This window comes from Monodelphis domestica, chromosome 6, assembly GCF_027887165.1.
Source record: "Monodelphis domestica isolate mMonDom1 chromosome 6, mMonDom1.pri, whole genome shotgun sequence".
Lineage (NCBI taxonomy): Eukaryota > Metazoa > Chordata > Mammalia > Didelphimorphia > Didelphidae > Monodelphis > Monodelphis domestica.
In genome coordinates, this window is record NC_077232.1 from 141,987,228 (window position 1) to 142,275,585 (window position 288,358).

Genomic DNA, 288,358 nt, shown 5'->3' on the forward strand with positions numbered 1-288,358 from the left:
CTTCCTCCTCCTCTACTTTCCATCTTTAATTAGTTGTCAAGTTTTGTTGAATGTATCTTGATAACCTTTCTTGTACCTACAGCCTTCTCACTACTCATAAAGCCAATACCCTAGTTCAGACCCATATCATTTCTTCCCTAGATCATTTGAAAAGCCTCCTAATTGAACCCCTGTTTCTGAGCCCATCTCCCTTTCCAATCCCTCCACCACACACTTTCCAAAATAATCCTACTAAGATATAATTCTGAACCTTCCACTCCCTGCTCAAAAGTCTTAACATGTTTAACAAGTAGCATTCCTTTGTTCAAAAATTTTGAGCAGCTTTCTATTGTCTTTAGAAATTTTTTTAATGCCTCAATCTGACCCTGAAGGTCCTTCATATTCTAGCTCCCACTTTTCATAGTCTTTGTTTATATTACTATATTATATGGACTCTATGACTACATGTTCTTCCTAGAACTCAACGTGCCTTCTCTGTGCATTTGCACACTCTAACTTTGATTCCTATAATGAACTCATTCATAGGTGGTTCTGTGGATAGCAAACTGGGTCAGTCAGGAAGATCTGAGCTTGGGTCTTCAGATCTGACCTCTGATATAAGCTATGTGACCCTGGGCAAATCACTTAAAACTGCCTCAGTTTCCTCAACTATTAAAAAAATGGGGAAAATAACAACACCTATTCTCCTAGAGTTGTTGTGAGGCTCCAGTGCCATGATAGTTGTGAAGGTCCAGCACAGAGCCCAACTCTTACTTCTCTATCTTTTCTCAAGACTCAGCTTAGGCAACACATTTCCCATGAAACCTTTCCTGATCTCTCCAGCTCTCTGTGTGCGATTCTTTTATTCTCTCCCCTGCCTCTGCCCTCTCCTGTATTGCCCTTGAATGTGCTCAGACAGTAGATCTTAAGCATGTGAGAGGCTCCTTCTACAAGAAAGAGCTCTGAGTCTGAGATAAGAATAATCTTTGGTGTGAATTCTGCCTCTGATACTTAGAAGCTGTGTGGGCATGAGAAGTCACTTAATCTTTATCAACTTCACTTTCCTCATTTGCAAAATGGACCTCCCTCGCTGGGTTGGAGGCGATATTAATGTCTATAAATGTCAGTTGTTGCTGAGGGCCGGCACTTTTTTCTTTTTCTCTTTTGTGCCTCTAGCACGGTGTCTTTCACTTAAATTTTTGTTAAATTTGCCATTGAACAAACAAAAAGGGAGTTCTTGCCTTTCTTTGATATAGTGGACACCGATTAGATATGTATTGGCTCCAAAGTATTTTTTACAATATGTTCACGTTTTATATTCCCTTCGGAGACAGTGGTCTTATTTCATTTCTTCTCTATACCCTAGACCTTTCCCAAAGTGTCCAATCAAGCATCAGTAAATATTATGATTGATGCCAATTTAGTATACTGCTCTGCAATGTACTGGCAAGTAAGACATGCTGACTTTTATCAGTGAATAACCTCTTCTGAAATACCATTTGTTGTAGCTTCTACTGTTTTCTGCTAGTGTGATCAACAATCCACATTATACTCTTACAGAAGTATTCGAATTAATTGCCTTAGGAAAACTTGTAATAGAGCCTTTGTCTAATTTGCAAATGCATAAATTCCCTGGGCAAATATTTTCTGCATGTCAACCAGGCATAAATCAAACAAGGCAATTTAGAGCCTAGGCAGCCTTTAAAATTGTTTCCCCCTTTTATTTGAAAGTTGTGACTCTTTTTACTGTCTACTTTTGCAATTCATGCGACTTGACTTAGAATGGGTCTGACCCCAGCATCCGTTGCATAGAGCCTTTCCTAATGCCCCCAACTCCTAGTGCCCTCCCTCCCAAACTATCTCACTTACATCTGAGTACTTTTGATAGATCTGTACTTACCCTCTCTAAATTTGTGCTGCACTTACGTGTATTTGTCTTTCCTATTAGGGAAATAGAGATTGTTTCATTCCCAGCGCTTGGCACATAGTAGGCACTCAAGAAATTCGTTCGGATTGCCTCAGCAGCCCAGGATTTCCTGGCATGAAAAGAGGTGCGTTTATAGAAAAGTTATGTTCAAAGGTGCCCCCTCCTGGCACCCACTCTGGGTTGCATGCTCCACAGCTTTGATTCTTCCTCTTTGGAAAATGCTTGGGAGTCACACATAGAAGCCTCATTGCCCTAGATTGGGACCTATTTCCATCTTGACTTCTGTCGCAGTGTCCTAAAACATTTCTCCCTTAGGCTCCACCGCAAGATCTGAAGACAAACGAATCCGGCATCAAGATAGGAGCCCACTAGCTTTAATGCACTAATGTAGAGTGGGACAGACTCACCCACCCTGCACACTTGTGATTGCTTGTATCTTGTTTATTGTTCACTTTTTTACACTCCTTGCGCTTGTTTAGGGAGCTTCCGCAACCCCCCAAAGCGGGAGGATCAACGGAGGCAGTGGGGCTAGGGTACCCGGGGGAGGGCGCACCACTCGAGGGCGTCCAGGAGTTCCTGGGTACCGCAGGGAAGGGTGCGGAACGCGCTATCTTAGCCAGGCGGGGCAAAGCCTCTGAGTCTCCGCCCCGCGTGACGCGTCAAACGCATTCCAAGGCTCGGAGCCCGCAGGGCCGGGCAACGTTCCCAAGGACGCCTGCGCGCTTGCGCCCAGCTTTGAGCCAGCCCGCGGCGTGGTGTTCTGGTGCTGGCTATGGCACCCTGGTTGGGAGTCGGGCTCCTGCGGCTCACTCCCATCGGTGCCCTGTGGCTGATCCTGGCCTCCGCCTTCCTCCTGGCCCTGCTGCTGCAGTCTGTGCCGCCCAGCGCCTTTCCCCAAGGCCCCTTGGCTCTGTCTACCTTTTTCAAGGACCTGATTCGCTATGGAAAAACCAAGAGCGTGGGGCAGCTGCGCCCGACCTCCTACGAGGTCTTCGATTTGCCCAAGAGGTAACTAGCCACCTTCCTCTCCGCTCCCTAGCTCTCTCTTGGAGGAGCCTGGGCCACACGGGAGAAGTCCTCGCGCCGCTCCTTAGTGCGGCCTGCAGGGGGCAGCAAAGGGCATATATGTGAGGGCGACTCTGGAGCCTGGCATAAAAGAGCCGAGCCCTGGCCCGGAATGACTTTGGCAATGTTGGGATGTGCGCTAATGCCACGAGGGCTGGGGTTCCAGCTGCACAGCACGGACTACCATGGGATTCATAGCACAGGCGTTTTATATCCGGACAATGAACTGTCCTATGCCCTGTGGTCTCATTTGACATTAGGCATAAGCTATTGCTTTGGTAGGAAAAATCTTTACAGCTTCCCCCCTACTCCCACTCCTTGGCATCATTTTCCAGCTTTGAATTGTAATACTAAAAAAAAGTATGGCTTTTTAAAATACTCTAAACCTGAGGGCAGCTAGGTGGCTCAGGGGATTGAGAACCAGGCTTAGAGACAGCAGGTCCTGGGTTCAAATATGGCCTCAGACACTTCCCAGCTGTGTGACCCTGGGGAAGTCACTTAACCCCCATTGCCTAGCCCTTACCACTCTTCTGCCTTGGAACCAATACACAGTATTGATTCTAAGATGGAAGGGAAGGGTTTTTTTTTTAAATCCCCAAACCTCTTCCTCATTCATACTTATTCTCTACATAAATGACATTGGATAAATATAAATATGATAAAATATATTCATAAATATAAATAATAATGGAAAATGAATAGAAAAGTGTTTATCATTGTCAGGCATTGTCTTTTGGAGATACAAAAACAAAAGAGAAATCTTTCATCCTCCCAGAAGTTGTTGGGTTTTTTTTTTTAACCCTTACCTTCCGTCTTGGAGTCAATACTGTGTATTGGCTCCAAGGCAGAACAGTGGTAAGGGCTAGGCAATGGGAGTCAAGTGACTTGCCCAGGGTCACACAGCTGGGAAGTGTCTGAGGTCAGATTTGAACCTAGGACCTCCCATCTCTAGGCCTGACTCTCAATCCACTGAGCTACCCAGCTGCCCCCCCCCCCGAAGTTTTAAAATTAGTTATCTTCCATTAATTACCCCTCCCAAAAAAATTCTCATAAGAAATATACATATTCAAAAAAAAGTAAAATTTCCTACATTGGTCATGTCCAAAAAAAATGTCGCCCTCATCTTCTCTACCTCGAGGTAGTTCTCAGTCTTTTTTTTAATTGATTTTTTAGAATTGTGACTTGTACTTGAATTGATTGGGTTCTCAAGTCTTTCAAGTTTTCTTTATAAGGTTATTACTGTATACATTGTTTTCTCGAATAATGTAGGGGAGCCAGTCCAAAGAGGGAAGGAAGGCCAAGGAAAAAATGTTGCTGTGGGAAGTAACAGAGGTGATCTATGGAACAAAATCAGTTCCTTGACAGATCCATACCCTTTCCAAAAGCTTTGACCGTATTGATCTGATAACCTTTTCTTCAGAATGAGGATCAGAAAGCTAGAGAAAGGAATGGTAATAGCAGGGAATAGGCTAACCAAATATAGGGAAGTGGAGGAGGAACAAATATTTATTACCTAAGGGCCTATTATGTACCAAACACTGCACTAAAGCTCAGAATATCAGAGAATATCAGAGCGGTTTTCTTTGATCATTTCTTGTAAAATAATGTCTAGGCTTTTTAAAAAATAAATCATGACTTTAAGGTGGTCTAATAATTCTTAAATTGCCCCTCCTGAATCTATTTTCCAAGTTAGTTTTTATAATGAGATAGTTCATATTTCTTTTTTTAATTCTTTTTATTTTGTTTTATTATTTCTTGATGTCTCATGAAATCATTAGCTTCTATTTGCCCAATTCTAATTTTTAAAGACTGAATTTCTTCCATGATCTCTGTGTGCAGTTTTACTTCCCATTCTCCCAATCCTATGAAAATCAATTTTCTCTGCCTACCTTTTAAGTTGTTTTCCACAAGAGAGCCCCCTCTCTCTATCTTTCTGTTAGTTCTTGACTCCTATTGTTTTGAGGTGCTGTTTAGAGATTGGTTTGGAAGGATTATCAGAGCAGTTTCTACTCTCGCTGGGACTATAAGCCGCCATTTTGGCTCTACCCTCTTAATGCAGTTTTTCTGTAAGTCCAGGGACCCAACGTATTCTGTCTCTAAAATGCCTCTGCTACCATTTGGAATATCAAGTTTTCACCATAACCCATGATAAGATGTATGGGGTTTCCTCAGACACTTCCTAGCTGTGTGACCCTGGGCAAGTCACTTGACCCCCATTGCCTAGCCCTTACCACTGTAATCAATTACACAAGTACTTGTAATCAAGTACACAGTATTGATTCCAAGACAGAAGGTAAAGGTTTAAAAAAAAAAAAGATGTATGGGGCTTATGGTTTTCTTGAAAGATAAAATCAAATTGCTAGAATTGAAATCTAGATTAAGGAGCAATTCACTGAATCTGAGATTTGAAGGGGGGTGGTTTTGATAATGTCTTCACTTCTTAAAAAACATGCGTGCCAAGGTACAGCTAAGAGTATATTTATATTTGGCATTTAGGAAAGAAGCGTTTGGGATCTTTGATGACACAAAAATATAGTCCAAAAGCAATCTAAACTATCTCCCGTGGCAAAAAGGCTGCATTTAACTTGATTTTTGAAATTTAATTAATCACTATGTTCTCACTGCTGGAGGAGCAGCGTGGGCTAGTGTGGAAAGAGCCCTAAACTTAGCCACAGTCCCTAAGAGTTTATCTAGTTCTGCCATTTACAAAGCTACTCGGACAACTTCAGGAAAGTCACTTAGCCTCTTGGTTTTGTCATCTACTAAATGACATTAGAATAGAAAAAAAGGTCCCTCCGCCACTAAATCTGTGTTCCTTTGTATTGACATGTATTGATGACTACACTTTTTCTGATGAGGAAAAAAAAATAAAGAAGGCAGACATAATAAGGTGCTGACAAAATTTACCTTAACTAAACCTTAATTTTCTCAGATTATCCCTATCATTAAGCCAAAGGGGTTACAATTTATGTTTGCCAAAGTAGGTTGTAATTCTGGTTGTAATCAGACTTGTTTTTTCTCCCCCCTTCCTTTTTTTCCTACGTATGATCATGTCTTCTATTCATAATATACTCATAAAATAAGTCGAAGAGGACAAATGCTCCTTGCAGTATACTGAATCTCTCAATTAATTATCTGTTTTTGGAAAAATATGCCCTTGCACAATGATTGATAAGAGGCAGGGCGTGCGTGGGCTTGGAGCCAAGAAGACCTGGCTTCACACCTACCCTCAACACTTACCAGTAGTATAAACGTGGGCTTGTAACCAAATCATGGATCATCTTTAGCCGGAGGAATGCCCCACAGAGATGAAATTCTAGGCTTTTCTGGTATTGACGGTCCGCGTTTATTACTGATTTCTTTGGATCCTACCCTGGCAGAAGAAAACAAGTCACTGCTTATATTGTCATAGGTGAGCAAAAACTCAAGACATCACAGAACTTAAAGCTGAATGACCCTTAGAGGTCACCCAGAAGCCCAGGAGTTAACTGATTTACTTGCTCAAGGACTTAGTGACTGATTTTCCCTTATTCCTTATTATTATTAACAGTTGGTTCTTTTTGGGGCTTCTAGTAACTTCTTGACTTTCCACTAAATTATGAAATAATACTAGACTTCCTCCAGAGTTTTGGAGCAGAACCTCCCATGCAAAGGCTCAGCCATTGTTTTCTCTGTCTCTAAACAATACATTTCTTTTTTGTATAATGTCAGTGTAGATAAAGGGGCAGCTCCAGTTAAACAATGAAAGGTGTGTGAACCATGGTTGCTATTGAGAAGGAAGAAGTACTTGTCTATAATCTGAATGTTGAAAATCCATATTTGATTCCGTTGTATTCCATCTAAATTTTTATTTTTAATTGAATTTTTAGAAATTAAAAACAACAGGGTAAGGTAGGAACTGTGTTCATTGGAAAAAAGATTTGGAGTCAGAGGAACTAGGTTTCATGCTGCCTCTGCCACTTAGCTTTCTTGGCTTCAGTTTCCTCATCTGTAAAAATGGCGGCTGATGGGGGCAGCTGGGTGGCTCAGTGGATGGAGAGCCAGGTCCAGAGATAGAAGGTCCTGGGTTCAAATGTGGATTCCGATACTTCCTAGCTATGTGACCCTGGACTAATCACTTGACCCCATTGCCTAGCCCTTCCCACTCGTTTGCCTTGGAATCAATACATGGTATTAGTTCTAAGATGGAAAGGAGGGGTTTAAAAAAAATGGCAGCTGAAGCAGATAGCTCTTCTGGGATCCCATCAGTTGTCATTACTAGAACACAAATGAAGAAATTTAATTCTTTATTCGAAGAATAAGAACTTTTTGAAAGGGAAGGGAACAAGCATTCGCTAAGTACCTATTATGCATGAGGCACTGGATGAATCAGTCATTCAACATTTTATATTAAGCACCCACTATGTGTCAGAACTGTACTCAACACTGGTGATTCAAAGAAGCAAAAGATAGTCCCTGCACTCAAAGAACTCACAAGCTAATGGAGGAGACAGCATGAAGATAGTATCTTGTTTGATCTCCCAAGAATCCTGGAAAGTAGGTAGAATGGATTATTCCCCACTTTACAGTTGGGGAAACTGAGGCAGTTAGAGGGTATGTGACTTGGGTAGAGTCACACATCTAAGTATCAGGGGCTGCATTTAAACTCAGCTCCATCCTCTTAGGGACCAGGAAGAAGCTCCTGACATTCTGGTATCTTAAGCCCTTAGCTTAAGCATCTCACAGCTGGTTTATAATGGAGGTAGGAATAACTTTTCCCAACTTCAGTCATCGTTCTAACCACTAAGACACGTGGCCTCTCGTTGCCATATTAGAAAAGCAATCAGCATAGCAAAAACTCCCATTAACAACTATATAATTATTAATAATAGCTAGCACTTATATGGCACTTGACTTTACAAATTCTCTCATTTGATCCCCACGACAGTTCTAATAGTCAGGCATTGTCATGATTCTTATTTTCCAGATGAGGAAACTGAGGCAAAGAGGTTAAGTGACTTGACCAGGGCGACACAGCTAGTGTCCGAGGCCATATTTGAACTCAGTTCTTAGGTCCAGGTCTAGAGCTCTAACCATCGAGTCACGTAGTGGCTCCTTTTATTATTGTAGGAAAAAATACAGCTTCTCACCTTAACTTTGGGCAAGTTATTTAGCTTCTCTTTGCCTCAGTTTCCTCATCTGGAAAATGAGAGAGGGGGAACAAATGACCTTTGAGGTCCCTTCCCACTCTATCTGTTATTCTATCAATTGATCCTTGAGTCCCTGCAGTTCCCTACAGTTGATGAACTGTACTGGATATTTCTTGTTTCCCTGAGGAATCTCAGGATCTTGCAAGATCACAAGTCCCTGCCCTGCAGGGTAGACAGTGGAGAGCTTCTCCCAGATCCTTCACTGATGAGGAGGGCACCAGGGCAGCCCTCTGAGCTATCCCAGCTGGTTCTCTCCTCTGGATTTCATCACTGCCCTCCCTCCCTATCCCCTCTCCTCCTTCCGTGTGGTCTTCCCCATTGGAGGCAGCCAAGGTAGTTCAATGGATAGAGCCGGGAAGACCCGAGTACAGATCTGGTCCCAGACACAAACTTAATCTCTGTTTGCTTGAATCCACTGTTGAAGCAAATGGTAAACCACTCCAGTATCTTTGCCCAGAAAACCTCCCAGAGAACCGCACAGCGAACTATGGACCCCAGGGTTGTGAGGAGTCCGACAGGATTGAACAGCACAATTTTAAGCTCTTAGAGGACACACAGGTGCCCTCTTTTCCTTATTTGTGTCCACTACATGTAGCACAGTGCTTGGTACTGTAAAGATTAAAATTTAGGGGAGACTGAGGCAGGTAGAAATTAGTTTCTCTCTGCAAGGAGTATTATATTTTTATGAGGTTTATTAAAGATTAAGGATTAAAGAAAATACAGGATAGGAAACATGTGCCTAGTCCAGAGAGGCCTAGACAAGATAATCTTACATCATGGAAGAGACGCCTCTGCTCCAAATGGAAGTCCAAAAAGAAAGACAAAAGCCTTTGCAATCAGGTCAAAGACCTTCTCGATCTCGGCCCACGTGAGAATTCAGTGAGATTACAGGGCATTCTGGGGATTGAAGTCCTGGATTCGTATCTATTTTTTACAGTACTTAGTAGGCAATGAATAACTGTTTACTAACTGGTTGTATAGGAGGCCAAAGGGTGTGAAGGATCATTCAGTGTGTCAGCTTCTGGAGAGAATAATAGCCTGCACGTTCTTCAGATTCTGTGTGGCCCTGAGAAATCGTACTTGCCTGATGTAGAGTAATATCCTAGTTTCATCCAAAGGATCAGATTTGGATCTGGAAGGGACTGTGGTGGGAGAAGCACATCCAAGTTTGTAGCGGGGTCTCACCCCAAGAATGGGAGACTCAAACTCTGTCCAGTCTAGAAGTGAGAAAAGAATGTATTTGAAGAAGAAGAGCTTTAAGATGGTGAAATAGCTGGTGGAGGTTTGGAGGGATCCTATGGCATGTCAGAGCCCCCATTGCTCAGGTTCCATGTTCCTCCCATCGTCCACCTTTCTGCAATGTTTTTCTTCAATGATGGGAGCAGGGAGGGGGATGCAGTACACTGGAGGACCACTCTAGGTGATGGATTATGTCTTACAGTTCAGGACTAAAGTAAATCTAGAACAGTAGGAGTCATTCATAAAACAGAGCAGCACAAAGCTGATGCCCACTAGTGAACATTACTGATCCATTACAGGTGATTGCTGCTGCAGTTCATGCTTGACTAATGTTGCATGCTAGTGCTAAAAGGTGAGAAATAAAAGATTTTAGAGTACGAGCACCCTGTTTCCATCGCTGCCCTTCACTGCCCCTCACCCTCAGGACCTTAGAGATCACCCAGGCCGTCCCCCCTTGTTTTATGGAGGAGAAAACCAAATTACGAAGACATGGAAGAAGGCTTGCTCGAGGTCACACTGAATCTGACTCAGGTCCCCTGATTCCAGATCCAACCATCTTTCTGCTCTCTTCCTTCTCTCCCTTTTACCGATACCCTCACTGGGTTCTGCCCCTTCATGCCTAAAGGTGGCCAGGCTCCTATCAAGGGGCATGCCCTGGCACAGGGCAGAAAAGGTGCCTGTTCTTGGGCTACAGGAAGACGAGTCCCTCATCACCCTCCCTCTGCAGGACTGTGTTGTTTAGAAGAACCCATTTTAAGAGGATGTGGGTGGTGGAGGGAAGCCCTTGAGATCAAGCCATATGAAGATCAGTTTAAGGAATTAAGGGTCTTTATCCTGGAAAAGAGGGCAGCTGGGTGGTACAGTGGACCGAGTGTCTGAACCTAGAGTTGGAAGGACCTGAGTTTAAATCTGGCTTGAGATACTTCCTAGCTGTGGGACCCAGGGCAAGTCTCTTAACCTGGTCTGCCTTGGTTTCCTCTATAAAATGAGCCAGAGAAGGAAATAGCAAACCACTCCAGTATCTTTGCCAAGAAAATGCCAAATTGGACAAGAAGGACTCTAGAGCCTGGAAAAGATAAGGCTTTAAGTTGGAGGTAGAGGAAGAGACTTGATGGATATCTTTAAATATATTGAAAGGTTTTCTTCAGGCAGAATGGTGGGGCTTATTTACTCTTGTTCTCTCTTCCCCCTTTGGAGAAGTGCTAGGGACCCTCCCTAGAAGGTACAAACAAGCTGATCTAGGTATGAATTAAGGGGAAACTTCCAGACTTCTTTTACTTCCCCATATTCAGATGTTCTGCATCTACATGTTTATGTTTATTTGCATGTTCTGCAGATAAAGATGGAGCATGCTCAGAGTCAAAACAGCTCACTTGGGAGGTGGTGGGAAGAGCATCATTGGAGGTCTTATCCTTGGTTCCCTAAAGCTCTCATTCAGGTCCATGTGGGGCTAGAGGACCTCTGAGGTGCCTACTAACTTGGATTCTGTGAATTTAATGCAGATCCAGGAAGAAACTGTGTCTATGTCAAGGACCAGCTTGGCTAAACTTAGAGAAGATGAGCCATCAAATGATTTCAGTCCTTTATGTTTGACCATAGCAAGAAAACCCCTGTCCCAATGAAATCACAGGCTTTTTGAACTATTGAAAGTTAGAACAGAATCTAGTCTGGTAGAATCTGGTAAATTTCATAGTATTGGTAAACTTTGACATATTTTTCTTTTTTTAATACTTAAATTGGGCCAGCAGTGGGTACAGGCTGGCAGAGTCACTTTTTCCTTCCTTTCATGTGGCACATTGACTGCTTAAATATGATTAAACTGAATGTTTTATTTTTCTAACTATTAAACCTATCTGAGAATTAAAGCTCAAATAAATTAAACGTATTCATTACATTTACATAGGATATTTTGAGGGTTCTTTGCTGTTGGTGGGGTTTTTTATTTCCTTTTTGCTGTCAGAGATTTGAGTTTCTAAAAAATCATTGGCACATAGTAATTTTCTGAGAAGTCAGCTGTTTGTGAAGCAATTTGATGATACAATTTAGAAACTTCCGTCTTCTAGATTTGTTTTAAGATGACCAAGAAAGCTCATTCTGCCATGATTTTTTTGTTGTTGTTCTTGGTGGTATTTTTGTTTAAACTTTGAAGGCAGATAAGTGCTTGATTGCTAGAAAGGGACTCACCTCCCTCATTTTACACTTGAAGAAAGCTGGAGAGGCCCAACAAAGCAGTAAATATCAGAAGGGATTGAACTCAATTCCTGTGACACCTCCTCCTATTCAGATGTTTTGCAAATCTGCAGATAAAGGTAGAGCTTATCATTTCACATTCTTTGACCCTTGAGCTCCTATTTTGCACTCTCTATTTTTTTTTAGGCAGAATATCAGAATTCTAGCACTCCAGAAGCTTGCCCTTCCTGGGAGACCTTCCTGAAGGGTCCTGTGAGAATGGGGAAAGGGAGAGAGTGGGAAAAGGTAACTGGAGAATCGGAATCCCCACAGCAGAAATCGTACTGTGCGCCAGGGGAAATGAGGGGATGCTAGCCTGAGTGTGTGTGAGTTAAAATCTAATGTCATCCACTGCCCCCCCCGAACCAGGCCCATTGTCCTGGGCTTAGAGGATTCTGGAAGAGAGGAACCTGAGGACCCCGTGTGACTGCCCAGACCACCCCTGGGGATGGATGTCCTGTGTCCCCTTCTAAAATGAGGGAGAACAACAAGGCATAACACTCAGCCTTGGCTTAGGAGGCAGTGCACTGGGTTTGGAGTCAGGAAGACCAGAGTTAAAATCTTGCATCATACTTTCTAGCTGTGTCTGTCTCAATCCACTGAGGAAGCAAATAGTGGACCCCTCCAGTAGCCAATGAATATAGGATTTCTGCCCATTGCAGTAACAGCTGGGGGATGGTTCCCAAACATTTTGCCCAGAAAGCTCCATGGACAGCATTGGCATGCCAGGGTTCAAGGGGTCTTGAGGACCTGCCTAACCCACACAGCAGAATTTAAACCTGGTCTTCATCCCATTCCCATTCAAAGTTATGATTACTACCTGTGTATTCCCCAACATTTTGATTTTATCTCCTTGTCCTGCCCTTTCCTCTTTCAATATTTCCTTCTATACCAGTATTCTATTTTTAGCCAGTCCCCCTAATCCCCACCCTTATTTTTACTTTCTTCCCCCCCCTTCTTATTCCTCTCTTTTTTTCTTTTGAGATCTTTTTAAGCTACCCTACACACTCTCCCTCCCTAGTATTGCTTCCCTCCCCACCCTCCCTTTCCACCCCCTCCCTTTTTATTCCCCTTTATTTTTTTAGGGTCTATTAAATTCCCTTCCCCCTCTCTTACCTTCCCCCCCTCCTTAGTTTTCCCCTTTTAGCTTCCCTATAGGGTAAGATAGAATTCCATATCCCAATCGATCTAGATGCCCTTCCCTCTAGGAATTGATTCCACTGAGAGTAAGGGTTGAGTATTACCTTTTAGCACTCTCTTCCTCTCCTACTTATAGTTGTATTCTTCCCCTCCCACTCCTGTGTGCCTTTTTGTGTAATGTAGATTATCCTAATTTTCTTATTCCTTCAAGTTTTTCTTGGTGCCACCTCCCCCCTCCACCTTTCTCCAAAATGGGTTAAAGAACAAACCATAGAAACAATAATTTCATTGAAGAAAATGACAATGATGAAACATCCTTTCCAAATCTATGGGATGCAGCCAAAGCAGTACTAAGGGGGAAATTCATATCCTTTAGTTCATAGCAAATTAGGGAGGGCAGAAATGAATTGGGCATGCAAATTAAAAAGCTAGAAAGTGAACAAATTAAAAATCCCCAAATGAAAACTAAACTAGAGATCCTAAACCTGGTCTTTCTGGCTCCTAGACGAGCATCCTGGTCCACTCCCAGTGACCTCATGGGGTGAGATATCTATTTCCTGGTCATTTCATTCTTCCTCTTCAGTTGTTTTTCAGTTCTGTCTGGCTCTTTGGGACCCTTTTTGGGGTTTTCTTGGCATAGATGCTGGAGTGATTAGCCATTTCCTTCTCCAGCTCATTTTACAGACGAGGACACTGAGGCTGACTGGTTAAATGACTTGCCCAGGGTTTCACACAGCAAGTAAATGTCTGGGACAAGATTTGAACTCAGGCCTTCCTGACTCCAGACCTGGTTCTTTATCTGTTGGACCCCCTAGCTACCATCAAATAAAAGTGGAACCTATGGCTCCCTACATACTTAAGTAGAATATTTTAATCTCTAGACAAATAATGCCAATCTGCCCCGATTGTGGTGCTTGAGAGTTTAGATTTTTTTTTTACTAAATCTTTGGAAATCATCCCTGACCTGTTATCGCAAGGGGCAGTGATCCTACATTCCTGGCCTTGGGAAGTCAAGGCCAGGTCAGGGGATCATTGGAAAATAAGAGGCGCTGCTCACGGAGCCTCCATCTCAGAGTCACCAGATTTGGGGGGGTTCCTGTGAAGCTTTGGGCAACACGGAGGCCTGCCGCCAAGGAGCGCCATTCCTGAAGGAAGTCCTGACTGGCTCTCTGATAGAATGCCGTGCTAGAAGGCGCCACCTGCCTCCAGACTGACCCGAGCTTCTGTTGTTTCTGCAGGTGGTTTTCCCATTTCTATATCATTTCGGTGGCGTGGAACGGCTTCTTGCTTTTGTGCCTGACCAGGGCCCTGCTCCTGGGAACACCCTTTCCAGGGTGGCTTCATGACTTGCTTGGGAAACTCGGGGCTTCCCAGATACAAGGTAACCCCCAACCCACGCACTTCACACACGTGGTCAGACCCAGGCCTTACAGCCGGCCTGGGGAATTGGAGAACAGTCAGTGTTTTGTCCAGTTCCCTCCGGGTCTCAGAGACCCCCAGCCTTGGCCGGGGACTGGATCTCGCTTCAGAGACACCCCCCACCCCCGCTACAGGACCCCCGACAAATCAGTGCCTCGGCCTCAGATTCCTCCCCTCGCAGGGTTGTTGTGAGAATAAAACCATGCGAAAGGGACTCTGCCAACCAGGTCACTGGGTGTTGCCTTAGATAAAAGAGGAGAGTCAAACCCGAGTCCAGATTTGGCCGCAGAGACCGACTAGCTGTGAGACCCTGGAGAAGTCACTTGACCCTGTTTGCCTGCATGTTCTCCTAAGCTCAAGAAAGAGCAATAAGATGTAGATAACCCAGTGGAATTGCTTGTCAGCTCCCGAAGAGGGGAGGGAGAGAACGTGAATCATGGAACCATGGGAAAATATTCTAAAGAAATAAATTTATTTTTTGGAAAAAAGAAAAGAAAGAAATGGCAAACCAGTCTAGGGTCTTTGCCAAGAAAATCCCAAATGGATTCGTGAAAAGTCGGATGACTGGGCAACAACAGAACTATGATGAGTCTTACTTAAAGTGGGAGGTAGAGGGAAAAGGGGGGAAATGAAACTTCTAGAGTGGGTAAATGGCTTTTTTTAACTTTCTTTCCTGACTCTGAGATGAGTGCTCTGCCCCAGATACTCTGCGTGGAGCTTGTAGGGCAATGAAGGGCACAGGGAAGCTGTCCACAGGCAGTGACCCACCGTCAGCAAGAGCCCAGATCCATAGAAGGATCAGGGAAGTCTTTACATATTTGAAAAGAAGAAAAAAAAGATATCTGGCCTCAGACACTTCGTATTATCACTGGGACCCTTTGCCTAGCCCTTCCCACTCTTCTGCCTTAGAACCAATATACAGTATTAATTCTAAAATGGAAGGTAAGGGTTTAAAAAAGAAGAATGAGAAGAACAACAACAAGAAGAACTGTCTTAGCCTTTAGAGTTACTTGGAAACATACCATCACTGAAATAATCAGCATATATAGTCTCAGGACTCTGCTGGAAAACTTGATGCAAAATTTTGGGAAGGAAAAAAAATAAAAATGTTATATAGTGAGTTTGTGGCATGAGAATAATCCCATCTTTGCCATTTATTTTTCATATAATTACAAAATCCCCTCTTTCCATAGCTACGCTTTTAAATATAGAGACCTGGGAGCAAAAGATCATAACTGACTTCAAACAAATTAACCAGCTAGGAGCAAGATGAAAATCTCTTTCGTTCCCCAGATCCTCAACCCTGTCCCATCCCCAGGAACAAGAATCTTGGGCTGTCAAACCAGCAGAACTTGTTCCCAAGGAGGAGCCTCAAGAGAGGAAGACCAGTATAAAAACCATTTTGAAAGGAGAGACAATTCCACCCCAGCTCCTGCTCATTTAAATGAGCATTTTTCAGGATTTTGTTGAATGGGACTGAAACAACCTTAGGAGGACGTGTTTGGATTTTTCACTTGTGGATATTCCTGAAGAACTAAAACTTGATTTGGGGGCATATATTATGGAACTGTCCTTTTCCCTTAGAGGGAGAGGAGGGGAAGGTCAAGAGCAGGACTATCCAGGGATTTGTTTGCATTTGGTTGTCCTACGAAATGCACAATTTTCCTGCTTTCAGAAAATTTTGTTTTTATTTTAGTTTGTTTTTAGTTCGTGCTCCTTTTCTCATTCAGCACATGCCACTCTAGATTTCGTCTTTGGTCTCTCTCTTAAATGACTTCCTCCCTCCCCTGTCTCCACTGAGGCAGGATGCAGGGGACTTAGCATCCATGATGCATAAATGCTTTGGGAGGCTTCCAAGACTAGCCCTGGGTGCCTGAAAGTGCTGGGAAGCATAGATCCTTGCTGTATAGAGTACCTCCCCAAAGGGGTCAGGGAATGCTAGTGTCTGATGGGAGGGCTGCTCTCTTCCTTTGGAGTCTGCTTGCCTTGGCCATCAGTTGGGACTCCAAGTTGAAGCTGCAGCGTGCACAGTGGCCATATCCCAATAAACCATTTCAGCAAATGGGCCATACTAGATTGAGGTGACCGGCAGGTTTCAAGCCTGTTAGTGAGTTAGGGGAGGCACGGGAAGACCCCCTCTGGCAGATGGGAATAAATGAAGGTGGCTGAAACAGGCCCTGTGGTGTGCTTAGAGCTTGGTCAGATAGATGTGGAAGATGCCAAGGTCATCCCCGGCATCCCAGTCCATCCTGGTCTAGACTTTTGTCTTGCCGAAGGACTTCCATGACCCTAGAAGAAAGAGTGAGGCTGACAGTATTGGGCAACACTGCTTCACTTGAATCTAATTTATGTGACACCCAAATAATATCACCAGCGATGGCATTTGGGTCCTTTTAAAGGAAAAAAAAGATGGCAACTAACCAGCCTGTAAGGGATGAGACACATTTCCAAAAAACTTGTCTTGTCTCTCAGACCCAATAATTTTTATCCAAGTGCAATATGCTTTCCCTGTAACTCAGAATCCTTCATCTACAAGGTAACAGATAAGATACTTTTAAGAAATTAACAATAACATTTTTGTATCCCTTTCTATGGACCAGGCACTTTGCTGAATACTACAAATATTATCTCAGTTGATTCTCACAACAACCCTGGGGGATAGGTGCGATTCTGATCCCCACCTCTGGGCATTTGTTACTATCTGGCTATAAAAATGAGGGAGTGTGAGCTAAACAGAACTATTTAAACCAGGACTAAAGGTCTTTGAGGCGAAGGATGTATGGTTCTGTGTTTAATGATGGGAAAATAGCTTTAAAATTAGCTGCTGTATAACCCAGACCAAAAGGCTTACCATCTCCGTGATGGGGAGGGAAAGAAAGGAGGGAGACGGTTTGCATCTTGTCATTTTGGAAATCATGTTAAAAATGATTCTGTGTCATTGGAAAAACAAATTGCCTTTGACCAAAAAAAGAAAGAAGGCTCATCCCAGAAGAGCCGTATCCTGAGCGTGCTGTGCTTTTTGTTGCAGGTGATGAGCTGGCCCTGTCTGCCTTCTTGGTTCTAGTGTTTGTCTGGCTGCACAGCATCCGCAGGCTCAGCGAGTGCCTCTTCATCAGCGTGTTCTCCGAGAGTGTGATTCACGTGGTTCAGTACTGCTTTGGAATCTCTTATTATATTATTATTGGCCTAACTGTGCTGAGCCAAGTGCCGGTTAAGGGCAGAAATGGTGAGTGTGTCTACTACTTCAGGAGTGGTTCTGTATGATTTCTAGCCCCTAGCTAGATTTCCCCAAAAGGCATTCGTCTGCTTTCAGAGAACGCTTCTTAAATTATTTTCACACTTACTTTCTCTCTCCCCTTGGTCTGTGTGCCATAGCTCTTTGAGATTCATTAACAGTGTAGTTTGGGACCAAATGCCATCAAAGGCATTATGGAAAATTTGGAAATTGGAAGATCAGATTTCTTGGGTTCAAGGAGCTTTGGATCTGTTTGTAAGTACAATCAACAGAAATGTGTGTGTGAATGTGATTTTGCTTCTTCAGGGCATAAGTGATACTCAGGGAGCAGAGTTGGAGAGGAGCTGAGGTGATGGATTGAACCCTAGAATAATGGGTACCTGCCCCCTGGCCCAGCTACTGCCCCAACCACTCTCTGTGCTTAGGTTGCTGCATTGTGGCTCCTGACCCTTTTGCTGTGGGAATGATTTATTCAGATCCAAGTTTACCAAAGAGAAAAAAGCCCTTAATCCTATGACAAATAACAAAATATTCCTCTTTTCTATTAGGGTAGGATCCTTTCTATCATCGATAACAAGCTATTTAAAAGGAGGGTCAAAGAAAGGAGGAAAAGGGCAATAGGAAGTATAAATTGAAATCACATGCTAAACTTTTAAAAATGTTCTTTATATTGAAAGCATGGCTTCTTAACCTGGGATCCATAGATTCCAAAGATCTGACATTTCAAGAACGCCGTGAACTCAGATGGGGGGAAAAAATACGTCTTTCTTTTCATTAACCTCTAACTGAAATTTCGTATTTTCCTCAATTGTTTAAAAACATTGTTCTGAGAAGGGGTTCACAGTCTTTACCAGACTGCCATAAGGAGTCTGTGAAACAAACCAAAAAAAAAAGGTTAAGAACCTCTGAAGTAGAAGAAAAATGAAATTCTGAATTGTGTGTGTCTTTTAATTTTTAAATTAGTTGGCACTAAACTTTTTCTTGACGCAGCACTTCCCAGCAAGCACCCAAGCAATACCCCTATAAGGTAAATTCCCTGAAAACAATTTATTAGTTGTTAAGAAAAGGGAGAAGTATATCCTTTAACTTCTACACAATGGCATTGCTTACTGTAAGAGATCAGGTTGTAGTGACAGTTTTTTTCCCCCCTAAGTTTTGAGAAAATAAATTCTGTGCAAAGAGAGGAAGTAAGTACAAACATAATTTAAGAAGCATTCTTTGAAAGCACATGAATGCCTTTGGGGAAAATTCAGATAGGGAGATAGAAATCAAACCCTTAAATATATTAGGCACAGAAAATTCAATCTCAATTTGTACAGTTGGGATAAGGATTGCAGCCTCAACATTTTCTACAGGCTAATATAATAGCACCTTAGGTGCAAGTTGGGTTTTGCTACAGCTACATGGATTCCAGCACTATTTTTTTTTCTTACTAGAATATTTTCTCTCAAAGTCATATTTCCTTTTTGTTTCCTAAAGGCAACCCTTATCCCATCTATACAAATTGAGATTGAATTTTCTGTGTCTAATATATTTAAGCAATGGTTCAGTTTGATTTCTCCCTCCCTATCTAAATTTTCCCCAAAGGCACTTATGTGTTTTCAGAGAAGGCTTCTTAAATTATGTTTGTACTTACTTTGTCTCTTTGTGTAGAATTTATTTTCTCAAAATCAGAATCATGACCCAGCCAGAAAGATCCCTCTGATAATTCAGGATGCTTAGAATAAGATGCCTCAGTTAAGTTGTTCTAAATGTAATCAGAAGAATTAAAGTGAGATGCAGTGTTTTCCATCCTGGGAAAAACCTCTTTGACACTCTTTCAGTTAATGCCATGATTTTCACACATTCTTGGAAAATGACAGCCACCTTTGGGTTTTCTGCAGTAAAAACTCTGTTTGTTCTCCATTGAGCTTTTGGCTGTTAGCTTCTAGCCTCCTATCTTGTCTGATTCCCTTCTGCCTTTATCTCCCTCATATCTTGCACAGTCCCTGGCAGACTCAGAGCCAGCCCTTAATAAGTGTTTGTGCTTGGATTGGTGACTGATGTTACTCAGCTCTCTTGGAGCTCTCTTGTTTTTTTTTTTTTTTAATATATTTTATTTGATCATTTCCAAGCATTATTCGTTAAAGACATAGATCATTTTCTTTTCCTCCCCCCCACCCCCCATAGCCGACGCGTAAGTCCACTGGGCATTAGATGTTTTCTTGATTTGAACCCATTGCTTTGTTGATAGTATTTGCATTAGAGTGTTCATTTAGAGTCTATCCTCTGTCATGTCCCCTCAACCTCTGTATTCAGGCAGTTGCTTTTTCTCGGTGTTTCCACTCCCATAGTTTATCCTTTGCTTATGAATGGTGTTTTTTTCTCCTGGGTCCCTGCAAGTTGTTCAGGGACATTACACCACCACCAATGGAGAAGTCCATTACGTTCGATGATACCACAGTGTGTTTGTCTCTGTGTACAATGTTCTCCTGGTTCTGCTCCTCTCGCTCTGCATCACTTCCTGGAGGTTGTTCCAGTCTTGGAGCTCTCTTGTTTCCTCTTCCCCACTTTCTGAACTTTTCCTATGAGAACTCTGGGGAGAAGTGGGGCACACATGGATTTTAGAGCATATTTGCCAGACGCTCGATGTTCCTGTGACGAGATTCACTGAGACTTTCTTTCATCTCACCTGTCCTGATGCTGCCAGCCGTCTGCCTCCCAGGGTGGCTGTTCTAGGATTCCCAAAGCCTTTATTGGGACCCCTCCTTTCGCCCCATCCTACCTTGTACACATCCCTGCCCCTGACCTACTCCTTTAGGGGATTATAATTTAGGAAATGTCCCTTCCTTGCTCATCGAAGCTTTTTCTGCTGGGAAGGACACCTGGAGCACTGTTGTCTGAGCAGCCTGGCTACACAAGACCCAAGTAAGAGAATCTTTTAGGAGGAAGATTGTGTCCTTTGCCACCTCATGTTTTTAGACTTATTTCAGGATTTAAGATTTTTCCCCCTGGAGATTCTTTTCCTGCAATTACATTCAAGTCCTATGTGTGACCTCTGGGGAGTCACACCTCTCTGGGTCTCAGATTCTTCCTCTGTAAAGTGAGAGAATTGGACCAGCTGGTATCTCTTTCTGTTCTAAAAATCAGATTCTATAATCCATAAAACTCCTGTAACTATGGACTAGGATCTTTTCAATTAGAAGATACCTATTCCCTTTTATGCCTATAATCTGGGCTTTTTTAGGTCTCCAGAAGACCTCGTTTCTGACCCTCCCTTGCTTCATATTCACACTAAATATGCAGAAATAGTGACTGCCCTCTGTTTTTCTAGAAACTGTTTTCTGTCATTAAAACAGGATGAATCTCCTTTAAGCACTGCTTCTCCTCCCTAGAAACCTGTCAGTTTCCCTTTTCATGGTGGAAGGAATAGTACCAGAAACCTTTCAGTGTGACAGCATTGTTACTGGCCACAGAATGGGTAGAGGACAGAATGACATTTCTGAAAGGGAACACAGCCTGGAGTGTGCTGATGGATGAAAAATATTTTAAGTGGGGTTTTCTGCCAGCGGAGAGTAACACTGCCTTGTCCAGAGAACTGAAGGGAAGGCAGGGAGAGTTTCTGCACTCTGCATCCAGGGTACCCCTTCCAAGTCCATCAGGAGAAAATGAGATGGGGAGGATGGATATATAGGAGCTCTGCCATTGACCTAACTCATTGGGATTTTTCTTTTTTTCAAATTCACTTTATTTCTGATGTCAGCAACATTGTGCTAATCAGGTCACTGTTACCTCCACAGTTTACGTAGGGAAAAGTCTGTTGATGCAGGCGCGTTGGTTCCATATCCTGGGAATGATGATGTTCATCTGGGCATCTGTCCATCAGTACAGGTGCCATGTCATCCTGGCTAATATGAGGAAGAATGATTCAGGTGAGCTTATTTGGATTTACAGCCTCCAAGTGCTAATCCTAAGAGGATAACTGTACTTTTCTTTGTTAACCAGACTAATGACTTAGTAATAGTAAATCAGTTTGCTTTTCATGGTCTCAGATTCTTCATCTGAAAAACAAGGGGTTTAGACTAGATCATCTCTGTCCCTTCCAGCTCTAACGTTCAAGGATTTTTATATTTTCCAGCCACAGTTGGTGTGTTGACTTGTTTTGCTTGACAATAATTTGTTACATTACAAAGAAGGATTTCTGGGGGTGGGGGGAGCAAACAATTAGTGAGTAGTCATTGAAATTTTAAAACAGGACAAATATACATTTAAAAATATGCAGAAGAAAAATAGAAATTCAGAAGGGTACATGGGTACTCTTGTTACTACCATGTTAAAATTTAACATACATTTTTTAAAAATGAAAAAAATTCATAGTTTCATGTAAAATCCTCCTCCTGGCTTCTTATACATTGAGATGTAAAAAATACTGAATGATTATAATGAAAAAATAAGAACCAACAGAATTCTATGATTCTAAAATGCCCATGTTTTGGGCAGTGTACTTGACATCAGAGAAAGTGCATAACAATATTGTCGGCCACCTATCTCCAGAAACATATCACAAAGTAGTAAAGACATTTGCCTTGGTTTTGATTAGAATCAGGGGAAAAGAAAAAACTAGAAATCCAGTTAATCAGAGTTACTGCTTTTCTAGTAAAAAAAAAATTTGGTGAGGAAGAAATGCAATCCATTGACAATAAGGAAATTTTGAAATGTCTAAGAATTTGGAATTCCCAATTCATGTGCTCGCCTTCTTTGGAGGTGATGGGATATTGTTGCCTACTTAGCATTTATTTAACATTTTATACTATTGAAATGCACAGGCGATAATTGTTTTAATTCTTCTCTCCAGGAGCCTTGTAAGTTTATCCAGTGTGGGGATGTCTTGGGCTTCAAACTAAAGTATACCAGGGCAAAAAGAAAAAAATTAATTTATAAGCTCTCAAACTTTAGCCTTTTGTTTTTACAACTGAAATTACTCTATTCTTTAAGCAACCTTTAAAAGTAACAATTAAACATCAATCTTCAGGATAGATTGTTGCCTCATGTAAAGGGTGGTTGTGAAAATAAAATGAGATTTCTTTGTAAGGGGATTTGCAAATTTTCAAATGCTAGTTGCTATTGTTGTTGTTATTTTGTAAAAAGTTCAAGATAATCAGGCCCCAGAAAGTAACCTTTAGATCAAAGTATACTTTGTGGCCTAAAAAATTTACATGCTTAACTTTAAAATCCCCTTAGTTTCTGAATTGGCCTGCTAAGTGATTGGTTGTTTCCTCTAATAAAATAAATTTTGATCTAAAAAAATTTAGTCTTTTATATATGCCCTCAACATGTAAGATGTCAGCTTTTGTCATCTAGTTTATATAAAAATTTAGATTGAAAAAAATTTATATAAAGGCATCTCGTCTATATAGAAATTTATATTTTCATACAAATTTAAATTGTGATCTTTGCCCATTACAAAGCTAATTCTGTCTCTCTTTTACACAGACTTTTTGTAATAGTTTTTCTTTTATAATTATTAATGGTTAACTTTCTGAAATGAATTTTTTTAAATGTGGAAATTTCTCATTGATTATGTCAAGATTGTGTGTTTTACATTGTAAGTGGGTGAGACTGTGATATAAATAGGAGTGTAACTACATGTTTCCTAGAGCATGAACTCACTTCAAAATACACCCTCATTTCACATTCATGCTGTATCTTTTTTTCATTTCAGGAAAGGTCATTCACTCTAATTACAGAATTCCTTTTGGAGACTGGTTTGAATATGTTTCTGGCCCTAATTATTTTGCAGAACTGATGATCTATGTGTCCTTGGCTGTCACTTTTGGATTCTACAATTTTACCTGGTGGCTTGTGGTATCATATGTCCTCTTTAGCCAGGCTCTGGCTGCTACTTTGAGCCACAAATTCTATCTGAGCAAGTTTGACTCCTATCCAAAGCATAGGAAGGCTTATGTGCCATTTTTGTTTTAAGATTGCCTGAATTTCTAAAACAAACAAATAAAAATATTTTTTTCAAGTTTCTGGCAAGAGGATTTATATTCCCAAGAGCAAAAGTGATGGGAAAATAGTATTGAAAGAGAATTACTTTATGCTGTTGTTAGGTGTTCAGGACAGAACTGTCTGAAAGTATTGCTCCTGTTTTTATATAACCTCAGGAGCAGAAAGAAAGAAACTTCAAGAAATAAGTGTTTCTAGGAAGTACAGGGGTCACTGCTTCATCCTAAGAGGAAATAAGCCAACTAGCAGCAGATGAGACTATCCTAGGCCATTTCCAAAGCAGACCAGTGAAGGACTGTTCAGACTTTTTAAGGAAAAAAAGAAGAAATAAGATATCCTCTGACTATAGAGGCTTTCAGAAAAAAAGAGAAGAAAAAAAAAAGATGACCTGTGCCTCTGGATACTTTCAGAAGGAAGGAAGGAAGAAAAGAAAAAGAAAGAAAGGAAGGAAGGCTGGATGACCTGAGGCTCTGGATGATTTGTCCAGTCAGTCCTAACTGGACACTACAGCAAAGCCCATTATTAAGCATGTAAGACACTCCTCCAATCTTTTTGTATTCTCGTAACATCTGAAGATGACAAAATGCTACAGCAGCTTACAAATGGTTAAAAGCAGGGGTTCCCAAACTACAACCCTGGAGCCACTTGGGGCCCCCTGAGGCCATTTATCCAGCCCCCACGGCACTTCTGGAAGGGCCACCTCTTTCACTGATGGTGAGAGGAGCACTGTATGTGGCAGAGCCACAAGTGCAGCATCGCTCAAGTACAGTACCACTTTCAGTGACGTCATCCTTTGCATGGCACCTTGTTCTGAGAGTAAGTGAACAAGAATGAGGCACCCTGCAAAGGGTTATGTGGCTGCACAAGATGTCAGCATGGTGAGCGACAATCTGGGGGAAGGGATTCCTCACTGTGTATGCTGCTGCCCAGGATTGTGGTGGCAGTGATGGGCCTGTGCAAGGTGTGACTGCAACCTCCGCTACCCCGACAGCGATATACAGATTTGTTCATAGTTTTTTTTATAGTCCAGCCCTCCAACAGTCAGAGGGACAGTGAACTGGCCCCCTGTGTAAAAAGTTTGGGGACCCCTGGTTAAAAGGGAAAACAAGATTTTTGGAGTTAGCTTATGCTTTGGTAGGCCACTCTCAAAAAGCTCCAGGAACTTGGAAGAACCCATAGACACTTTGCTTGGGTCACAATCTAATTCTAATGCTTGGCAAAAATCCTTGTCAAGGGGCCACCTTCTCCAAGGAACAGCTTTTTGGTATTTAAGGAGCCAAGTCCTCTCGCACTTGCTTGATCCTGACCATTCTATAGCAGAGCAGAAGATCTCTGTCCCTTCCTGCTTTAGACATCATGTGTTTAGATGATGTCTAAAGTATATAATGCCCAGAGTCTAGAGCACTGAAGGGAAAGGGAGCTTCTCCACTTGGCAGCCAGATGGGAACAACTTCCAGGTCCCCAAGGAGGAAAACTGACTGCAAATAGTGCGATAGCAAATAGTGCTGTGATGGGGTTCTCATTGTCATTGCCCAGCTGACCCATGTTTGCCTGAATTGACTTCCATTATGTGAAGAGCCTTCAAATACTTAATCTATTGGGTTAAGTCATTTAAGCAGAACTTTCTAAACAAATGCTGACGTGCTGAGTAGCCTCCTTGCAAAGGAGCTATTGATACTTATGTTTGTGAAAGACAAAATATTTCTGTAAGAACTTATCTCAGTTCTTCACTTTTATAGGAAAGGGGTGATGTTTACCCTTCTAATAATAAACGTAAGGAATTAAGTATCATCTTTGATTAATGAAAGAGTGATATATAATGCATGAGCAAATAATTCCTAAACAGGAAAAATTATAGCCTACCCCACCCCATCCCAGTGGGAAATCAGTGCCATTTTAAGAACCCAACACTAGATTTTCTGTTTTGGAGGTTAAGATATTACTTCTGAGCCAAATTCCTTTTGTTCAGATGCCTTATAATAATCTTGAGTTCATAATTTTAAAAGCGCAGATGTTGCACGACTGTGTTCTCTCTGGAAGGCAAATGCCTTTGTCATTGACTAGAAACATAATGAAGCAGCTCCCATAAGAATAAATAAGATAAATCTGAAGCTCTTACTGACCTCTTTTCAAATGAGGGTTTTCTCTAGAATCAAACACAAGTGACTAGGTACATTCTCAAGTTTTTATCCAATTCTTACAGAAGCACTTCCCTTGGGGTTGTATCTAATTTGGGTCATAGGAGATATTGGTGCATTTATTTCAATCAACACAAATTTGTTTTCTAGTATGTCGTATGAATAACATGTATGGACGTAGTAGAAGCAGGAAGAAAAGAGGGATGTGAGCCATTGTTCCTTTTGAAGTTATACAAAAGCTGCTTATATCTCTAAGGGTTGAGGTTTAGCTGATTCCTCTTTAATCATTCTCCCTTGTAGGTAAATATTTGCAACATGAAATCATTATTCTTTACTAACAAATGGGAATCTGCCTCCTTAGAAGTTACTATAGAGTAGGTAGAGCACTGGGCATGGAGTTGGGAGGACCTGGTTTCAAATGTGGCCTCAGATGCTTCCCAGCTGTGTGACCCAGAGCAAGTCACTTAATCTTGTTTGCCTAGCCCTTGTCCTTTTGTCTTAGAGTTGTTACTAAGACAGAAAATAAGAATTTTTCAAAAAAAAAAAAAGTTTACTGCAAAATCCTTTTCTTTCCCTCAAAAAAAAAAATCAGAAGCTTCTTTCTTTTGTTTTTTTTCTTTAACCTTTAATTCATTGGGAGCCATGGTGGCCGCAATATCATCCAGGTTCTCACCCTCCCAAATAGAGCTTGTATGGAATTTGAGGTGGTGTCTATAAGCTAGGTTTAGGGGTTTTCTTCCCACTTCATCTCTGTGTATATGTCTTTCCTTTCAGATTTAGTATTCAGATCAAGAGGGCAAATTTTTCCAGAGAAACAGGATAGTTATTATTAAAGAGTGAAGAGAGACTTTTCATCATTGTTCAAGAATGAAACTCCTACTCTGGCAAAGTGCAACACATTATAGGCACTTGTTGACTTCAGCCCATATGGCACAAATAATCATTCGTGATTGTTTTTAGAATACATTTTTTGACCCAACAGGGGAGTACAGACCATAGCAGCAATGTGCCAATCCAGCAAGGGCTGGTCTTGAAATCAGAGAGACCCAATTTCAAATCCTACCCTCCGACATTTATTAGCTTTGCCACCTTAGTTAGAATTCTATTTCAGTGTACATTCATTGCAGGAGTTCCCTGCTAAGGAAAATCACCAATCTTCTGAGTATTTTAGAATTTAAATCTGTCTCCTATTCTGGGAACAGAAAGGCCCTCAGACCAAATAATAAGTCCCCTGTGCAGGAGCCACTGTTAGTAGAAAAGCTCTTCAGTTTCATCATCTGCCTTCCTCTTCCTGGTCCTCTTTATCTCTTTCTAATCTTCCCAGGTAATTTGGGCTACAGCTATAGAAAGGGAGTGGTGGAGGGTGGCAGGACGGGGGTAGGGGTGTAGAACCCCAATATGGGATCAGAGGTTGGGGCCAGTGGACTAAGCAGGGGAAGTGGCCGGATCCATAGGAGCTGCCCCAGAACAGATGTTCACCATCACTCTAGGAGAGTCGAGCCAGCTGTTGGGAATTGACTTGTTCCCTTCAGCTGGAGTACATCTGCAGATCCAGAGTCAGCACTGTGCTCTGGAGAACTCAGGTTAAGCGAACTCCGTCCCCCAGGTCTGCTGCTCCACCAGGGAAGAAATGTCCCCAGAGTATGCCGAGGTCCGACTTTGCTCTCTGATGGCATCTTCATTCAGTACAGATGATGATACATGGCCTCATCCCCATACTGTGCAGATTAAACAAAACCATCCTGAGCGGAAGTCACCAGTGGGCAGGCAGACGATGCTACAGGGTAGCTCTTCCCCTCGCCTGCTCGCGCTGGCTTCCGGTAAACTGATTGAGTTAGCCTCGCCCTTTCATTACACTCTGGGCTGCAAGGACCCAAAATTTGGTCTGTGGAAGGTCTCCCCTCTGCTGATGCAGATTCCAAGGCTTAGTAGATGGTTTTCCAAACCACTGCGCCCTGCTTTCTTGTACTTTGCCCCAAATGCATTTAGGGGCTAACCTTGTGTTTAGTCTGTCAGCTTAGTGAAGTTGGTCTCTGGGCAACAGGCATATCCTCTGACCCCGGACCATTCTTGGAGCCTTTTTAGCTTATTCAGACTGGAGTTTGGACTCTCCTGCCATAGCCTTTTGGGGGCCCATCTTGATACAGCATTACAAAGGCCTTGTATTTTGAATGCAGTTTTTTGGTGCTCATGGGTATCCTGCTATGAAATAATTTTTCCATATTTTCATTTCTTCCGTATCTCCTTCCCCCCCATTAGTTTTTTTAACACCCCCCCCCCCCCCCACACACACACACACACAATTGAATGATAACTGGTAACATTTGGGAAACAAAACCCAACATAAAATTAAAGGAGTAGTGTTACACCACACCTCTGTTTTAGTGTTAGTTAAGACCTCAGAAATTATTGACTCAGTCATTGCCAGCAGTGGAAGACGTTTGATAGCACTCGTGACCTGCCCAGTCATTTTACCCTCGCCATGCATCTTGCATCTGATTTTATGTTGTTACAAGAACACACCCAGAAGCTTTCAGCATGACCCCAGACATAACACATGCTGTACATGCAGTACTTTACTGCTTTTCGTTCTTTTTTGTTATAAAACAGAATGTAATATAGTACACGATTTGTTATACATAATAAATTATAATAAAAATGCTTTTCTAAGAGGGACAAAATCTCACACTAGCTAGGTCCTAACACCTGTGGGCTCCTTCTTTCCCCTTCCCTCCCTCCCTCCTCTCCCCAAGAAGGGAAGTAACACCATACAGGCCATATATATATGATCATATAATAATACATATTTCTCTATTTGTCAACTTTATGAAACAAGCCACATATTACTTGCACTAGAGAAAAATTCATGGAGCTAGCAATAGTATTTCTTGTCAGAATCCATGCATTTGGACACACAAAAAGGCAAAACTCAGCGGACCAAATGGTGTTTCTGAGAGGCTCTCCTGACCAGCTCTTGGCTAGCCATTATGGAAACTACAAAAAAATAGATGACATGCTTGTCCCCCTCAAAGATGTTTCCCCATTTAGTTGGGAGAAGACACAAGAATAGAAAATATTCATGTCTTTCCAGTGTTTGGGTGAAATGTGTGAGTTATGTGCTCTTTCAACCCATCCATTAAATGGAGATTAGCTTGTAAAGTTCACTTTGGAGAAAGAAAGGTTTCTGCTTCCTGGAATCCCTGAGATGGGAACAGAATGAAGGGCAAAATAAAGGACTGGGGAATGGAGAAATACACCTGGGGGAAGCGTTCTCTGATAGGAAAAGCCTTCTCTGGAGTTTTCCATGTGTTGGTGGATTTGTTCTCCATCCCAGGCTTTTTTAAAAGGCTGAAGACTCAAGGGCTGGGAATAGGCATGACAGACTGTTTTTTATGCTGGTGGCCTGACGTAGAGTGTTAGGACTCTGCCTGTTTTTCCTAGATGGAAAATAAGATAAGTACAAGGTTTGTGTTGGCAGCATGCCAACAATAAGCAATTTTCTGGTGACAGGAATTCTAAGGAGTACATTCAGGTTACTAAGAAGCTATTGTAATAATCTATTGTCTTAGGCTAGGAAAAGAAAATGAAGGCTAACTACAGGAAACCTGAGAAACTGCAGCATTATGACCCCATCTCTATGCTTCCTTCAGCTATCTTTAGGAAAGGCAGTAACTAAAAACAGGTTAGAAGGGGCAGCAGGTAACACAGTAGAGAGAGTGCCAGGCTCCAGAGTTGGGAGGTCCTCCATTCACATCTAGGCTCAAATCTATTTCCCAAGTGTATGACCCTGGGCAAGTCACTTAACCCCAATGGCCTAGGCCTTGCTATTTGTCTATCTTAGGATTGGTACTAAAACCAAAGGTAAGGGTTTAAAAAAAACAAGGATAGCATTTGCTTTTCAAAGTGTAAAGTTCAGTTGTGTTTACTAAAGAGAATTGTTTTCATTTTAAATTTGGACACCAGTGCTTCTAGTCCTTAAGACTCCTTTCAATTAAAAACAAAATCTCTTTACTTTTGATCTTTGAATCTACTCTTCTATGGCCCCTGCCTTTAACCTTGATTTTTTAATGTGAATTCCATAAAATCCTTGGTGTCTTTCTCCCTCTTCGTCTGAAAACCTCTCTATTGTTCTTTTTTTTTTTTTTTGGAGTCAATACTGTGTATTGGCTCCAAGGCAGAAGAGTGGTAAGGGCTAGGCATTGGGGGTCAAGTGACTTGCCCAGGGTCACACAGCTGGGAAGTGTCTGAAGCTAAATTTGAACCTAGGACCTCCCATCTCTAGGCCTGACTCTCAATCCACTGAGCCACCCAGCTGCCCCCCTCTCTGTTGTTCTAAAAAAGTCTCCTTTTTGCCAAAAACTAACCTCTGTCTCATTCCTCCTGCCTCTTTCAGGACCTTGCTCCATGATCTTCTTTCCTACTGATTATCTTCTTTGCCTTCCAAAATAATAATTATTAATAGAGTTCTATTCAATCCACAATTATCCAGAATGAGTATATGCCCAGTGCTTGTCCAGATGGTAAGCACTTAATATATTTGTGTTGCCTTGCCAGATTTTCTCCCTATGGGGAGATAGCAAATCTAGCAAAAAGAGTAGATTTAAATTAGAAGATCTAGATTTGAGTCTTAGCTCAGCTCTTTGTTATTTGACAAGTCACTTAACTAATCTGAGCCTCAGATTCCTCATAGATAAATTAAAGGGATTATACCTGATGAGTTCTTAAAATACATAATCCCAAACTTGATACTAACTAAATAAAGGACTCCTTGAGGATGGTAAAAGAAATACGGATACAGCCTCCTTTCTCTCCCAAGGCTCTGGGACCAAAATTATGCATCTGCTGCCTTTTGTTTAGGCAACAAAATGCTCTGTAAACCATAAAATGGATAGGAAAAGGGACTGGACCTGTGATTTCTTTGATATATGAATATATATTAGAACTCTCCTATGAGGAAGCTCCCTATGCCATGTATCGATCTTTGCCTTCCCTGGCATCTTTTGTCTTAGAGTTAAGTGACTTGCCTAGTGACAGCCAGCCTATATTAGAGTTGGGACTTAAACTCAAGAGTTTTCTGATGGAGACCAGCTTTCTATGTGCTAGTCATGCTGCCCCTTGAACTTATCAAAACTAATTTTGAAAAATTTTGTAATTTGAAGAATTTTTTAGTTTTAGTTTCCTTGTTAAAAATAGATTGGGTGAAGCAGCTAGGTGGTTAAGTGGTTAGAGAATCAGAAGAAACAGAAGGTTCCAGGCTCAGATCTGGCCCCAGACACTTCTTAACTGTGTGACCCTGGGCAAGTCACTTAGCCCCCACTGCCTTGCCCTTACCACTCTTCTTCCTTGGAACTTATACTTAGAATTGGTTCCAAGACTGAAGGTAGCTTGGGCTTAAAGGTAAGAATCCCAAAGTTTACTGAATGGGTCATCTCTTCTACTGAATCAGTAAATAAACTCCCCTCTCTCTATAAGCTTCATATACTCCAATGGCAGAAGTCCAAAGTGTGCCCCTATTATTTGACCTTATATTTTCCCCTAAACTCTCTTCTTCCCAATTTCCTCATTGCTCTGGAGGGCACCAACATCTTCCCAGTGTTCTGAAATAGAAACCTAGGGATCATCTTCAACCTCTCACTCCATCCCCCACCATTTATTCAGTTTGTTGCCAAATACTGCCAAAGACTTCATAAAGTCTCCTGGAGTATCCCCATCTCTCCTGTGACATAGCTGCCACACTCATCACCTCATCCCTTCAAGCCTGCACTATTTTTTTGTCAGTCAATAAACATTTATTAAGCATCTACTATGTTCCAGGCTGACACTATGCTGGTGTCACATGTGTGGTGAATTTATGAGATTCAGATATTATAATTTAAGAAATTAAGGATTTTACAGATCTTTCTAGTTCAACTCCATCATTTTACACATGAGGGAGATTATGACTTCTCCCAAGGTCACCTAGGTAACAAGTGTCAGACAGGATTTGAACTTAGGTTTTCTGACTCCAGAAATAGTGTTTTCATTGCATCACTCTTCATTAATATGTCCAATTTGCAAATGGGAAAGAGCTGTTCATTGAAGATGTGACTTACTCAACATCATGTGGCTTGGAGCAGACTCTAGAATCCAGGGCTTTTGCATCTCAGTACAGTGTGTTTTCCATAGTCCAATATATTGAATATATTTCAAAACAATTCTGAGAACTAGACCAAATCTCAAAGGTCTTGAACAAGCCCCAATATGACCTTAGACAAAATCATTATGTTTCTGGGTTCCATTTTCCTCATCTATGAAATGATAAGGTTGGAATAGACTACTCTCTCAAGAGTTCCTGCTACCATTTTTAAAAATGTTTACATGTTGATAAAATTTTAAACAATCATTTTCTGCCATTTTGCTATCCACGTTGTCTCTTTCCCTCTCCTCCCCCATCCTGAGATGGCAGTAATATGATATAGATCATGGGTGTGCTATTATGCAATACATACTTCCACACTCAGCATTTTGTAAAAGAAGGCACATCTTCAAGCCTGCACTCTTGCATAGCCTCCTGACGGGGTCTGTCTCCCCCAAGTATTCCCTTACTACAATTCATCCTTCACTGAGCCATCTAAATGTTCTTTCACCAACACCCCAACCCCTACCAATAAACTCTATTGGCTCTATAGTACTTTAAGGAGGAAAAAAAAACCCAGAAAATCCTGTTTGACTTCTAAAGCTCTTCATAATCCAGCTGCCTTTTACACTTGCCATGTCCTAATTCGCCCCATTATATATTCTGTATAATCTAGTGACACTGGCCTCCTTGTCATCCCTGGTACAAGACATCCATCTTCCCACTCTGAACATTTTCATGGGTTATCCCTTCCTGTGTCTGGATTCTAAATTTAGTGGTTACATTGTGTAGAGAAGTCATCTTCCTCATTTCCTGTCTAAGGCTTTCTTCTCATGACTTGGTTTCTCAAGGCTATTAGAAATTTCACTTACCCTAGAATCTATCTATCTATCTATCTATCTATATATATATATATATATATATATATATAACCATAAAACCAGGGCTCATAGTCATTAATCTATAAGCAAAAAAAAAAAAAGTGATAGGAATGGCATCCAGTCTTCACTCTCCAACCTGGTATCATGCTCTTGGCAGTAAAAGGGGAAATTTGGGTTAGGGCATGACTTCCTTCCATAATTCTATCTTTAAAGATTTTAAGGCTACCTCTCCCTCCTTGTTGCTTCTTCCTGGCTCTCCTAGCTTCTTCAAGTCTCAACTAAACTTCTACCCTGTGCAGGAAGCCTTTCCCAATCTCTATTAAGGCTAGTACCTTCCCTCTGAGACTACCTCCAATTTATGCTTCATATAATTGTTTGTATGTAGTTGTTGGCACGTACTCTTCCCTATTAAAATGTACCTTCCTTGAGGGAAAGGTTTGTTTTTGCCTACCTTTGTATGCCTAGGATATAGTAGTAAGTACCTAATAAATGTTTGTTTACAGTTGACTAACATTTAAGAAGGACTTTACATATATTCTCTCATTTGATCTACAAATAGGCTCTTTTAAAAAGCCCTTGCCTTCTGCTTGGTATTGATTCTAAGACAGAAGAATGGTAAGGACTGGGCAGTTTGGGTTTAGTGATTTGCCCAGGATCATACAACTAGGAAATACCTGAGACCACCCAGGCCCTCCCAACTCCAGGCCTGGTGCTCTATCCACAGTATTACCTAGCTGCCCCTACAAATAGGTTTTTTTTTTAAATCTTCCCACTGACTTACTACCTCCTCAAACTAGATCCTTATTTCTCTTCTTCTCTTGCCTCTGCTTTATCAGGAATGGTTCTTTAACCCTTTATTGAGAGGTTTTCCTCAGCTTTACTCACCAACTCTCCATTGGCACTGCTTTATCAAAGGTTACTGATAACTTGTTCTGAAAACTAAAGGAAGTTATTCTTAGAATTTTGGCCTCTTTGACTCCTTTGGAGCTTTTAATACTACTGACCACTGTCTCTTTCTTCAAATTTCCTTCTTGGCTCCTGTGATTCTCTTGTACTATCCTGGTTCTTCTCTCAGCTCTCTGACTATCCCTGTCTTTTTCACTGCTTCCTTTTCTTGTTCCTGCTTCATAGATATGGGAGGACTTTGAGTTCAAATCTGACCTCAAATACTTCCTAGCTGTATGACCTTGGACAAGTCATTTAACTTCAATTGCCATGCCCTAGCCACCCTTCTATTTTAAAATTAATACTAAGACAGAAGTTAAGGTTTTAAAAAATTGATGACTTTTGTTTTTCCATAACATTTATTTTTTTAATTTACCCCTTTTCCCCACCCCTCTGAAGCAAACCTTCTCTTGTAGCAAAGATTAAAAGTGTGTGTGGGGGGGGGGGGGGAACCAGTTCAACAAAACTAATCAATAATTAGTCAATCAAAACTAATCAACTAATCAACTGCTTTGGACAGTATATGCAGTAATCTCTCCCCAGCTCTAAGGGAAGGAGGTGTATTTTCTTAATTCTCCTGGTTGGCCGTTATAATTACAGTTTTCATGTCATTTCATTATTTTTTCCATTTACATTGTTGCTTTCTTAGTTTTCCTTAATTTTATTCTTGGATCAGATAAATCTTCCCATGCTTCTCTGAATTTTCCATATTCAAAATTTCTTGCAATAATATTCATGTTTATATTTGTTTAGTCCTTCTCCAAGACAGTGGCCACCCAGTTGGTTTATGGACTACAGCTTACTCAGCACAAACCAGAATGCCTTACATACAACCATCAATCAATGGCTAATTGTTGATTTGAAAGGAGAATTGCTTTCCAGTTTCCAGAGAATTGGATTTGGTGTTAAAAGTCCTGAATTTGAATCTAGGCTCTATTATTTGCTACCTGTGTGACTTTGGGCCAGTTATTATACATTACTGAATCATAATTCTCTTTATTTTATAGATGAGGAGTTATAAAGATATTTTCCAGTTTAGAATCTAGATAAATCCTCCCCAGAAGCCCTATATCTATAAAGTTAGAAAGATGAATCTCATTTTCTCTATATAATATAGTTTTCTTTCAATTCTGTGGATTGGGTGAAGAACTATGCCTTGAGAGTATAAAGTCCTGGAATATAGTAATAAGAAGGAGGCTAAGCCTTGGGGAGAGAGAAGCACTTTGTTTTTAATTCCCATAAATGGGAAAAGCACTGTTCTAACAATCAGGAAACCTGAGCTCAAGTGCTGCATCAAGCCAAACTAATTATGTGATCGTAGGCAAATCACTTCCTTTCTTTTGGCCTCAGTTTCCTCATCAGCAACGAAGGGGTTTGGAGTAGATGTTTTCCAAAATGACTTCATGATCTAAAATTCCAAATTATGTAGTCAAATTGTTCAAGAGAAATCAACTTCCTCATTTCCTATGTAGGCTTCTTCTTGTAATTTCACTTGTCCAGGCTATTAGAGATTCACCCTGCCCTAGAATTTAGGGTAACCATATAATCGGGGTTTACAGTGACTAATCTATAAGCCTCTCATTCCCCTGACAGTAGCAACAAGGGGTTATTTCATGTTAGAGCATGGCTCCCTTCTGTGATGTCAATCTCAAAAGGTCAAAAGCCCAAAACTCCCTGTAAACTCCCAAAATGTTGCTTGCAAACTCATAGATTCAGAGGAAATATCAAAACCAATCTTAAACCCTATATTTCCATTTTTAACATAACTTCTTTCATGGGATTGAGTTTTACAAATGTACTACCTACTCTGTTCATTAGGTCTCTTTATTCTAGAAGTTGTTCTTATGGATTCTGAGGGGTGCCAGTCCTAGACCCTAAGGACTCAACGAATAATAATTCACATCTGGAAAGGGCTTTAAGATGTACAGAATGTTTTCCTCACAACAGCCCTGTGAAGTAATGGGAGTGGCAGTTCTCAATTTATTTTACAGATCAGGAAACAGGATCCAAGACATTAAGTGACTTCCTCATGCTGGTGAATGGTGCCAGGGTTAGTCATGGCCAGACAGGCCCCTGGCTCCCAAGGCCAGCACTTTTCCCACAGAAACACATTGACTCCCAGGTCACTCTAACCATATTCAGATAGACATCTGATCTCAGGGATGAGGGCATTCCTCCAAGTCATCAAGATCAAAAGTGGCGGTGCCTGTGCACCCTAACAACTCTCCATTGCTTCCTTCCATACGTCCACCAGTGTACCAAGGTCTGCCCTAGCCTCTTGGAACTGTGAAGATGGGAATGGAGTCCATGGGTGTCACTCTCAAATACAACTAGCCACATGCTTTTTCATCTGCATTTCTTTAATATCCTTTACAACAGCTTTTTCTTCATAATCCCTTGTTTATAAGGTATTACAGGGCAACTAGGTGGCTCACTGGATTTAAGGCCAGGCCTAAAGACAGAATGTCCTGGGTTCAAATCCACCCTCAGACACTTCCTAGGTGTCTGACCTAGGTGTGACCCTGAACAAGTCACTTAACCCCAATTACCTAGCCCTTACCACTTTTCTGCCCTGGAACCAAAACTTAGTACTAATTCTAAGACAAAAAAATAAGGATTTAAAAAAAATAATAATGTATTGCATCTTGCTCATCCCAGTCATGAACCAGCCACCTCATGACCCTGTTAGTGATCTCTGCCCCACATAATTATGCATTTTAACCATGTTTATGTTTTGAATTTTCTTCTAGTCTTATTACTGCTTTTTAATAGGTAATTCTCCTCTCAAAGACCCTGGAAGTTTTAATTGTCTTTTAATTGCCTTCTCTGATCTGTCTGTAGGATGGGGTAAGAATTACACGTGGTTAGGTGTAGAAGTGCATGCTGCTGGGGAGGCTGGAGCTGATGGATTATTTGAGTTCAGGAGTTCTGAGCTTCACTGGGGCTAACACTCGTTAAGTGTCCACTAATCGGATGAGATCCAAAAGAGAAGGACTACCAGGCTGCCTAGGAAGTGGCTAACCAACCCCACACAGAAGAAAGATGAAGTATGTTTGTGCCAGTGAATATTTAGATTGGCCTCATGCATTGCTTTCAGCTTTTAGTCTGGTTAAGATGAGGTGGCCTCTAGTCTCCAAAGAGAGAGACAAACAGACAGACAGAGAGAGACAGAGACATTGTGTGTAGTAGTATTCCAGACAGACGTACAAAGGTTGCATGGAAATGAACCAAGAGTATCATTTGGGTCTGCTATTAATACCAGAGTTCAAATCTGGTCTCAGACACTGAGTGGCCCTGGACAAGTCAATCAATCAAAAAAAAACTTTACTTAAGCACCTACTATATGTCAGGAGCAGCACTAAATGCTAGCAAGGCAAAAGACAGTTCTTGCCCTCAAGAAGTTTAGATTCTAATGAGGGCAACAATAAACCCATATATACAAAGGAAATTATGTGCAAGATAAATGGGAAATAATTAACAAATGGAAGGCACTGGAATTAAGAGGGATATGGAAAGGTTTCCAATAAAAGAAGGTATGTTAGGTTAAAAGAAGGTTAGTGGGGATAGATAGGAATATAGTGAGGGCCATAGGCAGGAGTCAGAGGAGGATGGGGATAGTCAGAAAAAATGTCCAGAGTCTATAAATGTAGTATCTTGTTCATAGAACAGCCAGAAGGCCATTGTTTCTTGATCAAAGAGGACCTGATGGGGTGCAAGGTATGATGAGAAAACTAAAGAATTAGGAAGAGCTGTTACAAAGGGCTTTAAATGCCAAACAGATAGGGAGCCACTATAGTTTATTGAGCAGGGGATGATATGGTTAGACTTATACTTTAGGGGAATCACTTTGATGACTTGAGGATGGACTGGAGAGGGGAGAGAGTTGAAGCAGGCAGACCTTCCTGCATGCCATTCCAATAATCTAGGGGTCAGATGATCAGGGCTACACTAGAGTGGTGGCAGTGGCAGAGAAAAAAGGGTTATGTACTTGAGACATGTTGACTTGACAAAGTGAAATCTTCAGGCCAGATTAACCTGTTTGCCTCAGTTTCCTCAATTATAAAATGGGGGTAATAACACCACTACTTCACAGGGCTGTTGTGAGGGTCAAATGAGATAATATTTGCAAATACAACACAATTTCTGGCACATGGTAGGTATTGTATAAATGTTTTTTCCCTTCCTTCTCAATATGCACATTAATAAACATTGCTTATTTACAAAGTGTTAGTTTATTGATAAGATCAGAAATCATTTTGGAATATGGTTTTATATTAAAAACTGGTTGGTAAAGGTAGATGAAGGGAGTGGCAAAACCTAAAGCAAAACACTTATGGTAACTAGCCTAAAAATGTCCCAAGTCTGCATCTGACATTCATGACTCAGTGTTTTCTCTCTTCTTGACTTACTTCTTATGAAACTCAAAATTTTATCTGAAATAAAAAAAAAATACCTGGCTACATAGCAAGGCAATATTTGCCTGACCTGTCTGTAGAAGGAAGTGATCTTTAATAAAAGATTATCATTAATAAATTACTTACATTCAGATAATGCTTTGACCATGCTCTGCCTACTCCTTTTAATATCTTCCACTGCCACATTCCCTGTTAAAATCTGCTTTTCTTAGTCATTGCTCCTAGTATTTTGGTCTGAATCAGGACCTGCAATCTCCTCCTTTGGTTCAGACTATAGAGAATGCAACTGTTTTTATGCACTAAGGAAAGGACCATGATGCCAAGACCCTAGTCTGGTTTATAGCAGAAATCTCTTCCATACTCCCTCACCTGTGATCTACAAAGTCACACAACTAGCAGAGATTAGAAAGGAGAAATAGAATCTGAATTAGCATAGTATCAGTCTTCCCACTTCCCACTGGACTCTTCTCACAAAGCCTTTGAATTAAAGTAACCTCTTTTCCATAAAAATCATAGAATCATAATCTAATTCAACTCTATGCCCAGGGAATGAATGCCTTTTACCACATCCAGGACAGGCAGTTGTCCTAATTTGGCTTGAACATCTTTAGTGATGGGGTTCCAAGAATACATCATAAGATGACCTATTCCATTTCCAGATAGCTCCAGTTGTTAGGAAGTTCTTCAGTAGGCTGAACTGAAATCTTTCCAGCAACTTTTACACTATCAATCCTAATTGTTCCCTTAGGAGTCAAGCAGAATAAATATGAGCCCACCTATTCATGGTGATCCGTACCATATATGGAGTCAGCGGTCACGTCCCTCTTAAATCTCTTCTCCAAGTTAAATATCTTTCAATCATTCCCCATATGATCTAGTTTCACCTCTATTTATCCCAGAAGCCTCCTGAATATGGTCTAGTTTGTCAGTCTTTCCTGAAATGTGGCCCCTAGAACTGAACACAACATTCCAGATGTGGTCTGAATGGTACAGAGGATGATGATGCTAGTCTAGAATGATGTTCTGGACATTGTACTTAAAGTAATTCAAATGTTCAAAACTTGTGCAAAAGCCAATTATCCCATATAAGGAGCAGCATCAGTATAATTCCAGAAGCCAGAAAAATGACCTTCTACAGACTTTTAAGAGGCAAACCAGATTATGAATTTCTGTTTTAACCTGTAGGCTCAGTTAGATATTAAGTGTTTCTCACTGTATTTCTAGTCTTTTTAAGAAGATGTCCTTGAATATTGTACACAATAATAGCAATATCGGGTGATGATCATCAGCAATGCAATGATCTGGGACAATCCTGAAAGACTTCTGACAGGGAATGCTATTCATCTCCAGAGAAAGAACAGCTGGAGATACCTTTTATGTCTGTGTATTTTTGGCTTTATTTTGGAGTTTTAGTTATATGTGAATTTGTTCTTACAGCAATGACCAATATGGAAGTGTGTTTTGCATGACAATAAAAATAAAATTTTTTAAAAAGAAAGAAAAAAGAAGACATCCTCAAAGTATAAAAAAAAGTAAAGAAAACATTTTAGCTCCAAAACTAAATAATATTGAATGACTTCTTGGTGCATTAGGCTCATTGTACAACACAATGATCTGCAAGGACTTGTTTCTTCCCCTCAGGGAAGGTGTTGGCTCAGTTAAAGCAGGGCCCCCCTTAGATGTTCTGCAGGATGCCTAGCTTGCTGAAATCATTTAATCAATGTTAATGATAATGCATTGGAACTTTAAAATAATGCATGGAGTTTCAATTGGCTGTTAGAGACCCCCCCCCCCCAAAGTTCCTCTGGGAGTCTCTAAGAACATGATGATTCATTGCTTGGGCCTTTGGAGGCTGACAGACTTCTTTAACAACTGCTTCTGGCCATGAGGGACCCAACACTGAAAGGACTTTGCATTTTAATACAACATGGCAAACCCTGAATGGTCCTCCAGTCATTCCCCTGCCCCTGATGGGCAGAAGAGTTGGGTGTTGCATCTATTAAAATAAATAACTTCTACCTAGCTCTGTTGGCTGGAATTTTGGGAAGGGGAAAGAAGTGAGCTCTTGGCTTTGATAAAGCCAAGCAAGGGAGTGATAGGGAAGAGGGCCACTCTTCTCCTCTCCCCTCTAGGTGAGCTTGTGCTTCACCCTTGCCAGTCTTTTCTGCTTTGGATTTCCTTTCCAGGGGAGGAGAACCCCTGCCAGTCTCAAGATGGATACTTCCAGGATGGCAGGCAACCTGGGCCCAACAAGAAGAGCCACCGTGGCCTCCAACCACTGGGAATGCCCCAACAATTGACTGCAGCAAATGACCATTGGGGTTCATTCAGAAGAGCTCAGGATTTGGGGAGGAACCATGGGGCAGAGCCTTCTCAGCAACACCCCGCCCCCCCCACTCCCCCACTGTTTTACATTTGGATTAAAGCTGCAGAGACATCTTTTCGACCAACTGTGCCAGTCCTTAAAAGTGAAGTTACTGAATTACGTTATATTAAAGTATTCTTGTGAGCTGGGATTTTCTAGGGTTGGCCTTTTTTGTGTTTGTGTAGGAATAAAAGACCTGGCCCTTCATCCATTCCTATTGTAGTCCCAGGACCTTTTTCACTTGCCCCTTTCTTTCCCCAGAGGTTGGGTTGCCCTCAGGCGAAGGCACAGAAAAGAGGAGAGTTTACTCTCCCTCAGACCAGCTGGACCCCTGGGGACAGATCCTATTCTAGGCCTTGTGGGCTCAGCAGGAGTGCCTCAAGGCACCTGTGATGGTATCAGGGTTCTCTTTTTTCATTTTTCCTAAAAGGCCACAGAACTGTCCCTCAGTCTCCCTGGATGTGACTTCTCAGCCACCTAAGGAGTTAAAAGTGCTTCCATGGAGTTAGGGCTGCTCTAGCCATCTGATGGGTCACAGGAGCCACCCTGTTGGTCAAATGTATTTCCATATGGAAAGAAGATCTATGACTACAAAGTGCCATCAGATCCTTGGTGCAATATATGCACGGTATTTGGGCTGTAAGCCTTCTCTTGTTAACTGCTCCATGACTTACAAGTACCCCAACTAAAACTGAGCTGACAGGTTGCAGCCCTGGAGGAGATGGCCTTGTGGCTCACATCCTGTTTGAGTTGAGGCAGGGCACTGCAAATACAAGGGCTGAGCCATCAGGGGACCAAACACTGCCTGGAACCCGGGCATAGGAGCCCCTCTGATCATGTATGGGACAGGGAACTCCAGCACCCTCTCCTTGTTGACCTTTTTGCAGAAGGTGGTCTGACCCAAGAATAAAACTAAACTTTCTAAAGTGCACATCTGAGTGTGGCATCCCCCTCTCTTCAGTTACCTGACATCTCTGGGACCAAGTGGCAGGATATTCCAGGACACCAAGGTTCTTCCCCAAGCCAAAATGCCAAGCATTCAAATTCTACTGCAGAGAGGGCAACTTTGATAGGCTGGCCATGCTGCTCAAATGCCCAACACACTTTGCCTTAAAGACTATTTTACTGAGAACACACACAAGGCATAGAGGTCAGAAGGAGAGCTGTAAGGAAATTCTTAACATCTCTCTGAAGAATTTAGTATTATTGGGAGACATGGGAGATGCTAGCACAGGACCATCCAGGATGGTGTGCAGACATTAAAGAAGAGTCTGTGCTCTATGAGCAAAGCAGAATTGTAGTAGCTCAAAAGAAACATGAGATGCACCAACTTAAAGATATCTCCATCCTAAATGTGCCCAACCTGTGGGAGAGCCTTCTGAGTTCAGTGGTCTGAGCAGACACACTGTACACTGACACCAACATAGGATTTTGGTCCTCTTTGAGTAAAAAGACAGCCACCACCAAGTATCAAATAGGAAATCCTCTGCTTGGCCTTCAGAGCCCTTCATAACCTGGCCCTCTTCTACCTTTCCAATCTTTTTATTCACCCTAGCATACTTTGCAAGCTAATAATACTGACCTTTTTTGCTATTCTTCACACAAGACAATTAATCCCCTGACTAGAGGCATTTTCCCTGGCTGTCCCCCATACCTGGAATTCTCTTCTTCCTCATCTCCATTACCTGAATTCCCTGGCTTTCTTAAAGTCCCATGGCCTTTCCCAACCCCACCTGAATGCCTTCCCTCAGTTGATTATCTCCAATTTATCTAGGGTAGGTATATGTACTTTTTGTAAATAGCTGTTTGCATGTTGTCTCCATTAGATTGAGAGATCCTTGACAGTAAGGACTACTTTTGGCCTTTCTTGGTATCCCCAGTGTCTGGCACAGAGTAGCTTCTTAATAACTGCTGGTTCACGGAATATCTGGATGAAAGGAAACTGGTTTGGAACATTCAGCAACAACAATGAACTTTCAGTTTTAGAGACCATGTTCTGAAAGCCAAAGGGGAGCAAGCCAAATGGAGCCTTTGTCCATGCAAGTGAAAGGATACTCTCCTAAGAGGATTGGGGACTGATTGACAGGGCACAGATAGGAACTCACCATATAATCTTTGACCCAGAGGTTCTGATTCCAGAGATACCCATTCCACTGAGATTGGAGTCATGAGATAAGAGTTGGAAATGAGGAAGAGATTTAAGAATTTCTACTAGTGACAAAAAAATCCCTAGAATTTTCTTATGACTGCTTCCATCAGGAGGGTGATTCTCTGCCCTAAAGGAGCAGGAGCTGGGCAGGTTTTCTCCATCAAGAAACTAGAGGGGTTTCAGGAGAAGTTAAAGCAGACATCTAATGAGTCAGCACAGCAATGGCTCCTAGTCTAATGGAGCCAAGGCTAAGATGCTCTTCACAGCTGAGTGCCAACGGTTGGGAAATTCTCAGAGGACTTTCATGTATAATCAGGTAAATAGATTAGCACCTCTGGATGGAGACTGCCTTCTATCTTTTTAGGTGGTTGAGTTGGGAATTATTCACACATGGCTCCATAAAGAAAAACTCACATCACAGCTAGTTCCCCACAGGGATCTGAATGAAACAGGTTGAAGTTCTTTTTTTTTTTTTAAACCCTTACCTTCCGTCTTGGAGTCAATACTATGTATTGGCTCCAAGGCAGAAGAGTGGTAAGGGCTAGGCAATGGGGGTCAAGTGACTTGCCCAGGGTCACACAGCTGGGAAGTGTCTGAGGCCAGATTTGAACCTAGGACCTCCCGTCTCTAGGCCTGGTTCTCAATCCACTGAGCTACCCAGCTGCCCCCCAGGTTGAAGTTCTTAAAGGAAATAGGGTTGAAAGATTGGATTTATGACCTCCCCTCAACCCATAAATTAAAAAAAAAGCATACACCCCATGACTAGCCTGTTTTCTGGAGAGAACCCCAATAAGCTTTAGGTTTTAGCTATAGATCTTCCTGTCACACAACTATGCAAATATCAGCTGACTGGTGAAATTTGAGATCAAGTCAGGAGGCCAAGGCTGTTGTGACTTTGTTTCTTTGTTTCTTTTTTTTTTTAACCCTTTCCTTCCCTCTTGGACTCAATACTGGGTATTGGTTCCATGGCAGAAGAGTGGTAAGGGCTAGGCAATGGGGGTTAAGTGACTTGCCCTGCGTCACATTTTTAAAAAAAATTTTAAACCTTTATCTTCCATCTCAGAATTAATACTATGTATTAGTTCCAAGGTAGAAGAACAGTAAGGGTTAGGCAATGGAGATTAAGTGACTTGCCCAGGATCAAACAGTTAGGAAGTGTCTGAGGTCATATTTGAACCTAGGACCTCCTGTCTCTGGGCCTGACTGTCAATCCACTAAACCACCCAGCTGCCCCAGGCAGTTGTGACTTTGGCAAATTCTGTTGTTAGTATGACTAGGGCAGTACTACCCTCTCCAAACCAATCTGGGTAGGTTGAGGGCAATGACACCCTTTCCAGTACAACATATTTGATGTTACCATGAGTGTTTTGGTAATGAAAAATAAAAAAGCTAAAATGTAACCAACAACTTATTTCTTAAAGTCATGAAATGACATTTATCTAGCATTTTATACAAAATGCTTTCATGTCCACACTTTTACCTTGAAAATTAGGTAAACTAGATATAGATCAGAAAATTGAGGTTCAAAAAGGGAAAGTGATTTGCTCAAGATGGAACAGCAAGTCTCAAAACTAGAACTGAATTACTGGTTTTCTGACTTAGAATTCAATTTTATTTCTAGCTTTGTGATGATTTCTGTTAGCCAGTAGGGAAAGTGAAGACCTAATTAGAATAACATAGGTTTTCAAATGGAATCAAAAGAAATTATAATTGAAATAGCAATGCTTTTACATTGTTCTTCCAAAGACAATCTCCAACTTCCTAGTAGGAGGAATCCCCCCCCCCCCATACTACATTAAGAATATATACAGCTGGGAAAATTGGAGGACAGTGTGGGAAAGATTAGGTTTAGATCAACACCTCACACCCTACACCAAGATAAATTCAAAATGGGTGATTGACTTGAACATAAAGAAGGAAACTATAAGAAAATTAGGTGAACACAGAATAGTATACATGTCAGACCTTTGGGAAGGGACAGGCTTTAAAACCAAGCAAGACTTAGAAAGAGTCACAAAATGCAAAATAAATAATCTGGAATACATCAAATTAAAAAGTTTTTGTACAAGCAAAACCAATGTAACTAAAATCAGAAGGGAAGCAACAAATTGGGAAACAATCTTCATAAAAACCTCTGACAAAGGTTTAATTACTCAAATTTACAAAGAGCTACATCAATTGTACAAAAAATCAAGCCATTCTCCAATTGATAAATGGGCAAGGGACATGAACAGGCAGTTCTCAGCCAAAGAAATCAAAACTATTAATAAGCACATGAAAAAGTGTTTGACATCTCTTATAATCAGAGAGATGCAAATTAAAACAACTCTGAGGTATCACCTCACACCTAGCAGATTGGCCAACCTGACAGTAAAGGAAAGTAATGAATGCTGGAGGGGGTGTGGCAAAGTAGGGACATTAATTCATTGCTGGTGGAGTTGTGAATTGATCCAATCATTCTGGAGGGCAATTTGGAACTATGCCCAAATGATAAGAGACTGTCTGCCCTTTGATCCAGCTATAGCACTGTTGGGTTTGTACCCCAAAGAGACAATAAGTAAAAAGACTTGTACGAGAATATTCATAGCTGCACTCTTTGTGGTGGCCAAAAATTGGAAAATGAGGGGATGCCCTTCAATTGGGGAATGGCTGAACAAACTGTGGTATATGTTGGTGATGGAATACTATTGTGCTAAAAGGAATAATAAAGTAGAGGAATTCCATGGAGACTGGAACAACCTCCAAGAAGTGATGCAGAGCGAAAGGAGCAGAACCAGTAGAACATTGTACACAGAGACTGATACATTGTGGTACAATCGAAGGTGATGGACTTCTCCATTAGTATCAATGCAGTGACCCTGAACAATCTGCAGGGATCTAAAAAACACTATCCACAAGCAGAGGATAAACTATGGGAATAAAAACACTGGAGGAAAAGCAACTGCTTGACTACAGGGGGGAAGGGGATACACTGAGGAGTGACTCCAATTGAACACTCTAATGCAAATACCAACAACATGGAAATGGGTTCGAACCAAGAACACAAGTGATACCCAGTGGAATCGTGCGCCGGCTATGGGAGAGGTGGTGGGAAGGGGGTGGGGGGGAGGAAAAGAAAATGATCTTTGTTCCCAATGAATAATGTTTGGAAATGACCAAATAAAATAATGTTTAAAGTGAAAAAAAAAAAGAATGTATACAAGGGGGCAGCTGGGTAGCTCAGTGGATTGAGAGCTAGCCCTAGAGATGGGAGGTCCTAGGTTCAAATCTGGCCTCAGATACTTCCCAGCTGTGTGACCCTGGGCAAGTCACTTGACCCCCATTGCCTAGCCCCTACCACTCTTCTGCCTTGGAGCCAATATACAGTATTGACTCCAAGACGGAAGGTAAGGGTTTAAAAAAAAAAAAAGGAATGTATACAGATTTTGTTTTTCACCATCATCCCCTCTTTCAGACAATATGCACACACAATGTATTACCAGAAATCACATAAAGAGAATTGCTGAAGAAAGCTTGATATGTTTTCCCAGAGAAGCAATGTTCTAAAAAGGGCAATGTGTACTGTAGAAAAAATGCTGTATTTGGAATGAGAGGATCTGAATTCCAATCTTATTCTATTCCTATCTATCATTTAATCTCTCCAGATTTCAGTTTCTTTATCTGTAAAAATGAAGTAGATGATAGCTTGGGCCCCCTTCAATTACTGTGCTTGGGAAGGTACCTAGGAATTGGGGCAGGAGTAGTTAATAGTTGGTCTAGTTTAACTTTCCAGCCTCCTTATCTTGGTTCGCTTGCCTTTGTTCTTTGTATATGGAATGTCCTCATCTTTCATCTATATCAGATGAATCCTTAAGGCCAATGTTACCATGAATAAATGTAATAGTGATTTTAATATAGTGCTTTAATGTTTGCAAAGAGTTATACACATGTGTGTTTATATTTATACTTACATAAGTATATATATTTGTTTATATATGTACATATAACACATACATACTTATATGTGTGCAAATGTAGATATTATATAGGGTGAAATTGATAAAGAACTGGGTCTAGAGTCAGGAAGACCTCAGTTCAAATGTAGATTCAGATAGTGACTAGGTGTTTGACCCTAGGAAAGTTATGTCTAAACTAGTTGGCCTCAGTTTCCTCATCTATAAAACGAGCTGGAGAAGAAAATGTCAAACTATACCAATATCTTTGCCAAGTAAACCCCAAATGAAGTCTGGAGGAGTTAAACAGGACTGAAATGACAAAATAACAAAATGGACATATCTATATTTTGCCAACTTTGTTTATGGAGCCCCAAAGTTTGCCCCTGTCCCTTGGGAACTTGCCTTAAGGGAATTTCCAGACTGAACTTGTCTCAGACTAAAAAACAAACCCTCAAGTACCAGTGATCTCAGCTTGGATATAATTAGTAGATATAATCAAATCTCAGCTACCCTTTTGTCTTGGAAGTTTCTCTCATTGTATCAGAGGCCTCTTCCAGGTAGTCCAGCCCTTGGTAGGAATCATCCCTTCCTTGTATCCATTGTAAAGCCAATCAATTAAACCTTTCTGTCCTTTGTTGTCCAAAAGGTATATAAGGCCCCAAGTTCTTCAACTCATTGGAAAAATCTCCTTTTGGGATGTTTTTTCCAGAGCCATTGTTCCCAGAGTCCCAGAGCTTTGTCTCTGTGAAGTATCTAGCCCTTGACTCTGTGTATTGGCCAATCAGAGCACTGTCTCCCTTGACCCGATTAAGGACTTATCTTTCTAACTACTTTAGTGGTTCTGTGCTTTTCAAGGCTGACATATTATATAATATACATATATACAATGTAGATTTATTTATATATCTAAGTATATATAGTAAGATAGTGAGCTCTCTCTATAGCTATCTCTATACAAACATACTCACAGATTCAAACACATACATAAACACATATAAATCTGGGGAATGAGCAGATAAGAACAATTCTTATTTCAACAGCCATAAAGGCACCTGAGTGAAGATGCAAGTGCTATGAAAATTTACTTTAATTAGATCCAAATACAAGAAGGGTCTGTTATGAATTTATTCTTTTTTTTTTTTCAGAAATTTTATATACATAGTTTTTGACATCTTGATTCTGAATTTTGAATTTTTATTTCTCTCAAAGTTTAATTTTTTTCTTCCATTTATTTTTCTTTTTATGTTTTTGGTTTTTCTTCTGATAATTGACTCATACACCCCATAACTCAACCTGGTATTTTGAGTTGATCCAGGTGTTGGCGGATACCCTTTTCAGGGAGGATTATATTGTATTTTCAAAAAAATCCAAGATTTAAAATTTTGTTTTGAGAAAAATTTCAGGAAAAGAAGCTTGCTAACTCCTTGAATTCAGAGAATGAACTGTTTGGAGAAAGATACCTGCAGAAACCTACACTACATCGAGAAGATCCAGAATGAACTTTTGGGTGCCACTTATTGAACTAAAGGGGGTTGAACATTTATGGTAAATATACACTTTTATGCCAAAGGAGACTGCCCCCTAATTGGCCTTTCGTCAATGCACCTAGAAAAACACTGGTTTTACTTTCTCTCTTTTCTATTTCCCTCTTATCTCTAACTATCGTAGTTTCCTCTTAGAAGGTACAATATTGTATACACCTGTAGTTAGAAAATTTTTAGGGGTACAAGAGGATTATGTTAAATGATCAATGGGGAGACTAGTCTCCCAATGATCATCAGGGGGGATTTTGAAGATTAAATTTAACTCTCCCCTGATTATAATAATGAAATTAATTAACTCTCCCCTGATTGTAAAGATTAAATTGTAACCCATGACTATTTTTAGAATACTCTACTTAAAGTTGATTATGGAGATCTGCCCATTTTTAGCTCTAATAACCAAAAGTGTAAACATCCCACTTAACCATTGAGTAGGAGGTCTGTAACCCATCTGTGTGATAGTGGGTGATGAATCAGAATCAACTGATTGCCTTCTGGGGAGTCCTAGAGCAGAGCTTCAACTGTGATTGGTAGAGGTAAAATTTGGGGAAGACACAGGAAGTGGCACAAGAGAAAATGTCTTTAAAAGGGAGTAACAACTTCCTGAAGGAATTCAATTCTTCATGCTTTCAAATTGAGGCTGGTGAAGAAGGGCAGAAGGATCTGCTGACTGGACCTGAGACCCTGTTCCTTAGACTGACAAGTGGTGAGTGAAAAGCTGACTCTTAACTGCTGAATTTTTCTGAAGAGACTTCCCCAGGTCCTGGGCTACAAGGGCCAAAGCCTATTCAGTTGAGGACTAAGCTCCCCTGCCTGGGTTGAGCCAGGGGGCCAGAGATAAATTACTTAGTGTTTAGACTAGATATCTTACCTTATCCTCTCTCTGATTTCTTCACTCTTTCTACAATTTGTAAATAAATTGTAAATAAATCTCTTTGGAATTAATTAAATTCCCGGCAACCACACTCTTAAATAATCCTGTCCAACCCATTTATAAAATTAACCCCTTTCCCCCTTACACCAGCCACTGGATTCCAGTGACTGGAAGAGCAATTGTGAGACCATGGATTTTATGCAACTGTGCCTTACTTAAATCCAACTCAGGAGCAAGTCAAGTTATCATCTTCCTGATGTCATTGGTCCTCTTCAAAAAAGGACTGTACACACACATAATGTATATAATGTAGGCACATATATACACTTGGCCTTCACAACAGCCTTGTTGGTTATCTCCATTTTACAAATGAAGTCACTGAGACTTAGAGGCTGATTTGCCCAGAAACACACAAGGAAGGTTCAGGCTGACATCATTTCTCTCTAAGCTTTCAGTGATCCAGCCACTGAGTAAGTGAATTTCCTTACCCAGACCTCACAAAGCACTTAGTAGGTGCCTCTATAATGGGTAGATCATGTGTTATTTGGTATTATAATTATATGTATGTCAAGCCCATGAATTCCACAAGTTTCTTCTTCCCTGTTCCCACATTCTCTGAGTTAATGAATCAACAAATGGCTCAGTGTTAGGGAGGGGCGAACCGGGGGGGAAAATGTGCTATTATTAGTACGTGACCAGGGAATAGGTACTTAATAAAACAATTACTGATTAAGAGGGTGACCAGGAGAATGGAACCTGGCCAGCTTGATAAAGAAGCAGAAGGAGGGAGCAGAGCAGATGCTGGCCTTAGTTCCAGGTGGATTCTTGATGCAAGGGGACTGGGGTGGGGACAAGAGAGGAGCACAGGCAAAGGGATCTTTAACCGATACCTGCCCAGTGACAAAGTTGGGCAGTCGGGGGCGCGGCCAATTGGAGGAGAGCTCGGGACGCACCTGGATCTGGCTGCGCTAACGTCATGACGTTAGGGCACTGCCCCTGCCAATGAGCTGTCGGCCCCGGGGCCAGGGACGCGTGCGTTGCTGGGGAGGAGTCGGCACTTGAGTTCTAACTGGGACTGTTAGGCGGGCTTGGAGTCCAGAGTTGCCTTCGGGTCCTCTAGCTTTCCTAAGTCAGTTTCGGTCTTTCTCTCCTCCCCTTCTCGGCCTCCTTCCTCCTCCTCATCTCAGCTCCACACCCGGACGGCGCCCGCCTCTCTTTAGCCGGTTGCGCCTGCGCAGTCCCGTCGCCCGGGGTTGGGGGGGGGGGTGCGGAGCGGGGCGGCAGCTGAAGCCTCAGGTTTCCTGCCCCACTTCCTCCTCCTCCTAGCTCTCCGGGTGCGTTGGCTTGCTCGGCCGGCGGGATGGCGGCGCTGGGAGGCCGGCGGGGGTCTCCTCGGCCGCTGTTCCTGCCGCCGCCGCCACTGCTGCTGCTGCTGCTGCTACTGCTGTTGAATCCCTTTGGGGTCCGAGCGGTGCCCGAAGAAGACGCCGGCAGTCGGAACAAGGAGCCTCCGGCACCTCCCCAGCAGCTCCAGCCACAGCCGGCCGAGGTTCAGGGGCCTGAGGCGGCCCGTGCCGAGGTGAGGCTGGGCCTGGCCCAGGGCCTTACCGCAGGTGGGCCGGGCTGGGGGCTCCCCTAGTAGGGAAGAGTATAGAGGGGTGAGGAGGGAGGTGCTCCTCTGCGGCCTAGGAGGGGGGCAGTTGGTGCCCTCACCCATTCGATGTCTCTTCCTGCCCCGCGCAGGGTCCTTCTATCCGGGGGTCCGCTATGGGCCCCCTGCCTCGCTGCAGTCACCTGGGGAAGCCCCAGTAGGGAGTGCCCAGGTGAGGCGAGGGGAGAAGTGCCATGCTTAAGGGGGAGATGCCCGGGATTCTGCCCAGGAAGAAGCAGCAAGCAGAGAAGGGTGTAGTATGGATGGGGGTGGGGAAAGGGTAGGGAAGCAGTAAGTAGTCATCCCGGCTCTTAAGAGCAGAACTTTAGTTTTGTGAGCATGTGTAGTAATCTGAGGCGAGACCAGCTCTTTCTCCCCAGCCAGCATCTGTGGGGGGCACAACTAACTTATATGTGTGCATAGCAATCGTTAGGTTGTGAGAAATAACTCTTAAATATCCTTTGATCGGACTAAGTACTTCTTTGGGAGCTTGGAAAGAGCTAGGTTAACATCCACTACAGAGACTATATAGCATTTATATAAATCCGTATCCTTTTGAACTTGACGTTTAAGTATAAAGGCACAAACTAATTAGATGGAAAATTACATATGTAAATGGCACTTACTCTTGTTACCTATGTTTGGAAAATTTTCAAATCTCAATCCTCTGTACATCTTTGTAATAGCAAGTCTTGTTCCTTGATGTCTCCGAGATCCTTGTTTTTTTTTTTTTATTCCATTGCTAACTCCTTAATTCAGGTGTTTATAGCCTCTCCTGCACCTTTGAATTCGAGTCCTAACAGATTTAGGCATCTGTACCCCAGCCCTTCAGGCCCTCCATTGCCAGATTTTTAGAGCACAACACTTTCTTGGATGATTTTTCCATTCAAAAACCTTCACTGGTTCCTTGCTTAATAAAGTTCAGACTCTTCATTCAAGTGCCATCCACAGCCTACTTCCTGGATATTTTTCCAGTCTTATTTTTAACACTGCTTCCCCAGATGTACATTGTGCTGTATTGTCCTAAGCTTTCAGGTTTCTGCTTTTGTTGACCTGGAATGCACTCCTCTTATTTCTATTAACACCTCCTCCAAATCTTTACTAATTAAATCCTACATATTTTTTATTAGATTGTGAGCACTCTGAAGGCAGGGACTGGCTTTTGCTTTTTTTGTATTCCCAGTGGTTGGCACAGTGCCTGGGACAGAGTAGGCTGTATTGGTGAACCCATTGATTCCCTCCTTCCAGAGCACTTGAAGACATTTTTCACATGTCCCACCACTCTGCCCAGCAGTGTAATGCAAGCACTTCCTCCCTCCTCTGTCTGGGCTAATAGGGGAGAGCTCACAGGAGGCTTGAGGGTACAGTCTAGGCATGCTGTCTTTAAAAGGTTCATCATCATATGCAGTGTAGGGGCTTAATAAATGCCTACTGACTTGATTTTCTTGGGCTTACTTGAATGTCATCTCTTTTATGAAGTCTTATCTAGTTCTTAAAAGCCAAAGTAGTCTTTTACATATTTAAACTCTGAAGACTGCTAAAGCAGGGACAGCTAGGTGGCCCAATGAATTGAGAGCCAGACCTAGAAATAGGATGTCCTGGGTTCAAATGTGAGCTCAAAACCGTCCTGTGTGACTCTGGGCAAGTCACTTAACCACCATTGGCTAGCCCTTAACACTCCTCTGCCTTAGAACCAATACACAGTAAGACAGTAGATGAGAGTTTAAGGGAAAAAAAAGCTGCTAAAGCTTCACTTCATCTGTTCCCCTCCTCCCCCCATATTGAAATCAGGCTAAATTACTTGAAGGAGCTCATGCTGTTTTGCTTTGATCATCTTCCATCTCTTCCATACTTTTTCTGCTATTTCACTCTTATCCTTTCTTGTCTTAGAGGAGGTGATCCTTCATATATTCCATCCACATCCCCTTCAACCTTACTGCAACAGTCTCAGAATTCTTCCTCAGTCTTTCCTTTACACATTTTTCTCCTCTCCTTCTATATACCTAATCTCTTCTATCTTAAAAAAACAAAAACAAAAACCCTTTATTCTTATTCAACTTAGAGGCTAGTTGAAAATGGCATCTCTCTCTTTCTTTCAAATTCACAAACATTTGATGTCACCTTTATTAGTTATTTCTACATTATTAATACCTGTTCTTTAGCCCTTTCTAATCTGGCTTCTACCTTTACCACTCTAAAAATGACTATTTGAATGTTGCTAGTAATCTAATTAACCAAATCAACTGCCCTTTTCTCTCCCAGTCTTTTTCTGTTCAGACTTCTTTGTCACATTTAATTCTTGACTTCTTTCCCCTTTATCTTTCCTCTTCCCTTGGATGGCACTAACCAGAAGCTCTTTTCTTTCCTGTTCTTTTGTGGAGTCAAACATTAAGAAAGCTCTTCCTTGTGGGAAGACACTTTTCTTGCTCTTCCCCACACATACTATTCCATTACCTGCTTCTGGGACTTTGTCCAGGCTGTTCCACATGTTTGGAATGCCCTTAAATTCCTAATTCTCTTTGGGGCTCAGCTCAACTGTCTCCAACAGAGAACTTCTCTATTCCCCCCCCCCCCATTTGTTAATTTACTTTGTATAAAATTTGTATTTCTGTATACATATTCCTCCCCCCCCCCCTCCCGTAAAATAGGAACTCCTTGAAGGGTAAAGACTCTTTCCCATTACTGCATATAGCACGCAATAGCCAGCACTAAATAGTCATTGAATTAAATGGAATTAAAATTTTAAAATGAAGGACCACAGAGATGATGTGTTTCACCTCAAGACCCTTCTGCTAATTAGTAGAAAACTGGGACTAGAATCTGGTTCGTTTTTCAGAGCTCTTTCTCAAGTTCTATACTACTTTATAGTTAGGCACTTAAATAGCTGTTGAACAAATGAAAAAGTTTGTGCTTTAGGTGTAAATCAACATCTACTTGGAGAAAAGATGTAAAAGTAACCTTATCTGGAAAAGTCAGTTTTTGTTATAGTACTTTGCTGGTGTTAAAAAAAAAATCTTTGGTAACTAAAAGGTACAGTACTTCAAGTCCAGGAAAATCAAACATTTTAAAAGATCAGCTCTTGATGACCATTGTAAACAAAACAAAAAATTTTTTTTGTTTAGCAATTTCCTTTTTTTTTTAAAAATATATTTTATTTGATCATTTCCAAGCATTATTCATTAAAGACATAGATCATTTTCTTTTCCTTCCCCCCACCCCCCATAGCTGACGCGTAAATCCACTGGGCATTACATATTTTCTTGATTTGAACCCATTGCTATGTTGATAATATTTGCATTAGAGTGTTCATTTAGAGTCTCTCCTCTGTCATGTCCCCTCAACTGCTATATTCAGGCAGTTGCTTTTCCTCGGTGTTTCCACTCCCATAGTTTATCCTTTGCTTATGAATAGTGTTTTTTTCTCCTAGATCCCTGCAAATTGTTCAGGGACATTACACCGCCACTAATGGAGAAGTCCATTACATTCGATTATACCACAGTGTATTAGTCTCTGTGTACAATGTTCTCCTGGTTCTGCTCCTCTCACTCTGCATCACTTCCTGGAGGTTGTTCCAGTCTCCATGGAACTCCTCCACTTTATTATTCCTTTTAGCACAATAGTATTCCATCACCAACATATACCACAATTTGCTCAGCCATTCCCCAATTGATGGGCATCCCCTCGTTTTCCAAAAACAAAAAATTTTAATGAGCACATTAAATCAACAAGAAGAAAATTAGTCTCACTGATTTGTTAATAATGAGTTTTCAAAAATCTTGAGGTGCTTTGCTTGCAAAATAAAGTTACTACAGGTCCAAGAAATCCAGAATATTATTTAAAATAGATAAATTTAATCTGAAAAGAATGATTCTGGTCCATTGACTAGGTAACCTAATAGCACTTAGCACATTTCTGCCTGCTATCTAACTCTGGCCTTCTACTTTCTGTGGACTAGGAGTATTGGGAGAGTTATATCCTTTTTGAAATATTTGTCATTTTAATTGGATTGGAACTAAAGTGCTTGGCTCTTAGTTATTGCTTCTGAAATTTAGTTATTTGGTTTAAGTTTTCTACTAGGAGGTTGTAATTTTGAAATGCTAATTTCTTTGAAACTTCAGATATCTTCTATATAATGTTTACATTCATATTTCTGAATTAGAGGTAGGGACAGTTGTCATGTAGCTGATTAGAAGATAATGTGCAACATGACTGATAATGGAAGTGTGGTTGGTATGACTGCACATATATAATCTCTATGAAATTTCTTGCCTTCTCAGTGAGGGAAAAGGAGACTGAGGGAAGGGGAGAGAATCTGGAATTCAACATTTTTAAAAGTGAATGTTAAAAGGGCAGCTGAGTGGCTCAGTGGATTGAGAGCCAGGCCTAGAGATGGCTGGTACTAGTTTCAAATCTGGTCTCAGACACTTCCTAGCTATGTGATCCTAGGCAAGTCACTTAACCCCCATTGCCTAGCCCTTACCACACAGTATTGATTCTAAGACAGAAGGTAAGGGTTTTTTAAAAAAGTGTATGTTAAAAATAATTTTTACATGTAAGTGGGGGGGAAATTTTTAAAAAAGAAAAATAATGTGTATTGCCCACATGAGTAGAATTGAAACCAGAGTCCAAGTATCTGTTCATGTCTTAATAGAAATTATTTTAAGTATAAAACACCTTTTAAAAAAACTGAGAAAGAGAGGAGATGTATCTTTTTGAGATTCTAGCAGGTTTTTCACAATATTTTTTATATGGTAATTTATCCTAATTTTTTCTCTTCATTAAAAAATAGCATTTCTAAGGGGCAGCTGGATGGCTCAGTGTATTGAGAGTCAGGCCTACAGATAGGAGGTGCTAGGTTCAAATGTGACCTCAGACAGGAGTCAGATGCTAGCTATGTGATCCTGGGCAAGTTGGACTTGCCTAACCCTTACTACTCTTCTATCTTGGAATCAATACATGGTATTGATTCTAAGATGGAAGGTAAGGGTTTAAAAAAATAGCATTTCTAATTTAAAATTACTTGTTAATTAACTACTAATTGAACTACTATATTTAATGTTACATCATTAATCTCACATTCTTTTTCTTTATTGCTAATCATATGTGGCATGGATGTTGTGCCCTGAAACCATCATCTGCTTTTGTTTTAATTATTCAGAATGCAAACAAATTTAATATGATTACATATCTGTTACCTTTTATATACATTGAGAAATATCAAGGCAATTTCAGCTTGGATAATTTGCTTAGAAACGATATGCAGTATATCATTTTAGATAATAGGATCCTTAAACTGAACTTTATAATACCAAAGTTGAATGTGGATTTCTCAACTTACAATTAGTTATTTTTACATTGATTTCATTGTATGTCTAAAGGTACTTATAACTCAAAGATCAAGTAATTTTATCAGGTGAGTACCAAAATAATTGATGAAAATAACAACCCATCTACAATTTAGATGATAATCTTTAAGGATTGTGGTCCAAAAAGTCATCATTCTGAAGCCAGCCTGGTGATAAGCCTATCTGAAGTAGGCCCTGCCCAGAACAGATGGCCTTTGGTCTTGTTTGTAGAGTTTATACTCTGCTGGCATCTCCTTCAAGAACCCAGGGTCTTAGGCATTGGAGAAGGACTTTAGAGGAGATTCTAACTTGGATGATTGGACAATCGAGATTTAGTGTTAGAACAATTTGTAACCAGGAATTGGCTAAGGCTGTTACTTTGTAATTTCTATAGAATTACTTCTGTTTCCTTTGCTCATGTTTACTCAAAAGAATTCCTGCTTCCGTTTAATGAGGGCTTAATGAAAGTCCAGATTTATTTCTATTTGGAATGGAAAAGTATCTCCTAACTCATTGAGAAGCAGAGAGAGGAGCAGAGAAAAGAAGCTTAACTACTTTGTATCCGTGTGAAACTAGGCAAGTCACTTCATCTCTAGTCTTTCTTCATTTTCAAAATGATTTGGATGAACTAGATGATTTTAAAGATTCACTCCTATTTAGAGCCAGGGGTCCTATTAATCTTATGATATGTGGCTTTGAGCAGGAAGAAAAAACTGGGGTACAACATAGAACTCAGGGATCAACCCAACTTTTCCCTGCCTGGCATTATCACAACTTTTGTGCTTTTTTTGTATAAAAAATTGAGCTCTTGTTAGACATGTAAAGATACTTCTTTAAAATCTTGACAGAGTATATGTACAATGCTTGTGAAGGCAACTTTGATTTCAATAAAAGTCTTCCTATTTCTGGCAAAAAGGCTATCATCCTAGCCACTGAAGTTTGCCTGGACTTTTATTTGTCATATTCCACATGTTCCCTATACCAATAGAGTCCCTGATGTGGAATTGGAAGAGAACCCATAATTCATCTTTTCCAGGTCTCTCCTTTTACAGAGGAGAAAACTGTAGCCCAGGAGAGTAGATGGCTTGCAAAGTCACAATATCAGAGAGGACCTAAACCTAGGTTTTTAGCTCCAGTAGGGCAGCTGGGTAGGGAGCACATTGAATTGAGCACTGGGCCTAGAGTCAGAAAGACCTGAGTCTAAAGGGGGCTCCAGACACTGTGACCTCAGGCAAATCACTTAACACTGTTTGCCTCAGTTTCCTTATCTGGAAAATGAGCTGGAGAAGAAAACTCCAAATGGAGTCATGAAGAGTTAGACATGCCTGTACACTTTTGCCTCCAGAATCAGTTATTTTTTTTTTTAAACCACAAGTCTTATCAGTTTTGCTTTTTTTTAAAGCCTTCTGTATCCAACCAGTACTCTGTTTCAGGCCTTGATCACTTGTTAATCTTGGCTATTATCATAACCTCCTAATTGATCACCCTGCTTTTAGTCTCTTTCCTCCTCATTTTGTTCTACTTAAGTGGCTCTGTGTTCCCTTAACTATAAGATACATATCCAAAGCCTTGCAATTAAGACTTTCTTTCGTAAGGTCTACCTTGTTGGGCACTCATTGTAGCCCCTAAAGCTGAGATATGAGTGTGGGCTGATTCTCTGCTGTTTGTGTTAATTTTTGCCTAACAACACCAAGAATCATCAGTTATAGCAAATAAAGGAATTTTGAAAGCTGTGGCTAAGGTTGCTTACCTGGACAGTATAATTTCCAGGGATGGAGGGCTAGAGGATGATGCCCTCATTGCCAGAGCCAGCTTTGTGTTTGGGAGGCTCTGAAGGAAAGTGGGAGAGAAGGAACATTATTAGTCCGCCTGCTAAACCAAAGGCCTACACAGCCATTCTGCCGATCTCATTGTCGGATGCTGGGAAACCTGACCTCTACCTCTGCCAACACCGTGCCAGGGCATGGAACTGTTTCCATTTGAGTTGTCTTAGGAAGATTCTGAATATCACCTGGCAAGATAAAGTAAGGGACACTTGAGTTCCCTTCTCCAGCTGAACTGCCAAGTGTTCACTCTACTTCTGAGCACACAGCTCTGTCAGGCCAGCCATGATGTTCACGTCCACCCAAAAGTTTGGGGAGAACTCTTACAAAGCAGGTGCTCACCTGCAGCTTTCAAGGTCTCTGAAGAACTTTGGTATTGACTGGGAGACACCAGCACAGGACTTCCAGTGTGGCATGCAGAGTGGCATCGCAGCAGCTCAAGTGGAATGTGAGATGCACAGATTTAAAGACATCTCCATCCCTAATGTTCACACAGGCTCTGGGGTCTAGCCTATAGGAGAGCCTTCCAAGCTCTGAGTGCCTTATCAGCCACAGGCAGACATGCCAGACCTTGATCCCAACATGGAAATGCCATTTTGGGCTTCTTTGAGTTTGAAGGACAATAACCACCTTTCAGGTAGGTATTTGACACTCCAGATAAACTGGTCTAGGATGTGTTCCCTGGATTTGATATATGATGTCATCTCTTGTCTCTGGATGTTTACACACACTGTAACCCCCCCCCCCCTCCCAAAGTCATAAATGCATCCTTTCTTCTCCTGGGTTTGGGTGTTACTCCTTTGGAAAGTATTCCCTTATTGGTCCAGCTGTTAATTTCCTCTTCGTTCTCAGATTACCTGGAAAGGACTGGCCTTGGAAGCTGGAGACCTGAAATGCCACCCCTGGCCCTTGCTAGCTCTGTGACAAGTCATTGAACCTATGCAAAATAGGAATAATAATAGACTTTACCTCACAGGGTTGTCCTGGGGATCTAAGAAGATACTATATGAAAACCGTTTCACTAACCTTAAATGCTATGCAAACGTGAGCTATGATTCTCTCCTATTTATTTAACTGTTGACATGGATCCTATCAGATAAGAGCCATGCACTTGGAGCCAGGGAAAGCTGACAACCCCACCCCCCCCCTTCAGTTTGTGATCATGAGTAAATCACTTGTGAACCTAACTTCTCAACTGTGAAACAAGGCGAACAGTACTGCTGGCACTTATCTCATGCCAATGTCCTGAGCATCACTCGACATCATGTAAATGTCAAATGCTTTGCAAATTTTAAAGTCTTATATAAATGCCAACTTGTTACAGTTTATATATATATATTTTCATATAGTTTATATGTATATATGTAAAAGTTTATATATATAGTTATATGGAATCATGATTGAAAAGGATTTTGATGAATTATTAGAGCATTGGACTGAATCTAATGTGATGAAATTCAGTAGGTCTAAATGTAAAGTCTAATGCTCAGCTTACTCTTGGGTACAAATATGCAGCTTCACAAGTAACAGATGGAGACATGGCTAAACAGTAGTTCTGAAAAAAGATCTAAAGGTTTTCAATGACTACATCTTTGGTATGAGTCAGCACTATGATGTAGCAGACTTTAGACTGAATTGAGAGGTATAAAAAAGTGTTAGTGCCACTGTACTCTGCCCTCATTTAACCTCATCTGGAGGACCACCTTGAGTTTGCATCATGAGTATCAATTGAAGAAAGTGACTGTCTTTGAGAAAAGACAGCTTTGACTTTTCTCAAACTTTTGAGAAAGATTTTCTTCCTAAGACTTTTGGTCCCTTCCTCCTGTTCAGTTTTATGCTTTCCTCTCCTCCACATACTCTTCTACTCCAATGATATTGGCCTCTTTACAGTTCTTCAAACATGTCATTCCATTCCCTGTTTCCAGGTATTTTCATATGCTGTCCCCCATGCCTGGAATTCTTTTCCTTTTCATATCTACTTCTTGGTTCTTCTGGCTTTCAAGTCTTAGCTAATATCCCACCTTCTGCAAGAAACCTTTCCTTGACCTCCTTAATCTTACTGCCTTCCCTCTGAGATAATCTCTAGCTTGTCCTTTATCTTGGTTTTGAAAGCAAGGACTGATTGTTGGCTTTTTATGACAAGGGAAGGGGTATCCCCAGCACTTAGCACAGTATCTGGTACATAGTAGGCACTTAATAAATATGTATTGACTGACTTGGGGTGGGGATGAGGGAGAGGAAGATGTGAAAACAGTATTCAAAGGGCCATCTGTAGAAAAAAGATTAAACATTCCCCAGGGGACAGAACTGGGCTCATTAGGTTGAAATTGCAAGAGGTAAGTCTAGGCTTGGTGACAGGAAAAACCTTTCAATAATTTAAGTATACAAAAGTGGGATGGACTGCCTCAAAAAACTAGCATGTTCCTCTTCCTTGGAAAGTTTCAGGCAAAAGGTAGATGGCCACTTGTCAAGTATGTCATATAATGAGTATTCTTTTCAGGTGTAGGATGGACTGGATGGTTACTAAGGTCCCATTCAACTTTTAAAGTTCATCATTTTGGTTTTTTCCTATATGGACATAGATTTTTAATAAATGTTTAGTAAGTTCTGTGAATGTGATAAATTTCCATCATTTAAGCATTTAATTCATGTTCAAATTTATTTTGTCTTAGATTAAAAACAAAATCAAGAACCTTTACCTTCTTAGAATCAATACTGTGTATTGGTTCTTAGGCACAAGAACCATAAGGGCTAGGCATTGGGAGTTAAATGACTTACCCAGGGTCACAAAGCTAGGAATTGTCTGAGGCCAAGTTTGAACCAGGACCTCTTGTCTTTAGGCCTGGATTTCTATCCACTGAACCATCTAGTTTCCCCACTTTGTATTAGATTTTTAAAAATTTGATAGTTCAAGTTTTCAATCTCCTGTAGATGCTTTTGTGAGTTCTTCATTATTGTTTTAACTGCTGCTATGATCACAATTCTATGTTGGGTGCTGAGGAAGGTGTCTTATTATCTAGAGCAGCGGTTCTCAACCTCTCAATTTGTAGCAATGAGAATACATAATGCATATCAGGTATTTACATTCCGAATCATAACTGTAGCAAAATTACAGTTTTGAAGTAGCCACCAAAATAATTTTTGGTTTGGGGTCACTGCAACATGAGGAACTGTATTGCGGGGTCACGGCATTAGAAAGGTTGAGAACCACTGATCTAGAGGGAGAGGCAAGACATATATGAAAGTTATATTAACAGTGCAATATGAATCCAGTAGAAATATTCTAAAATTGTTTTCAAGCTCAAGGAGACACAGCCCTTTTTGTTTGTTTGTTTGTTTTTTGTTTGCTTCAACAGAGTTGTGGGTAAACCAAATGGCAGTGGAGACATTGGGTAGTTAGAATAATTAGCACTCGGCATAGGTCCAGTGATGACTATTCAAAAAGTACTGTAAGGAATATTGAGGAAATATATAATGGGATAGGGAAGAAGTTGGGCTCTTCACACAGGAATGAAGAATAATGGTGAATAACTATGAATGAACAAATGAAAAAAGCAAGTATGTTAGGTAGATAAAATGAGATTATAGATCCATTGAAGTAATGCAGAATGCTCGCCCCCATATCATAGAGATAATTAAAGGTTTGAGAGTTTGTGAGATACAGCTAGATGGTGCAGTGGATAGAGCACTGGGCCAGGAGTCAGGAAGATTCATATACATGAGTACAAATCCAGTCTCAGACACTTATTAGCTGTGTGACTCTGGGAAAGTCACTTAATCCTGTTTGCTTGTTTTCTCATCTGAAAAATAAGCTTGAGAAGGAAATGGCAAACCACTCCAGTATTTTTGCCAACAAAACCCCAAATGGGATCTCAAGAGAGGCAGATCTGATTGAAACAATTCAACAAGTTTCTGAGTAGGAGAATAACAATAAAACTGGTGTAGCCCGTGATCCATAGTGTGGAATATAGAGGGTTTTGGAAGGGAGAAATTGGCCACATAGAGTCCAGCTAATAGTGGCATTAATTCTGGCCTAAGTTAAGGAGAGAATGGATGAGGGTGGTAACAATAGAAATAGAAGAAAAGGTCAATCTGAGGAACTTTGTCAAGGGGAAAAAGTGACAGTATTTGATATTTTATCAAGGGGATAGAGTAAAGTGTCTGAAAAGTTCCACTACAAAAATGTCCAGTGTACCAAGAACAAGCTTTCAGCTTGCTGTGATCAAAATTCTTTCTTGCTATCTTGATTACTTAAGAAATTATTTACCCAATTTCTGTTTATCAGCATTATTGATTTCTCAGCAGTTCTTTTTAAACATGGAGTTTTTCCCTAAGTAATTTATAGTTTTAGGTTTATTAAAAACTGGGTCTTTGCATTAGATTGATTGATTCTTTGTTATCTAGTCTGTGCAACCGATTGGCTTTTTTCCCCTTTTTAAAACATTTTTTGTTTCTTATATCCTTGTAACAGGAATCCTTTCTCTCCTTCCTGCCCCCCCCCCAATTTCTTATTACAAACAATGGAAAAGGAGGGGAAAATAGTTCATAAAAACTAACATTAACAAGTATAGCATCTGTACAATTTCCCTGACTTCTTTCAAGGCTTAGTTCAAATTCCACCTTCTGTAGGAAGTGTTTCCTCATCCCCCACTGCTAATAATGCTTTTTCTTTTCAGAATACTTTTCATCTACTATGTGTTCACCTCATTATTTACATGTCTCCCTACTTAGATTTGTGTGTGAGAGGTGGGACCTTTTTTTTTTTTTAACCTTTCACAATACCTGGAACATAATTACCGCTTAATACATTCTTGGTGACTGATTACTTTAAAAATTATTTCCCAGGCAGCTGGGTGGCTCAGTGGATTGAGAGACAGGCCTAGAGACAAGAGGTCTTAGGTTCAAATGTGACCTCAGACACTTCCCAGCTGTGTGACCCTGGGCAAGTCACTTAAGCCCCATTGCCTAGCCCTTACCATTATTCTTCCTTGGAACCAATACACAGTATTGATTCTAAGATGGAAGGTAAGGGTTATAAAATTTTTTTAAAATTTATTTCTCTCAAAATTTTAGACCTTCCATTCCTTGGGTGCATTTTATTTTGTTAAACTCTTAAAGAATCTTCTTGGTAATTTGGATAGCATAGCATGCATGCTACCTGGAAATTAATTTTGAACAGTACTGTAATTTTTGTGGCATCTTTTATTGGATCACCCAGCAGTGAAAAAGGAATATCCTCTCCAATTATTTAAGTTCTTTACTTCTTTAACAAGTATTTGTATAAATTTCAAGGATGTCTTGCTAGTTGACTCCAAGGTATTTTATTCATTTTGTAGGTATTTTGAATGGGAGTTCCTTTACTATTCTTTTCTCTTTGGTTTTATTTATTGCTATATAAAATTGCTATTTGTTTTTATGTATTTGGCATAGTGTTACTTTACTGTCTTCAGGCCTGGATCTCTATCCACTGAACTTTTTGGTTTTCTCTGTAAACTGTCATATCAGGAGATAGAGATAATTTTGTTTCTTTTTTGCCTATGTAATGCCTTAATTTTCTTTCTCTGGTCTTAATTGCTTTGGCTAACATTTCTAGAATTATGCTAGACATCAGTGAGAAAAGGAAGTAGCCTTGCTTTACTAAAAGATGACTATAAGGAACACCTCTGCTTCCCATTACAAATAACTTAGTCTTTTTGTTTGTTTTAGATATCAACTTTTTCAGTATGCTAAAAAAGGAACTCTTTGCCTCATCTTTGTAGGATTTTCAAACATAAGTGAACGTTGTACTGCCCAAAGCCTTTTCTGCATTTGTTAAAATCAGGTGTTTTTTGTAAAAAATAAATTTTGTTTTTCTGTTACAGAAAGGACCTACACCAGCTTCCCCAATTCATATTAATAATGAAGATCCTGCTGGCCAGACTAATTTGGGATTTATCCACGCATTTGTGGCTGCCATATCAGTTATTATTGTTTCTGAATTAGGGGACAAGACATTTTTTATAGCTGCCATCATGGCAATGCGCTATAACCGTTTGACTGTGCTAGCAGGGGCTATGCTGGCCTTGGGCCTAATGACATGTTTATCTGGTAAGTATTATACTTTGAAGTTTATTAAATAAGGTGTCATCCTTTGTATGGAGTCTATGCATGTGTTTATTTACTGGACAATCAAAACAATGTTTAAATTGTTTATATTGCTATTCTAAACAGACTGAAGGGGAAGGTTTATAACAGAATTATCCTTAGAATTTACAGAATTTATAAATTAGGGGATTCATTTAATATATGTTCCCCGTTTTTATACTGTTTACATAAATTTTCAGTTTTCCTAATTCAGCTATTTGAATCACTGTCTTATTTGTTAACTTACTGCAATGTTTTTGCTGTAGTCCTGCTTTTTTTCCTTTCAGTCTGGATGAATCTAATTTAAATTTCTAAAGTCCAGCAGCTTCCACAAAAGAGAATTGGATATATATATATATAATTTTTTTTTTTTCAGAATGACATTGGGGACAAAATGGATTACTAGCTCAGGACTCAATCACTTTTAATTGTATTCTGTTAAACTACTTGAAAAAATTCTTAACTATTTTACTGAAGAAACAGTATTGTTAAATATATTTTCATATAAATATACAATTGGAACTTTAACCTTTGGCTTTAAATGCATTTCAGGATCTTATAATACACCAACGTCATCAATTACTATATTGGACACATTTAAAAGGAATTATCCATCAAATTTCTGTTTAATTGGCTTTTACATGTTTTTTTTTTCTCAAAAAGTGGCAGTGACAAAGTATATAAAAAGCTGGTTGCAGAGTCAGGAAGTCGTGCTTTCTTTCCATTTCTACCTCTGACATTTAATTTCTGGCTGTGTAACCCTGCCAAGGCACCTGCCAGTGCTGTGTCAATCCCCAGTAAGACAGTGGCCACTAATCCATACATGAGTGGGTTACATATTGACAACATTTAAGAATTTAATATTATCTTTGTTTTTTCAATTTTATTTAGTTAAATATTTACCAGTTACATTTTAATTTGGTTCATACTGCAGTTGGGAATATTACAGGCTGCATGTTTGACATCTCTGTTCTAGACAGCTCTTTTAGATGGTTAGTTACAAAGGCTGACTTCTTTAGTCAAGGAGTTTCCAAGAGAGCTCTTAGCCAGTAAAATCATGAGGCTATTCCATATCATTCAAACTTGTAATTTATTATGCCCCAAATAAAAAGGACCGACCTCTGTCTTTCAAAATACTCTGACATTTTGAGCCTTGGAATCAAGAAGACCTGAGTTCAAGAGCTCTCTCTGATAAACATTAGCTACATGTAGAGCAGAGGCAGATTAGATTACTCTCTCAGTTTCAGGCAGCTCTCTGAGTTCCTTACAGGAATGGCTGGATCTGTCCTGGTGGAGTAAGTTTCCCTACTGAGAATTCCCTATCGATGAAATTATAGGTACACATTTTAAAAATAGATCCAGAGCTTATTTTGAGTGTTGTTTATCATTTTATCATTTGTTTTCAAATAGGGTAACTATTATCTGCATAATTAAAAAGAGAAATATAGATAAATCCAAATGCTAAGTAATTCCAAAGCCACCTATTTGGAAGAAATTTTTGTACTTACATATAAGTAGAATCAGAATTTTAGAGTGAGACCCTTTGACCCCAAGTCTTTCAGTTAGTGACTGAGCTGTCCAGAGCCTGCCTCTGACTCTGCAGTCTGTGCTGTGGCCATTCATTCATCCCATTATGTACAGTGTGGCCTGAGTGTGTACAGTGTGGCTGAGAACTCACCAGCATAGGTGAGAAACACTTGGATATCATAGCTCTGGCTTCGTTAGTAACTTTGCTCTGGAACTTGTTCGAATCTGCTGTCAGCCATATTGATAAGGAGAGGAGCAAATATGCAAGTTTCTCTTGTCTTTCCTCCCATTACAATGTAAGCTCCTAAAGTGAAGAGACTAGTTTGTTTTTTTCTTTTTACTCAGCACAATGCCTGACACTGAGACCCTTAATAAATGCTTGGTTGGTTGGTTGATTTACTGATTGATAGGGCACAGATTGACTCTTTTTAAAAAATGAAGTAAAGCAGAAATAGGGGGTGGCTCTGTGTAGTGGATAGAATGCCAGACGGCAAATTAGGAAGACTCATCTTCCAGAGTTCAAATCTGGCCTCAGACACTAGCTGTGTGACTGTGGGCAAGTCATTTAATCTTTTTTGCCTCAGTTTCTTCATCTGGAAAATGAACTGGAGAACTAAATGGCAAATCACTCCAGTGTTTTTGCCAAGAAAACTCCTAAATTGGGTCACAAAGAGTCAGACACAACTGAAACTACTAGGCAACAAAAAGGATTTTAAAAAAGGGGGACTCACTCAAATACAGATAATTATCCCAGGACTGTAGGTACTCTCAATATGGATAAATTTTGTTCCTCATTATCTTTTACAAATGAAAACTGGCTCTATGGTTGTCAAAAGTTTGTTTCATAGTGAAACATTGTGGGATGATCAAATGTAATGGACTTTGCTACTAGTAGTAATGCAATGATCCAGGACAATCCTGAGAGATGTAGGAGAAAGTATGTAGAATCCAGAGAAAGAACTATGGGAGTAGAAATGCAGAAGAAAAACATATGACATCATTTGTTTATATGGGTATAGGATTTGGGGTTTTGGTTTCAAAATATTACTCTGTTACAAAAATGAATAATATGGAAATAGATATCAAGTGATAATATTTGTATAACCCAATGGAATTGTTTGCTGGCTTTGGGAGGAGGGAGGGGAAAGGGGAGAGAAAGAAAATGAATCATTTAAACATGGAAAATTTTTTTAAATAAAAAAAGAATACATGAAAAGAAAATTGGAATTAAAAAAAGTTTGTTTCATGTTTACATCATCTTCCAAATCTTATAATGAAAGTATAAAAAATTACATGTACAAATGTATAAATTTACTTTTCAGGCAACTTTTGAAGACTATATAATCTGTCCTAAAAATGAAGTATACCTATTAAGTCCCATAAATTTTGCATATGTGTATTTCCTAGTAGCAAATGTAAATGCCTTGATCGTGTTGCATGATTAAGATGCAACTCTTTGCTGTAATTTCATGGAAAACTTTTTTTGTTGAACTTAAAACTACCCATCTTCTTGCCAAGTTCTTGTTTTCATCTTTTTTACCAGTGACTCAAAATGATGTTAATTAACTTTATGACAAACACTATGTGATATTTGTGATTTACAGCCACAAATACTGGCTTATAATAAAAAAAATTAAATTAGTTAAATTCTTAAAACATTATGGCAAGTGGTAGGTAAACAGGTTCTCAAATCATTACTACTCCCTGTTGCTTTAAGATTTAAATCTAAAGTTACTAAAGCAAATTTGTTAGGTCAATTCGTAAAAAAGTAAATCTAATTTTTATTATGATACTTTATAGGAATATTTTATAAGCAGGAGGAAAAGATAGTATTTTTTTTTCAGTGCTTTTAAAGTGCAACACATTTTTATTTTCTTTCAGTTTTGTTTGGCTATGCCACCACCGTTATTCCCAGAGTATACACGTATTATGTGTCAACTGCATTATTTGCAATTTTTGGTATCAGAATGCTTAGGGAAGGCTTGAAGATGAGTCCAGATGAGGGTCAGGAGGAATTGGAAGAAGTTCAAGCAGAAATAAAGAAAAAAGATGAAGAAGTAAGTCACAGTATTTAATATTTTGGTCAGTAAGACACGATTCTGAATATTAGCTGTGGCTAGGTCAGTGTGTAACATGTCAGCACTACATACATGCACACATGCAAAAAGAGCCTTTTCTTTTTCTGGCTATTGCCATAAAGGCTGGTTATAGTAAAGTTTGTTGCTGGTCAGTATATGTTCTAAAAGGACGAATGTCATCCTATGGGTTTCCAGCTCAAAATGTACATGAGCCCAAAGGATCTTATGTTTGAAGTGAGAAATATTTTCTTGATATTCAAACAAAATTATAAAGTTCTAGATTCTTAGTGTGCAGCTTCTGGAAGGGAGGCCAGCCTTGCCCTTATTTTTATCTTTAGCACCTAGCACAGCATCTCTCATATAGCAGGTGCCCAACAAGATTAGAATTGTAAATATACACGTAGTCCAAATCATTTCCCCTAAAGTTTGGATAGTTTCCTTCTTGCTCTAAATTTTTAGAACTCATTTATCTTTTGTTAAGATGGAATATTATATTTAATGTCTTGTCAAGCACAAATATTCTGTAGACATGATTGGGGGGAGGAGGAACGGACTTTATTGAAGATGGTTGCGAATATGTAATGCTAAGGAAGGATTATATTTTGGAGAACAAAATAAATACTTTATATAATGGCTTTTTAAATACTTTGATTAAATCATTTTTTGTTGTTGTTCTATTTTGTTTTAAAGCTTCAAAGAACTAAACTGTTAAATGGGCCAGGAGATATTGAGACTGGTACAAGCACAACAATACCTCAGAAAAAGTGGCTGCATTTTATTTCTCCTATTTTTGTTCAAGCTCTTACTTTAACATTCTTAGCAGAGTGGGGGGATCGCTCTCAACTAACTACAATTGTTTTGGCAGCAAGAGAGGTGAGTGATATTTCACATGCTTACTGTATGAATGCTTTTGTTTTTTTGAAGGTGAAATAATACTAGGTTGCTAATGCTGCTAGATCATTCAATTCCGTATAAAATTCAAATTTTGGGCTATATGCTGGACTGTTGGTTTTAGGTCTTAGAAGCCACTATAATCTTTCTTAGTTCCTGTAGCCACATTAGTCATTAAGGTGTTGTGAATGCCTATGCTTCTATTGTCTTTTTAACTAATTGTATAGCTTCAACCTCAGTTATTCTAAAATGTTATCATAATTATCATCTTTGGCAAATAACTCATCCAGTTACTCCTTTTCTCAGAATTATCTCTTGGTTTATGCTGCCAATTTCTATAGCCAGGATAGGGAATCTTTTTAGTTTATCTGTTATCCAAATAGATAATGTATGACAACCACTTCAGAAAAGTAGGCTCACCTTTTTTTCCTGGTCATTTCTCTTCATGTTAGTCATCAAACATACTCCCAGATTCATATTTTATTTTGTGTTCTGTGTAACCATGGCACCTGGAACCATGTGACCCTTAAAAAAATCTGTTGGGGAAGGCTTCCAAAATTAGATTGGAAAAAAGGTGTTTTTACATTTATAAATTTAGGTTTGGTATTTGTCCTTTTTTCATACTTTCTGGTCATGTCTTATTTTAATTATAGTAACAAACAAGAGAAAATGGTTTAAAAAGTGAATCAAGATGTTTATGTAGAAGTTCCTTACTTATTTTACACTATATAAGCTAAAATATATAAGATCTGTGATGTCAGACTCAAATAGAAGTTAGGACCACCAAACTATACATAAGTGCCCTGAGAAAACCACAAGGCAATATTAGTTTTATTGTTTTTTTAATTATATAATCCCCATAAAAACCACTTAAAATTATTTAAATATCTGCCAGTTACATTTTAATCTGATTCCTGCAGTCAAGAATTTGGGATGTTGCTGACTTTGGACTGTTTGAACCCTCTAATGTAGACTGAATAAGTTTTAGGCAAGAGGTGCCCCATTGTAAGGTAGGTAATATTGTACAGGCTAAATTAATAGTTAATTTTGGAAGTCTACAATTAAGTAATAAAACCTGCTTAGCAATATGAAATGCCAGCCTATCTGAATCCCCATTGTTGTTGTTCAGCTGTGTCCTCTGTCTTTTTTTGACTCCACTTGGGGTTTTCTTGGAAAAAGTACTAGAGTGGTTTGTCATTTCCTTCTCCAGTTGACATTTTACAGATGGGGAACTGAGGCCAATAGGATTAAATGACTTTTCCAGGGTCACACAGCTAATAAGTTTCTCAGGCCAGCTTTGAACTGTGGAACTCCTGACTTTCTACTGTGCAACTAACAATCTTTCTTCGTAGGCTGCTATTTCAGCCCTGTTTTTATATCAATGCTAGCTCTGTTTCTTTTCAGGACCCTTATGGTGTGGCAGTAGGTGGAACAGTGGGACATTGCTTATGCACTGGATTGGCAGTAATTGGAGGAAGAATGATAGCACAAAAAATATCTGTTAGGACTGGTGAGTCCCTAATTGGCTTACATATATATATATATATATATTTGAACTCATAGGCTATACATTATTTGCCTTTATTTTCATATTGGGGAGGGACTAAAATAAGGAGCAAAGCTAACTGATCATGGACTAACCTAGCAAGTACCTGGTTCTGAGAACAGCTCTTAGAGAAACAATTTTCAAAAGTTTAAAGGACTTGGTCCTTATATTGAGCTCCTCCAGTTAACTGTCAACATTTGATTTTGGCAAGTTAATTTCCCATTTGTAATTCAATTTTCTAATTTTTAAATTCATTAATATCTCAACAGCTAGTTTTGTTTTCAAAGCTTATGTTCAAAGCTTAAATACCCCCAAAACTAAAGAGTATCATGTGGTTGGCAGGTATCACCTTCAGTAAAGCAGGCTGAATTACCATAATGGATAGGTAAAGAAAAGGCCCACCTCTATGTAATGCTAGTGTTCCTCTTTCAATAATAGCCCCATGATAGTTCATACAGTGGTGAGAGCTCTGGTGCAGGTAATGATCTGGTCCCCACTCTGCAGTGTGTTCATTTTGTGGACCTTAGCTTAATTTCCTCATTTATAAAGTAGGGATGTTACCATTTTGCTTCTCAAGTCCATTGCAAGATCAAATAAAAGCACTTTGAAAACTCCAAAAGCACCATAAAATGCCACGTACTTTTAGGGATAGCCACATGCATAGCAAATATCACATTCATGTTTCAAAGCATTATTATATCTAATACTTGAACAGGCCTTGGGACTTTAACTAGGACTTATTTAATAGTTCTGAATTCTTTTTTTAATCTTTTATTATTTGTTAGATGTAGTTTGGAGGGGATGAAACCATAGGTGAACACAACCCCCCAAGTCTTCATTTTGTACGTTGTTTTTCCATAGTAAAACAAAAACAAGAACTCTAACCATTTTCCCATTTTCTCTTCCAGTTACGATCATAGGAGGAATCGTCTTCTTGGCATTTGCCTTCTCTGCACTATTTATAAGCCCTGATTATGGTTTTTAATGAGTCCTCTCCATTTGTATTTAGATTATAAGATAGGGTGTTGCCTATCTTTTTGTACATAGTGTATATTGACAGTAACTATGAAAAATGCTGTATTTTATTTTATAGCATTGATTTGTGAGTTTAGCCCACTATATGATGGCAGTTTTACATGAAAAAGGATAACCAGTGATTCTATCTGTAATGTAGATTTTCTTCTAGATGGTCCCATTATTTAAAATGAATGGTGGTATTTTTTTTCCCCTCCTAGTCTTGCCTTCCTTCTGTCCCTGTCCCCACACCCAGTGTTTTGGCATCTGGTACTAACTCACTGGTCATCTCTAGAACGTTTTCCTTTCTTTTGGACACCATCTGGTAAACTGAATAGCTTCCTTTTTGAGTGTGTTCACAATTAAGATTGTCTTTTAAGATTGGCCACATGTGAATGATAGGATATACCTGAACGTGTGCGATTCAGGAAAATATTTGAAAAAAAATACTTCCCCAAGTATTGGCATCTCTAGCCTAGGCCAACAGTCTTTTAGATATTAGGCTCTTTGGATGAAATATTAGAAATGCTGATTTCACTGCTATTTAACAATAAACAATCCATAGGACTTTTGTTTTCCTTGCCCACTTTTTAAAAAATTGGGTTGGAAACTCACAATATACAGTAATGGTCAATATTTGACAATGCTGAATTACCAAATTAAAAAAGAAAATGCTGTATTTATATTTTCTCTATAGCAAATATTCAATGTAATATGGAAATGATGTAAATAAAAATAGTGGTAAGAACATTGGTGGGTTTTCTGTGAATAAACTTGTAGAGGTTTATAAAAGAGTGTCTAGTTAGTAATCCCAGTGTTATAGAAGCAGGATTAACTATTGTTTAAATGGCTAGGTGTGAGCTGTGACCATGGCTAGCTTGTCAGCCTTCCTCCTGCTCACAACACTGGCCTAAGAAATGTTAACTTTAACACAAAGCTGTGGTGGTGGTTTAACAGCCCCTAACTAACTCTTCCCCGGGTAATACTCCACATAGGACTAGTCTGCCTCAGAAGGAAGGAGAAGATAATCAAAACCCTAAGCGCTTCACCGCTACGTAGCTGAATATAAAAAAAAGGGAGAGGCCATTGCCAATGATTCTGAAAATATTTTATCTAGTTCTGTGCCACATGAAGACAGTGATTTATATCAGATATAAGTGACATTGGAAAACATTAGCATTGAGGTATTGTTTTTATTTTCAAAACTGAATAAGAGAAAAGGTGGGGGTTTTTAACATCAAGAAAAAAACATGCTACTGTTTGGCTCTTTTTGCTAAAGTTTTGAATACAGTATTCTAAGGGAAGATGCATTGTTAGTAGTACAGGGTTTTTTTGTTTTGTTATTTTTTTTTAAGCTCTACACAAATTCCTAAGGATAACTTGGCAAAACAATAGTGTAGATGACTGATAGGGCTTTTTTGGCCATATAACAAAAGACAGTAAACTACTAACTTGCCTTTTCAAAACAGTTAGATGGAAGTGTTGCCAAAAAACAAGCATAACCAGCAGTAATACTGAAGCACAAAAGGCAACACTGAACTGACATGCCATGGAACAAAATTAAAATGGTATGTGCGTGCCTCATGTGCTGTATACTCCTTAACTTAGTAGCTGAGGCCAGAGGATGCTCTTGGGAGTTTGCATTTGATTTAAGTAGAATAATGCTCTAGGCTCTGCGGCTACCCAGAGATCCTAATACAGCACCACAGAAACCATTCTTTAGCCCTCAAGCTTTGGTGCAGCATAGGATGTTGGCAGAACATAAGAAATGACAATTGTCCTCATTATTTAACTAAAGGGTTTAGATGGAAAATTCAGCAATCCCTTTTGAGAGTCAAATTTTGTCTATTTAATCTGATGATTACCCTGTGTAAAATGGAGGCATATTTTTAGCTAATTAATTCAGCTCAAGACTCAAGAGAAACAGGAATAATAGATCAGAGACACACACAGAGAACTCCAGAAAATTCAGTTATTCTTGTTACAACTACCAACAGATGTTCTTAATTAGAAATTTACAAAGATAAACATTTTTGTCTTCAATTTGTATCCAGAACAGCATTGATTTCATTTGTCTTTGGGTTTTTTATATAAAGTGAACATGGAATCAATTTCCTTGCTGCTGAGGCCCTTTTCAAATGTATACCACAGTTAAAATGCATTTGGAAATAGTTCTAGTGGTGGTCTAAATATACCTGTTTGGGGTTGGCATCAGTAGGGGGGAAAATAGATATTTTCTGACCATTTAACTTTAAAAATGATTGTCTAGTTACTCAACCCAGTAACACCATTGGGTGGGGACAAGGATTTCAAGGTAAAAACATTTACAGAGCATCCCCCACAGAAACTCTTCAGTGCCAGGTATTTTGGTGCAAACATTGCCAGCAATGAACTTGCACCAGTAGTCTAGTTAAGCACACAGAGAGAACATTCAAACAATGTCACCCTTTAAGTGATGTCACAGTTTGTTTGCCTAGAAATTTTAAAAGCATATTTATCACATATTCAAAATTTTTACCCATCAAGTCAAAGACGGTTTTTTATATTACCAAAAGCCAGTATGCCTTATTTTGACATCCAGAACTCAGGAGAAGCCTCTGATATGTCTAAACTAGATAGCCTACATCCACCCGAAATGACATTTATCAAAACTCCCTGCGTGCTTCAGTTGCCCAAATAATACTTCATCAGACTGTGCTACAAATGGAGACAGAAAGTAATGGAAGATCCAGTTGGGGGATGTCTGGGTTCAGGAGGATTGACCAATATTAACATAGAAAGGTGTTTAATGATTTTATTATGCAGAAGAGATTGTACCACTTCTGCTGTGCCTCCTGGGATTAGTAGTGGTATTACAACCATTAAAAGATACCAGTCACTTTCTCAAGAGTTCAAAAAGTAGACAGACTCGAGGGCAAAATGTGCCGTAGGTTCTGTGCACCCTCTGGCTGCACTAGGGAAGGAATTACAAATAAAGTGCCTTTTATACTTTTACAAAACACTAAACCTTTGAACAAGTAAACCCTACAGAATAGAAAAGGCAACGAGTGAAAAAGTTTTTTGAAGGGGTTATTTATTTACCTTTATTTTGATTTTTTAAAACCAGTTATGAGCAGTAGGGTGAAGAGCTATTTTTTTGCCATATTTTAGATGTGGGGCTGTCATTCCTTCACTGCTGACCCATGTGAGGACTGCCAAAGATGCCCATGAAAGTGATAAGTAGCAGGGAACCCAAGTGAGAGGGTTTTCTTTATGCCAATTCAAAAGCAAACAAAGCATTTATACAGAAATCACTTTAATGAAATTTAACACTCACTTTAAAATAAATACTTTTAGTCTTTTAATAAGTCACATAAGTGCTTTCAAAGCAATTATTCCTTTAAAACCAGTTTCTAAATTATTTATAAATACTATTTTGATTGTCTCAGTGCAGCACCTCTCAGTGTTTGCTGGTGGGTAAAGGTTTCTTATGTAAGATCTTTAAAAATAATATCCTATTTTAGTAAGGAGCATCATGCTGGGGAAACCCAGACAGTTAACAAAATATAAAGCACTGAAAACATCAAAGAACCTTTAAATTACTATTTTATTTAAGAAAAATAAGGAATGTAGTGTTAAGTTAGGACATGAAGAAACTTTCAAAATTCTCATGGACAAGCGGTTTAAAATTTTTTTAATGTCCAAGTTTGATTTATTTCTGAATTTGCATTCAGTTTCTAATATTCTGCATTAATAACCATCTCAATACATTTCAGTTGTCTCCAGTTTTTCTGAAAGAGATAATATAAGATTGAAATGACAAATTTTTCTCAATCTTGTCCAAAGCAGCCATTTCCCAGGTTTTCTAGTACAAAGCTGTTTCAAGAACAATTTAAATGAGACACTAAAATGGCCTGCCAATACTGCAGGGCACAACATTTAAAACATTCAGAACAATTTGGTTTGCTTCTCAAAATTGATATATTCTAGAATTTGCAATTACCAATTCATCGAACTTTAGATCTATACCCCTACTCAGAAGGAAATTTTTTCTAGACCTCTGAAAACTATTAACAGGCTCATTGGTCTTTTTAATGTTTTGGTGGCCACACAAAAGGCAAGACAGATTTGATAAAATCTCTAAATGGAACTAAAAATTTACCCATAAACAATTCCTTCAACATTTAAAAAACAATAACAGAGCCAAGTGGTTTTTGACACTTTAAAATCACTCCCATAAACCAAAGGTTCACCAGGTCTAAATGTTTAAAATGCTTCACTTTATTCAACTGACAACTTTGGGGCCCTTTGGGAATAACTTCAATCTGTAATGATAAAACTGTTTGTCAAAATGAGTAATTGCAATAAAGTGCTCGTGTGTCCAGATGGTGTTTTTTGACAGTACTAGATGTGAATTTTTAAAGGGTTTGTCATTCCCCATATAACAGGACCCTCAGGCATGAGAAATTAGTTCTCACCTGTCTCAGAAAGCAGCAATACTATCTTTTGGTAAGCTGACAGTAGGCACATTACCTATACAGATGGGAAACACTAAGCGCTATGGCAAAAGTAAACTAGATTAAAATGGAAGGCATGTGAAGGGCTCCTATACTTTTACAGTTATATACAAATATATATTAAATATGCTATAAAAATATTTATATTTCTTTTTCAATGACTTTAGGAGCTCAGTTCATAGAGTTTTTACCCAATTCAAACAAACCAAAAAATGCACATCTTTACCTAATCTCCCTTAAAATTGGATAAGTGCCTTTGTGCAATTTCCTTTCCACAATTCTTATCCTAGTGCTCTAGCTTCCTCGTCAGACTCACTTCAGCAATGTTAATATCCAGTGTTTGTAACCTTCCAACATTATTCCTCCCATGGGGTCATAGACATTGGAGAGGCTATATACTTGAATGAGTTTGACACAAGCAAAATCTGCTTACCCATACATTCAAAGTCACTAATGAAAGAGCAGGACAAAAAAAAGCAGATAGAATGTGGGGGTCAAGTAGAACACTGAATGCTTTCTCCTCTTTGAAATGCCTCCATGTGGCGGAAATGTTCTAAATGTTCTGAATAATATTCCAGTTACGTGGAATCTTTCTCCAGAAGTGATTAGCTGGGGAAACAGTTCCATTCTAAGTGCTCTTCCCTAAGGCTTTTTATTTAGACCTCTCTGAAATCACAGAGCCCTTATGATAACAGCTAATCTAGTAGCTCACAGGACAACAGATTCCTTTTAAGGCAATGCCTACAATATCACACAGGAGATCCAAATATCATTTTTAATACATTCTGCTCCAAGTTTTCTCTATCTAAAACCAGTAGACGGCCTTCATTTCCTGTTATTACCAGTACATTCTTTTACATGTATATCAGTTTACTAAGACAAAAGATTATCCTGTCAGATGAACTGGTACAGAGAATCATTCCCGAATTGTCATGCTTGTTGAAGGCATGATCTTATTTTTCTCCTTAGAATTTTGCTTCTAAAGCAGGAGAATGAGCCTCTGGCTTCCAACAAGTCTCCACCCTTAGCAACCTTGATTACTCTCTGAATTCTCTCTCCCAGGCGCTAAAGCACACAAAAAGCTAGAGCTCACAACATTTTCCCTTCATCCTCTCTTGTTCTTTAAAAGTGCTCTTTAGTGTCAAAAACTCCTTCCAGATATGTCTGAGAGGGAAAATTTGGTGGGGAAAAAGGGTTTTCTAGTCTTTAAGTGGCGACATTTTGATTTGCGATCTTTCTTTTTAAGGGACAGATGATTTAGAGTTTTAAGAACTAGGTGGCTGTACTATAGCTTCACCTGCCACCTTCACTCACCATGGAGTTGGAAGTACTTTAGAAACTTGTCTCTGTAGACAAGGGAGGTAGGTGGGAAAGAGAGAAATAAGAGCATGCAGGGTACAACATGGCAGCTGGCTGAAGACTAGCTTTCTCATACCACCCTGGTCAGTTGAAAGCAATTGGGTGTTTCATTTCAGTGGCTGTTATTCCAAAGCAACAGAGTATGGAGGAGAGAGGTGGGAATTCTATGCACTGGAACAATTTCTCTTAGCTTTCTACTCAAAATATGTGTTGGGTGGGAACTACTTAAGGCAGGGTAGCAGGGAGAACATGTGAGTAAATACAGTACTTAGATTTACTGACTTATTAATTCCTTGGCTGAGAGTGGAGTCTCTTACTTCACTCTAGTTGTATGAGCCTGAGTTTGCAGAACTCAGAGGTTTTTCCTTTAATGACAAATACTTGCTTAGTTATCAGATGTGCCATAAATAGATCTCATCTTCACCAGCACAGGCCTCTAATGGATGAAGCCTGGTTTTTTTTTTTTTAAAGCCTGATTTCAAATATATGAATTTGGCATAGTAAAACAATTTTAACAAGGCTATCTAAGGTGAGAGGAAAGTCATCATCTTGGTTTGAATATTCTAAACTACCAGTTTTGCTTACATATAGTTATATTCAGATATAGACACTAGGGTAAAAACTAGTTTTCATTCATGGGAATGACAAATCTCTCCTGAAAGATTACACAATTTGAAATGAGATTCCTGATATGTTAAATATTGGTATACCTGGTCCTGCTCCTTTGTATAGATAGAGGCAGGGCCTACCTCTCTTTGGTTCTTCATTTTTCATGTCTACTTTCCTTTTCCATTATGGATTTTAAATACTAGTTGCTGGTTGGGTGCAAGTCAATAAAAAGTATAATCCTTAAAGAGTAACCACAATAGTTCAGCCAGGGTGGATCATAAAAAGCCTTAGGGGTTCAATGTGAGTCTCAGTTATCTAGCATTCTGTGTTCAGTTGTTTCATGAAAAAATGATTTACCAATAACTGTTGTATTATACGTTCTGGGGGGGGGGGGTTCAAATATCCTAATAGATTTCTGCTGCATTATTTTTTTTCCTCTGTAGATGTGGACTTCATTACAAGTACCATAAAAAATCTCTTCTAGAGAGCATTTTTTAAAGTATATCTTTTCTGTTGGAATTTTTTACTATCTTTGTAACATGAAGATGCTTTCTTAAGTTTTAGTTCATGTTAGAAACCATGCTGGACACATTATTCTAGTGTTTGGGCATCCAACTAATCCAAATCCTGTCTCCTAATTTTTCTTATTAAACTATATGAATATCAAGTCAAATTTACTACTCAATTCTTTAAGTATTTTGGCATGAAAGTAGCTAAGCCTACATTTAGGAAAGCTCTTGAGTTTCTAGATTCTATTAGTGACTGAAAACAAAAGTGTCACTTTTTTTCCCCCAAATTATTCATGATCTCCAATCCAAATATTCTCAGTCTTCCCTGGGAGAAAAATAACAATATTAGTCAACACTCCCATTTTGTTAAAACTGTACTAAGACTTCAAAAACTGTAATATTGCTACAGAATCAAGACAACGTAGTTCAAACAATGGTCAACATTATCACCTGAATCAAAATCAAGGCACTATGGGGCTTTTTTTTTTTTCAAACAACCCTGAATCATTTCTGACTAAAAGAAACATTGAAGTTGTAAAAGACAATAAAAAGATTTCCAACACATTTTAACATGTTACAGTTCCCACCACAGAGAAAGTTAAAAAGTGCCTAAAATGTAAATACATTTTGTGCAAATTACTCCTATAGCTGAAATATTCTTGAAATAATTTTCATATATTTAAAACTTTTACATAAATATTTCCAACTATGAACTATATCAAAAGATGTGATCACTTCAGGGAGTAAAATTCCCAACCATCTACATACATAAAACAGTGCAAATCCTATTTTCAAACATAATTGAATAATTACAAAACAAGGGATATTTATGAACATCCTGAAAACCCTGTTGCACGACCATCAGTTCCAACAATTGCATCAATAATTTAACCTGAAAAAAATCCACTCCCAGCAGCACATCATACCTCATTGAACAAACTGTGACATCACAGATAAAATACAAATAGACTTGTGCCCCAGAAAAGAGTGAAAAGAACGATGTATCGTGTTGTAAACAAAAGGGGAAAAAAGGGATGTATTAGTCTGAATGTGGTGCAAGAATTTAAGGAAATGTATTCAAACCTACAAAGAAGAGAGTATTCTTTCATGCAGCATATAAAATATTTTGCGCGCTCTCTTTTTTCCCAGACATATACACAATATTTTACAGCATCTGTACAACAATTTGATTCCACACAACATTCTGAAAATATTTACTGTCCCATAATCACCTGACAAAGGACAATGTCTTCTGGACTGTCTTCATGGCATTTTTTAGCAAAATTCAAACCATTGGTGTGGCAACAGTATGTCCACGGTATTCATTCAATACATTCAATAAAATGTACAGAACTACTAGAAATAAACATTGTTAATGCCCTTCTGGTTCACTTTAGGTCAGGCTCCATTTGGGCAAATTTAACATTTGGCAGGATGTTCTTTTCTTATTAAAAAAAAAGCCTGGGCAACGAAAACACTGTCAGAATTGGCCACATCCCTGTGATCCTCTTCTTGCTGGTCGTACTCACTGTATTTCCATAGGGCACTCCTGACAGATTCCAATACTGCACTTATATAGTATACATTTTTCCTACCATCATTGGGTCATCAGTGCAACTCTTTACGAAATAGCCACTCCCTCCCCTTCAACATCAGAAAAGGGGTGACTGAGCTACTGTGGTTGAACTTTGGAAGGATCTGTCATACCATCAGTTCTGTGCCGGCTAAGTTGCTGTTGCTGAGACTGATGCTGCTGGTGATGGGCTTGAGCCAAAGTGCCCTGTTGTAGTGGAAAAGCAGCAGAGAGGATAAGCTGAGTTGAAGGATTTCCATGAAGCAGCCTGGAAGTCTAAAAACAAATAATAAAACATTATTTAGCCTCAGTTCCTTTATCTAGGTAACAAAGATTGGTTCAAGTGCACTCATTTTCCTCACTGAAGTCTGGGCTTCCCCTATCTCACCCAGGCAGGAGGTACAGCGGCTATCCTCAGACTGATGCCAACACCAATCAATCTGGGAGGGCTCCCTTTTTATGTTTTCATCCTGATGCCAGGGATTCCATCATTTTAACTTTCAGATTGTTGAAGAACTGAATCTCGTGTACTTGAGGCAGGAACAGACCTTGCCTTTTTTTTCAGTGCATGTTATGATTTAAAAATCAGCACCTCTGCCTCTCCTTAGGCAGCAGCCTGGTGGCCCCTGCTCCCACCCTGGTGTGGGATTTAGTGTGCACGCCTAATTGGCGTTAGCTCAACTTTAGTTTAGAATTCTCATGGTCAAGCAATCTCTCAGCCACAGGGATTACTGGTAGCATGGCCACAGCAGGCTGACAGGGAGGAAGAGGTTTTAAACAATCAAGGTAGCACTGAGGAACAGATAGAATTGGCATATTTTTCCAAACTGGCTAACCGTCATACCTGGCTCAAGTTCACTTCTCATGAGCCCATAAAATTGAAAGTTGGAAAAGACCTTAGAGGAATCTAGCTCAATCTCTTCATTTTATGGATCACCAAACAGGCCCAGAAAGGAGAAAGGAGCAACCTCAGGTTGCACCAGTGCTAAATGGGAGAACTGTTCTATGAACCCACATTTCTTGTCTCCAAAATCAATCCTTTTCCTACTATATTAGGATTACTAGGCTTACTCAATGATACCTAGTATCACCTTTGCTAATTTTTTACATGTACTCAGAAAAAAAAGGCAAGACCTGTTCCTCAAGTACAACATGAGATTCAGTTCTTCAACAATCTGAAAGTTAAAATAATGGAATCCTGGCATCGGGATGAAAACAAAAAAATCTCTGCTCCTTGAGTCTACTCATATATTGCATTTTATGAGAAATAAGCACTACATTTGTGCTAGAACATTAGCCTAGAAAATAAAATAAAATGGTTGTAATTATTATCTGAGCATAGATGTTCTCCCTCCTGGATCATTGCCTTGGAGTGGAGGTGGGGCTTGCATAGCTCAATGAAACTATGAGCTATGCGATGCAGTTCCCCAAGACTGACAGAGTGGAGAGTTCTGACAAAAGGTGATCCACTGGAGAAGGAAATGACAAACCACTCTAGTATCTTTGCCACGAAAACACCATGAACAGTATTAAAATGACAAAAGATATGATACTGGAAGATGAATCTCAGGTCAGATGTCCTACACATTACTGGGAAAGAGAGAAAGACAACTACAAATGGCTCCACTACTAATGAAGGAGCTTAGTCAAAGTCAAAAAGAAGTTCAGCTGTAGATGTGTCTGATGACAAAAGGAAAGCCGAATGCTATAAAGAACAATATTGAATTGGAATTTAGGATGTAAGATGTAGGAACCAAGGTAAGCTGGATGTGATCCAACAGGAGATTAATCACTGCCATCTTGGATATCAATGAACTCAAATGGATGGGAACTGGAGAATTTAATTCAAGTGATCATTACATACTGTGGGCAAATGGCAGTCCTGGAATATAATCTCAAAAATGGCAGCATGCTATCTGTTTGAATCCAAGGCAAACCTAAACATCATAATTATAAAAATCTACACTCCAACTACTGAAATTGAAGAAGCCATAGTTTTCAATTCTATAAAGACAACATCTAGAAATAACACTTAACAAAAAGTCATACTCATCATAGGGAGTTGGAATGCTAGAGTAGGAAGTCAAAAGATAATTAGAATAACAGATAAGTTTGACCTTGAAGTACAAAATGAAGCCGGACAGAGACTAATAGAGTTTTGTCAAGATAACTCCATGGTCACAGCAACTTGCTGATCTTTTACAATGGCCCAAAAAGGTGATTCTACACATGGATATCAGATGGTCACTATTGAAATCAGAATGATTATGTACTTGGTAACCAGCCAAAGGTGGAGAAGTATCATATAGTCAGTTAAAAACAAGACCTGGAGCTGTCGGTGGCTCAGATTATGAATTTCTTATCACAAAATTCAGACTTAAATTTAAAAAGGTAGAGGAAACCATAAGATCACATAGAAATAACCTAAATAATATCCCTTATGCATATGAGTGGAAATGATAATAGAGTTGAGGGATTAGATCTGGTAGGTAGAGTGCCTGAAGACTATGGCCAGAAGTATGCAATATTTACTGGAGGCAGCAACAAAAAAAATCCCAAAGAAAAAGAAGAACAAGAAAGCAAAATGACTGTCTGATGAGGTTTTACAAAAAGCTGAAGAAAGAAAGGAGAAAGGAAAAGATGTTTCTAACTGAATACAGAATTCCAGAGAATAGCAAGGAGAGAGGAAAAGATTTTTATTAAAAGAACAATGTAAAGAAATAAAAGAAAACAATAGAATGGGAAAGCAAGATCTTTTAAAGAAAATTGAAAATATCCAGGATGCATTTCATGCAAAAATGGGCATGATAAAAGACCAAAATGGTAAGAACTTAACAGAAATTGAAGAGATAGCAAGGATATATGGAAGAAATATGCAAGAAAGATCTTAATATCAAAGATAAACATGGTAATGTGGTTACTGATCTAAAGCCAAATGTCCTGAAAAATGAAGTCAAGTGTACCTCAGAAAGCATTGCCAATAAAAAGGCTAGTGGAGGTGATGGAATTTCAGCTGAGCTATCTAAAATCCTAAAATATGACACTGTTAAAGTGCTGCATTCAATAAGGGAGTAAATTTGGAAAACACAACAGTAGTCACTGGATTAGAAAAGATCAGTTTACGTCGCAATCCTAAATAAGGGCAATGCCAGAAACTGTTCATATTACTCAACAATTGCACTAATTTCACATGCCAGCAAGGTAATACTTAAAGTACTGCAAGTTAGGCTGCAGCAATGTGAGCCAAGAATTAACAGAGGAGCAGTATGGTTTTCAAAGAGGCAGAGGAACCAGAAACCAAATTGCCAACATTTGCAGGATTATGAAGAAAGCAAGAGTTCCAGAAAAATATCTACAATTATTTCACTGACTACACTAAAGCCTTTGGCTGTGTGGATCACAACAAAATGTAGTAAGTTCTCATAGAGATGGGATTGCCAGATCATCTTACTTGTCTTCTGAGGAACCTATATCCAGACCAAGAAGCAACATGGTACCACTAAATGGTCATGGAAGCAATGCACACAAGTTTGGACAGACTTTGGGAGATAGGGTTATGTGTTCTATGGTCCATGGGGTCAATAACAGTTGGATGGAACTGAATGACAAATGGATGCTCCACATTATATGTCTGCATGTCTTAGTTGAAATGCTGCCAGTGCTATGATTTTGATTTCTGAATAAGCTAGCTGGCTTTATTCATTTGAGCAGACTCCAGCCAGACGTCCTTGTTCAAATGGAAAGTTGGAGTTAGAATGTGTATCCATGCAAAACCATCACCATTACTAGAAAAAAAGGATAATTTGAGTGCATCAGGAGCATTATTTATATTTTCAATAGCATTATCTTTATATATGAGGGATAGCAAAATATCATGAACAAAAGAAAATTATGTTTATATGGTTAAAGGCCATTAAATAATGCTAAAGACTATAAGGTACTATAGGTATATAACATATACACACATACATATACTCTATCTATCTGTTTATCTATGATTAAAGATATACAGGCTATTCCAAAAGTACAGCAATATGCTAAGATTTGAGACATCTTATATTTAAATATTTGGCAACTAGCAAGAGTTATTAATAGGGGTAGGAAAGGGTTTCTATGCCAAAGAGCAATAGTCTCACTCTGCTTTAAGGCATATTAGAGCCAAGACTATTTTAGAAAAATAAAAAATTATATACTGAACCCATTTGGAAGTCTAGCTTATTTGTTTGCAAAAATGTTAATTTAGATCTATTCAATAATTATTATATTATATAATATATATTTTATTATTATATAAAATTAAATGAGTATTCAAAAAATTCTTTATAAAAGGAATGACCTGTAAGAACTGTTGTGGTTGCTGAGTCAGCTGAGCCTGAGATGATTGCTGAATGGTAGTTAGCTGCTGTTCCTGCTGGCTCTGTTGCTGCTGCTGCTGCTGTTGCTGCTGCTGTTGCTGCTGTGTTATTGACAGTGTCTGCGGCTGCTGTGCCTGCTGTTGTGCAGCAAAAGTGGGATAGGCAGTTACCACCTGACCCATAAACATAGTACTAGGTACCATAACTGCTCCACAGGCTACAGGAGCAGTAACTAATTTGGTCACCAGTTGCTGACCTTGAGAAAATCTGCAAGAAAGAGAAGAAAGAAAAAGCCCTCCAGGGTCAAACATCTAAGACACATACTACAAATACTAGTGATTTGAACAGAAATATTTAGTTAATAGTTGATGCTACTTTAGCAAAATAAAAAGCTATGACCCCTTTGGGATGTGCTTAGTTTCTTTTTTTGATTCATAAATTAATCCAAATTAAAAAATTTTGGCCTAAAGTTACATATAACAAAAATGTCAAAGACTTCTGAATTCCTTGGTGCAGCCTAGACAGTAATTTATGTGTATGTAATAGAAAAGTCATACAGAATTGGATGATGCTCACAACAGAGGCAAAGATTTGAGCCCAGGTCTTCCTGACTCCAATCCAGCACCCTATCCATTATGCTACACTAGCTGTCGCAAAAGAAATATATACAAATAATGGAAAATACAAATAAGCTTTCCTTTTGGAACTTGAGTTAGATTTTTTATGGCACCTATGAACAAGCTGAGACTTATCAAAGTAAAGTAGATAAAAGATAATCTCTACATTTAAAAAAACTATTCAGGCTTAACTTTAGGGTTTTTGAAACAACAGTTTAATAATAATGGATATTTATAATGTTTGTAGAGAACTTCACACAATCTCCTTTAGTCCTATTTAAGAGGCAGGTCCTGTGGATATTATTATCCTCACTTTATGATTAGGAAACACTTATAATTAGAAAAAAATTAGGATTAGAGGCCTATAGAAGTGGTGTGACTAGTCCAGAATCTCAGCTGGTGCCACAAGCAGCACTTAGACCCAAGTTTCTCTTAACTTCAAGCCCAGTCCTCTTGCCACTGTACCGGGCTGTAAACATTCTATCAATGATAGATACAATCTTAATTTATATTTTTGTCAACTCTGAATAATTCTAATACTTATGTTGATTTGATTTTTTTTAGACTGTATTTTTCCTTTAGGGAAGAAGGTGCCCATTTGCCTTCTTTGAAAAATAATATTGGTTTTTTATACTACTATATAAAGAAACGATAATACTTGAATTGAAGTTTACTTAAAAAGTCTTGCATATAACATGCAGTAATTCAATATATTACCTTTTTGTTATTGTTCTGAATACATATAATATCACATATTGGTTGTTTTTCAGTCATTTTTAGTTGTGAGACTCTTTGTGATCCCATTTGGGGTTTTCTTGGCAAAGATACTGAAGTAGTTTGTCATTTCTTTCACCAGCTCATTTTCCAGATGAGGAAACTGTGGCAAATAGGCTTAAATAACTAGCCCAGGGTCACACAGTTGTATGTGTCTGAAGTTGGATTTGAACTCAGGAAGAGGAATCTTCCTGACCCCAGACCTGGTGCTCTATCCACTGTGCCACCTAGCTGCCCAAAATGTTGGTTATCTTTTATTTATCCATTTATTATTTTAAAAATAAGTGTATTTTGCTTCAAACCCATAAAAGCTTGAATCTTTTACTCTTCAAGTGAGAAGACTATATATATAGAAAGCACAAAGAAACCAGTCACAGTAAAGAAAGTGCTTATTTAACAGAAAGACAAAAAAAAAGGACAAGAAAGTGTCATTTCTTAAGAAATTAATATGAGCAAGATTAAATAAATATAGCTATAAATTGCCTTGCTGGGCTATAGTTTGTGATAAACATTACTTCAATCATCAAAATTAAATTCTTCAATTTATATCTGTTTGTTGCTCTGTAGGACAGAGATCATTTCCAGATATTCTGGACTTGTCCAACTTTTAAAACGATATTTTCTGTAAGCTTTTGAACAGACTTTTACTCAAGTTTTCTGGGGCTCATCTATCATTTTTGTTGCTTGGTTGTTAGTTGCAAGAGTTTGAAAGAAAGCAAAAATACTTTGTAGTAAACAATGGAAATATTCAACTATAACATAGTTATATGGATACTACAGCATTATACTAAATGATCATTATGATGCTAGTATTAGAATATAGTACACTGGAATTTTAGTACTACTTAGTACAGACTATTTGCTAATAGAAATGATACTGTATTATATAAAGTATATGATTCTACAATAATATTGGGATTTTACTAGTGTTATGCTACATTATTACTTCAAAAGTATATGATTTCATCACTGTGAGAACACCCTCCACTGAAGCTGACCACAACTCTTCAATTGGTCAAATGTCACAATGTTAATCACCCTGCAGACAGCCTTAGGAGACACCTCTCTGAACTTAGCTAGGTTAACCCGTGTGCAACAAAAAACATCATTGGGTACATACTCATAGTCCTTCAAGCTTATTAGGATCTGCCAAAACCTCTGGCTCACCTCTAACATACCTTTCAAGAACCCAGGGTCTGTCATGCCCCAATAAGGCACTATTAATATAGTCTTTAGTGGAGAGTATATTATTTTTATTAAAAGACAAAAGGACAGTATTTTTTCTGACTTAAAATAGTGAATTCCAAATTTAAGAATAGACTATGATTATGTTTATTTGTAACCTTTTGGAATTTAGAATATATTTCCAAATGTAACTGAAATATAGTGGTAGTTATAACTAACTAACATTTCACTTATAACACATTATATGTGAAAATTCCAAGGCACCAGGGAGGGTATAAATTTTTAGTGTTACAATTACTTGTAAGTTAAAGTTAAAGTTAAAACTGAAATAATAATACACTACAGTTTAGATATATTTGGCATTATATATTATCATTCCTCTAAATTCATTCCCAGCTTTAAACTAAATAACTTACTACATCAACACAGTAACTTAGTTTTTATCAAATAAGTTATACTTCAAAACTCATAAATAGAAATAGAAAATTAATTATAATAGTTACCGTATCTGTCTGTCCTGGGTGAAAGTAGTCATCGAAGCACTCTGATTATTGTTTTGTGGCATGCTAGATGGAATCTGAACCATGTTTCCTGTTGTTGGCTGAGAAATTACCATAGTGTTGTACAGTGGAGCAGTCAGTGTGCTTTGCGTCTGATTAGAAAGAGAGGTTTGTTGATTGTGCCCACTGAGAATATTTGGTTGAGTTTGCTAGGAAAGATAATATTTAATAGACTGCTTAAAGGAAGAAATTAAATCAAATGTATTCTAAAGAGCCTACCTTTTATTTGTTTTTGCAAATGGGAGTCATTTTTTTTTATTAAAACTATAAATCCTTTTGGGGAAGGATATTCACAACAAAGACCGACAGTTGCTCAAGAGAGTGTATTTATCTTCTTAAGCCACTAATTACCTTTAAGTAGGGAGGCAAAAATGTTAACTCTGGAAGCTTAAGGACACACAGGGAGAAAAAACTTGTTTGACATAGCTCAAGGCAAAGTGTTTTGCACATGACAGCCTGGGTGGGCTTGAACTATATCTAATAAATTTTAAGTCATATCCCAGTACCTAAAACATTATTTGCTACTGAAATACTTTTTATATAAAATTATTTAAAATTACAGAATTGCAATTTGATATGCAACATAATATGCAAATTGCAGAAAATTATTTACAAATCACCAGCCTACATTACCTATTGGACTTCTTAATTTCATAAGACTATAAAATGCATTTTCTAAAAACAGGTTTTAAATCTATTTTTTAAATTATGTAAGTTTCAATCACTCAATAATGTTCATGGTTCAAAAGCACTTTATAGTTTACCTGAGTTGCTGGACTTTGTAATGACTGTTGTTGTATTATGTGCTGAGAGGAACCAATATGTCCAGTATTTATTCCACTTTGAATCTGATTAGTTTGAACAACCTGACCTTGCATGTTTATAGGTGTAAGTTGTTGCATATTTGATGAATTTCCAGAAGAAAGCTGAACGGAACCAAAATTCAATCCAGGGGATGATTGCTGTAAAAACATCTTTAAGAATATTCTAAAATAAGTTTTTTTTTAAAAAAAATTTAAACAATAACAAATTAAAATCCAATAATGAGAAGTTTTGATATTCAAATGCTATGCTCAAATTCTTCTTTATAAAGAAGGTTTTTCAAATTTTATTATTTTACAATACCTCAATGTGAAAAAATCTAACTACAGCATGTCCCAATTCCCAAAAGGCTAAGGATCATTTCAGGAATCTTAATTTAACTGTCCAATCTAGCCTTACTTGTACATTGGATTTCTTTAAGTATAACTAATTTTATAGTCTTAGGAGATTACTAGAAAATTCTTAAATTGGATTTCTTTAAGCAAAACTAATTACATAGTCTTGGGAAAAGAAGAAAAAATTACCATCATTTATATTTCAATGTTACTTATTTATTAATTATAGGCTTAAAGAGATATGTTTAAATGTCACTTTCTGAAATAGTTGTTTAGAACTTTTCCAATATTATGTGTGCCACTTTCTCAGCTCTAAGTGAATCAAAATTTTATCTGGCAGAGAGTAGAGGCAGGTAGCCCTTAAAGTCCTGAACTTTAATTTAGGAGATCTGGAGTTGGATTCCAATTATGAAAGTTTCTACATGTCTTATGTACAATCGCATGTTCCTGAATCTCTAAGCCTCAGCTGCTTCATCTGTAAAATGGGAGTAACAATCTTAGGAGATGGAGAAATATGAGCAGTACAGACAGGTATACTTGAAACTGGTTGAATGAATGAACAGACCCAAAAAACCATGATTAATGTACTGACTGATATCAACTCTTAACCTAGCATCTAAGATATTTGATTTTCAAGGAGTTCATGGACTTAGATGGGAAGTAAAATACATCTCCATTTTCACTAACCTTTGGTTAGCTTTGTGATCTTATGTATTTTATTTTTATGCATTTAAGAACATTCTGTGAATACAGACTTCACCAGTCTGCCCAAGGGGCCCATGACATAAAAAAGATTAAGAAGATCTGACATAGAGGGAGGTCTATCTGACATTTGGAAAGTCTCAGAGATTTGCCTATGGTTCTGATTTGTTTAAACTTAAATTTGTTAAAATTGTTTTCAACACTGGTAAAGAAGGCCTAGACGACACCCATTAGCTTAATCTATAACATGAATCTGGAATAGAGCTAACATACTGAAACAATGAGACTTTTATGATGACTCCAATAGCTAGTGCCCAATCTCACTGTTTATTTTGTATTTATTCTTAGGTATACATATATCCATGTTGTCTCCTCTGATAGCACATTAGTTCTAGGAGAGCAGAACTTTTCCTTTTTTTCTTGTTATATCTCCAGTGCCTAGCACCGACAGAAGCTACCTAATAGTTCAATGAATGACAGATTATTGCTTCACTTTAGAAACTAAAAAATTATGCTTTCACCTCATTGTCAATAATTTTTTTTTGTTTTATGACAAGAATGTCCCTTTTTCTAACTAAAAAAAAAAAGATTCACAAATGCTACTACTCAAACTTAAGGGTATCTTACTTGTAATCCTTGACCATGAACCATTTGTAGTTGCTCTTGGATTTTTCTGAGTTCTTCTTGTTGCCGGTGAATATTTGCCTCTATCATTCGGGTCCGTTGTTCCAGCTGATCTTTTAGGTGTTGCATAGCTCCCAACTGAGCTGAAAACTGAAACATAGGCTGAAGTACCATAAAGAAATCAGATATTTCAGATCTACTTATTCCTTATTATTACAGAATAAGTAAATTGTCCCTACCAGTTATGTATGCCAGTGAAAACCAGCTATTAACTTAAAGTAATAACTACTTCTGGCATATAAAATGTGCTTTAAAAACCCTATTTGTCATTGGATCCAGGAAGGGGGAGGGAGGAGGGAAAGAACATGAATCATATAACCATGGAAAAATATTCTAAATTAATTAATTGAATAAATAAAATTTTAAAAATTCCTATTTGGTTGCTAAAATATTATAATTGTATTAATAGTTCCTGTTTCTATAGTACTTGAAGGTCTGCAAATATTTCACATAATTATTTCATTTCTTCTCAGAGCAAATGGAAGTATATTCACCATTTGGCACTGTGACAGCAGAAGAATCAAAGTTTAGTTTGATAAACAGTTACATTATGCTAAACTGTTGCCACTAAGACTTTGCTCTCAAATAAGCAAATGAGGACCAAGTAAAAAACTGTACAATTTTCTAATCATAATAAAAATATAATAAAAAACATAATTCTTCAAATTTTGTTGCTTTACTTATTTGAAAGAGAAAAGAGAAAGATCCTTTATTTCCCTTCACCTCTACCTGCTCCTTCAAAGCCTTCTGTGGAGTGTCAAACAGATGAAGGAAACAGAATTTACCAAGTCAAGATACATTACATACACCTATTTTTAGATTTTTGTCTCAAGGAACAAACTGTACCTAAAAGTGCAGACTGTTTGAGTTATATTTTATTTAACACTAGAGGTAATTTTTAAAAACCTTAATAAGAAGACAAAGGCATAGATCTTCCTTATAAAAATTATCTTCTTCAAGCAATGCTTTGTGTAATTTCTGATGGACAATATTTCTTATAAAAGAATAGTCTATTTTAGGGGGCAGCTGAGTAGTAGATTGAGAACCAGGCCTAGAGATGGGAGGTCCAAAATTCAAATCTGGACTCAGACACTTCCCAGCTGTGTGACCCTGGACAAGTCAATTGAAACCCACTGCCTAGCCCTTATCACTCTTCTGCCCTGGAACCAATATACAGTGTTGATTCCAAGACGAAAGGTAAGAGTTTTAAAATAAAATAAAATAAAAAGAATAGTCTATTTTAAAAATTTATGCTTTTATAACAAGTGGTTTTAATTAAATATTAATATGAATAATAAACTTGTAATATCGATAAGTCAAAGAAAAAAAGAACAGTGTCAAAATAGCAGGTTTTAATCATTCATTACATGTATGTTTTAGACTAAGCATGTAACTTTTATTATCTCTATATGTAGCAGAAATGAGAAGCAGCATGAGATAGTGGATAGAAAACTCTCCTTAAAGCCACAAAAACTTAGATGAGCCCTTTCAAGTCTCCAGGAGGTCACCTCTGATTCTTAGTGGCCATACCCTGGGGAAGTCACTAAATTTCTCAGTATTTTAAGAACAGAAATTGCAGAGAAAGGGCATATTCTGCATTTATAGAGAGTTTCCTCAGCAAGAATTTCCTACACCAGTGATATTGAACTCAAAAAGAAACATCTCTTGCAGGCTTTTTATTTATTGACTTAAGAAAAAATCATAACGTTATCAATATTATATTGTAGTTTTTCTTTTTGTTAAATATTTGCCAATTACATTTTAATCTGGTTCATCCCACTTGAGAGTTTTTAGGATCTCTTTCATCACCCCACCTTTCTCTTTCACTTCCCCTCTCCCCAAATCCTAAAACAGCAAGTTTCCCTAGTACGGGTCCAGTTTGAATCCATATTCCTATAGAAGAACATTTCTTTTTTACATATAAGTAACCCTTCATTAACATTTTAAGCGTATTTATTTAATGAATTAATTTAGAATATTTTTCCATAGTTACATGAATCATGTTCTTTCCCTTCTCTCCTCCCTCCCCCTTCCCATAGCCAACGAGCGATTCCACTGGGTTTTACATGTCATTGATCAAGACCTATTTCCATATTATTTGTATTTGCACTAAGGTGATCATTTAGAGTCTATGTCCCCATTGAACCATGTGGTCGAGCAGTTGTTTTTCTTGTGTGTTTCTACTCCCACAGTTCTTTCTCTGGATGTGGATAATGTGGATAGTGTTTTTTCTCATAAGTCCCTCAGAATTGTCCTGGATCATTGCATTGTTGCTAGTATAGAAGTTTATAATATTCAATTGTGCCACAGTATCCATCTCTGTGTATAATGTTCTCTTGGTTCTGCTCCTTTCACTCTGCATCAATTCCTGGAGGTCTTTCAAGTTCATAAGGAATTCCACCAGTTCATTATTCCTTTTAGCACAATAGTATTCCATCACCAACAGATACCACAATTTGTTCAGCATTCTCCCCTCATTTTCCAATTCTTTGCAACCACAAAGAGCGTGGCAATAAATATTTTTGTATAAGTCTTTTCCCTTATTATCTCTTTGGGGTATAAGCACAGCAGTGGCTGGATCAAAGGGCAGACAGTCTTTTAATGCCCTTTGGGCATAGTTCCAAATTGCCTTCCAGAATGGTTGGATCAATTCACAGCTCCACCAGCAATTCATTAATGTCCCAGTTTTGCCACATCTTCTCCAACATTTATTACTTTCCTTTGCTGTCATATTAGACAATCTGTTAAGTGTGCGGTGGTACCTCAGAGTTGTTTTGATTTATATTTCTCTAATCATAAAAGATTTAGAACACTTTTTCACGAGCTTATTCATAGTTTGGATTTCTTTATCTGAAAATTGCCAATTCATATCCCTTGTCCCTCTATCAATTGGGGAATGGCTTGATTTTTTGTACAATTGATTTAGCTCCTTATAAATCTGAGAAATTAGACCTCTGTCAAAAGATTTTATTATTAAGATTTTTTCCCAATTTGTTGTTTCCCTTCTAATTTTGGTTGTATTGGTTTTGTTTGTACAAAACCTTCTTAATTTAATGTAATCAAAATATTTTACATTTTATAATATTCTCTATCTCTTGCTTGGTCTTAAAATATTTCCTTTCCCATACATCTGACAGGTAAACTATTCTAGGTTTACCTAATTTATTTTAAAAAATTAATTAATTAATTATTAATCTAATTTACGTATAGTTTCCTTCTTTATATTGAAGTCATTCACCCATTCTGAATTTATCTTGGTGTAGAGTGTGAGATGTTGATCTAAATCTAATCTCTCTCATACTGTTTTCCAGTTTTCCCAGCAGTTTTTGTCAAATAGTGAGTTCTTGTCCCAAAAGCTGGGCTCTTCGGGTTTATCAAACATTAGCTTGCTGAGGTCATTTACCACAAGTCTATTCCACTAATGCTCCCTTCTGTCTCTTAACCAGTACCATATTGTTTTGATGACCACTGCTTTATAGTACAGTTTAAGATCTGGTACTGCTAGGCCCCCCTCCTTCACATTTTTTTTTCATTATTTCCCTTGATATTCTTGAACTTTTGTTCTTCCAAACGAACTTTGTTATGTTTTTTTCTAATTCAGTAAAAAAAAATTTTTTTTATTGGAGTTTGATGGGTATGGCACTAAATAAATAAATTAGTTTGGGTAGGATTGTCGTTTTTGTTATGTTACTTCATCTTACCCATGAGCAATTAATGTTTTTCCAATTGTTTAGATCTAGTTTTAATTGTGTGGAAATTGTATTATAATTGTGTTCATATAGTTCCTGTATTTGTCTTGACAAATAGATCCCTAAATATTTTATATTATCTAGGGTGATTTTAAATGGGTTTTCTCTTTCTAACTCTTTCTGCTGAGATATGTTGGAAATATATAGAAATGTTGATGATTTATGTGGGTTTATTTTGTATCCTGCAACTTTGCTAAAGTTGTTGAATATTTTCACACTAGCTTTTTTAGTTGATTCTTTAGAATTCTTTAAGTAGACCATCATATCATCTGCAAAGAGTGATAGTTTAGTCTCCTAATTGCCTTTTAAAATAACTTCAATTTCTCTTTCTTCTCTGATTGATACTGCTAGTGTTTCTAGTACAATGTTAAATAATAGAGGTGATAATGGGCATCCTTGTTTCACTTCTGATCTTATTGGGAAAGCTTCTAATTTATTCCCATTGCAGACAATGGTTGCTGATGGTTTTAAATATATACTGTTTATTATTTTTTAGGAAAAGGCCTTCCATTCCTATACTTTCTAGTGTTTTCAATAGTAATGAGTGTTGTATTTTGTCAAAGGCTTTTTCTGCATTTATTGAGATAATCATATGATTTCTGTTGGTTTGGTTGTTGATATGGTCAATTATGGGGATGGTTTTCCTAATATTAAACCATCCTTGCATTCCTGGTATAAATCCCACCTGATCATAGTGCATAATCTTTGTGATCATTTGCTATAGTCTTTTTGCTAGTATTCTACTTAAGATTTTTCCATATATGTTCATTAAGGAGTTGGTCTGTAATTTTCTTTCTCTGTTTTTGATCTGCCTGGCTTTGGAATCAGTACCATATTTGTTTCATAAAAGGAATTTGGTAGAACTCCTTCTTTGCTTATTTTGTCAAATAGTTTGTATAGTATTGGGGTTAGTTGTTCTTTAAATGTTTGATAGAATTCACTGGTGAATCCATTTGGCCTTGGGGATTTTTTCTTGGGGAGTTCTTTGATGGCTTGTTCAATTTCTTTTTCTGATATGGGATTATTTCTTCTGTTAATCTAGGCAATTTATATTTTTGTAAATAATCCATATCACCTAGATTACCATATTTATTGCCGTATAACTGGGCAAAATAGTTCTTAATGTTTACCTTAATTTCCTCTTAATTACAGGTGAGGCCACCCTTTTCATCTTTGATACTTTTAATTTGGTTATCTTCTTTCCTTTTTTATTAGATTAACCAGTACTTTATCTATTTTATTTATTTTTTCAAAGTACCAGCTTCTAGTTTTACTTATTAATTCAATAGTCCTTTCACTTTCAATTTTATTAATTTCTCCTTTAAATTTTAGGATTTCTAATTTAGTTATTATCTGTGGATTTTTAATTTGTTCACTTTCTAGTTTTTTAATTTTCATGCCCAATTGATTGACCTCTTCCCTCCCTAATTTGTTAATATATGTATTCAGGGATATACATTTCCCCCTAACTACTGCTTTGGCTGCATCCCATAGATTTTGATATGATGTCTCTTCTTTGCCATTCTCTTCAATGAAATTATTGTTTCTCTGATTTGTTCTTTAACTAACCAGTATCATTTAATTTCCAATTAATTTTTGATTTGCCTCTCCATGTATATTTACTAAGTATTATTGTTATTGCATTATGATCTGAAAAGGTTGTATTTATTATTTCTGCTCTTTTGCATTTGTTTGCCACATTTTTATGCCCTAGTACATGGTCAGTCTTCGTGAATGTACCATCTACTGCTGAAAAGAAGGTGTATAAGATTTCATTCACATCTCTTACCTCTTTCTTATTTATTTTTGGTTTGATTTATCTAGATCTGATAGAGGAAGATTCAGGTCTCCCACTAGTATAGTTTTACTATCTATTTCCTCCTTAAGCTCCATTAGTTTTTCCTTTAAAAATTTGGATGCTATACCATTTGGTGCATATATGTTGAGTACTGCTATTTCCTCATTGTTTATATTGCCTTTTATCGGGATGTAATTACTTTCCCCATCTCTTTTAATCAGATCTATTTTTACTCTGGTTTTTGTCAGATATCATGATTGTGACTGGTGCCTTCTTTTTCTTAGTCGATGCACAAAAGATTTTGCTCCAGCCTCTTACCTTTACCCTGTGTGTGTTTACCTGCCTTGTGTGTATTTCTTGTAGACAGCAGATGGTAGGATTTTGGTTTCTAATCCACTCTGCTATTTGCTTCCATTTTATGGGTGAGTTCATTCCATTTGCATTCAGAGTTATAATTATCACCTGGGTATTCCCCATCACTTTGATTTCCTTTTCTAGTCCTGCCTTTCCCTCTTTCACTATTTCCTTCTACACCAGTATTTTGCTTTTAATCAGTCCCTCTAATCCCCACCCTTATTTTATTTCCTTCCGACCCTCTCCCTTCTTATCCCCCTTATATTTTTCTGTAGGTTCTATTGAATTTCCTCCTCCCTCTTTTTCCTTCTCTTTTGGTACTTCCCATCCCATTCCCTCCCTTATGTTTTCCCCTCTCAACTTCCCTGTTGTGAACCTTAAAAATTCTCAGACCCGACTTCATAAGGTTGGATTGTGAACCTTAAAAATTCTCAGACCCTACTTTATAAGGTTGGGTTAAGACAATTCCCCATTTTAAACAATGAATGAACTTAGATCAGGAATGTGAGACTTCTACTTAGATCAGGAATGTGAAGACCTCTACTCCACCCCTACTTAAGCATACTTTAGGGGAAGATAAAGTTGTAAACTCTTTGCTGAACAATGAAAAGTACTTAAACCCATACTTATAATAAGGCAAAAAGTTCTTAAGCTGTGCCTATTTTTAGAACTAATACAAAAGGGTGATAAATACCTATAAAGGTCAGGCAACTTGTGAACTTGCAAAAGGCAAAGAGGTGAGAACTTACTCAGGCATGAATTACTCAAAAGTTTAGACTACTTAGGTGTGAATTAAGAATGGTCTGTCCTTTAGAAAATGTCTGCTGTGATTGGTAGATGTAAGAATTTAGGGGGGGGGGGGTGACATAGGAGAAAATTCCCATTAAAAGGAGCTCAGAAAAGGAGCTGAGGAGATTGAGAGTCACATTCAGATTCAGGATTGAGCTGGTGGAATCAGCTGAGATGGAGCTGGCCTGGTGTCTCTGAACACTAAAATCCTTGCTTGGACAAATCTGGTGGTGAGTGATTTAAGACTGACTGATCTCTCTCTTAAACTCAGGTCTAGCCCCTGTTGGCTAAGGCCCTTCATACTTATTACTCTCCTATTTTCTCTCACTTTCATTAATTTCTTAATTTGTATTAATTAATTAAAATCTCTATAAAACCCAGTTGACTTGGGTATATTTCATAATTGGGAATATTTCCCTGGCAACCACCTTATATTTGATTTAAAACAAGGCACTGTCTTGAAAACATATTTTCTGCAGTCACATTTACTCATCTACTCTTTTACTGACTACAATTTAAGTCTTCCACTATTTTAATCACTACAGTTTATGACAACCAACTATTTTAATTATCACGCTGTAGGGTAAGATAGAATTCGATATCTCAAGGGATCTAGATGCTCTTCCCTCTGAATTGATTCCACTTAGAGTAAAGTTTAAATATTACCTACTAACGCTGTCTTCCTCTGTTTCTTATAATAGTATTCTTTCCCTCCACTTCCCATGGGCCTCTTTTTGCAGTATAATTTATCCTATTTTTCTTATTCCTTCAAGTTTTTCATGGTGCCATCTTCTATTTCTCCACCCCCCTTTCTTTTTTTACATATCATCTTAAACCACTTAGTAACCCAACCAATTAACTATGATTAATTCTTCTAACTACTATGATAATTAATGCAGTTTTTGAAAGTTACAAAAATAATTTTCCCATATAGGAGTATAAACAATTTGACCTTACTGGCACTCTTCATAGAAAAAAAAAATTTTTCTTTCTCTTTCTTGTTTACCTTTTCATGTATCTCTTGAATTTTATATTTGGAAATCAAATGTTCTGTTTAGTTCTGGTCTTTTCTTTACAAATACTTGGAAATATTCTATTTTGTTAAATGCCCATACTTTTCCCTGAAAGCATATACTAAGTTTTGATGGATAGGTAATTCTTGGTTGTAGACCCAATTCTCTTGCCTTTCTAAAAATATATTCCAAGCCTTGTGGTCCTTTAGTGAGGCTGCCAGATCCTGTGTAATCCTGATTGGTGCTCCTTATATCTGAATTGTTTCTTTCTGGCTTCTTGCAATATTTTCTCTTCAGCTTGGAAGCTCTTGAATTTGGCAGTTACATTCCTGGCGGTTGTCTTTTGAGGATTTAATGTAGAGGGTGACCTGTGGACTATTTCAATGTCTATTTTGCCCTCTTGTTCAAGGATATCAGGGCAATTTTTATTAGATAATTTCTGTTAGTATGATGTCAATGTTTCTGTTTATTTCCAGGTTTTCAGGTAGACCTATGATTTTCAAATTTTCTCTCCTGGACCTATTTTCCAAGTCAACCATCTTCTCAAGTTTCCTTCTAATTTTTCATTCTTTTGATTTTGCTTTATTAATTCTTTCTGTCTTGTGAAATCATTAGCTTCTACTTGCCCAATTCTAGTTTTTATTTATTTATTTATTTAAAACCCATACCTTCAATCTTGGAATCAATACTGTATATTAGTTCCAAGGCAGAAGAGTGCTAAGGGCTAGGCAATGGGGGTTAAGTGACTTGTCCAGGGTGACACAGCTAGGAAGTATCTGAGGTCAGATTTGAACCCAGGGCATCCTATCTCTGGGCCTGACTCTCAATCCACTAAGCTACCTAACTGTCCTCTCTAGTTTTTAAATATTGGTTTTCAGCTATGATCTTTTGATTTCCCTTTTTGGTGTGGTCTATCCTGCTTTTCAGGCTTCTAGCAGGTCAATTCTGTTCTTCAGTTTGCTTATCGTTTCATTTGATTTCTGGGCTTCTTTTTTCCAAGTGGGAGATTCTGTCCTTTAAACTGTTATTTTCTTTTTGAACTATTTCCCACTTTTCTTGCCAAGTTTCTTCTATCTTTCTCACTTCATTCATCATCTCAAATCTGAGCTCGTCCAGAGCTTGTGACCAATTTCCATCTTTTTTGGAAGGTTTCGATGTGTTTGCTTGTTTGTTATCCTCTGTTGTCTCCTCTGTAGTCTGGTGTTTTTCTCTGTAGAAATTATCGAGGGTCAAGGTTCTTTTCTTGTTTGTTTGTTTGTTTGTTTGTTTTGGTAGTTGCCCCTTATAATTCCTGCATGTAGGTGGCCATTTCTGTGCTAGTTCTTTCTTCCCTTCCCAGACAGAAGTCTGAGTGAGGAGGGCAGGCTCTCTGTGTATTGAGCTACAGATAGGTTTTTGCTTGAGGTTATTTTTCAGTTTCTGCTTGAGGTTATTTTTCAGTTTCTGCTATGCGCAGCCCCTCCCTGCCCTATTTCTACATCCAATATCTGAGTTCCTCAGCCTCCTGGGGTCCCAAGTCTCACTGCTCTTTGGGGTAAATCTGTGGTGTCCTCCGCTATCCTCCCAAAAATCTAGCAATTGCCCTGTCTTCACTGACTTTGGCGTGCTAGCTCTGACTCTGGTGATGTAGCTGGAGTAAGGGAGGGGTGATCAGCTTGTGCTTTGGTAGGAATAATTTTGCCCTCTCCCATCCACCTACTCACCCAGAGTGTGGAAATGCTCAAACCCTGCCTACTTTCAAGGCTGAGCCCTTTCACTCGTCTGATTTTTTTTGTCCTTTTTGAGGCACTTTACATTGGTAGGTGGTGAGGAGAGGAAGTTCCTTGTGTCTACTCTGTGGCCATGTAAGCCCAGAAGTCCATTAACATTTTATTTAAAATATGAAAACATTTTAAGCATTCAGAAAATGCTCTGATAACTAAGGCAGACAGATGTTAACTGATTTGCCCACAATTACACAGCTAGTGCCTGAGGCCATTTGTATTTGACCTCATGTCTTCTTGACTCCAGATCCAATACTTTATCCACTGAGAAATTAAAGATAAAACAATACTAGTTCTGTTAATATTATCAATATGTACTTCCTTCCTCACATTCCTCCCACAAATGTAAATGCAAAGTATCATATCTTTTAAATGTTAAGCAGATTGCCTATTGATTATTCATGGTTCATCACAGAGAAATGGATATAAAGAACAATGGGAATTTAAAGTCTTAAATCTTTAGAATATGTCTTGAACATTCAAAGCTATTTCAGAGATGGTAAATATCAAAGGAAATGATCATTCATTCAGGCATATGATGAACATTTGCTATGTGTAAGGCAGCCCATAATATTTGAAACTTTATCACTAGTCAGTAACTTTTCAAACTAAAGCAAGTTATTTAGCTTCCTTTTCCATACTGGAAGAAGAAAAAACAACTTATTTTTTTCCATTTCAACTATGCACAAACTGGCTATATAAACTTTAAATCTTCAAGGTGTAATTATTAGCCAGAACACAATTCATTTAAAATAATAGGAGCACACTCAGAATCATTTTCATACCTGTGACATTCCTTGTTGAATTTGTAAAGTGGTAGCTTGAGACATCATTGGCTGTGCTAAGGGCTGACCAACAGACTGAGAATTTAGAGACTAGGAGAAAAACAACAATGTCTTGAGATTATTTTCTTACATAAACCTTTCTACTTTAAATAAAACATCCCATTAAAATGAAAGCTATCTAAACTTAAATTGCTAGAACTCTCATTTTTAAACTGTTTTCTTACAATTAAATAACCTCTATTTTTTTAACCTAAAAATAATTTTAGCATTTTTTAATGGAAAATATTTGAGAAAACATTCAAGTCTCCAGGTAAATGTGGATATTAATAGAGCTATCTTTATCTCTTTGGAAAGAACAATGAATGAATACCATGGATCTTCTCAATATTCTCTATATGAATGTTTATAAGAAAATTATTCTCTAAAGACTTTACCTGACTACTAAATGATGACCTCCTTTGAGTTATTTTTTCATGTCCAGGTAAATGCTGTCTGGGAGGAGTGCTATTATCTGTTGGAATTTTTGTTGGTGTTGCTGGTGTTAAAAAAAACAACAAAAAATTTTCATTAGGATTTGCTTTATAGAAGTTTTCAAATGTCCACTGCAAAATATCTTTCAGCAAAAAGTTTTAATACAAATTAACTTTTGGATACTTCAAAAAATTAACTATAATAATTATGAAATGCTTTTTATTCTATCATTTCTATCCTTTAAAGAAACATATGAAATATTCTAAATAGAAAAAAACTTCATTATAAAAACATATTTGCTGATTAGATGAAGCCTATAAAGTTGTCTTCTTGTGGTCAATACATTCTGAAAAACACATAATTTCTAAGACCATTGCAGGTAAGAAAGGTGTAAAAATAAAGGACTAAAGAACAGAACATTTGCAGTCCCTATCCATTAAAGGGAAGCAAACATTTTCTGTAATGGATAATGGGAAAAATTAATACTTTAAATCCATTTAATTGATGCCCTCAGAGATCATTCTTTAAAAATATGAGCAATGTTCTTACCACCTAGTACTAAGATTTTTCTTTACATATATATTGCAGAAGTATAAACACTTATGATTTCAACTGAGGCACAGAAGTAGTACAGTGGATACAACACTGGGCCTAAAGTCAGGAAGACCCAAGTTCAAATTCACATACATGATCCTGGACAAGTCACTTAACCTTGTCTGACCCAGTTTATCTATAAAATGAACCAGATAAAGAAATAGCAAACCATGCCAGTGTCTTGTCCACAAAAACCCCAAATTGGGTCAAGAAGAGTTGGACATAACTGAACAATACCAACAATGACAAATTTAAGTTCTGCCTACCTCTGAAAATCCATACAATATCTTCACACTACAATCTTTTAAAATAAAGACAGTCTTAAATATGCTGTTGTGAAAAATGAGAAGAAGAAAATATGTTAACATTCTTTAAAAGGGAATTGCTTTCCTTTTACAGTACTTACAGGAAGGATCTGAGACTGCAGTATGAGATGACTTCCTCGAACTCCTGGATGAAGCAGAAGGAGTTGGGCTGTGATCAAATCTTTCCAATGCTTCTTTGAGACTAACAGTGTTAATACGATTATCAGATCCAGAGTCTTGGCTCTAAAGAGACATGATAATTTCCAAAATAAACAATTCATTTTGAAAATATATTATTAAAATTGTTACTCTTATAAGCAAAGCTATTGGGGGCATGCAGAATTTTCTTTAAAGAATTCAGAACAGTAGTTCTCATGTACAAGTAGGGGACAAACACAATTATTATCATTTTGTATATCATGGAGAAGGTTGACTAAAAGTCAATATTGACTAAAAGTCAATAGTTGAACAGAGTATAGATGAAGTAGAATCTCAGAACTGCTTTCATTTGCACTTCTCTAATTAGCAGTGTTAAAGCAGTTTTTCATATGGTTATAGGTAGCCTGAGTTTCTTTCCTTGAGAATTGCCAGTTCATATCTTTAGACCATTTATCATTTGGGGAATGGATCTTATTATACATTTTATCAGTAACATATATCTTTGAAATAAAATCTCCATTAGAAAAATTTCTTTCAAATTTTTTTTCACAGTTAATTGTTTCCCTTTTATTCCTACCAGTAGTGGATTTCTTTCTACAGAAATTTTTTATCTTCTGTAATTATAATTATCAATTTTATCTTCTGCGATCTTCTCTGCCCTTGTTAGTGGATTTTTATTCTGTCCGCCAATCTGATAATTTTTCTCACATTTCTACGATTTAGGTCATGAATCCAAATGAAGACTCTCATAGTTAAAGGTGTAGAGTGGTGCTGTCTAAATTTAATTTCTTACATACTGCTATTCAATTTTCTCAATATTCTGTGTCAGACAATGAGTCCTTTCCTCAGAAGCCAGACTGAGATTGAGATTATTAACCTTTTTGTTGCCATCATATGAATTTCATTATTTTTTTAGTTCCATATTTAATTTTTAGTTCTTTGATAGATTGTGTTACATTGAATAAGTAAATTAATTTATGTAGCATTGTTGTTTTTACTACATTGGTTTCCCTTTTTCATGAACAATATTCTTCCAATTATTTAAGTCTGTGTTTCTAGAATTCATAATTTGCAGCTGTATTTCCATAGTTCTTACATATGAATATGATATCTTATGTGTGTATCTTGATCATGATCTTGATACTAGACTTCCAAGTACTTAATACATTTTGTGGTTATTGTGTTTTTCTTTATTTCTGTAGTTACTTTGAGTGGAATTTCTCTGACTCTTTCTGACAAATTTTACTGGCATTATACAGAAATACAGATGATTTGTGCAGATTTATTTTATATCCTGAAAAATTGCTTAAGTCATTTATTTTTTCAGGTAAGTTTTTAGTTGACTATAATGGGGTTCCTTAAATACACCATCATATCATCTAAAAAAGTAAAAATTTTGCTTCTTCTTTACCCATACACATATACATCCTCTGAATTTCATTCTCTTGTGTTAGTAAAACCAGCATTTCTAAGTGCTATGTCAAAGAGAAAAGATAATAATGCACATCCTTATTCCTGATCTTATAGGAAAAGAGTCTAGATTATTTCTGTTATGTATAAAGGCAGCTCTTAACTTTAGATATATGCTAGTTATCATTTTAAGGAAAGTTGCATATATTATTTTTCTTATTTTTTAATTTTCTTATTTTTCTTTAGTGTTTTAGCAGAAATGGACACTGTTTTATCAAAAGCCTTTTTATATCCATTAACATAATCATAAGATTATATTGATTTTGTTATTAATATGGATAACTAAGTTTATAATTTCATAATGTTAATCCTGTATTCCTGATACAAATCCAAATTGGTAATAGCATCAATCTTTATGATATGTTGTTTTAGTCACTTTGCTAATATTATATTTAAATTTTTTCTTTCAATAGTCATTGAGGATATTGAATTATAGTTTTCTTTTTCTCTTTTGACAAAAGTAATGAAAAAGGAAGATAGTAAATATTGGAGGGGCTATGGGTAAAACAGGTATTTTGATACCCTGCTGAGGGACTTATGAATGGGTACAAAAATTGTGAAAAGCAATTTGGAATTATAAACAAAATGTCACTAGATGATGTATGCCCTTTGATTAAGCTATAATACCGTTAGACCTATATGAAAAGGAAGTTTTAAAAAAAGAGAAAAGAAAAGGTCCTATATGTATAGTATTTTTTACAGTGGCAAAAGACTGGGAATTAAAAGAATGCTCATCAATTGAGGAATGCCTGAACAAATTGTGGTTGTGAATGTAGTGTAATACTATTTGTGATGTAAGAAATCAGAATGATTAAATCTAAAAACTTTAGATGATTTCAAAGAGATATGGAGAGACTTAAATGACAGAAAGAGAACACTTTATACTGTAACATCAATGAGAGAATTTGCTTTGTTTAGGTGCATATTTGTTACAAAGAATTTTCTTTTCTTTTCTCTAAGGAGAGAACAGAGATCTTGAATCTAATCTATTTTCCAGCATTTTGTAGTATTTCAAATAAAGTAGTAAGTAGGTGCCAAATAAAAGGAAGTTTTCTATATGAAGTATTATATTATGAAACCATAGAACTGGAGCTATAGAAGTAATTCAAGACCAATTCATACAATTCATTTCCTTTCATAGAAATTCCTTTTATTTTTCTTTCATAAAATTGAGAAAAGAAAACAGCACTGGCCTGACTTTGAACTATAAATTATGACGGAGTTGTCTCAAACATTTCTAGACATTGAAATAAAATATGTAAACTGACAGAAACTGTTTCTTCTTGAAATGGTGAAGTGAACTGAAGGGAACTGTTTCTGCAGCAATGACTGTTGTTCTCTGGTTGGCTATGACTAGTGTAAACCTTAAAATTTCTTAGACTTATAAATGTTGGAAATTTCACCATTGGGAAATTTCATACTTGAAAAATTTCCTATTGAGAATGGGAACTCTATTGGAATGTGAACCCCATTGGCATGGGAGATTCCTCCTCCTCCCTTCTTAAGATTACTTTAGGACAGAAACCTTTTGCTGAACAATGGAAAGGGCTTTGACCTATGCTTAAGCACAGAACAGGAATTTCTTTGAGTCATGATTGATTTTAGAATTGATACAATAGAGATACTTGGAATGACAGAATCAGGTCTTGGAAAATACAATTTCCACCCCACTCAGTCCTAACAGGATTTAGGAAGGACTGCAGCATAGATCAAAATTTAATTATTTGAGAATATGACCTCCAACAGACATGTGCAAAGCCAAAGACCTCTGGGCGGTCCTGGGTTAAACTAGAGCCACCATTGGCACAGGGGAGACATCGACAGTGATTGGTAGATGTGAGAACTGAGGGTAGGGAACTTGGATGGTTTCCTTAAAGAGAGAGGGGTCTGAGGACTGAGGGGGGTTGGAGAGTTTTGGCTCTGGGTGGTTGGAGAGGTGCTCTGAGAAGCTTGCTCTGAAGGAAGCTGAAGGTGGGGGCCTCTGAGACTGTTTCTCCATTTTGGTCACTTGAGTAATAGGGACTGATCTCTTTTCTTTGCCCCAGCTATCTAAGGGCTTGGGCCCTTTGGCCCAGCCTAAACAGAAGGGGTATTTAAGCCCTATTCCCTTCTCTCCCCTTTCTCTCTCCCTCTCTCTCTCTATCTCTAATTCCTTTCTTCCTCCTGTCTGTAATTAAACTCTATAAAAGGTTGACGGCTGACTTGAGTTTTCATTTAGGAATTACATAGCTGAATTCCTTGGCGATCTTAAATTAATATATATCAGTCTTTTAAAAGTGATTTCCTTGTAACACTAGAGAGGCTGCTACAGGAACCTGAGGCTGCTTATTTAATGGAGATAGAACATAGAAATGCTGGGGTACAGGGATGCTGTCACACAGAGATGCTGGTACACAGGGGACATTGCTTATAAGGAACTGCCCTGGGGTTTACTCTGGGGTTTGCCTATTGATCCCTACTGATTGCTGATGGATCAATCTACTTCCTAACCTCCTTCCTCCCTCACTCCCTCCCTTAACCAACCTCTCCCTTTTGCCTCCCACACCTAAATTTTCTTGAAGCCTTTGGCTCCTTCCCTCCCTCCTGAGTTGAACTATAATGAAACTCTAGTTGCTTTCTCAGTCAAGGGATTCACTGGGATAACAGGATGGGAAACTGGGGTAAGAGGGATGAGGAATTTCCCTAATCTAAATGCTATAAATTGAGGGTTTGGGGAGTCACATGTGTGACTCTTAAACAGTTGGAAAGATGGAGGTCAATGGCTTTTCAAGATCTTTCTTCTTCACAAAAAAATCAGTAAGGTCTCTCAGCTTAAAACCAGATAGAAACAAAGTTCAAAGTCTCTAAGTTTTTTTCTTGGCCAGATCAACTCTCTTATAGACCACCAACTCAAAAGCTTCTGACCTGGTTAGCTTCAACTGCTCGGAGCCAAAAACAAAGACCAAAGGCCAAGTCAGCCTCACAACAGTCTCTCAGCCACCTTCAAACCTCCAGGGAGAGAGTGTGTGCCCCAGTCAGAGACAAAATCCAAAAGCCAAGATTTCTCCTCTCAGAGTGTGGCCAGCAAAACCCCAACTGCCCCTCCTGGGGACATTCCATTGGAATCCGGGCTCTTGCATTCTTGCATCTTGGTCCACAAGTCCTGCAAAAACTCTCTCTCATGTCTCTATCACAACATCCAAGATCACTCAGCAGATGTTGATCAAGGCACTAGGCCTCAGCTTCCTTATTAATATGTATGGTGGGGAGGGGAGAAAGAAAGTAGATCAGGATGCAGTCCTTCAATTGTTTTTCCCAATTGCTAGTTGATATAATCATAGAAAACAATGGGGAAAATAACAGACAATGAGGTGTTCAGGTCTTAAATGAAGTGAAAATAGATTTCTACTTCATAATTTCTTTAAGAGGTTTTAAAATATTCAGTAAAACTTGATGAAATTAGAAGGAAACTATCAGCTGACTAAAGGGTATCTCTGTAGTCCTTTTAAAAAGCAGGGCATATACTCTAAACAAAGAGTTTAGGAAGGAGTTAGCTGGAGGAGTGACATTCATGACAACAGAGAGGAGATACAATTAAATATAGAAAAGGGCATTAGCTTTGGAAGTCAGGAATCAAACTGGGCATCAGGCTAAGCCGATGGAGTGCAACTGATTGGCCTGCTTGGCAGAGCTAGTAGGAGGGAGCAAAAGGGACACCACGAGTAGGGAAAGGACATCAGGGATCTGCAGTGCAAGAAATGAGGGTCATGTTGGGTACAAGTGTTCCCTAAGTCTATGTTCTTCATTAGTATCACCTATGTATATGCCCTCTTTTCCTGATGATGTTGTATATATTCATGGAAAGCCATCTCCAGATTTATGAAGGGAAAGTTTCATTACTACTATTCTTACAATCTCATCTCAGTAAAATGTCTCTTAAAGGTAAGGATGCTAGTGGAAGTTTTTAAGCTATAGTTTTAGGAGTATAGGATCCCAGTATACCTTGCACTTAAGTTAAAGGGTTGCACCCAAAGTAGGAGACAACATAAAATATGGGCATTGGATTAGTGTACTTTCAGTTCCAAATCCTATTACCTGAAAAATTGTTAAAAATTTATCACATTTATGTTAATGTTACCAGATTCTTTCCTTTATCCTATAATCATTCTCCCCTAAGCACACACACACACACACACACACAAACTGCGGTGTCCAAGTATCAATGATGTGAAGGGACAAACAACCTCAGAGGGGAATATAGAAAGCATGAAAAATGAAGCTAGAAAAGAAAGAAGGCAGTCAAATCAAAGAGATCCTTTGCAGGAATCATATATATTCCTCACATCTGGAGAAACAACTTCAATGCCATATCACTATCTTCTCTGAGAAAGAAGTGACATGGGAGGATGCATGGACATTCCCATATTAAAAGGACCTCCTTTTAAGATAATTCCCCCCCATGACATAAATGTTTTCATCAAACATTCTGAATACCCTTGCTTAAGGAAGGGAAAAGGGGAAAGAAAAGAGAACTATGTTATGGGTTCTATGCTAAGCAGTTTTTACAATTATCTCATTTGATCCTCTTCAAAGATCATTATCATTGTCAATATATCTATTTTACAGTTGATGAAAATGAGGTAAACAGAAATTGTTACTTGACCAGAGTCACATAACTAGTAAGTGTATAAGAAAATATAATTTAATAATATTATCTTCTTATACCCATGATTCCCAACACATTTTCACCAAATTTCAATAGATCATAGATGACAACAGTCCTGCCATTCCCAAATGCAAAAATTGCATCTCTTTCTCTGAGTTAAGATCTGTTATTTCAATCTTCTCACACCAAACCATTTTCATTTTACAAACAAGAAAATTGAGGAACATAAAAGTTAAATAATTTTAATTTAAAATGATATTTCATAAATCACTCTACTTAATAAAACTATTTTGATTTTTTGTAAATGATAAGAAACATACTTTATCAGCCGCGATCTCAGGAAGAGATTCTTTGATACCAAGTTCTCTTCGTCTTTCAGCCCTAACTTCTGCATAACTAAAGAAAAGAGACAAAAATGTAAGGATACATAATAGTGAATTTTGCTCACTTAAAACATTTATTTTTGGTCTTCACTTGGTCATTTGTGAACTTTTTCTATAACTTTTTCTTTGTACTACATAACATCAAATCCACCTTTATAGTTTTTACTCCCTTTTCAAAAACTGTACTTCTTTTATATAATTCAAAGTTTTTACAGATTAATGAAATTATTACTAATTTAATAGTAGATAAATTAAGAGAAGGTTATTACTGAAAATTTCCCCAGTTTTCTTCTAGAAGCAATTTAGTTGATATATATATATATGTATATTAATAGTCATACTTTCTGCCATAAATTATAAAATGTAATTATAAGGACTGTACTTTTAAAATATTTTATATTACTCCTTCAAGTTTACTAATATTGGTGACTTAAAAACCATAAACTCATTTTATTTCATTTTGATTAACAATATGTTACTAAATTCATTATTAACCATTAACTCAGACTCTCCAAAAGAACTATTACCTTACTACAGTGTGCGTACAGACAATAAACTCTGGCCTTGAATTCCACTGATGATAAGTAATATAGTAATGAGTCTGAAGCCAAATCCACTGTTGCCCTTTTGTCAGGAACCTATAATAACAGGACTTGCCTTTCCCGTATTGCATTACTAGGGGAGAAAAAAAAAACACACACACACACACATACATTTTTTCCTTGATTTACATTTTCACTTATTAGGAATAGATTTTGCCCATAAGCTTATACTTTCTGAAAGAATATATGCAGATTCGACTTCTAATGACTTTGCCTTCTATAGTGATTCATTAAAAAACAAGCCACTCCCAGAGGTAGTTTAGTGACTCAAGCAATTACTGTACCTTCCAAAGAACTTAACTTTGCTATTAATAATTTACTTCAAAAGTTATATAAACATATACATACAAACACATAAATGTGTGAACTCATATATACACACAGCAAGAGGTCTAGCCTTGTCCAGTTTTATATAAACAATTGACTTACAATTAGCTAACCAAGCACATTGTGGATTTCTGCTAATCAAACCAAACTGAGAAGTGAAAGCCACTGTAAATATTAATAGGTTTTCTCATGGCAGGCAGTCCCTGACCAAAACTAAACATCCCAAAATAAATAATATTTTATTTATTCCTAAAACTGCTTCACTAAACAAAATTTTCTATATGAGTTTTGTGATAGACACCATTTAATCTGTTTTTTTTTAGAAAGTTCTATTCAATCAGCATAGGGAAGTGAAGACTTAAACATAAAATTTAGTTTTTAAAATTGAAGTCAGATGATAGCTCAATAGATCATTTTTTAAAAATAAAAATGTTAATACATTATTTTAAAAAATCATAAGCAAAGAAAATATGTTTATAGATGGATCTCAGTGGATATTGTATGCCTTCATAAATCTGTATTTCATGACAGTACTAAGTAGCCTAAAAAATCAATTCAATTTCCAAAGGAATTTTCTTAGTTTCATCCGAAGGGTGGAACTTACAAACTATTAGAGGGATTCATTATGATGTGCCACTTAATATACAATAACTGAAAATGAACTTTATTATTTATGGCCCTTATTTGCTATCTCAATGAACATATAAATATGCAGTGAAATTTTACTCAGATACTAAAAACTAGTAAGCATATCCTCTTTTATTAAGGCAGGATTTCAACTGTTGAGAAAATAGTTATGAATGCAGTGAAATATTAACATCTACTTACAATGCTCATGGCATTTTGCCAAATTTTCTAGGTCATCCACATGATAATAATCATACCCTGATGTCCCCAGAACTTCAAATGGCAAATATCCTATTATGGGAGGTGCCCTAGATTATGCATTAAAAAGAAAACAAACAAACAGTAATATTATCTTATTTTGACAAAACCATTTAGCTAATAAAATCTATTAGCATATACTTTTTGGAAAAAGAGTAAAAATTCTGAAGTAGATTCTGATTAGTTAAGTATAAATAGCTTTTGAAACCACAGCAATTTGAAAAAAATATAATATCTATTGTCCTAAAAATTTTCAAAGGACTACCTGTGATCTAGGAAGAGAAACTTCCATTCTAAACTATGCCTAGATGTGAACTCTTCATTGGGCTCTTCAACAGTGCACATTTCCTATAAATAAGAAGAAAAAAAAGATGGATCATAATTTAGAAATGTTTTTCTGAGTAATTCAGAATGATCTTGATCTTATACATTATCATAAAAACACTAGATGGCATTGTATGATAAATGAACATTTTAAAAAAGTTTTAGGACAAAGGTAATCCTGGCAGATTGTGAGGGGACTAAAATATATTTCTAATGCTGACATAGGTATGAAAAATGGAGTAAAAGACCTCATTAAAGGCATATATTGAGAATAAGAGATAACAGTGGAATGGTCTAGTGTTAGCTCTTAGAAATTAAAGGAACGAGATGAAAGTGAACACTTGGTGGACTTTATGGAGGACTTACAATATGACGTGAAAAGTACATGTTCAGAGATCAGTACAATTTTGTAGCATATGGAGAAGCAGCACTGAACAGGTTATGTGGCCTAAGTAGGAAAAGCTACTAAATATCTCCATTAAGTGTTAAAGTCCTTTATCCATCTATATGGTTTAGGTTATCAAAGAGAATAATAAGGACAAATCCCAGAAGCCCATGGCCATTACTACTCCTAGGCCCTGGGAGAAGAAAATGAATGGAAGGGTCTTCTGGCAACAAGAATTGCCACCAAATTAGTTTTGGGGGAATGATAGCAAGGTCAGTTGTGACTCTGATACTTATCAACTACTACCACAATTTCTTGGGAGATATAGAACAAGACAAGGTATAGATTTGAAAGACTTAGGCATCCATCGTTAAGAATTAGAGGAAGGAAAAGAAAGGAGAAAGTAATTTTACTGGTAAATTAAGCTATTAGTTTCTGAAGGAAACATTTATACTCATGGATGCTTTGGTGAGCTCCTATCAAATCACAGGTAGAATAAACTGTCAATAATCAACATTTGGACTTTCTATTATAAATTGTCTGAGACAAACAAGATCATATAATTTCAGGGTTGGAAGGACTTTTGTTAACAGCCAAAGTCCAACCTCTTATTTTATAAGTGAGAAACCCGAGGTCTGAAAAGTTCTGATTTGATTTACCCCCAATCATACAGATCCTATATTCCTAGAACTTAAATCCTGGTTCCAGCTTCACCTTTCTTCTAGAATATGTCAAGTTCATCTTCTCACTTTTAGTTGTTTTATTTCCTATGAATGTGAATTCAACTTACTAATAAAGTAAGAAATAATTCATTAATAAAATGAGAAGGTAAATTCATAGCAAATAAGTTATTGTTGGCATTTCAAAATATAGTTAATATTTTAAAAATCATCTCTTCAAGATTATGCAGACTATGGCTCCTCCTCACCAGGGCTAAGAACTAACTAGATTGTTATAAAAATATCATGGTATTCTAAAAATGCAGACACTAGTAAGTAACAACATGTAATTAAAGTATACATGGTTTGCCACAATGATTTAAAGCAACAACTATGGTATAGTAAAAGGCCAACTAGACAAGGAGTTTCACCCAGTACCCATATATTGGTTATCCCAGTGCCCTTGGGCCCTAGGGAAAATCATTTAACCTCAGAGCCTGAGCTTCCTCAGTTGTGAAATGGGATATTCTTTGTATTAATTCATTCACAAGGCTGTTGTAAGGATAAAATTTTAGAAGCATTAAAACGCCATATAAAGACAAATGATCATAACTGGAAAAATGATATAACCAAATAATAATAATAATAATGATAAGGTTTAAGCAACTAGCTGCTAAGAAAATATTATGATTACACATACTCAACAATTCATGATTTCCAGACTTCAATGGATTTCAGTCAGTTTTTATTATTCTAGAAATAGAAAATAATGCAGATAGTTCAAATGACAGGCTGAAATCATATGCTATGTGGGAAGCAAAATTCTAAACATACCTTAATGAACTGAGGTGTAGCTAACCTAACAGTAGCTACAAAACAAATTCTATCTTCATATGAAGGCCTATGGGATCGTTGTATGGTTCCTTCAAAACCATTGTGTGATGAACTGGATACTGAATGAATGACAAAGAAAAAAAAAACATCAGCAGTTATTTCATCTATTTTAAATTTCTATTCTCTTTGTCAATGCCATTCAATTAAACATTTACTAGCCATCTGCTTTAAGATGAGCACAGTGATAGGTGCTAAAGGTTATAAGTTTCTATGGCCTAGATCCTTTCTTCCCAGAGTTGACAGCCTATTACAGGAATAATTAATATATAGATAACTACAAGCTACTATAAAATATCTCTCTTAATATAGATGTAGTAGGTCTGAGAAGAAAAAGGTCATTTCCAGACTGATCAGAGGGAGACTTGATGAAGCAAGGGTAATTTGAACTGAGTTTTAAAGGAGGCACAGGACTTCACCAGGGGAAGAAGTTGAAGAGAAAGACATTCCAGACACAGGGTCAGCCTAAGCAAAGCAACAGAGATGGAGAAATGGGGTAGGGAATAGAAGTCAAAATAACCTGGAGCATTAAGCATATAAAGGGAAGCATAAGGTAAGGATGGAAAAGTAGGTGTGATATCTGCTTGTAGAAGGCCTTGAATGACTGGCAAAAAAGAGGTTAAATTTTCTTTAAATATTTTTTAAGATTTTACCTATTTATTTTTTTTCAGTCACCTGTAGAAACAATTCTTAATAATTTTTTTCTGACATTTTAGGATTTGGATTTTCTCCCTCTCTTTCTTCTGGTCCCTATCCCAGGCAGAAAACAGTCTGATAAAGGTTATGCTAGTTTTTTTCATAGAATACACATTTCTATATTACTCATGCTGTGATAGAAGTCATATACTGTTAGATTTAAAATGGTTGAGGTCTTAAACTGTAGTGATTAAAACAGTGGAAGATATAAATTGTGATAGATATAACAGAGGGTGAGTAAATTTGACCGCAGAAAATATGTGTCTTGGTTTGTAAATCAAATATAAGGTGGTCGCCAGGGAAATATTCCCAATTATTCAAATACCCAAGTCAACTGGGTTTTATAGAGATTTTTAATTAATAATATAATGAGGAATTAGAGAAAGAGAGAAAGAGTAGGAAAGGAATAATTATGAAGGGCCTCAAGCCAATATGGCCTAGACCTGAGTCTTAAGAGAGAGAATCAGTCAATCAGTCTTTTAACACTCACCACAAGGTCTGCCTAAACAAGGATTCTAGTGACACCAGGCCAGCTCCATCTCAGCTGACATCACCAGAGAGATCTTCCAGCCAGAGACTGTTCCAAAAGGCCTCTCTCCAGAGCCTCCAGAGGGACAGAGTCCCCTTAGAGGAGCTCCAGCGAGACCTCCTTAGAGATTGTCCTCCAAGAGCTTCCCTTCTCCAGAGCCTCTCTCAAGAGATTCTTCCCAAGCGGTCCTCATCAGAGATCCTCCAAAAGGAATTCCTCCAAAAGGATCTCCCCTCAAGAGATTCTGCTTTTTCTTATATAGGGGTTTTTCTCCCATGTCACCTCCCCTAAGTCCCTACATCTACCAATTACTGTAGACGCTTTCCAAAGGACTGCCCATCTAAATTCCTGCTAAGTCGACCAATCTCCTCAGTAAGTCTGAATCAGAAAAAATGCTGATGTGTCGACCAATCTCCTCAGTAAGCCTGAATGAGAGAAAACACAGCTGAGTCGACTAATCTCATCAAGAAAAAACTTGCCCGACCCTTTTAGGTACCTAGCATCCCATTGTATCAATTCTAAAAACAGGCCTGGCTCAAAGAACTCCTTGCTTTATTATAAGCATGGGTCCAAGTACTTTCATTGTTTAGCAAGGAGTTTTCTCTCCTAAGGCAGTCTTAAGTAAGGGTAGAGTAGGGGTCCTCCCATAGCAAGGAGTTTTCTCCCCTAAAGCAGTCTTAAGTATAGTTGGAGTAGAGGTCCTCCCATTTCTGATCCTGGCGAGTTCTCACATCAAAATGGGGAATGTTTCTCAGTAGGGAATTTGTTCCAATTAAGAATTCCCCGATGGGGAAATTTTTAACATTCACAAGTCTGAGAGATTTCAAGATTTACAATACCACACATACAATAAAGAACTTATAAGGGAAGTACAGTAGAAGATGGCATGCTTTGATCTACTGTAAACCTCAAAATTCCTTAGACTTATAAATGTTGGAAATTTCACCATTGGGATATTTCATACTTGGAAAATTTCTTACTGATAGTCTATTGGAATGGGAACCCCATTGGCATGGGAGGTTCCTTCTCTTCCCTTCTTCAGATTACTTTAGGACAGAAACCTTTTGCTGAACAATGGAAAGGACTTTGACCTATGCTTAAGCATAGAACAGGAATTTCTTTGAATCATGATTGATTTTAGAATTGATACAATGGAGATACTTGGAATAAATCTCCACCCTATTCAGTCCTAACAGGATTGAGTAAGGGCTGCAGCCTAGATCAAAGATTTAATCATTTGAAAATATGACCTTCAACAGACATGTGCAAAAGCCAGAAACCTCTGGGCGGTCCTGGGTTAAGCGAGAGCCTCCATTGGCACAGGGAAATTGATGAACAGTGATTGGTAGATGGGAGAACTGAGAGGAGGAACTTGGATGGTTTCCTTAAAGATAGGAGGGTCTGGAGACTTGAGAGAGTTGAGGAGTTTGGTCGGGGTGATTGCGGTGGACTCTCGGGGAAGCCTGCTCTGAAGGAAGCTGAAGGTGGGGCCCTCTGAGACTGTTTCTCCATTTTGGTCACGTGAGTGATAGGGACTGATCTCTTTTCTTTGCCCCAGCTATCTAAGGGCTTGGGCCTTTTGGCCCAGCCTAAACAGAAGGGGTATTTAAGCCCTATTTCCCTTCTCTCCCTTTTTCTCTCTCTCTATCTCTAATTCCTTTCTTACTCCTATTGTAATTAAACTCCATAAAAGATTGACTGCAAACTTGAGTTTTCATTTAGGAATTACATAGCTGAATTCCTTGGCGACCTTAATTAATATATATCAGTCTTTTAAAATGATTCCCTTGTTACATTGTGGCGACCACGAAGGGACCAATGTAACAAGGGAATCATTATTAGAGATAGAGAGAAAGAAAAAGGGAGAGAAGGGAATAGGGCTTAAATACCCCTTCTGTTTAGGCTGGGTCAAAAGGCCCAAGCCCTTAGATAGCTGGGGCAAAGAAAAGAGATCAGTCCCTATCACTCACGTGACCAAAATGGAGAAACAGTCTCAGAGGGCCCCACCTTCAGCTTCCTTCAGAGCAGGCTTCCCCGAGAGTCCACCGCAATCACCCCGACCAAACTCCTCAACTCTCTCAAGTCTCCAGACCCTCCTATCTTTAAGGAAACCATCCAAGTTCCTCCTCTCAGTTCTCCCATCTACCAATCACTGTTCATCAATTTCCCTGTGCCAATGGAGGCTCTCGCTTAACCCAGGACCGCCCAGAGGTTTCTGGCTTTTGCACATGTCTGTTGAAGGTCATATTTTCAAATGATTAAATCTTTGATCTAGGCTGCAGCCCTTACTCAATCCTGTTAGGACTGAATAGGGTGGAGATTTATTCCAAGTATCTCCATTGTATCAATTCTAAAATCAATCATGATTCAAAGAAATTCCTGTTCTATGCTTAAGCATAGGTCAAAGTCCTTTCCATTGTTCAGCAAAAGGTTTCTGTCCTAAAGTAATCTGAAGAAGGGAAGAGAAGGAACCTCCCATGCCAATGGGGTTCCCATTCCAATAGACTATCAGTAAGAAATTTTCCAAGTATGAAATATCCCAATGGTGAAATTTCCAACATTTATAAGTCTAAGGAATTTTGAGGTTTACACTACAATCAGACTCCAACAGTTGTTTTGGCTGTGGCATTCTTCATCATGGGTCCCTTGTGAATATCATAAGAACTCACTTAGCTGATAATGGTTTAGTCCTTCGCAGTTGATTATTATATAATATTTCTGTTCCTGTATATATATTGTTCCCCTGGTTCTGCTCACTTCATTTTGCATCAGTTCACATAAGTCTTTCCAGGTTTTTCTGAACTCATCCTGTTTATTATTTGTTATGGCACAATTGTATTTCATTACAACTATATACCATAACTTCTTCATTCATTCTCCAAGTGATGTGTAACCTCTCAGTTTCCAATTCTTTGCCACTACAAAAAGAGCTGATAAAAATACCAAAGTACAGGTAGTTCCTTTCCCTTTAACTCTGATCTCTTTGAGATAAAGACACAGTTGTGGTATTGCTGGATCAAAGGGTATACATAGTTTTAGGAATCTTTAGGAATGCTTCCCTATTGCCCTCTTGAATGGTTATATTAGTTCACAGTTCCACCAACAGTGTATTAGCGTCCCAGTTTTTCCACATCTCCTCCAACATTTGCCATTTTATTTTTTGGTCATGTTAGCCAATTTGATAAGTGTGAAGTGGTATCAGAGTTTTTAAATTTGCATTTCTCTAATAGTGACTTGAAGCATTTTTTCATATGACTATAGTTTTAATTTCTTCATCTGAGAACTGCCTACTCGTATACTTTGACAATTTTTCAATTGAGGAATGCTTTACATTCTTATAAATTTGTCTCAGTTCTCTATATATTTGAAAAATTAAGACTTTCTTAAAGCCATTTGCAATAAAATTTTCCCTCAAATTTGTTGTTTCCCTTCTAATCTTGGTTGCATTGGTTTTGTTCGTACAAACTTTTAAATTTAATGTAATCAAAATTATCCATTTCACTTTTCATTATGTTCTCCATGTCTTGTTTGGTCATAAATTCTTCCTTTATCCATAAGTCTGGCAGGTAAACATTTTTTGTATTCCTCTAATTTGTTCATGTTGTTACCCTTAATTTCTACATCAAGTTTTCATTTAGATTTTATCCTGGTATATAGTGGCTAAATTTCATTTGGTAAGCAGGAGAAGGTGCCAAAGATTTCTGAGCAAGAATTCTATAACTATATAAGATAAATAAGGAACTTATATGAAAAACAGGTTGAGATAGGAAGCATGCTGATAGAGGAGAAAATCCATTAGGAGATTTTATATATATGTGTATATGTATAAAGAGAGAGAGAGGTGATTTGAAACATAAAGGTTTTAAAACCTGGGATTTGGTGTCACTGTAAAAAATAGTAAATTTATAGGAAGAAGCAGGTTGGGGGAGAATAAAAATAACTGGATTGATTATGGTGCTACTGGCACTCTGAAGGAGATATATCATATAAACAGATAGAGAAGCAGGTCAGTAGGAGAAAAAAGTTTCGGGAGTTTTTTGGATGTTGTTGATAGTTGAATCCAGAAGAATCAATGAAATTGCCAAGCCAGAATATGCTATATCTGAATATATGACAGAAAAGAACATCCAGAAGAAGGTGATGGTCAACAATATGAAATGCTACAGAGTTGAAGGATGATGAGAAAAGAAAAAAAGCTATTAGACTGGTGAACCAGCAGTCATCAGTGACCTGTAAAAAAAGTTTTAGTAAAATATCTGGGGTGAGGCAAAGATCCAATTTGGAAGTCAGAATATAAGAGGGTGAGGATTATACATTTAAAGCTAAAAGAGACCTTGGAAATAATTTCATTTTACAGATGAAAATCTGAGGACCAAAGTGGTTAAATAACTTGACCAAAGCCACACAAGCAAGACAGGTGTTATGAGAAGTAGAGGTTTAGATAAAACTTTTTGAAGTTTGATAATGGAGAGAAAGATGGGATTTTATCTGAAGAACATATAAGGGCTTAAAAGTTAAGTTTTGGAGGGAATATACTTGAAGGAAAGTGTAACAGAGTCAGTAGAGGAAGAGGAAGATACCTGAAATAAAGGGAACAATTTCTAGAGGAAGGTCCTAGAGGAGGTGAAAAGACTAGGACTAAGATCTTGGCATAGAAGTACATCTTAGTGAGAAATATGTATACCTCTTTCTCTCTGGCATCAGAATAAAATGAGGAATTGCTGAAAATGGTATGATTTTTAGGAAATTGAGAAATGTCAGGTCAGGTATCCTCAAATGACTCATGGAAGGAGAATTTTATGTCATCTCTAAGTGTGGAGTTAGGAGTATGGAGAAGAAAGAGGAAAAGCTTGGAAATGGTCATTGTGGGCAATGAGAACAGCAAGTAAATAAGAATGACAGGATTCATAAATAGCAGTAAAGCTTAGGCTGAGGTTAGCCACTATAAATTTATAAAGTATAAATCCTTTAATATCAAATTAAACATTCCCATATAAAAAGCCTCCTCTAAGAACTTACCATTGTTCAAAGATTTGAAATTTCCTATAAACTTCACAAATTCATAAGTGGGTGGTTCTTTTGGATCTATTGTTCCTCGGAGCATATGGCAACCAAATTCAAGTTGATTTTTTGCTGAAAGGCATAACATGCATTACTAATTAAAATATACTTTTAAATATACAGTTGGCCCTCCCTCCCTCCCCCTTCTAGCTACCATACAAATGCATTCATTTTGATGTCAAATTCCTTGAACTTGTCCCTTCCTGTTTTTTTCACTTTTTAGTCTTCCATTTCTCCCTTAACCCAATATAATGTGATTTCCACACTCATCACTCTACTAAAAATGCCCTCTTAAATGTTACTGATGACTTCCTTCTTGTCACTTTATAATGTAATTTAGAAAACAATTATTGGATTCAATATAATCTAAGAAACATCAAATTATTTGTATTATAAAGGTGGAAAAAGTACAGAAAAATGTCACTGACACAACTATAATATTTGTCTGAATCCTTTTTAAATAGAAAAAAATTACGATCCACCACTTACATTTTAAATATTCTGGTGTTAATGAATCACTTTCCAGCAGATGAGTAGACAATATTTTATAAACTTCTGAATGTTCCCCTTCTGGGATAAAATTAAATATACTTTGATCCACAAGATCAGACTAAAAAAAGGAGGATTTAAAACAATTATAATTCATTCAAGTACATTCTAAAAGTGTCACAGTTCATTAAATGACAAAGAAAAGCATATAATCAACTTTTAACTATGTCACTTCTTCTAAGTTTCCACCCAACTTGACTGCCTGAGACAGTATTAAACAATAAATGCTTGTTGACTAACTGAAAAGAGGCAGTCTCCCCCCACCCCTCTTCTTTTGAAAAACTGAAATCTACATCAGATAGAATAATGATCAATAAATCCACAAGAACTATAGGAAACCTAGAAATAACGAAGCAAGAGATTAAAAAAAAGAAAAATATTCTGAACAAAAGAACTGGAAATGTGTAGAATCTATTATATGCTTGAAACAAGTAGTATGAAATGTAGATTCTAGTATAAATATACAATCCTTTTTTATGGAAATGTTCTTTTTTGAAGCCTAAACTTAAAACTTTTAAAAAAGATTATAGATATCAACATTGATGTGGATAATAAGATTCTAAATAATAATCCGTTTAACTAAGAGTGGGTCTTTTTCATCAGGATACAGCTCACAAGAATTCTAATTTTCCTTCCCCAAACCTAGAAATGCATCTCTAAATTGCTTTTCCAATCATTTTTGATATAAAAACAATTTTTAAAAATCAGTTGTTGATTTTAAATGAGTACATAATTCTTTTTATAGGCAAATATATTATTTCATATATATGTATATATATGTGCAGGTACATATGAATGTAAAAATATTGCTACTCCTATATATCATCTATCTGAACCCAAAGGACTTTCAACTAAAATAATACTAAATGTCTTCAAGAAATAAATATTTAAACTGTCACAACCACATCTAGAAAGATCTTTGAGTGAAATTTTGAATGAAACTCAATTAATAGTGATGTCTTTCTTTGGTATATTTATAAGCCTATAATCTCAAGAGACCCAAGACTTACATATACTCTGAATCCCACCGCTAACTTTAAAAAAAAAAAAAAACTTAATAAAACTTGAAATCAGGATCTTTAATAAAAATGACATTATTACTATGGCTTTGAAAAGTGATGAAAAGACTAGTATTTTGTTAGGTTGAATCTAATATGCTTTCTCTTCTTGGATTATCTTTCATCTACTCTATATGTATCTTGTAGGTATCTATGTACATGTCTTCATTTACAGTATAAGCTCCTGGAGAGCAGGGCCTGTTTGTCTTTCATCACCACTGCTTAGCATAGTGCCTGGTAAGTTAATAAATGCTTGTTGATTGATATATTTTAAACTGGTAAGTTTGTCTGGGTTGATATGTTAAATCTGTGACCAAGGTCTCTATTTCCATCAAGTACCAAAATCTCTGAAGAAGAAAAAAATTTGTGGCGAGAGCTGCCCTCAGGAAAAATGTCTTATGTTTTAGGCATTATCTTGCCTGCCCTTTGGTTGGCAGCTATATTATACCCAAATTCCCCAAGCATTTTAGTCTATGTCCCATTCCCACGAGAGCTTGCTTTAAGAGTTGTTAAAATTGGACAATGGTAAGATAAACAAACCAAAGCTCAAACATTGCTTTAATTATGTCACTTCCTCAATTAAAACTTTCAGCTTCTTTCAATTTACTACCAAAAAAAAGTTGTCTCCTTTACATAGCTTCAAAATTTTCTGCAATATTCTTAAATATTCTCCTCTTTAACCTTTCCACCTCAATTATATGCCTGGTACATATCATTTTTGAACCCTTGTTCATACTGTTTCCCTGGACTGAAATACCTTCCCATCCCACTTCAATGATATGAAACTTGGTTCATCCATCAAAGACAAAACCCAATTCCTACTTTCTCTGTGGTTATCCTGACCACTTCAGATATTGTCCCAAGTACCCTAAGCCTATGGAGTTCTCTTTCTTCCAAGTCCTATAATGTTTCTGTCAATGTCATGTGCCCCTCATTTGGCACTTACCATTATCATATGTTTTGTATCTAGTATCTATATTTATATTTGAAGACAGATAATTCACAAAATACATACATGTATACATACTTTGTCTATATTTGATACTAGAATATATTAGTTGGAAGTAGAGACTATGCCTAAAATGATTCTTTGAACCAAAACACACAAAAGATGTTTGCTGACTACAATATTAGGGATTATGGAATAATAACTATTCTATGTAATGTGAACAGAATTCCAAATAAGAAAAATTTGATGTTGGTAGTACTTTTATCTCTAAAATATTAAATTAGAGTCATCAAGACAAAACCTGTGATTTCACTGGTAAAGGAACCATTCAAGTGAAGAAACTCCCTCTTTCAATACAGTTTCTCATTGTTTCTGGATTTTATTAGAGTTTCAGTGAGAGTTTGTGATTTGCCCAGATTAATATGTGTCAGAAGTAGGACTGACATTTCTGCTTTGCTTCAAGGCTAGCGCTCTCTCTCTCTCTCTCTCTCTCTCTCTCTCTCTCTCTCTCTCTCTCTCTCTCTCTCTCTCTCTCTCTCTCTCTCTCTCTCTCTCTCTCTCTCTCTCCTCCTCCTCCTCTCCACTAACACTAATTGTTGATATATTAAAAATATTATGTAGCAAATTTTTAAAATAAAAAGAGGAAAAATTTTTAAATAAAGGACAGATTGTCCCCATTGTTTGTACAATCCCAATGAATCAATTTTTATGGGTTCTTGTTTGCCAGTACACTTTAGGCCTAAAAATGTACCATAGCCAAAATAGTTTAGGACTTGCTGAGCTGGGTGTTATCCCTTCCAAAGCTACCTGCACTTCTGCTAAAGGGCTCTTGACTCTTGAAGACTGATAAGCCTGGAAGACACAGAAATTAATTTATGATACTGGAATTTTAGATACCTTGACAAACCTGTACAATACTCATTTACTCATAAGGTTGGTCCTAACTACAGGACACAAGACAGGAGACCAGTAAGGCAGAAATGTCAGAGATATGTGCAAGGCAATAATAGAAGCACTAGATTTATAGTCAGATCCTGGATTAGAATCTTGGCTCTGCTACTTAATTACTAGTTTGATGTTAGATGAGTTACTTAATCTCTCAACCTAAATATCCTCATCTGAAAATGAGGGGGTTAAACTAAATAATTCTCCAATCTTAAAATTCTATAAGACATAGAGTCTAAAAAAGACACTGACTGTCATTGAAATGTTTTGAATCAATCAAACATTTGCCTTTCATAGTCTTAACAGGACCTTTGTGTCTGCAAAGGAGGTCAGAATTTTCTTTTGTGGATAAAATGTACATTCTCTTCATAAGCATAAACCAAAACTCTAGAGATGTGGGTTTTGTTTTGTTTTTTTTTTTAGCCAAAATAAAACTAGTAAAAGTGCCAACATTAATTTTGACTTGATATAAACCATGAAAAAGATACATGCAACAAGATACTAATTAAAAGAAAACAGTCAGGCTTTTTTTTTTTATATTGCTAGCTAATTTTCTTTTCTTTTTTTTTTCTTTTACTGAGAATTTTAACTTGCTGGTCTTAATTTAGGGGTCACGGCTAGGTCTTACCTTTCCCTACATATGTATAGCCTCCTGCAGCTTCATGGCCTGGCCAGCTGAACTACCCTTGCTACTTAGTAGAAACCATGAAATTAAGTAGAGATCCATTTTTCAATGAATTTTGCTTATCGTTAAGCTATCTCTTTTAGTGAGGCTATTCACACCAAAGACAGATTTTGATGCCAGTCAAATCAGAGTTTGGACTTTTCCACTTAGCATCTGCTTACTATATAATTCTAATTGAAATACATTTTAATATAGAGGGAACAAGAGAGACTAACTAGGTTTTCTCTACCTCCATCATTCCTATACATAAAATACCATCTGCCCAAAGAGTTTAAAAAGCAAACAGAATTTTAGCTCTTTCTAAAATAACAATAAAAAACAACCCAGTCATTTTCATGGAACTGTCCTAGCATGTAACTCAATCCCTTATTAGCAACACTTTCTGGGGCTGAATTTTGGTGGGCTAAGATACAACTGATTCTTTTTTTCTAAAGCTCTGTTCTAAGCTCTACAAAAAACTTTTAGTATACTGACACAAATTCATTAAAATATACCGTCTTGAGCCTTTAAACAATTAGTGTTCAAAATTTTCCCTTTCAAAATAATGAAAGGAAGAATTAACTAGGAAATTGGGTCAGCCAATTAATTACTATAATTTTTGGCAAAATACAATCTTCTGATGGCTGTTTCTTCACCTGTAAACTCAAGGTATTTAACTTAATCTCTAAAGAAACTTCTAATTCTAAACTCTATGACTCTAATGAAGCATTAATAAAGTAAACTCATTCAAACATTTCTCTTACTTCTCTTTTCTTCTTCTCTAAGTTGACAAGAGCACTTTCTTCTTTGTCCCCTCCACTCCACATCTTGTATTATGCTTTTTTGTGTCTTGTGCTTTTATCTCCTCAGTAGAATTTAATATCCTAGAGCACAGTATTGTTTCATTTTTGTCTTTGAATCTACAGTGCTTTTGTACAATATCTTACACTTAGCAATCATTGAATAAAATGTTTAGTTACTGATTTTCCAAAGTGAATTTAGGTAAAAAGCTTCTATTTCGATTATTATCCATTAACACATTGAAAATGTATTTTAATTTATTTCACAGACCTAGACCTATTATAAAGTCATGCATGTGACTATGTATACTAATACAGTCCCAATTTTTTTACTATCTTACTTCATTTAAGTTACACATCTAGTATTTCATCCTTCATTGTCATCATCATTAACAAGCATTCATTAATCACTAACTACATGTCAGGCATTTTGTTAAACTAGGGGAACAAAGAAAGGCAAAAACATAGGTCTAGCCTTCATAGACCACACTCTAACATTTTCAAATGCTAATACTTTAAAAAAAAAACTTACTTTCTGTGTTAGAATTGTTACTTAGCTATCAGTTCCAAGGTGGAAGATTGGTAAGGGCTAAGCAATGGGAGTTAAGTGACTTGCCTAGGGTCATGCAGCTAGGAAGTGTCTGAGGCCAGATCTGAACCCATACATCCTATCTCTAAGCCAGGCTCTACCCACAGAGCTACCTACTTGCCCCCTGAAGTGCTAATACTTCTGATTAGGATAGCATATTTTAGTTTTGTTTTTTTTTAACTGCCATGCACATGTCTATGCTAATTATTCCTCTTGAGTTGTATTACAATATTACCTACATCAACAGAATTAGGGAAAATATATAAATGAATTAGTTCTACTACCAAAAAAAAAGATTAAATTAACATTTTGTATAAGAAAGATGTTGACTATTATCTCATTTTAAAAAACACACATATAAAGAGACCAGTCAAGATGGCAGCGTGGAAGAATCCCCACTAACCTCTCTCCTATAATTTTTCAGAAAGATACACAGAAAATATATCAGCTAAGATTTGAGCAGGAAATCCAAGACAAAACCGCAAGCCACTTTTCCAGCCAAGGTCAGCATAGAGAGGCAGTGAGGTCTGGGGCCAGAGGAGATAGGGTCTATCTAGCTAGAAATGGCCACATGTAGTATTCCAATGCAGGGACTAAAAAAGGGTCAAAACTGTGCACCAGATGCACACAGAAGGACCCAAACTTTTGCAAGGAACAGGAACAGGTATCAAGTGGCAGCTCTGCCACTGAGTAATCAGTTCTAGGTTACACAGGACCTGAGCTCAGAGGTGGTGGTCCAGGGCAGGGAGCAATCACTTGCAGGCCCTAAGCTGGGCACTGAGGAAGGATCAGGCTCAGAAGCATACAGCAGCTAGTTGATTGATTGACCCTCAGAACAAATCAGGTTCTCAATCCTAGCCTCCAGCCCAGATGGAAGTATGGAGGGGAATATGGAAGGCAAGAAATGTAGACCAAAGGAAGTTTGTGGTTCTGTCACTGTAGAGCTTGCTAGCTAGCTGAAGGTAGCAGTCTGGCAGTAGTCTGCTGGAACACTAACCAAAGACAAGGCCAGTGGTATATATTGCTCAAATTTAGACCAAGAATTTTAAGAACTAAGACCATAAAAGCAGTAATTAAGATTGTTCTGGATCAGACTGCTTTTCAGAGGCAGCTGGTGGCACAGAGACTATAGCACTGAGTTTGATGTCAAAAAGACTTAAGTTGATATATAGCTTCAGATACTAGCACTGTGTCTCTAGGAAAGTCACTTACCCTCTGTTTCCTAAATGATAAAATGGGGATAAGAGCAACTATAGATTTGTTGGTGGCTCATATGGGATACTTGTAAAAAGCTCTTAGCACAGTACCTACTACATAAGAGCCACTACATGAATGCTTATTCTGCCTCCTCCCCACCACAATGCACACACACACTTTGGAAATGCTGAAAACATGCAGGTTCCCAGCCTGAGCTGTCCTTGAGATCCTACAATTACATTCAATATCCCAAGAAAGCAACAGCAAGTCCAAAAAAACCAAGCTCAGCCCAGAAATTCCCACCAGCAGTGTCAAGAGTCCCAGCTCTTTCATAAAGTATAAAATAAAGAAGATTAGAAGAATGACCAAATAAAAAAAAGTTATCACCATGAAGAGCTATTATGGTATATAAGTATATAAACTTATCAGGTACAAAACCCCTTAATTCATATATCTGATGTACCAACAACCTTACAATGGATAAAATTCTTGAAAATTTTTTCATAATAAAACTATTGTTGAAATGGGAATAAAATATATAAATATGCATGTGATAAAACATTTGTCTATTGCTACTTATCCCCAACAGAGGTAGGTCACTCAAAACATAATTTCAGAAGGAGAAAATAAATCCAAAATATCTACAAGCAACATCTCCCCCCCCGCCCCCATGACATACTCCCAAAAAATAGCTTGGATACAAGTTCAACTAGAATTTCTGGAAGAAATGATATAAGAGTTTAAACTGATTTCATAAATGAAAATAAAGTGACAGGGAAAAAATAGAAAATAAATGAGAGGTATGGAAGAAAGAATTGGAAAGAAAACTTAACAGCATGGCACAACAAAAACAAAACTTTACACCTTAAAACTATACCCAAACATGTTCTATCGTTTGAGTTTTACAAGGCAATATATTCATGAAGAAAAGACAGTATGGCAATAAAATAATATAATCAATTTTAAAAGTAACCAAGAAAGCTGAATGAATGCAGGAAATGATTTTCAATAAAATACAGTATAATGACACTTCAATGAATGCATATTATGAAATGAAGTAGCCCCATCCCAGCCAAAATGATAACATCCCTCAGAACAGATTGCTTGAATAATTCTCCATCTGAATTTCTTCTCCCATTCAATCAATCAATAAACACCAGCTAGGTGGTCATTAGAAAGTTCCTAATGTGCTACTGCCCCTGTCCTACTACTCTTGATCATGGGGAGCTGCATTTTCCCCCATCCTTTTCATTCCAATAACTACTTTGAAAGCTTTAGTTCTTCACTATCTAGGAGGTGGTATCTAGCCATCTGGGTTCTATTTACTTTTTTTGGTTTGTTTCTAGGGATTCCCAATGAATATAACATATGTAATAAGTTATCGCCATCTGGTACTTACATATAGTAATACATTTAGTATTCATCTTTTATACTTACTGGTAAATGTTCAAGTAATGGAGTTACACTTTCAGATACATATATTATACTTCCATCTGTCATGATTGCTAAAAAAAAACCATCAAGAGCCTGAAATTAAACATAATGGTCAGTTAAGTGAAAAGAAAAAAGCTCATATGATAAATATAAATGTCAGTTCATGGAAAAAATGGTATTTAAACATAACTCATCTAGATTTATAAAGTATTCTACCAAATATTGAGTAATTTCCCTTTCAATTTCTTTGGACATGTAGATGTGCAATTTAGTTGCCTCTCCAGTGTCCAGATTAAAAAAAAAAACCTCTCAATTCATGTCTGATGTGCCAACAACCTTTACTATGGATAAAAACCTTGAAAAAGTTTTCATCATAAAACTATTGTTGAAATGGGAATAAAAATACATAAACACATAATAAAACATTGGTCATTTTTGCTTACCTCCAATATAGGTAGTCAATAAATTAATAAGAGCTGCTACTATCAGTTCTACTAGTGAATTGCTTTTAGTTTTATACATAAATTGTGGCTGTAAAACTAAAAAAACAACAAAGCATGGCAGGAGGAGGTTTTATTAAATTTTCATCTTATATGGTTAAAAGATGTGTATATGTACTCAGCCACCCATAGATATGGTAAACATTTTAAAAATAAAAAGACTCCCTGCATACTAGAAACTCTTTAATAAAAAAATTAAGTTCTTACTCCACTACCTTAATAGCATTTACAAATACAGTTTTGAATTATATTAATTTCCATTATAAATCAAATCTATTTTTGGCACTTAGTAAATATTTACTGCCATAGACACATACTAGTTGTGTGACTCTGGCCAAATCTTTTAGTCCCATTTACCTCAGTTTCCTCCTCTGTAAAATGAGTTGGAGAAGGAAATGACAAACCACTCCATTATCTTTGCTTTATCCCCCAAATAGTCATGAAGAGTCAGATATGACACAAAACCACTTAATAAAATATTTACTGGGGTCAGCTGGGTAGCTCAGTGGATTGAGAGCCAGGCCTAGAGAGGTCTAAGGTTCAAATCTGGTCTCTGACACTTCCCAGCTGTGTGATCCTGGGCAAGTCACTTGACCCCCATTGCCTAGCCCTTACCACTAAGACAGAAGGTAAGGGTTTTAAAAAATATATATTTATTATTACTAAGATGTATACACACACATACACTCATATCACATATACCTGTATATGTATTAATCAACGGAGCAAGCATTTATTAAGTATTTAGTATATTTTAGACACTGTTCTAGTCTAGACACTAGCTAGTCTTATTAGTCATAGGGCAAATAGTAAGCCAAACACCATACCATTTGAAGAGATATATACCAACACATTTGTTAATACAGATATATGTGTAGCTATATGTATATAGATATAAACATGCATGCATATGTTCTATCCAGAGAAACCACAATCAGGTGAAATTTGGCCTACTCAAATCAGATATTGAGATTCCCCCGTATATCTTGAATTGAGACGCTAAAATTATGCAAATAGGCCAAATTATATGTTTTGATAAAAATCTACCTCTGAGTGATACAAAGATATACACACATACACATACACACACACACACACAGAGAAACCTATATATTTTATAGTTCCAGAAGGAAAATTTATTTTATAGCAAAAGTAAATACTAATTGCAAAAAATATGCTTCATATAATAAATACAGAGAATTCCAATGCTATGATCCTAAATATTGTAATAAGTGATTTAATAATTATATTTTAAAATAATTTCTGAAAGACAATAACTATCTCACCCACATCACTAACATACTAGATATGAGGGCTAAGGAAATAATACTAAGAAGTTAATTTCTGGTAGAAAAAAAATTAGTGAAATTATAACATTTCAGTTTACTCTGCAATTATAAAAAAATTAACTACATATTTGTTTAGGTAAGACATTGAGTTTTGAGTATAGATTTATACATGGGCACAAATATAACTGAATTTCACAGATCTTTCACTTCATATTCCAAGCCATATTCATCAATATTTCCATATGCTAACAATTCAGCACCAAGATTTATTTACACTAAGAATTAGCTTTCATAACTAACATCAACAAAAGATAATTCATGAATTTAAGTTTTTCTCCTCCCTTGCTACAATTTGGTCTTTTGTCATACGGAGATATAAACACATACATTATAATAGATGGATATGCCTTTTTGCCAGGCACTAAAAATTATTTTTATTAAATAAACGTTATTACCAAATGGAAATTGGGCATCAGCTGAAGAAAAGTTTTAATAGCCTCTGTGTTTCTCTATGTTGATTACTTCCTTTACTTTTCCATCTAATTAATACATTTTTCTCACCTTCCTATGCTTTCTCCTCAATCAAAGCCTATCTACTTTAAAAACATTATTTCTTTTCTCTCTCTTAATTTGTTTAGTTTTAATACAAATATTTTTATTCTTTAAATGCCTTTGAAATACAGAGAGAGCAGCTATGTTACATTACCATACCTCATATGAAGTGAGAATGCATGAAATGGTAGGTCAGCATTTTGACATTTATATGGTATTTATGATTGGTTCATCCACTAACATACAACTCTAAAGCTGCATGAAGGAATTCTGACTTATCTATAGAACCCCGAGTCTTAGAAACCTAGGACATGAACTCTGACACATCTAACACCAAGCTGGAAAGATGTAATTTCAGGCTTACTGTCAGACTGTCTGCCTACAGAGTACCAGCCAAACTAAATTTCATCACTAAATGGTAGGTTATAGGAATTTTTTTTGGACACAGCAATTCCAAAAGATTACTGATTAAGGGATAGAAGGATTACAACCTGCACTTGGTTAAGGAATACCTACAGCAAAAAAACAAACCATCGATCCCAGAATTATTATTTGGTTTTCTGAACAGACTTGACAATTTTGAACAAAATACATCACTATTAGAACCCAAATTAATTAGATTTTGAAAACTTTGTTATTTTAAAAAAAACACATGCTCAGTTCCTATAATTTCTAATTAGTTAGGAATGAATTCCTTTCTCTTGTAGTACTAAAAACTTAGAGCCATGTTTTACTATTACCTCCTAGAAACACATTTTAAAATTTAGTGCAAAATAGGCCCTGCAGCAGTCAAAGTATATGACAGAAGACATCTAATATAATTAAAAGCAATAAAGTAATGAATATTTTGCTAATTGCCAGAGAAGCCTCAGAATAAGGAGAATTTAAATATATATATATTTCTCTTATTAAACTGTAAAAACCTCAAACAATACAGAATCTAGGAAAATTCAAAGCTATAATAAAAAACAAAAAAACAAAAAACTGATTAATGTTCATTGAAGCTATAGCTTGCTGAATTCAATTAAATAAAAACAATACTATTATTTATCAAAAGTCATTAAAATTTTTTAAGAAGTTAAAATTTTTAAGAAGATGAATTGTGATATACCTCTAACATTAATTGTGTAAACTCTTCATTACTAAGGAATGTAGGTTTCCAGTCTTGTCGAATTTCACTGGCATCTGACTGTGCAGTAATTTCTGTAAGAGATTAATAAAAAGATTATATTCTGCACATTGTTTTTCTACATTGACCATTAGTCAAAACCAATTGCTTTTTTACCTCTAGGTTACTTATTAGGAAATAGAAGATTTTTGTAAAATAACAAAATAAGTGTTAAAACTTGAGGGGTTTCTTTTGTAGATTATACCTTGCTTTTAAAGAAATAAAACCAATAATGGATTCAGTTTGCATTACTTGAAATGTTTGTTGAATTGAAAAATCAAAATACCTTTGTGCTTCCGTAAAAAATCAATGCTTTTCTGTAGTACAGTGGATTTGTCCATCTTCCGAGCATTACCAGGAAGCATAGATCCCAATTCTTTGATGAGAACATTAAACTGATCTCTGCGCTTCTTCTCAGATTTATTTCTAGATACTCTGAGGAAAGATTAGCAATCATTCAATGTAGAGTTGGAATCATCCTCCAAGTTAGTCTAGTAAACATATTTTTAGGTAATGAAACATCCACAGTAGGAGAACCAGCCTCAGAATACAATGTCCTTGATGCAGAAGATTATTTTAAAAAGTTTAAAGTAACAATTGTGCAAATGAAGGTGCCTCTCATTTTGTAACTTAACAAAGGACATCTATTCATTTCTTCCACATAAACAAGCAAATATTTACTTTTACATAAAATCAAATTGAACTATGTTCTTAACTTGATTGAACAAATGTTTTTGATTCATTTTATACATCTTTATGTCCTAAATATCAGTGTGCATGTCTCGATTTTAATGAAGGGGGAAAAAATCACTATATTAAATTTATAGCCAAATAGATTATAGTTTAGGTTTTAATGTCTTCCTATAATTTATGAAATAAAGTTAATCATAATTCAAATTAACACTTAAATTATTAAAGCAGCCAATTTAATAATTTATTTGTAAGTATACATTTTAAACAACCACCTTTTTGCTTTGTCCTTGTCATCTTCTTCCACCAGCCCATCAAAAATACTACCATCATCTCTAAAAGAGACATTGAAACATTAAAACAGACATTAATATCATACTCACTATGAAACTGAAAAAAATATCCTATAACTTGAATTGGATTGTAAAGTCGCTTTATTAGGTAGGCACTATGATTATGTTGAAAAACAAATTAATAATAAGAGGAAAACTAAAACTTGAGTGGATGAGAGTTTAGTTCAATTCCTATTTAATATCTATTATTGCCCAGCACTGTGGTAGAAATTTTGTTAAGAGGTTATAGAAAGTATAACAATGTTAGGCAAAGATAAAAGTTTATAGGAAACCACTTCTTTTGCCATTGAATGTAATAATTCATATTGTGAATTTTAATAATGTATTTTTAATTTTTCACATTTGCTTTGTGGTAAGGCAGTTCACAAAACTATTAGTCACTCTCCCCAGTGTTACTAAGCTTATTTATATTTGCAAATTTAAAAAATCATCTCTATTATCAGTGGTCTCCACATTCTTACTTTAATTAAAAATAAAAGTTTCAAGTGGTTTAGGAATTCATTATTAGTTCATGTGGTCAAATCTTTTTCACCTAAAAAGTGTCCAAAGTATGCTTACTAGTAAGAACTTCTCTTACATGGCTTCTTTATGGAAGGACACCAGACTGCAATCTTCCCTCTTTACCTTGTCATACCTCTACTATAGTAACTATAGTATTGTATCTTATTAACCATAAAAAGGACACTAGAACACAGAGATGGGATTTAAAAACATTAAATATAAAAATCTTTTTATGTGTTTTATGTAAATGATTAATTTGTCATTGAAAAATAATTTAAAAATAAAATAGCATCTAAACAGCATACCTGTCTGCAATTGAGCTCATTTTATGATAGCTTATGGTAAAGTACATAACATGCTGCGCTTTCGTCTTGTGGTAGACATTTGTACTTCTGCCTGTGCAAGAAGAAAAATAAGGGGGTATTAACTTCCTAGTAACCTAAATTAGTTAGTCAAAGCTATAGCTATTCACAGATAATAATTTTTTTTAATTTACTGAGAGCTATTCAAACACATACACATACCTTTTTCAAACAGAAAAAAGGACACCAGCAGAATGCAAAATTTCAGCTTTACTACTGTTTCCATTAAAAAAAAACAGCAAAAAAATCAGCATCATGCAAAAGAACTCATCCTAATATATAAATGCCAATATTAAAAAAAAACCTGGGGCATCTTACCTTCTTTCTCCATATAACATTGTCTCAGTGATTTCATCAGCTCTTGGGTTCAGTCATCATCTCCTTATGGATGAATCCCAAATCTCTCTCTATATCTACATTTATACTTACACACATTATATATTTGTATAAACTATGTACATAATACACAAATGTGTATGTATAAATACATACATATACATATGCATATATACATGCCCATACACATACAACGGGATTCAAATCTAGTCTGACACATAGTGACCATAAGACCCTGAGCAAATTACAGTAGGCCCTAGTTTTATGCAAATTTGACACAGACAAATTCAGGTATGTGTGCAATTGTCAATTTAAAAAAAAGACTGAAAAATACATAAAATAAAACATTTTAATTATGCACTAAATCTGCACTATTTCCCCAAGTGATATAAAATCTTGAAGCAGTTCACCTGATCCTGCTCAAGCTCTCTCTGAGAAGCATTAGTGTGAATCATTACATTGTTTTGCATCAAACATTAGCTCCTGCATCAGTCTCACATGTAACAAGCTGTGTCTGTGTCAGAGAAGTACTTCTCTTTGTATCATTAATACTATTTAGTTATTAATAAAGGTACCAAAGTATAAGAGTAGTGATGCTGGTAACCGATAAGCCTAAGAAAAGTTGTGAAGTGTCTAGCTTTGCTCTTAAGAAATACTTGTTAAATAATGGGGTTCACTATCATGCAAGATTTCAACATATGAGAAGGGTGTTGGAACACATCAGTTATGTAAAATGAGGTCCTACTATATTTAACTTCCCGGTGCCCCAGGCAATTCTCTAAAACTCTCATATAAGCATATATGTGTCTAGAGTTTTATTTATTTTTATTATTTTACTTTTCATCTTTGAATCAATACTGTGTATTGGTTCCAAGGCAGAAGAGTGGTAAGGGGTAGGCAAAGGGGGTTAAGTGACTTGCCCTGGGATTACACAGCTGGGAAGTGTCAGGTTAGATTTGAATCCAGGACCTACGGTCTCTGGAGCCATGTGTCTAGAATTTTAGAAGACTATATATAACCTCTCTCTCCTATACTACCATTTGTCTTTGGAATCCTTTAGCTGGATGAGTCTCTGGTATCTCAAACTTAACAAATCAAAAAAAGAATTGATCATAAACCCATTTCTCCTCCATAGTTCCCTTTTTTCTACTGAGAACAACACTATCCTTTTACTTACTTTGGTTCTTAATTTCAGTCATCCTAAATTTTTCACTCTCATCTTCTATATTCAGTAAGTTGCAGTTTTGTTGATTCTAATTGCCACACTATCTCTCCATTTTGTTTCTTTCTCTGCATTCACAAGGTCACTCTAGTTTGATTGTTATTACATCTCCTTAAGGACTGAACTTAAATATCAATAAACACAAACACTTCAATATATATATAATGAAATTAGAACAGAAAAATGATGGTCTATGAAACTGAACCTTTATTATTTCCCTTTCATATATATGTGTCCTCTCTCTCTCTCTCTCTCTCTCTCTCTCTCTCTCTCTCTCTCTCTCACACACACACACACACACACACACACACACACACACACACACCTCTAGCTCCCTATTCAGTGTGCCATCCTGCTTTTCACATAACTTGTTAATAAATGCCTGTTGTATTGAAATGGATATCTGTATAATACATTTTAAGGGCTACAAATTTCTTTACATACATAATCAGGGAGGTACTACAGATACTAGTGTCTCATTTACAGATGAGGAAACAGACTTGGAAAGGCTGCTGCAGTCAAAGAACTAGTGTCTTGCTCTCTATCCATTAAAATACAGGCTGCCTCAACTATCCCAAACAACATACAATCGAAATGGATTTGCTGCTAGGATTGATTGTAAAAATCAAATCATAGGCCTATATTCTATCTTTTGATACTACAGTCTTTCTGAAAGACTAGGGAAAATATTCCATGATTTTAACAGTAATTGTCTCAATACTAGAAAGCACTTGTGTTGCAGTACTTCAATAACTAGTTGTTTTTTTGTTTTTTTTTTCCCTGAGGGTGCTATTTCAAGCAGAGTATCAAAACAACAGCCACACTCAGCCAGAAACACACTGATTAAAAACAATTGGGAGCAGCTAGGTGGCTCAGTGGAATAGAAAGCCAGGCCTGGGGTCAGGAGGCTCTGGATTGAAATCTGATTTCAGATACTTCCTATTTGTGTGACCCTGGGCAAATTCCTTAATTCCCACTGCCTAGTCTTTATCATTTCTTCTGCCTTGGAACCAAATGATTCTAAGACAGAAGGTAAGAATTTTTAAAAAATGTAACTGGGAAATGTTTAAGAAAATAAATAACAATACAATAAAACAGATAATGTTAATTTGCGGTTTCCTAAGTCAATGTGCAGCTGGTAGCATTCCATTTCTATTTGGGTCTGACACTACTGTTATAAAGAAATAAAAATAAAACCAATTGGCACAGTGCCTTGCATAGAGCAGGTATTATGTTTACTGAACCAAAATATCTTGAATATTTTTTAAGTCCATAAAGAGCAAGAAGGTACAGAATTACTTAATATTTATATTTGTAAAAAATAATTTTAGCATCTATAAAAGTTATAAACATTTATTAAGATTAGAATCAAACATTTCTATATATCAAGCACTAAATACTGAAATGAACCATAAATGCCCACTTCAGAATTAGATGACACTAAATTAAAGGTGAAACTTTCAACTTCTAAAATATGGAAGAAATATAATTAGTGTAATTTTAATCTTTGAAAAGACCTTAGACATCAACTAATTCAGGCTTTTCTTTTTTCTTTTTAACTAATCTTTTGGGTTTTTTCAATATTTTATTTTTTTCCAATTACATGTAAAAATAATTTTTAACTTTTTAAACTTTTGAGTTACTAATTCTCTCCCTCCCTCCCTTCCCCTACCCCCTTCCTGTGAAAGCAAGGAATTTGATATAGGTTATACATGTACAGTCATGCAAAACATGTATTTCCATATTAGTCTTTTAAAAGAAAACAAAAAATAAAGTTTTAAAAATAGGTCTTGATCTGCATTCAGGCACCATCATTTTATTCTCTGGGAATAGAAAGCATTTTTCATCATGAGTCTTTTGAAATTGTCTTGGATCATTGTACTACTGAGAATAGCTAAGCCTTTCATAGTTGATTATACAATATTGCTGTTACTGTGTACAATACTCTTCTAGTTCCATTCATTTCACTTTTCATCAGTCCATGTAAGTCTTTCCAGATTTTTCTGAAAGTATCCTGCTCATCATTTCTTATAGCACAATAGTATTCATGGCTTTCAAGTAGTTCAATAATTTTTTTTCCCCTTTAAAATATTTTTCCATGGTTACACAATTCATGATTTCCCCACCCCTCTTCCCCATCCTTCCCAGCGCTGACAAGCAGTTCCACTGGGTTATATATGTATCATTGTTCAAAACCTATTTCCATGTTATTCATATTTGCAGCAGAGTGATCTTTTAAAGTCAAAATCCCCAATCATATACCCATTGAAACATGTGATCGAGCATGTTTTTCTTCTGTGTTTCTACTCCCACCATTCTTTCTCTGGATGTGGATAGTGTTCTTTCTCATGAGTCCCTCAGAATTGTCTTGGATCACTGCATTGCTGGTAGTTGTGAATTTTAGATTTATTCCACCCTGCTTAGTCTAACAAAACAGGAATGTCTACACCCATACTTAAGGATTAAGTGTTGAGATGGCCTATGACAAGACACATGCTAGCAAATGACAAATCAGAAACAACTGACAGACCCCCTGGGCTGTCCTAAGTCAAGCTTAAGCTACCATTGGTACATGTGAGATGCAAGAAATGATGTAAAAAACAGTCTATATATTTCACGTCACTTCCTCTCTGTGGGGTCTTTTTCACGGAGAGGTGGCTCTGGCTCTGTTGGAGGAGAGGTGGCTAGTGGCAGCGTGCTGGGCGTCTTGACATCTTGGCGTGGCTGCAGCTATTTTCCGGGTTTGGCACTGAGCATCCTTGATACAATACTGGGAGAAGTTTAATAGCCTAGTTCAGGTGAGGCATCTTCACTGAGCTCTCTCAGAGTTTAGGCTGATTCTTTTTTTTTTCCTTTAGTTTTCCTAAAAACACCATCCTCTTAGGAGGCCCCTCATCTCGTAGGAGGCCTCATGGCTGGAAGGTTTCTGAACTACCCTTGACTCAGGCTAGGCCGGAGAAATCTTATACCCTTTTCCGTCTCTCTTCTTCTTAATTCCTTCCCTCTATATTAATTAAATCACCATAAAATTCCCAAACTGACTTGAGTATTTTTATTGGGATTTGAATTAATCCCTGGCAACCAACTAAATTTATATTTCAGTCAAAAACCCCTAAATTTACCCCTTACATAGTAGAAAAGTCCATTACATTTGATTGTGCCACAGTGTATCCGTGTCTGTGTACAACGTTCTCCTGGTTCTGCTCTTTTCACTCTGCATCAATTCCTGGAGGTTATTCTAGTTTTGTTAGACTAAGCAGGGTGGAATAAATCTAAAATTCACAACTACCAGCAATGCAATGATCCAAGACAATTCTGAGGGACTCATGAGAAAGAACACTATCCACATCCAGAGAAAGAATGGTGGGAGTAGAAACACAGAAGAAAAACATGCTCGATCACATGTTTCAATGGGTATATGATTGGGGATTTTGACTTTAAAAGATCACTCTGCTGCAAATATGATCAATTCCTTTCAGCACAATAGTATTCCATCGCCACCAGATACCACAATTTAGTTCAATAATGTTTAAATTATCTCTTCTTGACCTATTTTCCTGGTCAGTTGATTTTCCAATGAGATAGCTCACAGTTTCTTGTATTTTTCATCATTTTTATTTTGTTTTATTGTTTCTTAGAATCATCAGCTTCCATTTGCTCAATTCTAATGTTAAGAAATTATTTTTCTTCAGTGAGCTTTTGTACCTTCTTTTCCATTTGGTCAATTCTACTTTTTAAGCAATTCTTTTCTTCTGTGAGTTTTTTTTAATATCTTTTCCCTTTTGGCGAACTCTGCTTTTTAAAAAGTTCTCTTCAATATATTTTTGTGCTTCTTTTACACATTTGGTCTATTGTGTCTTCTAAGGCAGTGATGGCAACTCTTTTAAAGACTGCACTGTCTCCCCGTCCCCTCTAGAGACCATTGTCATGTCCCGCCTCTCCTTATGTCACACAGGGGAGGGAGAAAGTGCTCCCATTGTACAGCTAGGTGGAGGGTTGGATGACCTGAGGAATGTCCTCAGAGAGTGTAGAGAGGGGTAGAAGAGTGAGTGTTCCCATTGGACTGCTGGGCAAAGAGACAGAGAGGTATGCTGGAGAGGGGGAAAGGCAGCAGCTTTGCCCAAGTTCCCCTGCCTTTCTAGTAACACACTCTAGTGGCACACATGTGCCCACAGAGAGTGCTCTGCATACCACCTTTGGCACACGTGCCATAAATTCACCATCATGGTTCTACGGTGATATTTTCTTTGTTTTTTTTTTTGGCACCTCCTTCACCAAGTTGTTGATTCTTTTTTCATGTTTCCCATGCATCATTCCCCCCTTCCACCCCAGTTTTCTTTTATCTCTCTTATGTGTTTTTAAAATCCTTTTTTAATTCTTCCAGAATTCCTTTAAAATCTAAGATCAATTCATATTTTTCTCTGAGACTCTACATGTAGCAATTTTGACTTTGTTGTAGAAGACTTTATTGACTTCTTCTGAGTTTGTGTTTTGATCATCCCTGTCACTATAATAACTTTCTATTTTTTCTAGCCTATTTCTTGACTTTTAACTTTTATTAAAGTTGCGCTCTTCTCCCAGGGTGGAGGGGCCACTGTCTCAACTGCTGGTTTTTGTGTAGCTATTTTCAGAACTAGTTCTGGGTTGTATGTTTTCAGTTCTTCTAAGGTAGTATGAGGTATAGTCACTGTTCTCCTAGCCTATGTTGGTCTGTGAGCAACCACAAGTACTTTTGTGACGGGGGTCACTGCCCCCCTAAGGCAACAAGTTCTGGAGTCCTCACAGGAAGACTATCACTCAGGCCTGGGTCCCAGATCAGTACATGGGCAATGCATCAGAGTCCTGCACCTAGTGCCAATAAAGGGATCCCTTTAATTTTCTTCTGACCACTTCTCCAACCCCTTACCATCTATAGGCTGAAAATTCCAGAAGCCACTGCTGCTGATTCAGTTATCCCCAACACCTGCTGCTGGCTTGCCAAGGCTTGGCCTTCTGCTGTCATGATGAGGCTCCACTTTCATCTCAGTACAACAGACTTTTCCTGCTGATCTTCTAGTTGTCTTCAGCTGGGAAATTGCTTCACTCTGTTCTTTTGTGGGTTGTATCACTCCAGAATTTGTTTTGAAGTTTTAGAGTTGTTTGGAGGGAAATCTGGGAGAGCTTAGGGGAGTCCCTGCCTTTTCTTTGCTCTGTCTCCATTTCCTTCATTCTGTATATACTGATTTTTATTTTTGTGCTTTTTTAATTGCTTCAATTAAAAAAAGTTAATAAACAAAACTTAATTTTTTTAAAACCTTTACCTTCCATATTAGAAATGATATTAATTATCAGTTCCAGAAGAGTGATTAGAGCTTGGCAATTTGGGTTAAGTGACTTGTCCAGGATTGTACAGTTAGGAAGTGTCTGAGGCCTGATAACCCAGGACCTCCTATCTCAGGGCCTAACTCAACCCATTGAGACACTTAACAGCCCCCCCAAATAGTTTAATTTTGAAAATAGATTAAAATTAGTTTTGAGAAAATCAAAATACTTTAAAATCTAAATTATGTTAAGCAAATAGAAAGGTAGATATTATTATATTTTTATAGAAAAGTACTTGAGAAATTTTCTCAGGCAGAGAACAATAGAGAAATATAATATAGGTCTTCTGCCCAATTCAGTCCATGTCTTTTCCTGAAATATAAATATAAAGTCTATCTATAAAGCAGTCTCATTACAGATAGTTTTGGCTTTCTGTTAAGTCCATATTATGCAAATTTGACTCTCTTGCCTGCAGGCAGTAGTTCTTTCCCTAACCCTATCCCAGGTTTGGGTTCTGATGAGCAATGGTCCTGGCAGCTGCAGCTGCAGCAGCACCAGCAGCAGCACCAGCACCAGCACAACCCAGAGATAGGGGTCCTCTGCTGCAGGCACTGAATCTATTTGAGTTTTAGGTATAAAGAAGTATAGGGGGCAGGGCCACACCAACCATCCCCAAGAGATAGAGATCTATAGAAAGGACCACTTATGGTATGTGAGAACTATCTGTACTCTACAGCCACACTATATATGGAACACAAACATCAGGAAATGGCACAATTTTTAACACTGCTCTCACTTTCCCAAATCTCTTTTCCTCCATGCTTCATTGCAAATAAAGAGACACAGTTCAGTCAAAGAAACTAACACTAACAACTAACTGATAATGTCTGATAATGTATGCATATCTCTGCAGAAAGTTTACTATATGACTAGTCTTCTGGAATCAAAATAGTCATTTCAGTGACCTGAATTCTGATGTCTGTTAGCATTGCTTTCATTAGTCATATATTTCTTTAAAAAAAAAAAACCAGAGACTGACATTAGGTGATAAGCAATGATAGAATACACAACTGAAAACATCTCAAAGCAAAAATCTTTAGTGGTATTAACATATTAAACAATATATTTATATTGCATTTATATACATTACTTCCTTTGAGAACTACTACTTAAGATATATGGTATTTTATCTTATAATTGAAGGTAACAAGCACTAGGCCTATTTTATAAGGCTGAAATCAATGTCACAAAAAGTTGGCTCATATAGCAAACACCTGAGACTATATTACTAGATTCCATTTAGTCATAATTTCTTCTCAGGTACAGAGACAACTTAATAGTGTCTGACATCCTTTCTAATCTTGCCAAATGTACTCCTGGTTCTATCCTCTCCTTTTTCGCCCATGGAAGTCTTTCCATTCCAGGCCTCACTAGCACTACATTCCTACTAGTTCCCACCTGATAACTCAATGAACTTCCTATTTTATTTATTTGACTAATCTCTCTCTCTCTCTCTCTCTCTCTCTCTCTCTCTCTCTCTCTCTAACTAGATGTCTGATAAGTGAATCAAACTTAATGCATTCAGACCAGAACACATTTTCTTCTTCTCTCTTCAGGGCCCTACTATCCTTTTAGTAGTTAAAAATCTCAGTCTATACTATTCAATCAGTTGACAATCTTGTTCCAAAGTCTTGCCAAATCTTTCAACGTCTGTAATATCTCTCACATTTCTTTCTTTCTTTTTCATTTACACAGCCATCACTCTTGTTCAAACCTTCATCATGTCCTGCCCAGCCTAATATCTCCTTTCTTTGTCTCCCAATTCCAGCTCTTTCTCCACTTAACTCTCAAACTGATGTACTTGAGGTACCTGTCTGGCTGAGATTCTTATACAATAAACTTGAAAGCCCGCCTATTACTACTTCCAGAATCAAGTATCATTTAGTCCATATTGTACTGAACTCTTTACATCTTGGCCTCTTCCTATCCTTTTTACCAATTTCTCCCCTCTATGAACTCTACAAATCAACCATCACTGGCCTGATTTCTGTTCCTCACATATGACACACTACTCCTGTCTCCATGCCTTAGCACTGGCTATCTTTCATGCACCTCTCAGAATCATTAGTTGTCTTCAACACTCAGCTCAAGTATCACCCTCAGCAGGAGTCCTTTATTACTGCCAATAGTTGTTGGTTAGCATCTTCCCTTCTAAGGTTGTCCTTTATCGACTTTTATGGATCTCATATATACTTTCAGATATGTATGCTATCTTTCTTATTAGAAAAGAATAGCCCTGACCTAGAGATTGTTTTGGACTTATATTTGTATCTTCACTACTTGGCATAATGCCTGAAACATAATAAGTGCTTAATAAATGCTTGCTGACTGATTAAAGTGACTTACACAGTCACATGGGTAGTAAATGACACAATTTAAAACAAGGTCCTGAATTTCAAAATCAGTGCACTATCTACTATATAGCTTGTATCCAGAGATTCTATCATGGTAGTGGTTTTCTTTAACATTTTAAACTGGTTGTGCATGTGTACAATGGGACAGCAAGCAGGAAAAGAACTGAAAGAGCCCCAGCTGTCAGCCTCAATAAATAGGATTACTCTATATTCCCCAAGTATCAAATGAAAGTTAACCAAGCAAAGTGGTAAAATGAATGAATTAAAGGATCTTTCTTTTGGGATGCTATCCAGAGAGAGTAAAGTAGAAAGCACATCTGATATATATTTACAGATATAGACAAGGTGTCAATTTATTTGCTTTTGCTATTCTTATAGGTTACAAGGGAAGGCTTTGATGGTAGGCAGAGTGAGAAGTGTTAATGAATAGCAACATTGATGCAAAAAAGAAGTGAAAAGAGCATTAAGGAAATGAAAAACAGTTAAAAGTATAAGAAAGTTCAGAAACTAATAGACAAGAAAGTTAGTTTTGTTACTATCATGTTAAAATTAATAATTCCTTAAGACAAATTAAATAACTAATAGTTAAAAGTTAAAGTTAATTTCACATACAACCCTTTTTCTGTTCCTTCTCTACTGAAATATCCATGTTTACTTAATTTGTCAAATTCATGATAAAAATATTTTAAAGAATTTTAAAAGGATCAATCTGATAGAGTGCTGCACATCAAAAAAGATTCTAAGTACTCACATTCTACCCATGTCCTTTCATATACCTATAATAAACCTTAAGTAATATATAACCTACTAATATAAGAGAAGTTAAATTTTTAGGTTTTTATTTGATTAATTAAAAAAATGAAACAAAATCTTGATTTTAAGGTCCAATAACATAACATTCTTCTTAAAATTAGGGTGGAGGGAAATTACTTTCAGTTACTAGGATCTAAAGTTTACCAATCATAAAAGATGAAGTTACTTCCAGGAATTAAAAGCTTTTTATGTAAGGAACTTGAGCTCAGTTATCCAATAGTAAACCTCATGAGCTGAGAAAGCACTACATTGCTGTCTTATGACAACAGAAGTCATTAATGACATGGGTCTTATATAAATCTCAACAAAAAACTAAATCTTTTAAATAAACATGGAAAGGTGATGTTATTGCCATAAGAATTACAGATAATGTTACTAAGAAGTCAAATATAGAAATAAGTCTTCTATTTGCTCATTATAAATATAGAAGCAAACATATTTTTAAGAATCATAAGATACTATTTGTAATAGATGAGCCTAGTATCTGACTTTGCATGAGTGGAATAGTATTAGTTTGTATTATGTTTCAGCTGCAGTTAAAAAAAAAAGCAGGAGTAGAAATCATGATCTCAGTCAAAGCAAAAATAAATCTAATAATTAAGAGATAAGAAGGAAACTACAGCCTGACAAAAGGTACCATAGACAACAAAGTTATATCAGTACTAAACATATGTGCAGCAAATTGTATAGCATCTGAATATTTAAAGGAAAATTTAAGTAGGCTATAAGAGGAAATAGACAGTAAAACTATACTAGTTAGGGAACTCAATTTTCTCCATTCAGAACTAGAAAAATCTAACCAAAAAATAAACAAGAAAGAAGTTAAGGAGGTAAACTTGGTTTTAGAAAAGTTAGAAGTAATAATTTTCTGGAGAAAATTGATGGGAAGAGAAAAGAATATACCTTTTTTTCTCAATGACATATTTACTACTATGTATTGTGTACCTAATCTATTCCACTAACCCACCACCCTATTTCTTAAGAAGCAACAGACAGTTTTGATGATTACCTCATTATAATATATTTTGAGATCTGGTACTGTTAGGATACCTTCTTCTACATTTATTTTTTCATCAATTCCCTTGATATTCTTGATCTTTTGTTTTTCTAGATGAATTATATTATTTTTTCTAGCTGCATTAAATAATTTTTCTGTAATTTGATAGGTAGAGCACTGAACAAGTAAATCAAATAAGGTAGAATCATCATTTTTATTACATTGGCTTAGTCTACCCATCAGCAATTAACATTTTCCCAATTGTTTATATTTGACTTGAATTATGTAAAAAGTATTTTGCAGTTGTGTTCATATAATTCCTGAGTTTGTCTTGACAGGTAGTTTCCTAGGTGTTTTATATTGTCTAAAATGATTTTAAATGGGAGATTTTCTATCTCTTACTACTGGACTTTATTTGGTAATATATAGAAATGCTGATGATTTAGGTCAGTTTATTTTGTATCCTGAAACTTTGCTAAAGCTGCTAATTATTTCAGATAGTTTTTTTAGTTGATACTCTAGGATTCTCTAAATAACCATCATATCAACTGCAAAGAGTGATAGTTTGGTGTCCTCACTGCTTATTCTAATTCTTTCCATTTCTTTTTTGCCTCTTTCTTCTCTAATTGTTATAGCTAGCATTTCTAGTACAATATTGAATAATACTGGTGATAATGGGTATCCTAGCTTCACCTCTGATTTTACGGGGAAGGTTTTTCCCCCTATCTTATCTTCAATTACAGATTATGCTTGCTAATGGTTTTAGAGAAATACTAGTTATTTTAGGAGAACTCTGTTTATTCCTATGTACTTGGTTTGTTTTTTTGTTTTGTTTCTAAAAACCCCTTACCTTCCATCTTAAAATCTGTATTAATTCCAAGGCAGTAAGGGCTAGGTAATGGGGGTTTTAAGTGACTTGCCCAAAGTCACATGGCTAGGAAGTGTCTGAGGCCAAATTTGAACCCAGGACCCTTTGTATGTAGGCCCAGTTCTTCAATACCCTGAGCTACCTATCAGTCCCCACTCTAGTGTTTTTAATAGAAATGGGTATTGTATTGCATCAAAAGCTTTTTTGGCATCTATTGAGATGATCATGTGATTTCTATTGGTTATTGATATGGTTGATTATGCTGATAATTTTCCTAATATTAAACCAAGTCTGATATAAATCCCACCTGGCCATAGCTTACGATCCTTGTAATATATTGCTATATCTCCTGCCTAGTATTTTATTATAAATTTTTGCATCAATAATCATTAGGGAAATTAGACTATAGTTTTCTTCTCTGGTTTTGCTTTTCTTAGTTTAGGTATTAGCACCATATTTGGGTCAAAAAAAAAAGAATCTGGAAGGACTCTTTCTTCATCTATTTTTCCAAATAGTTTATAGAGTATTGGAATTTGTTATTCTTTAAATGCTTGGTAGAATTTACTTGTGACTCTGTTTGGTCCTGGAGATTTTTTTCATAGGAAGTTCATTGATGGCTTGTTCAACTTCTTTTATTAAAACAGGATTATTTAAATATTTTATTTCCTTTTCTGTTAATCTGGCCAATTTATATTTTTGTAAATATTTATCCCTTTTGCTTAAATTGTCAAATTTATTGGCCTATTAATGGGCAAAATAGCTCCTAATAATTGCTTTAATTTCCTCTTCATTGCACATTCCAAAGGGCTATAAAACTGTGCATGTCCATTGATCTGGCAATATTATTACTAGGTTTGTATGCCAAAAAGGTTTTTCAAGAAAAGGAAAAGGACGTATTTGTACAGAAATATTTATAGCAGCTCTTTATGGTGGCAAAGAATTGGAAATTGAAGGGATGCCCACCAAGTGGGGAATGACTGAACAACTTGTAGTATGTGACTATGATGGAATACTATTGTGCTATACAAAATGACAAGAAGGATATTTCAGGAAAAATCTAGAAAGGCCTACATAAACTGAGGAAAAGTGACGTGAGCAGAACTAGGAGAATATAGCACACGGTAATAGCAATATTGTATGATAACCAACTATGAATGGCTTAGCTGTTCTTAGCAATGCAGTAATCTAAGACAATTCCAAAACACTCATGATGAAAAACATGCTATCTAACGCCAAAGAAAGAACTGATGGACTCTGAATGCAGATTGAAGCATCTTATTTTTTACTTCATTTCCTTCATTATTTATTTCATTTTGTTTTATATGTCTTCTTCTACAACATAACCAATATGGAAATATGTTTTGCATGATTATACATGCACAAACCTAGATAAAATTGCTTACTGTCTCTCAGAGAGGGGGGGAGGTAAGAGAGAGAATTGGGAACTCAAAGTATAGAAGACAAATATTAAAAAGTGTTATTACATTTAATTTTGGCAAAAATTGTAGTAAATAAATTCAGAATAGGGTGACTAGGTCCTGATTTACCTCTGTGCATTATTATAACACCTTGGCCTAAGGCAGGAATCTGAGCCCCAGATCTAGAACCAAGTCTTTTCTACTGCCTCATTCCTGGATTCTGCTTCTGTCCCCTGGTGGCTCAAAATACTTGCTGGAATAGTGATTCCAGCTCTCTCATATTAAGAGACACAACAAGATATCAGAGATCAGATCATTCTGGTTTTGTCCCCTAGAAAAGGTCTGGATGTAAGCTTCAGAGTTGGCTTTTTCCCCTCCAGTAAGTTTTAGTCCCTATTTACTTGAGATTCTCCTGGCTTCTGGGACATTGCCACCATCATCAAAAGGGCCACTAACCAGAATTCCCAAAGTATTATCCTAGACTGGATGTGGATGTCCATTGGTGTTCGCTCTTTATTTTACTGAATCACTGCTTGACTTAGAACTCCTTTTTATGTTTGCTGTGGTATTTAGACAAGTTCCCTCTTCTTCCCTTCCCATTTCACACCTATCTTTCCCCACTATCTCTTACTTAACCCCATTTCTCATAAAGAAGTGGCCCTTTTCCTTGCCAAGACAAATTCTTCTATATGCATTCTTGATTCCATTCCTTCTAAGAACCTGACTCTTCTCATCAGAACCAATCTCTTTCTAATCTTCTATCTCTCCCTATTTACTGGTTCCTTCCCTACTGCTTCCAAAGATGCCCATTTCTCTGCCATCCTTAAAAAAAGAAAAAAAAAACCCCTTCACTTGTTCCTATCATTTCCTATAGCCTAATGTATTTTATCTATCTTCTCCTTTTCAGCTAAATTCCTTAAGAAAGTCACCTATAATTAGTGACTCCTCTTTCTCTTCAGTCATCTTAATTTTTTATTTATTTTTTTCCATCTTCTATGCATTTTATTTGTGATTCTCCAAAATATTCTTTTCACAAATATTCATTGACCAACTACTTTATGTATTATTATTTTTTCCCATTTGAATTAGTTTAGTCAATTTAGAAACATTATTCCCTGGTTACAATAATCACATTATTTCCCTCCCTCACCTCCACCCACCCTTCTATCAGCCAACGCACAATTTCATTAGGTATTACTTCGGTCCTTGATCAGAAACTATTTCCACGTTGTTGATGTTTGCACTAGGATGTTCATTAAGAGTCTACATCCCCAACCATATCCCTTCAATCCATGTACTCAAGCAGTTGTTTTTCTTCGGTGTTTCTACTCCCACAGTGTTTCCTCTGAATGTGGATAGTGGTTTTTCTTGTAGATTCCTCCAAGGTGTTTAGGGTCACTGCATTGCCACTAATGGAGAAGTCCATTACATTCGATTGTACCACAGTGTATCAGTCTCTGTGTACAATGTTCTCCTGGTTCTGCCCTTCTCACTCTGCATCAATTCCTGAGGGTTGTTCCAGTTCCCATGGAATTCCTCCACTTTATTATTCCTTTGACCACAATAGTATTCCATCACCAACATATATCACAATTTGTTCAGCCATTCCCCAATTGAAGGGCATCCCCTCATTTTCCAATTTTTTGACACCACAGAGTACAGCTATGAATATTTTTGTACATGTCTTTTTCCTTATTATCTCTTTGGGGTACAAACCCAACAGTGCTATGGCTGGGCAGACAGTCTTTTAGTGCCCTTTGGGCATAGTTCCAAATTGCCCTCCAGAATGGTTGGATCAATTCACAATTCCACCAGCAATGCATTAATGCCTCAACTTTGCCACATCCCCTCCAACATTCATTACTTTCCTATACTATCATGTTAGCCAATCTGCTAGGTGTGAGGTGATAAGTCAGAGTTGTTTTGATTTGCATTTCTCTGATTATAAGAGATTTAGACACTTTTTCATGTGTTTATTAATAGTTTTGACTTCTTTAATGGAAAATTGCCTATTTATGTCCCTTGCCCATTTATCAACTGGAGAATGGCTTGATTTTTTTGTACAATTGGTTTAGCTCTTTATAAATTTGAGTAATTAGATCTTTGTCAGAGGTTTTTGTGATGAAGATTTTTTTCCCAATTTGTTGCTTCCCTTCTAATTTTGGATGCATTAGTTTTGTTTGTACAAAACCTTTTTAATTTGATGTAATCAAAATTGATTTTACATTTTGTGATTTTTTTCTAGCTCTTGCTTGGTTTTAAAGTCTTTCCTTTCGGACTTCCGGGTAATCATGGCTGCAATCTAGACGCCGCACGTTTCCTCTCCCCAGCACCGAACGAAATAGACTACATCAAAGGAGCATAAAATCACCTTTGGAGGAACAGAAGGACTCCCCAGTACCCCACAGAGGCAAAGGTACGTGGGGCTTGAACATTTCCACACTAAAATAAGAAGGAAAAGCTTGCACAGAAAAGTGAACTGAGCCGCCCTTCCCCCACCCCACCTCCCCCAATAAACCAGAGTGAGCTACCTGAGCGCTCACCAGGACAGCGAGTGAGTGGGGAGCGTCTCTGTCTGGGGGGGCACTCCAGGGTCCTTGGGATCTGGGGACTGCCAGGAAAAAACGTCTCAGGGTGCTTTCACTGGAGAATCCAGCGGACCTGGACTTGGGGCGGGCTGCGCTGAACAACGCGCGCTGATTATCTGGGCGGAGCTGAATACCTGGGCTCGGAGGCTGGGAAGAACTAGTCTGAAGCAACCTAAATTCACAGAAAAACCACTCTTATAACCCAGACCCCAGACCAAAAAGGAAAGGGAAATAAAACCACCAAAGGGATGGCTCACATGGCCCAAAATCAAGCCTCCAGGAAGAAAGGGAAAAAAGTGACTATTGAAAACTTTTATGGTGGAAGTACCCAAGGGAAAGAGGAGAATGAAGAGGAAATCCAAAAAAATTCAGAACACGCCTCCCAAAATGGAAACTATCAACAAGCTCTGGAAGATCTCAAACTGGAACTTATCCAAAAGATGGAAACCTTCTGGAAAGAAAAATGGGAGAAAGAGATCAGCTGTCTGACAGATAAGACTGCTCAATTGGAAAAAGAACTCGAAGCAGCCAATACAAGGGCAGACAAGGCTGAAAAGCAAATCCAGTCCCTAATGACCAGAATTAAGGACCTCGAAGAAAGTGAGATGATAAAACAGCAAGAATCAATAAAGCAAACCCAAACAATTAATGAATTGGAAGAAAACAGAAAATATCTCACTGAGAAGGTCACGGACCTGGAGAACAGAGGAAGACGAGAAAATCTCCGTATCATCGGTCTCCCAGAAAAACCAGAGGTAAACAACAAATTGGATTTTATTCTAGAGGAGATTATAAAAGAAAATTGCCCCCACGTTCTGGAGCAAGGGGGCAAAATAGAAATAGAGAGGATTCATAGAACACCTTCTATACTAAATCCCCAAAAGACAACGCCTAGGAATGTAATTGCCAAATTCAAGAGTTTCCAAGTAAAGGAGAAAATCCTACAAGAAGCCAAGAAGAAGAGCTTCAGATATAAGGGGGCTCCCATAAGGATCACACATGACTTAGCGGCTAACACACTAAGAGACCGCAAAGCATGGAACACGATATTTAGAAAGGCAAGAGAGCTGGGTCTCCAACCAAGAATCAACTACCCAGCAAAACTGACTATATACTTCCAGGGGAAAGTATGGGCATTCAACAAAATAGAAGATTTCCAAGCATTTGCTAAGAAAAGACCAGAGCTCTGTGGAAAGTTCGATATCCAAGCACAGAAAGCAAGAGAAACATGAAAAGGTAAATATGAAAGAAAGGGAAAAGGAGATAAATCTTATCTTTCTCTTTAAGTCAAACTCTCTTCTATAAGGACTACATTTACATCTAATTATATATATTAATATGTGGGGAAAATGTTTTGTGTAACTCTCATAAATTGTTTCATCATAAGAGTAGTTAGAAGAAACATGCATAGGGAAAGATTGGGGAATCAAGAAGATTTGGGGAAAGTTGGGGCAAAAAAAGGAAAAGGGAGGGGGGAACCGTGATAATACTAAGATTAACTTCAAGAAATAGGGGGGGAATCAATAGAATAAACTTTCCCATATAAAGATACACATGGGAAGGGGAGGGGAAGAACTCTCATATGAGAAGGAGAGGAAGAGAGCGTGAAGTGGAAGTACTTAAACCTTACTCTCAGTGAAATCAAATCTGAGAGGGAAGAACATCTAGATCCAGTGGGATCCTGATTTCTATCTTATCCATTAGGGCAAGAAAGAAAGGAAAATTAAGGAGGGGGAGGGGGGAGGGAGCACAAAAAGGGAGGGAAGGAGAGGGGGGAGGGGAAGGGAGCATAAAAAGGGACGGGCTAGAAAGGGAAGCATCTCAAGGGAGGGGACTAGGGGGACCGACCTAAAGTAAATCACTGGTTCAAAAGGAGAAAGCTAAAGAAGAAAGGTCAGAACTAGGGGAAGACATCAAAATGCCAGCGAATCCACAAATAACAATCATAACTTTGAACGTGAATGGGATGAACTCACCCATAAAACGCAGACAAATAGCAGACTGGATTAGAACACAAAACCCTACCATATGTTGCCTTCAAGAAACACATATGAGACGGGTTGACACTCACAAGGTTAGAATTAAAGGTTGGAGTAAGACCTTTTGGGCCTCAACCGATAGAAAGAAGGCAGGAGTTGCAATCATGATATCTGACAAAGCCAAAGTACAAATAGACCTGATCAAAAGGGACAGGGAAGGTAAATATATTCTGCTAAAAGGAAGTATAGACAATGAGGAAATATCACTAATCAACATGTATGCACCAAATGGTATAGCATCCAAATTTTTAATAGAGAAACTAGGAGAATTGAAGGAGGAATTAGACAGTAAAACCATATTAGTGGGAGACTTGAACCAACCACTATCAAATTTAGATAAATCAAATCAAAAAATAAATAAGAAAGAGGTAAAAGAGGTGAATGAAATCTTAGAAAAATTAGAATTAATAGACATATGGAGAAAAATAAATAGGGACAAAAAAGAATACACCTTCTTTTCAGCACCACATGGCACATTCACAAAAATAGATCATACACTAGGTCATAGAAACATGGCACTTAAATGCAGAAAAGCAGAAATATTAACTGCAGCCTTTTCAGATCACAAGGCAATTAAAATATTGATCGGCAAGGGTACATGGAGACCCAAATCAAAAATTAATTGGAAATTAAATAACATGATACTCCAAAATCATTTAGTTAGAGAAGAAATCATAGAAACAATTAACAATTTCGTTGAAGAAAATGACAACGGCGAAACATCCTTTCAAACCTTATGGGATGCAGCCAAGGCAGTACTTAGAGGAAAATTCATATCCCTGAGTGCATATATTAACAAATTAGGGAGGACAGAGACCAAGGAATTGGAAATGCAAATCAAAAAACTTGAGAATGAACAAATTAAAAACCCCCAGAAGAAAACCATACTAGAGATCCTAAAAATTAAGGGAGAAATTAATAAAATAGAAAGTGACAGAACTATTGAGCTAATAAACAAGACTAGAAGCTGGTACTTTGAAAAAACAGACAAAATAGACAAAGTACTGGTTAATTTAATTAAAAAAAGGAAAGAAGAAAGGCAAATTAATAGCATCAAGGATGAAAAGGGGGATCTCACCTCAAATGAAGAGGAAATTAAGGCAATCATTAAAAACTACTTTGCCCAACTATATGGCAATAAATTTACCAATCTAGGTGATATGGATGAATATTTACAAAAATATAAATTGCCTAGACTAACAGAAGAAGAAATAGTTTTCTTAAATAATCCCATATCAGAAATTGAAATCCATCAAGCCATCAAAGAACTGCCTAAGAAAAAATCCCCAGGGCCTGATGGATTCACCAGTGAATTCTATCAAACATTCAGAGAACAGTTAACCCCAATATTACACAAACTATTCGACATAATAAGCAAAGAGGGAGTCCTACCAAACTCCTTTTATGACACAAGCATGGTACTAATTCCAAAGCCAGGCAGGCCAAAAACAGAGAAAGAAAACTATAGGCCAATCTCCCTAATGAATATAGATGCAAAAATCTTAAATAGGATACTAGCAAAAAGACTCCAGCAAGTGATTAGAAGGGTCATCCACCATGATCAAGTAGGATTCATACCAGGGATGCAGGGCTGGTTCAACATTAGGAAAACTATCCACATAATTGACCACATCAACAAGCAAACCAACAAGAATCACATGATTATCTCAATAGATGCAGAAAAAGCCTTTGATAAAATACAACACCCATTCCTACTAAAAACACTAGAAAGCATAGGAATAGAAGGGTCATTCCTAAAAATAATAAACAGTATATATCTAAAACCATCAGCTAATATCATCTGCAATGGGGATAAACTAAATCCATTCCCATTAAGATCAGGAGTGAAACAAGGATGCCCATTATCACCTCTATTATTTGACATTGTATTAGAAACACTAGCAGTAGCAATTAGAGAAGAAAAAGAAATTGAAGGCATCAAAATAGGCAAGGAGGAGACCAAATTATCACTCTTTGCAGATGACATGATGGTCTACTTAAAGAATCCTAGAGATTCAACCAAAAAGCTAATTGAAATAATCAACAACTTTAGCAAAGTTGCAGGATACAAAATAAACCCACATAAGTCATCAGCATTTCTATATAATTCCAACACAGCTCAGCAGCAAGAACTAGAAAGAGAAATCCCATTCAAAATTACCCAAGACAAAATAAAATACTTAGGAATCTATCTCCCGAGACAAACACAGGATCTATATGAACACAACTACAAAACACTTTCCACACAACTAAAACTAGACTTGAACAATTGGAAGAACATTAACTGCTCATGGGTAGGACGAGCCAATATAATAAAAATGACCATCCTACCCAAACTCATCTATCTATTTAGTGCCATACCCATGGAACTCCCAAAAATTTTTTTTACTGATTTAGAAAAAAACATAACAAAGTTCATTTGGAAAAACAAAAGATCAAGGATACCCAGGGAATTAATGAAAAAAAATACAAAGGAAGGGGGTCTTGCAGTCCCAGATCTCAGACTATATTATAAAGCAGCGGTCATCAAAACAATTTGGTACTGGCTAAGAGACAGAAAGGAGGATCAGTGGAATAGACTGGGGGCAAGCAACCTCAGCAAGACAGTATATGACAAACCCAAAGATCCCAGCTTTTGGGACAAAAACCCACTATTTCATAAAAACTGTTGGGAAAATTGGAGGACAGTGTGGGAAAGATTAGGCTTAGATCAACACCTCACACCCTACACCAAGATAAATTCAAAATGGATGAATGACTTGAACATAAAGAAAGAAACTATAAGAAAATTAGGCGAACACAGAATAGTATACATGTCAGACCTTTGGGAAGGGAAATACTTCAAAACCAAGCAAGAATTAGAAAGAATTACAAAATGCAAAATAAATAATCTGGATTACATCAAATTAAAAAGTTTTTGTACAAACAAAACCAATGTAACCAAAATCAGAAGGGTAGCAACAAATTGGGAAACAATCTTCATAAAAACCTCTGACAAGGGTTTAATTACTAAAATTTATAAAGAACTAAATCAATTGTACAAAAAATCAAGCCATTCTCCAATTGACAAATGGGCAAGGGACATGAACAGGCAATTCTCAGCCAAAGAAATCAAAACTATTAATAAGCACATGAAAAAGTGCTCTACATCTCTTATAATCAGAGAGATGCAAATCAAAACAACTCTGAGGTATCATCTCACACCTAGCAGATTGGCTAACATGACAGCTATGCAAAGTAATGAATGCTGGAGGGGATGTGGCAAAGTGGGGACATTAATTCATTGCTGGTGGAGTTGTGAATTGATCCAACCATTCTGGAGGGCAATTTGGAACTATGCCCAAAGGGCGATAAAAGACTGTCTGCCCTTTGATCCAGCCATAGCACTGCTGGGCTTGTACCCCAAAGAGATAATGGACAAAAAGACTTGTACAAAAATATTCATAGCTGCGCTCTTTGTGGTGGCCAAAAATTGGAAAATGAGGGGATGCCCCTCAATTGGGGAATGGCTAAACAAATTGTGGTATATGTTGGTGATGGAATATTATTGTGCTAAAAGGAATAATAAAGTGGAGGAATTCCATGTGAACTGGAACAACCTCCAGGAAGTGATGCAGAGCGAAAGGAGCAGAACCAGGAAAACATTATACACAGAGACTGATACATTGTGGTACAATCGAAGGTGATGGACTTCTCCATAAGTATCAATGCAATTTCCCTGAACAATCTGCAGGGATCTAAAAAAAAAAAATACTACCCACAAGCAGAGGATAAACTGTGGGAGTAAAAACACCGCTGAAAAGCAACTGCTGGACCACAGGGTTGGAGGAGATAAGACTGAGGAGAGACTCTAAATGAACACTATAATGCAAACTCCAACAACAGGGAAAAGGGTTCGAGTCAAGAACACATGTGATAACCAGTGGAATCATTCGTCGGCTATGGGAGAGGGAAAGGCGGGGGGGGGGGGGGGGGGGGAGGGGAGGAAAAGAAAACGATCTTTGTTTCCAGTGAATAATGTATGAAAACGACCAAATAAAAAAAAAAAAAAAAAAAGAATATTCAAAAAAAAAAAAAAAAAACAAAAAAAAAAAGTCTTTCCTTTCCCCAAGATCTGACAAGTATACCATTCTGTGTTTGCCCAATTTGCTTATAGTTTCCTTCTTTATATTCAGGTCATTCACCCATTCTGAAATTATCTTGCTATAGGGTGTGAGATGTTGATCCAAACCTAATCCCTCCTATATTGTCTTTCAATTTTCCCAGCAGTTTTTATCAAATAGTGGGTTTTGGTCCCCAAAACTGGGATCTTTGGGCTTATCATAGACTGTCTTGTTGAGGTCATTTACCCCTAGTCTATTCCACTGATCCTCCTTTCTATCTCTTAGCCAGTACCAAATTGTCTTGATGACCATTGCTTTATAGTATAGTTTGAGATCTGGGATTGCAAGTCCTCCTTCCTTTGTATTTTTTTTTTCATGATTTCCCTGGATATCATTGATCTTTTGTACTTCCAAATTAACTTTGTTATTTTTTTTCTAATTCAGTAAAAAAGTTTTTTGGTAGTTCAATGGGTATGGCACTAAATAAATAAATTAATTTGGGTAGGATTGTCATTTTTATTATGTTAGCTCATCCCACCCATGAGCAATCAATGCTTTTCCAATTGTTTAGAACTAGTTTTAATTGTGTGAGAAGTGTTTTGTAGTTGTGTTCACATAGTTCCTGTGTTTATCTCAGGAGATAGATTCTTAAGTATTTTATATTGTCTAGGGTGATTTTAAATGGAATTTCTCTTTCTAATTCTTGCTGCTGAAGTGGGTTGGAGATATATAGGAATGCTGATGGCTTATGCAGGTTTATTTTGTATCCTGTGACTTTGCTAAAGTTGTTGATTATTTCAACTAGCTTTTTGGTTGATTCTCTAGGATTCTTTAAGTAGACCATCATATCATTTGCAAAGAGTGATAGCTTGGTGTCCTCATTGCCAATTTTAATACCTTTAATTTCTTTTTCTTCTCTAATTGTTACTGCTAGTGTTTCTAGTACAATGTTAAATAATAGAGGTGATAATGGGCATCCTTGTTTCACTCTTGATCTTATTGGGAAGGCTTCTAGTTGATCCCCATTGCAGATGATGTTTGCTGATTTTTTATTTACTGTTTCTTTATTTTTAGGAAAGGCCCTTCTATTCCTATACTTTCTCGTGTTTTCAATAGGAATGGGTGTTGTATTTTATCAAAGGCTTTTTCTGCATCTACTGAGATAATCATGTGATTTTTGTCAGTTTGCTTGTTAATATGGTCAATTATGTGGAAGGTTTCCCTAATGTTGAACTATCCTTGCATTCCTGGTATGTATTCTACCTGGTCATAGTGAATAACCCTTGTGATCACTTGCTGGAGCCTTTTTGCTAGTATCCTCTTTAAGATTTTTGCATCTATATTCATTAAGGAGATTGGTCTATAATTTTCTTTCTGTTTTTGACCTATCTGGCTTTGGGATCAGTACCATATTTGTGTCATAAAATGAATTTGGTAGAACTCCTTCTTTGCTTATTCTGTCAAATACTTTGTATAATATTGGGACTAGTTGACCTTTGAATGTTTGATAGAATTCTTTTGTGAATCCATCTGGACCTGGGGATTTTTTCTTAGGGAGTTCTTTGATGGATTGTTCAATTTCTTTTTCTGATATGGGGTTGTTCAGGGAATTTATTTCTTCCTCTGTTAGTCGGCAGTTTGTAAGTATTCATCCATATCACCTAGATTGCCATATTTGTTGCCATATAATTGGCCATAATAGTTTTTAGTGATTGTCTTAATTTCCTCTTCATTAGAGTGTGAGGTCTCCCTTTTCGTCTTGGATACTGTCAATTTGGTTTTCTTCTTTCCTTTTTTTAATTCGACTGACCAGTACTTAGTCTATTTTATTTGTTTTTTCAAACTTCCAGCTTCTAGTCTTATTTATTAAATCAATAGTTCTTTGACTTTCAATTTTATTAATTTCTCCTTTGAGTTTTAGGATCTCTAAATTTAGGATCTCTTAGTTTTCATCTGAGGATTTTTAATTTGTTCATTTTCTAGTTTTTTAATTTGCATGCTCAATTCATTGACCTCTGCCCTCCCTAATTTGTTAATATATGAACTCAAGGACATATGCTTTGGCTGCATCCCATAGGTTTTGAAAGGTTGTCTCATCATTGTCATTTTCTTCAATGAAGTTATTGTTTCTATGATTTGTTCTTTACCCGGTTTTGGAGAATCGTATTGTTTAATTTCCAATTAATTTTTTATTTACCTCTCCATGTACCCTTACGAATTATTATTTTCATTGCATTGTGATCTGAGAAGGTTGCATTTATTATTTCTGCTCTTTTGCACTTGTTTGCAATGTTTTTTATGCCCTAATACATGGTCAATTTTTGTGAATGTACCATGTGTTGCTGAAATGAAAGTGTATTCCTTTTTGTCCCTATTTATTTTTCTCCACATATCTACTAACTCTAATTTTTTAAAGATTTCATTCACTTCTCTTCCCTCTTTCTTATTTATTTTTTGGTTTGATTTATCTAGTTCAGATAGAGGAAGGTTCAGATCTCCCACTAGTATAGTTTTTCTATCTATTGCATTCTTGAGCTCCACTAGTTTCTCCTTTAGAAATTTGGATGCTATGCCATTTGGTGCATACATGTTGAGTACAGATATTTCCTCATTGTCTATATTGCCTTTTATCAGGATGTAATTACCTTCCCTACCTCTTTTAACTAGATTTATTTTTACTTTGGCTTTGTCAGATATCATGATTGCAACTCCAGCCTTCTTTTTATCAGTTGATGTCCAATAGATTTGGCTCCATCCTCTTACTTTCACCCTATGTATATCTACCTTCCTCATATGTGTTTCTTGTAGACAGCATATGGTAGGGTTTTGGATTCTAATCCACTCTGCTATTCGCTTGCATTTTATGGGTGAGTTCATTCTGTTCACATTCAGAGTTATGATTACTAGCTGTGTATTTCCCAGCATTTTGATTTATACTCCTGGTCGTGCCTTTTCTTCTTTCACTATTTCCTTCTACACCAATGTTTGTTTTTAATCAGTCCCCTTAGTTCCCACCCTTATTTTACTTCACTTTCTAACCCCCTCCCTTCTTATTCCCCCCCATTATTTTCCTTGCAGTCTTTCTAAAACTACCCCCTCACCTTCTCCCTCCCTTGTACTGCTTTCCTCCTCATCAATCCATTTGTTACCCTTCTACTCCCTTATAGGGTGCATATATATTCTCTGCCCCAATGGACTGGATTGTTCTTTCCTCTTTGGGTCAATTTCAGTGCACGTAAGAGTTCAGTATTTCCTATCTCCAACCTCTTTACCCTTCCGATGTTCTCCCCCCTCCTGCCATGAGCTTCTTTGTGACATATAAATTGACCACCTTTTGTTTCTTTTCCCATTTATTTTAGTATTAACCTCTTTTTTAGCTCTAATTGTATATATACATATGTATGTATATACACACATGCATATGCATTTATGAATACATATATCTATATACCTATTTATGTCTTGTCATTTCATCCTGTACAGTTTGTCACTGTTCCCTCTAAGTGTAATTTGTCTAGCTGCCCAGGTGATAATAACAATTTTTAAGAGTTACCAATGACCTCTTTTCTCATAGTGATACATACCATTTTAACTTATCGAGTCTCTTTAAAAAAAAGTTTTTTTGTTTTTCTTTTTTCCCTCTTCTTTAATTACCTTTTGATGATTCTCTTGAGTTCTGTGCTTGGGCATCAAATTTTCTGCTCAGGTCTGGCCTTTTCTTTACAAATTCTTGGAATTCTTCTATTTTGTTGAATGACCATACTTTTCCCTGTAAGAATATAGTCAGTTTTGCTGGATAGTTGATTTTTGGTTGTAGACCTAGTTCCCTTGCTTTCCAGAATATCATATCCCATGCCTTTCGGTCCTTTGGTGTGGCTGCAGCCAGATCCTGCGTTATCCTCACTGTGGTTCCATGGTATCTGAATGACTTCTTCTTGGCAGCTTATAATATCTTTTCTTTGGTCTGATAGTTCTTGAATTTGGCTATAACATTCCTGGGTGTTGTCAGTTGGGGATTAAGTACAGGAGGTGATCTGTGGATTCTTTCGATTTCAACTTTTCTCTCTTTTTCTAGAATATCAGGACAGTTTTCTTGAAGGATTTCCTGTAGTATTATGTCCAGGCTTTTTCTTTTGTCATGGTCTTCTAGTAGACAAATGATTCTTAAATTGTCTCTCCTCAAATGATTTTCTAAATCGTCTGTTTTCTGAATGAGATGCTTCATATTTTCCTCAATTTTTTCATTCTTCTCATTGTTTTATAGTGTCTTGCTGCGATGTGAGGTCACTTAATTCCAGTTGTTGTATTCTGGTTCTTAAAGACTGGATTTCATCCCTGGCTTTTTGGTCATCCTTCTCCTTCTGGTCTGATTTTCTTTGGAGGTCATCTTTCATTCTCTTTACCTCATCTCTCATCTCCTTTGCCTCATCTTTCATCTCCTTTGCGTCATTTTCAAGCTGGTTGATTTTGGCTGTCAGATCATAAGTCCAGATGACTTATCTTAGTTTTTAAATTCTCTTCCCAATTGTCCTCAGCCTCTCTTAATTGCATTTTGAATTGCATTTTGAGTTCTTCCAAAGCCTGTATCCAATTCACTGGGATTTCTCTTTTATTGCTTGCCTCCTCCTCTGTTCCATTTGCTCTTAGATCATTGCCTGTACAGAAGCTGTCTATTGTAATTTCTTCTTTTTCTGTTGTTTGCTCATATTTACCCCTTCTTTGCTCCTCGTATTTGTTTGTGCTCTTGCTCCTCTCATTTTTTTTTTTTTTTTTTTGGTATTAGGGCTTTCTGTCAGTCTCCCCTCTTAGAGATTTGTCAGGAGATCTCTCCAGGCAACCTGTGTGTGGGGGTTGGTGTTGGAGTTTGAGCTTCCCTGTCCTCTGGAGGCTTTTGATTGGATTAAAGTCCAGCAGTCTGTGGGGGAGGGGTGTTGGAGCTTGGGTTTCCCTGACCTCTGAAGACTTTTGATGGGATTAAATTCAGATGGGTTTGGCTGGAACAATATGGAGGGTCTCTGCAGCTCTGACCAGGCTGCCCACTCTATGCTCCCTCTCCAGCTCCTTCCCTGCTGCCTGTGTTCGATGGTCTGACCCTGGCACAGCCCTGCCCTCAAGGTACACCTTCCAGACCAGCGCCTTTGCCTGCCCAGAGGTTCCTGCTGCTGCTGGACGCTTAGCACTCTAGGTTGGGGGGTAGGGGTCCTGTGACCTTCCTTCTGCCTTCCCCTTAAACCCAAGTGTTCTTGGATTCCGGCTTTTGGGGGGGTGTACCTTTTGAATTGAGTACAGCAGGAGGGTTCCTTGGCTCTGTCTCGTTGTTAGGCTTGATTTTCAGTCCCCTAGGAGCATTCAGTTTGTGATCAGTAAGGAAGGGTATTCAGAGGTCTGAACTTCTGCTGCTTCTAGGCCGCCATCTTGACTCCCTTTCTTCGCAGTCATTTTTAAAGCCTCTTCAATTTGGTTTTCAATATCATCATAAAAAAAATTTGTTTTGTCCAAAATCACTCCTGATCTATTAAGTAGCAAATCTATCTTTTCTCAAGCTTCATCCTTCTTGAACTTTTTGCAGACAGTGACTGACACTTGCTAATCATCTTTTTCTTCTGGATATTCTCTCTTCTCTAGGTTTTTAGAATACTGTTCTCTCTTGTTTTTCTTTCTGTCTGACTGCTTCTCAGTCTCATTCACTGGATTTTCATCCAGATCAAACACATTAAACACAGATATACTTTAAAGCTCTGTCCTGGGGCCCTCTTCTCTTCTCCCCCAAGTCTTTTATTCTTGGTGATCTTATCAGCTCTTAGTGGTTCAATTACTATCTCTATGCATTGGATTTTCAAATTTATTCATTTACTTAATTTAGCCCTCTGTCCTGATCTCCATTCTGGCATCACCAATTGACTCTCAGACATCTTGAACTAGATGTCTCACAGATATCTCAAATATGTCCAAAACAAAATTCATTATCTTTCCCTCTTCCCAACTGCTTGATTATTTTTGCATGCATTACCATTGCCCTAGTCACTCAGGCTCTTAATCAGCACCATCTTCAATTATTCACTCATAATCATCCCCATGTACTGTCAAATTTTATATCATATACATATATATATATATATATCACAAAACTCTACCATACATCTTCTATCTTCAGACAAAGCCTGTACAATGGTGTAAGTCCTCATCACCTAACACCTGGAATGTCATAATAGCTTTCTATTTGGTCTCTTTCCTCAAATCTGTCTCCACTCCAGTCTATCCTCTATTCAGCAGACAAAGTGATCATATGATTTCATTACTTAAAAAACTCACAATGCCTCTCTGTTACTTCCAGGATCAAATATAAAATACATTGTATGGCGTTTAAAGCCCTTTACAACTTGGTCCTTCTTGCCTTTCCAGTCTTCTTCTTACACTTTAATCCCTCCATGTATTTTGTAATTCTGGTTGGTCTCTTTACTGCTCTTCACATATCACCCTCTCAGAACTCTGTGCCTTGCCTTTTCTTTTCTTTTCTTTTCTTTTCTTAAACCCTTACCTTTTGTCTTAGAATCAATATTATTTATTGGTTCCAAGGCAAAAGATCAGTAAAGAGCTAGGCAATGGGGGTCAAGTGACTTGCCCAGGGTCACACAAATAAGAAGCTCTGTGCGTTTTCAAAGATTGTCTCCCATTCCTTGCTCTCCCTCCTTGCCTCTGTCTACTGGCTGCCTTATCTCATCAAGACTCAGTTAAAATTCCACTTTCTAAAGGATTCTTTCCTGGCTTCTCCACAGCACTCTATAACTCTACTTCCTTCTAGAGCCTTCCTTTGGAAACTAACTCCAGTGTATCTTGAATATATTATGAATGTACCTGGTTTTTTGCATATTGACTCATTAGAATGTGAGCTCTTTGAAGGCAGGGATCATATTTGGTCTTTTGTTTGTTTCTTTCTTTTGTATTCCCAGTACTTAGCACAGTGCCTGGCACATAATAAACAATAAATGCTTGTCAAATGACAATTTCTGAAAGGAGCTGGGCATGGTTAGAGTCTTTTGTTTGACCATCTTTACTGGTCATTACATTTTCAAACACTCTATAAACCAGCCAAAGTTTTCTGCTTTTTGTTCCTCTCATTCTATTTTGTAACTTCATTTTTTAAACAGGCTACACTTAGAATGTACTCCTTCCTTCCCACCTCTGCCTCTTAGAATACCTAGTTTCCTTCAAAATTTTACATCAAAAAACTACTTCTTACATGAAACTCTTGATAATTAATTCCTCCAGTTGCCTTTACCTCTCTCTTGCCAAAAATTATCTTGTATTTACTTTCTTTATATTCTGTATTTAATTTTCTGTATACGTTGTGCTTCTCATTTCTCTACCTCCAACTTCCATAAAATGTAAGTTCTTTTGAGGACAAGACATTTCTTTTGTCTTTGTAACTCTAGCATATAGCATAATGCCTGGAACACTGGAGGTGCTTAAACAAATACCTTCATCTGATATTAAAAATAGCTAATACATGTCTCTTCACCTGTTCATAGGAGATGCTAATCAAGATAGTTTTCCTACAACAATGTAGCTCATTATGTCAGTTTTTTCTTTACCTCTTGTACTTCTGGGACCTTTTGAATGAATTCTTCAGAAAAATGTTCTTTGTGGCATGTCATCAAATCTCCAAATACTGTTTAAATTTTAAAAAAAAGAGGAAAAGGAAGATTATGAGAATGATTTAACTTACAAAAAAAGGATGTCATGAAACTATATTAAAGGGTTTCTTTTATTTTAGTATTTTGGTTTTATATGATTACTGCCTTACAAAAAAAGAAAAATATGGAAATATGTTTTGCATGATAATACATGTATAACCCAGATCAAATTGCTTTCCATCTCCAGGAAGAGGGAGAGTAGGGAGGAAGACAATTTGGATCATATGACTTCAGAAAACTTATGTGAAAAATTATTATTACAAATATGATTGGCAAAATAAAATATTTTTAACCAAAAAAAGTGAAACAAAATAAAAACAGCAACTTTTTTGAGTCCCAAAATGTGAATCTGCCTGCTTGTAACACAAGAATAGCTTAGCATGCACTGGCAAAAGCCTATTTATAATACCTAGTATTTTATTTATCACTACTTTAAATTTAATACTTTTTTTGTACAAAAATTAAGCCACCAAAAAAAAACTCAGAAGGTAAAACCAAATAGAAGTTTAAAAACTGGCTTATTGTAAATCCATTCAAAATGAGTTATTAAAAAGAAATTCATAATTTTTCTAATTTAATTAATTTCTAATACCAAGAAGCAGACTTAAAAAATAGACCGTAGTTTTTGCTAGTCTTGTGATTTAATTCTATATTCATGTCTTTTCAATACGTAAGAACATGTGGTTCAAACTATGTGCTACCAAATTACTTGTCTACCTCAAGTCAAGAAATATCTAATCTAAGTACCTGCTATTTGCACAGCTCTTTCAGGCAACTGGAAGAAAGCAAAAAGTTGACAAAGCAGGAATTGCTTTTAAAGAGTTTGATTATGAACACTACCTTCTAAGTTTAGGTAAGCAGGTGAACCTAACATGGAGATTAATGACTCCAAATGTTTATCAAATATAAGCACAACAACTGATGTAAGAATAACAATGTGCCCATCTGTGGGGCTATCTTGGATGTGACCTAATTAGAATTGTGAACTCCTGGAGGGCACAAACTATGTTTTTATGTATACATTTATAAAAGTATATATCTATTCATGTGTATTTATACAGATAACAACATATGTATGTACACATGTGAAGTTAAGTATACATATCAAATTATAGAATGTTACATGGCTTTAAAAAAGTGAAAATATTCTGTTTTCATAATATCAATGCAAGATAGAAAATTAACTCAATGATAGGTTGTTTCATTTTGTTTTTGGCCCAATAACCTAGTGGCCCACTGACCTACTTTGGTAGTTACACTGTTAAATGCTAATGTAGTTTTTAGATAATTTTGATTAGTATATTAATTAAGCAAAATGCTGAAATCTGGTTGACTGATACTTTAAAATAAGAAGCACAATCATTATTGAAATTCTGACATGAGTATAATGAGAAATTTGTAATCTTTCTCTGCAAAAAATAGGATAGGTGAAAGAAAAGAAATACTGTATGCTCACATGACAGTGACTTAATGAATGATTTAGATAATTTTAAATGACATCATATTTTATCCAAGAAAGAAAAACTGAATTAAGAAATCATTAAAAATGAAAACCTGCATAACTAAATCACAAAGTGAAAAATGAAATACCTTTTTTAAATAGATTCTTTTTAAGGCGATGAGATAATTCTGAAATACACTATTAGATCGTACTGCTAAAACAAAATCAGGTGATAATATTTTGTTAGTTGAAATTTGTAAAAGCAGAATGAACTAAAAATAAAGTTGTGGGAAAAGAAAGCACACATGTCTGTACTCAAAAAGTTTGGGCCTATTCAGAGTAGGGAGATGGAAATAAAAAGTGGAAATCGTCTAAACTTTGCTGTAGCCACCTAAGTGCCAAGAAACAGTGTGGTATTTGTTGTTGTTTGCTAAGCATATCTGGACAATAATAGAACTAGAAATGGCAAACATGTTTTTTTAGCCAATGAGACCCAATACAAATGACTAATAAACTATACCAGTAAAATCGTTCATTTTCATATCCTAATGTTGGAATGCTATTATGATATTTCCAGTGTCTTTCTACTGTAGCTAAAAACATAATTTGAAACTGATATCTCCATAACTGTTCTTAATATTTCAATCTGAAAAAGTTTGGGGGTTCCACTGAAATTTCTTCAATGAATTTTTGAATCTTTTCAGGAAAAGGAAAATATCACAATTAACAAAAAGCTACAAGTAATCTAATCTATGCAGCTTTCAGTATTATGTCATTGTTCCAAAGACTACTGAGAAACTACAGGAAACATAAGTTATCCATTTATTCTGGTCCTTTTGGCAATTCAAATATAATATCCCTTCAAGTATAGATAATAAACACTGCATAACAGTGTATGGTCTCTGTCTTTCGTTTCTATTTAGTTTTTCCCAATAAGTAATTTGGATTTTCTATCAAAACAGTGTATCTATAAAGACTGCTATATATTTCGATATTAAAATAGTTAAAATTGGATAATTTAAATTAGAAAAATAAAGGAAAACCCAAGTACATTTTTTCATGTATATATATATATCAAAAGGAAAAAACAGAGTGAGTACTCTGAAAAGTAACTTGATTGAATAGTGACCAATTCTTTGGTAACACAATGGCATTATTTGAATTCTATCAAGAATTAGGTAGCTTAGGAGTACAAATGATTATAAATAGTAATGTTTCATATTCTGATTGCTGCTTTATCAAAATAATGCCCTTTTCCATCTGCTATTATTTATTTGCCAAAAAACTGCCAACAGATCATAAATAAATTATGTCCATGCCATTTTATGTTTGCTAATTTCAACTACAGAAATAATCATAAGCATTATACCATAACCACACATTATAGATCTGAATATAAACATTTGTCATTTTAATTTAGTTTTATATTTTTACTCTTTTCTATGTTTGTATATTTATTATAAATCTATACATTCTAGTTCTATTTCACTATGTACATGTCTATATTGATGTTTTCTGTTGGTTTATAAATAATCTAACTCATAAGAAGCTATTATTACCTGATGGCTATCATCAGGTTACAACTGTTTCAAATTTCATGCATCTCCCCACTTTAAATCTGTAAAGTTTAAAAGATGGGTTTACAGTCTATCCTGGCAGAGTTCTCATACCAATGAGAACATGGATCTTTGTCTTACTGAAAAATCTGGAGAAGTCAGGATACTAGTACTTCCTATGTACAAGTGCTGCACTGGATAATGGGGGGGGGATGAGAGAAATGGTTCTTTCCTTCCAGCTTCAGTTCTATTGGGTGTTACAATAAAAAATTAATAATGTAAGGCACTATTAGAGTGTTAAAAATTAGGAGGATCAGGAAGAGTCTCCTACAAGAATTGGCCAATGACCCAAGTCTTGAAGGAAGCTGGAGATTCTAAGAAAATGATATTCTAGAAAGATGTAATGTCCTTAAAGACAGCAATTTCACATTTTTCTTTATATGCCCAGAACCTAGCACATAGTTAGTCAAATCAAAAGCATTTATTAAGGGCTATTTATTTATTTGCCACACACTGTGCTAAGTAAACTCCCAGCTGAGGAAAACATACAAGACACCATCTTCTCTGCAACTTGGAATCTTGGAAAATTGTCTTGCAGGGGAACAAAGCCAGCAATGTATCAAATACAATACCTGAGCCTGGATCTCTATACACTATATCATGCTGTTTCTTATAGTAAGTACACAGAAGCGCTTGAAGAATAAGGACCAACTCTCAAAAGAATTGTAAACTATTAACAACCAAAAGATCAGCAAAAGAAATGTTGATTAAAACAGTTTTGAGGTTTTACTTAGTATCCAGAAAACTGGATATGCAATTCAGGCACATGGAACAATCTACACAAAGGTTTAGAGCAGCGATGGCAAACCTTTTAGAGATGGAGTGCCATGCCCCACCCCACCAGAGACCAAGTGCTATGCCCTTCCCCCCCACTGAGTACGAGGTGTGCCCCCCCTTACCCCACACCAGTGGAGGGAGAAAGAGCTCCCATTGGGCCGCTGGGAAGAAGGATGGGAGAAGTGAGGAATGTCCTAAGCTAGTATAGAGAGGGGGAGGGGAGTGGCCTGAGCGCTCTACTTCCCTCCAGCTCTGTCTTCTGTGAGCCGCCCACCTTATCCCCTGTGCACTCCCATTGGTTGTTGGGCAGAGGGGTGGGGATGTGAAAAAATACCATCAGGCATGGTGGAAAGGCGGAAGGGAGCAGCTCCACCTGAGTCTCGCTACCTTTTTAGTAATGAACTCTGGGGGAGGGTGGGGAGGAGGCTTGCCCATAGAGAGGGCTCTGTGTGCCATCTTTGGTACCTGTGTCATAGGTTTGCCATCACTGGTATAGAGACCAGAAACAGAACTGAAAAGAAAAATAAATTTGGAATGATAGATTCTTTGTCATTCTGTTTTCTTTTTTAGTCATGTCTGACTTTTCATGACCTTATTTGAAGATTTCCTGGTAAAGATAATGGAATGATCTGCCATTTCCTTTGCTAGCTCATTTTATAGATAAGGAAACTGAGGTAAAGAGGGTTAAGTGACTTGCCGAAGGTCATAACACTGTCTGAGGCAGATTTGAATTCAAGGAAGAAGAATCTTCCTGACTTCATGTCTGGCATTCTATTCAATGGGCCTCCTAGCTTCCCAACTATGGAGTAATAGGACCTGGAATCAACTTCTCCTTCTGCTGTTTATCGTCTGTGAGTTTCAGAAGGCCTCAAATTCTCTGGTCTTCAGTTTCCTTTTCTGTAGAATGAAGAGATTGGATGGCCAGTGTCTGTTTTATCTTTTAGGGTTACTTCTTTTCTTCTTTGGCAAAGAATTTTCCCCTACACATAGTTGGGGAAAAACAACTCCTTTTGACTTCCTATAATATTTAAAAGATCTATGGTTTCTTCAGTGCGAATATTTGTCTCCACTTGACTAGTTTCTCTAGCCGAAATAATCCAACTGGCATCTAACTTTTCTGAAGAAGAGTCATCTGGGCTTGGTTTGATTGGGCCTTGGAGGCAAGGAGGTAAAGGGGAAGAAGGAAAGGAGTAAATGAAGTACAGAAGGGAAAATGGGAGAGTAGGGAGAGTAGGAAGAAAGAGGAGGAGTAAGGAAGGAAGGAGGGGAGACAAGAAAGAAGGAGAATTTATTAAATGCCTACTGTGTGTCAGGCATAGTGCTAGGTACTGAAATATAAAAATATAAAATAATTTTATATAAAATATAAAAATCAAATAGTCCTTGCCTTCAAGGCATATATTCTGTCCAGGGAGACATATATATATGTAAATATATCTATATACACATATATAGATATAGATAGATATAAACAGAATATAATTATCCCTTCCACATTGTCACTTTCCTCATCATGGTTTGATATATGTCAGGTTAGCATAAAAATTAAATGGGAATTTGGGAGGAGTTTTGTGGATGCCACAGATAATAGACAAAGGCCAGCTGATGACACAGAAAAGTTTAGAGACTCAGAAATGTATAAAATATATTTATAATATCATTATATCAATGTATTCATGTTTTTAATACCATAAATATACACAATTTCTTTTTTAAAGTTAAGATAAGTAAAAAGTTAAAGTTTGTGAAAACAAAAGGAAGCAGTTGACACAAGGCTAGAAATATTAACATTGACCTATGTATAGTCTACAACCAAATTCTTAACCCAAATTTTACAATGAAGTACTGTAAACATCCCATAAAATAAAAAGAAAATATTCAGATGGCTTCTCTGATATGAAGAGTGAGTCAAAAAATTTTACTCAAATTTTCCACATCATCAGGGCACAGAACCCCTTACCTCCTGGATGTTTAAAGGATACCTATATACACACTGCAGGTTTAAAAGAGAGTCAATCGCTAAATGCCAGTTCCCTATCATGGTTTTTATTGTTAACAAATATTATAGTTGATAAACTATTATTACTACTTCTTGTTCCCTCAACATGCCATTCCATCTCCCCTGTTTCAAGAAGCCCAGGCCTGGAACACAAACATCTCTCACCAGTATCACTCAGAATACCAAGCTGCCTTTGATACTTCACTTAAGTACCAACACAAGGCTTTTCCTTGTACACCCTAGTTTAAAATCTGTCCCACCCCCAAAGTACTTTGTATTTACTTTATATCTATTTGGTACTCAATTATCTATGAACACATTGTTTCTCCCCAGGAAAATGTAAATTCCTTGAAGGTAGGGATTATTCTTCATATATCTAATATGTAGCACAGTGCTTGGTAGAGTAGGTGCTTAATCAATCAATGTCTGCTGAAGACCAATGAAACTGAAAAATCATGATAGAAGGTTTAGAGAAAGAATCTGGTCCAGGACAGAGCCTTCACACACACACACACACAGTGATCTAGCAAAGGAGAATGAGAAGGAATTGTAAAAAAGAATCAGATGGCCAAAGGTTTTGAACTGGAAGGAGTTGTAAAGATCAAACGTTCTATCCCCTTTATTTTAGAGATGATGAAACTATGGAACAGAGTAGTGAAAGAGAAAAAAAAAGCCAAAAAGAGAGAAAATAACCCTGTAGGAGAGATGGTCAACACTATCAAAAGATTCAGTGTAATCAAGAATGAGAACTGAGGCCACTGGATTTTGTAATTAAAAGATCCTTGGTGACCATAATATAAGGTAGCCATGTTTCAGTGCTTGCCATATTAACCCATAGGTCTCCACTACTCTCCAATTAGACAGAAGCAAGCTAATAAGCACACAGAAGAATGGCAGTGCCCTGGGGCAAGTCACTTAACCTCCAGTTGCATAGCCCTTACAGCTATTCTGTCTTGGAGTCAATACACAGAATCAGTTCAAAGTCAAAAGGTAAGAGCTTAAAAAGTCACTATACTAACACACATAAACATTTAATGAAGGTCATGTTACTTCAAACATTTCAAAAGTACATCCATATATATGTGTAAATATTTCTGTGTATACGTTGAGGGGGGAGGATTAATTTTATTGGGGAACAAGACAATTTTTAAAATATAATTTTTATTTTATTTTTTTAAAAATATTTTCCCAAAGTTATATAATTCATGTTCTCTCCCTCCCCTCTTCCGGAGTTGACAAGCAATTCCACTGGGTTATACATGTATTGTCATATTATAAGACAATTTTTTTGAGATTTAGGTCACCTTATCTTGCCTAGGCTAGAAGTACAGCATCCACTCACAAAGCTCAAATTTGTTCTATTCCTGACAATGGCTGGCTCCTTGATCTGAGGTTTCACCACATTGGTACAGGCCTTAGTGAGGGCATTCCACTGACTTTAGGCCTAGTAAGATAGTATTTTTAAAGGCTTTTATGATCTTCCCTGTTGTAGCTAGGTGGCACAGTAGACAAAAGTGCTGGGCCTGAAGTCAAAAAGATCTGAGCTCAAATTCAGTTTCAGACAATTATTAACTGTGTGACCCTGGGCAAGTCACTTAACCCTATTTGCCTCCGTTTCCTCATTTGTAAAATGAGCTGGAGAAGGAAATGGCAAACCACTTCAGTATCTTTTCCAAAAAAACCTCAAATGCAGTCACACAGTGTCAGACATGACTGAACAACAAAAACAAATGATTGACTGTCCTATACCTAGCCTGAGAGAAGATTCTTCCTTTCTCAGAGGTATTGTAGTACAGTAAAATAAAAGCTCAGTGCCTGGAATCAGAGGCTCTGGTTCAAATCCCAACTCTTCCATTTTAATACTCGACTTATGCTTGTGTGGCCAAAGGTGAGGCAGTTGACTACTCTATCTATATTATTTATATAACACACAATTTAGTTATATTAATTCATTTATAAAACAAGAGAGTTGAAATACCTGCCTTCTAAAGTTCCTTCCAGCTCTAAGTCTATACTTCTAATCAGACCTCATGATATTTATCCTATTCTTTCATACTTTGAAATATTCTTATTGATAGCTTATTCCCTCAATGATATTTTAAGTTCCTTCAGAACAGAAACTGTCTTACTTACCTCTCATAGTGCACTGTGATAGGAGGTGCTTAATAATTTTTGTGAATGAATGCTTCAAGTCCTAATTTTTATTAACAGCATAAATGAGGGAGGGAGGGAGGGAGAGAGAGAGAGAGAGAGAGAGAGAGAGAGAGAGAGAGAGAGAGAGAGAGAGAGAGAAAGAGAGAGAGAGAGAGAGAGATAAGGACAGGATTTAATGGGCTTTGGAGAGAAACAACTTGGGAGACAACTTTGTCTATATTGAATCTAAAATAACATTAAACCACCCACCCTGACAAGAACTTGACTGCTAAACCATCTTTCCTTTTCAACTTCTTCAAAGTAACCTGAGCAAAGATGCATACAATACAAACAAAAGGAATAAAACAGAAAATTTAACTTTATTCCTAAATAGCAAAAGCATATGAGGTGATTGTTTTTCTGAGTAGCATAAGCTTTATATTTTTATGTCAATAAAAGTAAAGTGCCAGCATATGACACCCTCTTCATATTTCACATCATTATCCTATGTTATACCTGCAAGAATGGCATTTTATATAATATCAAATAACAAATTAAATTCTGGCCCAGATCATATTAATAAACCTTTAGCTATTTGGGTTTATGAAATAGTTATTTATGAGAAAATATAGGCAGAATTATATTTGTGCTACAAAACCCAGGGGATTTGTTTTGAAATGTGATTATTCAGCAGTGTAGGAAAATACTAACAGATGGTAGGTTAGAACTGGCTCATGAGATATACGACTTGTAACTAATATGGATAAATAAATCCAGAACTATGCTATGACACTTATACCTCATTAATGAGACCACTTGAGCTAGTTAAAATGTCACCAAAAATGTTAGTTAAGCCAAGGCCACAAATATCCATATAACTTTTTGCAGCACTACTGTTTTATAAAAAGGATTAGTTGTTTTGACCTATTAAAACTTGGGTTAACTGCCAAGCTGCTTTTGCAGCCAAGTAGGCCAAGCAAGTTCACATTCATTTGAAAACTAGTTCAATTGGGTTAAAAGTAAATTTCAATAATTTGCCTGGAACAAGAAATTTAAAAAGTAACTTATGAAAATCTACACTCTGAACTCCTCTAAAAATAAAGGGATAAAGTCTAAACTATGATTCAATTAATATAAGGAAATTCCCAGGAAAGGAAATAATTTCTCAGTGCAAGTTGGGACATTTTCTACAATTTTCTATCTCAGAGAGTTTCCTAGGACTTGTCCAGGGTCACATAATATGTCAAAAGCTCTGGTCTTCCTGACTGTAAGGTAGATTTCTTTATTCACTAGGCCACATTATCTCTATAAATAGCTGGATGAACATGTAAAATCTACACATACAGAATATCCCTACCTATTAAAGAATTTTTTCTTCTTAGAAATTAGTCTGTTTTATTATAACTATTAGATTAGAAGAACTTGAAGCAACAAAATAAATAGAAAATTGACTCTCCCTTCCTCCATTCCCACTGAAGTCATCAAGTATTATAATATATGTTGACTTCATTTTGATGATTATATCAAAATCTTTGCACAATTTGCCCCTTCTGCAACTAATGTACCCTATAAGCTGCAATTATAATTATCTTCATGTAGTCTTTTACTTGTGCTCAACATGAGTAATGCAAGAAAGGAAAAACCATACAACCAATGAAATGATGTTTCCAGTTGTCTTTTGGCACACTTTGAAGTCCACTGTGTAAACTCGTACTTGCTTCCATAAGAACCTTATTTAGGTCATACTTATGCAATCTGATGGTTTTCCCCATTTTCTTCAACTTAAGTCTGAATTTTGCAATAACCAGCTCAATATCTAAGCCATAGACTCCAGGTCTTGTTTAGTGTTTATCCAGCTGCAAAGTATATAATAAATTTGAATATGATATTGACCATTTGGTGATATCTAGGTGTATAGTTGTCTTTTGGGTTCTGAAAAAAAGTGTTTGCTTTGACAAACACTTTGTGAGTTATCTTGACAAAAATCTATTAACTTCTGCCTTGCTTCATTTTGTATCCATCCCATGACCAAACTTGCCTGCGATTCTATTTGATTTTCTACCTTAGCATTCCAGTTCCCTATCATGAGTGTGACATTTAGGGAGGACATATCTCTAGCATACACTGTAGATTTTCATAGAACTGAGCATCTTTGGCCTCTCTGGCTTCAGTAGCTGGAACATAGACTTATATTACTATGATGTTGAATGTTTTGCCCTGGATTCCAAAAAAATATCATTGTACTGCTTTTGAAATTATACCCTCTTCCTGCTTTTCATGTTCTTTTAATTGACTATGAGGGCTACTTGATTTCTTCTAAGAGACTCTTGCCCACAGTAGTATATGTAACTATCATTCATTCCCTTCCAGTTCACTGACACGGAAAAAAATTAGACCATATATAGATTTGATCTAAATACATCCCTTATGAATATGAAGTGGAAATTGATGATAGATTTAAGGGATTAGATCTGATAGACAAAGTGCCTGAAGAATGATGGACTGATTTGTAATATTTTTAATACTGTACAAGAAGCAACAATAAAAAACACAACAAAGAAAAAGATCAAGAAAGTAAAATGGCTGTCTGATGAGACTTTACAAATAGCTGAAGAAAAAAAGGAAAGGGAGAAGGAAAGGAGAAACAAATATACTCCAAATGAATGTAGAATTCCAGAAAATAGAAAGGAGGGATGAGGTTTTCTTCAATAAGCAATGCAAAGAAGCAAAAGAAAACAACAGAATGGGAAAGGCAAGAGGTTTCTTGAAGACAATTGGAGCCATCATGGGATCCTTTCTTATATAAGAGGCATAGAGAAAATAAAAATGTGCATGTGTGTATATATAGCCCACAAATTGAAGACTAGAATTCAGAATTGCCTAAATTGGGAAAGAAGTAAAGGTAGGGTGGTAATGAAAAAGAAGAACATTATAAATGAACAATTACAGGGACAGGGCCCTAAAGAGCCTTCCAAGCAAATATGGCAACATGAGAGATTCTAGTCAAATACAGACATCTCTAAAATACATATAATAAAACAAATCATTTACCAAGAAAAAAGTGATGAAGGAAAATAAACTACACCAGGAGTTTTTAACCCTTTTCTTTTGGGCCACTGACTCCTTTGGAAGTATGGTCAAGTTTAAGGACCCTCCTATTAAAATGAGTAAAATAAAATACATACTATTACAAAGGAAACTAAACATTTTATAATGTTGAAGATCTTTTTCTTATTCAAATTGACAGACATCCTTAAATGTATTCATGGACCTCTTTGAGGGTTGAGATCTCAGGACCTAGATTAAGAATCATCTAAAATTAATTAATTCCCATAGGTAAAGAAGAAAAATACATAACAAAGGGCCACGATGCTGGCCTCATATAATCATCAATCACAGTGTCAAAGTAGAAAGATTGAGAGCTATATGCCCCCCACCAGCCATGATCACTATGACAACTGACTTTCCAAAACTCTAAAACTAAGTCCCTTGATGACTACAATAAACTCTTTTCAACATCCACCCCATAGAAAAAGTTCCCTTCAACAGACAATCAAAGGGGGTGGGGGGTGGGACCCACCCACCCAAGTTGGGACTATATCCCAGCAGCCATGGTCACCTGACTCAGCATCTACTTTATTCACTATTTGACAAAGAACCCAAAAGTATATTGTCATTTACCCTACTGAAGGTCTTACATTGTAAGCTCTTCATAACTTCTATCACCCCCTCTACTTGCACCCTGAGCCCTGAACTGAAAGACAGGTGAGACATAATTCAGCAATTGTAGATGCAAAGAATTTCATAAGAAATTTTAGGGGGAGAAGGATAATGGGAAGCACACCTTTACCAACCATTGTAGTGGAAAGATTAAAAAAAATTAATAGGCATTAGGAAAGTAATACTACTGGTTAAGTGAACCCCAGAAAAGAACAATATAACAAAGAATAACTTATTAATAATAACAAATATAACAACAGGAAAAGAATAGATTGGCCACAAGGACTCTGAGAATAACTGGCCTACAAAAAGAAATGAAGAGATGAAGGAAGGGTGATAAGGAGCCATAATATAGCTTTTGAAGGAAAACAGCTTTTAAAAGGCACAGGAGTGCTTTAAGAAATTAGTAAGACACCCTGAAAAGTAGGTTGGAGAAAACAGAACTCAAAAATTCAAAAAACAAGAAATAGCAAAGCACAATCAAAATAAATGAATAAACATTTATTAATGGTTTACTATGTACAAGGTATCATACTAGAAATACAAAGAAAAAGTGAAACCATCTCTGTCCCCAAAGTACTTACATTCTACTTAAGATTGAAAACCTGAAAACATATGAGAGATATACTACCAAAAATAACTGACCTGGAAAACAAGATAATAATGGATGATTTAAGAAGCACTGGGTCTTTTCCAAAACATGATGAAATAAACAAAAAAAATGACAACTATATTTCAATGTAGTAGGCATGACCTAGTTGATAGAACCTGTCTCAGAGCTAGGAACATCTGTTTCAAATCCAGATGGACACAAATGACTATGTGACCATAAGCAAGTCACTTATTCTCTCAGTGCTCTAGGCAACTCTCTAAGGCTATAAATTGCAGAGAAAGTGCAGGACTGTTTTGTAGAGGAAGTTTTCTCCCCTGGGAATTCCCTATACCAGTACAATTCCAGGTTCAGTCCTCATCCCTGTTTTCTGATTGCATTTCTTTATACACATATTTTGAGATTAAAACACCCGCAAAAAACACATTTTCCCCAACATTATTTTTTCCCACTTTGAAGTGGCATTTGCTACATGCAGAGGTTTTCTAATTGTAATGTAAGTCATCCTTGTTTAAGCAAACAAAAGGTTAAATTAAAATCACAGACACCAGCACATCATTGAGATTGAAGAAGGGGAAGAGTTACACACTCTCTCTCAATATATTCCACTCCACTCCTTAACATTCTCTCATCTAGCTCAATGGAGCACACAAGCCTGTTCTGTCTCCCAAACAATTTTCCAACTTTTAGCACTACTGAGCTGTGCACACAGCACCTGTTCTTTCACCAAGTTCTTTCACCATGCCTGGCTCTATATCCACTGGGCCACCTAGCTGTCCTTGATTATCTTCCTTTCTTTCAGAAACATAAAGCCAGTATTCTCAATAGCCCATAATAAAGAGTAAAAATGCCCAAGAAACTCACCAACCTCTGAGATTTCATTTGAGTCTTTCAATGAATTTTTCCAAAGCACTATTACAAAATGATGAAAAGAATTCTACTTAGTTTCTCAATTTCTATAACTATAAAGGAAAAATGAAAAGTATTCATAATATCATGATGGATTTCAAGGTAGCAGGGCTCCTAAAAATCATATAGTTCAACATCCTTTTTTATATACAAGGAAACTGAGACCCATAAAGGTTAAGTGACTTGCCCAAGGTTTGGAAATGGTATATTTGGGCTTGGCAATGTTTCATTAGGCTACTACAGAGAAAAAAGAAAAGAAAAAGTGTATGGCAAGAAGTAGAATGTTTAATAAATTCTAGATAACATTATGTCCAAAAATGGAATGGACTCTGTTGAGATATATCAAGTTCTTTATCACTGATGGTCTTTAAAAGAAGGCAAGATGAATACCAACAAATTAACAAGCATTTAATTAACCATATGTATTATGAAAAAAATTTAATTCTTTAAAATTAAAAAAAAAAACAACAAATATATGCATTATGTGTGTATATCTGAGACCAGGTCTTCCTGATTCCAGGCCTGGCACTTTATCTCCAAGCCATCTAGATGCCTCTATTATTCAAGATAATGAGAACTAAAAGACAAAAATACCATGTGCATATACATGCATATAGACGTACATTATCTCCCAGTTATAACTGATTATACTTGTATGTTTTCTTTGGGGGAATATATACATATACATATTTATTTGTGTATGTCCATTTATTTATAAATGTATACATGTTGTATGCTAAGGGCAGAACCCCAGCACTTTCATTCTAATTATAGAGAAGAGTATTTTAGACTCAGTTCCTGGCTTAAGGCATGACTGTAACTCTATTACTCTGACCCCAAACTAGGATCATGAACGTTCCCCCTTCTTTTTCCTGCCTTCCCCACATTCAGAACAGAGCTAAGCAGACAACTATGACTGAATCTGCAGAAACTTCCAGATAGCTGAAAGGGGCCTAGAGCTAGCAACTCTACTGGAAATATATGCAAGGGCAAGTCCGCAGTTATGTTCCCTGGACCCAAACCAGGGTCTAGAACTTGGAAAGTTCAAGAGGGCAGTGATCAGAGCATGCTTTTGATCAGAATACAAAGGGCCTACTGAAAGTTTGTATCTCCTGAGTCAAAGCCACCCTAGAAAACCCTAAAAAACAACTAGCTTAACTGAAGAACTACAGATAAGAAAGACAATGGCTGTACAGGCTCACAAATGTCCTGCCAAAAGTGTTCGAAGACTGGTCCTAATACAAAATTTCACTATGAGAAGAATGGCTAAGGATGAGTATACAAACATGAGACCAGGGATGACAAACCCAAGAAAGAAAAATAATTTTAAAATACCTATAATCAAAGCCCCACAGGAAAAAAACCAACAACATTCTGGCCATAAAGACCAATTAGAATTCCTAAAAGAAATAAAACTATTTTTTAAAAAGATTTAAAAAATTATAACATGAATGAAATAAGGGTGATAGAGGAAATGAAATGAAAATAAAAGAGAGTCACGGAGGAAAGACTTGGGGGAAATAATTAACAGCTCAACACTAGAATCATAAAACCTTATCTAAATAACACTCCTTGGAAATTAAAATGGACGACCATCAGAAAGACATAAATGAATTCATGGGACCACTAAAAATATTAAAAATTTAAAGATTTATTCAAAGAGAAGAAAATATAAGGTTTCCTCATGTCAAAAATAACTGATCTGGCAACAGATTAAGGAGAAATAATTTAATAATCACTCAACTGTCTGGAAATGGCAAATTACTCCAGGATCTTTGCCAAGAAAAACCCCAAGGACAATAAGGTCCATAGGATCAGATAGTCAGAAACAAGTGAATGACTGAACACCACCACCACCATGAACTATTTGAAAGTCATAACCAAAAAAAAAGACTTGCATATATTTCAAGAAATCATTAAAGAAAACTACTCAGACATATTAAAGGGCAAAGTGAAAAGAAGGGAAAAAAACTAATCACGTCCTGAAGGAAATCTAAAGTCAAAATGCTCGGAAAGTAATGGCCAAAATCCAAAACTTCTAGGACAAAGAAAAAATACTGCTACCAACAGAAAAGAAAGAATTTAAGTACCAAGGAACCAGAGTCAGGATTATACAAGATTTAGAAGCAACCACTATAAGGAAGCAAAGAATATAAAATACAATATTCAAAAAGGCAAAAGATGCAGGCTTCCAACCAAAAATAACTTCCCTCACAAAACTGAATACAATCCTATTAGAGAGAAACATGGGGAAGAAAATGGGCCTTTAAAGAAATAAAAGAATTTCAAGCATTTTTGGATGAAAAAAAACCACAGATGAGTAAAAACTTTCAAATATAAATGTAGTAGTCAAAGAAACATAAAAGGGTTTAAAAAAACAGCTAGAAGAGACTTTATAAAGATGAAGATTTTACATTCTAATGATGTAAGTATCCTCATAAAAGTCTGTCATAGGAGTCATATTCAAATAAGATAGATGGCCTGGGAATGTTTTTTATTATGTTTTGATGATCTTAAGATAAGAAAGTAAAGAGAGAAAAGGGGATTCACTAAGAAAAGGAAAAGAAGTATAAGGGAACAGGCTGATTATCAGGGTACATAAATAGAAGGATTCAGTCATGAGCAAAACAAATCTGAAGTGCAAAGTTGGGGATCATGAATAAGGGCTGAAAAGGGAGAAAGATACCTACAATTGAGTTCAGGGAAGGTAGAATGCAAAGAGAAGAGACATAGGAAGAGATGTAGAGAGGAAAACCTGACTGCATCAATAAAAGACCATTGATACTACTAAGCAGAATCATGTCCCACAATCCCCTTCTTTGTAAAGAGGGGACAGGGTGCAAAGAGAGGAAAAAGCATAAGGATAGGATAGAGAGAAATATATAATTAACAGTTGAAACTATGAATGTGAAAGGTATAATAAGTTACCCATATAACAGAAAAGAAAAATAGGTCAGAGGCAAAAAAAAAAGTAGTGTTTAAAAGAAACACACTTGAAACAAAGATTTATATAGAATTAATGTAAGGAAATAGAACAAAATCCATTGTACTTCAACAATATTCACCAGAGACTAACTTCAAAACTTAACATATATAATCAAATACTATGACACCTAAATACTTAAAGAAAAAGGTAAACAACTTACAATGGAAAAACATAAAGTAAAATTATAATAGTAGGGGGCCTCAATATACCTTCGAGACCTAGATAAACCTAACCAAAAAATAAACAAGTAGCTAGGAATTTGCATAGAATTTTGAAAAAGTTGGATATGATATATTTCTAGTAATTACAGAATGGAAACAGAAAGGAGCATATACATTTCTCAACTGTACGTAAGCCTTAACAAAAACTGATGATGTATTAAGACATAAAATCCCCACAAACAAATGGAAAAAGTAGAAATATTAAATACATTATATACTGACCATAGTACAATAAAAATTATATTAAGTAAGAGGTCATTGAAGAAAGGATTAAATTTAATGCAGACTAAATAACTTTATCCTAAAGAACTGATGGGTTCAAGAAAGAAATATAGAAAAGGTAAATAAGTCAATTGAATGACAATAATATGCCAACATTTTTGGAATGCACCAAATGGAGAACCTTCAGGAAACATGGATATATTCCAACATCTTCATAAAGAAAAGAGAAAAAGATAAGATAAATGAATTAGGTATACAACTATTTTTTTAAAAACCCTCGAAAATCAAGAAATAAAAAATATAAATTAAATACCAAAACAGAAAACTTGAAAATAAAAAATTAATAAAATTTCTTAAAAATCTAAATCATTCATGAAAGGGCAGTTTTCACATGGTGAAATCAAAACTATCAATAAGCACGTGAAAGAGTGTTCTAATTCCCTCCTGATTAGAGAAATGCAAATCAAAACAACTCTGAGGTACCACCTCATACCTAGCAAACTGGCCAATATGGCAGCAAAGGAAAGTGATAAATGTTGGAGGGGGTGTGGCAAGATTGGGACACTAATGCATTGCTGGTGGAGTTGTGAATTGGTCCAACTATTCTGGAGGGCAATTTGGAATTGTGACCAAAGGGCTTTAAAAGATTGCCTGCCCTTTGACCCAGTCATGCCACTACTTGGTTTGTACCCCAAAGAGATAATAAGGGAAAAGAATTGTACAAAAATATTTATAGCCTCACTCTTTGAGATGGCAAAAAATTAGAAAATGAGGGGATGTCCATCAATTGGGGAATGGCTAAACAAATTGTAATATCTGATGGTGATGGAATATAAAGACCTCCAGGAATTGATGTAGAGAGAAAGGGGCAGAACCAGGAGAACATTGTACACAGAGACGGATACACTGTGGCACAATCGAATGTAATGGACTTTTCTACCAGCAGCAATGCAATGATCCAGGACAATCTAAAGGGACTTATGAGAAAGAATGCTATCCACATCCAGAGAAAGAACTGTGGGAATAGAAACGCAGAAGAAAAACCTGTGATTGATCACATAGTTCAATGGGGATATGATTGGGGTTTTGATGTTAAAAGATCATTTTACTGCAAATATGAATAACAAGGAAATAGGCTTTAAACAATGATACATATATAACCTAGGGGAACTGCTTGTCAGCTTCAGGAGGGGGGAAATTGTGAATCATGTAACCATAGAAAAATATTCTAAATTAAAAAAAAAGACAACTAACAAATAAACATAATAGTTACCAGAAGAAAAAAAATTTAAATCATTGAATATCAGGAGCTATTTTCTAGGGAAAATAATAAAATAGATAAACCACAACTCATTTGATTTATTTTTTAATTTTTTAAAAATCCTTAACTTCCACTTTAGAAACAGTACTATGTATTGGTTCCAAGGGACTAGGTAATGGGGGTTAAATGACTTGCCCAAAGTCTCACAGCTAGGAAGTATATAAAGTGAAAGTTGAACCCAGGACACTTCCTGTCTCTAGGCCTGGCTCTCAATCCACTGAGCCATCTAGATGTCTCCCTTCCCCCAATTTAAATAAAATTACTAGTGTCAAAAAGGAAAAAGAAGAATTTGCAACAAATAAAGGATTATCATTAAAAACTATTTCATCTCATGATATCACAATAAATCTGACACTTAAAAAGAAATAGATATATATTTTTAAAAATGTAAAATATCCAAATAAAGAGCATAAGAAATAAAGAATTTATATAACTCATTCTCAGAAAAAAAGAAATTGAATATGCCACAAATTAGTCACAAAGAGAAACAACCCTGGAACCACATGGATTTATAAGTGAATTCTGGTAAACATTTAAAGAATCAATAAATATATTATACAACTTGTTTTGGGCAAATACAAAAAAAGAAAATATCTTACCAAATTTCTTCTGGGATGCAGAATTTTGTTATTGTTTTTAAAGCCCTTATATTCTGTCTTAGAATTAATTCTAAGTATCTGTTCCAAGGCAGAAAAGAAGTAAGGACTAGGCAATTGGAGTTAAGTGACTTGCCCAGAGTCACACAGCCAGGAAGTATCTGATACCATCTGACACTTGTTGATGAATTATTATTCAACAAGTGTAGAAAGAACTTGATAAAATTCAATAATTTGTTTTAAAACGGTAAAAAATTAGGAATAATGATTATGTTATGGCAATATCGTGAGTAGAATATATCTAAAACAAAGAGCTAGCATTACATATAATATAGATAAACTATAATAAGATCAGCGGTAAATCAAGGATGTCTATTGTCACTTCTACTCTTCCATTTAGTGAAAGAAATCCTAGCTAAAATTAGACAATAGAAATTGAAGGAATAAGCATTGGAAAAGAAAGAAAAACTATTCTCTACAGCAGATGATATGATAATGTGCTTACAGAATGCTAGAGTTAACTAAAAAATTAACTGAAAAAGCACATTCAGTAAAATCATAGGAAATATAAAGTCACATGAATTATAAGCATTTCTTTTCTTTTTTTTAAAATATATTTTATTTGATCATTTCCAAGCATTATTCGTTAAAGACATAGATCATTTTCTTTTCCTCCCCCCCACCCCCCATAGCCGACGCGTAAGTCCACTGGGCATTAGATGTTTTCTTGATTTGAACCCATTGCTTTGTTGATAGTATTTGCATTAGAGTGTTCATTTAGAGTCCATCCTCTGTCATGTCCCCTCAACCTCTGTATTCAGGCAGTTGCTTTTTCTCAGTGTTTCCACTCCCATAGTTTATCCTTTGCTTATGAATGGTGTTTTTTCTCCTGGATCCCTGCAAGTTGTTCAGGGACATTACACCGCCACTAATGGAGAAGTCCATTACGTTCGATTATACCACAGTGTATTAGTCTCTGTGTACAATGTTATCCAGGTTCTGCTCCTCTCGCTCTGCATCACTTCCTGGAGGTTGTTCCAGTCTCCATGGAACTCCTCCACTTTATTATTCCTTTTAGCACAATAGTATTCCATCACCAACATATACCACAGTTTGTTCAGCCATTCCCCAATTGATGGGCATCCCCTCGTTTTCCAGTTTTGGGCCACCACAAAGAGTGCAGCTATTAATATTCTTGTACAAGTCTTTGTGTCCATTATCTCTTTGGGGTACAGACCCAGCAGTGCTATGGCTGGGTCAAAGGGTAGATATTCTTTTGTCGCCCTTTGTGCATAGTTCCAAATTGCCCTCCAGAATGGTTGGATCAGTTCACAGCTCCACCAGCAATGAATTAATGTCCCTACTTTGCCACATCCCCTCCAGCATTCATTACTTTCCTTTGCTGGTATGTTAGCCAATCTGCTAGGTGTGAGGTGATACCTCAGAGTTGTTTTGATTTGCATCTCTCTGATTATAAGAGATTTAGAATACTTCTTCATGTGCTTGTTAATAGTTTTGATTTCTTTATCTGAGAACTGCCTATCCATTTCCCTTGCCCATTTATCAATTGGAGAATGGCTTGATTTTTTGTACAATTGATTTAGCTCATTATAAATATGAGTAATTAAACGTTTGTCAGAGGTTTCTATGAAGATTTTTTCCCAATTTGTTGTTTCCCTTCTGATTTTAGTTATATTGGTTTTGTTTGTACAAAAGCTTTTTAGTTTGATGTAGTCAAAATTATTTATTTTACATTTTGTGATTCTTTCTATATCTTGCTTGGTTTTAAAGCCTTTCCCCTCTCAAAGGTCTGACATGTATACTATTCTGTGTTTACCCAATTTACTTATGGTTTCCTTCTTTATGTTTAAGTCACTCACCCATTTTGAATTTATCTTGGTGTAGGGTGTGAGGTGTTGATCTATTCCTAGTCTCTCCCACACTGTCTTCCAATTTTCCCAACAGTTTTTATCGAATAATGGATTTTTGTCCCAAAAGCTGGGATCTTTGGGTTTATCATATACTGTCTTGCTGAGGTCGCTTTCCCCCAGTCTATTCCACTGATCTTCCTTTCTGTTTCTTAGCCAGTACCAAATTGTTTTGATGACTGCTGCTTTGTAATATAGTTTTAGGTCAGGGACTGCAAGGCCCCCATCATATGTGTTTTTTTTTTTTCATTATTTCCCTGGATATCCTTGATCTTTTGTTCTTCCAAATGAACTTTGATATGTTTTTTTCTAAATCAGTGAAGAAGTATTTGGTAGTTCAATGGGTATGGCACTAAATAGATAAATAAGTTTGGGTAGGATGGTCATTTTTATTATATTGGCTCGTCCTATTCATGAGCAGTTAATGTTTTTCCATTTGCTCAAGTCTAGTTTTAGTTGTGTGGCGAGTGTTTTGTAGTTGTGTTCATATAGTTCCTGTGTTTGTCTTGGGAGGTAGATTCCTAGGTATTTTATTTTGTCTAAGGTGATTTTGAATGGGATTTCTCTTTCTAGTTCTTGCTGCTGAGCTGTGTTGGAGATATATAGAAAAGCTGATGATTTATGTGGGTTTATTTTGTATCCTGCAACTTTGCTAAAGTTGCTGATTATTTCAATTAGCTTTTTGGTTGAATCTCTAGGATTCTTTAAGTAGACCATCATGTCATCTGCAAAGAGTGATAACTTGGTCTCCTCCTTGCCTATTTTGATGCCTTCAATTCCTTTATCTTCTCTAATTGCTACTGCTAGTGTTTCTAGTACAATGTCAAATAGTAGAGGTGATAATGGGCATCCTTGTTTCACTCCTGATCTTATTGGGAATACATCTAGTTTATCCCCATTGCAGATGATATTAGCTGATGGTTTTAGATATATACTGTTTATTATTTTTAGGAATGACCCTTCTATTCCTATGCTTTCTAGTGTTTTTAACAGGAATGGGTGTTGTATTTTATCAAAGGCTTTTTCTGCATCTATTGAGATAATCATGTGGTTCTTGTTGGTTTGCTTGTTGATGTGGTCAATTATGTGGATGGTTTTCCTAATGTTGAACCAGCCCTGCATCCCTGGTATGAATCCTACTTGATCATGGTGAATGATCCTTCTGATCACTTGCTGGAGTCTTTTTGCTAGTATCCTATTTAAGATTTTTGCATTTATATTCATTAGGGAGATTGGCCTATAGTTTTCTTTCTCTGTTTTTGACCTGCCTGGTTTTGGAATCAGTACCATGTTTGTGTCGTAAAAGGAGTTTGGTAGAACTCCCTCTTTGCTTATTATGTCAAATAGTTTGTATAGTATTGGGATTAACTGTTCTCTGAATGTTTGATAGAATTCACTGGTGAATCCATCAGGCCCTGGGGATTTTTTCTTAGGAAGTTCTTTGATGGCTTGTTGGATTTCAATTTCTGATATGGGATTATTTAAGAATTCTATTTCCTCTTCTGTTAGTCTAGGCAGTTTGTATTTTTGTATATATTCATCCATTTCTCCTAAATTGGTGTATTTATTGCCATATAATTGGGCAAAGTAATTTCTAATGATTGCCTTAATTTCATCTTCATAGGAGGTGCTGTCCCCCTTTTCATCTTTAATGCTGTGAATTTGCTTTTCTTCCTTCCTTTTTTTAATTAGATTGACCAGTACTTTGTCTATTTTGTTTGTTTTTTCAAAGTACCAGCTTCTTGTCTTATTTATTAAATCAATAGTTCTATCACTTTCGATTTTATTAATTTCTCCCTTAATTTTTAGGATTTCTAATTTGGTTTTCTGCTGGGGGGTTTTAATTTGATCGCTTTTGAGTTTTTTCATTTGCATTTCCAATTGATTGATCTCTGCTCTCCCTTGTTTGTTAATATAAGCATTCAGGGATATGAATTTACCTCTGATTACTGCTTTGGCTGCATCCCAAAAGGTTTGAAAGGATGTCTCGCCATTGTCATTTACCTCGATGAAATTATTTTTTCTATTATTTCTTCTTTAACTAAATGATTTTGGAGTATCATACTGTTTAATTTCCAATTGGTTTTTGATTTGGTTTTCCATGTACCATTACTAATCATTATTTTTATTGCCTTGTGATCTGAGAAGGCTGCATTCATTATTTCTGCTTTTTTGCATTTGTGTGCTATGTTTCTGTGACCTAATGTATGGTCAATTTTTGTGAATGTGCCATGTGGTGCTGAGAAGAAGGTGTATTCCTTTTTATCCCTATTTATTTTTCTCCTTATGGCTATTAATTCTAATTTTTCTAAGATTTCATTCACTTCTTTTACCTCTTTCTTATTTATTTTTTGATTTCATTTATCTAAATTTGATAATGGTTGGTTTAAGTCTCCCACTAGTATGGTTTTATTGTTTATTTCTTCTTTCAATTCTCCTAGTTTCTCCATTAGAAATTTGGGTGCTATATTATTTGGTACATACATGTTGTTTAATGCTATTTCCTCATTGTCTAGAGTCCCTTTTAACAAAATATAATTACCTTCCCTATCCCTTTTGATCAGGTCTATTTTTGCATTGGCTTTATCAGATATCATGATTACCACTCCTGCCTTCTTTCTGTCAGTTGAGGCCCAGAAGGTCTTACTCCATCCTTTAATTCTGACCTTGTGGGTGTCAACCCGCCTCATGTGTGTTTCTTGAAGACAACATATGGTAGGGTTTTGGATTCTAATCCATTCTGCTATTCGTCTACGTTTTATGGGTGAGTTCATCCCATTCACATTCAAAGTTATGATTGTCATTTGTGGACTCCCTGGCATTTTGATTGCCTTCCCTAATTCTAACCTTTTCTTCTTCGGCTCTACCTTTTAGTCCAGTGATTTACTTTGAATCATTGCCCCTTGTCCCCTCCCTTGATGTTTCCCTTTTTAGTCCCTCCCTTTTTCTTCCCTCCCCCTCCCCCCTCTCTTTCCCTCCCTTTTTGTTCTCCCTCTCCCCCTTCCCCCCCCTTGGTTTTCCCTTCTCCTTACCCTTGTTGGGTAAGATAGAATTCAAGATCCCAATGGATCTGGATGTTTTTCCCTCTCAGAGTTGATTTCCCTGAGATTGAGGTTTAAGTAAAAAAAAAAACAAAAAACAAAAAAAACCCTCTCTTCCTCTCCTTCTTATAGGAGTTTTCTTCCCCTCCCCTTCCTATGTGAATCTTTGTGTGAGAAAGATTATTCTATTTAGTCTTTCTTTACCCCCTATTTATACATTACATTTTCCCCACATATTAGTATACATAGATTGATATAAATGTAGTCCTTATAGAAGAGAGTTTGAGTAAAAGAAGAAGATAACATTTTTCCCCTTTCCTTAATATTTACCTTTTCAGGTATTCCTTGCTCTTTGATTTTCGGTATCAAACTTTCCACAGAGCTCTGGTCTTTTCTTTGCAAAAAGTTGGAAATCTTCTATTTTGTTGAATGCCCATACTTTCCCTTGGAAGTATATAGTCAGTTTTGCTGGGTAGCTGATTCTTGGTTGGAGACCCAGCTCTCTTGCCTTTCTGAAGATCATGTTCCATGCCTTACGATCATTCAGCGTAGAACTTGCAAGGTCTTGTGTGACCCTGATTGGCATTCCTTTATATCTAAATTGTCTTTTTCTGGCTTCCTGTAGGATTTTTTCTTTTGTTTGATAGCTTTGGAATTTGGCAATTATATTCCTGGGAGTTGGCTTTTGGGGGTTTAGTGTAGAAGGTGTTCTGTGAGCTCTGTCAGTGGCTGTATTGCCCCCTTGTTCTAGAATCTCTGGGCAATTTTCTTTGATTATATCTTGTATCACCATGTCCAGTTTGGTGTTTATTTCTGGCTTTTCTGGGAGTCCAATTATTCTTAAATTATCTCTTCTCCCTCTATTTTCCAGATCTATCACCTTATCGGTGAGATGTTTTATGTTCTCTTCTAATTTCTTGGTGTTTTGGCTTTGCTTTATTAGTTCTTGCTTTAAAGCCTGGTTTTCTTTTACCTTTTGGTCAAACTGGTTTTGTAGATGCATGAATTTCTTTTGCATTATTTCCCACTTTTCCTCCCAGAAGGCTTCCATCTTTTTGGTCATTTCTGATTCAAATTCTTCCTGGGTTTGTGGAGAGTTTCCATTTCCTTTGGAAGATTTTGGAGCATTTTCTTGTATATCTTCTTCTATCTGCTCTGTATTTTGTATTTTGGCTCCATAGAATGTGTCCAAAGTCGCCTCTTTCTTCTTATTTTTCTTGGTATTTTGGGGCTTCTGTGCTTCTGTGGAGTTTGCCATCTCTGAATGTGGAGGATTAGCTTTTCTTATCTCTGTCTGGTGTTCAGAAGCTTTAGTCCTGGGCAGATTGTCGGTTCTATGAGCTTTCCCTGGGTTAAACTGAATATGCCTCACTGGAACTGGAATGGAAGGGTCGGACCACGAGGCCACACTCTCCCTGGGTTGCTTTCTGGAAGTTGCCTTCAGAATGGCTGGCCGTGAGGCTGTTTCGTCGGCCTGCGGGGGGGGATGGGCTGCAGCGTCCCCAAGCTCTGAGGGCAGGGACTTTCACTGAGACTTGGATAGCAGGATCCAGCCCGTGAGGCTGTCTTGCCCGCCCTGAGGGTTGCTGTTGTTTCGACCCTCCTCTCTGCCGGGGGAGCTCTGAGGGCAGGGACTTTCACTGGGACTCGGATAGAAGGCCCTGAGGGTTGTTGTTCCGAGGACCCTGCTCTCTGAGCGGGGCGGGGCTGCAGCTTCCCGGAGCCTTGGACTCTGCGCTCCTACCCCTTAGGTCCGAGTGATCTCGGGTTCTGGCTTTTGAGGGGGGCCATACCTTTTGATCCAGGTCCAGGTCCAGGAGGAGAGTTCCCGGGGTCTGTGCTGTTGATCGTTTTGAATTTCGGCGCCTTAGGAGCTTATATTTTGAGATCGGTCGGGAAGGGTTTTCCGGAGATCTGAACTTTAGCTTTCTCTAAGCCGCCATCTTAACCGGAAGTCTCCACTCCCAGAGTAATCTTTTAAAACCAAAACACCAACTGGATTTCTACTCCCACAGTTCTTTCTCTACATGTGGATAGCATTCTTTCTTAGAAGTCCCTCAGAGTTGTCTTGGATCATTGTTTTTAGAAGCAAAATCAAGTACCTTTGATCACCCCAAATTGTTTCAGTCTGTACAATGTTCTCCTGGTTCTGCTCATTTCACTCGACCCACATCAGTTCATGGAGGTCTTTCCCGTTCATATAGAAAACAAGCAGTTCATCCTTCCTTATAGCACAATAATATTCCATCACCATCATACACTACAATTTGTTCAGATGTTCCCCAATTGAGGGATGGACATCCCCTCATTTTCCATTTTTTTTTTTGCCACCACAAAAAACACAGCTATAAATATTTTTGTACCAACAGAACCGTTCCCATTTTCTTTTCTCTTTGGGATACAAACCCAGTAGTGTATTGCTGGATCAAAGGCCATATATTATTCTTTTAAAGCCCTTTGGGTATAATTCCAAATTGCTTTCCAGAATGTTTGGATCAACTTACAACTCCAGCAGCAATGCATTAGTGTCCCAATTTTACCACAATCGCTCCAACATTTATTATTTTCCTTTACTGTCCTATTGGCCAATCTGCTTGGTGTAAGGTGGTACCTCAGAGCTCTTTTGATTTGCATTTCTCTAATCAGGAGAGATTTAGAACATTTTTTCATATGATTATTGAAAGTTTATATCTCTTCATCTGAAAACTACCTATTCATATCCCTTGACCATTTGTCAATTGGGGGAATGATTTGATTCCTTATAAATTTTACTTAGTTACTTACATATTTATAACTACATACTTATATGTAGACCTTTGTCAGAAAATTTTGTTGTAAGTTTTTTCCAGTTTGTTTCTTCACTTCTAATTTTGGTTGCATTGGTTTTGTCTGTACAAAACATTTTAATTTAATATAATAAAAATTATTCATTTTACATCTTGTAAAGTTCTCTATCTCTTGTTTGGTCTTAAATTTTTTCCTTCTCCATAGATCTGACAGGTATACTATTCTATATTTATCTAATTTACTTGTAATATCACTCTTTATGTTTAAATCAGATACCCATGTTTAACTTATCTTGGTATGAGATATTGATCTAAACCTAATTTTTCCCATACTGTTTTACAATTTTTTTCCAGCAGTTTTTGTCAAATGATGTGTTCTTATCCTCAAAGCTAGGATCTTTGGGTTTATCAAACACTAGCTTACTGAGGTTATTTACCCCAAGTCTATTCCACTGATCCACTCTTCTATTTCTTAGCCAGTGCCAGATTGTTTTGATGATCACTGCTTTATAATGCAATCAACCCTCTTTTAAAATAGAAATTTTGTGCCCACCCAAATTATGTACTACAGATTAATATGCCAGCTTCGCCTATCTCCATGGTCTAGGCCAACAACCAAAAGAGAATTAAAAAAAAAAGAATCAGGCACTGATGTTCACTGCCCTTTAGCTCCCTTAGTAAGACTGCACTAGTCAACCCAAGGTCAAGCTACAGGAGTAGAACAAAGTCCACTTCCACATGTCAGTCTTACCTCCCTTTTCCCTGTGCCATGGAGATTCTGGCTCCAGGCTACAGAGACTTGCCTAGGCCATGACAGCCAGTTAGTAGGCCCAGCTCCTCAGAAACAAAAATTTGCCAGGAGTCATGACCCTATATAGCATCAGGGCTACAGAGCTCCAAACTGCCAGTGCCCACCAAAGAACTAACAGTATATTCTCTGTTAGCACTCTGTTAGAACAGCCCACTTTGGGGGATGGAGAAGGAAGGGTGTATAGTACTTTGTCAAGTCTGGGATAAAGAGCACAACATCTGAATGGGGTCACTTCTGATCATGCAAAAATCATTTGGGAAAGAGACTAGATTGGTGAATTATGAACTAACCAACATAGCAGGAGATTGAGAAAATCTGAGATCTAGATCCCAAAGAAACCATAATCAGAAGGAAGAGTTTAAAAAAAGGGAAAATAAGGGGAGAAAAAATGACTAAAATTACCAAATACTGGAGAAAGAGGAAAACTCAAAGATCTTGAATATAAGTATATTAAATCATCAGGAAAAACACTAATGACAGAAGGAAATATGACTTCCAGAGTTAGTAAATAAGTTCAGGCACCTATAAATAAATACTGCAAAACAAAGGAAAACACCACCACTTGATAAGAAAGAAGATCTTGTGGAATTTCAGGAGAATGGAGAAACACAACACATTGACCCTGGGTAGTTCAAAAGGAAAATGATAGTTATAAGAACAGAATTTTAGTCTACAAAGCAAAAATAAGGGACAGAATAGAAAAGCTGAAATCTGTGATAGCTTCATCAATGAAACAAAAGAGAAAACAGATTGGAAGGATAATCCAGATGAGAAGCAATAACAACATGAAAAGAAAATATATTCACTACACAAGCAAAATGTACTGATCTCAAAGATAGTGTGCACAGAGACAACCAAAAGCTCATGGTTTTTTTCAGAAGACCATGACAAGACAAAAAACTCTTAACATCGTAATAAAGGAAACAATGAAGGGAACTGCTCAAACTTCTGAATACAGAAAATGAAATAACATTTGAAGGAATTCACATTCTCAAAATTCATCAACGGGAACAGTTAAACAATTTATGCTTGTGAATGATGTGGAATATTACTGAGTTATAGAAAATGATGAGTGTGGTTCATACAAAGGAATACAGAAAGATCTATATGAACTGATTCAGAGTAAAGTAGGCAGAGATGAAAAAATAACATATACAGTGATTACAATAATGTAAATGGAATAAACAGCCACATACTCCTGAAGTAAATTTAACAAAATTATAAAGATCAAGCTTTATCTCAGATGATGAGATATGAAGGTGAGAGGTCCACAGGTATTACACATCACACATTTTCAGACTTTTCCACTCTATCAACCAGTTGTGTTCTTTTTTCTTTTAAAAAATACTATTTGTTATATGGGATGGCTCTCTGAGTGGTGGAGAGAGAAGGATGCTTGGGATAAACATGGTGATATAAGAAACAAGAAATATCAATAAAATTTATTTCAAAATAACAAAATAAACTACAGAATGTGTAAATTACCTGTAAGTCTCCCTACCAAGATATATACAAGAAATATGAATACAACTCTACAAAACAATCTTTACAGTAATAGATACCTAAATAATTATTCATTCATTGTTCATAGGTAGGCTAAGCCAATATAATAAAAACTACAAAGACTACCTAAATTAACTTACTTATTCAATACCATACCACTTAGACTACCAAATAATTACAGAGCTAGGAAAAAAAATTAAATTCATTTGAAATAATAAAATGGCAAAAAATTTCAAGGGAAATAATGAAAAAAGTAGGAAAGGAAGTAGTCTACCAATATCATATCTTAAATTATTCTACAAAGTTGTAATAATTAAAACAGTACTGGTTAAAAATAGATTGATGAATGGAACAGGTTAAGTATACTACGATGACTATAGCAAACAAACCTAATATCCTAGTCTTTGATAAATTCAGACTCTAGCTATCAAAGAAGTGCCTATTATTTGAAAAAAAAAAAAAGAAGAAGAAGAAACTGCTAAGAAAACTATAGCTCCAGTATTCTGGCAGAAATTAAATTTAGATCAACATCTCACAACATAAACCACGATCAGCTCAACTCTACCCCAAACCTATATATAATAGGTCATATCACAAATAAATTAGAGAAATAAGGTAGAAATTACCTTTTGGATCTAAGAATAGGGAAACAGTTCATGACTAAACAAGGCACAGAAAAGATCAGCTATACAAACAACTAAATATTTTATACAAATTAATACAACGTAACTAAAGTTAGAAGGGAAATAGTTAAATGGGAAAAAATCTTTGCAGTAAGTTTCTCTGATAAAAGTCTCATTTTCAAGAGACATAAGAACCTGATTCAAATTTAAAGGATAAAAGCTCTTCATTCCCCAGTTTATAAATGATCAAAGGATATGAACAGGCAATTCTCAAGGAAAGAAATCAAAGCTATCTTTATCTATATGGCAAAAATATTCCAAATCACTGAAAGAGAATTGAAAGTTAAAGTAACTTTGAGGTTTTACCTCAGATTGCCTCAGTTGACAGAAAAAGAAAATGACAAAATTAGAAGGGCTGTGGGAAAACAGGTACATCGATATACAACTGCTGGGGCTGTAAATTAACTTAGTTATTTGAAACAATCCCTGAAAAGTTACTAAGCTATATATATATATCCACCGCTCTTAGGCCTGTATCCTCAAATATATCTAAGAGACAGAAAAATGTTCTTTATGTACAAAACTACTTATAACTTTTCTTTATTATTTGTGTTTGAATCAGAGAGACAGGAAAAGATGGTAAAGAACTAGAAACTAAGGGAATTTCTATTAATTGGTAAATAGCAAACAAATTATGGCATATAAATTTAATGGAATCCTAATGTGCTATAAGAAAAAAATGAAGTGATTGGTTTTAAAGAAACTTGGGAGAATTTTATGCTGATTCAAAATGAGGTGAGAGTGATCATAAAATAATAACTAACATTTATATCATTTTCACTATGTGCGAGACATAACATTGTAAAAATGAACAAAGTTGGGTGACAAGAATTGCTATACTCAGAAATAGAGAAGTTAGGAGGAAGGATGAGATGGGGGAAGAAGGAATACTGCACTCAGTTTTGAGACATATTATGGAAGTTTTCTCAGACTATGTTACAAGGAACCCTTAAACATCCTCAAGTTGGTTTTTCTAAGCGAACCTTATATTTGTTAATAGGCATTAAAAATAATTTTAGAGGACTTTACTTTAAGGATTCTTCCAAAGTTTTGTTTAAACTACAAAGTACTACCACTGTGCAAAAGTTTGAGAATCAGTGGTCTATGGGACAGCAAATGAGATAACCAGGAGGGAACAGAATATGCAGACTCAGAAAAAGATTGAGGGCAGGGTATATAGATATATAAATAATCTGCATGAAAATGATGGCTGGACCCATTGAAGCTAATAAGATCAATAAAATTCACAGATGGAGGGAGAGAAGAGAAGAGTACAGGACAGAGCACTGGAGTACTTTTCAGGGATAATAAAAGGCAAGATTTATGCTTTAAGATTGAATAAGACAATCTAAGACTCCTTTCAACTGTGAGATTCTATGAATATCACTAACCCCTTACACAGAAAAACTAAAAAGCCTCCAAAATCTGAGTAATGACAAGATCTTAAAAGACAAGAGAAAACACTCCTAACCATAGGCCCTCTCAATGATAGCTAAAGTTTTACTTGGTTAAATCATTATAGTAGTATCCATGATATTATGAACCTTTCTTCTATTTTACCAAGCCTTTTCAAAAAAAAAAAAAAAAGCATTCCTCTGTTGTTCCTTGGGAAACTTCTCATAAACTGTTAAGGATAGATTTTTTAAATGGGGAAGCAGATTGAGAAATATTAAGTGATTTGTTCAAAGTAATGAAACTTTTCTGTAGCAATGACTTGAAAAATATATCATAGATACAATTCTTGACTTTGGTTGTTACTGCCAAATTTAATTTCATTAGGTTATAATTATGCCTGACTTTCACTGCAAACCTAAAGAACTAAGTACCAATCTCCACAGGAATATCCTCACGCCAACTTTCCCATTTCCAGATGTGTCTAGAACAAAAGGATTGATAGTGAATGAAGAAAAGGAGATACTTTTCTTTTTAGGCAATTTCTAAGCCTACTCTATACCCTTCATTGACAGTTAAACAAGATCTTAAAGATAATTCTTCAGTGAACATAAACAATTATATTAGTATTGAAGATGACTTATCTGATCTCTCCTTATCTCTGTCTTTCATTTATTCACAAAGTTAATACTAAAATAGCAGCATATTTGGCTTTGGCTTATGATTACCTTATAAAATTTAGTAAAACACAATCAATTTTTCTTAAACTGAGAGGCAACACAACATAGCAGAACAAAAGCCTGCTTTGAAGTCAGAAAAATGTGGGATCAGATTCTGATATGCACTATGTGACACTTTGGACAAATCTTTTAAAAACTCACTAATATTACAAGTTATAGATCAGCTGCCTCTTCATTGGAAGCAGGAGTTTCCACATCAGAAATTCCTTAAATTGATGGAATCCAGGCTCTCTTCTCTCTACCGTCAGCCAAATAAAAACCATAATAACTACAACTTATATAGCTCTTTAAGACTTTCAAAACACTTAAAAAATATCATCTCATTTATTCTCACAATAAACATGACAAGTATGTGCTAGTATTGTCCCCATTTTATAGAAGAGGAAAATGAGATCGTTTAAGTGACTTGCACAGCACAAACTATGTGTCCAAAAGTGATTAAAATATGAATGTAGGTCTTCCTGATTCAAAGTCCTGTGCTCAATGCACTGTCACACAGCTACCACTTAACAGAAGGAAAGGGAATATGCATTTGTACAGTACCTACCACGTGTCAGCCACTGTACTAAGCACTTTTTACAAATATCATATTTGATTCTTCCAATATCCTTAGGAGGTACATATTTTATTATTCCCATTTTATAGTTGAGGATAGCATAATAAAAATTATCCAGTTTTCTCCAGATTTTTTACTTCCATTTAATTTGGTTTCAGTAACTTAAAAAAAATTTCCTCTAGTGATAACATATTCATTTAAGCTACTGATTGTACTGGAGTCTATATGGTTGATGACTCAATAAGCTATACATGACTTGTCTTTGTTTGTCTATCCCTACATTAACTATGTTTTATTCCAGAGGCTTAAAAGTTTCTAGGTACTGCGCTAAATTATAATTTAGGAAGCACAGGTTGTTTAGAAATTTTAAAAAAGTCATTTTCCAGTATAACAAAATAAAATCTCTGAGAAGATAGTATATTAATAAATAATACACTTTTGGAGTGTAGGAGTAAAAATGAATTAAATACTCCTAGTGAACAAGAATTAAGAGACACCAAATTATAAATTCATCTAAATAATTTTCTAAAGAATGTTTTAGATATACCAAAAACATAAGTATACTATAAAATTTTTAACAAAGGAAATTCCTGAAGATCTTCTAAATAGATGTATGGTTTATAGTATACTGGTTATTGTTTAATGAATATGTGTTTCATTTTAGCAAGGAACCACTTTTTATAGCACACAATATTTACTTTACTGGAGTCACCTATTTCTAAAAGGGATTATATATAGCCTCTCTTGCACAGTCACCATGAGAGAGGAAGTGTAAATGAGAGGCAAGGCAAAGTGGGGGGGGGAGGAGGTGCTTTGTCCTACAATATAAGACATTACTGGAAAGAATATTTTAGGGCAAAGCAGGCTACCATACAACTTGATCTGCTCAAAAGGTTCAAAATTTTTCTAACTTCCTGAACAAACTGGTCAAACCAGTTTTACTATACCCTTAACACTCATTTAATCTATCCATCCACTTGCTACATACCATCTATCACAAAAGAAAGAGATTTATTTTTTGTGGAAACTGCCTCCATATCAGCTCATCAGCAGTCAGTCTAGCACTTAGGAGAGTTACTGCTACAATGATGGCAAACACAAATACTACTAAAAAGGCAACCAAATTTGAGTCAGTTGTACTAATGTTGGTTTAGGAGTGCCAAAAACAAGACAACTCACTAAGCAAAGTGGGGAGGGGGGCACAATGGACATGACACAGAGCACCTCCAATGAGTTTGATATGTCTGCTGGTTTTGCTCAAATGTTGCTGTTAGAAGAGTTCTAAGGGAGAGGAGAAGAAAGGATGCTTATGCTACAAAAATAAAAAGCAAAACTTTTTTAGAAATTCAAATAACATTTCAGGGAAGAATTCAAATAACTTACTGATATGAAGAATCAAATTGTATGGCAAATATTTCATCAAAAAATACCTCTTGTAAACCATCAATTAATAGGAACACTCAGAGTACATTATTATTCTTCAGGTCCAGATTTTTGATTCCAGTGTTTAGAGAATTCCCACTTCTTCCCCCAATGAAAACTGGCAGCAACATCCATGTAATTAATAGTAGTCTTAGCAAGTTGCCTAGGAATACTGAGGAAAATTTAGCAAGCAGTCAGAAAGCTTGAGATGTCTTAGTGAGTTTCCCATGGCCACACAGTATATCAGGAAGGATTTGAACAAAGGACTTTCAGATTCCAAGGTTAACTAGTATATGCATTGTATCATTCTACCTTTTTGATTGACAAGATTTTCCAATTACACAAGCACTGACCTCAAAACCTTTCCAATCTTCAAACTCTTCTTATTAGAAATCCTTTAAAAATACATTAAAGTAGGGACAGGGGATAAAGTACAAGGGATAAAGTGTCAGACCTGGAGATGGGAGGTCCTGGGTTCAAATCCGAATTCAGACACATCCTAGTTGTATGACTTTGGGCAAGTCACTTGACCCTCATTGCCTAGCCCTTACTACTCTTTTGCCTTAGACCAAGTATTGGTTCTAAGAGAGAAGGTAAAGGTTTAAAAAATACATTAAATGCTGTCACCTAAATAGTCATTTAAAAAATGACTAAGTATTTTGCATTACCTTGAGATCTTCATACTGAAATAAACTGTATCAATTACAGGGGACATAAGAGGTTGGGCTAAATATTTACTGAATCTAGGATGTACTCTTGAAAACTTTTTTGAAATAATTTCTGATACTTATTGTCTCTCTCTTTACTGTATCTTTCTTTGTCTTTCTCTTCACTCGCTCCTATTTCACATACTTATTCAGATGGAAGTCTTAGTGATGCTTCCTCTAGAACACCTCTCTCCATTCCCTTTTCTCCATTCCACAAACATGCTAATTCATTGAGCTTGGACTACTGCAATAGCTTTTTTTTTTTTTAAAACCCTTACCTTCCATTCTGGAATCAATACTGTGTATTGGTTCCAAGGCAGAAAAGTGGTAAAGGCTAGACAATGGGGTTTAAGTGACTTGCCCAGGGTCACACAGCTGTGAAGTGTCTGAGGTCCTGAACCTAGGACCTCTCTTCTCTATGCCTGGTTCTCAATCCACTGAGCTACCCAGCTGCACCCTGATGCAATAGCTTTTTAATTGGTTTCTATACTCCAAATTTCTTCCTTTTCTTTCATTCATTCTCTACCTAGCAGGACAGTACATTCCCCAGCTCAAGAAGCTGCTACTTCTAGGATCAAATACAAAATTCTCCATTTGGCATGTAAAACCCTTCACTAGTGAGCTCCAGTCTACCTTTCCAAGCTTATTACATATTGCCCCCCTCAACAAATTGGCCTTCTTAGGATTCATCACATACAACATTCTATCTCCATCCTCCATGCCATCACAGAGATTGTCCCCTCTTCTAGGAATAAACTCCCTCCTTGCCTCTTAGATGTCCAGTTTCCTTCAAGGCTCAGCTACATAAAGTCTTTCCCAATTTCTTCTAATTTCTAGTGCCATTCTCTCATTCCAAAATTAGCTTTGAATATATATTGTATAGATACGGTGTCCCAAAAGTCTTAGTGCAGTTGAGAAATTTAATAGCTTTAAATAAGCTTTATTAGGACCGCATAAGACTTTTAGAACATTCTATGTACTTATATCTATACCTGTTATCATTTCCACCTCACACAAAAGAATATAAGCTTCTTTAGAATAGGGACTGTTTAATTTTTGTCTTTATATGTCCAACACCCAACACACTGCCAAACACACAGCAAACATTTAATAAATGTTTGTTGATTGATTCTTCTAAAAGTAAAGTAGAGAAAAATAAAATGAAGCAAAATGGAATGTGTTCTATCTTCCTCTGTATCACCAGTGCTGAGCATAGTGCCTGGCATTAAGTAGTCACTTAATAAATGCTAATTGACTTTAAGATGAATATTCTAGATAGTTATGTTTTGGTTAATCTAGACTTTATTGTATTTTATTTTATACTTACTGGTTCAAGAAAAATCCCTTTAACATTACATACTGGATAAGGTACTGGAACTTGAAGACCTAAGTTAAATTCTACCTCAGACTGTGGCTATGTTACCCTGGTCAAATCACTTAGCTCCTTTATGTATTAGTTTCCTTATCTGTAAAAAAATGAAGCAGTTGAACTTGACAGCCTCTAAGATTCCTTCACTCTAAATCGACAATCCTATAATTAAAAATTTTAAATATGCCATAAAATCAATCCATTTCAACTCTTTGAGATTATGAAGACACATCTTCACTGTGTCAAGAACCACAAGGCAAGAGGCTTCTCTTCAACACCAACCTGTTTTTTTTTTCCCCTTCCATATATGCTACTACACAATTTATTTTCCTAGAACTCCACTTTTTTATGTAACTCCAGAAAGGGAACACAACAGTTAATATAGGAGGAGTACAGTATAGACATGTGACTGGGGACTCAACTAAATCTGGTATTATTTCAATGCCATGTTGTCCAGAGAGAGATGGCCATTAATATGAAGAAAGGAGGCCATTCACTTTTCTTTAGAGGTTCTTGTTTTTCCTTCAGTTTTCCACCTTTGAATTAAAAGCCTCATATTTCAAGCTATGAACATATTTTAAACAATCCAAAACATTTTTTTACTAGTGAACATTTATTATCTCACCACAGAAATGAAGATAAAAATGAACAATTTCATACTAGATTATTCATTGAAGACCCTATGATATCTGTACATATACACACATCTCTATACTTTTGCCTTTAGTTTCTTCATAAGTTTCTTTAAATCCAAAATATTATTATTTTAAATTAAGTTATTCACAGCAATTATGCCTATGGCTATTTCTCTTTTCCATCAAAAAGTCTACTACTTCTATAGTTTATTAAAAATTAAACTAAATTCTCTGAAGGGGCACAACTAAAGTGGCACAGTGGATAGAATGCCAAGTCTGAGGACCTGGGTCCAAATTTGGTCTCAGACACTTGCTAACTGTGTGGCTCTGGGATACTTAACCTCAATTGCTTAGTCCTTGACACTTTTCTGATTTACAATTTTTTGTTAACTCTTACCTTCTGTCTTTGAATCAATACTATGAATTAGTTCCAAGGCAGAAAAGCAGTAAGGACTAGGCAATGGGGGTTAAGTGACTTGCCCATGGTCACACGTCTAGGAAGTGTCTGAAGCCAGTTTTGAAACCAAAACATCCTGTCTCTGGACCTGGTTCTCAATCCACTGAGCAACCCAGCTGCCCTCCTGATTTAGAATTGATACTAAAAGAGAAGGTAAGGGATTTTAAAAAGAAGAAAAAAATAGAAGAAATTCTCTTGAGGGTAGGGACCACCTTCTATATTCCTCTGTTATCTCCCAGAGAACATAGTAAATATCTTTGTACATTGTAGGTTGAATGAATGTTTGTTAAATTAATGTATTATCAGGACCAAGGCAACGATTCTATTACTATTCTCACCCAACTCAAACAATGTGCAAATATATCACTTTTCTACTCACTCTCTTCTCATGTCAGTTCCTCTCATTTCATTTGTCAGGAATGAAACAGCAAGTGGAATTCTTTTTATTTTTTTCAAATGCCATCTTCCTGATTTATTTATTTATTTATTTTTGTTCTCTAAATTAAAAGTTGAGGAAATATAAAAACAGGAGTTTCTCCCTGATTTAAAAAAAAATCAATCACTACACTGGAAAATCTAGGAAACTGTGATTAAAAGACTATTAACAGAATTTTATGACTATCAATTTGTGATAATGAACTATGAATACACAGGCTCAAAGATTATTCTAGTCAATAAATTAAATATTTTTTTCCTGTGCCATGATTGATTATCTCAACAGAAGAGAACTATGCTGAATTGATGTAAATTAGTCTTAATTTGAATAGCTTTGAAATAAACTATTTTGTCAATTAAAACTTAGACTAGGGAGCAACTGGGTGGCTCAGTGGATTGAGAGCCAAGCCTAGAGACCTAGAGAACAGAAGGTTAGGATTGAAAAAAAAAAAACTTAGACTAAAGGCCAAACTTATCCTCAACTTTACCAAAATTTTAACATAATTCAGAAGTTGTTAACATTGCTAACCTTTTAGGATATCATTTTTTCCTACAGATATTCTGTCATTTGTCAATAAAGCTCCAAAGTCCAAAGATACTATTAATGAAGCAGATCAGGCAGGGTAAGTCAAAACAAAGAAATGGAAATATCATATTAAAAAGAATATGATGATCTTTAAGAAGAAAAAAAAAGAACTATCAAAATCATGGAATATCTTAAGGGTTATAGAAACCTTCCCTACAACTATCGTAAAGAAAGGCAAGAATAAAATAAAGGCAATCCCCAGTTTAACCAGCTTAGAAAAGGAGCTATAAAAATTAAAACAAAATAAATATATGATGAATTTAAAATTGAATAAACTGGAAAAAATTGCCCTGTTCTAGAAATTTCTCTGAATACTTTAAAAAGAAACAAAATGCAAATTAGACAAAGTACAATTCCACTGCATACTATTTTTTTTTAACCCTTACCTTCCATCTTGGAATCAATACAATGTACTGGTTCCAAGGCAGAAGAGTGGTAAGGGCTAGGCAATGATGGTTAAGTGACTTGCCCAAGGTCACACAGCTAGGAAGTGTCTGAGACCAGATTTGAACCTGATACCTCCTGTCTCTAGGCCTGGCTCTCAATGCCCTGAGCCCCCTAGCTGCCCCTACATACTATATTTAATGATCATATAAGCTTAGAGTGAAAATAACCTTAATATAACATATATACATAGATATATAATATAATAATAAACCTTAATAACCTGTCAATGTTGAGAGAGTTATTCATCTTAAAAATTAATCTTAATAGATGGAAAACTACTTAATAGTTCCTTAATGGTAACTAAGTTACCTCAGTTAACTAAAACACAAATAAAAGTATGATTAAGTGAAAATTAGTTATCCCACTTAGGCTGTGAGGGACTGCAAGCTGTCATCTAGACTAGCTGTTTTCAAACTGTGATTGAAGCCTACACACTCTCACTTGCCACAGCAACCAAAAAAAAAAAAACCCACAAAACAAAACAAAACAAACAAACAAAAAACAACGAAAAACCCCAAACCAAACAACAACCCAAACCTAGAAACTCCACCAGAATATGTCAGAAGTCCAGCTTTTTAAAAGACCATTGAGGCTTAGATTTGGAGTCAAAGGAGATTTTTACAGTTTTCTAGCTTAACTCTCTCATTTTAGAGATGAGAAACAGACCTGCTCAATCTCATACAGTTAATAAATGGTAGAAACTTGCCTGTAATTCAAGTCACCTGACTCCAAATTCAGAATGCTTTTCACTATACAATATGGCTTTAAAAAAAGTTATCAGTTTCTTCACTCATCAAACAAATATTTATTGAGTAGCTACTATTGAAAGGAATTTTACTAGAAGATCTTGGGAAGGTGGCTTAACCTTTAATAGGCATTTGTCATCTGTCCAAAAGACGGAGGGGCATCAGATTAGATAACCTAGAAATTACCTTCTCTATCTATATCTATAATTCTATGATCCAAATTAGTTTTCTTATGAAATATATAAATGATTCATTTATGTATATTTACATTATATATACTTATTTATATAAATACTAGATAAATTATTTATACCAAGAGCAAATTAAAATATTATCCTTTGAAATATTAATATCATGAAACATCATTTAACCTAAAAAAAAAACCCACTGTTAGCCTTAGGGTTACATTTTGAGTACTGCAAATTAAATCTATTCTTCTAGATATAGGAAGGAAGTTGCTAATGAGTTGTTTATCATTTTCTTTCAAATCTCCAGTGAAAGAAGTTCTGAAACTTGCAATCAAAATTTAAATTGAAACCCCCATATAAAAATATATACTCCCAATAGTAAATAATAAGGGCAATCATTTACAACAAAGAAAAAAACTAACTCAATTAGTACAACACTGTTTTGCAATATCTACATATTTAATAAATATATTCTTAGTTCTATCAATCTAACCAAATAAATTATCCAACTGCTTTCTAAGAAAAAAGTTGTCAGAAAAACTATAGCCCAATCTCCACTGTATAGAAAAAGGAATATTGATGCAAAAGTATTAAATAATAGCAAATAGGCTCCACCACATATATAAACTATGACGAGGCCAGATTTATATCAAGAATACAAGATTGGTTCAATATAACAAAAACTATAAACATAAGAGACAGTTTTGAAAAAAAAATGAAACAATTGTTTTAATAAATATCACTTTTGACAAAATCTAACACCATCAAATTTATAAGAATACAAAGCATTTCCCAACTGACAAATGGTCAAAGGATATGAATAGGCAATTCTTAGATGAAGAAATTAAAACTATCTTTAGTCAGATTTAAAAAATGCTCCAGATCACTACTGATTAGAGATAGGCAAATTAAAAAAACTCTGAGTTGCCACTTCACACCCATCAGACTGGCTGGCTAACATGACAAAAACTGGAAAATGACAAATGCTAAAGGGGATGTGGAAAAATTGGGACACTGATACACTAGTGATGATGTTGGGAATTGTTACAACCATTCTGGACAATGATTTGGAACTATGTCCATAAAACTGTGCATACTCTTTGACCCAGCAATATCACTACCAACTCTGTATCCCAAAGATACAGTGGGGAAAGAACCTATCTGTATAAAAATATTTATAGCACCTCTTTTTTTTTAAACCCTTACCTTCCATCTTGGAGTCAATACTGTATATTGGCTCCAAGACAGAAGAGCGGTAAGGGCTATGGCAATGATGGTTAAGTGACTTGTCCAGGGTCACACAGCTGGGAAGTGTCTGAGGTCAGATTTGAACATAGGACCTCCTGTCTCTAGACATGATTCTCAATCCACTGAGCCACCCAGCTGACCCCTATAGCACCTCTTTTTGTTGTAGCAAAGAATTGGAAATTGAAGAGATGTCCATCAATTGAAGAATGGATGAACAAGTCATGGTGTCTGCTCATAATGGATGCTACTGTGCCATAACAAATGACAAACAAGATGATCACAAAAAAAAAACAAAAAACTGGAAAGACTTCTATGAAGTGATGCAAAGTGAAGTGAGCAGAACCACAAGAACATTGTACACAATAACAACAACAATGTATGATAATAAACTCTGAATGACTTAACTATTATCAGTAAGGCCAGGATTCAGGACAGCCCTAAGAGAATCATGACAGAAAAAGGCTATATATGACGTGTAATCTGGAAAAAGAAATAAAAATTTATTATAACTTTAAAAACCTAACACTAATTTCTATGGAAAAAAAAGTACAGGAGTAAATGTGTTTTTCTTTAAGGTGGGAACTAATAGTATCCATTTACAATGAAGCACAACATGAGCGGTCTGTCCAGTAAGATCAGGGGTAATGCAAGATTATCCATTAAGACAACTAATATTTAACATAGTGCTAGAAATGCTAACAAGAAAAAGAAATCAACAGGGGAAATTTATATAAAGAGGAAACAAAACTATAATTTTTTGCAGATGATGTGATATTCTTTCTCAAGAACCCCAGAGTCAACTAATATTTAGTTGAAATAATATATTTAGCAAAGTAGCATGACATGAAATAAAGCCACATCATCAGCATTTCAGCATATTACCAATTAAATCCACAAGAGAGAAATTCTGTTCAAAATGACCGCAAAATATCTTGCTAGTCTACTTAAAAAGATCTATACAAAAGAACAAGAATTCAATTACAAATCATTCTTTGCAGAAATATTGTCTATGAGTAGGCCAAGCCAACATATTTAAAATGACAATATTATCTATATTAATTTATTAATACAATTCAATACCAAACTACCAAATTATTACTTTGAGGAACTAGAAGAAATATAATAAAACTCAACCGAAATAGTAGAAAATAAAAAATGTTAAGGGAAATTATACACACACATATATATATGTACATATAATATATAAAGAAGAAAGCAACAAATATACCAAAACCAGATCTCAAATTATTCTACCTACACAACTGACATCATCAAAAGTTTAGTTCTGGTTAAAAAATAGAGAGGTTGATAACAGGAACAGATTAAATATAAAACACATAGAAGCAAATGAAATTAGTATCTTGGAGTTTTTGTAAACCTAAAGACTCTAGCTACTGAGGAAGAACTTATCTGACAAAAACTGCCAGTAAAACTAGTAAACAATCTAGTAGAAATTAAGGTTAGACCAACACCTCACACTGTATACTAAGATGAGCTCCAAATGACCATATGACCAAGATATAAAAGACCACATCATAAACAAATTACAGGAAGTTGGCAGAATGACCTGTTGGATCTGTGAATAGGAAAGAGTTCATGACCAATAAACAGAGAGAACTACAGAAGATCAAATGTACAATTTTGATTACATGTAACTAAAATGTTTTTAGCACAAATGAATAGGATGGAGTTAAAGTTAGAAGGGAAACAATTAACTAGGAAAAATCTTTACAGCAAGTTTGTCAGACAAAGGTCACCTTTCCAAGATATATAAGAACCTGATTAGACTTTACAATAATGAAAGTCATTCCCAAAATGATAAATAATCAGAGAATGTGAACAGTAAAGCTTTCAAAAGCCATACTGGAAATGCTTTAAATCACTAGAGAAAGGACTGCAAATTAAAACAAGTTGGAGAGATCCATTTCATATCCATTAGAATGGCAAAGATGACAAAAAAGTAATATAACAAGTGTTGTGGAGGCTTCAGGAAAACATCACTATTGGTGGAGCTATAAATTGGTATCTGAAAAACAAAAATGGAACTATGTCCTAAGAGTCACTATACTTTGCATACACTTTAACTCAAATCTGACTATTAGGCCCATGCTTCAAAGAGATTGAAGAAAGAAGAAAAGGAACCATGGGTACAAAAAGATTTATAACAATAATTTTTGTAGTAGCAAAACCCTAAAGGGTTCACACCTACTGGGAAATGGCAGACAAATTATGTTATATTTAAAAGTGGAATATTATCGTGCCATAAGAAAAAAAACAAAGTGGATAAGTTTCAGAAAAAACCTGACAAGACAAGTTCTGATCTACATATGTGAACATAACCATTCTATTTGATGTTAAAGTTCAGAATTTAAAAATCATAACAAAACTTGTCACCCTACAGTAATTTGTCACCCTATTTAGAATATCTTTGCTCTCTGAAGTCAAGAACTTTTTATTGTTGTTGTTCAGTCATTTTCAGCCCAGTCTCACTTTGTGACCCCATTTGAAGTTTTCATAGCAAAGATACTGGAATGGCTTAGCTGTTTTCTTTTCCAACTTATTTTAAAGTTAAGGAAACTGAGGTAAACAGTTAAGTGACTTGCCCAAAGTCACAAAGCTAGTCAGTGTCCAAGGCCAAACGAACTTGTAAAGATGTCTAACACTTCATCCACTGTGTGCCACCTAGCTTTAGTTTTTGTATCCCCAGAGTATGGCACATAAGTAAGCCTTAAAATACGATCATTCACTGAGTCTCAATCTACTACTGTCCTAATGGAATCTGAAAAAAACAGGGTAATAATTTTCACCAACACTGAATCAAAACCATTTATGACTTTCTTCAGTTTAGAGACTTAAGAGGATATCCTCACTATTTCAGAGATACCTAGTTTCAAGAGCCCTTCAAAGGAATACATAAGTATTTGTTTCTAAATACTTCAAATTTCTGATTTCTTCCCAAAGTTTTCCCTTTTTATACATACTTTTAGTTCTTCTATTAACACCACTGAGTAAGATTCATTTAGGTATTAATATGTCCTTGGCTCCTCTTGAACATTTTCTAATCGCTGGCAGATGCAGAAGGAATCCTAGTAAAGGCACCTATAATTTAAAACAAAGAGCCTTGAATCATTATATCTGTAGAACTAGCTGTCATTTTTTTCCAAAATTTTCATTTAGTTACTAGTTTAGCCACTAGGTAACAACCTATTAGATTCCTTTATGAAGTACACTGAGGAGTATAGGGTAAGCTGGCCACTTCTATTACAATGGCTATGCCAGCACAGTACAAGCTCTGGCAGGTCTTATTAAGCTGGCAAACTCTTTACAACTAATCAGAGAGTCATCATGGACTGGCTGTAGGATGATGAATTTTTTGGCTACAGAAACTCTCAAAGGAGTAGTAACAGAGAGATTGTAATCTCTGTAGATGGAATGTGGAACCTTGAAGTAAGCATATTTAAATATAGTCACCTTACACTAAATTTTTTTCTCTAGTCAGAACTGGATAGAGGATTCTACAAAGAGTACATGAATTTCATAGACTTGAAGCCTTTATCATAGAAGCCAAGTTCTCCTGGAAATCTTCAGTAACCTTACAAAAGAGCATGCTAATAACTTCTCTGCTTTTCTGTCCTACAAGCTAGTCTCCTATCAACAGCTCTTTAGGACATACACACACACAAACTATCCAAGAAAAAATCAACTATTGACACAGCCTTTAGTAACTTACTTTGCTATTCATTCATTTATTTTACTTTTATGTATTTCATGTTGTAAATTTTAGAATTAAGAAAGTTAACATCATCCAAGTAACAAATTTACAAAGCAAAGATAAAATGTAAATAAGACCAGAAAGTAAATGAAAAGAGAATAGAACACTCACTATAGCAGGCTACATGACATAGATTTATTTCCCATATTCATAAGAAACTAACATAACCTTCAAAACAAACATTTTTACCTACATTTCTGATAGCTTTTATTTGCTAAAGTCTTTTGGTCCTAACATGTTCCAATGAACAATGTCTCTTCTACTTTATCTTAATTCTTCCTAAGAGAACTTTGTGAATAGTGTGAATAGTGAATAGTGAAAGTTTAAAAATGAATTCCAATATTTTAATTTCTTGTGTAAATATTTGTTAATTTTTTATTTTATTTTAAAAAGATTATTTTTAAAAAGATCTCTTATGCCTATACTACTACAACTAAAGACAATTTTGCAATATAAATGAAAAGAAGTATTAAATTTAATATTTTTGAAAGAACATTCTAAATTGCATGGCCAATCACTTAAGTTCTGCCAATTCTACCTTTACAAATCTCTCACATTTAACTTCCACATTTCTATTCTCACTGCCACCACCCTAGTATAAGATCTTTTTACCATCCTTCTAGATTACTGCAAATACCTAAAAGACCTTTCTACCTCCATTCCCTCCCTAATCTCTCAACTCCATCCTACAAATTTCAACCAAATTAATGCTTCTTATGCACAATAATAAACCAATAATTGACACTGTGATAGTTATAAAGTTTACAAAGCACTTTACATATATGATCTCATTTGCTCACCACAACAATCCCATAAGAAGAGCTACAGATATTATTCCCATTTTACAGACTCATACTGCATGGCCACATAGTTACTCAGTGTCTGTGACAAGATTTGAAATGAGATATTCCTGACTCCAATTCCAACACTTTACCCACAATGCTATGTTGCTTCAATAACGTCATTTCACTGTACTACTCAAAAATAACTAGTCCCTCTTACTGGATTAAAGTTCCAATTCCTTTTCCTGGCAATCAAGATCTCCCTAAAAATACTATACCACCCAACCTTTTCAGTATTACAGTATTCCCCTTTTCTGGCCTCTAATGAAACAAACTAGCCTCTGATCTCTACATCATCCCTAATGTTCCCACTTGTCTCTATTTGTCTTCTATCTTAGTCCTGACCTGTTGAATTCTGTTACATACTTTATAACAAATGGCAGGTCATCATGAGACTTTTTCTAATCCCCAAAGGAAATTGGGCCATCTTCACCCACTTACATTGACAGGGTTTACATATATCTCTCTAAAATGTTGTAGTTGTTCTCTATCATCTTCCACCTCTCATAAATTTTATGCTTCACAAGAACAAGTCTTTTTTTTTTTGCCCTAAACTCTCTCTTCACACAGTAGGTGCTAGATAAAAATGGTACATTTAATTGAATCTTGGAAATGATCTAGCAATTTCAAAAACTAAACCACAACTAAAAGCAAGTCCATTTGGAATACTGTCCCTCTTTTTTTTTTTTTAATAAAGAAGCTGTAAATAAAATATTTGCAACTCAGAGAACAAGTAAATCCTATACAGTCTTCAAAGAGAAACTAACACAGGGAAAGCAGGATATATTGATCTTGAAAGTAAAAGGTTGCCCAAGTGAAGCTCTGATTCAGATGCAAAAATATTAATTAGTAATAATGAACCATAAGATGACTAAGCCCTTACGGAAGCAGAGTTTCTTAACTCTGTGGAGTTGCAAGCAAAACTTGTATATAAAGAAAACTTATTCAAAAGCAGAATAACTCAAAATTATTGTTAATCTGATAAATATAAATACAAAGGGATTTTTTAAAAGTGAGTAGGAAGCCTCCCAGAAGCTATATTTTAAAAAAAGGTGGGGCAAGAGAAATCCCTAAAGAATATAGGCCAAATTACTATTAAAACGGAAACCCAAAAGATTTTCTTTTTTCTGACAGCTTCCAGTGTCAGAATGCTCTCCTTTGACTTCACCCAGTGAGTCCCTTAAAGTTCAAATTAAAATTTCATCTTTTAAAGGAAGCCCTTCCCAATCCCTCTTCATTATAGTTCCTTCCTTCTGTTAATTATTTCCTATTTATTCTGCATATCCCTTGTTTTGCTTGTATATGGTTCTCCCCCATCCCCTCTATAACTTCTTGAGAGCAAGGACTGTTTTTTGGCCTTCCTTTATCCCCCCCAGAGCCTAGCACAGTGACTGACACATAGAAGACACTTAATATTTATTAACTATGTAAATTGATCATTTAAAAATAAATTATAGTTACATGTTTCAATTAATAATAAAAAAGGAAATCTTTAAAATAGTTTAAAATTATAGCCTTCCTCCCCAACTTAAAACTATATTGGAGGGCATTTTTTGTCAGGTTAAAATTACAAAGTAATATTTGAACTAAGTCCTTATCAAAAGAAATAGCTCTATAAAAGTGACTATTTTAATCCTGGATAATCATTCCCTCAAGTACTGCCTGAACTTTAATGCCACTTGCCCATGCTGTCCAGTAAATGTTCAAGAAAGGTAGACTAACTGTAACATTAATCTAAACAGGGTATAATTTAAAAGGTAAACAGCTGCTACCACCAGCCTGCCTCTGCTCTTCTCAGAACTATATGAGCAAAGCATATTTTTAATGGGAAAACATAAAAATAATTTTATCTGGATGTCAATTTAAAAGTTGATTTTTATTTGGAATCCTTTTTCAAACTATTAATTTAATTTGATTTATAAACTATCATATTTACTTATTTTAAGGTGGCAAAGACCTCTGATACAAATGAAAAATTGACTGTTCATGTGAATGAACACAGCTAGCTAATCTTTATGTGCTAAAGAACAGGAATTGATACTTATTTCCATTTCTATTATTTTTAAAAGAATTAGCAAAATGACCAATTAAATGACAGATGTCTGAAAAAAAAACCTGCTGCATATCTTTAAAAAATTAAATGATGTGTAATAAAATAGAAACCAATTATGTCTAATGCAATAAAATATGAATCACATTCCAAATACTATAAAATACCCAACCCTTTGAATCAAAGTAATATTCATATAAAACACATTCATTGTATAAACTACTTTTCCCTTAAGCTTAAATCAATTAAATATGGATATTGTAACACACCTATATTTCAATGATGCTCATCAACAAGAAATTTTCAAGTCAGAATCACTTAATTGCTACTATAAGGATGCTAAGGCTATTCTCACAGGGTGAATTCTGGCAGCTTAATCTTTTAAAAATCTGCAAAATTAGGAAATAAGGATTCTTAAATTACTTTGTTCACCTCAGGTGAACTATACCTAATAGTAGCCATAAAAGGGTTAATTAACAAGTTGGTTATAAAGTACTTTGGGGTGTATGGGGTGCTCAGGGAGGAGTAATATCTTTGGTATGGAGGGCTTGTCGTGCCCTCCTAGGTCAGCTTTCCAGCCTCTGATCCTCACCTGACACCCAGCTCTCACTTGTGGCTCCCAGTAGCTGCTAGCATGTGGCAGTGGCCACACCCCGGGCAATGGCTTCGACAGGCCAGCTAAACCTTGTGAGGGTAGCCATCGGGTCGTTGACCCCTGGTGAACCAGGGCTTTGCTCACCCAGCATGTAAAGACTGTTTCGGCAGAATAGGCAGAAGAAACCAACAAGAAGGTTCAACGGCTGAGATGGCGATGCAGCAAGGCACTGTGGAGTGCTTAGGGCGTGTTGGAGCACAAAAGACAACACGGCCATCTAATGCAGCCAAGGAAGTCTCCAGGTGTAACAACTTTTTGTGCCGCTGGACCCAGGCTTCCAGCGCTGAGAGAGTGGGACTGTCTCTGTGCATCGACTTTTCCACTTACATCTTCACACACAAGTGTCTTTGTGCACAAAGACAATCATCATCCTCGGTTACCGAGAGACTACTACTATAAAGTACTTTGCAAAAGTAAAGTGCTTTGTAACATTTTAATCACTTCAATTTAATAAATTTTAAAAAACCCTACCTTTTGGTATTTATAAATTCCTCCTCTCTAGAAAAATGCTAGATATTGCTGGTATAAATGGTATAAATGATATGAGTGACTTTTAAAATAGCATTTCAAAGCTTTCAAATGAACTATTATTTTGCTTTTAGGAAAACAACAATAACCCAGTAATATATGTCTCTTTGTTTTCCCCAAGACAGAGAGACTTTAAGAATAAATGAAAATCATGCATAAGATTAGCAAATAAAACAAATGGGGATGTTTATGATAAGGAAAAGAAGATTCAAGGAATACATGATAACAATCTTCAAGTTTTTGTTGTTGTTGTTGTTGCTTTTAAACCCTTACCTTCCTTTTTGGAGTCAATACTGTGTATTGACTCGAGGGCAGAAGAGTGGTAAGGGCTAGGCAATGGGGGTCAAGTGACTTGCCCAGGGTCACACACCTAGGAAGTATCTGAGGCCAGATTTGAACCCAGGACCTCCCGTCTCTAGGCCTGTCTCTCAATCCACTGAGCCACCCAGCTGCCCCCTCTTCAAGTATTTTAAAAGCTGTCAATGGGAAGAATTAAATTTGTTCTCTAGATCTAGAGGGAAAATTTGGGAAGAATGGGTGGTAATTGAAGAACCCTGCTTCTACTGAGCGTAAAGGAAAACTTCCTAATGATTAGAACTGACAAAAAGTGAAATTCTTCAGAAGTAGTGGTATTTACCAGTGGAGGTTGGATAATCATTTATAGATGCTATAGATGAAATTCCTATTAAGTATTAAGGAATAGATAATCTCTGAAGTCTGTTCTAATTCTGAAATTCTGATTCTAAGAAACTATACTGCTTCTAATTTTATTTTACAATTAGCTTTTTTAAAAAGATTATTAAAAAGTTGACTGGCAAGTACATTTAGGGAGGAATAACAGATGAAATAAGAAATTTTAATTTGAAATCAGTTTGAGGGGGCAGCTGGGTAGCTCAGTGGATGGCGAGCCAGGCCTCAAGGAAGGAGGTACTGGGTTCAAATTTGACCACAGACACTTCGTAGCTGTGTGACCCTGGGCAAGTCACTTAACCCCATTGCCTAGCCCTTACTGCTCTTCTGCCTTAGAAACCAATACATAGTATTGGTTTCTAAGACAGAAGGTAAGGGTTTTAAAAAAAGAAATCGGTTAATGATACAGAATGTTTATTTCCCAACTTAGAATGTTTAACAACACTAAAAAATTGCATATTCTAATGATTATCAGATAAAAGATCATATACTTTTCTAATAGTAAAGAAGGGAAAATAAAAGATATACTGAAACCACTGTTTCAAACAAGTGATATCAAATTGCTTATTCAAAAATTCATGGAGTCAAAGTTTATTCTCTTTTTCATTTTCATGATATGTACATGTTTCTTCAACAAGAAATCATTCTTGCCCCCATGTGTCCAATTCAGTAGGTGGGTAAATACTGTCCCAATGACAAAGTAAAGAGAAAGAACACAAAATCTTTGACCATACTATACTACTGCTACTGCCAGATCCCAAGAAGCAAAGAGAAAGAGGAAAAGAATTTTGCTTCCCATATGTCAATAATTTGCTGCATCTGTAATCTCCTCAATGTGGGTATTCCCTCCAATGATGCAGAGTGCAACCAAAATGTGGCTTTTTTTTTAAACCCTTACCTTCCACCTTAGAATCAATACTGTGTATGGTTCTAAGGTAGAAGAGGAGAAAGGGCTAGGCCATGGGGGTGAAGTGACTTGCCCTGGATTACACAGCTAGGAGCAGTCTGAGACCATATCTGAACCTAAGACTCCTGTCTCTGAGCCTCTGAGCCACTCTTCACATGACCTCTTCTCTAGTCAGACATCTCTCTGATGATATCCTTTACAATCATCTCTTAGGCAATATTTGGTTGGCAGTATGTTGCAGCCTACTCATACCCAGCATTATCCCTCTTCATTGCCCTTTTTGTGACCCTCAACTTCAGTTCTTCAGAGACTGTGGTATTCTATGAGTTGAATTCATATAGCATCACCAGAAGAATCCTCTTTTAAAATATACATATATATGTGTATTGTAAACATAGTCATACAACTCTCCTGAATTTCTCAAACCAATAGCCATTAGAGTAGTCTCCTGCCATATATTTCATAGATGCTTAGCATCTAGCAGTAAGTGATAATTATTTAGCTCCTTTTACCTATGTACATCAAGAATGTAATAACTTATTGAAAAATCAATTGATTTTTTTCTGTGCCTGAGAAGTTCATTGTGTCTGTGTATATAACAGAAGGATTAGAAGGAATGAGAGAAAATCTAACAACTGAAAGATACTGACAGTGACATAATAGCTTGGCAAAAATTATTCAGGTGAACTGTTTGCCTGGTAGTCACTAAGCCTGGAGATGTCTTATACTACTGTGATACTGGACAAACATATGCTAAGTCAAAGGGCATCTCCACCCTTCCTTCTACTTTCTATTAGCCATTAGTTCACAATCAACTAGTGTTTTTACTTGAGATGAGGGTCTGGTCTCAAGTTCATTTCAGAGAACTGTCCAGGGCTTAACATGGATCTAGTGGGCACAAATTTGCTAAGAGTGTATAGAAATAGACAACTTAGCCCAAGGACTGTACAAATTGAAACATACTGAAGTCTAGATCCTCTGAAAACAAGTATATTTAACATCCACAGCCCATACAATTATAAGCCTATCTACAGCAACACAAATTTGCTCCCAAACTAACTGGCTTTCAAATTTAAAGAAACTGGTATTTCTAAGACTTATAGTTACATTTGAAAATCACTCTTTCTTCTCTGGGTAACAATACATATTAGCAACGGTAGGAAAGGTAAGAAGGTCACTGGTGGGGAGGAGGACTAGTTATGCTACTTTCAGTGGTGTTCAAGATTGAACAGACCCCTAATATGAAGAAAATGGAAATATATACCTATCTTCCAGAACCAAAGAATTAAGTTATATATAAGCCAGGATCAAACTTAAAAATCATGTGTCCTTTAATACAATATTAGTCTTACAAAGAAAAGTAAGACTCATATGTTACTTTTTTTAGTTTCAATAATAGAATAGCAACATATTTTTTCCCATTTTTGTCCCCATATTTTTGTCCCACTCCTTGATGAAGTAATTTCAATTTCAATTGGATATAACTTATTAGCCACTAGAGGGAGTTTAAAATTTTTTTAAATATATTTTCATATTTTTTAGTCCTCTTTTTAATCCACATATGCTTTCTTGAATTAAGGTTAGGAAAACAGTAATTTAAACAAATATAATGTGGGATATGTGTAAAATTTTACAATGACTTTCACCAGGACACTATTGTAACCAATTATTTTAATAGATTTATTTACAATAGAACTCTATTTCCTAATATGAATTTCATATACAGTACTCAACGAGATCCTTAAATTCCATAACCTGAAATGCAGACTACCTAGGCAAATTAAAACCAATATGAAATTCACTTATTGAAGTATTCATTTTTCATAAATGGGGCTGACAGGAAAATTTTCAGTAGAAAAATCAGGAAAGAGTAGTTATTATTGAAGTAATGAGATGAAGCTTAATTCTAAAAATATAAACATGCTAGCCACTATATCAAACTCAAAAGAGCATCATGCTATTTTCTAACGAAGCAAAAGAAGTGAAATATAGAAATACATATTAATCTATATTCCTTTGAAGTTTAAGATCTCTGTTCATGATCAAAATTAAGATACACAAATCAGAGTATTCCAGTGGTTTGTTTTCTTGAACTAAAAAAATAAGTTATTTCAAAAAGGCCATTGAATACATTAGTGTGCAAAGAAATATAGAAGTTCTAATTTCAATTTCACGTTACTTTATTCATGCTTGACTTTAGAAACATCTTTTTTTTCTAGTCAAGTGCCATAATATTTGTATCTAGATTTTTTTTCTTCCCTAACAAGTTTTAAAGCAACATCTGATCAGAGATATCTCAAAGGGCATATTTCAGGAAAAGAAATGCACTTTCTAAAATGCATCCTTTGGAATAGGATGTTTCCATGTTAATTTTTAAAGAAATATAACAAATACATTCAATGTGATGAATGTTTCCTTCTATTCTTTTCCTACCCTTCCATCTTCCCTATCCCTCCCTCCAAAAAAAAACCCTCCTAGATAATAAAATGCTATCTTGAAAGGACCCAATTTACTCTAATTTTAGGGATTCTAAAAATAAGGCAATAATATGTAGCTGGACAAGTTTCTTTTTTTTTTCACCCTCAGTTTTCAGAGGTGTCTGTTTAGATAGATACATAGATATATACATATCTGATATACACACTGGCACCCACATGTACATGTGTAGGCACACACTGTGCATTCTTCAAAGCAAGCAGGTACAGATGTCCACATGCATATAAATACGTTCCCACACACTGCAGGTACACAACAAACACCCGAATGTATACATACACACACATATTCAGGCATACACATATACACTTACTGGCCCACAGGCAGGCGGGCACAGCCTGAAAGTTTTCCTGATACCTATTGGTCCCATTGCAGGAAATAACCTATTGACATCCCTCATATACCAAGTCACAGGCCGCTTCATCTACTCTGATTCTGCTGCCATAAACAAGGCACTTCCACAAGCAGAAAAACTCCTCCTTAAAAATAGGAAATCAAAGGTTTTGCTCTTCGGACGACTCCCCTCCAACCCCCCTGGAGGGGAAGGCAGGGGAGAGGAGGGGTAATGCCAGAGGGGACGACAGGGGCAGCTGTCCGAGGTCAAAAAGGGAAAGGGGCGACTTGCCACCTTTACTCTCTTTCAGCTCGGAGGTGGAAAGGATCACAGAAGAAAAACCACATGTCTGGGGTGAGTCCCCAGCCGCCGGCAGAGCTCCGAACTCCGCCTGAGGCGGCTCGGGCTGGCCCGGCCTGGCGCGCTCCCCCGGCCAGCCGGATACGGCTGCGGCGGGGGCGGCGGCGCTGCTCCGCAGCCCCGTGCCGCCCGGTGCCGGGTCTCCCGGGAGGCCAGCGGGCACTGGGGGTGGAGGGATGCTCGCTGGGCCGCTCGAGTGAGCGGCGGCGAGAGGGCGGGGGTGACCAGAGTCCTGGGCTCCTCGGACGCCCAATCGGGCTGCGCTCCAAACGTGCCTGAGTAGTGACAGAAATAAAGTGGGTCACAAGGCCTAGCGGGTCCCAGAGGAAACACCCTCGGTCCCTCAGCTCTCCGCTCCGCCCCCAGCCTCCGCCCCCCGGCCCGCCAGGTAGCCCGAGTTCGCCCCGGGGGGGGAGGGGGTCCCCTCCGCGGGTGGGCCCCCGAGCCAACTCCTGGAAAGAGACGCGCGCCCTCCCGGCTGTCAAACTTTGAGGTGCGCCCCCGCCTCTGCGCCGACCGGCCCCCCTGCCCTCTCAAGCGCCCTCAGCCCTCACCGTGCGAATGGCTGGCGGCTCCGGCGGCTTCTTCCTTCTCCCCCCACCCCCCACCCCGCCGTGTGGTTGCGGTGACACAGAGCTGCAGCCTCTTCCAAGTAGCCCCCGATACACCGTACGCTTCCACAGCCAGCAGCAGCAGCACCACAGGCCTTCGAGTAGCGCCAGCCGTCACTGCCGCCGCGGTTGCTGCTGCTGTTGCGGCGGCGGCTACTGCTGCTACTACTACTGCTGCCGCTGCTACTGCCGCTGCTACTGCTACTGCTACTGCTACTGCTACTGCTACTGCTACTGCTACAGCTACAGCCGCCACCGCGGCTACCCCACTCCTCTTTCTCCCGGCCCTCCTCTTTCCTTCTCCTCCCCTCCCTTCCCCTCCCTTCCCCTCCCCTCATCCGCCGGCACCGCTAGAACGCATGCGCCGCTAACTCTAGCCTACGGGCAACCTATGGGCCCTGGGCGCAGCAGCCCAAGCTGTGCTTGCCCGCAGCGCGCACGCGTTGAGGGCCAAGGGTTTTTTTTTTCTTCTAATTTTTTTTAATCGGCAAACCGCAAGTCAAATCTGAGATTGAGTCTCACCCCACGCATGCGCAGACTGCCCTTCTCGCCGGCAGGGGAGGCCCAGGCTGCCCTCGCCCCATTCTCTCAGCCATGCCTCCAAAGCTCCCTGAGCCTTTTGGTGCGCATGCGGATTCTTGGATGAGGGCCCTCCGGTTTGCCCGGCTTTCACGCCTGCGCGGGCTCTAGCGGATTCCCTCCTCCTCTTGTATTCCCCCCGCCCCACCCCACCCCCGCTCCTTTCCCTGGCTCTGGCTACGTCCCTATTCTCCTAGTCCGGTGGGGCACGGAGGAAGCTGGGGTTTTCCCAGAGGTCTCGTCCCTACCTTCCTTCGCAGCATTTGGCAGAAATGGATCCCGTTACTGGAAAGCCGAGAGGTGGGGTTGGGGCGATTTTCTCAAGGACAGAGGTCCAGCCTCTTAAAAGTCTTGAACTGAAGGAAGACAGAGAGGGAAACCCGCTGCCGTCGCCGAGCCCCAGCGGTCCCCACCCCACGCTCTGCTCTCTCCGAGGCCGTGAGGGCAGCCGCAAAGAAGGAATACCTAGTGCGTGTGGGCGAAACTAAGGACAACTGCTTGTCCTCCTCCCCTTCCTCAAGATCTTGTAGGTCCTGAGGCCAAGTGCTGCTGGTCTAAGACCACTGGTTTGATTCCTGGAGGGAGTGAGGAGGTAGAGTTGCGGCTCCGACATCCATGACCCTAGGCAGTAACTGTCAAAACTGATGCCCCATTAAAAAATAAAAGGTGAATGGTTCCCAAGCTGTAGCTGCTGGAAGCGTGCAGTAAATGACCTACTTGGTGTTTAAGGAATACTGGGTCCATCTTGCAAAGCAGGTTGCAGTTTTGGAGATAGGCACGTTCAATTCTTATGCTTATGTTTTTATGTCTGAAGGAATATACCTGGAATTGAAATCAGTTTATTTTGTTTTTTAAATGTTTGTATTCTGGATATGGCAATGAAAAAAAATTATTTCCTTTCAGTAAATTTTACTGAGAATTCTTTCCCCATATTCAAGGGAAGATGCTGATTCAGATCTATGATCCACACAACCTAGGATTCTGTCGATGGTGGAGGTGCTTAGAAATACTTGGTAAGACAACATGATAGTCTAATGTTTTTTCATTTGTCCCGTCTTTCATTCACTGAGACCTGGCTCCCTCCGCAAAACTCTGCTTCCCTGGACATTCTTTCCAACTCTAGTGGGGAGTTGGACTGTTTACTGCTCTCCGAAGCTACTTTCAGACTTTCCCTCTTTCCCAGTCCCTGAGTAATCTCTTCCCCTTTGAGGTTTATTCAAGCTGTAATTATCATCAAATCAAAATCCTGGTAGCTGTTTCCTACAGACTAATATCCTTTCTTTCCTCTGAATCCATGGACACATTCTTCTCACTGTCTTCTGCCCTCATATTAAAAGGCTTTAATATACAGGTATCCCTTCCACATAACGACTTTCTCCATCGGGGTTTTGTCGGCATAAGAAATTAAATAGGAATTTTTTTGGGGGGGTGAGTTTTTTCAGAAGCTCAGATGAAGACCATTATCTTCCACTTTCTCAATTTACTCATTTCCCACGGTTCAATCCCACCTCAACAATAGAATGATAGTCATATCCTTGATCTTGCTATCACCTATGTCTACTTTGATGTTCATGAACTTTGAAACTATTTTATCCCATCACAATCTATTATTAATTCCCTTTTCTCTTTGCCTTTCCTCCCTCAACCCTGTTCATCTTTACTATGGCCTCCAGTCATTCCACTCCTCTGGTCTTTCCCCAGCTATTATATATTATATTATATATTATATATATATATTATAAATTGGCAACATTATCCTTCCTTCTCCATCTTGAACCCTAAAGGAACCAGGTCAACTCTAGGGTTCTCTTATCTTGCATGCCTTGTTCTTTATCCTAGAGCTGATCTTGTCCTGCTGTCAGAGGCTGTTTTAAGGATTCTAATACTATCACTCAGTTCAGATTTGGTATTGGCACTAAATAAGGCACTTTCAAGACACTTATCAACAGATAACAAAAGGCAGTTTACTTTGCCTTAATTTAGCAAAGGAGGCATGTAAACAAGGATACTTAGCTTTTCTGGCCATAGTCTGTCTTGTTTCAAAATGTATTTAGTCATCAGATCCTGGGATTTTCAGAAATCCACAAAGCGTCGACTTCTCATGGCTGAGATTTCTTATGCCTTTAGGAGATCAGGAAGCTTGTCTGGGAAAATGGAAGTCAATCAGGCTTAGAGACTGATTTGTCTCCTTTTGCTGAAAAGATGCTCCTTTAGAATTGGGGTGGGGGAGGAGCCTGAGCTTCCCTCTGTTATTGGAGGTGAGGTGGAAGGGGAAGGGGGGGGGGGACTGAATCAGGTAAATGCTGGAAAACATTACTCTTCTCACACTTGCCAAGCCCTAGTCTTGGATTACTCCAAACATCCATTACTATTGATTCTATTAACAAACATGCTTCTCATCAAAGCTGGAGAAAATATCTGAACTGTGTATACTACAAATTTCTATTACATAAACTTAACTGAGTTTTTGCTTCAGGAAGGCCTTTTAGACCACCCTCCTCCCCCCCAGTCTAGTCACCATCCCACTTAGCACAAAATCTTTTCCATACCTTTTTCATCCTTCCTCAAGCCACTTATGGCTCTCCCTCCTTCCATCTTTTCAACGGAGATCCCAGCTTCAAATTTCATTTTTAAAAAATAGAGATTATTCCCTGAGAGTTCCCTTTTCATCATCTCAAATCACTCAGGTACTTTCTGAGTCAGCTTCTCATTTGATCTCTACAAAAACTCAGTAGAATCCAGGTGGGTTCTTTTGTTGTTACCCATTTTACAGATGAGGAAACTAAGAGAGAATGTAAGTGAGCAGTCTAGAATCATATGCCCATTAAATGTTTGAGGAAGACTGAATACTGGTCCCACCAAGGTGAGATCCAGCACTTACTATATACTATGTCTACTGCTTCTGTTCCTGGTTCTGTCCTCTGGAACCCATCCCTCTTCCTGGGACAGCCCTAAAAATACTTGAAAATTATTTTGATGCCCTCTCCCTGGTTTCTTCTATTCTAAGCTAAATCAGTCTAGTTCCTTCAAATGATTACCCTTGAGGGTTTTTTTTTTTTAATTTCCAATATGGTACCTTGTTCAGTACCTTAATAAGTATTTGTTGAATATTTTAAAAGTGTCCAAATCATTAATAAGATGCAAATTAAAACAACTCAGATTTCACCTCACAACTAGCAAACTGGCAAAGATGTTAACAGACAGAAATAGCCAATGCTATAGGAGAAGAAAGGAACACTCATACACTGTTAGTGGAACTGTTGCTAATTAGTTCATGCATTTGGAAACAATTTTGAACTATTCAAGAAAAGCCACTAAACTGTTTATATTGTTTAATCTAGCAATCCTACTACTACCTACCCCCCCCAAAAAAAAGGGAAAAGGAAAAAAGTCCTTTCAAACACTGATTGACACTTTTTGTGTTAGCAAAAACAAAAAAATGTATAGAAAGTGGGTGACCAACTGTGGGAGAATAGCTAAACAAACTGTGATATATGAATAGTATTATACTATATGGAATGAAGAATGGGAAAAATCCAAAGAACTATGGAAAGACTAATATGAAGTGATACAAAGCAAAGAAATTAGAACCTAAAAGATAATAAATATGATGAGTACTTGCAAATAAAAACAACTCTGGCAACTTAACTCAGATAAAATGAAATGACCAACTGGAGTCCCAAAGAACATATAGCAAAACTTATCTCACTTCCCTCTGTATTGGGAATGGAATGGGGTAAAATGGAGGGAATACAGTTTCAGAAGTTACATACAATGCCAGATGAAGCCATTTTGCATGAAGTTGGTTATAATCAGCAATCTTGGTTATTAAGAGGAAGGCTGGGCACACCAGAAAATGATACTAGTAGAAGAATAAAAGGATTAGCAAAATTTTAAAATTATTCCCTTAAATGGTGTTCCCCTTATCATAGTTTCCCTACATCCTCTTATTTACTTTACCTTTCTTTCTCAAACACCTGAATTTCTAGTTGTTCCATATATCCATCACTTCATTTAATCCATTAGCCCCCTTTTTCCTCCACTTAACTTGTTCTGACCATTTGGAGGACATAGGGTATTCAGGGAAGACTAGTACCTCATTTGAGAGGGCTTGTGAAACTTTTCAGGGCTGCTTTTACCCCCTTGAGTGTCACTTGCCACCAGACTCTCACCTGTGGCTCTAAAAAGCTGTAGCATGAACAGTGGCCACACCTGAATAAAATATTTCCTCAGGCTGGCTAACCTAGGTTTAAGGTACCCAACAGATCTGGCTATCTACCCCAGACATGTGAAGACTTCCCCTGGCAGAGGGGTCGGATGAGAACATTTTGTCCCAACAGCCAGGAAGATGGCAGAATCAAGCAATATAGAGCACATAGAGCTTGGTTAGACATGGAAGACACCAAAGTCATCCACTGCATCCTGAGCCATCACCAGGCATCTTGACTTTTTTCTTACCATTAAACTTTTATTACACTAGAAGAGAGTAAGTATCACTCTGGTTCACTTAAATTCAATTTATGTGTGATTCAAAAGATTGCTATGGTGGTGTTTTGGTCCTCTTTGAGTACAAAGGGCAACAACCTGCCAATCAGTTTTGCCCAGTCAGATTTCAGTGGTCAGCCACTTTAGTGCTAACCTCCAATAATGCCCTCTTCTTTTTTTCTTTCCTTCCTTTATGTTTCTCAGATCTCAACTCTTAGATCTAACCATCCCACTTTTTTTCAGTTCTTTTCCTAGGCTGGATAGGGTTGTGAAAAATCACAGAAACTTTGCAGATGTAGCTATCTACATCTATTTCTTCCTTTCTTAGAGCAGTCCTATCAATTTTTATCTGATCCTCAAGATTCCCTTAATCAATTAATTTATTAAGGGCCTATGTGCCAGATACTTTGAGAAAACATTCTAATTTCTGGCCTTATTGTAATATTTAAAGTCATTTGGTGAGGGCAGCTGGGTGGCTCAATGGATTGAGAGCCAGGCCCAGAGATGGGAGGTCCTGGTTTCAAATCTGGCCTTAGACACTTCCTAGCTGTGTGACCCTGGGCAAGTCACTTGACCCCCATTGCCTAGCCCTTACCACTCTTCTGCCTTAGAACCAATACACAGTATTGATTCTAAGAAGGAAGGTAGGGATTTAAAAATAATAATAATAATAAAGTCATTCGGTGTCAATTGCACCCCCCATCCCCAAGCATTTCACTCCTTATCTACTTCAAAGTCTCTTCAAACAAACTCTTAGTTTCCTTTTAGGCTTTAATGAGATTTCCTTTCTACTTTCCAAAGCTAATCTCCTGAATCTTATGCCCTTCTACCTTTTCTGGAACTTTAATTCATCTAATTTTCCTCTTTTTCCTGCATCCTTTCCTCCTCCCCTGGTTCATTTTCTACCTTAAAATGTGTATGGGCCTACCCATGTTTTGGGGGACAAAATACTCTTCACTTGGATCATGTTACTTTCTTTTCACTGTCGAACTTCTCAAACAACCACTATTCCACTTTTTACCTCCTATTCACTCCTTAAATTCTTATAATCTTGTTCCTTATCTTAACCACTCAACAGAAACTACATTATTAAAAGTCACCATGGAGCCTTCATTTTCTTTTATCTCCCTGGAACCCTCAACACAATGGAGCACCTCTTTCTTCAATCAATCATCAAATTAATTTTTCTTAAGTACACTATTGAGTACCTAAGTTCAAAGAATTCAATAAGGTACTATACGTGAAAAAGAAAATAAAAGCAGGAAATGTTTATAGGAATAGAGCATAAATTAATTTAACTGGATTGGTGAGTTCTTGCAGATTAGTGACAAATAAGTCTGGAAAGATGTGTGGGGCAGGCCAGAATCTGAGAAGCTTGTTAACAACCATCTATACAGAATAAAACAGGAATATGGGTAAGCAGGAAGACCTTGGTTTAGCAATTATATGTATATTCATATTCAGTTGCATTGCAAGACCCAAGGGATTTGGGGCTAAGGAAAAGCATGGTGCTTCAGATTCAGGCAGTCCTTCAAAGTCTTTTGGAAGATAGCCCCTGAAATTTATTGGAAGGGAATTCAGATTAGCAGTCAGCACCTGACCAGTGACTGAAGGGACTTTCTAACACTTGATTAAAGACTTGGGGGGTAGATATTGACCCTGCTAGCAGGAAGAAGTGATTTCGAAGATGCAAAGCTTACACATTCTCATTAGCTGCCTAACTTCCAAAAGAGCTAAACTAGATACAAAGACTTTGGAAACTAATAGAAACCTCCCTTTATAAAACAACATGTCCCCCATCAAGTCCCTATGCTGCAACTTCTCTAGGCTCAGAAGTTGTTAGGAATGTCACATAGGTATTAGATGAACAATGAAATTGGCTATTCAGCACTTGAGACTTACAAATACTATCACTTTGAAGTAATGCAATTTTTTAATATCATGCAAAACATACATCCATATTGGGCACTGTTGTAAGAGCAAACTCATACAAAACCCAACCCCCCAAATAAAACTGCAATTACACTGATATAAGAGTATGCTTTATTCCACATCCATCTGACTCCAAAAGTTCTTTCTATGAATGTGGATAGCATTCCTTATCATAATTCAGGATTGTCCCAAATCATTGCATAGCTGAGAGTAGCCAAGTTTTTACAGTTGATTCATTGTACACTATTGCTGTTCTTGTATACAATATTCTAGTGATTTTGCTTATTTTACTCTGCATCAGTTCATGTAGATTTTTCCAGGTTTTCCTGAAATCATCTTGCTTATTACTTCTTATAGAACAATAGTATTCTATCACCAACATGTACCACAATTTATTCAGCCATTCCTCAACTGATGGACATCCCCTCAGTTTCCAATTCTTTGCCACCACAAAAAAGAACAGCTAGAAATATTTTTGTACAAGCGGATCCTTTCCCCTTTTTATTATCTTTTTTGGGATATAGACCCATGAATGGTATTACCAGATCAAAGGGAATGTTCTATTTTATGGCTCTTTGGGCATAGTTCCAAATGCATTGCATTTTTAATATACATAAAACATCACATGCATGGGAAACACTTTATTGAAGAGAGTCTTTAAGATAGGGGGCTATACTGAAACAATGTTTTTTGGGGGGGTTGTCTTAAAGTCAGGAAATAGTGAACACAATGGAATGTTTTATTCTTTTTATCTCTTAGTCACTGATGTGAATACTATGGAATAGCATTTGTTTTAAAAAAAATTTTTTTTAAACCCTTACCTTCCATCTTGGAGTCAATACTGTGTATTGGCTCCAAGGCAGAAGAGTGGTAAGGGCTAGGCAATGGGGGTCAAGTGACTTGCCCAGGGTCACACAGCTGGGAAGTGTCTGAGGCCAGATTTGAACCTAGGACCTCCCATCTCTAGGCTTGGCTCTCAATCCACTGAGCTACCTAGCTGCCCCTGTTTTTTAAATTTTTTAAATTTTTATTTAGAATATTTTCCCATGGTTCCATGATTAATGATCCTTCCTCCTTCCTCCCCTGCCCCCCCCCCCAAAGCCGACAAACAGTTCCACTGGGTTATACATGTATGTTGTTCAAAATCTATTTCTATGTTATTCACATTTGCAGTAGTGATCCTTTAATATCAAAACCCTAATCACATCCTGTGGAAAGGAAACAAGACTGACAGTTTATGGGGGAAGGGGCCAACTGGGAGTGGCAGTAAATTCTAATCCCAACAATTTCAGAATATAATACACCAATAATACCATAAAGAAAACAAAATGTGACTCAGAAGGAAAAGTTCAATGGAGACTGGTCCAAGATTTAAGGGCAGTAAATAACTTTGTGAAAAAGTCCCATGCAGTCCTTCCAAGCCCATCTAAAATAATTTCAAAAATCCCAAGTAACTCTAGATATTATACTGTCATTGATTTGTCTAGTGCTTATTTTAGCATTCCAATTGCAAAGGAAAGCCAAAAAAATCTTTGCTTTCACTTGGAATGGGACTCAGATGACATGGGGAAGATTACCAATGGGATTCTGTGATAACCCAACAGCATTTTGCCAAATCTTGCAACAAAATTTACAGAACATCCGATTCAAGGAAAGCAAAATCATGCACTATGTGGATGACATTCTTCTTGCATCCCCATCTGCTAAAGTTTGTTACCAGGACAGTAAAAAACTCCTCCTAGAGCTATATGAGAAAGGTCACAAAGTTTCCAAATCAAAACTACAATGGGTCATGCCTAAAGTGGAATACTTAGGATTTATCTTGGAAAAGAGGATGAGAAAGATTTCCAAGAAAAGAGTAGAGGACATACTGAAGCTCAGTGTGCCAAAGACTAAGAAACAACTGAGAGCCTTTTTAGGAATGACAGGTTTCTGTAGACAATGGATCCCAGGCTATAGCCAAATAACAAAATGCCTTATGGACTTAACCAAAAACACAGTCACAGAACCTTTGAAACTAATGAAAGAGCACCTCCAAGCCTTGGCACAGCTCAAAGAAGCAATCATAACGGTTCCAGCCTTAGGTATTACCGATTACAACAAAGAATTCCATCTCTTTGTACATGAAGCAAGAGGCATAGCTTCTGGAGTGTGAGTAGGACCCAATTTTAGGCCAATGGCATATTATAGTACACAGCTAGATATAATTGAGAAAGGAATGATTCCCTGTTTGAGAACAATCGCAGCCACAGCAACCATGATCCAAAAGTCATCTGATTTGGTATTAGGATCAAAACTTAATGTCTACTCTGCACAACCAACTAGAATCCATATTGAAGAAATGTCATTTATAAGCTTTCACATAGCAAAGACTTTCTCAATATGAAATTGTGTTACTAAGCAACGAAAACATCCCTTTAAAACGTTGCCAACAATTGAATCCGGCATCCTTGATTCCAGATCTGCTGTTGAAAGGGGAACCCATACATAATTGTCAAGAAACAATATCAGTAGTAGAAAAAACAAGAAATGATTTAAAAGACACTCCCCTGGAACAACCCGACATTGAAATGTATACCCATGGTTCGAGCATGATAGTTAATGGAGAAAGGTATACTGGAGCAGCAGAGACATTATGGTATGCGTCCTTACCAAAGCACATGAGCTCTCAAGGGGCAGAGCTAGTTGCTTTATTAAATGCTTTGCAAATCGGTAAAGATAAACGGGTCAACATTTACACAGATTCCCAGTATGCATTTTCAGTAATTCATGCCACTGCAGAAATTTGGAAACATAGAGGATTTTTGACAAGTGCAGGTAAAGAGATCGCATATGCCAAACTAATAATACAACTTCTTGAGGCTGTACAACTTCCCAAGGAAGTGGCAATAATCCACTGTAGATCACACACAGGGGCTAATGATCATGTGTCTTTAGGAAACCATAGAGCTGACATTACAGCAAAATTTGGAGCTAGAGAAGGACCTTTTCATGTATTGAATTTCTCAATAGTTGAACAGGACAATCTAACTGATGCCTATAATGAGCAGGAAATTCAATCATGGATAAAGAACTTGAGAGCAAAACAAATAAGAGGAATATGGTTTTCACAACTAAGCAAGCCCATCCTGCCTAAAAATTTATTTTATCACATGTGCAATGCAATACATGCACAATGACACTGTGGAACCCAAGCTATGATCGATTCAGTGAGACGATTTTGGACTGCACCACGAATATCCTCATATGTCATAAGAATTTATTAAACATGTAAAATTTGTATGCAGTTCAATCAGGGAGTTTATAAGACCAAAGGCTTAGGAGGTCATCCCTTAGCATATACTCCATTTTAATGCATACAGATAGATTTTATCAATATGCCAAAAGACAAAGGGTTTAAGTATTGCCTTGTCATCATAGACAGACTGACTAGATGGCCAGAAGTTTTTCCTTCCAAAAAGAACAACGCAGCATTTGTAGTCAAAATCCTATTAAAAGAAATCATACCTAGATTTGGGATTCCCTCAAAATTGGACTCAGACCGTGGAAGTCACTTCACTCAGTCAATATTAAATGAAATTTATAAAAATCTAGGAATACAAGCAACATACCACACACCATATCATCCCCAAAGTTCAGGGCAAGTGGAGAGATTAAATAAAGACATTAAAACATTGATAGAAAAATTTTGTACAGAAACTCACCCAAAATGGACAAACATTCTGCCATTAGTTCTGTTCCATCTTAGAACACGACCCAGTGGAGATTTGCACATCTCTCCATTTGAGATGCTATATGGACACGCAATTTGGCAAGGAAGGACTTATAAACCAGCTTACATTGCAATGATAGATGGAGATTGTCAATTAACAAAATATATACAAGCTTTACAGACAAGAATAGCAGAATTGCATGAAATGGGCTTGATACAACAAACAGTACCCCTGGATTACAATTTGCACAACATCAAACCAGGAGATATAGTATACTTTAAAAATTTCAATAGAAAATTGGCTACAGACATAAAATGGACTGGACCACATGAAGTATTGCTTACTACCCCAACAGCTATAAAAGTTGCAGGGAAAGACTCATGGTTTCACTGTTCCCACGTGAAACCACAAAAAATTCTACACCACTGTAACAGACATAGTAGATAATTAGACAACAGATAGGGCTGAGAAATGAAAACAAAAGCTGATTAACATAAAAAGTACAACACAAAGAAATAATAGTGACACATAATGTTCGAGACAACTTTCTAGCCCAGAGGAAAAGCAACCCAGAGGAAAAGCATCCCAGAGGAAAAGATTTTAAACCAGCCCAGAGGAAAAGCATCAAGAAAAGATGCTAGAGACAAGAAACAAATAGGAAAAGCTGAAATGGACAGCTAAGACTTTGAACTTTGTAAACGTGTTTATATAAGAAAGAGGACAGATCGAAAATGAGACTGAGTGTGTTGAAATAATAAAACAAAAGTAATTTCACATATTAGGGAAATAGCATGCATCACTACATAACATGGAAGAAAGAAGAGATCCATTAGTCAACATGAGAAGTGGAAATCTGAAGAAACTTGATAAGTATTAATTCAACACAACACTATTAGACACAAAACACAAAATCACAAACTGACATATTGAGAGACCTTGTTTATATAAACAAGTGTCTGAAATTATATTTATGCAAAATGTAAATATGTATATAGTTAGTTACATAAGGTCTTAGGCAAATAGAAAGATCAATAGATCTTTCTATTTGATTGACATCATGATGTGGAACAATGTATATTGTTGTATTATATGTAAATAATTTCTATAAATAGTATATTAGTTTTAGTTAACGTAAAGTAAGTAGTATTAGCACTAAGATTCAAATTTCTTGTAATAGTTTTGTTTAAACATTTATTGTACTGAATTTATTGTAAACCCCAAAACTACCCTTGCCCAAACTTTCCTGCTAAGATTTCCTTAGAGTAGATTTAGTAAATTGGTAACTATAATATAAATATGTGACCTTGGGAAGGTCACAACAAAAAAAGGGGACGATTGTGGAAAGGAAACAAGACTGACAATTTGTGGGGGAAGGGGCCAACTGGGAGTGACAGTTGGGTCTTGTGACTAGCACTTCCTTCTGGCGGTGTGGGACTGGTTTCCTGGTGTTGGAAGAGGAAGGAGCTTGTTCAGCCCAGTCTGGTGTGGTGTGCCGCCTCTTTTTGGTTCAGCCCGAAGATTCAGGCCCAATCACCTCTGAAGGTTAGACCTGTTCTTGTTTGCTTTCTGTCTACTGCTAAGATTCTAAAAAGACAAAACTGGACTGATATAGAGTGGACGGGAGTGGGAGAACCCTCCGCCAGCCTCTGGGGCCTGGCCTCAGGTCTGAAACTGAGAAAAAACTCCAATCCCAACTGGTTATTAAATTTTATATTATTTGAATTCGCAGTCAGATACGTGGACTATCTTTTCTGGTCATAGAGGGAGCTGAACTTCAGTTCAGTCATTCCAGGACAAACAGGCCTTATCAGACCCCTGCTGCTTCCTCTCAGCAGGGGGCATCTCCCTCCCTTGCCTCACAAAGCAATATACCCTCTCTCCCCTTAACTCCTCCATACCCCTGATACACACCTCCCATTTATCCCCCTTGTTTTCCAATTCCCATTTCCTTTCCCAATAAATATTACAATCCCTATTGAACTATGTGATCGATCATGTATTTTTATAATGCATTTCTGGTTCCACAGTTCTTTCTCTGGATGTGGATAGCATTCTTTCTCCAAAGTTCCTCTGGATCATTGGATGCCCTGGATCATTGCATTGCTGCTAGTAGAGAAGTCTATTACATTTGATTGTGCCATTATATATCCATCTCTGTGTACAATGTTCTCCTGGTTCTGCTCCTTTTGCTCTGCATTAATTCCTGGAGGTTGTTCCAGTTCACATGGATTCCTCCTTTTCTTTATTCCTTTTGGCACAATAAAATCATTTGTAGGAACCTATCTGATCCCTCATAAGAGTCCCTTTAGCAAGAATGTATGTGGTGCTCATGCATATTATTTTCAGATAAATTTCATTGAATTGGAAAAGTAGGCAGATCCATCAAAAGGGCCTCCTTAGTTCCCCTTTTGTTTCATAGCATTGTCTGAAATATTTTTCCTATGTCTTTGGTATTGATCAACCAATAAGTAACTACTATGTATTAGGCACTGTGCTACCCGCTGGGAATCAAAGACAAAAATAAAATAGTCCCCTGCCCTTAAGAAACTTATATTATATCAGGGGATAAAAGGTACTACTCAATCAACAAGCATTTATTAAATATCTGTGATGTACCAGGCACTGCTAGAAATAGATAAATAAATACAAAGAGAACAATCACAAAGTAGTTAAATATAAGATAATTCAAGAGAATAGGCACTAAAAGGTGACAGTAGGGAAAAGCTTCATGAAAGTGTTTCTTGAACTATATCTGGAAGGAAGAAAGGATGCAGAAGGACATAAAAGTCAGGAGGATGTGTGTTTTAGGAAGGAGGGACTCTAACAGAACAAATTCAGGAAAGATGGCACAGAGAGAGGGCTCATTTGGCTGGATGACAGAGTAGTATGATAGGGAAGGTAACTGCACAACACAAAATAAGTCCATGGAAGGTGATGCCAGACTTTCTTTTAAACCCTTATCTTCCTCCTTAATTTCAATTCTAAGACAGAAGAACAGCAAGGGCAAGGCATTTGAGATTGTGACTTGGCCATGGACACACAGCTAGGAAATGTGTGGGGTCAAATTTGAACCCAGGACCTCCCAATTCCAGGCTTGGCACTCTATCCACTGCATTATCTAGCTGCACCTAGGGTGCCAGGCTTTAAAAGTTAAACAGAAGAGTTTATATTTGATTCTAGAGGCAAGGATGCCAGTGAAGATTATTGAAACAATGTACTCAAATTTGCAACTGTGGGTGGGTGGGAATCACTTTCACAGAAATGTGGAAGGTAGACTCAAAAAGGTAGAGACTTGAGGGAGAGTCAGAAATTAGTTGTTATAATCTAGGGCACAGGAGATGAAGGTCTGAACTAACTGAAAAGTTCTCACAACTGTGTCACCTCCAGCATGGAACTCAAGAATATTTGGGCTACTCCAGCTGCTTTTTCATCATTGTTTCTTCAGTTCCATTTCTTTTTCTTCCATAAATACATAGGGGATTATGATTCCAAATATGGTGGCTCCCCTGTCTAATAACGAAAAGAGGGTATTAAAAAAAAACAATAGTGGGACAGCTATTATGGTTCAGTGAATTTTTTTTAAGAGAAATCTCTTATTGGCACAAGGGTTCTGGGTTCCATTCAGTCACTAAAATTGAACACTGAGATTAAATTGCTTGACAAGTAAAGCAGTATTGATGCCAAAATAGAAGTTAAGGGTTAAAAAAAAATGATTGCAGCTCTTTTCCATATTTTGTTCATTAGAAAATATGACTCAGTGACTGACATGGATGAAATCAAATTATGATGTGTTTAATATAGAAGAATCAGAGAATATTAGAGTTTTTCTAATCCAGACCCTTTACAGATCACCAGGTAGCTTCTACTTAAATACTTCCAGTATAAAGGGAACATTATAAGAAGAGAGTCCCACAGGAATAAAAGTCGTATTTCTAAAGAGAATAGGCTTATTAGGGGGATGGATTACTCTGAGAAGCTGATCACTTAATAAGAGAAGTGGCTAATTACAAAACTGAAGGAGCTTTTATGGAATTAATAGAAAAAGCAAAGACAAAGGAAGTAAGAGAAAACTGGGGCATGATTTCTAAATTCAAGCTAGGAAATTATCTATCTGTTCATATCTTATAGCATATTGTGTCATCACATTCATATGTCACAATTTATTCAGTCATTCCCCAATTGCTCATCATCTTCTTAATTTTCAGTTTAATTTCATTTTTTTTTGCCACCACAAAAAGAACTGCAATAAATATTATGGAAAGAAACATAAACTGATACTAAGTGGGCAGAATCAAGAGAATAATTTATAATATAAAGCTGGAATTATAAATGTGAAGTTTTTAATGGAGAATGAAATCAATAGATCCAAAAGAAGAAATGATGCTATGAGAACACTATAGAAACAACTATAAACATGCAATCAATACAGTAACCATTTGTGATTCCAGAGAACCCATGATGAAATATGATATCCTTACTTCTCTGTAAAGGATGTCATATTTTATTATCAGTGAATTTTTGTTGCAAAATGAGACTTTTACATATATATGTATATATTTGTATACATGTGCATATGTGTGTGTGTGTGTGTGTGTGTGTGTGTGTGTGTGTGTGTGTGTGTGTATAACCCACAGACATTGGGGGATTTGTTTTAACAGTATATTTGTTATAAGAAACTTTTTTCTTTTCTTTTTTCCCCACTGAGGGTTGGGGGAACATAGTTTTCTGCTAGTTTAAAAAAAGGAGAGGAAGGAATACAACAGATAGGATATGTTGCATGCACTTTCAGAGGAAATCACCCATATGAGTTCTACTTTTTTTTTGTTATAAGAACTCTCTCATGAAGAGGGAGTAATCTGTAAATGTTTATAATATAAAATGGAAACATATCAATGAAACTGAAAGGGACCAAAAAGCCCAAACAATTTAAACCTGCTGTAATAGGGAACATGACACTCAGACCTAAATATAGGGGAAGAAAATTATGTAGTTTAAAGGCTGATCCAGGAGGAAAGTTCTATCAGAAGTTTTGATGAGGCCATTGTAGAGTTTGCCGTTGGCCAGACATGAAATGACCAAAGCCTGAATCAGGGATTCAGCTGAGAGAATGAAAGGGAAAGACTGGTGTCATTTCAAATGTGGGGAGAAAACCACAGATGGCTGAGATTCCATTCCTGGGAGATCAGATATATTGTGGTTTTTGAGGTGAAGTGAGAACACTAGATAGATATTTGGAGGAAATTTAGATCTCTATAAAGAGAAAGCTTAGGGGTGGGAAGGCAAGGTCTGTATCTGGAATTTTTCCTTAATGTTTCCAAATAACCTTACAGAAACCTGGTTAATATTAATTAATTATAATTATAGCTATGGGAATGAATGAAATTGCACAATCTGGATATGAAATAAAAAGAAGGTTTAGAATAACCACTGTGGTCAATGGAATAGCTAATTATTTAGAAATAAAAGGATTGCTATGCTACAGAAAGGTCTATTTGAGATTAAATGACATGAATTTATAATGACTCAGTCAGCACTGTTGCAAGGCATCTTCCAACTCCATTCAGTCATATCTGAGTAGGTTCCAAGGAGGCAGATGATGAGAGTAACCAAAGAGATAGGATTTGGTTCAATTTCCTCTTTATTAGAGGTGAAATCACCCTTTTCATTTTTAATACTGGTGATTTGATTCTCTTTTTAAAAATCAAATTAACTACTACTCTGTTTTTTTTAATAGAACCAGCTCCTAGTCTTATTTATTAGTTCAATAGGTTTTTATTTTCAATTTTATTAATTTCTCCTTTGATTTTTAGGATTTCCAATTTAGTCTTTAATTGGGGATTTGAAAATGTGTTCTTTTTTGTTTTTTTAGTTGCTCACCCAATTTATTCATCTGCTTTTTCTCTATTTTATTGATATAAGCATTCATGAATATAAATGCTCTCCTGAGTACTTCTTTGGCTGTATCCAGGTGATAGGATTTGGAAATTCACAGTGCTAGTAACAGAAGATATGAGAATAAAAGATAATGTAGTTTAACCGGTTCCCTCAAATCAAGGTCTGTAATGGAGGAGACAACAGATAGTAAGTAGAGTGTTGAAGACCTTGGAAAGTACTGATGGATGGAAAGATTCGAGATCTGGGTGAGGAAGGAAAAAGGCTTGAGCTCAGTGCCCAAAGAAATCAAGAATTCAAAGAGAAGAAAGTGAAGAAAACTGGGGAACCACCAAAGCAAATGCATGGAAACAGGTCATGGAAGAGCATGCTGTTGTTCATTCTGAGGACATTATGAAGTTGGGTCAAAGAGAGGATGATGGGTGATAACTTGACTTAATTGACTTGATTTAAGTGAACTAGAGTAGTACAAAGTTGTCATCCCCTCACTTCCGGAGCCACAGAAGTCCGCTGGTAGGACAAAAGTCCAGATGACCGGCAGTGAGCCACACAACGCAGTCGGTGTCCCTGGCGAGCTCCGAGCACTCCATAGTGCAGGGCTTTAGACGCCTTAGTGGCCATTGGAAGACATCGTTTCCAGCTCCCCATTCTCGTGCTTGGGGTACACGCTCCCCTAAGACCCTAACAGTTTTCAGGTCTGTCAGTTGCCTCCGCCCTATTTTACTAGGAGTGGACGCTGTGCTGCCTGCTACAGCTTCCACAGGGGGAGAGTTGGAAGAAAGGTAGAGGACACTCAATGGGGAGCAGCCACACTGAAGAGGGCGTGGCAACCCCTCACATCTTGATGCTGTAGTTCAGTGACGTAGTGGAGTGACTTGCCCAAGGGAAGAGGGGCAGTACTCCTGGCAATCCCTGGATTGGAACCTAGATATTCTGACTTCAGACCTGACCCAGTTATGTCAGGGGATGGGTAAAAGCACCCTGTGATTAAGTACCAATTACACAAATTTCACCCAAGGTATGACCAAAGCAAAATAATCTTTCTAAGTAGTTCTACTTCACAAATTTCATGTACAATCCTTTCATATTCTTCTTTGTCTATGGAAATACATTTTTGTCAACTCCAACTAGCAAAAATATCCTTTAGTTCATTTTAGTTTATTCAGTAGGATGTAAGCCCCCCCCCCCCCCCCCCCCAGTTCAGGGACTTTTTTTCATTTTTGTCTTTGTATCCCCAGTGCCTCATAAAGTGTCTTGCTTTAATAAATGCTTGTTGGATTATACCATTTATTCTATCACTTCAGCAAGGTGATAAGAGCCAAGCCTAGAGATGGGAGGTCTTGGGTTCAAATTTGGCCTCAGAAGCTTTCTGTGTGATCCTAGGCAAGTCAGTCACTTAATCCCCATTACCTAGTCTTACTATCCCTCTGCCTTGGAACTAATACTTGGTATTGGTTCTAAGATGGAAGGAAAAGGTTTTAAAAAAGTGTGAAGCATCTTTATTAATACTTGAAATGGTTGGGGATGGGTAAAAGCACCCTTTGATTAAGTACCAATTACACAAATTTCACCCAAGGTATGACCAAAGCAAAATAATCTTTCTAAGTAGTTCTACTTCACAAATTTCATGTACAATCCTTTCATATTCTTCTTTGTCTATGGAAATACATTTTTGTCAACTCCAACTAGCAAAAATAAATTCTGGAAAAAAAAAGTCATTTAAGAAGACAGAAAGGTCGCAAAGGAAGCCAGGTTTTAAAGAAATTTAAAAGTCAACTGAGGGGGCAGCTGAATGGTTCAGTGCATAAAGCCAGGTCTGGAGACAGCTGTTCCTGGGTTCAAATCTGGCCTCAGATGCTTCCTAGCTGTGTAACCCCAATTGCTTAGCCTTTACCTCTCTTCTGCTTGGAACTGATACTTCATATTGAATCTAAGACAGAAGGAGAGGGTTTAAGAAAAAGTTAAACAGGATTTTACTGAAGTCAGAGGGAGCTATTGTAGTCTGCTGAATAAGAGAGTCACAAGGCCAGACCTGCACTTTTGGCAGAAAAGTGGAGAATAGCTTGAAATGGGGAGAGACTTGAGGCCAAGTGACCAACCAGAAAGGATAAAGGCATTGTCACTAATAATATACTTTCTGTTGCCATCACTTGTTCTTAATGGATAATCTCTCTCTAAGGTAGAGTTTCTTAATCTTAGGTCTGTGAACTTGGTTTTTAGTAATGATAACTAGTTTAAATGATTTCCTTTTTAATCCCATGTATTTTATTTAATGCATCACGAAGTGAGACCAGACTGCCAGAGTTATTCATGACACATCAAGTGGTCAAGAACCCCTGTTCTAGAGTGAGGAGAAAAAGAAGGCAATAATAGCAAAGATGCTTGTGATATAACAATCCCCAGTAAGTAGGGAAACCATACCCTAAACTATAAAATATGTGGGGGGGGGGAGTGAGTTTTAACATACCAGAAAGGAGGGAGGGAAGCTTGAAATCTGGCCAAGAAGTGACTGTAGTAAGATCTGTGAAATGTAGTAAAATACAGGAAAGCCATATGGAACCAGTCCATCTAGAATAAAATGGTTTTTACACTCCTGGAGTCCTTGTGAATGTATTCATACTCTTGTCAAATTCTCTCATAAGGAAGCTGAGGCCCAAGGAGGTGAAGGAGATCTGGCCAGGAGAGACCGTTAATAAGGATCTGAATCCAGTTGTTTTCATTTTCGGTCAGATCCAGTGTTCTTTCTCTTGGCTTACCAGACTGGCAGTTGGCCACACTCCTAATAACAACCAGCATTTATAGAACACTTTAATTAGCAAATAATAATAGCTAGTATTTATATGACACTAATTAGTTAATATTTATAGAATACTTCAGTTTACTAATAAAAACAATAGCTTAAGATTCTGTCATACTTTAAGGTTTACAAAACACTTTATGCAGATTATCTCTGATGATGAGTAGCTAAACAAGTTGTGGCATACGAATGTGATGGGGTATTTCTGCACCATAAAAAAACACAAGCAAGTTAATTTTGGAAAAACATGGAAAGACCTACATAAAGAGGAAGAGTGAAATGAGCAGAACAAGAGAAGAAATCCTGTTTGAAGAATGATTTGTGTAGGTCCACCTCCAGAGAAAGAATCGACAAATATAAACAAGCAAGACATAGGTTTACATTGAGATTTATATTTTCTGTCAAATAATGCCTTCTCTAGAGTGGGGAGGGGAGAGAGGAAGGAGGGAGAGAGCTACTCTGGAAATTTAAATTTAAATTAAAATAAATTTAATTTTAGAAATGTAAAAAAACCCAACAATTTTGTGAGGTAGTACTTAAGCTCCCATTTTACAGATGAGGAAACTGAAGAAAAAGTTAAATAACTTTCCCAGGGCCACTCAGTTAGCAAAGTGCCTGAGGTAATTTCCTTACTCCAAACCCAAACTCTGTATACTATACTACTTAGCTGTCTGTTCCTAGCACTACTATAGTCCATGTTAGAGATTATAAAATGGTGATGCCTTCAGAAAAGCATATGACAAATGAAATAGGAGCATATAAATGTAAATATAAATATATAAATGTGAAGCCTAGCTAGCACACAGGATCCATGTGGGAGCATGAAGGCTTACTGCCATCTGGTGGTTCTGACAAAATTATTTTTAAATGATTTTATTTCTAGGATCTCAGAACCCATCTCGTCCAGTCATCAAACTCAAGTGGAAATATGGGTTGCAAAGCGATACATAAAGACCCCACGTGGGCCACATATTGACTTTGAAAACTACAGATTAATATGATCTATCTTTTATTATATTTTTATTTATTTTGTTCAACATTTCCCAATTATATTTTAATCCATTTCAGGCTGTTCTTAGGAGTGTTAGGGCTTCATGGAGCCCATTCTAGTTCGTTCTCTTCCTTTAAAAAAAAAACCCTTTTATCAACAAAGCAATGGGTTCAAATCAAGAAAACATCTAATGCCCAGTGGACTTACGCGTCGGCTATGGGGGGTGGGGGGGAGGAAAAGAAAATGATCTATGTCTTTAACGAAAAATGCTTGGAAATGATCAAATAAAATATATTTAAAAAAAAAAAAAACCCTTTTATCTTCTGTCTTAGAATGGGTATCATTTATCAATTCCAAAGCACAAGAGCAGTAAGGGCTAGGCAATTTGAACCCAGGACTTCCCATTTCTAGGCCTGGTTCTCTATCGGCTGAACCCGTTTGCTTTCCCCCAATCTCCTCATTTAAAGATGAGGATAGCTTCCTGAAGGTTAAGCAAGTCCTAAGCATTTGAACCCAGATCCTTTGACTCCAGCATCAATGCTTTTTTCCACTCTAAGACACTGTTATTTTATTTGGCTATCTTCCTTCTGAAGAAGGCTTCTTACTACCTCAGGAAACACTCACACTGTACACTGAAGAGCACACATCTGTTTGCATTTCTACAGGGAGTTTCTTTACCAGGAGTTCCTTATCGCAATTAAATCATAGATCTTATTTAAAGACAACAAAAAACAACCACAATCAGTTTTTGAAAAGAAGGAAAGAAAGGAGGTAAGGGGGGAGGGGGGATTTTGATTGTTTCTTCTGCCTTTTGTCCTCTTGGACAAGTCACAGAACCTTTTAGGACCTTGTCCTGGTGGTGAGAGGTAGATTAGAAGGCCTCGAAAGTTCTGCTCAGTTAAAACCTGGGATCCTGCTAAAGAAGAAATGAGAAAAACGGGTAGGCACTTGGGGAGAAGCCCAAAAACTTCCTTGAGTAAGATTTTTTCAATAAAATTTCATTTTATTTTTTTAATTTTTAAATTAAAAAATTTTTTATCATTTATTTAAAAATATTTTTCCATGTTTCCATGATTCAGTTTCTTTCCCTCCCCTCTCCACTCTCTCCTCCCAGAGCCAACAAGCAATTCCACTGGGTTGTACAAATGCTATTACTTGATACCTAGTTCTCTATTTCAATAAAATTTCAATAAGAAATTCAGGGATGAGGCCCAGAGTTCATTAACTTTTTGTCAACAGCAGATGGGGCTATTGCCATGTGTCAAATTGTAAATGTGGTCCTTCAAAGAATAATCCCAACTTTTACTTTGATTTTTATACAGATATTTTACCTGAAGAATAAGAGGATGTTCTCTCTTTGGGGCAATATAATGAGACAACACTAAGCCCTGGGAATTAGCAAATGGCAGCTATTAAAGGTATTGGAGTATGGCATTATCTTCATGTTATTACAGAGGTAACTCATCACCATCCCTTCCCTCTAATAATAATAAAAATAATACTAACGACAGCTAGCATTTCTATAGCATTTTAAGGTTTACCAAGCATGTGACATCTATTATCTCATTTGATCCTCACAATACAATTTTCATTTTACAGACAGGAAACTGAGATTAAATGACTTGTTCACCTAGCATTTGTGGAAAGTTTTAAATGAGTCTGTCTGATCTCATGAGCAGCATTTGATGCACTGAGCCACCTTAGATGTTTGTAGGAACTTAATTCTTTGGCTGAAGTCATCCAGGGAAAGCTGAGAGAGGAAGAATTTTAAAATGCAGTGCTTACTCATCAGGATGAAGAACCAAAATAGCATTTTCAGTGTGAAGTCCAGGCTTTTAAAAATTCTTAATTTTTTTCTTTTTTATTGTCATGCAAAACACTATTGGTCATTGTTGTAGGAGAAAAGTCATACATAGCCCAAACCCTCAAATAAAACCATAAATACACTGATGTGAAAGATGACTCCAACAGTTCTTTCTCTGGAGGTGGATAGCATTTCCCATCATAAGTCTTTCCGCATTGTCCCAGATCAGTGCATTGCTAAGAGCAGCCAAGTTTTCACAGATAATCATCATCCAGTATTGTTGTTATTGTCTTCAAGGTTCAAGGATGTCTCCTTAAAAGGACTGGAAAATACCCTGAGAATCATTTAATTTATATGTGTACATAAATTAAATAATTTAAACGAAATATTAGTAATTTAATAACCAACTAAGCGAAATGGGCAAATGATCCATTTTCTCTCAATTCATGTTGCCCATATCTGCAAAATGTAGATAATATTTGTCATACCTAATTGAGAATGATAGACTATTAAAAACATATGTATATTAGTTTCAAGGTAGAAGAATTGTAAGGGCAGGGTAAGATACTAGGAAGTATCTGAGACCAGGCATGAACCCAGAATCTTCCATCATTGATGGAAGCTTCTATAGATCTGGCTCTCAAGCCACTGAGCCACTTAGCTTGCCCCAGAAATGACAAGACTCTCAAGGCTCTTCAGGGCCATCTAGTTCCATCCTTAGCTCCTTCCTGAATCCTCTGTGTTTCACGAGGTAAATGTTTTTATTTTAATTAATTTTTCATTTACATTTTTATTTCATTTTTAAAAAAATATTTTTCCATGTTTCCATGATTCATTTTCTTTCCCTCCTTTCCTCCTTCCCCCCTCCCAGAGCCAACATACAACTCCACTTGAGTTGTACAACTCAGGGAAGATGTGAAGGGAAATAGTTTAAGAACCAGGCATAGATACACAAATGCATCTCCATCTGGGCCTTCTAGATGTGGAAACTTCCTCCACCAAATACACATCTGCATACCTCTGGATCTCCTCGCGTCCTAGGACACTGAGAGCTTATCTCAGATTCCTCAACTATAAAATGAAGATTATAATGACACCCTTCCTGGGTGTTGTGAGGATCAAATTAAGTAATATTTCCAAGGGTATCTAGCTCAGTGCCCAACACATGGTAGGTGTATGCTTGTTTCCTTCTTTTCTTTCTTTTTTCAGAGGCACCAGGGAACATCCATAGAGAGAAAAAGCCAAGAGTGACTGATGAATTCATGAGTCATTCATAGACACAAAAGGGATTCTACCAACCCTTGTTTATATAATTTATTCAAAATTTGTATTTTCTGAACTAACTAGATCCTTCTTCCCTTAGATTGCTCTGATGAGGGTTGCTTTGAATATTTTTGTACTATAGAGAAAGAGGGAAGAAAGTAAGCATTTATAGAACACGTCCTATGTTTTAGGCACCAAGAGTCATAGAATCATACATTGGTTAGCTGGAAAGAGCCATCTAGTCCATTTCCCAATGGGAGTAGGAGACAGATCTAGGACTCTAATTGAGGCTTCTGACTCTTTCCAAATTCAGTCCTTTTTCTAATGTACCACACTTCTTCCTTCAGAATTACACAACTCCTGGTATCTTTTTTGTGAATGTTTCTTCAGAAATCTATATGATTTCTAATAAACCATGTAGTTAGAGGTTGGTGTGGTTTTGTTTGTTCTTTGAGATCCAAACTAAAACCTGATAGATATGAAGTCAAAGAAACAAAATCCAGTAGGCTGTTGACATCTATTTTGAGTTTTAAAATAATGCTTTTCCATCAATTTGTCATTTCTGATTGAGAATACAGAACTAGCTATCCAATTTTATAGTTTCCTTTCTCTCCCAATTATAGAAATATATTTTTTATTCTTTAAGTTTTTAGGGATAGCAAACATGATTCTACTCAATTTTCATAACAAAAACTGCAAAGGAACATTTCTATGAATGGAGTTTTATTATATAATTCTTGGTTGCTTTAGGTTGTGCTCTATCACTTCTGGACTCTTAAGTACTCCGAGTCAAAATGTGGAGGATTTATAATGGTGATTAATCTATTCTGGCTGATTTATTGTCATTCATTTAAAGTACTAGAAACTTTTGCTGTTAATTCAGATCTAGGAATTCAGCAACTCACTATGCAAAGACCATACCTTCTAGAAAAATATGCTGGAAGATTAATTTTTTTTACTTGGTAAAGAGAGCATTATACTAAAATTAGAGCTTATAGTTAGAAAAGCAAGCAACTTAAAATTCTACTTAAGAAAGAACTATTAAAAGTACACATATGTGCTCTATAACAAAGGTACTGTAGCCAAACATTTCTTCAAGACACTGAATGTACTTTAACTTTTGGTATTAATTGAAAAGCCTTAGGAGACTTGAATAGGAGAGCTATTGTAAGGATGGAAAGCCTGGCCATAAAGTCCCATGTGGTATCCCCACAAAGATGAGAAACTATTATAGGTCTTTCATCAAAACAGGAGTTCTCCCAGGCAGTAGGGTCTCTACTTTGCAAAGATTCATATGAACTCTCTGCAGGCCTATTATACCCTAAATTCTCCACAAAGTTCCATTTCTCCAATTTGGCAGAATGTTGGTACTAGCACAGGTTCCAATGGGTGACTCAGACCAAATAGTAGGCAACTGGAAATAGATGAGGATATCATCTGAAAGATCACTATTCATGGGGGTTGGGGGGGAGAAAAAACAAAAACAAACTAGGTGTTTTATACAAGTATGAAGAATGGATCTCATGGCTATATACAATGCTAAACTATAGCTGAAAAATAATTGGATGCTTGCAAATACTGATGATACACTGAATAATATTTAGGCAGAAATTTTGATACAGAGCACTGTGTTTGGATTCTGAAGACTTAGGTGCAAAAAAATAAATAAAAGATCTTTCTGAACCATAATAAAGGACCTGAGTGGCACAGTTAACAAACAGATCTTTCCCAGTAGATCTATAGGAGAAGCAGGAATAGGAGAAGTGGTTTCACAATGCCTGAAGACTTCATTATTGCCCTAGCTTAAAAGTCTGATTATTATAGATAATATGAAATGTATTATTGAGGACCCAAATAGGATTGGACCCAGAAAAACTATAAAAGGTCAGTCTACTCCCCAAAGCAAAACTTGGCAGAGTACAAGATAAGATGCATTACCACAAAAGTCCTCTCATACCTTAGAAAGTGCAGTGAATTTTTTTTTTGGTCTTTGAAGAAAGTACTTTTTTGTTATATAGTGATCTTTTGTGGATCTAAATTGTCTCTTTTGGGAAGAAAAGAATGTTTGCAAGTCCAGACAGCCTGAATGCAAAAGAATATTCCTAAGATATCTCTCCCAATGGGAATCCATGGTAATGGGAGTAAGGGATATAGGATAAGAGGTGGACTTTGGAAAGCAGCAATATGGCTACCTTCATAGTCTCTAATATGACAGGCATATACTGATTGTCCTAGGCTCTAACATTTCCACAAGATTTTCATAAATATTTTACTCTCTAGACGCCAGAGCTCCTTTGTTAATAGAATTTTTCTAATAACTATTGAGTTTCCTAAGGAAAGAACATCTCAATTCCCCTGAACACAAAAATCACTCTTTCCTCTTATATATTGAGCCAATTTTTTTATATTTTCCAATACATAAATATGGTACCATGTTACCCTGTCTACAAATAAAGCTCTAATTAGTGGTTGAGCCCAATTAATGCTGTGGACCCTTGTGGTGATCATTATTCTAGCCTCTAGTGTCCTAATATTTTGATCACCACATCAATGGCCTCCATATTGCTGCCAGCTATTGCAATACTAGTTTAACTCTCTACTTCAGACTCTTTTTGTAGTTGCCTTGCAATAAGGTAAACAAAAGAAGACTTCACCTTGGAGGAATGTTAAAGCCCTTAGCAGAATCACATTTGATTAAACTCCTGTTCATCTCACAGGAATCAGAACCAATGCAACAGCTCAGCCTTATCAGTACTCTTCCACAAGTACCAAAGATGATGGTTGCCACAGCTGATCAGAACAATGTATTCATTAAATATAGGAAATCTGATTTTCACCAGTGTATGGGGTGCTCAGGGAGGAGTAGTATATCTGGTATGAAGGGCTTGTCCTGCCCTCCTAGGGCAGCTCTCCAGCCTCTGACCCACACCTGACACCCAGCTCTCACTGGTGGCTCCCAGTAGCTGCTAGCATGCGGCAGTGGCCACACCCCGGGCAACGGCTTCGACAGGCCAGCTAAACCTTGTGAGAGTAGCCATCGGGTCGTCGACCCCTGGTGAACCAGGGCTTTGCTCACCCAGCATGTGAAGACTGTTTCAGCGGAACAGGCGGAAGAAACCAACAAGAAGGTTCAACGGCTGAGATGGAAAGCACTGTGGAGTGCTTAGGGCGTGTTGGAGCACAAAAGACAACATGGCCATCCAATGCAGCTGAGGAAGTCTCCAGATGTAATGACTTTTCGTGCCACTGGACCCAGGCTTCCAATGCCAAGAGAGTGGGACTGTCTCTGTGCATCGGCTTTTCCACTTAAATCTCCTTCACGCACAAGTGTCTTTGTGTACACTTATCTATCATAGATGAAAGCGCACAAAGACAATTGTCATCCTCCGTTACTGAGAGACTACTACTACTACTTAAAAAATTCTTCCTTATTTATTTTCTGCACTCTGTGATTTGAACCTAAGTACTGATTGGATCATCCATATATGAGAGTGTGAGACAACTTGGTGTCGAAGTGAAAGACAAATACTTCTTAGGTTAATTGGGAAAATACAAAGAATAAGACAAAGGCAAATGCCAGGTAATCAACATAAATATATAAATTAATAAAAATGTAGAGTGTCTAACAAGCCTTTTTTGAACTACCTATAAAGATATGAATGATTGAAAAAGGCACCAAATACTTATTATGTTCTAAGTAAAAGGGATATAAATGTGAAGATCCTTAAAGAGTTCATATTCGTAAAGGGGGAAATCAATAGATATATAGGGGATTGGTTGCCAGAGGAAGGTGTTCTGGTTTAGGAAATCCCAGAAATGGTGATTGGAGGCATAAGGGTAGTAGGTTGATGTATCCCTTCTAAGTAGTAATAGCAGTAATGATTTGATGTTTCAGAGCTGGAAAGCTAGGGGTTGGGAATGAGCAAAGAAAGCATATGGCAGCAAGATGGATGACTAGAAGATGGCTATGGCTGAATAGCAGACCATGCAGAGCACTAACCAATTAGGGCCATATAGGCCTTAGAGCTAAAAGGGTGATATCCTCTGGGATATGGTCTCTGGTCAAGAGGGTGGCATGGCAGGGCAGATGTCAAAAAGATGGTCAGGTTGTAAAGCTGTAATGAGTTCTACTGTAAATATGAATTTAAAATAAATTTATTTGCATTGCTTCACATTACTGATTTATAAAGGCAATAATAACATGATTGGGCAAAAAAACAGTGGAAAGCCATTTATTAAATATTTCTAAGGACATTTGGTCTCATCGCTGTCACTGCTTGAACTATTACTGTCATCATAAATAGAAGTATTTCTAATGGAAGATGCCATCATGTCTACAACCTGTTTTTTAGGATTTTCTTCCAAGTCAGTTCGTATAGCTCCAACTTCTGCTAGTTTCCATTCAAGTTCTGTAATAAGAAATGGAACATTACTTAATCAACAAACAAGTTTTGATCCAGACAAAAATCCAGATGAAAATATAAAAAATATTTATATGCTATAACAAAGTTCAAAATTAAAGTTGGAGCTTATAACTAAGAAAGCACAATTTAAAATGTGACTTGATAAAAGCATAAAAAATAGATTTATTTTAAAACCAGGCACTCAAATTCTAGGTAAGGCAAGAAGTATTTATTAAGCCCTTATTATGTGTCAGACACTGTTGCTAAGTGCTAGAGATATAAATACAAGCAAAAAGAAACATCAAAAGGAAGCTGAAAAGTACCAGCAAGGATGTACTCATGGGAAGGGGGGATCTTGCTGAAGACTAGAAAGGTAGAAGAAGCACCAGAAAAGATATGAGATTACAGTCAAGTCAGCCTTTGATTCCTCCCCAACTAGGGGAACTCTCCAGTGGGACAGTGGAGTCAGCATGGCAGAGGAATGTTCTGAAGAAGGATGGTCCAGGTGAAGAAGACCCAGGTGCTGAGGGAATCTGTAGCATTAGAATGCACTGAGGCATTGTCTCAAAGTCGAGAAAGAGGGAAAACTAAGGGAGTAGGTTTGTTGTCTCTTTAAAATATTTTCCCCATTTCTTCCTTTCCTTCCTTTCAAAGCTTTTTCCAGGACAAACATGAAACTCTCTGGAATCACATCTTTTGCTAAACAAAGTCAGATGAGTGGCTAGCATCTCAATTTAGCATTTGAGATATTACATGGATACCAATCATGCATTATTACAATTGCCAAAGAATCAAAATTGCTTTAAAACAACAGGATAGATGTGTGATACATATTGATAAGTTGTGCAATATTAACTAATGATGAAGTGAATTCTCAAAGTTAACATGGAAGACATCTTCAAAGACATATGGGAATGGACCTCTTTTACAATCAGAGTGCAATTTAATAGGCAGCCAGAAAAATTCTACAAGTACTATTTTCTATATATCTTTACAAGTTACCTTAAAAATAATCCAAGATAAAATTACCTTCTAACTTCAGATTTATTCCTCCACATTCAATAATTCCGATGAATTTTCCTTCTATCTGACCATTTTTATACACGAAAATTGTGGGTAAACACCTGTCATGGTAGTGTTGAATACAGCTATTTACAACAGCCTTAACAAATTTAGTTTCTGGAAATTTTCTTGCTAGAACACTCAGATGCTGGTTAAGCAGTAAACACATTTGGATGCTGAAATAAAAGAAGAATAGAAAAATGTTGATTTAAAAAAACAGTAAGTTGGAAAAAAGAAGTCAGAAGGGTCTTATTATGACACAAATCTATCATTATGTTATTTTCCTTTCTGTTCAAACATTTTGCCACTTTTTCTTTTGGATTAGTTTGCCTCTACCTTCTGGCTCTAGGGTAGTTCAAAAGTTATTGGTGTTACCTTGGGGATTAGCTTCCTGGTCAGGGTAAGCCAAGATAGCCTAAATCCTGCCAGTAGCTCATAATTTAGAAGGTCCCTGAAGAAGTAGATAGGACACTGGTAGTTCTAATGTATTCCAGGGAATCTCAATGATCTTGATTCACATCATTTATGACCCCTAGAGAACACTTTAATCATCTTAGAAAAGGAGACAACAGGGTAAGATGGGTGAAAAGGGAACAAATCCACTCTCTCCATTGCTCTCTGGCCTTTCCATACTGGTCCCATGTCAAGGTAGAATGATTGGGGAAAGCAAGATCAAAGTCCATCTTGATAAGCCATTTTGGAGTGCAACATGTAAGGATAAGCTACCTGTTACTCTTAAAGGGAATAATATGCATGAAAATCCCTTCTGTGGAAATTTAGGGCTCAACTCAAAAGAAAACTCTGCTGTGAGTAACTCTAGATGAAAAGTAGAAACTGATCCATTTAATTTCATCAAAATCTTTCCCACACTTAAGGGAAAAATATAATACCTAAGGATGATTGTTTATATATACACACACACATATATATAGATACATATTTTTTTTAATCCTTACCATCTTCTTAGAATCAATACTATGAGTTGGTTCCAAGGCAGATGAGCAGTAAGGACTAGGCAACTAAGGATGATATTTTAACTTACTTTAAAAAGAGAGATGATAAGCCAGAGAAGTCCAAATAATTATATTAAGTTTATGTAAGTCTGTCTTCCAATATTGTGTCACTACTTTGGATAATCATCTCAAATTCTAATTGGTTTTTCTAATATGTTTTTTCAGAGATAGCCCATTGGTTATCAACTAGACTTTTCAGTGGCGTTACACATTTGACCTATGAAGTACCATGGCAATTTGGAAAGAGCCTTGGATTTGTAATCTAATTTTTAAAAAAATATCAGATATACAATATATTTTTCTAAAGTGAAGCATTTTATAATATGAACTACTACATTATTTTTTTAATTTTTAGATTATATTTGAATCATGGCTTTGCCACTATATAATCAAGGCATGTCACTTAATGAGTCTCAGTTTCCTTATCTAGAAAATGGAGCTAAGACATTATGTAAGAGATTTGGTCTTTCATAAAAAAAAAAAATGGCCAGATAATAAAAGCCTTAAGTTAACTGTAAAAATGCAACCATGCCAGATAATCCTTTCATGTGATACAAATTAGTCCCCTTGGGTGAATCAGAAAGGAATGATAAAAACAGACTCCACGGGGAACCCAACTCCTGAGATAATGAACAGAAGATTCATGGAACTGTAGAAATGCAAGTTGTAAAAAATAAAGGCAATTACCACAGAAGCCCAGGATTTTGGAAGTGAGGCTACTCAAATCCAACTGGTATAAGGTTGGTTGAGACAGAAGCTATGTTATCAAACTCTTGGACTACAGACCTCAAAGCAACAATCCTGTATTTCTTTTGTTGCTGGACTGTATGTACTTATTGAGAGGAGGCAACTAAGGGGGAAACATTTCCGAAAAAGGTAAAAAGACACATGTAAAACTGAAGTGTTTTGCCAGATAGGCTAACTCCAGCTGAGAAATGAAAAAAGGTAAAAGGAACCAAAAAAAAGAATGAAGAATAGAGAAGGAACTTTTATACTAAGAAACTCATTTAGGTACCAAGTGAGAGGAAACTTGAACCTTAAAAACATAAAAGTACATTAAAAATCACACCAGATAGACATTCTGGAGAAATAGAACAGGGATTACCTTGGTCTATATAAGTGAATTATAACCCAGACATCTTTTTCTGCATTTGTAACTTCCTTCACATATTGGTCACCAGAAATTTCTCTTAGTTCCCCAAATTTTTGTGTTTTCTGAAGAGCTTTCCATTCTTGTAAACGCTTTTGTCTAATTAAAAAAATGAAAATTATTAGAAGGCAGTTGTTATAATTCTGTTGGCATAATTTTATAGACTCTAAATGTTTAAATGAGTAGTTATAAAAATGACTTTATAGTGCTGCCAATTTAAAGAAAATTCAGGAAGTATCACTGTATTCTAGCTTTCTATTATGAATTTCTTTTGACATTTTTGGCATGCTTGTGCCCATTATAAAAGACAGGAAAGGCAAGACCGTCTAAAAGCTCTATATTTCTGAAGAGAGAAAAAAAGAAAGAAGAGGTAGAAACAGTAGAGGTTATTCACATCAAATGTTTTTGTAATAATTAACAAGCATTTATTAGGACGTTACTATGGGCCAGATGCTGTGATAAGATACTAGGAATATAAAGACAAAAGTGAAATAGCTTTCTCTCAAGGAGCTTTCGCTGTGGGGAACAACATGTACAGATATAAGTATCAAAGACCTACATAAAATAAATATAATATCATTGGATATTATAGGTAAGTAGGTAGGTAGGCAAGGAAAGGGAGAGGAACTAGCAGCTGGGTGGTGAATTGGGAAAAGTCTCATGTAGAAGACAGTACTTGGGTCAACCTTTGAAAGAAATCAGGTGATCTAAGGCCAGAGAAGAGAGAGGTTGCTACAAGTATTAACACCCTGTTATAACAATTTAGCTTGTTTTAAGACTAGGAGACCACATAGTGGCTCCTAAGGTCCACGTGGTTCCCTCCTTTTTAGGGAGTTTATGTTAGACAAAAATTTATGAGTACTATCACAACTGCTCTGAGTCTTTAATTAGAAGTATTAATGAGTCAGAAAAAGAGCTCTCTGCTTAACATTATTATTATTATTATTATTATTATTAACCCTTACCTTCCTTCTTGGAACCAATACAAATTATTGGTTCCAAAACAGAAGGCAGCTAAGGGCTAGGCAACTGAGGTTAAGTGACTTGCCCAGGGTGACCCAACTAGGAAGTATCTGAGGCCATATTTGAATCCAAGATCTTCTAAGTCTGGCTCTTAATCCACTGAGTCACCTTGCTGCCCCCATTATTATAATTTTTAATTAAATGAAAACAATTTCAATTAAGAAAAAATATTTCCTCTCCTTTCCATCTCTCTTGCTCCTTAGTGAAAAAATATTTGTAGCAAATATTAATAGTCAGTTAAAACAAACTCCTACACTGGCCATGTCCAAAAAAAAAAACCATTTCTCATTCTGCATCTTGAGTCTATTGATCCTTCTTCTAGGAGGCAGGAAGCATGTATGTCATCAATGGTCCACTGCAATCATTCTGCTTAACTACATTTATTTCTCTCAATAGGCAACTACTGGACTTTGTAGTTGAGACAAACTTCAGTTTACATTAAACATCTGGGTAACAAAATAGCAGATCACAATGTCTTTAGTTAGACAGGCACCAGGAGTGGAAATTGGGGAAAGATCCTGTCTGGGTCTTTTGGTCTGAAATGTTCAGAGAGGCAATGACCTGCCTCAGTATCTCCCTTCTCTGCCATAGTTCAGTCCTATCTTTACTATTCTAGAGTATGTCAGAATGCCATACTTACTTCAACCCTTCAGATGAAGGTGGTAATTTATAGATATCCCCTGACCTCTGGACATAATTTTTTTTAGGGAAATGATTTTTTATTGTTTTTTTTTTAACTTTACACAAAGAAGATATGGTCAAGAATGCTATTGATGGGTTCCCTGCATTATTCAGAATTCAGGGAGTTGTAGAGCTGAAAAATTATCCCCTTACTATATACACATTTACTCTCCCCCTTCCCTTCCTTCCCCTCTACCCCTCCCTACTGATTCTAACTTTTTTAGAAAAGCATTTTGAACACTTTCTCTGCTATGATTGCCTTTCTTACAAATCTGAGGGCTTTCTTTGGGTCTTTTTGCTTGCAAATGGCTAAGGAGGATGCAGGGGAATCAATCTTTCAAATTCAAGATATAGCTTCTTGGAGGTGATATCTCTGATGTCATTTCCTTGGACTTCATACAAGTATCTTTGGCATATATTCATATGATCTACAATATCATTATGGTTCAGAGTACTTTTCCAAATTAGTCTAAAATCTACAAGATTGATTAGGCATCTTATCATCTACTTCTCTCCCAAACCCAGCACCCTTGAAAGCTATTTAATTTCTGTGGGTTTCACCATCTTCCCAATCATCCAGCAATATTAGTGTCATCCCCAGCTCCTCACTCTCACTTATACCACAAATCCAATCAATCAGTTACCATATTTTGTTGTCTAACTGCCACATCTTTTACATTTGCCCTCTTCTCTCCAGTCATATAGAAAAATCTAGTACAGGTTGTCACTGGACCACTGCAATGGCTTCCTAACTGGTCTCCCTTCTTCAAGTCTCTCTCTCTTCCAATCTAAATTTTGTCTGACCATGTCATTCCCTACTCAGTCAATTAAAACATTCCCTATTTCTGCTAGCATCAAATATACATTCCATCATCACTTAAAGCCTGTCCCAATCTGGCACATCTCCAAGTCCAACTACATACATCATTGCCTTTCATTAACTATAATTCAGCCAAAAAGAATTCTTATTGTTCCTAATACATGCTAATTTATTATTTTTTCTTTGTCTTTGCAGTGGCTGTTCTCTATTCTTGGATGGCATGGAGTCTTCAATTTTGCCTCTTAGCATTCCTACTTTCTCTTCAGCTTGAGCATAGTCTTTATCTCAGCAACTCAATGTTGCCACTGCTTAGAGATCACGTACTGGATCCATTCAAATGCAAAAAATATAAGGAATATTGTTAGAAACTTTACTGTACCTATATATTTCCATAGCCTTCATATCTTCATCATCAAAATCATCTTCAGCTTCTTTTAACTGGGTAAGAGTCATTTTTTCATATGGTTTAACTGAAACATAGGAATTCAATAACCATTAAATGTGTTTAATACATGGATGACACCATTAGGGACTGAGAAAGATACAAAAGTAATTGAAACAATTCCTACCTTCATGAGGCTTATATTCTATCCCAATTATATGCCACATGAATACAAGCAATGATTCAGAACAAATGAACAATAATAGCACTGTATGTAATTCAAGAATAAGAGATAAAAGGCAGATTGTGAAAATGGAGGAATGTAATGTAATTTTCAACTGGGGTGGAGATGGATCATGGAAGGGTGCTTGAAGGAGATGATCAGAAAGAGTCTACACACTATACTCCAAGAAATTATTATTTTTTTTAAATCTTGGTTCTTTGTCTTAATTACAACTCTGAGACTGAAGGGCAAGAGGTAGGCAAACAGAGTTAAGTGACTTGCCTGGGGTCATATAGCTAGACAGTGTCTGAATCCAGATTTGAACCCAGGACATCCTGACATCATGCCTGGTGCTCTATTCACTGCTCTATTTAGTTCTGCCCTACTTCAAAAAATTATTAAGGAAAATCACCCTAAAATTCTAGAACTAGAGGGTAAAACAACAGTTGGGGGAAAAAAAGCCACCAATCACTGCCTAAAATATATCCCCAAAACAAAACCTCACAGGAACATTATAGTAAAGTTTCAGAACTTTCAGGTCAAGGAGAAAAATATTACAAGCAAGAATAAAGAATTTAAATATTGTGGAGTCAGGATAACACAAGATTTAGAAGCCTTGACATTAAAAGACTGAACATTCTGAAGAACAAAGGAGCTGGTTTTCCATAAAGAATAACCTACCTAAAGGCAGTTCTGTAAGGGAAAAAAGTGGATATTTAATGAACTAAAACTTTTTCAGGTATTCTCAAGGAAAAGACAAGAATTGAACAGAAAATTTGACTTACAAGAATCAGGAGAAACAGTAAAGTAAACATGAAAGATTAATTATAAGGGACTTGATGAGATTAAATTATTTACTTCTTATGTGGGAAAATAGAATTTTTAACTCTTAGGAATATTAGCATTACTAGGTTAGTTTGAAGGAGTATATACATAGATAGAAAGCTTGGGGTTGAGATGATTATGATGGGATGATCAGAGAGATAAAATGGAGCAAATTACCTCATGTAAAAGAGACATGAATGGAAGGACTGTTACAATGGAGGGAAAGATAAGGTGGAGAGAAGGTAGTGCAGGAACCTTATTCTCATTGGAACTGGGTTAAAGAGAAAATAACATACATCTAGAGCAGGGGTCCCAAAACTATGGCCCGAGGGCCACATGCAGCCCCTGAGACCATTTATCTGGCCCCCACTGCACTTCCGGAAGGGGCACCTCTTTTATTGGTGGTCAGTGAGAGGAGCACAGTATGTGGCAGCACTGCAAAGCACGGTGTTGCTTATGTACAGTACTACTTCCACATAATCCTTTGCATTGTGCTTTGTTCTGAGAGTAACTGAATGAGAAGGAGGCGCCACATAAGGGATTATGTGGCTGCACAGTGGAAGACGTGATTTTGACAATAAATTGAGCATAGTCAGATGGAACTTAGATTAGTAGAAGCAGAAGAATGAATGAAAACATGCAGATTGCTTTTTTAGGTTTGGCCCTACAGTGAAGGTGGTAAATGGGACAAATTCATGGGATAATATAATGGAGAAAAGATTCTTGTTCTACTTTATGGCATTACTTTTAAATGGTGAAGAAAATTCAGCATATCAGAAGACATGTGACAGAATTAATGGACATGAGAAAAACTACGCATGAGAAAAGAATTGGTGGAACAAGGCCTTGGAGGAATCAGAGATCAAAGAAACAGAGGAGAAAGGATAGCCTTGGGAATGAGTAAGGGACACCTCCTATTCTCATGTAGAATAATTTTCCATAGTTAAATATTTCATAAAGTTTTCACATATATATTTCATCTTTTTCACATCTGAAAAATATCTACACACTTAAACCAGAAATATTCTGAAGCAATGATAGAGATTCAAGTATTGAAGAATTTGTTCAAAACTCAAGTGTCTTTAGCCTTCAAAAAAATGTATAACTGGAATTTTACAGCTAAGAAAGGAATTTACAACTTAATGATTCATATGAAATGAACCCAGTGATTGGACATCTTAGCAAAACAGTAAACCTGAGGGCAGTGTTTCTTAAACTAAGGTACAGAAAATTTTTGCACTTGCAAGAAACGAATGGAATACATAAATATGACTATAGAGAGTCCCAGAGTATGGGATGCCTCTGGGTTAAAGGGATGTTATGGAAATGTGGGTGCCAATTGTTACAAAGAATCAATAAAGCAAAAAGTAACACTAAATGGTGCCTATTCATACCTTATTCCATTAACTCTTTTTCTCCTGAAATTCCCATTTACATTTGAAACACCTCAATTCCATAAAAAAATTATTGGAGAAACAGTATCTCATGGAATTGTCAAATAAAGAAGTAATGTGATGGTGAAGAGAGAACACTGTATTGGGAATCAGAAGACCCAGGTTCTATTCCTAGTTCTGTCACTAACTTGCTGGGTAACTGAATAAATAATTGCATCTCTCTGTGGGTCTCTTTCCTCATTTATAAAATAAGGGGAGTGAACTAGATAATCACTAAATTCCTTTTCTTTTTTTGTGATCTTATTTCTTCTATGGCATTATTACTCTAAAGATCTATAATTTTACCCATTGCTTCTTTCTGTAAACGTAAAACCATTTCTTCAGTCTCATCCTTTTTTTCTTCTTTTGGAGGAAGAATTCCAAAATCTCTTAATATATCATTCCACTCAGTGTCTTCATTTGGATCCTATTTTGCAAAAGAATAGGAACAAACAAACAAATATGTTGTTATAGGCCAGATGCATCAAATATAAGTTCAGGATATGAAGAGATAATCAATAAAGCAAATAATAATTAAAAAAACTTTTTTTTATCAAGTATGAAATTCTAATAAGTCTATATAAATAATACTCATATAATAGGTATAGGGACATAACAAGTTCAAAAAACAATAGCTTGTATAGGAATATACAGTTTATCAAATCCAAAGAGTCACCACCCTTCTCTCCCTACTTGATATTAATTTACATTAGATTATACTGAAAGGCATTTAGCCTATCCCACTTTCTTCCGTCCTATAATTTGAAACCTCTACTAGTCCTTTAATTTTGTACAATGGTGGTATAGCACTTTCAGGAAGAGTAGAATCTAGTTTTTTAAGGGAAGACAGCTGTGAACTTAAGGTTTCATTTTCCATCTCTCAATAAATTTGTGACCTCATGAATATAAAACTTTATTCCTTCAGTGTTGTAGCCTGCTTGCTATCACGCTTATCTGTGTAATTCTTGGCCATGTTCTCTCTCATAGAGGGAGATATCCCAGAGAGTATCTATTCCATGTGATGGATGGGGCTTTTCACTAGATCTTTTTACATTTCATTGATTACATACATTACTTGCATGTTACTTAATCAACTTTTTCTAGTATACATTTCATCAATTATATCCTTAAAAAAACATCTTGTGTGTAGTGAATCTTTTGAAATATACTATAGCCTACTTATGCCTACCATGCAGTTATAAATTCCATTGCTATCTCAATCACAACCTCAAACCTTTGGAGTTCATATTTTAGGATGTGAAGTATTCTTCTGGGAAAGCATTCCCCCCCCCCCCCCATCTTAGAATAGTTTCCAAAGACTTGAGGTTGTAAGTGATTGAAATAGTAATACATTTTGAGCTTGAATGACTGGACCAGCTGTGTCTCCTATGGTACCCCCTCCCCAGATCCTCTTTCCTAAAGACTTTACTTCATACTTTCAATGAAAAGTGAGGTCACTCACCTCCAACTTCTCCACATTTCACTTTACTTAATCATCTTCCCCAGATTCTCAGATGAAGAAGTGGCCTTGACAAGGCCTATCTACATGTCCACTGATCCTAACCCCTTCTCTCTCCCTAGTTCCTCTTATTTTCAGTCTCTCCCTATTACAGTCTCCTTCCTTGATGTCTACAAATATGCCCAGGCTTAAGACCTTCATTTGATCCAACCACCTCCTCCACTATCTTCTGTTTCTCTTCCCATTCTCTGCTAAACTCCTTGACAACAGTGTTTATGCTGGAGGAATAGGGAGTAAACATTTATAAGCACTAACTTTGGGTCAGACATTGTGCTTAGTACTTTACAAGTATTATCTCATCTTCCCCTTCCTCTCTTCTCCCTTTCTTCTGAAACTTCTACAATTTGAATTCTGATATCATTAACAGAAACTGCTCCCTCTAAAAGTTAACAATGATCTCTTAGATGCTAAAACTAAGACTTTTTTTATTTTCTGCCTGTCTGACCTCTTTAGCACCTGACTTGTCTATCATCATCCTTACCCAGATATTTTTTCCTCTCTAGGTTATTGAGATATTATTCTCTTCTTTTTATATAGCTTTCTGACCACTTTTCTCAGATTCCATTTTTTTTTTCACCTTTCCATAATGCTAAATATCTGAGGGTGTCCCTTAATGTTCTACTATTATAAGTTAAAAATTAAAGTAAAATGAGGCACACAGTTCCTAACATGATCGGTTTATTAGTAAAGAACAAATTCATCAGTAAATAGGATGTCAGCTTCCTCAGTAAAACTAAGACTTGAATGAAGGGAAGAGCTCTCTTTTATAGTTTTGGAGATTACAGAATAAAAAGCAGGGCTCTGTACGCAGGGTTAAAATAGCTCAACATCATGAATGGAAAAATCAATATGCTAATTACAGAGCTGAGGTGTGACTAATAAATGTTCATTGTATGAGTCCACCTGCAAGGTATGCAATCATAGACCAGACTTCTTTGGGTAACAAGAGAACAGTGATTAAGAAGACACCTGGATTTCTAAACTTAACTCATTAAAGTCCAGTTGAATTCTGAACTATGTAGAGAGAGAGAATCATGACTTGGGCAGTTACAGGACAAAACAAATGCACTGTAAATAGAATCAATTAAAAACAATACAGCATCAATCTGCTTATTTCACTATCACTCTTGGTGTTTTCATCAACTCCCATGGGTTAAATGATCAGTTCTATGCAGCTGAATCCCAGAGCTATATATCCAGCCTTTGTTTCTCTCTTGAAACATAACCCTCAATCATGATTTGCTTTTTGGACACTGAAATAAATTGTCCATATATATTCCAATTTTGGTGTCTATAAATATTGAACTCTTTATCTGTTCCTCAATCCCAAATTTCTTTATTACTGTCAAAAAACACTGATATTCTGTCACTTAGTTTTATAGCTTTTGTGTCATCCTTAATTCACTATCCTCTCTCCCCTCAGCCAATTCATTCCCTAATCTTGTTTTTATCTCCACAACATTTCTGATATGCATCTCTTCTTCACTCAATCAGCCACTACTCTAGGACAGGCCCTCATCATCTCTCACCTGAACTATTGCAATAGCCTTGTAGATGTTCTCCCTGCCTCAAATATTTCCCTACCCCAATGACTTTCAGTTATCCAAGTGGTTTTCTTAAAGTGATAGCTGACCATTTCATCCTACTCAATAATTGCCAGTAGTTTCCCATTGCCTACAGGACCCTGTATAGATTCTTCTGTTAGAAATTTAAACCCCTTTACATTTTTTTGACCCTTTCCTACCTTTCTGTTCATCTTTTACATTATTCCCTTCTTCAATCTATGATCTTTCTACACAGGCCTAACTGTTGTTCCTCTCACCCCCAAATCCATCTCCTAACTTCTAGTGCTTGTACTGAGCTGTCTCCTGGCTTTTCATCTTCATTTCTACCTCATATGTTCTCTGGTTTCCTTCAAGACAGTTTGAATTTCACTTTGTGTAAGAAGTCTTTCCTGATCATCTCCTTATCACCTCCACCAACCGTTGGTGTTTTATCCTCTATGACTGTTTCCCATTTACACTGTATATATCTCACATGTCTCTCTCCAATTAAATGTAAGCTCTTTGGGGGCAAATGCTGTTTTTATCTTTCCCTGTATCCTCACAGCTGAGCATAGTGTCTGACATTGAATAAATAATTAATAAATTCTTTTTGTGAAGGCAGCTAGGTGCCTCAGTGGATTGGGAGTCAAGTCGAGAGACCGGAGGTTCTGGGTTCAAATTTGACCTCAGACATTTCCTTGTTGTGGATGAGTCACTTAACCCCCACTGCCTATTCCTTACTGCTCTTCTGTCTTGGAACAAATACATAATATTGATTCTAAGATGGAAGGTAAGGGTTCAAAAGAAAGAAACACTTTTTGTTTGGTTGCCTGAAACAGGAAAATTTGTAGAAAGAATAGGTGAGATGAGAAAAATGAGCTTTGGATTTATTGAACATGAGCTATCTAAGAGGGGCATACAGGTATGGAGGTCTAGAGAGTAATTAGGAGCTCTGGGGAGAGATCAGCACTGGATAAATATAGAATTGAATGCCATTTGTATAGTTGAAGCTCTTATTATAGATGAAATTTCAAAGGGTGGAGAACACAGGACACTGCCTGCAGAGCGGGAAGAGGAAAATGAAATGAAGAAGTCACGTAGCTTGTTTGTCACATTGTGGCTTGTTTTCAGGGCTTGTTCTGGGAACTGTAAGTTTTTGGTGCTTCCAAGGCAGTATTATCCAAGGAAAAATGTGGTCGCTGCTCTCCAGGTCTTCACCAAGGAAGCAGATGCACCTGCTGGACCTCCTCTCTGCTTGTCACTCTCTACTTATTCTTTGTCTTCTCCTTTTCATAGACAATGAGACACACAGCTAGGAAATTGGGATTGTACCTTTAGCTCAAACTAGTCAGATATGCTGTCCATTCAAATACTAAGTAAACAATTTTAAAAACAGAAAATTCTGCATTGGACAGCTGCCCTCTCAGATAGAAGTGAGGGAGGGAGGGAAGGAACTTCATTATCCACATGAATTAGGAGCAGGATCATCACTGTTCACACACATCCCATGCTCTACTCACAGCTCTCTCTTCCATCTAGAAGTGTACAAAGGTGTCAAACTTCACATTCAAATGCAGGCATGCTCAATAGCAACCACAGTTAACTGTACATCTTCAATTTATCTGCTTAAATATCTGTCTCTTCCTCTCCTCCCTGTCTTGAATCACCTGCATAAATGTCCCAACCCTTTGTTCATTCAGTAGTAACTAACTTTTGTCCTGGGGTCTTATTGGCAAAGACACTGGAGTGGTTTGCCATTTCCATCTCCAGTGTGTCCCCATTTTACAGATGAGGAACTTAGGAAAATACAAGTTAAATGATTTTGTCCAGGGTCACATAAATTATAGGTGTCTGAGGCCACATTTTAACTCAGATCTTCCTGACTTCAAGCCCAATCCACTATACCACCTAACTGTTCCTAGTTGTCCCAACTCTGGGTGCATATAACCTTCAAGAGTCTCTTTGTCTTTCTCAGCATGGAAAGAATCAAAGCTGTCTGTTTGAAACCTTTCCCAAAAAATTTAGAGCTAGGATCTAAGAAATTTCTCTCCATGCCTGCAGAGGAATCAATTTCCCCCAAACCTTGCTACTTCTCTCCCTGATGTTTGGAATTTTTTAGTCCCTGGCAAAACAGAGGTGGATCATGGGATGTTTAGATTTGTATATTACAGTATCAACACAAACATTAAGTTTAAACTACAAGAACCTAGCATGCTAGGTTCTTGGGTTCACATTCAGCAAGATATGGATAGCGACAAAGATATTTATCTCAACAATGGCACAATATGGTGTAAAACAGCTGTTAAATTCAAATAGAAATACAGACCACCAAACCATACCTAAGGATCCCTTCAGGTTGCATATTGATTTCATCATCATCATAATAATAATAAAATAAAAATTTTAAATAAAAAAGTCCGTGTTTTATTGTATTTCTTATTTATTTTGTTAAATATTTCTCTGTTACATTTTAATCTGGTTCAGGTTAAATGTTTGACATCTCTGGTATAGAGCATCACAACAGGCTACCTCAGGAACTGCATATTTAAATTATATGCTGTTCACAAAATGCATTTGTAGCACAAGTAACCATTGAGCACAAGCAAATATGCCTAATAGCAAAAAGTCAAAAGTAACTATAGGCCTAATAAATCATTTGGCAGAAACAGGAATATATGTGCACATAAATAAATAGCAAAACCATGCATAGCTAACAGACTAGTGTAGAATGCAGAAACATGTAACAAGACAATACATACATGATGCTAACAAAATAGCAAATGAATATGAAAATGACTATAATAATTCAAATATGTAGTAATTAACTTTCACAAATATGAAATTATATACAAGGCACACATCTATATTAAATGAATATTTGCATATATGTATACATATTATTTTTACTTTCCCTTGGAATATTATAAGTTTATCATTTGAATATGCCTAGCTTTCCTATTACCTGATGACCTGTTACTAGCATTCATTTTCTCTTGAAGGCACAGCTATTCCTTCCACATCATGACTTCCCCATTGTGATTTCAATATGTAGCTGGTTGGCATAAGAAATTAAATGAGAATTTTGGGGAGTTTTGTAGAAGCCAAAGATGACATGTGAAGGCCAGCAGATGACACAGAAAAAATCTGGAAACTCAGAAATGCATAAAACGGTCTATGACCAAATGCCTAATCCAAAATGTACAATAAGGTACTATAAACATCTCATAAAAAAGAAAAAAAATCAGACTTCTTCAGTGGGAAGGCCAAAAAATTTTACAAATATTTTCCAGATGGGGGGAGGTACCAAGCTTCTGAGCCCCCTGTGACAAGAAGGGATATTTGTATTTTATATTACTTTGTAAATACCTTGAATTTACTTGTATATGTGCTGTATCCCCTGCCAAAAGAATGTAAGCTCCCTGACGGTAAGTATTGTTTTAATGATCTATTTCTAACATCTAGTATAGTAGCTGGCACTTAGTAACTACTTAATAAATGTCTGTCGAATGGATTTGACCACAATGATCTAGAAGTGGTCCTCCCAAAGCAAGGTACAGTGGGAATGATCCCTCATATTCTGTTGATTCAACTAATGTAACCTACTCTTGTGTTAATTTTTGTGACCGTCATGCCAGTGCTTCCTCCTATTGGACTTGCAGTCTACTATAGTCCCTCTATCTTTTTTCATATGAATTGCTGTCTATACATTCTTCTCCCATTCCTGCAACGATGTACTTTGTAAAAGCTCAAATATATTTTTTACCTTTATTCCTACTAAATTTCATCTTACTAGATTCAGAGGACCATTTTAACTCTATTGAGCTTCTTTGGAATTTTTACTGCCTTTCAACACTGTAGCTACCCTTCTCACCTTCATAGTATCTACAAAGCTGCTATGTCTCAAATTCCTGAGTTGCAGGGACTGAAATAACATATAGTAAAATTCCTTAAGACCAATATTGGGTTGAGCTATAATTTAAATGTTCTTCTAGAGTTTCATTTGAAAACTCAGAAAACTTACAAAGATGACAAGAACAGTGGAGGAACTGTGAAAAGATGGGCTTACTAAAGCACTGATAGTAGAGCTATGCAAGATGCAAGAAAGCAATTTTGAACTATGCAAATAAAGTGGCTAAAATACCTATACCCTCTGACCTAGGTATAAAGGAGTTCATTGATTAAAAAAATAAAAGATTCCGTAAAAACACTTTTTTTTTTTTGTGGTAGTAAAAAAGCAGGAAACAAAGTTGATGCCCATTGATTAGAGATAAATAACTTGTGGTAATAAATGTAATGGAATATAACACTATTGTAAGAAATGATGAGCAAGATGAATATAGTCTTTTATAATACAAAGTAAAGTAAGAAGACTCAGAAAAGCAACACACAGGAGGATTAGAATAACACAAAGAAAGAACCACTACAAAACAACATAAAATTAATGTTCCAACATTACAAAAAAAAAAAAGAAATTTGGTTCCAAAGAAGAGATAAATAAGACATTCCTCTCCACCCACTCTCCTTAGGGAGGAGCAATTACAGATGTTTCTCATTGCATATAATGATTTTTAAAAAACATTGATTGGTTTTGCTGATTTTTTTCTTTTGAAAAGTTTTTTTAATGACTCTTGGAGAAGAGATAACAGAACAAATTGGGAAATCTAAAAATGAAAGATATTAATTAAAAATTTAAAATTACAAATATTCCTTTATCATTGAATTCTTTAATGAATGTTATCTTTGTAGGGGCTTCCAAGTTAGACCTACTTTCACAAGTGACAAAAATAAACTTTACTATATTCATAATACTGCAAAATTCATATGCTTGAGGATCCTAAGAAGACTAATTTTGAATTCAGTGATAGAGTATAGGAGGACCTCTAGGCATGCTGACTAATATTAGTTTCCATATGCTTTGAAAATTCTTCAACAATCCACACAAGTTTACTAAATAAGGACAATCAGATGAGGCTGAGTTGTGGGAACGGAATACTTGGGAATAAAATACTAAGATCCAAGTCAAACTTGTTAGCAATTCCCAAATAGAAGACTGTAAAATTCCTAAAATTAAAAAATGCAAATACAGTACCTTTAGCTGGTTTCCTCCTATTCCCCCCCCCCCCTTTATTCTGTAGTAAAGAGATAACTAAATCTTAAGCCTAGAATAATTGAATGATGTCTTTAGCAAACTTTAAAAGTCTCAAATAGCTATTCTCATACTGAGTCCCCTTACCTAAGTACTTTAAACACCCCATTCCAAACAATGGCTCCTACTTCTTTCACATTATTCAGGCATTGAACTACCTTACTTGGCACTTAAAAGTAAAAGCTCATTTCACTATTGATAGATAAAATCTAGTGTAGTAACAAGAAGACTGGATATCAGGGGTCCTGGGCTAGAATGCTAGTGCTGCTATTTACTACATACGGTCTAGAAAAATCACTTAATTCCTCTCTGCCTCGGTTTACCCACCTTCAAAATGAAGATTCACTATATATATCTTGTCTAAGGACCCTTTCAACTCTAATTTTATCGTCCTTAAAATATGTTTTAATAGAATTCAATTTTTCTGCCAGATGGAAAATATGAGCAAACAGAAATGTGGCACCAAACAAGTCTGAAATAGACTTTAATTTTTCATACCTCTTTTTAGGAGAATACCAGTTTCTTTTTAAGTGCTCTCCACACACATTAATGAATGGTAGCACCCTTTCAGAGCCAAACTTCTACTTGACCCATTCCACTCCCCTTTCAGTTCCAGGAACACAGAATCAACACCCTTTTAATTACTGTATGGGACTTGTCTAACAATTCATTTGGTTGTAAATAAGGTAAAGGAGGGTAAAGAAGCCTGGCCATTCTAAACGTGCCTTTACAAAAATAAATCATGGGAACAAGAGCTAGAAGGGACCTTAGAGATGATCTAGTTAAGAGTACTTATTCTTTGCAGATTCGATGTTAAAAAATGGAAATCTTGCTCTACTAAAAAAAAAAAATCCTTAGAAGTATAGTTCTCTAGAAAGTCTTGGTCAGGCTAATTCAGAGCAGAGAAGCTTCTGCCAAGGAAAAAGATTTTCCTTGGGGTTTGAATCCAGGGAATAAAAGGATCCCACACACTCTTTGTATCCCTATGATTCCAGTAAATACTAATCACTTTCACCCCCAAACCGGAGAAGCTTAGCTTTCTCATAAATAGGAAGGAAAGGAGAGAGAGACACAATTAAGTTTGCCACTCTTCAAAGAGTTCCTGTGAGGAAGGAGCTTTATAAACCTTTAAAACTTTATTAAGGTGTGACGCATTAAGGAGCTTCGAAGCGCAAGGGCTCAATTTAAGCAGAAGAGTCGATATACAATTGTCTATGGTAATTTACACTGTGCCTCTTGGCAGAACCAGTACAATAATCCTCTAAATACAAGATCGAAGGAACAGAACTTTCAAGCTAGAAGGCCATCTAAGTTTAACTTCATTTTACAGATAAGGAAACTGAGGCCCTGAGAAGCTAACTTACTTGCCCAGAGTCACACAGCAAGTCAGAGCTGGGTCCTCTGACACTAAATCCAGTCTCTTTTCTATAACGGACAGAGACAAGAAGATCCAGAAGAAGGATCGATTTCTTTGTTTGTTGTGTGTCCCTCTCTGCCCAACACCTCTCTTGGCTAAGCTCAAGAGACTCTCTCTCCAGTCCTCGCTTCCTTCCGACTCACCTGCATGGTGGATGGATCCCTTCCTCAAGTGTTCTGGGCTACGTAGAAAGGTGGAGGCGGCGGCTCCTCGCCAGGGCTTGGGGTAGAAGGAGCTAGGGCAGCTCCCGGCAGCTGAAGCCCTGGACCTCCTTAACTCAGCCGCCGCACCGGGAGCGCACCGCCCCAGCTCGCTTTGCGCTTCCCAACAGTTTGGATTACCCAAGCACGCTCCCTGAAGTGTTCGGATAAGCGCAGGGCCAAGCTGGTTTCGAACTCTTCCTCGGGACGCTTGGCCAGAGCCCAATCTAGCCAGTTCACGGACCACTCCTCTTGCCCCTCCGGTGCGCCATTGGCAGAGTTCCGTTGCTGGGTAACCGGGAAGTTAGTTGTCTGGGAGGGCGCCTGCACGGGAATGCAGAGGCTGAGATTTCTCTGTGAATGTGTTCTGGGGGGTGCACTCTCTAGTTCCAGCCGCAAGATAACGTAAAGGAAGAGACTCTTAACATCATCTCTGTCCCCTCTTGGGTCCGAAGCCCTATCTCAGCGGCCAGAACCCGGGTTTTATATATAACAAAATATAAAAAACAAAAAGAACAAATGTCTTTTATCCTCTGAACGTCCGAATGAGAAGTGCTCTATCCTCTGCGAATCTGGACCCAGACTTTCAATCTCAAATCGGATATAGTGTCAGGAAATTTCAGGAATTTGGTTTCGTCAACATAGGGAACTCCTTTCACCGAGGGAGGTCTCAACCTGTCTGTGATGTGACAAGGAAAGGTCCTGGGGAATTTACTGAGGTGGAGTGATTTGAGCTGGGTCACTGAAGGCAGTCAGGGGATTTGAACTCAAGTCTTCCTGACCATAACTTTATTCACTACGCCTCTGCAGGCAACCACTGCTTAAATTAGCATTGTACATTTACCCTGCTTCCCCTTTTAGTGAATGAAGAGCTGGGGGAGCTACTATCATAAACTTAAAAAAATTAAAACTTTATACCATAGCAAGCTGCTATGATACTACTGCCTCATTCATAATGAACCCCCACACTGGGATAGGTCCATTTTACATGCTTATTACAAGAAAATCGAAATTTGCTAGTTTAGCCCCTCTGTATATTAGTTATTCTCTCAAGATCTGTGATCTTGTGGGTATTGGTACTTCCTTCACCAAAGGACTTCACATCCTTTCCGCCAACTCAGTGACAAGCCTTCTTTAACTTAGGTAACTGCTTCTTGGACCTGAGATCTCTGCATCTCTTCATATAATCTATATATCTAATTTAGTTTAGTCCTCAGCCTCACCTGAGGGAGCTGCAGGATTGAGTTTGTACTGAACCGACACAGCCTTCAAAAGTATAAGTCACTTCCATGCATGAGAGGAGAATTTTAATGGAGGGAAATAGTAATAATATTGAATTTCAATATGACTTCAGAGGGAAATCTGAAAATCACAAATTACTTAATTGGGCTCTTTGATGAATTAAAAATCAATCCCAAGAAATTTGTCCTCCCCAAAAGTGTTTATATGCTTTGATTTTTGAAGCAACTGACAAGAGTCACCTTTGGCACAGAAAATTCTTTGGTATTGTGGAAGCTATGTTGTCAGCTGCATTATATTCCTGCTCCTTTGTTTTAAATAAATAATTTATTTCCCCCACTCCTCCCAGAGTATGAAAGGCAAAAGTACCTTCTTCAGGATGAAATAAAATATTAAAATAATTTCTCTCCTGAGTGGCTCTCATTTCAACAACAATAAAATGATGGTAAACAAAACTGGCAAGAGTAATGTTCCTGACATGCAAGTGTCATAGTTTTATTCCATGTGTAAATAGTAGACTACTAGGAAACATTTTAAGATGCTTTTTACTGTATTCAGGAAATTAAAGAAACATTTACATTTTTAACCAAGTCTAATTGGAGTGCATTTACATTTCAGGAAATTCTCAAAAATTGTACAATTGAGAGAGTATTCTTTGAGCAAAAAACAGGTTTACTGCACTGCCACTCCAACATTAGAGTACTTCAAATGTCTGTAAGATAAAGAAATGGGAATTAGATAGTTGTTTCATATTAAAGACATAGGCACACTGAAACATTTCCTCATAGCAAAGAGGAAACCGCTGAGATTTTCCCACCCCCATAATAAGTTTAAAAATTTGCACCAGCTGTGTTCATTTTTACATTCATTTAAATGTCAAAATGGCATCTAGGTGGGATAGAGTACTGTCAGCAACACTTTAGTTCAAATATGGTCTCAGATACTTATTAGCTGTGTGATCCAGTTTAACCTTGTTTGCCTCAGTGTCCTTATCTATAAAGTGAACTGGAGAAGAAGATGGCAAACTACTTCAGTATCTTTGCCAAGAAAACCTCAAATGGGGTCACAAAGAGTTGGATACAACTGAACAACAAAATATTGGAGTAACATAATTACCCAACTCAATTGTATCATATAAAGTTCTTTGATGCTATCAGGAATCAAGAAGAATCTGTTTTAAAGAAAACATCCTTTAAAAAATTCTCATTTTTATATTACCTTTATACTTTTAAATTTTATAGGTATTCTTTAAAAGTAAACTTAATTCCATCTATGGAATAAATCCATAAACCACTACAAATGAGAAAGAGCTAATAACCATCTAGATGATCAAAATGGATTTAAGCTGAAATGCATAGATAAGCAATTATTTGACCAGGTGTGTTTCATTTTTTTCTCTTTGTATTTTTAGAATGAGCACAGTGCCTAGCACAAAATAGATGCTTTATAAATGCTTATTGAATTGAGATTTTAAATCTTTATATCACTTCTAGCATCCACTAACATCCTACTTTAATGGGCATTGTCATAGTGTGGAGGTGACCCTATTTTTTTAAATTGACCTTAACCCCCCACCCAAAAAAAAAAAACCTATTACTTTCTGGTTCTAAGGCAGAAGAGTAGTAATGGCTAGGCAATGGGGGTTAAGTGACTTGCCAAAAGTCACATAGCTAGGAAATGTCTGAGGCCACATTTGAACCCAGGACTTCCCATCTGCAAGCCTCATCTTTTATCCATTGGACTACCTAGCTGCCCGACCCTATGTTCTTTTTTTTATTTATTGTAAGTTATTTACTTAGTCAATTTAGAACATTATTCCTTGGTTACAAGAATCATATTCTTTACCTCCCTTCCCTCCCCCGCCCCCTTTCCCTTGGCCAACGAACAATTCCACTGGGTATTACATGTGTCTTTGATCAAAACCCATTTCCATGTTGTTGGTTTTTGCATTAGGATGTTCATTTAGTCTACAGCCCCAATCATATCTCCTCAACCCATGAAATCAAGCAGTTGTTTTTCTTCTGTGTTTCCACAGTTTTTCCTCTGAATTTGAATAGTGTTTTTTCTCATAGATCCCTCCGACTTGTTCAGGATCACTGCATTGCCACTAATGGAGAAGTCCATTACATTCAATTGTACCACAGTGTATCAGTCTCTGTGTACAATGTTCTCCTGGTTCTGCTCCTCTCACTCTGCATCACTTCCTAGAGGCTGTTCCAGTTCCCATGGAATTCCTCCAGTTTATTATTCCTTTGAGCACAATAGTATTCCATCACCAATAGATACCATAATTTCTGACCCTATGTTCTTAAAAGCTATGGCAGTGAAATATATTCTGACAGGTCCTAAGAATTTACATGGGCATCCTATAGGATTCATACAACAGTGGTAATATGGGATAGACATTATTGTTGGACAATGAGCTGGACTCAGAGTTGAAAAAGAGGAGAGCATGCCAAACTGATTTTGGGAAACCATAATTCTTATTTTTTACTGACCCCAAGCTTCTTATGAAATTAAAGACCCAGTTTTTCAATACTAGAATTTTGCCAATGTGGTGGTAAGATGTGGAATACCTCTGCTTCCAAAGAACTAAAGATAGTATCACACAGAAGTAAACAGAATTACATGGCAGATATGAGCAGACTGCAATATAACCATGAAGGAGCTCCAAAGAATAGAAATAAAACATGCCATCAAAAAATTATACATCAGGATGAGAAAATGAATGGTCCACATTGCAAAAGTAAAGGACAACAAATGTACTATCAGATGGTTGGATGGAGAAAGGAAGGAAGGAAAGGGCCCTCTGTGGTCAACTTTTGGGAGAACATAGACAATAGCTGGATAGTATGAAAGTGTTACAACCAACATCATTAGAGAGCACCTAAAATCAATGACATTATAAATCCATCTGAGTCTTCATCACCATAGACCATTCCTCTGTTCTTCACTGAGTTCCCATTACTTTCAGTGTAGCCCAAGATGGATATGAGCATATCAATGTAACCTGATAGTGGGAGGCTCAAGAATGGCTGAGGTCCTGCTATTATCCTTCCACCACACCCCCATCCCTCTCCATGAAACCCACAATAATGAAAAGATAGAAGGAACTAACATTTCATGAAGTCTTCATATCATACACTGTTGATCATATTTACAAAGAATATATAGTAATATATGTGAATATGATGAAAATAACTGCAGTGATCTTTATTCTGAGACCACTTGAAACTGAGTAAAAATTGTAAATCTTGAAATTTCTCAGACTTGTGAATGTTAAAAATTTCCACATTGAGGAATTCTCCATTGGAACAAATTCCCTACTGGGAAACATTCCCCATTTTGATGTGAGAATTCGCCAGGATCAGAAATGGGAGGACCTCTATTCCACCCGTACTTAAGACTGCTTTAGGGGAGAAAACTCCTTGCTAAACAATGAAAGTACTTGGACCCATGCTTATAATAAGGCAAGGAGTTCTTTGAGCCATGCCTGTTTTTTAGAATTGATACAATGAGATGCTAGGTACCTAAAAGGGTCGGGCAAGTTTTCTCTTAATGAGATTAGTTGACTCAGCTGTGTTTTCACTGTTTCAGATTTACTGAGGAGATTAGTCGATTTAGCAGGAATTCAGATGGGCAGTCCTTTGGAAAACGTCTACAGTGATTGGTAGATGTAAGGACTTAGGGGAGGTGACATAGGAGAAAAACCCCTATATTAGAAAAAGCAGAATCTCTTGAGAAAAAAATCCTTTTGGAGGATCTCTGATGAGGATCGCTTGGGAAGAATCTCTTGAGAGAGGCTCTGGAGAAGGGAAGCTCTTGGAGGACAATCTCTAAGGAGGTCTCGCTGGAGCTCTTCTGAGGGAACTCTGTCCCTCTGGAGGCTCTGGAGAGAGGCCCTTTGAAACAGTCTCTGGCTGGAAGGCTCTTTAAGGAGGACTCTGGCTGGAACTCTCTCTGGTGAAGTCAGCTGAGATGGAGCTGGCCTGGTGTCACTAGAATCCTTGCTTAGACAGACCTTGTGGTGAGTGTTAAAAGACTGACTGACTGATCTCTCTCTCTTAAGACTCAGGTCTAGGCCATGTTGGCTTAAGGCCCTTCATACTTATTTCCTGTTTCTCTCTTTCTCTCTTTTCTTTAATTCCACATTTGTATTAATTAAAATCTCTATAAAACCCAGTTGACTTGGGTATTTGAATAATTGGGAATATTCCCTGGCGACCACCTTATATTTGATTTAAAAACCAAGACACTGTAGTGAAACATATTTTCTGCGGTCAAATTTACTCACCCTCCCTTATATCTATCACAATTTATATCTTCCACCATTTTAACTCACTACAGTTTACAACATCACTCTTTTAACTATTATAGTTTAAGGCCTTCAACCATTTAAAATCTAACAAAATATGAAACAAGTACCTTTTTAGCGGAAGCTTGGTGATCTTCTTCCATTGCGTGGCTGAAAAATAACAAAGCCAAATTACAAATTAGCTTGACTAACAGATGGTTTCCATTTTATTCATTGTCATAATTTTCATTTGGAATATTATTTTGTTATTACTTCTTTACAGAATATATCTACATCTTAGTTTGATGCCAACATATAGGCCTGATAGGATCAGGCTCATTCAGTTCATTGAAAATATATAAGGTGTCCCAAAAGTCTTTTTGTAGTTGAAAGCTTATTAAAGCTTATTGCTACATTAAGACTTTTGGGATACCTTGTATTAAAGAAGCGAGATTTGTAAGTAATTTCTTAGATAAAAGCAACATTAGCAACAGCAACAAATACAAAAACTCTGCATTAGGAGAAAATTTTTGAATATACAATAATAGAATGCATAATAAAGCTCTTCTTGACATATTCTCAATTATATTCATTGACCCAGATTCTAGATGGGTTTAATCACCCTGGGAAGTTACCTTAACTTTCAGTCTACTTGATACACTGGGATAGTTACTTAGTTAAATGATACTTTAGTAACCCTAGATATTAAACATAGTTTCTATAGGTGCAGAATGTGGTTAGTCCCAGAGATTCCTTATATGTGAAGAACATTAACTTGAAAATTATCTTAAATTTAGAAAATATACCTTCTATGATATTATTATGTTATTACTCATTTTTTTAGACCAAAACCAAAACTGAACAAGAAATATAAAGTTTGTTGTTTTTCTTTTAACTCTGCTTTGATTTGCAGTTGGATTCCATAAGTTCTTTCTCTGAAGATGGATAGCGTTTTTCATCATAAGTCCTTTTGGAATTGTAAAACCATAAAAGTTTTAGCTTTGTATTGTTATAGGGAACTTCCTCGTTGGAAGTTAAGTATGCCAAGGAAATTACAAGTCCAGTTTTCCTTCCCTCTATCCCAAATGAATTCTGTATAAAAACGTCAATCCTTTCCATATCTGGACTAAGTTATTACTGTACCATCTGAAAACATTAAAAGGTAGAATTGTCATGGAAATAATCAATTACCCTGATTGCTCAGGATCTCCTACTTCCATTCTCATTTCTCTGACTCTACAGCATTGGAAAGAACTTAAAGAACTCCAGGATGACACCCATCGAATGGTTCTACTTATCATATCACTTTTGATGTGGCAAAGAGGATAATGAAATTGTCTGAAAATGAAACCTTCATCAAAATTGAAATTGACAGATGATTTCATGGGCATATCATATATATATATATATATTTATATATATATATATATGCATATGAAATAGAGACCAGCTCTGTCATTTCATCGGCATAGAGTGCTTCTGGGTAGAGAGAAAACTATCTCAGTGAGCTGGCATAGGCATAGGCATAGTTGGCCCCTGTGGCCAACTTTATCTTAGAGAACTTCCCAGACCACTGAGAGGTTAAATAAATTGCCCAGGGTCACACAACCAGTGTGTGTCAGAGTTAGAACTTGAATCAAGTCTTCTTGGCCTTAAGGTCAGTTCTCTATCCACTCTATCCACTATACCAGGCTGCATTTCATATATGTGAACACACACATATGTATATACACATATAACAGTCTAAAATATAAATTAATGCTCTTATTCTGCTGTCATTGATGGCATTTGTATGTTCTATAATATGCAATTTTAAAAAATTTAAAATATGGTATGATCATACCCTGAATAAAAAGTATCCCCGACTTTGAATTCTTCCAGGTCCTTGAGATTCTTCCTAGGGGAAAAAAAATGACCAGTCAGTAACAATAACAAGAAGAACTTATTTAAATGAATTCTAAAATTTAATAAGAAGATGGAGATGAGGGTATTTTTTACTTATTGTATTGTATATAAATAGTTTTTGACTAATAGTTTAGCAGAATGTTAAACTTAAAATTATTTTTCTCCCTTTGTAATACAAAGCAATTTCAGAAAGTTTGTCCAGTATACCTTTTCATCTACTAAGTGGCCTAATGGACACTGCACAGATATTTCACCACAAAATAGCTATTGAATGAAAAATAAGCACAAAAATTTAAAGCATGTCTTTAAAAGTACTGTTTGTGTGTATTTTTATTATCATGGGAGCAAAGAAGAGCATGTTGTGGAAAGATCACTAGATCTGGCCTTGAAGGGCTTATGTTTGACACCCAGCTCTGCTGCTTACTGACTGAGTAACCTTGGCAAAGTTACTTAATCTTATTCTTAAAATTAGATGTTGAGGCAACATGATCTTTAAGTTGTCTTCCAAAACTCAGTCATATAATTCTTTGAATATAGAACAAGATGTTGGAAAAGCTTTAAAAACAAACAAAAGAACCTGGTCTTTTCTTAGGAATATACATCAAGGCTAACTGACATTGATAATTCAACAAATTCTTTTTTGTTTAAATAATATTTCAGCTCACCACCAGAGGCTTTTGCAATTTATTTATATCTGAGAAAATGGCAGTACCAAAGAATGCCAAATAGGAACAAAGCAATAAGCTAAATAATGCTTATGTTTGGAAGCAACTGTTTGCATAAGGGGTTTCTCACTTAAAAACCAAATGCCTTGAAGACAGAAGAGCCAAATTTTATCTTTTATATAATTGTCTCAAGATGGCTTCGCTTTCCCTGAACTTATCTTATTTCTGTTATTGACAGTGTTAAAGCTAACATTTCCATTAATCATTTAACATTATTAATAAAATTATCATAACCTTAGTAATAATAATGATCAAAATTATTTGTCTAGAAATGTATTTTTTAAAAACTCTTACCTTCTGTCTTACAATCAATACTATGTATTCATGTCAGAAAAGTAGTAAGGGATAGGCAATGGGGCTTGAGTAATTTGCCCAGGTTCACATAGCCAGGATGTATCTGAGGCCAGATCAAATCTAAATCAGCCTGTTTGCAACTTTCTCCCTTTATACCTGGGCCCTTTAGCTCCAAATGGAATAAATCTAATTCTGTACACATATGCTATGAGTATCTCTGTTTAACTACTCTTCCACATGGCAGCCCATCAAATACATGAAAATAATTATCATGTCCTTTCAGAGTCTTTTCTTTTCCAGTCAAATGTCCTCTTTGATCTTTATATGATAGGAACTCAAGGTCCTTTACCCTCCTGGTTGTCTTCCTTTGGACATTCTCCAGTTGACCAAAACCATTTTTATGTAGTGGCAACCAGAACTGAACATAGGACTCCAGGACATCCAGATTACAGTGTCATCTGACTAGGGCAAAGCACAAACTATTCTACCTCCTCTAAATAGGGAGGAATATCAACATATATATTAAAGAGAAGAAACAAGAAAAGAAATTTGGAAGTCAAATTTTTACAATTTACAATCTTGAGTGTCATGGAATTTCAGAGTTGTAAGGAACCTTAAAGGTTATCTGGTTGTTAAGTGTAAATTTCCTTCTACAGCATCCTTGACAAAAGGTAATCTAGACTCCACTGGGTGACTTTTGTTGCTGGAGAATATGTTACCTCTTGTGGAAACCCATTCCATGTTGGATAGTCTTGATTATTAGGAAGCCTTTCATTACAATGAGCCTCAGATATATCACTCTGTTGCTTTCATTCACTGGTTCCCCCTTCTCTGAACCAAGAAGAATAAGTCTATTCTTTCTTCTACATGAAAACTCATCAAATATTCAAGTCCAGAACTCTTCCATCCTATCCCCAGTAACTTTTCTAAATGTCAACCCAGATATAAAGCCCCAGTATCTTTAATTGATCCTTAAATAAATTCTACTCCTCACTATCAAGACACCTTTCACCTAGCATCCACAAATGAATGTCCTGCTGTAGAAGTGCTCTACATGTGGCAGAGTAGAGATCTCCTACACCTTCCAAATTAATCCAGTTTTAGGCTTAAAACCACAAAGCTAATGTCCAGAAATAGTTCAAAGTACTTTAACCAAGAAAGGGCAGATCTTCCAATATTTGCCTCACTGTAACTTCCATCCATTGTGTCTATATCTTGATTCCATCCTAAGACATGATGGCAATCCCTTCTACTTCAAAGTATACCTAAATGGGGACCCTCAAAGAGGAGTGTTATGTTTGGCTTTCTTTTCATTGGGAAGAAAACTCTTGCAAAAGTTAACATGCAGAGGAAACTGATTAGTCAAAGGTACAGAGATTTTAACTGTGGGAAGCAGGAAATAAGAGGTAAAGCTTCTGCGTAATCCAAGGATGGCAATGGGAGAGTACAGAATGCTTTCTAAATGTATTCACATTTGCTGCTTTTTCTCTTCTGTAACTCAAATATTTGATTATTTAAATGCATGTCTATTTGATAGGTGGCCCAAGATCAGTAAGGCTATGATGACATATCATATATCACATTTCTACTTCACAGAGTTCTGCTAAAACCAAGCTGAGCCTCCTGGAGAGCCACTTGTTAAATTTTCAGTATGAGCATTTGCTCTTCTCATCAGCAAATTATCAATCAGTAAAAATTACACAGTGACACTTGTTTTTTGTTGCTGATTGTCTAGACTTAAGAAAGTGATATTGCTAATGCAAATTAAACTTTAAAAGTGTGTTGTGCACTTAAAAAAAAACTGGTTGCTAATAATTTAGCAGCATACCTCTGCTTTTAGGGCTCACCACTCCTCTGACAAACCGTAGGTCAGGTATAAGTAACTTGGTTGACAAGAGATTTTGGAAGTGGGTTCATAGCTAGTATAGAAAATTTAGAGAAACTCCTGAAAAGACTAGATAACAGAATATTTTGTCTTGTTTTGTTTATATAAAAATGCCATTAGGATATTATTTTCTAGCTGAATCGCTGTTAACCTCTCCACATTCTAGGAAACTTTACAACTTAGATGACAAGTTGTGAATAAAAAAAATGGAACATTGTTTGAAATTTCAAATTTTTGTAAGTATTCCTTGAGTAGTAGAATATTTCTAGAATAAAAATATATTACTTTGCTGTCATTAATTCCAAAGTTTTAAGTTACCATATAATTTCTTTTGTATTAGTCTCTAAAGTTTCCAAAAGCAATTTTATTCCTGGGAATTCATTCTATTGGCAGTTTTTCTTATTTCTTTAAGAGAAATATGGTTTCCACAAAAAAGTACAATGAACTTTTTCATGAAATTGTAGGTATTTTAAACACCAATGAAATTGTAGGTACTTTAAACACTAATTGGAAACATTAGCTAGTGCTTAACAATTGAAGACTTATGATGAAATTATCAGGTTCCGTGGTATAGTTTTAATGACTGGTTAAGATATTAAAACTTAAAAGGAACATTTTCATCAGAGTTAAAAAACCATTTAATTATAATATAAAATTATGGATTAAAAAATTGAAACCAGAAAGGATATTGTTGAATAAGCAAAAAACATTTCATGATTTGAAACAAAACTCAACCTAAATAAATATACATCCTTTTTATAAAAAAGTAATTAGAAATATTCAACTTGGTTATATCTACCTTAAAGACATATAGTAGGCTTCATATATTTCTGGTTAATTATTTGGGTGAAAATGATATGTCTACATTTGCCTTCTTAATTAGGTTCCTAAACTTTATCTTCTCCCATTTTATTCTTAAATAGGATATTGGTATCTATTCAGCATAAATACAGAGAGGAAAGAGATGGTGCTAGAATATCATTTAATCTCTTCTTATAGTTTGTAGCCTATATTTATAAAGTGACAAGAGATTATACTACTAGGAGATGTATTCTACAAATTAGCTATTGTATTCTCATGGTGCTGGATGAGAGACATTGCTAGGAAATGTCAGATGACTTCCTCTTGGGTCAGGGAATTACATAGTTACCATAGTATCCTGGTGCTGAGCCACAGACTTTCTGCACATGGGACACTATGCTGGGAAGGGAAACTTTTAGTCTCCTTCAGTTTACAAGGATGCTCAGGAGGTCCCACAGTTAACCTGACATTTATGTGAGTAAGCATGATGCAATGGAAATAGGAGCTAGAACCTGTGCCCCTTCTCCCACTAATTTGTTAGGTGCCTTTGGGTGACTTTACTTCCTTAGTCTTCATTTTTCTCATCTGTAAAATGAAAGCATAGGATTCAAATTTTCTCTAAAGTCCATTCTAGCTCAAAGAATCCACGCATTTCTATGGAATAGGTGTTGTAAAGGACTGCTTTTGCAAACCCCCAAAGTGGAAATCCACACACAAAGCTATACCACTGGGTGAAGATGCAAGCATGCAGTTAATATTACATACGTCCACTTTGAATCTCTTCATTCTTCTCTCATGCAGTTGAGGAACGAGCTGCAGCAAAGGATGCACGACAGATGACTGAGAGGACATGAAGACAGACACATGAGCAACCATGATTTGCTAGCCTTGCAGTGCAAAGAATGTTCTTTACTCACTATGCTGGCTTGCGGACAGTAAACAGAAAACAAATAACTAAAGATGTTAACCGAAGTGGCCTTTTTGGAGTACTCCACAGTGAGTGACAACTTTTTAAAAACTGATATGGGAAATTAAACCTTGGATTTTTACTGGAAAGAAATGTAGTCATGTCCTCTAAATTTTATTGAGGATGACATAACATGATCTTTTTTTTTTTTTGGTCAATTTACTTCAGTAGTTCTAGAAAAGCATCATTTTGTAATTGAAAGTGTCTGGACTGGGAATCAGGATGCCTGGCTCCTAATCAACTCAATAAACAAATGCATTGAGTATCTTACATGTGCAATGCAATGAGCTAGGTTTGGGGAGTACAGAGACAAAAATGAGGCAGTACCTGCCTTCCTTCAAGGACCTCTAGTCTGCTGGTCCCAGATCTAACACTAAACAAGCAAGTTATTTCCTTCTCAGTTTCTTTATGTGAAAGATACAGGAGTTGAAGTAAATGATGGAATGGAACTAGGTGAACCCCTCCTGCTCAGATATCATGTAACGATTCATCCTGAACAGCAAATATAATTCAAATGGTATTACATCAACCGCTCTTAGAGCCATGAAACCCCGACCATTTGCTTGCAAACTTAAGTTCTGTGATGGATTGGAATCAAGCAAACACAAGTCAGTGAGATATGATGATTCCCTATACACTGAAAAATGGTTCCCTGGAAACATATACTATTGACACATCTAGCATTTAGCATTGCATTTAAGTTGAAGCATACTGAGCAAGACCACAGTGGACACAAAAATGACAGTGACTGGTTATAGGTGAACAGTGAGCTATGCTTTTTCAGAAGGCCAAAATGGAAGAAACTGAAAGAACTCTTGAAGTTCTTTCTATTATTTTATTATTCTATTATTCTATTCTAAATATCTATTATTCTATTATATTCTATAACACATATTCTATATGTGTTAGGCTTTGCTTAAAGGCATTGGCTAAAACTTAGTTTACTCCCCAAGGTTCAGTTCATTCATTAAAAGAAACTATTATAATCCACATATAGCATAACTGGATAGGACATAATCTCTCATACTCATTTAGTTAAGTTCTAGAATAACAGCAGCTTATGCATCTTTGGTTCCTTAATGTAGCAAACATTTAAAAGAGTGAAACAATTAGCCCAAAATTGTTTAGGATGCCACTATGTACTGAAAAAAGAAATCTAGAAGTTTAGAATATATTGGTTTCTAAATTTTCTCCTTAAATTGCAATTTAGTTGAATACTGAGAAAGCCCATTAACTTGGAGGCCTCATTGATACATTTTTTAAAATGCTACTAAGAAAGGTTAGTATATATATTTAAAACAGAGATTTTAAAATACTTACAAAAAGGGAGAAATTGGTTATTTTTTTAAACAAGCTTGAACTTCACAATAAAAACTGAATTCTAGGTATAATTGTTTTAGCAGTGTGAGAGAAGAAATTTCCTTCCTAAGTACCTAAAGAGTTACTGAGTACAGTATTTATTTAGGGACAAAAGAGAATCTGTACCAAGAAGATTCTTTCCATGTTGAACAAATATCAATTTTAAAATATTCTAAAACATAATAAATTATACCACTCATAAAATAGGCTAATATTTTAGATAGAATTATTTCTATTTTTTAAAGTTGTTCAGTTATAACAATATAGAGACAAAAAGAGACAGTGTGACAAAATGACTACAGAACTGGTCTTGAATCAGGGAGATGTGGGTTCAAGTGTTGTCTCTGATATATACTATGACCTTGGACAAATTGATTATTCTCTCAATGATCCAGAAAACTCTTTAGAATCAGAAATTGAAGAGCAGTTACAGATGTTTATTAAAAGAAGTAATTCCCTATACTAATGAAATTGCAGATCCTGATGAAATATTGTTGTTAATAATGTGATTTGTACATTATTTTTTATATTAAAGGTATTATTATTATTAGTGGTATTAATAATAGCAGAGTAGATAGAGGTAATTTAATGTATCAGATAGAGGACCAGCCTTGAAGTCAGGAAGACCTGCATTCAAGTCCTACCTCTGATATATTCCATTTGTGCCATTTTGGCAGTCAGTTAACTTAGAGACAATTCTCGAATGCATCAATTATAGCGTCAGGGCCAAGTTGCCTCAGCAAGAGAAATGTTCACACCAGAGGTTCCCAATGCAAATCAAATTGCTGATTAGACTAACCCCCTCCCCTGTACTTTTATAGCACACATTATATATATATATATATATATATATATATATATGTATGTATATATATAAAATTGTGAAATACAGCATGTAACCTACATATGGTTAGTAATAATGCTTGATTTATATGCATATACATTTGCTGAGTTTTAGACAAATTTCGAAAACTCAATCAACTCTACCTTGAATTTAAAACTATTAGATATGCCCCAAATAAGAAGAGCATTCTTTTTTTGTAATAAGCATCAGTATTCATTCACAAGTAATGGCTCTGCTACTTACCATGACATCTGAGTTGCCTGAATCATGCGTCTTAGAATAATGAAATAAAAACTGTTTAAAAAAAGGAAAAATGAGATTTGACTATAAAACATTAATAATTAAATACCTATTTATTTGTAGAGATATTGTATTTTATGTTTCTATAAATATATAATTTTTAAATAGGTATATATTTATTCAGGGACACCCTATAAACATACACACACATATGCATGCAGACCCATACACATAACACCATGCCACATCGCAAAAGTCTTAGTGCAATTTTACATTATTAAAATGGAATATTCTGTATAGATATATAAGAAGACATGAAAAATCATTTTACCCTTTTGGTGTTGTCCTTTTCATCTGATTCCTTGAGGGAAAAACATATTACATACATTTTTTCATAGTATCTCACATTTTGGTGGTTAAATGTATCTTATTCTAGGAAAGGGCATAGAAAAGTTTATTAAATAATCTTTACAACTAAACATTTACCACTAAATATATTTTTGCTTTATTATTTTTCTTGCTAATATTTAGTGTCTTTTAAAAATTGTCCATAATGATACCACATTTTTTCCCCTAATAATTGAAGGCAAAGTTAAATATGGACAATAGGATGTGTTACTGTCATAGTATGTTTACAAATAAGGAATTTAGGGCAGTCAGGTGGCTCCATAAATAGAGAACTAGGCTAGAGATGGGAGGTTCTGGGTTCAAATTTGACCTCAGACACTTCCTAGTTGTGTGACTCTGGGCAAGTCACTTAATCCCAATTGCCTACCTCTTACCACTCTTCTGTCTTGGAACTGATACTTAGTGTGGATTCTAAGTCAGAAGTTAAGGCATTAAAACAAGCAAACAAACAAACAAACAAATCCCCACCGAATTTCTGTGTTCCTCTTAGAATGACTGGCATCTATGGCTATAGTGCCCTGGATCAAGTCAAGGAAAAGAACAAGGACAATGTAACCCAATTAATGAAAGGGAAGGATAATTAATTAGGAATATTTCATTATTGCTATTAGAATTTTGTTGGGGGAAGGGTAGAAATAATTAGATAAGAGAAACAACCTAAAGTAAATTATTGGTCCCAGAAGAAAATAAAGACATTTGTCTTTTGTCTCATTTTAAAACTTTCCCTCCAGTTTCCCCTGATTCAGCTTTCACATGCAAGTGAATAAATTAATGTGTAGTATAGCTAGCTTTAAGAAAACAGGGATTTTTCTTCTAATTTCAGTTCTATGAGTTTGCTAGGTAACTAGTAGTTTCCAAAATAGAATGTTGTTTTAACTTAAATTACCTGTGGTTTTGGTAAAATTCCCATAATAGTATAGCAAAGGTCTTCCAGTTCGCTGGATGCCTAAAAGAAATTTTTAGAAAACCCACACATTAGGGACTCAATTTCTCACTTGACAACATGCCTACAAAGTGTATATTTATTACTCCCAGGAGCATACAGAGATTTGATTAGTGACAAGAATGCCATCCTGAGACCCATCTAAATTTTCTAATATGCTTTTGGTTTATCTGATGGTAACAACTTCACCGCTGGAAGGATCATCTCCCATCCAATCAAAACGCATAAGGAGATACACTTGTATAGAGTCTAGAATAACCTGTCCATCTCTGATCTGATACTGTTATAATTAGTTCTCAGGTAGTTTGCTTCTAAACACCCTCCAGTGAGTCAGAAAAAAAGAGAGGAAGAGCTAATTAGAGAATAGATAACTTTAGGAAAATTACATTAGATGTTGGAGGAATACAGAATAATATTATCTTCATTGTCCAAATATAGACCACAGTTTGATTCATCCAGATCTTATACATAAAATGAATGCGGCGTTTAATCAACTTTATTTTTTCAGTGTATTTGGTTTTTTTTCCCTTTTCTTAGAGATCTCATTTTAGGAAGGCAGCCTATGTTTTAACCTACCACATTCAGACAAATACAGTAAAAATTTTAACTAGTTATATTTACATGTGAATTATTAGCAGGTAGAAGATGGGATGAGGAGGAAGCGTGTCTTTAGTCATTTTCTTTCATGTAATTTGTTTCCAAGTTTCCCAGTAACTACTTTTTTTCTTCCACCCCTGAAAGGTTGAGTCATGGGAAAATACTAAAATAGAAGCCATGGTGAGCATAGACATCATATTATTGTTTTCAATGAACGTTTCCCCCATTACTGAATAGGTAGTTGAGTATTTCAACCATTGGCATTAATAGATGAGCAAAGGAGACAATGAATTTGAAGAACCAAACCTACCTACATTAAAAATAAATCAATAATTGAACAGGTAGGTGGCACAGTAGATGGAGTACTAGAGCTGGAGTCAGGAAGATTCATCTTCCTGAGTTCAAATCTGGCCTCAGATACTTGCTAGCTATGTGATCCTAGGCAAGTCACTTCACCCTGTTTGCCTCTGTTTCTTCATCTCTAAAATGAGCTGGAAAAGGAAATGGCAAACCAACATCTTTGCTAAGAAAACCCAAAATAATGTCATGAAGAATCAGATTCTACAATTACTGAACAATACAAGCAAACAGATACTAAACATTTACTAGCTGAGTTTACCTGAGGCTGAGGGTCAACAGACAGGAAATCTGAACAAGCATTATCTAGCTGCAAAAACAAGTTGGATAAGTTAGAATCTGAGCTATCATATGAACAGATAATAGATAAAACATTTAAAAAATTAATTTGAAGGATTTAAAAGAGTAAAGTCACTTATTTGCTTACTTATATACTTATTTAATTACTATATACAGGTATCTTTCACATTGCAACTTTCCCCATTGTGGTTTTATTGGGCATAAGAAATGAAATGGTAATTTGGAGGGAGTTTTGTGGAAGCTACAGACCACACAGGCTGGCAGACTCAGGAAAAGGTTATTAACTCAGAAATATATAAAATGACTAAATATGACCAAATACTTAACCAAAATTTTACAGTAGAGTACTGTAAATACCCCATAAAAGAAAAATAAAAAAATTTAGACTTCTCTGGTATGAAGAGAGGACAAAAAATTTTATGGTAATTTTCTGATAATGGGGGCACTGTACCCTTAACCCTCATCATATGGAAGGGATATTAGTATTTCTTAAAGTTTCAAGGCAGTTAAGTCTGTAAATGGTATGGGAACCCTTTTGGAACCTCCTAAGACCAAAATGGAGCTGGTATATTACAACTATAGGACCTCAATGTTAGGAGAAAGGTTATCAGCAGATAACTATTCTTTAAAAAAAAAAAAAAACTTCCATCTTAGAATCAAGACTAAAAATTAAATAAAAATAGTAGTGGAACACAAAGGAACAGAAACAAATTAAAATAGCACTACACTGTTTAATAAAATGAAAATATAAATTACATGAGAAAAACTCTTATTTTGGACAAGATTGGTTAGGAAATTTGGGAAGTTATTTGGAAGAATTGAGGTTTAGATCAAAATCTTACAGAACATACCAGAAATTCAAAGTGTTTCTTTGTTACAATACAGAGGTAGAACTTTGGCAGGGCAGGATGTTGACTATTTTGGCAGATACAGTCACTTGCACGTATTTTAATTAATTGTAATTTTTGTTAAAAGAGGAATTTTAATGAAAGTGTGAGCATAAATTCTGAAAATGATTGTCATATAAATATAAAATGTATAAACTTATTGAAACTGAAAATCAAAACATATTTCCAATGCTGAGTTATGATACCACATTTTTGGGGTTTTCATTTTAAAGAATGGGGAACCTCAGATAGTTCCTGGCTGTGTGACCCTGGGCAAGTCACTTAACCGCCATTGCCTAGCCATTATTTCTCTTCTGCCTTGGAACCAATATACAGTATTGATTCTAAGATGGAAGGTAAGGGTTTAATAAAAAAAAATCTTAGCTAGAGTTTTATTTTCCCAACTATATCTAATAACAATTTTCCATATATATTTTCCAAAATTATAAGATCCAAAATGTCTCCCTCCCTCCCTTCCTTCTCTTCCTTCTAGAGCTATAAGCAATTTGATCTGGATTATATAAGTATTATCATGCAAGAAACTATCATATTGGTCATTGTTGTGAGAGAATACTCATATAAAACCAAAACTCTAAATGAAAACAAAAACAAACTAAAGTAAAAAAGTATGTTTTGATTGGCATTCCAATTCCAACAATTCTTTTTCTGGAGGTAGATAGCATTTTTTGTCCTTTAGAATTGTCTTGGATCATTACATTACTGAGAGTTGAGCTAGAATTTTTAAGGAAGAAAGAATATAACAAAATGTTTACCTTGTTCCACAGCTGTAACTCTTTGTCTGTCTGTATGGCCAGAGGTGATATTGCAACACCTGAAAATAAAAGCAGCCTAGTTTTAGAGTCAGTGCTTTAAAATTTGAACCCATTTATTCAATTCTTTAAGGCCATGCAATTCCTGTATATTTATATTTATTTAGATTCTAGTGTCTATTTTCTAATTGACAATGAAGATATTTGCTAGAGTATCACAGGATTATAAGGAATGAAATGTTTAGCTAACCTTCAAATAATACAAGCTTAAAGGAATCCTAAAGACACCAATCACTCCAAGAGTTCTTAACATTTTTGTGTCAAATCTGTCTGCCATTTGGTGAAGTCTATGGATCCCTTCTCAAAATATTTGAAAGAAATGCCAATTTCTAGTTAAAGGTTAGTGAAAATAAAGATCTATGTTTTCTCCTGTCCACATTCACTAAAATGAAATCTATATATGGACTCCTTGTGAATCCAAGGTTAAGAACCCTTGATCTAATCCAATCTCACTCCCCATTTTAATGATGAGGAATCTAATACCCAGAGTGGTTGGTACACATGTAAGAATCCAACAACTAGAAGTGGCAGAGTCAAGACTCCAAGTTTCCTAACACTCAGTTTAGAACTCAATGTACTATATATACTATTTCTTTACCATGGCTGTATTAAAATGAAAAAGAAACAACTTTGAATATCTCCAGAAAATAACAACTCTTCTTCTATGCTCAAAATGTTTTTTTTTTTAATTTCCATCACAAATTATGTAAAACAGAAGTCAGGGTGGAAAGTTTTTTGTTGTTCATAAACTGTATTGAGTAGAAGCTTATGATTTCCTTCTCACATTTTACTGGAGATTTAAAAAAAATCAAGTTGGAATAGGGAAAACCCTCTACCAAGAGATCTAAACATGATTTTTCAATGTATAATTTGAGAAGTTTTCATGGAGCACTAAGGGGTTAAGTGACTTGCTCAGACTCACATAACCTCCATGGGTATGATGTAGAAATTTAATCCCGGTGTTCCTGGTGTAGAAACTGGCTCTCTAAGCTTCCGTCTCCCACTGTTTCTTTCTATAGCTAGAAGCTTCTGATGTATAGCATATATTTTCAAAAAATGAGTGTCCCAAATACTTTTATAAGGATACCTAAAGGCTTCTAGATCATTGGTTACCAGGAATTTCCAGAAAGAAATATACCTCTGTTCGTATGGCCAATGATTAACCAATGATAATAACCAATATGTATATGATGTTTTAATAATATGCATGTAAACATAAACACATGAACATACACACATATACACCTCATTGGATATGGCAACAACCCTGGTAAGATAGTCTAGAAAGTATTATTACCCTCATTTTGCAGATGAAGAAATTGACGTTTAGAAAGGGGCAAGTAATAAAGCCCAAGGTCTTATGCTTATCTAAATGCAAAACTTTGGCTTGAAGCCAGGTCATAAGACCAGTTCAGTGAGCTATGAAACTTCCTGTGTTTCCTCACATCTCTCAGTCACCAAAGCCCTGTATATCCATCCATTTGTTTAATTAGACAACCTGGGGAAGGAATCTAGTATTCCATTTGCTTCTTAGGTGACCATGGGAAAGGTATTTACCACTTGGCCCTTTGATGGCAGAGGTAATGCTCTTTCTACTGCAGGAAGCTGCCTCTTACCCATTCACTTACTTAGCTGTGTGACCTTGGGCAAGGAAATTTCCTATTCTGAGTTTCAGGAAAATGCAGGATATACCTAAAATCTTAATGTGGAAAACTGCACTAAGACTTTGAAGGTAGCCTAAAGAGATAATAAACCTATTTGTAAAATCTATTTTTCAGGGTTGTTCTGAAAAAGCAAAACTGTCTTTTAAGCTCTGAAGTGTTATATATATGAGTTGGAATGTGCATGTGTTTGTGTGTGTGTGTGTGTGTGTGTGTGTGAGAGAGAGAGAGAGAGAGAGAGAGAGAGAGAGAGAACAAATAGAGAATGAGGGAGAGGGAAAGAGACAAACAGAGAGAGGAAAAGAATAGATAAAATAAAAGGGAGAGTGAGAAGAAAAAAGGAGAAATCAAAAAGGAAAGAAAAAGGGAAGTAAAGAGTAGAGAAAAATAGGCAAGAGGGAGAGAACAGGGAGTAAGGGAGAGAGGGAGGGAAGGAGAAAGGGGGAGACAGAGACAGAGACAGAGAGACAGACAGACAGACAGACAGACAGAGACAGACAGACAGAGAGAGAGAGAGAGAGAGAGAGAGAGAGAGAGAGAGAGAGAGAGAGAGAGAGAGAGAGATTTTATTGAATGTTTTCTTTCCCAAATGACTAGATACAGTAAAGACTGAAAATCAGGAGAAAGCACTTTTCCCGTGCAAGCTTCTGAATCCAACATTCTACTCCATTTGAATTTATCAACAATAAAAATTGAACACTTTCTCTACTCCTCCCCTATGACTCCTTCCCTTTCTTATACTTCCAAATGCCCAAGAATTGTTACTTTCATTTGCCAGGGCTGGTTGCCCAGCGCAAGGTCAAAACCAGGCCACCAGATGCTGTGATTGTGAGCACATGTGCTTGTGGAGCTCAGGTATCACATAGTGCTGTCAGTCATCTTCACACTAAAACAGCTTCAGCAAGTATTTTTCAGACATGGAATCAAGACTCAATGCTTCATGCACCAACAGAAGGTCCTCAGTTAATGCTGAATTGAACGAATGGACCACTGCTTTGAAAATTAAAGCTGAGAGCTGTCAAGTGTCGCCTGATCTAGGAGATGGTAGAAAATGTAGGAGAATCCTAGAGAATGAGAAAGCATATTCTCGATCCGTATGGGTGGAAGGAGTAGCCACAAAGACTATTATTGTAAGTCATCTAAGAAAGGCAGACTGTGGCTTAATTGAAATTTGCTGCTATCTATGTTTGCACTAAAAATAATCTCGAATATTCCTTCCATCTGTAGTTCTAAAAAGCTATCTATTTAAAGGAATCCGGGAAGCAACAGACTATGGAGAAGAGAAAACTGAAAGAGAGAAGGGAAGGGAAGGTGATTTCGTGAATAAAAAAGAGGCTGTTTGTAATGGAAGAGAAAGGATGGGTACTTAAGTTTCTCCAGTATCCTCCCCCAGCTCTTTTAAACGGGCGCAGGATTGGACTACCTGGACAGGGAGCCTAAAAAACAAGTAGGCAGCTTCCTTACCTTGACAGATACATGCCCAGGAAGCTAAGAAGAGCAGGAAGAGAGGAGCAGCTGGACGCCCACATCCCAACAGCTGTTTCTCAGCCCTGGGGTAGCCAGTCAGCGGAGGCAGCTGGCGGCAGCTGTGATCCCTGGGCATCCTCGAGTTTTCCCGGTGGTCAGGGATGCTTGTTGCACTGAAGATTTCTCCAACCGAGCACGTCTGTTCTACCAAAGTTCCCACGGCTCCTCCTTGTGGACTCGAGTGTCCTGAGAGCATCTGTTCTTTGCTCTCCGCTGTGGAGCTGCTGATCTGACAATTCTCTCCCCAAACTTTTATACCTCCAGAACCTGTGGGCCGAGCCTGCTTTGAGCATCTTGGCGCGTCACTCGCCTCCTGCCACCTCTCCGCCTCCATCACACTTCCTCATTCCCCCCCTCCCGCCCCCGCTCCCGGCCCCCTGTTCCTGGCTCTGTTCTGTATGACGGAGACCTGCCTGACCTCTCCTCCAGGGCAAGTTGCTTCTCTATGGGCAAAGCAGCCCACTTGACAGTTCTGGCTCTGACTCAAGGTTCCTCATTTCTTCTTCATTTTTCCTTTCCTCCCTTCCGTCTCCCTCTCCCCCACAGTCCAAGACCAGAAGCAGAGATTTATATTAAAACAATATTTTTTTGTCAAACTATTCCATCTCTAACTCCCCTAGGAAAGAGGGAGGAAAAGAAAGCCACAGATGGTAAACTGTCCCCAAAAGATTTTTGATGGCCTGTGCCTGGGGATTCTTAGGGGTGACTACAAATCAGTTTCCTGTAAGTATCTGGAGACTACATAGATTTTATAAAAATGGAGACAGGGGATGGTTGAGTTGATGAAAAACCCATTACTTCCTACTCAGACTAAAAGATATTTAATTCTTCAGCTTTACTTTGTATGACCATACTACAGGTTGGGCTTTTAGAAAAATGATGAGTTCTTAGAAAAAGCAGTCACATTCTTCTCCCCACTCAAATGACCCCTCAGAGCAAGATTAAGCTTCTAGGTTCCCCTGTAGATTCATCTTTTTTGGCTTTCTGTCCCTTCTCTTCTTTCTACATCTGACTGCTTGGGGGCATTATTTTTAACTGCCACATTCTGAATTTCTTAGAAACTTGGCTCTTAATTCTTCTACTACCCTAGCCCATCTCCTGTTTGGGTGGCATTAGGTGAAGGAAACTGAATAGGACTACAACCATGGTGGGGACCACACCGTCTGGAGCTTTGGTCTAGCTATGTCTTTCTCCTATTCATGACAATAAAGTAGAAACAAAGAGGGAACATTAATCACCTACTTCTCCTTCAAACTTTCCCTCAAAAGGATAATTTACTCATTCAAAGTGTACAAATGCATATCTAGCTTAAAGGGTTATTGAAATGAGATCATGCGTGTAAATCCCATTGAAAAGGACAGTAATATGCCATTCTAAGAGAATTTTTGTGAAAAATGTAATCCCTAAAATCAAATTGTTTTTTAGTAATAATTGCCTTAATTGGGAGGAAATGGGACTAGAGGAATTGAGAAGAAAAGCAATGTATTTGTGTATTGATAATGAGGGCAAATATGATGAAAGAGATAATGTAATAGAGGATTTAGAAAAGAAATTGAGGGATGCAGAAAATAAAGCTGGGGACAGCGAAATAAAAGAAGTGAAGGCTGTGGCAGTTCCAAGATCTATGCAACCTAGCAACCAATATAAGCCTAGGGAAGATCTAGGCAGATCTAGGGAGATCTGGTTCCCAAAGGTATTTCTTTTTTTTTTTTAACCCTTACCTTTCATCTTAGAATGAATAGTTCCAAGGTAGAAGAGTGGTAAGGGCTAGGCAATGAGCGGTAAGTGACTTGCCCAGGGTCACACAGCTGGGAAGTGTCTGAGGTCAGATTTGAACCTAGGGCCTCCCATCTTTAGGCCTGGCTCTCAATTCGCTGAGCTAGCCAGCTGTCCCACCCCCACCTCAAGGTGCTTCTTGTGCAATCGTATTGGACGTTTTGTCAGGGACTGTGGATACAGAGGTAATTTTCAAAACAATTAAATAGAAATGGAGAGTACAATAGACAGAATAATTGGAATAATAATAATAATAGGAACAATTACCAAAGGAGAAATAGTGTTAACACATATCAAAATGCTTGCTGTCAGGGGACTCAAGCACCAGATTTAAACACTATGCAGGAGTGGGTTAAATCTGGAGGAAGGCCCAAATACAGTCAAGTAGTTAAGGGTGATCAGAATAAAGAGGCATGCTTGTTATGAAGGTGTACCCAGAGTTCTTCAGTATTTGAACAATCAAGGGGAAATGATGATGTTGATAAGGTTAATGAAGTTATAAATGATGTGATTGAAACAAAGGATAATATGATTAATAATTATGAGGAAAAAGAAAATTGTAATGTAAAATTAGTGGAAAATTCTAATGATTGTGTAATAATGGAAAATAGTGAAGAATAGAGTAGATAAAGATAATGTGATTGTAAATGAGAGCAATGATACAAAGGTAGATATTATAAGAACCAATAAGAGTAGTGAAAAAGCCAATGATGGTGGTAAAGATTTTAAATTCTGGGAATATCATGCAATTCAAGCAGTTGTAAATTTGGATGGACAGGAAATGACTGAGCTTTGTATTGATGCTACTGTGCTTGCACCAGTGTTGGAAACATTTCAATCACCAAATAGTAGAGAATCATATGTGTCTGTAGCTATTGGAGATCAGATTTAGATTCTTCTGGTTGATGCTGGAGCTAGTAAATCAGTCTTGCAAAGTCTTCCTAAGAATTGTAGAGCTGTTGGTACAATGGAAGTAATAGAAGCTACTTGTAAACCACAGAGAGTAGCAAATTTCAACCAAAAATGATTACTTTAGGTCCCTTATCTGTGGAACATGCATTTCTGTGTATGCCAGACTGTCTAATGAATCTTTTAGGCAGAGATATGTTATGTAAATTAAGGGCAACAATCTAATGTACTGATACTGGTGATATCTCATTATATCTACTGGAAAAATTTCTGAAAGCTTTTACATTGCTGTTCTTAGATTCAGTCAGTACAGAGGATGACTTAGAATCAATCTATCCTATACCTGAGGATATCCCTGAACTTTGTTCAAAGTCTTCCACAGATGACGTCTATTGAAATCAGCTACTCCAGTAAAGGTGAGGACTAAGGAAGGACCAGTTCCTTATGTACCTCAATATTCCTTGACTAAAGAAGCAATTGAGGGTATAAGAACAATCATTAAATCCCTAATCCAACAAGGGATTATAATACCTTGCTTCTCAGAATTTAATATGCCTATTCTTCCAATCAAAAAGTCAAAGTTAGATCAGAATGGCAAAGTGGTATATCATTTTATACAGGATTTAAGAGCATTCAATGATTATGTAATCAAAACTCATCCTGTTGTACCAAGTCCAGCTGCTATAATTTATTCCATACCAAGTCAGGAAAGATATTTCACTGTAGTTGACTTATGCTCAGCTTTTTTCACAATTCCAATTCATGAGGATTTTCAAAAGATCTTTGCTTTTATCTGGAAAAACCTGGACTCGTTTGCCCCAGGGATTCACCAGTTTGTCAAGCCAATTTTCACAAATTCTAAATAGAGATCTAAAAACTATAACATTCAAAGAAAGTAAATTGGTGCATTTTGTGGTTGATATTCTCCTTGCATCCCCAAATGCTAAAGTGTGTCTAAGAGGTAGCAAGATTCTTTTGTTAGAATTATATAAGCATGGGCATAAAATCTCCAAGGCAAAATTACAGTGGGTTTTGCCTCAAGCGCAATATCTTGGATTTGTGTTATCAGAGGGTTCCAGAAGTATTACACAGAAAAGAATAGCAGATTACTAGAAACTGAGTGCTCCTAAGACCAGAAGCAACTCAGAACTGTTCTTGGTACAACTGGTTTTTGTAGCCAATGGATACCTGGATATAGTGAATTAACCAAATGTCTAATAGATTTAACCAGGAATACAGAGCCAGAACCTCTGAAACTAAAACCTGAGTATCTGCAAGCCTTAAATAAGCTTTAAGAAGCCATTTTATCTTCTCCACCTTTGGGTATCCTGGACTATACAAAAACATTCCAACTGTCAATGAAACTAAAGGTATTGCTTCTGGTGTACTGACCAAGACTTTAGGACAAAATTATTGTCTAATTGGATATTATAGTTGTCAGCTTGATCCAATAGCTGCTGGTACAGTTCCTTGTCTAAGGGGTGTACCAGTTGCAGCAGTGTTAAGTCCAGATGTCAGCAGATATAGTTTTGGGATGTCCATTGACTGCATAGTGTTCACATCAAATAAAAGCATTAATGAGGAAATTTCATACTCTAACTTATTCAGATCAAAGAATTTCTGAGTATGAAATTATTCTCCTGGGTAGTGAGAACATCCAGTTGAGGAAGTGTAGTATATTAAATCTAGCTACACTTCTTCCTGATTTTCCAAAGAACGGTGAACCATTACAGGAGTATGTGGAAGTAGTAGATCTAGTGGATATGCCAAGGATGGATTTAAAAGACACTCCATTTGAAAATCCAGACTTGGTGTTTGTCACAGATGGTAATTCATACTTTCACACATACTTCACCTACAGTCATTCATACAAAAGGTCATTTTGGTACTCAAGCTGTAGTAGACTCTGTAAAAAGGCAATGGGTAGCACTGGGAATAAGTAGTGTTGCAAATAAGATCTGTACAAGTTGTTCTGTTTGCCAAAAATTCAATCAAGGGGCATTCAGAAAGAGAGGTTTGGGTGGTAGACCTTCAGCATATTGTCCATTCAATAGTTTGCAAATTGATTACATCAGCATGCCAAAACCTGGGAAATATAGGTTTTGTCTAGTAATTGTGGACAGGTTAACAAAATGGCCTGAAGCTTTTCCATTGTTTAAAAAAATAAAAGGAGGGAAGTTCTGTACCCTGAGGGAAGGCTTGGGACTTTTGGTATGGAGAGGGGGAAAGAGAGGAGACCCTCCTTCCACAAAGTGGGGTATAGGGGAGACAGCAGATGTAGTGGGTTGGCTCAGAGAGAGGAGAGGGGGTTTGAAGATTTTCCCCCTTCTGCCTTCCCTCCTTAGCTAAAGCTGCTCTCCCCAATTTGCTCTTGTCCCTCATGTCCACCCTCTACTACTCAAGACCAAAAAGTCTCCCCTTGATCCGTTCACTCACACTCAGCTTGGGGAACAGATAACTT

At 36.8% G+C, this 288,358-nt stretch overlaps 5 protein-coding genes across 26 annotated transcripts; 2 read left to right on the forward strand and 3 right to left on the reverse strand.

Annotated features, from left to right (window-relative positions):
- The first annotated feature begins 2,571 nt into the window (after positions 1-2,571).
- SRD5A3 (steroid 5 alpha-reductase 3) lies at positions 2,572-45,608 on the forward strand. 2 transcript variants are annotated; one of them, XM_056802627.1, is made up of 5 exons: positions 2,572-2,914; positions 14,007-14,149; positions 17,216-17,413; positions 21,202-21,333; positions 40,091-45,608. In XM_056802627.1, the coding sequence occupies exons 1-5, from the start codon at positions 2,679-2,681 to the stop codon at positions 40,411-40,413; spliced, it is 1,032 nt and encodes a 343-aa protein (XP_056658605.1). In that variant the 5' UTR covers positions 2,572-2,678; the 3' UTR covers positions 40,414-45,608. The 2 variants fall into 2 exon arrangements, with proteins under 2 accessions (XP_056658605.1, XP_001370852.1); XM_001370815.4 differs by lacking the exon at positions 40,091-45,608 and adding an exon at positions 23,124-25,201 and having other exon boundaries at positions 2,577-2,914.
- Positions 45,609-49,749: 4,141 nt separating this feature from the next.
- Positions 49,750-75,129, forward strand: TMEM165 (transmembrane protein 165). Its single transcript, XM_007496446.3, has 6 exons — positions 49,750-50,347; positions 63,449-63,674; positions 67,119-67,294; positions 68,006-68,188; positions 69,611-69,716; positions 70,661-75,129. Exons 1-6 carry the CDS (start codon positions 50,129-50,131, stop codon positions 70,735-70,737), a joined length of 987 nt encoding a protein of 328 aa, XP_007496508.1. The 5' UTR covers positions 49,750-50,128; the 3' UTR covers positions 70,738-75,129.
- Positions 74,335-215,509, reverse strand: CLOCK (clock circadian regulator). 21 transcript variants are annotated; one of them, XM_016423240.2, is made up of 23 exons: positions 215,375-215,495; positions 204,589-204,706; positions 161,275-161,351; positions 131,527-131,617; positions 130,643-130,702; positions 129,964-130,112; positions 129,621-129,712; positions 126,172-126,261; positions 118,473-118,593; positions 117,942-118,055; positions 111,641-111,759; positions 109,704-109,786; positions 109,382-109,488; positions 108,152-108,299; positions 107,562-107,637; positions 101,069-101,210; positions 100,032-100,132; positions 99,598-99,687; positions 89,290-89,448; positions 87,568-87,777; positions 86,747-86,952; positions 83,649-83,934; positions 74,335-79,588 (listed from the first exon to the last, which is right to left on the reverse strand). In XM_016423240.2, the coding sequence occupies exons 4-23, from the start codon at positions 131,571-131,573 to the stop codon at positions 79,412-79,414; spliced, it is 2,577 nt and encodes an 858-aa protein (XP_016278726.1). In that variant the 5' UTR covers positions 131,574-131,617; positions 161,275-161,351; positions 204,589-204,706; positions 215,375-215,495; the 3' UTR covers positions 74,335-79,411. The 21 variants fall into 21 exon arrangements, 20 of the variants coding, with proteins under 20 accessions (XP_016278726.1, XP_056658611.1, XP_016278728.1 ...); XM_056802633.1 differs by lacking the exon at positions 215,375-215,495 and adding an exon at positions 214,796-214,910 and having other exon boundaries at positions 89,290-89,436; XM_016423242.2 differs by lacking the exon at positions 215,375-215,495 and adding an exon at positions 214,796-214,910.
- A 27,015-nt stretch (positions 215,510-242,524) lies between these two features.
- Positions 242,525-261,430, reverse strand: PDCL2 (phosducin like 2). The gene is made up of 6 exons (XM_007496438.3): positions 261,093-261,430; positions 251,630-251,750; positions 248,840-248,930; positions 245,892-246,035; positions 243,741-243,949; positions 242,525-242,717 (listed from the first exon to the last, which is right to left on the reverse strand). The coding sequence occupies exons 1-6, from the start codon at positions 261,096-261,098 to the stop codon at positions 242,554-242,556; spliced, it is 735 nt and encodes a 244-aa protein (XP_007496500.1). The 5' UTR covers positions 261,099-261,430; the 3' UTR covers positions 242,525-242,553.
- Positions 261,431-262,853: 1,423 nt separating this feature from the next.
- On the reverse strand, positions 262,854-283,546 carry NMU (neuromedin U). Its single transcript, XM_007496584.2, has 10 exons — positions 283,150-283,546; positions 279,968-280,026; positions 278,270-278,317; positions 276,997-277,056; positions 276,034-276,063; positions 275,706-275,756; positions 273,058-273,132; positions 268,526-268,579; positions 266,814-266,853; positions 262,854-263,100 (listed from the first exon to the last, which is right to left on the reverse strand). The coding sequence occupies exons 1-9, from the start codon at positions 283,544-283,546 to the stop codon at positions 266,818-266,820; spliced, it is 810 nt and encodes a 269-aa protein (XP_007496646.1). The 3' UTR covers positions 262,854-263,100; positions 266,814-266,817.
- Positions 283,547-288,358: the final 4,812 nt, after the last annotated feature.

Coding starts and splice junctions, on each gene's coding strand:
- SRD5A3 (XM_056802627.1), top strand. CDS start 2,679: ATGGCACCCTGGTTGGGAGTCGGGCTCCTGCGGCTCACTCCCATCGGT. Junction 2,915..14,006: donor GTCTTCGATTTGCCCAAGAG/GTAACTAGCCAC, acceptor TTGTTTCTGCAG/GTGGTTTTCCCATTTCTATA. Junction 14,150..17,215: donor CGGGGCTTCCCAGATACAAG/GTAACCCCCAAC, acceptor TTTTTGTTGCAG/GTGATGAGCTGGCCCTGTCT.
- TMEM165 (XM_007496446.3), top strand. CDS start 50,129: ATGGCGGCGCTGGGAGGCCGGCGGGGGTCTCCTCGGCCGCTGTTCCTG. Junction 50,348..63,448: donor CTGAGGCGGCCCGTGCCGAG/GTGAGGCTGGGC, acceptor TTTCTGTTACAG/AAAGGACCTACACCAGCTTC. Junction 69,717..70,660: donor AAAAATATCTGTTAGGACTG/GTGAGTCCCTAA, acceptor TTTCTCTTCCAG/TTACGATCATAGGAGGAATC.
- CLOCK (XM_016423241.2), bottom strand. CDS start 131,573: ATGTACTTTACCATAAGCTATCATAAAATGAGCTCAATTGCAGACAG. Junction 130,113..130,642: donor GACAAGGACAAAGCAAAAAG/GTGGTTGTTTAA, acceptor ATCTTTCCTCAG/AGTATCTAGAAATAAATCTG. Junction 79,589..83,648: donor AACCACAACAGTTCTTACAG/GTCATTCCTTTT, acceptor ATTTGTTTTTAG/ACTTCCAGGCTGCTTCATGG.
- PDCL2 (XM_007496438.3), bottom strand. Junction 246,036..248,839: donor AAGGCTATGGAAATATATAG/GTACAGTAAAGT, acceptor TTTTTTAATTAG/ACAAAAGCGTTTACAAGAAT. Junction 242,718..243,740: donor AATAAATCTGAAGTTAGAAG/GTAATTTTATCT, acceptor TTCTTATTACAG/AACTTGAATGGAAACTAGCA.
- NMU (XM_007496584.2), bottom strand. CDS start 283,546: ATGGAGGCGGAGAGGTGGCAGGAGGCGAGTGACGCGCCAAGATGCTCA. Junction 275,757..276,033: donor AAAAGGACAACACCAAAAGG/GTAAAATGATTT, acceptor TTTTTTAAACAG/TTTTTATTTCATTATTCTAA. Junction 266,854..268,525: donor GGGGATACTTTTTATTCAGG/GTATGATCATAC, acceptor GTTATTTTTCAG/CCACGCAATGGAAGAAGATC.